At 37.0% G+C, this 280,866-nt stretch overlaps 34 protein-coding genes, 3 long non-coding RNA genes and 1 other non-coding gene across 48 annotated transcripts in view; 22 read left to right on the top strand and 16 right to left on the bottom strand.

Moving 5' to 3' along the window:
- Positions 1 to 70, bottom strand: part of LOC116302877 (oxidoreductase NAD-binding domain-containing protein 1) — a 6,681-nt gene extending 6,611 nt beyond the window's left edge. The window contains exon 1 of the mRNA XM_031712272.2: positions 1 to 70. This exon is cut by the window's left edge and continues 73 nt beyond it. The gene's annotated coding sequence lies outside the window, so the exon portion shown is untranslated.
- Positions 71 to 153: 83 nt separating this feature from the next.
- On the top strand, positions 154 to 5,032 carry LOC116302880 (GPI-specific phospholipase A2-like PGAP3). The gene is made up of 10 exons (XM_031712275.2): positions 154 to 238; positions 860 to 1,181; positions 1,564 to 1,716; positions 2,347 to 2,409; positions 2,490 to 2,551; positions 3,122 to 3,258; positions 3,388 to 3,428; positions 3,663 to 3,737; positions 4,200 to 4,288; positions 4,736 to 5,032. Exons 2-10 carry the CDS (start codon positions 903 to 905, stop codon positions 4,794 to 4,796), a joined length of 960 nt encoding a protein of 319 aa, XP_031568135.1. The 5' UTR covers positions 154 to 238; positions 860 to 902; the 3' UTR covers positions 4,797 to 5,032.
- A 1,417-nt stretch (positions 5,033 to 6,449) lies between these two features.
- LOC116302864 (vesicular inhibitory amino acid transporter) lies at positions 6,450 to 9,124 on the top strand. The gene has a single exon (XM_031712261.2). It carries the CDS (start codon positions 6,536 to 6,538, stop codon positions 8,198 to 8,200), a length of 1,665 nt encoding a protein of 554 aa, XP_031568121.1. The 5' UTR covers positions 6,450 to 6,535; the 3' UTR covers positions 8,201 to 9,124.
- Positions 9,125 to 9,921: 797 nt separating this feature from the next.
- Positions 9,922 to 23,954, bottom strand: LOC116302865 (ceramide synthase 6). Of its 2 annotated transcripts, none has more exons than XM_031712262.2 (10): positions 23,728 to 23,954; positions 18,481 to 18,714; positions 18,100 to 18,157; positions 17,112 to 17,162; positions 16,610 to 16,702; positions 16,069 to 16,197; positions 15,294 to 15,400; positions 14,743 to 14,830; positions 12,860 to 12,922; positions 9,922 to 12,074 (listed from the first exon to the last, which is right to left on the bottom strand). In XM_031712262.2, exons 1-10 carry the CDS (start codon positions 23,907 to 23,909, stop codon positions 11,973 to 11,975), a joined length of 1,107 nt encoding a protein of 368 aa, XP_031568122.1. In that variant the 5' UTR covers positions 23,910 to 23,954; the 3' UTR covers positions 9,922 to 11,972. The 2 variants fall into 2 exon arrangements, with proteins under 2 accessions (XP_031568122.1, XP_088892656.1); XM_089036530.1 differs by lacking the exon at positions 23,728 to 23,954 and adding an exon at positions 19,260 to 19,332.
- Positions 19,023 to 26,543, top strand: LOC116302866 (uncharacterized). The gene is made up of 3 exons (XR_004197896.2): positions 19,023 to 19,209; positions 19,504 to 19,546; positions 26,234 to 26,543. It is a non-coding gene; the product is annotated as an uncharacterized LOC116302866 (long non-coding RNA).
- An 8,456-nt stretch (positions 26,544 to 34,999) lies between these two features.
- On the bottom strand, positions 35,000 to 38,683 carry LOC116302872 (core alpha-(1,3)-fucosyltransferase-like). Its single transcript, XM_031712266.2, has one exon. It carries the CDS (start codon positions 38,379 to 38,381, stop codon positions 37,101 to 37,103), a length of 1,281 nt encoding a protein of 426 aa, XP_031568126.1. The 5' UTR covers positions 38,382 to 38,683; the 3' UTR covers positions 35,000 to 37,100.
- Positions 38,684 to 38,951: 268 nt separating this feature from the next.
- Positions 38,952 to 42,161, bottom strand: LOC116302869 (vesicular inhibitory amino acid transporter-like). The gene has a single exon (XM_031712264.2). It carries the CDS (start codon positions 41,833 to 41,835, stop codon positions 40,321 to 40,323), a length of 1,515 nt encoding a protein of 504 aa, XP_031568124.1. The 5' UTR covers positions 41,836 to 42,161; the 3' UTR covers positions 38,952 to 40,320.
- A 70-nt stretch (positions 42,162 to 42,231) lies between these two features.
- On the top strand, positions 42,232 to 44,835 carry LOC116302870 (vesicular inhibitory amino acid transporter-like). The gene has a single exon (XM_031712265.1). It carries the CDS (start codon positions 42,403 to 42,405, stop codon positions 43,855 to 43,857), a length of 1,455 nt encoding a protein of 484 aa, XP_031568125.1. The 5' UTR covers positions 42,232 to 42,402; the 3' UTR covers positions 43,858 to 44,835.
- A 1,967-nt stretch (positions 44,836 to 46,802) lies between these two features.
- Positions 46,803 to 57,381, top strand: LOC116302873 (nostrin). Its single transcript, XM_031712267.2, has 17 exons — positions 46,803 to 46,927; positions 47,080 to 47,165; positions 48,700 to 48,783; positions 48,875 to 48,937; positions 49,340 to 49,421; positions 50,012 to 50,074; positions 51,046 to 51,156; positions 51,935 to 51,980; positions 52,294 to 52,373; positions 52,735 to 52,833; positions 53,188 to 53,307; positions 53,539 to 53,647; positions 53,999 to 54,087; positions 54,949 to 55,077; positions 55,200 to 55,293; positions 55,612 to 55,647; positions 55,883 to 57,381. The coding sequence occupies exons 1-17, from the start codon at positions 46,901 to 46,903 to the stop codon at positions 56,053 to 56,055; spliced, it is 1,491 nt and encodes a 496-aa protein (XP_031568127.1). The 5' UTR covers positions 46,803 to 46,900; the 3' UTR covers positions 56,056 to 57,381.
- Positions 56,853 to 60,260, bottom strand: LOC116302874 (kinetochore protein Spc25). The gene is made up of 6 exons (XM_031712268.1): positions 60,062 to 60,260; positions 59,843 to 59,908; positions 59,227 to 59,373; positions 58,274 to 58,378; positions 57,946 to 58,044; positions 56,853 to 57,663 (listed from the first exon to the last, which is right to left on the bottom strand). The coding sequence occupies exons 1-6, from the start codon at positions 60,201 to 60,203 to the stop codon at positions 57,545 to 57,547; spliced, it is 678 nt and encodes a 225-aa protein (XP_031568128.1). The 5' UTR covers positions 60,204 to 60,260; the 3' UTR covers positions 56,853 to 57,544.
- A 93-nt stretch (positions 60,261 to 60,353) lies between these two features.
- LOC116302875 (GATOR2 complex protein MIOS) lies at positions 60,354 to 75,501 on the top strand. Of its 2 annotated transcripts, XM_031712270.2 has the most exons (36): positions 60,354 to 60,628; positions 61,050 to 61,068; positions 61,382 to 61,449; positions 61,520 to 61,599; positions 61,691 to 61,740; positions 62,187 to 62,245; positions 62,325 to 62,394; positions 62,591 to 62,624; positions 62,759 to 62,856; positions 63,256 to 63,357; positions 63,570 to 63,664; positions 64,132 to 64,182; positions 64,441 to 64,573; positions 65,020 to 65,079; positions 65,419 to 65,493; positions 65,660 to 65,700; positions 66,336 to 66,401; positions 66,558 to 66,644; positions 66,755 to 66,818; positions 67,441 to 67,464; positions 67,679 to 67,744; positions 68,174 to 68,252; positions 68,637 to 68,708; positions 68,835 to 68,965; positions 69,224 to 69,324; positions 69,626 to 69,697; positions 70,011 to 70,076; positions 70,178 to 70,250; positions 70,332 to 70,378; positions 70,882 to 70,982; positions 72,446 to 72,487; positions 72,578 to 72,693; positions 73,278 to 73,330; positions 73,712 to 73,814; positions 74,581 to 74,698; positions 75,106 to 75,501. In XM_031712270.2, the coding sequence occupies exons 1-36, from the start codon at positions 60,536 to 60,538 to the stop codon at positions 75,257 to 75,259; spliced, it is 2,763 nt and encodes a 920-aa protein (XP_031568130.1). In that variant the 5' UTR covers positions 60,354 to 60,535; the 3' UTR covers positions 75,260 to 75,501. The 2 variants fall into 2 exon arrangements, 1 of the variants encoding a protein (XP_031568130.1); XR_004197897.2 differs by lacking the exons at positions 72,578 to 72,693; positions 75,106 to 75,501 and having other exon boundaries at positions 74,581 to 74,615.
- A 3,852-nt stretch (positions 75,502 to 79,353) lies between these two features.
- Positions 79,354 to 81,719, bottom strand: LOC148906885 (uncharacterized). Its single transcript, XM_089037180.1, has 3 exons — positions 80,488 to 81,719; positions 80,151 to 80,411; positions 79,354 to 80,053 (listed from the first exon to the last, which is right to left on the bottom strand). The coding sequence occupies exons 1-3, from the start codon at positions 80,736 to 80,738 to the stop codon at positions 79,861 to 79,863; spliced, it is 705 nt and encodes a 234-aa protein (XP_088893306.1). The 5' UTR covers positions 80,739 to 81,719; the 3' UTR covers positions 79,354 to 79,860.
- A 5,845-nt stretch (positions 81,720 to 87,564) lies between these two features.
- Positions 87,565 to 91,174, top strand: LOC148906884 (SE-cephalotoxin-like). The gene has a single exon (XM_089037265.1). The coding sequence runs from the start codon at positions 87,565 to 87,567 to the stop codon at positions 90,757 to 90,759; it is 3,195 nt and encodes a 1,064-aa protein (XP_088893391.1). The 3' UTR covers positions 90,760 to 91,174.
- Positions 91,175 to 96,136: 4,962 nt separating this feature from the next.
- On the top strand, positions 96,137 to 102,407 carry LOC148906883 (SE-cephalotoxin-like). Its single transcript, XM_089036579.1, has 2 exons — positions 96,137 to 96,288; positions 97,865 to 102,407. The coding sequence occupies exon 2, from the start codon at positions 97,889 to 97,891 to the stop codon at positions 101,078 to 101,080; it is 3,192 nt and encodes a 1,063-aa protein (XP_088892705.1). The 5' UTR covers positions 96,137 to 96,288; positions 97,865 to 97,888; the 3' UTR covers positions 101,081 to 102,407.
- Positions 102,408 to 107,018: 4,611 nt separating this feature from the next.
- Positions 107,019 to 114,129, top strand: LOC148906882 (SE-cephalotoxin-like). Its single transcript, XM_089036692.1, has 2 exons — positions 107,019 to 107,139; positions 109,383 to 114,129. Exon 2 carries the CDS (start codon positions 109,384 to 109,386, stop codon positions 112,576 to 112,578), a length of 3,195 nt encoding a protein of 1,064 aa, XP_088892818.1. The 5' UTR covers positions 107,019 to 107,139; position 109,383; the 3' UTR covers positions 112,579 to 114,129.
- A 1,929-nt stretch (positions 114,130 to 116,058) lies between these two features.
- LOC116293223 (SE-cephalotoxin-like) lies at positions 116,059 to 123,484 on the top strand. 2 transcript variants are annotated; one of them, XM_089036755.1, is made up of 3 exons: positions 116,059 to 116,158; positions 117,924 to 118,255; positions 118,708 to 123,484. In XM_089036755.1, the coding sequence occupies exon 3, from the start codon at positions 118,732 to 118,734 to the stop codon at positions 121,933 to 121,935; it is 3,204 nt and encodes a 1,067-aa protein (XP_088892881.1). In that variant the 5' UTR covers positions 116,059 to 116,158; positions 117,924 to 118,255; positions 118,708 to 118,731; the 3' UTR covers positions 121,936 to 123,484. The 2 variants fall into 2 exon arrangements, with proteins under 2 accessions (XP_088892881.1, XP_088892882.1); XM_089036756.1 differs by lacking the exons at positions 116,059 to 116,158; positions 117,924 to 118,255 and adding an exon at positions 118,469 to 118,488.
- A 2,726-nt stretch (positions 123,485 to 126,210) lies between these two features.
- LOC116293212 (replication protein A 14 kDa subunit) lies at positions 126,211 to 128,869 on the bottom strand. The gene is made up of 4 exons (XM_031700613.1): positions 128,687 to 128,869; positions 128,242 to 128,316; positions 127,345 to 127,450; positions 126,211 to 126,644 (listed from the first exon to the last, which is right to left on the bottom strand). Exons 1-4 carry the CDS (start codon positions 128,765 to 128,767, stop codon positions 126,559 to 126,561), a joined length of 348 nt encoding a protein of 115 aa, XP_031556473.1. The 5' UTR covers positions 128,768 to 128,869; the 3' UTR covers positions 126,211 to 126,558.
- A 306-nt stretch (positions 128,870 to 129,175) lies between these two features.
- Positions 129,176 to 131,189, top strand: LOC116293237 (uncharacterized). The gene is made up of 3 exons (XM_031700640.1): positions 129,176 to 129,560; positions 129,720 to 129,798; positions 129,910 to 131,189. Exons 1-3 carry the CDS (start codon positions 129,390 to 129,392, stop codon positions 130,182 to 130,184), a joined length of 525 nt encoding a protein of 174 aa, XP_031556500.1. The 5' UTR covers positions 129,176 to 129,389; the 3' UTR covers positions 130,185 to 131,189.
- Positions 131,190 to 136,768: 5,579 nt separating this feature from the next.
- Positions 136,769 to 144,571, bottom strand: LOC116293236 (uncharacterized). Its single transcript, XR_004196786.2, has 3 exons — positions 144,212 to 144,571; positions 142,769 to 142,813; positions 136,769 to 139,495 (listed from the first exon to the last, which is right to left on the bottom strand). It is a non-coding gene; the product is annotated as an uncharacterized LOC116293236 (long non-coding RNA).
- Positions 144,572 to 148,244: 3,673 nt separating this feature from the next.
- On the top strand, positions 148,245 to 160,364 carry LOC116293219 (protein FAM117B). The gene is made up of 7 exons (XM_031700621.1): positions 148,245 to 148,301; positions 148,408 to 148,686; positions 148,985 to 149,103; positions 155,323 to 155,409; positions 155,554 to 155,790; positions 156,848 to 157,248; positions 158,549 to 160,364. Exons 2-7 carry the CDS (start codon positions 148,425 to 148,427, stop codon positions 158,706 to 158,708), a joined length of 1,266 nt encoding a protein of 421 aa, XP_031556481.1. The 5' UTR covers positions 148,245 to 148,301; positions 148,408 to 148,424; the 3' UTR covers positions 158,709 to 160,364.
- LOC116290978 (uncharacterized) lies at positions 150,340 to 151,945 on the bottom strand. Its single transcript, XM_089036502.1, has 3 exons — positions 151,701 to 151,945; positions 151,378 to 151,617; positions 150,340 to 151,289 (listed from the first exon to the last, which is right to left on the bottom strand). The coding sequence occupies exons 1-3, from the start codon at positions 151,943 to 151,945 to the stop codon at positions 151,070 to 151,072; spliced, it is 705 nt and encodes a 234-aa protein (XP_088892628.1). The 3' UTR covers positions 150,340 to 151,069.
- Positions 152,540 to 153,091, top strand: LOC148906881 (uncharacterized). The gene is made up of 2 exons (XM_089036503.1): positions 152,540 to 152,605; positions 152,746 to 153,091. The coding sequence occupies exons 1-2, from the start codon at positions 152,550 to 152,552 to the stop codon at positions 153,089 to 153,091; spliced, it is 402 nt and encodes a 133-aa protein (XP_088892629.1). The 5' UTR covers positions 152,540 to 152,549.
- Positions 160,365 to 160,657: 293 nt separating the features above from the next.
- Positions 160,658 to 167,854, bottom strand: LOC116293220 (uncharacterized). Its single transcript, XM_031700622.2, has 4 exons — positions 167,449 to 167,854; positions 164,106 to 164,621; positions 162,622 to 162,883; positions 160,658 to 161,810 (listed from the first exon to the last, which is right to left on the bottom strand). The coding sequence occupies exons 1-4, from the start codon at positions 167,726 to 167,728 to the stop codon at positions 161,627 to 161,629; spliced, it is 1,242 nt and encodes a 413-aa protein (XP_031556482.1). The 5' UTR covers positions 167,729 to 167,854; the 3' UTR covers positions 160,658 to 161,626.
- Positions 167,855 to 168,305: 451 nt separating this feature from the next.
- Positions 168,306 to 180,129, top strand: LOC116293221 (cobalamin trafficking protein CblD). Its single transcript, XM_031700624.2, has 6 exons — positions 168,306 to 168,509; positions 175,920 to 176,058; positions 176,980 to 177,221; positions 177,825 to 178,046; positions 179,003 to 179,089; positions 179,502 to 180,129. The coding sequence occupies exons 1-6, from the start codon at positions 168,498 to 168,500 to the stop codon at positions 179,694 to 179,696; spliced, it is 897 nt and encodes a 298-aa protein (XP_031556484.2). The 5' UTR covers positions 168,306 to 168,497; the 3' UTR covers positions 179,697 to 180,129.
- LOC148906880 (uncharacterized) lies at positions 172,488 to 174,317 on the bottom strand. Its single transcript, XM_089036309.1, has 3 exons — positions 173,870 to 174,317; positions 173,126 to 173,246; positions 172,488 to 173,011 (listed from the first exon to the last, which is right to left on the bottom strand). The coding sequence occupies exons 1-3, from the start codon at positions 174,258 to 174,260 to the stop codon at positions 172,684 to 172,686; spliced, it is 840 nt and encodes a 279-aa protein (XP_088892435.1). The 5' UTR covers positions 174,261 to 174,317; the 3' UTR covers positions 172,488 to 172,683.
- Positions 180,130 to 180,523: 394 nt separating the features above from the next.
- Positions 180,524 to 181,783, top strand: LOC116293215 (myosin regulatory light polypeptide 9). Its single transcript, XM_031700616.2, has one exon. It carries the CDS (start codon positions 180,734 to 180,736, stop codon positions 181,244 to 181,246), a length of 513 nt encoding a protein of 170 aa, XP_031556476.1. The 5' UTR covers positions 180,524 to 180,733; the 3' UTR covers positions 181,247 to 181,783.
- Positions 181,668 to 183,107, top strand: LOC116293213 (myosin regulatory light chain 12B). Its single transcript, XM_031700614.2, has one exon. It carries the CDS (start codon positions 181,816 to 181,818, stop codon positions 182,644 to 182,646), a length of 831 nt encoding a protein of 276 aa, XP_031556474.1. The 5' UTR covers positions 181,668 to 181,815; the 3' UTR covers positions 182,647 to 183,107.
- A 1,161-nt stretch (positions 183,108 to 184,268) lies between these two features.
- On the top strand, positions 184,269 to 187,100 carry LOC116293216 (uncharacterized). 2 transcript variants are annotated; one of them, XM_031700618.2, is made up of 4 exons: positions 184,269 to 184,334; positions 184,432 to 184,664; positions 184,766 to 184,828; positions 185,654 to 187,100. In XM_031700618.2, exons 2-4 carry the CDS (start codon positions 184,476 to 184,478, stop codon positions 185,864 to 185,866), a joined length of 465 nt encoding a protein of 154 aa, XP_031556478.2. In that variant the 5' UTR covers positions 184,269 to 184,334; positions 184,432 to 184,475; the 3' UTR covers positions 185,867 to 187,100. The 2 variants fall into 2 exon arrangements, with proteins under 2 accessions (XP_031556478.2, XP_031556477.2); XM_031700617.2 differs by having other exon boundaries at positions 184,286 to 184,664.
- LOC116293214 (uncharacterized) lies at positions 185,844 to 191,011 on the bottom strand. Its single transcript, XM_031700615.2, has 6 exons — positions 190,767 to 191,011; positions 189,869 to 189,958; positions 189,359 to 189,393; positions 189,229 to 189,270; positions 189,058 to 189,132; positions 185,844 to 187,520 (listed from the first exon to the last, which is right to left on the bottom strand). Exons 1-6 carry the CDS (start codon positions 190,890 to 190,892, stop codon positions 187,094 to 187,096), a joined length of 795 nt encoding a protein of 264 aa, XP_031556475.2. The 5' UTR covers positions 190,893 to 191,011; the 3' UTR covers positions 185,844 to 187,093.
- Positions 191,012 to 191,386: 375 nt separating this feature from the next.
- On the bottom strand, positions 191,387 to 193,720 carry LOC116293235 (putative N-acetyltransferase camello). The gene is made up of 2 exons (XM_031700639.2): positions 193,439 to 193,720; positions 191,387 to 192,728 (listed from the first exon to the last, which is right to left on the bottom strand). The coding sequence occupies exon 2, from the start codon at positions 192,715 to 192,717 to the stop codon at positions 191,998 to 192,000; it is 720 nt and encodes a 239-aa protein (XP_031556499.2). The 5' UTR covers positions 192,718 to 192,728; positions 193,439 to 193,720; the 3' UTR covers positions 191,387 to 191,997.
- Positions 193,721 to 195,077: 1,357 nt separating this feature from the next.
- On the top strand, positions 195,078 to 210,162 carry LOC116293217 (splicing factor 3B subunit 1). 2 transcript variants are annotated; one of them, XM_031700619.2, is made up of 31 exons: positions 195,078 to 195,211; positions 195,301 to 195,371; positions 195,754 to 195,812; positions 196,482 to 196,527; positions 197,033 to 197,137; positions 197,602 to 197,716; positions 199,269 to 199,354; positions 199,714 to 199,792; positions 199,885 to 199,967; positions 200,353 to 200,830; positions 200,958 to 201,082; positions 201,173 to 201,271; positions 201,465 to 201,560; positions 201,670 to 201,873; positions 202,032 to 202,109; positions 202,192 to 202,278; positions 202,794 to 202,876; positions 202,969 to 203,156; positions 203,332 to 203,477; positions 203,717 to 203,863; positions 204,181 to 204,306; positions 204,546 to 204,671; positions 205,381 to 205,476; positions 205,745 to 205,927; positions 206,799 to 206,891; positions 207,442 to 207,527; positions 207,636 to 207,821; positions 208,053 to 208,325; positions 208,827 to 209,043; positions 209,342 to 209,416; positions 209,713 to 210,162. In XM_031700619.2, the coding sequence occupies exons 1-31, from the start codon at positions 195,175 to 195,177 to the stop codon at positions 209,794 to 209,796; spliced, it is 3,957 nt and encodes a 1,318-aa protein (XP_031556479.1). In that variant the 5' UTR covers positions 195,078 to 195,174; the 3' UTR covers positions 209,797 to 210,162. The 2 variants fall into 2 exon arrangements, with proteins under 2 accessions (XP_031556479.1, XP_031556480.1); XM_031700620.2 differs by lacking the exons at positions 195,078 to 195,211; positions 195,301 to 195,371; positions 195,754 to 195,812; ... (1 more) ...; positions 197,033 to 197,137; positions 197,602 to 197,716 and adding an exon at positions 197,745 to 198,885.
- A 516-nt stretch (positions 210,163 to 210,678) lies between these two features.
- LOC116293230 (enkurin) lies at positions 210,679 to 212,854 on the top strand. The gene is made up of 5 exons (XM_031700634.2): positions 210,679 to 210,884; positions 211,327 to 211,396; positions 211,506 to 211,581; positions 211,832 to 212,192; positions 212,323 to 212,854. Exons 1-5 carry the CDS (start codon positions 210,787 to 210,789, stop codon positions 212,507 to 212,509), a joined length of 792 nt encoding a protein of 263 aa, XP_031556494.2. The 5' UTR covers positions 210,679 to 210,786; the 3' UTR covers positions 212,510 to 212,854.
- A 593-nt stretch (positions 212,855 to 213,447) lies between these two features.
- LOC116293229 (serine/threonine-protein kinase PDIK1L) lies at positions 213,448 to 215,032 on the bottom strand. Its single transcript, XM_031700633.2, has one exon. It carries the CDS (start codon positions 214,827 to 214,829, stop codon positions 213,834 to 213,836), a length of 996 nt encoding a protein of 331 aa, XP_031556493.2. The 5' UTR covers positions 214,830 to 215,032; the 3' UTR covers positions 213,448 to 213,833.
- Positions 215,033 to 215,457: 425 nt separating this feature from the next.
- On the bottom strand, positions 215,458 to 217,746 carry LOC116293231 (uncharacterized). Its single transcript, XM_031700636.2, has 6 exons — positions 217,655 to 217,746; positions 217,549 to 217,579; positions 217,382 to 217,471; positions 217,056 to 217,169; positions 216,204 to 216,288; positions 215,458 to 216,008 (listed from the first exon to the last, which is right to left on the bottom strand). Exons 1-6 carry the CDS (start codon positions 217,738 to 217,740, stop codon positions 215,854 to 215,856), a joined length of 561 nt encoding a protein of 186 aa, XP_031556496.1. The 5' UTR covers positions 217,741 to 217,746; the 3' UTR covers positions 215,458 to 215,853.
- A 593-nt stretch (positions 217,747 to 218,339) lies between these two features.
- Positions 218,340 to 218,477, top strand: LOC116293244 (U4 spliceosomal RNA). Its single transcript, XR_004196788.1, has one exon. It is a non-coding gene; the product is annotated as a U4 spliceosomal RNA (small nuclear RNA).
- Positions 218,478 to 219,635: 1,158 nt separating this feature from the next.
- LOC116293222 (rho GTPase-activating protein 21-A) lies at positions 219,636 to 246,427 on the top strand. Of its 2 annotated transcripts, none has more exons than XM_031700626.2 (25): positions 219,636 to 220,365; positions 228,311 to 228,469; positions 229,524 to 229,620; positions 229,859 to 229,937; positions 230,277 to 230,331; positions 230,863 to 232,251; positions 233,352 to 233,534; positions 234,097 to 234,150; positions 234,560 to 234,658; positions 235,316 to 235,444; positions 235,730 to 235,798; positions 236,606 to 236,673; positions 236,962 to 237,077; positions 237,614 to 237,691; positions 237,764 to 237,816; positions 238,302 to 238,375; positions 238,788 to 238,872; positions 239,291 to 239,369; positions 239,802 to 239,875; positions 240,395 to 240,484; positions 240,766 to 240,891; positions 241,174 to 241,224; positions 241,708 to 241,789; positions 241,980 to 242,002; positions 242,493 to 246,427. In XM_031700626.2, the coding sequence occupies exons 1-25, from the start codon at positions 220,339 to 220,341 to the stop codon at positions 244,932 to 244,934; spliced, it is 5,781 nt and encodes a 1,926-aa protein (XP_031556486.2). In that variant the 5' UTR covers positions 219,636 to 220,338; the 3' UTR covers positions 244,935 to 246,427. The 2 variants fall into 2 exon arrangements, with proteins under 2 accessions (XP_031556486.2, XP_031556485.2); XM_031700625.2 differs by having other exon boundaries at positions 241,977 to 242,002.
- Positions 246,428 to 249,735: 3,308 nt separating this feature from the next.
- The window catches only part of LOC116293239 (semaphorin-5A), a 32,225-nt gene continuing 1,094 nt past the window's right edge, over positions 249,736 to 280,866 (top strand). Inside the window, exons 1-26 of one of the 5 annotated variants that reach the window (XM_089036190.1) lie at positions 249,736 to 249,806; positions 252,848 to 252,906; positions 261,234 to 261,378; positions 265,504 to 265,606; positions 267,921 to 267,966; positions 269,114 to 269,173; positions 270,334 to 270,432; positions 270,523 to 270,643; positions 270,984 to 271,112; positions 271,294 to 271,412; positions 271,753 to 271,864; positions 272,044 to 272,101; positions 272,702 to 272,837; positions 273,191 to 273,381; positions 274,037 to 274,095; positions 274,259 to 274,335; positions 274,494 to 274,541; positions 274,791 to 274,867; positions 275,196 to 275,264; positions 275,343 to 275,395; positions 275,704 to 275,844; positions 276,431 to 276,655; positions 276,993 to 277,163; positions 277,957 to 278,163; positions 279,787 to 279,972; positions 280,371 to 280,866. The exon at positions 280,371 to 280,866 is cut by the window's right edge and continues 1,094 nt beyond it. In XM_089036190.1, coding sequence (XP_088892316.1) covers positions 261,273 to 261,378; positions 265,504 to 265,606; positions 267,921 to 267,966; positions 269,114 to 269,173; positions 270,334 to 270,432; positions 270,523 to 270,643; positions 270,984 to 271,112; positions 271,294 to 271,412; positions 271,753 to 271,864; positions 272,044 to 272,101; positions 272,702 to 272,837; positions 273,191 to 273,381; positions 274,037 to 274,095; positions 274,259 to 274,335; positions 274,494 to 274,541; positions 274,791 to 274,867; positions 275,196 to 275,264; positions 275,343 to 275,395; positions 275,704 to 275,844; positions 276,431 to 276,655; positions 276,993 to 277,163; positions 277,957 to 278,163; positions 279,787 to 279,972; positions 280,371 to 280,741 — 2,964 coding nt within the window. In that variant the 5' untranslated portion in view covers positions 249,736 to 249,806; positions 252,848 to 252,906; positions 261,234 to 261,272 and the 3' untranslated portion in view covers positions 280,742 to 280,866. Of the gene's footprint in view, positions 249,807 to 252,798; positions 252,907 to 259,047; positions 259,196 to 260,118; positions 260,608 to 261,233; positions 261,379 to 265,503; positions 265,607 to 267,920; positions 267,967 to 269,113; positions 269,174 to 270,333; positions 270,433 to 270,522; positions 270,644 to 270,983; positions 271,113 to 271,293; positions 271,413 to 271,752; positions 271,865 to 272,043; positions 272,102 to 272,701; positions 272,838 to 273,190; positions 273,382 to 274,036; positions 274,096 to 274,258; positions 274,336 to 274,493; positions 274,542 to 274,790; positions 274,868 to 275,195; positions 275,265 to 275,342; positions 275,396 to 275,703; positions 275,845 to 276,430; positions 276,656 to 276,992; positions 277,164 to 277,956; positions 278,164 to 279,786; positions 279,973 to 280,370 lie in introns of those variants that run through there. The other 4 variants (XM_089036193.1, XM_089036191.1, XM_089036192.1 and 1 more) reach the window with 4 other exon arrangements.
- Positions 251,670 to 252,752, bottom strand: LOC116293241 (uncharacterized). The gene is made up of 2 exons (XR_004196787.2): positions 252,143 to 252,752; positions 251,670 to 251,803 (listed from the first exon to the last, which is right to left on the bottom strand). It is a non-coding gene; the product is annotated as an uncharacterized LOC116293241 (long non-coding RNA).

The following is a 280,866-nucleotide window of genomic DNA, read 5'->3' as shown; positions in this document are numbered from 1 at the left end:
ATCTCTTTAAAACATAACAAAAACCTCAAAACGAAAACCAAAAGCTGAAGAAACTACAGCAGAAAGTTGGAGAAAAAATCCTGGAACAAGAACTTTACCAGGCGTTCCTTGTTGTATGAGAGTAGAGCCTGGGGATGACAAGGTTGGTTCCAAAATGGCGGGTGGTCTTGTGTTGTTTGTTTGGAAAGGTTTAACCGTTTTTCTGTGCTAAATAGAAATGGTTTTTCTATGAATTCTGGTAAGCATTTTCCTTTCATTTCACTGGTACTTTTCTATCATTATTAGCGAAGTTTTAATCATATATTGTCGAGATAATGTATGGTTGATCGCGTGAAATCGCGTGAGTGTGATATTTATTTAAAGGGTGTCATATTTGTTTCTTGCAAAAAAATTAAAATCCTGGATATTAACAATCTTAACTTTTAATTTAGTCCCTATTATTTAGATCGTCAAATTTTATTGTCTTTTTAATTTACTTCCAAGGGCATTCCTATGCACACAGGAAGCCCAGCTAGAGCGTTCTGCAGGGGGAAAATGGAATTTGATGTAGCTGAACTTAGAAAAGGTCATAAAGAATGAATGATACAATTGCAAAACATTTTCATCCTCTTGAGAATAAAAGTATTTTTTGACTTGTATCCATATTGATGACTCTTAAAAACTCCAATGTGTATGTAGGCCTAGCCTCACTGCTGTATAAATCAGAATAACAAAACAAAACAATACTCTATACTAGGAAATGACACGAAATGGAAATTAAGAGGTCTATATAGAACCAATATATACTTGATGCACTCAAATTCACTATATACTATATTCATACGAAGTTTTTGATAGTCTGATTTTCTCTTCTTCAAAGGAACTGTAGTATAACTAAGTCAAGTATATTATAGTTTTGGAGAATGCGGTTCATCTGTGGCGGTCTTGAATTTGCGTTGGCTATACTGTGCTGTATTTCTCCAGTATCCTCTTCTGCTGGCGACAGATCATACAGGTTTCTAAATTGTGTTAGTGATTGTGAATGGATTTCATGTAATATTGAGGGATACCCCAGAGATCTACCTTGGTACCTCCGGCTGTTTAGCTGGGATTGTCTAGATGAATGCAAGTATAATTGCATGCATAAGGTTACAGCTGATGATGTTGCCAACAACAGGAGTATCAAACAGTTTTATGGAAAGGTAGGTTACACTTGCTATTCTTGGGTTCAACCACACAACTCAAAATCCCTTGAGATATAAATAAAAAATATAAAACAGCTGCCAAGAGAAAGTAATGGGGAATGTTTTGTTATCATCAACCAACATGCGGCTGTAACATGTACCCCAAAAATAGAGATTCAAAATAGTGCTTCATTTAGTAGTTCTTAAGTCTGGAGTTCAAGGTGAGACGTATATTTTGGGAAGGCACCTCACTGGAATGAGTCTTGATGTGAAAATCGATGTTATAAAATTGAATGCAAATGAGGATTTTTTTTTCTATTTACAGACTTCACCCTGGTGACTGATTTCTATTGTGTTTTCCTCATTGATTATTAATTATTTAATATTTTTTATTTATTAGTGGCCATTTGTCAGGTGTCTTGGGATCCAAGAACCAGCTTCAACTCTCTTTTCAATACTCAATGGTGTGGCACATGTGGCTGGGTGGCAGAAGTATGTTAGGGCTGTACCACAAGACTACCAAATGTACAATGTATGGAAGACCTACATGCTGGTATGGTTTGTAAAAATATATTATATGAATTGTAAAAGTAATATATACAATAAGGGTGTGGGCAATCTAATATTAGCACTGGAGAAATGCAGGCATACATCACACCTTTGATTATAGGCTTTTAAAAATGGTTTGAATCATAAGGTTGTCCTTTGTGCCAAGCGTACCTCCACTCACTGCTGGGCAACTTACCATTAACATACCTGGGGGGGGGGGGGTGCTCTTGCCTGTTTACGGTAGGGATGTGCAGCTAAGCCCACTGTACCTTGTTCCAGAGAGGAGAGAGCTAGTTTCATATACCCTGTCCCAGAGCGAGCTAAAATTTTGTATACCCTGTTCCAGAGTAGAATCACTGAAAACCATACCATGTTTGACGGCATGTACCCGTATAGCAAATATAGGGGAGTACCCCCCCCCCCCCCCGGTAACTTACCCTCAACCTACTACAAAATCATACTCATAACCAACCAGTAATTAACCTACCATTCTTCCATACAAATACACTGTTTGGAGGTAGAACTGCAGATGAGGAAACTTAATTGTACAATGCATATTATTATTTTTATAGAATGTTTAGTATAATGTAATAATGATATAATAATTTTGTGTTTATTTATTACTATATCTTAGGTTAACGTCAATGCTTGGACATGGTCTACCATCTTTCACACAAGAGATTTAAATTGGACTGAGGTACAGCTAAATTTAGTTGTTGTCAAAATGTTGTCAGATCAATTTTGTAAAATTATAAACTGTTTTTACTTTGATTTCAGAAATTGGATTACTTTTGTGCCACTTCTCTTATCTTGTTCTCCATATTTACTTTTTTTGTAAGGTAATAAATGCAACTAGTTGTTAATTATTACAGATAATAAACAAACATTACCTTCAAAAATCTTCAAATTTGTCAACTTCCTGAATACATTAACAGCATCTGATTAAAATCTGGGACATGGCTGAACCACATATCAATTTGCAGTGGGAGGAAAACTGGAGAACTTAAAAAAAAACCAACTTAAATCAAGGGAACTTGATAGAGCTAACAAGTTCTACTCACATGTGATGCCAAGTCCAGGAATCAAACCCAAGTCTCCAGGTGAAATGTGAGTGTACTATCGCTACACCATCCTTGATATAACTTCCCATTACATGATAATATATCTCTAACCAACAGAAATATCAATCTTGGAGTAATAAGGTGCAGTTGTCAAGAGTACCAGCTGTCATTCAGAATAAACATTTTATTGACCAAGTACGGGGATACTAATTTGTCCTTCAATATACAGTGTACTACTATTATATGTGGACCTCATGCTCAGTCAATTACCTGTTATTCTAGTCTGAACTCATCTCAGACTGCCTCTTGATCAGCTTCTTATGTAATATTTGTTAATATTTCTACCAGGGTTGTTGGACCAGACAATAAACTAAAGTGTGGGACATTTGCTTCTGTCTTGTTACTCATATACTCTTGCCATGTCTACTATCTTGGTTTTGTCAAGTTTGACTACAGCTATAATATGAAGATGAATGTCATAATAGGTGAGTAAGCCAGGACAGGATGATGAAATCAGCAATCCTTAGGTGGGATCGATGGTACTGATTCTGTTCAGAATCTGCACAGTGCAACTTAGCTTTCTAATCCAAGTGACATTCATCTTTTTTCTTCAGGAGTTATCAATATTTTAGGATGGCTGATATGGTCTTTAAGGGTTAGTCCATTTAAATGACATATTGTGATTTAGTGTGCAATCTCATGTTGCTGTGGTCATGTGAGTTCAATTCTCAGAATCTTTTCATCACTTGTGTGTGAAGTAGTTGCTTGTTAGTTTTTCTGTGAGGTGATTTTTTGTCCTTTGGCTGAGATTAAATTCACCATAGGATTACCATCATTGGATTTGCATTGAATTTTCATATCCTTATTAATAATTCCTTTTCTGCTTTAGAATTATCACAAACAGCGTTATGTTTGGAAAGCTGCAGCTCTTACATCATCAGTATTCTTTTTAATTGGCCTTGAGGTATGTAAAAGATCTAACCTGTAAACACTACCTTCAAATCTGATTAAGGTACCCTGGAACAACCCCTGGCCTGATATGGGACAGGGCACAGCTTTCTCTCAGATTGAACCCTTAAATGACCTCTAGGTTGATCTAAATCAGATCACAGCTCACTCACAGATCAAATTGGAATTTAGCTTGTTTTAGTGGGGGGAAGATACAGTAACAGGAGAATCTCTGGAGCAAAACATCGAATCAAGGGAGTCTTCAAGACCCAACCAAACCCTACTAGCATGTGTTGTCAGAAATTGAACCTAAATCCACAGAAGTGAAATGAAAATGCACTCTTTAAAAAAAGATCTATTTCCAAGCTGAAACAACAAGTGGATGGGGGTTTAGAGAGTATATAGTATAATATCCTTTAGTTCTAATTCAAAATTGGTATAATAAGAGAATTTTTTTTATTTATATAATATACAACAGGTATTCGACTTTCCTCCCATTTGGTGGACATTTGATGCTCATTCTTTGTGGCATTTTGGAACCATTCCTCTTTGCTACTTCTGGTACAGGTATGACTACCAATTATTGGACATTCTTGATAAATAATATCTATATACTTTGCCTCCTCAATATTCATACATATAATGATTTACCAGGAATTTGTTAGGGGTGGATCCAGGAATTTATGGAATTTATTGAAGAAACGGTATATAGAGATATTGTGCATTGTAAATGTTTCTTTTGCTTCAAAAATGCATGAGTAATAATTACAGCATTAGGGGGGAGTCTGGTGCATTGCAGAACACCTCCCTGGATCCACCCCTGCTTTCTATCAGTGGGCAGGAACGGGGTCGGAAAAATAGACTTTTTCAAACCTTTCAGACCTTTCCCAAACCTGACCTGGAATTTCCAATACCCCAACAAAACATACAGAAATGTTTCAAATTACATTGCAAGTTTTGAAAAAATCTATGAGTAATGTTAATGTTAATGTTAATTTCTTTTTTTTTTTTCAGTTTTCTTATAGAGGATGCAAAGTATCAACTTCGAGAAGAAATAAGAGAGAAAAATGAATAGAATAGAATATCTTGATCAGAAGTGGCTTTTTGTAGTTTTTGATGATGAAGTTAAATAATAGTTATAATATATATTACTGAATATTACTGAATATCAGAGAAAACGTTGATTTATATATGTGAATAATAATGAGTATAAAAAGGTGTGAAAACAAAGAATGTAATTTAGATATTGTACAATAAAATGACGAACAAAGAAAGAAAAATAGAATATGTAAATTTAACTTGAATTATGAAGGGAAATCAAATAAAATATGCTCTGGCAGTACATTCTTATGCACCAATAATATATACTCTAGGTGCAGACACCCCATTGCACCACAAGATTGCATGCAATATCACACAGTGTTTCATTCCCCCCCACACACACACACATACAAAACAGCCTTTTTCATGCAACATTGCAGGTGATGCCACATTGCCTGTCCACACCTTAAGAAGCCATATCAAGTATTTGATTAATTAACCCACCAGTAGTCTGCACTCACTCTGCATCTCATAACCTTTTAGTCTACTACCTAGTCTCAAATCTTGGTGCTACAAAATGGGTTACACTTTACCTGACAAAGTGCGCTCTGCTAATAGCATAGGAACGTTAAAAAAATTTAATGTTAAAGAACTTTCTAAATTATCATTTTGTATTTTTATTACGTCCATTTCGTGCACATTGCCAGTTTTTTGGGTTTTTTCCCCATTTCCACTGGTACACATACACACATACATACATACATACATACTTTATTTGTAGCTTTATTTGTATGGGAGGCTGCATTAAAATGTATGCATAGAGTTATCTTATTATATTTTCTTTACATAAAGGCTAGTTGTGTATTACAGCCAGATGATTTTTAGCCTGTGTACAGCCGCTTACAACCCCTCTTCCCGTTTTCCCCCGTTGGGTGGAGGGGCGGGAAATGACTGTACACAGACGCGCGCCATAGCAGCCGTATTTTTCAAGCCCCATAAAATGTCACGCAAGGTGTGCAAACTCCCCATTGACACAGAAGAAAACAATGAAAATATTGAAAGATCTACCGAAGTCTACTACCTATTTCACTGGTTAAGTAAACACGTTAGTATGTTTTTTGGTATTGTGTAATATTAGTTCATACGAGTCTGACTGCACGAAAAGCTGGTTAGGCACCTGACCCTTATCCTTACCGAGTAACGCCACGCTCTTTGATAGATTACGAGTTGTACACGTTTTACACCAGACCAGTCGCGCTTGTTTATTAGTGATACGTGTAAAAATGCATCCTGGGTATACGATTAGATCTAAAAAAAACCAGATTTCTGTTCTTTCGTTGTCAATTTTTCAGGGTACACAGTGCTTTTAATACCGCTTCTCTACCGTAGAAAACTGAATCAAAGGTACTATGGGATCCCCGGGATGAATCACGCCGTGATTGCACGTGCGCCGATCAGCGGCGGGTTTTCCCTAAAGGGTTCATAATAAAGTTGCGTTTCGTTCCAACACTGATTCAAGGTTTAATAGATTAAAGATCTGATCATTTTATCCTTCTAGAATTGAAAGAATTTTATCAATAATTTCATTAAGGACTTGGCATTCACACACGCACGTGTCCTGGGGGACGAAAACTAGTTTGTGAGAACCAGTCAAACAAGACCGGAAGAGATGTTGCAACAATAAATCTATTTGTGTGTACTAGTATTCATTCAGTCACGAGCGTCGAGATCATCGACAGTACATCTTGGATTGTCACTGAAATAAGTTCTAATATGGATGAAAAAAGCTCTTCAGACGTGCCTGAAGTCGTGGTTGACTCGATTTCTTCATTTCAACCGTCCCCATTCCAACAACCCGTGCTCAAAGAACCCGATCTTGTCACGATCCTCGAGGGAAAACCTCTGACAACAGAACAACTAGAACAAGAACAGGACTTAGGAAGAGAAAACTTGGATGACTCTAGATCTTACGAAGCTCCGTCAGAACAAACTCCTTTAATGCGTTCGACCGAAACAAATCGAAGTACAGATTTCCATAGTTTAACTACTAGTCAAGCTTCACTCTTCATTCCTTCGGTGCAGTTTTCTCTGTATTCAAGTAGGGGACATGATTTCTCACACCAATCGCGCAAGGGTTCTTTTATCGACAAGCACAGCGGTAGCGTCAATAGCGCATGTTCTGAGATTCCAGGTTATAGTTATTCGGTGTCAATACTGGCCAAGATCGCCGAAGATGGCCAAGCATCGGCTGTTCTTACTCTCTGGAATGTAATCAACATGATTCAAGGTAGCGGTGGAGTACTAGGAATTCCTTACGCAATTTCCTTGGGTGGGTTTCCTGCTCTAGTTATCATTCTCCTCGTTGGTTTGATGACCAATTTCACTGGGGTCCTTCTGATCGACTGTCTCTACAAAACCTCTGCCAAGACAGGATTGCGCAAAAAAGTGAGGACAAGCTATGCAGAGATTGCGGCAAGCGTGTGGGGTCCTTTTGGCGGCAAATTAGTTGACTTTATGATAGTATCAACTTGTTATTGTACCAGCATTTTACTAGTCATGATGTTAGGTAGTAGTGTAATGAGTATATTTAAGGGTGTCGTGCACGTGAATATCACCGAGTGGTGTCTAATATGTACTTGCTTATTGCTGCCTTTAGTGTTCATTAGAAAACTACATATCTTAGCATGGTTAAGTATGCTGGCTGTACTTGCCCTAATAATCTGTATATTAGTAATAATAGGGCATTCTATAGGCGAGTGGAGCTCTTGGAGTCTTCACAACATCCCTAATTTTAACCTAGAGAAATTACCTGTAGCAGTTGGGATAGTGGTATTTGGGTATAGTGGTCATTCTGTTTTTCCAGGCATCCAGGGGTCCATGCAGGAGCCAAAGAAGTTCAATAAGGTAACTTACACTTCTTTTTCTATTGTTACATTCTGTAAGTTTATTCTTGGTCTTTTTGGTTGTTTGTTATATGGAACAGCAACCCAACCCTTGGTCACACTAAACCTCAACCAAAACACAGCGTTGAACATTTTTGCAGCTGTGCTCGTAATCATCAATGTCTATTTCTCCTATCCTCTCAACATGTTTGTAACCACAGAGACCCTCGACATACTTTGCCTGCCAAAACTCCCAATGTGTGAGAAGGGAAGGAGATGTCACATTGCCTGGCTGATAGCTTCCCGTTCTGTCTTGGTGTTCATTACATTTGCTATTGCAATAGCAGTTCCCAACTTTGGGTTGTTGATGGGGATTTTTGGAAGTGTCTTGGGTGCTTGTTTGTCATTCATCTTTCCTTGTATATTTCATTTGAAACTCAAGTGGAAAGACCTCAGATGGTATACTATTACAGCTGAGATAGCTGTTGTTGTCTTTGGTGTTGTTGCTGGCATCTTAGGACTTGTTTACTCTTCTATTGCTTTGAAGGACTTGTAAGGCTTCAAGGAATGCACTAATAATACATGACACTTGGATTATAATTATGCATGTGAGTGTGAATCTCACGAAGTGTTTCGATTAGTTACATATCCCATGTTTACAAAGATATACATTATCATAGTAAATATTCATTACATATATTATATTAAGGGTTTAAAAGAACAGCCAGTCATATGCGGCCATGCTCACTGGTTGGATTAGTTTTAGCTATATAATAGCTTATTTCTTGCTCACTGTTACTAGTCAAGTGACCAGCAAGGCAAAGATTCAACCAGAAAAGTTATAATTATTTTGGTTTTCCATATTCTGCAAACTCAGACATTTCAACGGCTTGTTTTGAAATTGATTTTTTATTGCCTCCAGTCAAGAACATAAAAGGTACCGACTTATTATTTTTTGATTGAATTGGTAGAGTATCGAAAACAGCAGTAAAGCCAGACAGTGTCCAATTACCTGCTGTTATTTTAAGCCTTACATAAATTGAAAACACAAAAATCTAATATTAATTATAGAATATGGCAATAGACCTATCCCGAATATGCTTGACTGGTCACGAAACAATGGTTTCAAGTCGAGGTCGAACTTGATGAATAAAAGAATCAAGTTCAATCTCAACTTCAAACCACTGTTGTGGTCAGTCAAGTGAATTCGGGATAGGTCTATCGATTTATAATAAGTTAGAGTTTATTGAGTACCTTAAGTTATATTGGAAGTTATATATACTATTTATAAGAAAGCTGAGGAATAGATAGAGTGAAGGCGCTTAATCTATGACATTTCATTTCCATTTGAGCTTTAGAATTGTTGTTTCATATTTTTGTCTACGGTGGTCATGATTGTATATTATATATATATATATTCGTACATATATTAATGCCTGAACGAAATTAATAAATTATGGAAGAAATAAAAGTATTTCAAACAGCACACTAGATATGAATAAATCACGCCACGGGGGCGGGGTACTCCCCTATATTTGCTATACGGGTACATGCCGCCAAACAGGGTATGCTTTTCAGCGATTCTACTCTGGAACAGGGTATACAAAATTGTGCTCGCTCTTGGACAGGGGATATGAAATCTCGCTCTCTCCTTCTTGGAACAGGGTATCCATTTTCGCAATACCGGAACTGGGTATGAATTTCAGCGATCTTGCTCTGGAACAGGGTATGAATTTCAGCGATTTTACTCTGGAACAGGGTCAGGGCTCAGCGGCACATCCCTACCCTAAACGGGCAAGAGTACCCCCCAGGAAATCATGATAGCAAAAGTGTAGGTTGGTGGGGGTTTAACTTTGATATAATACTCAATTTTCAGGTTCTCTGTTGCTCAGGGTTAGCCTCAATTTTATGTAGAATATTCATGTGTTCCAGTGAAGGTCCATGGTATTTCAAAGCGTTCATTGTGCATTCTTTACTTTACCTTTGTTATTTGTGAATACTTAGACACTGATATGCGGCTAACCCCATGAATATGAGTACTATGAGTAAATGAATCTGTAATCAAGGAACATAGCTCTAATTTGGAACTCGAAAAAGGTTTATAATGACCGACCTCGTGATTATTTAATGAGAACTTGCTTGCTGTAAAATATAGACAATAATTCTGCTAAAAAAACTTTTGATATGAAACCAAGATCTTTCTAAAACTACTACTTTTCGACGTCAAAAGTTGATCTAGATTCTTCCCCGCCCCCTTGTACTCGGTGAAACAACACATTTGATAAGTCAATGTACATGTATTTCTCATTATTTGATATATTATGCATTATTACTAAATCAACACTTAAATTAAACTATCATTATACTATCAGTTTAACTATATAATAAGCTGATCCTTGTTGCTAGGTTACCAGGCTTTCAGATACTTGTCACTAACAGTGCAAGAAAGTTAGAAGTCATTCCTCGTTTTTGTCTTATTTTATTTTAGCTTCACTTCTTTAAATCTGGATGGGAAAACACAGGGGGAAAAAATGGAATCCCAAATTGGGAATTGTTGGGAATTTCCTTGAATTCCCTTGAATTCCCAATTCAAACACCAACGTTAAGATTTATTGTTCGGAATTTCCTTCTAATACACAATAGAAAAACAAAATTCCCAACAAACTAACATTGAGAATCAGTGCCACGTTCCCAATTTCGTTCTCTCTGAGAATTGGATGGAAATTCATTGGGAATTCAAGGAAATTTCCAACAAATTGCCAATTTGGGAATCCGGGTTTTTTTCCTGTGAAACAAATTTTGTGCACTTTCGAATGTCTACAGTAAAAACAAACACACCCTGCCTTATTATTGCAAGGATCAAAGGGTTGTGTCTTTACCAAAAAGATTAATTCTTTAAAAAAAAGATAAATAATAAAATGTAAGCCAGAAAATGTTTAGAAAAGCAGATTTACAAAACCTAAAGAATGAAAACATTTTACTGGGGGTGGTCATCGGGACACAATAAAGAGTGGTCACAAAACAATCAATCAAATCATAAATAATGGCTCATGTAATTTTTTCCTCCTCTTCAAAGAGATAATATTGCAAGTCAAAAGAAAAAGATAACATTAAATTATCAAAAAAAAATAATGAAAAAATAATCTATTAATGATTTCCATAATTATATAATTAAATAAATAAAGTATATAATTATTGTAAAATAATTTGGTCTAATTGCGATCACAGGTTTTTCTTTATCGCATGGTGATTCTGCTTTGGGGGAAGAAAGTCATAACTTTACTTATTTTATTTCGACAATCAAAATGCTGAAATTTTAAAGTTGAATAAAAAGTTCCTTTGCAATTCTTCTTTTTCATACTGTTATGTTAGTGCATCATATCTTCCTCTTATCACAGGAAAAACCACCAGAGACTACAGTCATGTTTCCCATTAAATAAAACAACAGTTATAAGTTTGAGCCTCATTGTTATACTGTACTGAAGATGTTGCTATACAATATCTTTGCAATGCAGGACAAACTCAAAGAATAGGAGCATGATGACATTAATTTATACCTACACTAATAATACAAAACCCTTTTAGTAGCTTTGTTGTCATGCTAATTATCACTATTGTCTTAGTATTCTCAAAGGAGTTTTAACATATGAACTTGAGAAGAGAATTTTAAAACAATATTTGTGATAGTTTAGGTAAGGAATGTTGTCATTTAGATTACTGATAGAATCAAATACATACTGTATCTGTTTATCAGACCCTGTTTATCATAGTGACTTGCATGTTATTGTTGTTGTTGCTTTTATTGTGTTGTTGTGGTTGTTGGTGCTGGTATTAATGTTGCTGAGAGTATTGTTGTGGCTGCTCCTCTTATTAGTGCTAGTATTGTGGTTGCTTTTGTGGTTGTCTGTTTTTATATATTTTGTTTATTGTTGTTAATGATGATGGAGTTTTTCACCCCATTGTTAATATTGTCGCTGCTTTTGTTGTTGTTGTGTTGTTGCTTCTATTGGGTTGTGAGTTCTGTTGTTTTTTCTGTTGTTAACCACGATATTGTTGATGATGATGACCAGTGTTGTTCTTGCTGTTCTTTGATCTAGCTGTTACATTAACTTTCGTTTAGTCTTACCAGTTAATATCAAAAATAAAAATAAGAAGATCAATACTAAATTTGATATTACACACTCTGCGTGGCTTCTCATTAATAACTGCTGCAAACCTACAATCATTTTTTCCTGGTAGTTTTCTTTCTCACATAAAATTAATGTTTCCTATAATTGAAAGTAACAGAGTATCATTTTCAGTTCACAATTGTAATTATGCATTCCTGTTTACTGTTTCTTCTTGTTTTCATGTGGAATGCCATCTTGTTTCGGCTTTTCTTCTTCATCCCCAGAAGAACTTTCATTATCACTGCGCACATCCTTGACATTCTATACATCAATTACAAAGGTCTATTATTGCTCATTTCATAAAGTGCTGGTTTGTTATTTTTACATCCATTCCTCCCCGGGACAGCACACTACAAAGGGTAGTTTTCAGGGGGATCTGACATTGGCCTTTCTACACTGGAAAACTAATAGTTCTGGAACTTCACAGTCTAAAACCAGTCAATAAATTCTGGTGTTTTTTGCCTCAACCTATGATGAATTCCAAAAATACAGTCTGCTGACCTTAAGCCTTTGCCGAGTTCGATAAACAGGATGCATTGTGGTCTAGCTTGGACATAACACCATATAAAGCATGATGAACAAAAGGTGTTTGTACTGAGCTAGACCACAATGCACTATGCTAAAAGATTTAAAAGGTATACTAAAAGGTCTATGCAACTGCAATCACTTTTATTGTAACCAATCAAAAACTAATTTGTTGATTATCCCCTAGATTACAAATGGAGTCCTTGATGTTATTTTCACCAAAACATTTGGACATTGTCGTTGAATTATCATACAAACATTCTGAAATCCTCCATAGTTGATCAACTTCATTTGACTTAATTCTTTGATACTTACCCTGTATTGTAATATAATTGATAAACTGTACATTTGTATGACAAGTTAATGACAATGTCTAAATTTTGACCTAACACTAAATACACTACATGCAATCTAGGAGCCAATCAGTAAGTTGCAATGATATACATAGACAGTCTTCAGATTGTACAATGGGTAATAAGAAAAAGTGTAAAGATTTCAATAAACTTAATTATTCCACAAACCTTTCCACTGAGAATCCGAACAATAACAACAAAAATGCTGTAGCCCCAGAAAATGTGAAGCACCTCAATTAAAGAGAAGGACAAGTTTTCATTAGGTAAGTGTGAGTTTTTTGACCAAGATAAGATATTTCAAGATAATATTCATTATATACCAAGATATTTCATGGGAGCATCAAGAATAAGTGTAGGTATTTTAGTGACCAAGATATTTCATACATAAGGATGTGTATGTAACATACAAAGGGAATGGTGTCCGCACAATAACCCATGTGCACTGTTCTCCGCAGGAGAATATAATAATAAATATGTGGAGACAAAGAAATTTAACTGTATATGGTAAGGCGGTAATTGTTAGGAGCTTAGCCATCAGTAAACTGTGTTATGTCCTTTCTGTGTTAAGTGCACCTCTACACTATGTAAAACATGTGAAAGATGAAATCGCAAATTTTATCTGGAATGGTAAAAAACCCAAAATTAAATATACAACATTGATAAATGATTTTGATCAAGGGGGAATACGCCTTCCCGATTTAGACTCGATGATAAGAGCAAACCGTGTAAGGTGGGCTTTAAAGATTAGAAATAGTGAAAAAGATGTCTACTGGAGGTCAGTATGTGAGAAAATCTTTGAGCAGATAGGAGGATTACAATATCCTGAGGAAAATTTAGATCAGGCTGCCTTATTAGCCCAAATAAAATACATTCAAAAATTTTATAAAGAAATAATTCATGCATGGTCAGAAGTTAGTAAAATTAACTTAACAAATCAAGACGACATTCTAAGACAACCAATCTGGTTCAATAGACTGATAAAGGTAAATGCTGAAAATATATCTATAAAAGGACTAGCAATGAAAGGTGTGAAGTCAGTGCATCAGGTATGGATAGGAAAGGAACCGACATGGAAAGAAGCTAAAGAACAAGGGTGGAGTGACGTGGATTATCTATTATGGAGAGCCATTTTAAATGCGATTCCAAAAGAATGGAAAATAAAACTAAGACAGCAAAATAGTTTGGGTAGAGACAGATTAAAAACAATGCAGAAAGTTACCTACATCGGTAAGGGATATGAGAGGTATCCGGTGGAAAAGATAAACACAAATTAATGATTTATTGGATGTTGATCAAATGAAAGGATTTTAAACCAACTGCCCAAAAATGTATAGAAAAAAAGTTGAAAATTGAAGGTATTGATTGGTCATCGGTCTATTCAAGGATTTATGAAAGTACTATAGATACAAAATTAAGGGCTTTTCAGTATAAAATTTTAAATAGTTGTTTATATCTGAATCAGAAATTGTATGTTTTCAAACTAGTCCATTCTCCAAAATGTAGTTTTTGTTTAGAAGAAAATGAAACAATTTCTCACTTTTATGTACGAGTGTGTTGAAACTAGAAATTTTTATTTCAAGTGTTGTGAATGGCTAAAAGGGGCTTCAATAGTACTTCCTGTCTTAAATTTTGAAAATATTCTATTAGGAAATAGTGAAGATGTTTTGGTCAATTTTTTGTTTGTTTTGTGGAAATATGTTGTGTATCAGTGTAGAAGCAAGCAAAAAATTCCAATGTTAAATGATTTTCAAACAAGTTTAAGATATTATGAAAAGTTAGAATATGAAGTAGCTAAAAAAAGGTCGAAATTGTTAGTGCATTTAAAAAAATATGAAAAGATTAGGGTGATTTTGTAAGTTGATTGGAATATCGAACGGATGAAATAGTGATATCTAAAATATAGTTTAAATAAATAAATTTAAAAATTAGTAGCATTGTAAATTAGATGACCCTCTGTAAAGAAAAAAAAGTTTTTGTATTGTTTTCAAGTAAGAATTATAAATGTTGTAAAAAAAATATTGTATAAAAACATTTATGGCAACACTGAATACCTGTAACATGAGGAGCAAGGTAATGAAGAGATACCAGGAGCAAAAATATCCAACTGAATCCCAGCTATTCCAAACACTATCAACGACCCTGTAACAAGATAAATGGGGCACAATCAGGGTTGGTGCAATGGTCCTTCACAAGCCATTCTAGGGGTTTATTCTAGGGGGATAGCCATATCGTCATAAGAAGATATATTCTGCCACAGAGGAATTAGGAATTTCCGAAGAGTAGGGGCCAGGGTCAGAAAAAGAACAAAAATTACAGAGTTTATATGGAAGAAAATTGGAATTTCCAGGGGGTAGGGGGGTGTCTTAAAAAATTCCTCCATGAGGGGGGTATGGATAATTTTTGGAACTACACATTGCCTTATAGTTTCAAAAACACATGAAAAATAATAATTGAGCCTTTGAGCCTCCTGCTCATTTATTAAACAGTATATAATACTATATGATATTAATATATTATGTAAATTTGTATAAGGCAAAATTTAGATAAATGAGTACGGGTAGAGACAAAGATGCAGAAAACATTGTGATATTTTGATACCCACCAGAACGGATAAAGAACCAAACGAGAAACAAAGAATGAGATAGCAAAGATGGCGAACAGAAAATCACAAATCTTTTGTAGTTTTGCATAGTTAAACACTTTGGCTGCCTGTAATCAAAAAGAAAAAGAGATTTGAATAAAAAAAAAGCATATTTATTAGCAGATAAAGAATCATAATTATAAGAAACTATAAGAGGGGATAATTTTAGCTAAAGGGTAGTCCCAAAAAATAATAACCTTTTTTTATTTTAACACAGTGTCTCGTCATACAATATGCTCTTCCAGAGAGCCGTGATATCAATAACAATAAATATATGAATTCTAAAAGCTAAAACTAAAACCTAATATTTAATACATAATTATAATCAGTCTACTAACAAATTTGCCTATAATGAGGTGCTGATCTATGATATTCACTTAAGTTATTTGACAGATAGGCCCACTAGAAAATGCTTTTTTTCAAGGCTTGTGTAATAGTCCCCTTCACGGTTCCCTGTGCCATTTTGAAAGGTAGCCGGGCCTTTGCATCGAAGCAAGACGAACATTGAGCTTGCAATAATAGAGACCTTTTTTAACCCCTTGGACAATTATTCACATGTCACAAAACTTTAAACAACGTGGCTGAAATGTGTACTGTTACTAATGCCCTCCATAACTAACAAGTCTGTTGTATCAGTAACTGTTGTTTCCCCATGATGAGGAGACACCTGCATCAAGTGTCAATATGGTAAAGGTCTATTATTGGTAGCTCAAAAGTATTTAAAACACATTATTACCTCTAAAAATACATCTGCTATATCATGAACCAATACTACGACTGCACCAATGCGAAAAAACGAAGTGGCATAAGAAAACCCTAACAGGAGAATAGTAACTATATGATGAATCAGCATCTGCCAAAAGTCCTAGAAAACAACAAGACACACACACAGTAAATGAACAGCCATATTCTTGGAGTGCAACCACATGACTCAAAATCCTGTAATGAGATAATTATAAATAACAATGAAACAATCACCATGTTGGTGTTGGTTGATTTAATAAGAATGTCAAATGCTTTGTTAATGTCCACCAACATGGCAGCTTAATGATGTAGCATGTATCCAATAATAACCAATAACCTTTTGTTTTGACTTCTAGACATTTTTGAATTGTTCCAGTATATAGGTCCTATACCAATGGTCTCCGTAGTTCTAAACTAGACCACTCAAAAAGTCTATGGAAATTTCCACTGTTCTAAGCATTGAAGGCTCAGGTTTGGTAGAATTATATTTCCCCAGTTGAACCCCATACATAACAAAGAGCATGGCACAATACCTTTCTTTGTACATCTACAAATTGGGAAATAGTGAGTGACACATAGAATCCCAATTCTACAATGTAGTATAGAAAAAGCTCTTCAGACATGATCTGTAGAAAAACATTTCAATAAGTACGAGTAATACACTTGAATGGTAATATACAATATTATTGGAAGAGGTTGTGCATGATATCATAAGTTATCATCTGATATCTACTGAAGCCGTAGGCGCGATAATTTACAATTTCATGTGAAAACTGAATTCTGACTGACTCCATTCAGACTGACTTAAAATATATAACATGCAAAAATGCAAGGAGGACATTATCTCGACCTCAAATTTAAAAAAATTATTATTTAATTTTTCAGATTCTATTTTTACCATTCACTTACATCTAAATTGGGCTCCCTGTGATTGGACTAATGACCAGTGAAAGAGGCATTTGGCTAGAAAAGTGCCAATATTGTCATTTTGAAGCAACACTTAAAAATACTTTAAAAATTGTTAAAACCTTTCACCTGTTTGCGAAAGCCAATGAAACAATATTTTGGGTCCCAAAGCCATTTTTCCTGAAAAATGAAGAGTAAAATAGCTTTAATATTGCTAAAGTATATAGATCAGACCCATCATAATAACAATAATATATAATAATAGATTACCACTGGCAGAAGAACCAGATATACAGTGCAAATTTTATTTTCCCACATGTCACTCGAAAGCTTATAAAAACTTGTTAAAAACATGAACTTGAAAAGCTATGATTGCATTAATGCTTTTACACCAGGAATTTCTACTTCTAATTCTAATAAGGTATTATATCTCTGAGGTCCCAGGTTTGAGTACCAGTCGCCCCATGTGAGCTGAATTGGTTGGTTCTCTTTCAGACTCTGAGGGCTTTTCCAGTCCACCAGTGTTCCTCCCTCCTCTCAAATCAACCCTAACTAATACTAACTGGTTAGAGCTGTGCTCCTGGGTTATACATGTACTGTATAGTGGCTGCTAGAGGTGCCTTCGCATGCTTTCAATTCAACCCTTTTGAACGGTGCCTATGTTGTACTTTAAGGTGGTATGTCAATTTTCTTTTTAATCAAATTTGTTATGAATAGTATTTTTAAATTCCTTCAAGAGTCAATCTCAAGAGCATTTTCACATTTCTACTGCTAAGTCTTAATTCAAGTGCTCTCAAAGGACATAGTTTCAAAACAATATACTGGTAAGACAATCAAACTAGATGCCAGTTTGCCAATAATCCCTTTCACAGTTCTCTGCACTATCTTGATAGGTAGGCATGCCTTTGAATCCAAGCGAGACAAAAGGTGAGCTTGCAATGATAGAGACCTTTTTTAACACCTTGGACAATTATTCACAACTCTATCATTGCTCACCCTGTCTCACTTTGATTCAAAGGCACACCTGCCTTTCAAGATGGTGAAGGGAACTGTGAAGGAGACTATTAGAACTAGGATTCTTTCCCCTTTAATTTAGAATAAAAAATTGATACCATACCTTACGAAGTATTAAAAATCCATAAATTGTAGCACTAAGGTAGAACACAAACCTCCAACTAGAAAAACAAAGGAAAAAATAATTAAAATAAAGCAAGAACAACAGTGAACAACTCCACCACCATTCAGTGATGTTTCGTTCTCTCTTTATTGTTGTTATTACTATTATTATTATATAATATATAATCTAACAATGCTGCAGAAAAAGTTGTTCAAACCTCTTAGCCACACTACTGATCACCAAACTTTATTTCTGTAGCAACAAATGAATGTGGATATAACTCAAACAAAGAATCTTATTCTCAACAGAATGACTTATAGTCAGAAATTGGAAAATATTATGCCAAAGCTAAAGAGATCAATACTAATTGTAGGTACATACCTACTCTCCTTTGCCTTTTTAAGAAGAGATGGTTTAGCCTGCATGCGTCTGTGTCGAAACCATCTTTCTACTTCTCGTATTTGCCATCCAAGTTGTTTAGACAGCCCTACGATTCTTTCTTGACTGGGAAATTTATTTATAGTCTGATACACTTTCTCACAGAAAGGATTACCAATGAAGTGAACTTTTTTCTCCTTTACTCCAAGATACTGGACAAAAGGACCTGCTATGACCCTGAAATTGTGAAAAATCAAAAACAATTTAAAAACAGGTAAAAACAAGAGCTACGGCAAAATTCTTTGTATCATAATAGACCATTTTTGAGTTCCAAATTATTGCTATATTCCTTGTAACAGACCCATCTACTCAGGCCTAGCCTCATGATAATTTTTCCTCTTAGTGAGGAAACAGCTGTATAACAGCATGAAACTGACAGCACGTCAGCCTACAGGATGTTTTTGAAGGATGGCAAACTGAAATTGCTAGGTTTCAGTCTTTAATATGAATCTCATTATTTGCTCTAAATGGAGATTAAACAGGGGCCATATGCTGTAAGCAATAAATATTCTAATGAATACTTGCAATTCAGTTGCTGAACATTCTGCATGAAACAGCAATTGAAAGCCAACCATTCTCCAATTCAATTCTCCAATTCTCCAATTGGAATTTTTCTGGTCAAATCTTTTTCTTGTTAGTTATTTTGACTAGCAATATTGAGCCAGGGACGAGGTATGACAAGCTAAAACTAATTTGGCCAGTCAACACAGCCAGAGACTGACCAGCATTTATTTATGGCTCTGTTGTAATAGTGTTTTTTCCTCTGGGACCAGACCATTTTAATGGCTGACAGTAGTCCTCTCTCAAAAATAGTACTAACAGTAGGTGGGGAGGGACTAATTGTCTGTTAGGAGACTTGGGTCTAACCATTTGCATATTTAATACTTTGCATTATTAAAAAGGCACCACCTGTTTCCCAGTTTTGACCCTGAATTCATATTGAATTTATCACCTCTTTCAAAACAGACTTACTGACTTAAGCAAACCAAGTGGATGGTCAAAACCAAAGGTATCAGTGTAACATATAAACTATGGAATGAGTTGAATATTAGATGCAGTAGTAGCCTTAGTGAATTTAGCGATTAGCCAAAACATATCTTTCTAGGAAAGCTTTTAAATGTTAGTTTTTATTAATATATCTATCGTCAAATAATTACAGAATTGGATGCTCAGAAATGATTCTTAAACGAACTGATTTTAATTTAGCGCTTAACAATGTCTTTTCTTTTATTCTTTTCTTATAATATATGAAATTTAGCTTTAGGTATTTTAGGTATTCAATATTATTGTACATTGATTTTAGTTCATATTGCACAGAAGTGGAAATGTCATAATTGAAATAAAGTATATTATTTTTATTATTATTATTATCATTATTAATATGCAGTTTATAGTACGCTCAACAAAATTACTCGACTCTGATTGGCCGAGAGGAATATAATGATAGAGTTAATTGTACTCCATAGGAGTACCGAATTAAGTCGCTATGGCAACACGGCCAAAACAATGTCAAAACAATTATTTTCTATCATTTTATACTTAAAAATCATATAAATAAGATTTCAAAGCTGTAAGAACTAATCTTTTTTATGCATTTCAGTTGCGCGATGGACTGAAAATCGGCCACCAAAGAGACAAAGATGAATGGCGTCACTTCGCATTTTTTACTGAAATTTTGTTGAGTGAACTATAAACAAAAAATTGCACGATCTTCTCGTACAATTTGGAATTAATAGACACTCGTAATATTTCGAAAATTCTTTAATTAAACTCGCCTAAAGGCTCGTGCAATTACAAGAACTTTCAAAACATTACTCATGTCTATTAATTTCCAAATTGTACTGTTCGTGCGATTTCCTATACTTATTAACATCTGGATCACTCTTTGCAATTCAAAGACACTCATAAACGTAAACTACGAGTGTTCAAACTATTCACAACTAGATATGCTCAACAATAAATATTCTTTACAAATCTTCATTTATATTTGAAGTTCCTGATAATACTGCTTTCTACATATTCCGTAGCACATCTTTGGTCTTTTTTCCCATTAATTTTCTTCGCAGATCTTCCTTCATACTCCTTGACCATCCTCCTAACACGTCCATAATGAGATTGTACTGATGTACTTTGTACCCAGGGTATTGATCTTGCAATTCCCAAAGCAGCGGACTGTACTTCACCGTCTTCTCTTTATCTTTCTTTTCTCTATTCTCCACCCATGGGCAGCTCATCTTCAGAATCACCACTTCCTTGTTTTTGTGATTTACAATTTTAACATCAATTCTGTTGACTTTTAACTCATGGTTCTCGCTGTAAGTTGGAATGTTCCAGAGTGCATGAACGTCATCGGTAATGTACTCCTGTTTCAGTCTTATTGGTGAGTACCATGCTGGAACACTATCGATCAGCTGTAGTTCTCGTAACAGCTCAAAGTATAAAACTTTCAGCGCATTACTGTGTCTTGTTATGTACTTGTTCTGTGCAATAGCTGAACATCCCGCTAACATGTGAGCAACACTCTCTGGTTTCTTATTACACATACGACAGGTCACGGTGCTTGACTGTGATGTCTTAAGCTTCTTCACTTGATATATCTTTGTAGGTAGAAGCTGTTCATAAAGCTCGTACATTCTTGCCACCACATTAGTTAGGCATGTCGTCCACTCTTTTAGCCATGCAAAGCAGTTCTCAGTATTAAGGGTGTCATCATCCCATCTTGTTGTATGTAGTTTTCCTTGCCATGCTTCATCATGTACCGTCTTTAGCAGCTGTTCTTCAAACTTTGACTTTAATAGTCCCTTTTCCTTTGTTACATTCATCTCCCTTCCATTATCTTTACACACCGTTGGTTCTGGATGAACCAGTTTTAACTTTAGACTTTATTCCTCGCAGCACCTTTTGGCTTCTGTTATCTTCGACTTGTGTCCCATTTTAGCAGTGCGTTCTTCAAACTCTCTCACCACTTTCATGCCAGGATCTTTGTTTGAGTAGAGTTTCATGACTGCTTTGATTTTTGTGAGTTTATACTCTCCTTCTACAGACTGTACACCACATCCTCCTTTATCTCTAAGCAGATAAAAGACTGGATGATGCTGGGTGTTTTCCTTATCTTGTGACAATGATCTTTCATGCTTCTCTGTCTATTCTTCTCAGTTCTGTCAACGACAAGTGCTTTGTCCACATAGGGTATTTTAAAACTGCTAGGGTTAGAAGCAACAACCCGGTTCACATCTGAAAGCAGTCTCGACCAAATTACTGCCAGTCATTGTAAGTAGGTCTTTTCAGCGCATTCTAGTGTAAGTTTCTCCTTCCTGTCTTACATTCTCCACGATTCCAAGGACTTTGTACTGCAAATCACTGTTTTACTTACTTTGATCATGAGATATTTCACCTTGTCTCACATTTATAACATTACACTTTTTAGGATTGAGCTGTAGACCAATATTCTCCATGCAGCTATTGGTGTTCTTCAGTACACAGCTGAGCTTGCTTAAAGACTGGGCATAAACTTTCAAGTCATCAATATACAATACATCTGAAGTGTTATTTTTGCATTGATTGGTTTAGACTACCCTTCTGTTGCTGCAAGTTTCCATGTCAATGGGTTCAGACACAATGTGAACAACCTTGGACAGGGGGAGTCACCTTGCAGTAGTCTTTGTTTGAAATCGATGACGTTAGATGTTTCTTAGCCTTTCTTTGTCTGTAGGTTAATTTTGGTATAACTGCATAACTTGCTTATCATAGCCTTCAACCAGTCTGGAAACCGGCGTACTTCTATCACTTCAAGCAGGTACCCATGATCTACTGTATCATAGACCTTTCTATAACATCAATCCAAGCAGCGCTTAGATTTCTCTTCCTACGATGGCAATCCAGGGCTACCATCCTATCAATAGGAAGATCATCTACTGTTCCACTATAATTCTACCTTGCACCTTGTTGTTGGTCCTCCATCAACTCATTCAGATTGAGATGTTTTTCAATTATTGGGATTAGTCATCATCATCAGCAGCATCAGCATCACCACCACTGTCATTATCATCATCATCATCACCACCATCACCGTCGTCATCATCATCATCATCATTATTATTATGGACATTTTTATTTAATCTGTGAGATAAGTTACACTTTACAACTTTGCGGGATCACCTAGGCTAAGTTGCTATCAATGTCTTTCATAATATCTTATCGTCATTCCTTATCATTCTAACAATTATTATTATTATTATTATCATTATCAGAGAATCTTTTTTTTTTAAATCGAAAATATCAAAAAAATGCAGAAAAGAAATTCATGGCCATCAAATATGACTTTCTTTAACATTTCTGAATTAAAAGCGTGTAAGTAAGAGTTAGTGATAAGGATATATGAAACTTTCAATCCGTTCATTGGAGTTGAATGGTTTCAGTCAAATGTGAAATCATTAACAGTTCAAACAATAAGGACCAATATTCATAATTATTATAACTGTCATTACTGTCAGTAAGTTGTAAAGTTTTGATTTGCTTTTGTTATGGATAGTATGGGTAGAAGAATAACAACAGCAGCTATAACAATGGTTAAAAGTACAAATGTACAGAACATGAATTCATAATATTGCTGATTTCATTATTCAACTCTAAGTGAGTTAGGAGAATGTATTTATTCTTATTCACGCCAAAACATACCGACAATCCTTTCCTTAACGGCTCACTTGATTTCACCACGAGGTTTCTTTCTAAACACGCGACGCGAATAGGCAAAACTTGCTTATATACAAATGTAGTGAATAAATTATTTAAGTCACAAAATCGCTAATGAAACATTTGACTGACCAGTTCAACCATGTTGAACGATCTACAGTAGTAGCACATGATCAATATCGCACTAAGTACTTTGGGCACGCTAATCATCATAACTACATTTTATTTGAAAAGTTGAACTACAGCTCTCTTTTTTCATGTAATTATTTCAGGGTCATACCGGACTAATTTAAGACACTTAAAAAGGTGAAAAGGGGTCGACAATGCTAAAATATGAGAAAAAATAAAAACTATAAGTTCATGGGTCAATAAACTAAGACCTTTTTTCATTATTCTCAAAAAACTCTGAAGAGTAAGTATGGCTCGGACATCGGTTTTTTAACCGTATGTAGTTTTCCTGTTGGAGATGAATAGAAGGCAATAGGCTTTACAACCAACCTTTCAAAACATACTCGTAGAATAATCAGGGCAACTGCAACAGGCAGACAAAGGTACAGCTCTCCCGACTGAATGAATTTTGGGTTCTTCTTTTCGTGTATGTCCTGCCATGTGTAGTTCGCAGGGAGCCAAAAGTTCTCGGACCAAAACCATTCTTGAAAGGCTTGGTAAAATACAGCCATGTTGTTCCTTCGTGCTTGTCACTGATATATCCACAACACACTGCGATCACAATACACCACTTCCTGCAATGAATCATGGGGATGGGACGCGTCCTTGCTGGCAGAAATATTCCCCACAATGCTTTGCTGTTTTGAGAATTAACACCTGGAAAGTTAGAGAAAATGGAACATTCTTCGACCAATCAAATGTTCCTAATCTGTTTTTATCAGTAAAATACTTATTATCGGTTCATTGTTAGTTAATTTTCAATATTCAGAACGTCGAGAGATTAAGATAGTGTTATAGAAAATACATTGACTCGCCAAGAGAAGTGCTACTATGGAACAATCTTCCTCATACTGCTAGGATCCAATGACAAATTTTAAATCATTTAAGAAGGCTGTCTTAGCAGATTTTATCTCAACTAGCAAGCTCTGGCCTTACCTTTAGTCTTCATGATATTTTAAATAGTTTTAGCACTCAATTTGTATATTAATATTATATTTTAGCTATTTATCTTACATATTGCTACGACTAAAGTTCTATGTTGTTCTTTTGTCCTTTGATCTGTCCCTGTCCGGCTGAATTCCTGATGCTCTGTTTTCGTGTGGCGGCTCTCTTACAAATATACACTCTCATATTTTTGATTTTGTTTTAAGAACTTTCTATTTACATATTTAGGATAGTCTTTTTTTTTGCTTATTATATAGTCTCATATACACCCGGTTGCGGGAGGGTCGTCGCGTGGGGGAGGGTAGGGGGTGGATGGGGGGTTGGAGGGGGCATTGATGGTTTGGCGGGGAGGGGATTTGATATGTATATATATATTACTATTATTTATTATTATTATTCTATTTTGTATATATTTTATCGAGGGCCACCTGAAAATTATCATTTATGGTAACGGTGTTACCCTGTCTAATAAAGTTGTTATTATTATTATTTATTATTATTACTGTCATGTAAATCAGTTTTTTCTGTTGGTATTATCGTGTTTAAATAAAGGATGATTGATTGATTGATTGAATCGTTATTCAAATTACTATGTTCACAGATAATATTAAAATAATAATAGTTTATTGCTTATGTTACTAATAAAGAACTAATTAATTGCTATTGAGAAAGTGGATGTTGACAGATAAATTACTCGGTACCAATCCACAACTTAATAAAGTGATCATTGACAGCATTGCTGTTGGCTCGTCTGATGTTGTACCTGTTTCATCTGTACGCAACATGGGCCGGTGCATGGTTTGATTCGCAGCTGTCCATGTCATCGCACATAAGATCTTTGTTAGTGCCATATGGTTTTACCATCTTTACAATATCTATCTGCTGAATCCACAAAACAACTTGCATTTATTACCAGCAGGGTTGATCATTGTAATGCTCTGCTATATGGCCTTCCTGATTGTCAACTAAACAAGCTACAAAAAGTAATGAACTGTGCTGCGAGACTTATCTATAAAGTCTCCAAATCTTGCCACATCACACCGCTTCTTCGTGAGCTGCACTGGCTACCTGTTCGTTATCGTGTGAACTTTAAGATACTGATGATCACATTTAAAGCTACTCATGGTGTTGACCCGGAGTACATAAGAGACCTTATTGAAGTTAAAGAATCCAACAGATACAACTTACGTTCAAGCACCTCACAGTGCCATCGTTCAGGGGAGTCACTAATTTTCGCGGGTTGCGGGTCGCGGGTAAATGTCGCGGGTCGCGGGTAAATGTCGGGGGTAATAAAAAATTGAATGAATTGAAAATTTTAGTTTTTATTATCATTGCCTTTTAATAAGAAAACACTTCGAGGTAGAAACCACCAAAAGGGGATTGAGATTTGTCCAACTCGGAACATTAAGCAACTTAAACTAGGACAAAAATGAAACATGGCCTCTACTACAAAGTTTTGTTCAAAAGGAACACATAAACCTTCAACAAAAACAGTGACTTCTCCTTCCTTTTGTTCCTTCCTGCAGGCTCTACAACGGGGGGTTACTCCCCTTTTCTTTGTTTTTACGCCTGCATACCAAACCCGTTCATTTTTACTACCACTGTCTTTTTCTAAATGATCTCGCACTATTTCCCTACTATAGTTAGTAATGGGTTTGATGGTTTTCATTGATGTTGGAAGTTCGCAGATATATATATAGACCTTGCAGAGCTCTTTTCTGCCATTTTTCACAAAATCCTCGCAGTTGCTATACACGATGGACGTCTCCCTATGATTACTCTATAAATAGATGTCGTATTATTTAAATTAACTATAGTATAAGCACGGAAAAAAGCAGATGTTAGAGTTTTGTCTAATTCTTTGACTTTTATTCTGTCCTTCTCTTCTCAGGCCCGTCTGAGTCTGTCCAGGAAGCCTTTACTTCTTACGGGACGATATCAAAGTTAGCAGAAGAGTTACGGGAAAAAAAAATTCACAATAATTAGTCAGAAGAGATGCGAAAGTGATAAAGACAATCCGAGGAAGCACCAGGAGAATTTATTCTCACATAACGAACAGCTTACAATTATTAGCCAAGTAGTCCTGCAGGCGCCAGGTTCTCTTATTATCGTAATGATATGACCTTTGAATTGCGCGCGATTTGAATTGGGTTTTTGTGATTATTAACTTTATTAAAACATAAAAAGTGCCATTCTTAAAATTAGAGGTGTTTTTGTGTCTCCTCTGTTTTCCGAAATTGATACCTTTGTTCCGTCATTTCGAAAGGTTTTTTTGTTTACTATAACAATCTTAAGGTTAGACTAATCATCATTCAGTGGGCATACACCTAATCACCGAATTGAAAAAACGTAGTCGGGTTCGAGAAGGTCATATCATCGAAGCTAAGACTCCGAAATGTGTATTATATTTGCATATAGACATGTAAAAATGCACAGTAGAACAAAGTCGGTCGACCTAGATTATCAACATGACAAAGCCATGATGAATGATTTGTGCACAGGAAGGGAAAACTGCAATACGCATGAAATTAACATAATTGTTTGTCTTCCCATGCTCCCCTTCGGTCTTAGCTTTGATGGTATGATCTTTTTTTGAAACCGACAACGCTTTTTCAATTAGGTATATATCATAGAACGCAATGACATCATCTTCCGATGAGCCCATAGTGTAGCATAATATGTGCGGTTTCCTTATCATTTTTTTGTGAGTGGATTCTGACTGAAACTTTTTTTAAAAGTAGTATCTCTTTTACTTTCCTCCCCTCCACAAACCGAATATTAATTTAAGAAATGCAGAATATATCTTAAAGCTGATATAAATATAAGAAGATTTAATTATTGTTTGAGGCTGAGCGTGATATCGTAAATTATCAAGACCAAGGCCGTGTTATCTGCCGAAGCCGTTCATAAAGAGTAATATAGGGGGGAAAGGATTTTATGCATGATTGCGACCGACATTCACTCAAGACGACTTAAACCTGTGAATGTTTACAGGTTATTTCTGATTCCGGCCTTGGTTGTGGCTATTGTGGACGAACGGAGTTAGCTACATCACTCACCCCTCCCTTTATTAGAAGGCCGTAGTTCGATATTTAGAGTACACCTGTAATCCTGTGGAGTAGGTTGCTTAATAAGAACGTATTTAAACACAACCTGTGTACAGTGACGAGTCTAGTCTCAACCACACACTAATAACGGCTGCGGGGTGATGCTATGACGAACCAAACAAGACAACTATCATTCAGACTTGTCAGTAGGCCGCCGTTATATATGTTATTTTTAGTTGGTGTGTGGGAAGTGCGGGTAAAGCTGCTTGCGTGCCGCATCGCACCACTTCAGGCGTGGGCTCGTTTTAATTCTTCAGACCATAGACAGCCTCCAACAGAGAACTCTAAACTAGAGTATAAACTTACGTCAGTCATAATGCGAACTAATAGTTACTCAGCATGATTAAGGCGCCCAATAAAAACGGAATGTTTTGGGGGCAAGGGAGAAGGGGGGAAGAAAACCGGAGAAAACCCTCAAAGCATGACTGAGGAGTAAAAGACTGGTCCAAGAATCTCAGTGAGGTCTAAAATACTAACTTATGTCAGAGACTAGTATAGAGTAAACGCATCAAAAACTTTCTCCCATAACGGGAAGTGAAAGCAAATTTCCATATATATGATTGGTATCTGCAGCTTAGTGTAACAGCTGGCTGTACTTCTATCGGTGAATCCAAAATAGAAATTAAAACCCTTCCGTTTACAGCCTAGCAGCTGAGTATTTAATTCAAAGCGCGAGCTTGGAAATGAACAGTCATCGTTTCGAGTCAAACATCTTTACTTAATCTCTTCTAAAGCATTGTTAATCCGGTCAAAAAAGAGGATATTTCTTGAATCTATGGTTCAGAGGGTTGTACTGTACTAATCAATACCATATCATCCACGAATAGCACCACAACATTACTTACACAGAGCGGACTAGTAGAAGAGCAGTTATCGCCAGCTTGCCGTTTTACAATTGCAACGAGCCGGAAATTTAGCCAGGACTAGAGTGAAGCCGGAATGAACAGCACGATTGACTTTAGTGATATCCTGTTAGAAAGTATTGCTGAAAATGGTACTTTTTATGAGTTTGATACGGAATTACTTACAGAAAAAATATCAAAGGCATTGGCGTACTGTCTTTTGTTTGTCATTTCCATGGCTGGAAACATTCTTATCTTATCGGCAATTTACAGAGACAAACGATTGAGAACCAATGTTAATATCTTGGCCTTCAACGTGGCTATCTGTGATATTCTAGCAACTTTGGTACAACTCCCCGTTCAAACTGTTTATGCGATTAACAGTTATAAATGGGCGATTGGCGGCAAAGCTGGGGCTATTCTTTGTAAATTTGGATGTTTTCACGTTGATCTCTGTTTCGCTGTTTCTGTCTACAGTTGTCTTTTTGTTGCCATTGATCGTTATTACGCAGTGGCTCATCCATTTAAAGGAGGTCGCTTTAGCAGATCGACACTCAAGTACATCATTCCAGGGATTTGGATCTTTGCAGGGATCATATGTCTGCCTACTCTGTACAACGTCGATCTTGCCAAATACAACGAACACTTTTACTGTATTGAAGACTGGTTAGAGAATGATCAAGTTTCCTTGCCGAAGTATTATTATTTCTACATTCTTATCCTATTGACGAATGGTATGCCGTTCTTTGCTGTGGCAGGTATTTATATCAAGACTCTGTTCACCCTCCATAAGCATTACCTGCAGGGACTGTCAGATTTGATTCGACGAAGAAGGGAAATACAAAACAAGAAAAATTTTAAAATGCATTTGTTCATCATGATCTTTCTCTTCTTTAGCTCGGTAGTTGATAAAACCTTTTGGGTGTTGTTTGTAGAAGGAGGTCTCGACAATTTATCTAGCTCCGTTTTAGCGAAAATTAATTTTATTTCGAATTATTTGTTTCACTTGTTCGTGGTTTACAACTTCTTTGTTTTTCTCATTTTTAACGACATTTACAGGCAGAATTTCAAAACGGCGTTCTCCAAATGCTTTTGTCTCTAAATTGCTCAAAGTTTCTATTGAATTATGGGCAATATCGGACTACTTCGACGATACGGCGGCCATCTTGGATCGCAAGGCATTATTGGGCGTCCAGGAGGCAAAAAAAAAAGGAGTCAGTTGTGTGTAATCATGACAGGCAATATATTTAAGGAAAATACCGTAAATCCTCTATTTACCCCCCCCCCCTCTCAAATAAGCCCCCCCTCTCTAATAAGCCGCCCCTTTTTAAAGGAAGAAATTTGTTAAGCCCCTCCCTCTCTTTTTAGCCCCCCTCCCCGCCCCCTTCACAACTAAAGAATCACGTGTACTGATTAAAGGTGATTTTTTAAAGTCTTGGTTGTTCAGAACATTTCTTTTTAGCTTGCTTTAGCTTGCTAAATAGAGGATTTACGGTATATATCATCGAGCCTAACATTAGCTCTATATTGCGCCCTGTATGCCCAATAGTCTATTGAGAATCTTGTTTGACTGGTGCATGCCTAGCACTTAGAGATTGTGTGATATCCTCTCAGTATTATTGAACTGAGTTCAGACACTCAAACGTAAAGTGTAGTATAGTGGTTTTCATTAACCCGTGAAACAAAAGTTACTTATTAAATAGTAAAAGCCAGATTCAAACAATAGAAAACAAAGGAGTTAGAGCGTAATAGTACTAAATACGTTAGGATTCTCTAGGATTTTGTCTAGGACTTGAGGGTAAATATCAGCTCAGGCCGCACAACGCGTTGCGTGACGACCGACACTAAAAACGGATGCGGGGGAGACTAGGGTGACAGCGACTAAAGCCAAGTGCATTGGAATAAGACACATATTTCTTTATACATTTATCCATTATTCTCCTGGGCATTAGTTACCAATTCAAATGGACTTTGAATAGAGCTGTAGTATTACACGTCAATCCTGTAAAGCCTCAAATTTCCGCTTGGTCGAATTTGCCGTGAAAGACAGAAACTACTATCCGTCAACCAGCATCAGCAAGCATCAGCAAGCATCACATATTCATTTGATCTGGGAGCCACACATTTTCATCCATTTGTTTATAAATTCCTTAATCTTCAACAAATGAGCAATTTCTTGAAGTACTTAAAATGGATGCTTGTTCTTCTTCTTGTAATAACTTTTATTACAATATTGTTTGTTTACGAGGCTGCAAGAGAACAAGTCTTTTACCTCGCAGAGAAACTCGATTTGGTGAAGCCATCTTGGATGTCATTGATGGCGCCTTTGAGCAATGTTACAGGTGGTTATAAAATCATACTATTCTATACTCCGTACTTCAGAAGTATGCCATGGCCTCAGGCTAGAGGCAAGGAAAAGCGACTGACGGATCCTTACGGTAGAAAATGTAAAGTATCTTCTTGCTATGTTACCTATTCAAGGCAAGACTTCTCAAAAAGTAATGCTGTAGTTTTCCACACTTCTGCCATGCCAAATTTGAAAAGGATGCACTCGATTTTATGGAGAAAACCTAAAGCACAGAAGTGGGTTTGGTATGGGCAAGAGAATCCATTGAAAACGTACTTTTCAGTCAAAAGTTATAACAATATGTTTGATTGGACTATAACGTATCGTACAGATTCAAACGTACTCGATCGTTACGGATATTACGTCCCTATTACGAGCAACGATAAAAATGAGTTTACTAAGAAGAACTTTACTGCAGGAAAAGATCGATTGATTCTGTGGTTGGCCAGTAATTGTGTGTTCTTTAGACTGAGTGTCGTCAAAGAAATCTCCAAGTACCTCCACGTTGATGTTTATGGCAAATGTCAACGCTATTTCGATCACCAACCCAAAGGCAGCTGTACTCGAGGCAGTGGAGACTGCGACAAGATGGCTAGAAGGTACAAGTTTTACTTGGCTTTGGAAAATTTTAATTGCAGGGACTATGTAACCGAAAAGTATTGGAGGAATGCTTTAGCCCACGAGGTTGTTCCAGTTTTGGTAGCAGGAAGTTACAACAAAGACGTCTTAATTCCTGGTTCGTACATAATAATAATAATAATAATAATAAACTTTATTACTGTGTCATGTCGTTCTAGCTTATTTAAATAAACTAATTGGGGACACCTATCTAGAACCCTATAAAACCAATAAAAATCTTATCCCATACATAGACATTCTGGACTTCCCAAACGCCAAGTCGTTAGCCAGTTACCTCAAGTATCTAGATTCCAACGACACTGCCTATAACAGATACTTCGAGTGGAAGAAAAATTATACATCTGTCACGACAACCAATTGGTTGTGTGATTTGTGCGAATTATTACACAGAAATGATTCTGATCAAGAGAAAGAACCTTTGGATATGGGTACATTTTGGGGCCGCACGGAAAATTGTCGCGTGGACGATGCGTACATCAGGAATGTCTGGCTGAAATCAGATGCACGAGGCAGAGACTCATTGGGACTGTGTTGTTTATCATTTCTTTATCCAATCTTGCTACTAGGTGTTCATGTCATGGAAAATTTTACTTGGTTATTGAAGTTCTAGACACGTAGAGACCCAAGAGTTTCACTTACAAGGAATGAGTAAGAATGAGTAATTGTTCCAAATATCACCTGCATTCATTCAGCCTTCCTCTTTCTGCATAAATTAAAGTTCTTAAAACCTTAAAGCATGATCAAATTAAAAGCAGTTACACGTAAAGGTTTGCTGATTCACTTTCAAGGAAATCTAGATGAAACTGAAACTATAGAAAGAGAAGAAAAGACTTGCCAATCTCTTATACAATAAGTCTGAGGCTCAGATTTTTCTGAGTCAGACGTTATTCCAATCTTCTTTCATATGTTAATCTATTCTATTCCTTTTGAAGAAATAGAAAACGCGCGCGCGTGCTGTGTGCAGTCATAAAGCACGCGGGGGTTGGCAGAACACGAGAGAAGTGTTCGGAGAAGCACGACGTGTAGCGGAGTGCTTCTGGACACTTCTCAAGTGTTCTGCCAATCCCCAAGTGCTTTATAACGGCAGACAGCACAGCAAGCAAGTTTTTTATTTCTTTTATGAAATACAAATTACAATAACCGTTATTTTAAATAGGAATGACGCAACGGAAGGTGCGCGCGCGTGCAATGTGCTCTCATAAAGCATACGCTCCAAGCCAATCAGAACGCGACATTCATAACAGATATTTTATAAAACGCAATAACAATAATGATGATAATAATAATAATGAATTGCGTAATTGTTAGAGCGAAGGTATTTAACCCGTGAAATAAAAATTTAGTCAACGTGTAATAGTCAAATAGACACAAAAGAAAACAATGGAATTAGGGTCTACTAAAGTGTGTTAGTCTAATATCTATTTCACGGGTTTAGTGACTTCACTCTAGAATGATAAGGAATGACGATAAGATGTTACGAAAGACATTGATAGCAACTTAGCCTAGGTTATCCCTCAAAGTCGTAAAGTGTAACTTATCTATGATGATAATGATGATGATGACGGTGGTGGTGGTGGTGATGCTGATGCTGCTGATGACGATGATAAAGAAAACACAGCACTTCTTAAATTATCGTCCCGTTTTATCATGTTCTAAAAAGCTTTCAGTTGAGTTTTGGCGTAAGTTTGAAACATGGATGATAAAAGGGTTCTTTTATCAACCATGTTTTGAACACAATTTGAGATTCCAAACAAGTTTATTGATGCGTTTATCGTGCGCGTTTGCAATCTCGTATATAAGTCGCGATCGCCGCACAAGCCAAAAAGTCGCGAGTGACTGCTTGTGTGCGCTTCTAAAGCCCCTGGGTATAAAAAAATAAAACCACTATAGAACTCAGTGAAATTAATATTAAACGTAGAAAATGAAAGAATTTCAATGGATGGGTTCTACGAAGTAAAATTAAATAAAGAAATAAAAAAACATCTGTTCTTTTTTCCTAAGAAGCTGCTCATCGCGGCCAGTGCTGCCAAAGAGTATAAATAAGATCCTAACTTTTTCCAATGCTATTTTTAATGCTTATTATGTGCTGTATATCTTTTGGGTAAAGCATGTAGCATGGTAATAGTCAAAAGGCCTATTATCTTGCACACCATACGGTTGCCACTCAGCTAAAGTTTTTGACATACTACATGGTGAATTGTGATGGCTTTCGATCTCAACTAACCAATCGCGTCATTGCCATAAAGCGGCGTTTTGCTTTTTTTTTGCTTTTGTTTGTTTTTTTTTTTTTTTTTGTTTGTTTTTATTTTGTTTTTTGTTTTGTTTGTTATTTGTTTTGTTTGTTTTTTTGCGATAAATAAAACCGCTTTTATTGCTACCTGTTGCGCTTTAGTCTTAGGGGATCTCAAGAAGAATAAACAAGCTGTTAAGCTTCCAAAGATACCGATAGAGCCAGAGGTCCTAGAGGTAGTATAGATATATATTTGTTTGAAGTGGGGTTACACGAGACGATTCGTAACGACGATTTTTCGCGCATCAGTGTATCCTTCACTCTATAAAATCAATATCATACAGGGAATTCTTTTGTTTTCTGGATAACGAAATAGCGTGACTTTACTTGAGGAAGTAAGTAATGCTTATTAGTGTTATCTTATAAACAAGTGGTACATCGATTTGACTCCAAATAAAGTTTAACTATATAACAAGGAATAGATAATTAAACAGTAATTGCGGTCATCCGTGATGTGCATTATTTATGTACAGTATATAAATTGCACTGGCTGCCTGTGCAGCAGCGTATGAAATTCAAGATATTATTATTTATTTATAAGATTAATAATTGTTGTGCATCTTCTTACTTAGGCCACGTCTACACGTATCCGGAAGTTTTTGTATGCGCAAATTATTTTTTGCGGATACGAAAATGTTTGCGTCCACACGCAGCGTATTCGAATCGTTTTCATCGTCCACACGTATCCGTTTTCGTAAAATTTGCGGATACGGACACGAAAATTTGCGGACACGTACACACACAACCCGTATCCGTAAAAAAAATTTTGCGGATACAAAAATTTGCGGATACGTGTGGACGGGGCCTTAGAGAATATCATACTTCCTTATAAACATAAACGCACTTTAAGGTCTTCTTCGAAAGGGCTATAAAACAGTTCCCAGATGTTCAACATCAACATATGGTGATAGGGCTTTTCCCATAGCCGCCCCGAAACTTTGGAATACAATTCCAGAGGAATTAAGAAAAGCTAATACCATCTCGCATTTCAGGAGTTTGTTGAAAACATATCTTTTTAAGGAAGCATATAATTGTTAAACTTCGAGTTTTTATTCATATACCTATATTATTATTCAATATTAATTAATATATAATTTTTGATATAACTTTATCTTTTTATATTGTACATTGTATTTTAGCTTGTAATTATATTATTGTAACTATAGCCCTAAATTCCACTGTTGTAAGCGCATTAAGCGCATAAATGTTGTAAATTATGATGGGAATAAAACGAGCAGTTTTGTGAGAATAAAAAAAAACAGAAGTGAAAAGAGCATCTTGACATTAGTAGGGAGACGGAGTTTCAGCTCATAATAAGCGAAACAGGAGAAGTGGCATTAGATATAAAATTGAATGTTTTATAAGGATTTCTAATGGAAAAGGCGCTTGTTGGCATAAGCTTACCAGCCAACACTTTTCCCATAGAATAGAATAGAATAGAATACCTTTATTTAAACACGATAAAATTTAAAGCTAAAAGCTTGTGGGGTCGTGCATAAAATAAATTAAATAAATAAAATATAATATAAGTATGAATCTGTAAAAATAGCTAATTAACTTAGATAACTTTAAATATCTTATATATAATTCTCACACACATTCACATACACAAACTGCGCAAGCTATTAGACCCGCCAGGGGCAGAAAACACAGACAAATGCGGTGAACACCGTGAATAGGCATTCACCTCATCTGAACAGCACCCGCCACCCATAGCGAGTCCAACAGCCCGCGCAGTTACATTCACTCCATAATAAAATAATGTTACATATATACAAAGTCCTTTTTTCTAAAGCGAGACGTCGAGGCAGTAGAGTCAAAATTGAAATTTATAAAATAGTCCTTGGCACTGAGCTGTACTTTGATGTCCTTAAAATTTGAATGTGTTACCTTATCAATATTACAAATTATTAGATTCCATAGAACTGAGCCTCGATACACCAATGAGTCCTTTAAAAATCTGCTTTCAAACCTTGGAATTGCGAGAGTTTCATTTCCGCGTAAAGAATATTTACTATTGCGCTTTATAAAAATACTTTCTGATAAAGATTCTGGTAGACTACGATTGCTTGCTTTATGAAAAATCTTAAATATTTCTAATTTATAATCTAACTTAATTGTTGTCCATTTGTCAAATGCAAGTACATCAGATGACGCCATATCTTTGGGTAAATTGAAGATAATCCTAGCTGCCCTACAATGTAATCTCTCAATGGAATTGAAAATTTCTGAATTACAGCACGAACCCCATAAAACTAAGCCATATTTTACAGAGGGCAAAATTACTCTAAAGTAGAAGTTCCGTAAGATATCCTTAGGTAGAAATCTTGAACGTTTTAGCAGTTCTAATTTGTTGACAAAGTTCTTCTTTAGTTCCAACGCATGTGGTACCCAACTAAGCTTGTCGTCCACAGTCATACCCAGAAGACGCGTTTCTGAAACGTATCGTAAAACTGAGTTGCCCAGAAGCACAGGAGCTAACGGTCCAGTAATGGTCTTCCTGCTAATTATCATCACTTCGCTTTTTCCTGGATGTGGTGTTAAACGGTTGACCAAGCACCAGCTATAAACTTCTCGTAAGGCTTTATTGAGATGAGAGACAGCAATATCTGCAGATTCGCCGATACAGAAAATTGTTGTGTCATCTGCATACATATACGACGATCCTGAGACAACAACAGATGGTAAATCGTTAGCAAATAGTGTAAAGAGTGTTGGACCTAACACGGATCCTTGAGGAATTCCGGTAGACACTGGCAGCAGTTCAGATGTAACTCCATTCAACACAGTAAATTGCTGTCTTCCTTCTAGATAACTCTTCATCCACTCTAATAGGCCACCTTTGATGCCGAAATTATTTTCCAGTTTACGCCCCAAGATGTCGTGCGAAACGCTATCGAACGCCTTTTTGAAATCGATAAAGGCTACTGCCACGACCTTACCCGAGTCTACGGCCTTTCTCCACATCTCCGTCAAATGAACCAACAACAGTTCTGTTGAATATCCAGCACGATATGCCCATTGCCTTTCTGAGATTAGATTATTGTTCTTAAAGACATGCTGCACCAGTCTGTCGTTAACCTCACTTTCCAAGATCTTACTCGGGACACTAAGTAAAGAGACGGGCCGATAGTTACCACAGTCAGTATCATCGTCCTTTTTAAAGATTGGTGTCAGCCTTGCGGTCTTCCAAGCCGTGAAAACTGTCGTGTGTCCCATACAAATCCTTGTAAAATATTTAACCTTAAATTTAATGTCATTTGACCATTAGTCAACATTTCAAGCTGAAACTTCGCCGTTTTACTATAGTTGAGTTGCTCTTTTCATTTCTGGAGTTCATTTTGACTCATTTTCTCGTTTTAAGGGGGAGGGGTCACGTGACCTGTTAGTGCAAGTCGTCTATTATTTTTTGTATTTCTTTTCAAATTTGGGGAATTTATTAACAATATTTACCGATAAAATAGTGGGAAATAGTGGGGTAGCGGTAGGAAGGCAAAAGTTGATTACAGGCTTCTTAAAGCCATGTCTGATATTCAAGCTTCTATAACATGAAAACCCAGTAGCAAGATTGAATAAAGAAATGATAAACAACACAGTCCCAATGAGTCTCTGCCTCGTGCATCTGATTTCAGCCAGACATTCCTGATGTACGCATCGTCAGCGTGACAGTTTCCGGTGCCCCAAAATGTACCCATATCCAAGGGTTCTTTCTCTTGATCAGAATCATTTCTGTGTAATAATTCGCACAAATCACACAACCAATTGGTCGTCGTGACGGATGTATAATTTTTCTTCCACTCGAAGTATCTGTTATAGGCAGTGTCGTTGGAATCTAGATACTTGAGGTAACTGGCTAACGACTTGGCGTTTGGGAAGTCCAGAATGTCTATGTACGAACCAGGAATTAAGACGTCTTTGCTGTAACTTCCTGCTACCAAAACTGGAACAACCTCGTGGGCTAAAGCATTCCTCCAATACTTTTCGGTTACATAGTCCCTGCAATTAAAATTTTCCAAAGCCAAGTAAAACTTGTACCTTCTAGCCATCTTGTCGCAGTCTCCACTGCCTCGAGTACAGCTGCCTTTGGGTTGGTGATCGAAATAGCGTTGACATTTGCCATAAACATCAACGTGGAGGTACTTGGAGATTTCTTTGACGACACTCAGTCTAAAGGACACACAATTACTGGCCAACCACAGAATCAATCGATCTTTTCCTGCAATAAAGTTCTTCTTAGTAAACTCATCTTTATTGCTCGTAATAGGGACGTAATATCCGTAACGATCGAGTACGTTTGAATCTGTACGATACGTGATAGTCCAATCAAACATATTGCTATACGTTTTTGCTGAAAAAGGCATGTTCTCTGGATTCTCTTGCCCATACCAAACCCATTTCTGTCCTTTGGTTTTCTTCCACAACAATGACTCCATTCTTGACAAACTAGGCATGGCAGAAGTGTGGAAAACTACAGCATTACTTTTTGAGAAGTCTTGCCTTGAATAGGTAACATAGCAAGAAGATACTTTACATTTTCTACCGTAAGGATCCGTCAGTCGCTTTTCCTTGCCTCTAGCCTGAGGCCATGGCATACTTCTGAAGTACGGAGTATAGAATAGTATGATTTTATAACCACCTGTAACATTGCTCAAAGGCGCCATCCACGACATCCAAGATGGCTTCACCAAGTCGAGTTTCTCTGCGAGGTAAAAGACTTGTTCTCTTGCAGCCTCGTAAACAAACAATATTGTAATAAAAGTTGTTATGACAAGAAGAACAAGCATCCATTTTAAGTACTTCAAGAAACTGTTCATTTGACTAAGATTAAAATGAAAACAATTTTTTTCAATGGCGCTAGCCGGTCGGTTCTAATGTGATTCCGTTTGCCTTGGTTAGTTGTTTCTAAGGCCAAACTCGTCCAAGCGCAACGTTTCAAGCTTTACCAACAATAAGCTGTTTTCACTAAGATAGTTTCACTAAAATACTTGCTCTGAGTCATTGATTCCAGCAAAAAATGTCTTGCTCATTTATTGCTTACCCACTACTCTTAAAATATAAGCCGAACTTTGTGTGATAGGATTACGTTGTCACACGTGCTCAAGGTACGGACGTGTCACGCTGTCGTATTCGCGCGATGTGATTCGTTCAAACGGATTGCGTCAAGAGACAGTTCGTAAAGCAACCGTTTAGTCACACTAGCAGAGGCATTGCGAAAACGCGGATACCGTCATAAAATAAAATATAACTTTATAGTTTATCAAATAAATGGTACCTTAGACTGTAAAAGCAAAAACAGTCTGGTATCTTAAGCAAACCCTTCTTCCAGTTTTGTAGTAAACTATCAATACACCTAAAAGATAATGTTTCATAATATTTAATCCACATAATTATTAATATAGCATTTGTCAATGTTGCATGATAAAATTTCTTTTTTTGGTGTTGTAAAGAAGACAGCAAAGAAAAACCAAATAGCAACAACAGGGCTGTCAACCCCCAAGATATTCAAATCTGGAGAATTGATAGGGAAGGGACATGACGTCACAGCGGAAAAAAACACGTGAAAAGACATCATTCACTTTGTAACATTTGATGTGATTGGTTTATTTCTGACCAATCAGATTATTGCTTATAGTTACAATGGCCTTCTTGCAACAACAGTTTATGAGGAATGTTTTGATTTTGTTAGCAAAAATAACTTAAACAACACAAAATAATTGGAATTTTATGGTTATGAAAGTCGAGTCTCACAAGAAATGGTCAGCTTCGGCAATTATCCGGGAGATTTGAGACTCTAATCTGGAGACCGGGAGATACGGTCCCAAATCTGGAGACTCCAGGTTTATCCGGGAGAGATGACAGCCCTGCAACAACTGAGTTTGCTAGACTTACAACCCAGAGTATGACAACATTTATGCAATAATGGATACATTAATACCTATTAACTATTAATCAATCAAAGAAAAACAAACTGTGTTAATTATATAATGGGTTATATAATGAAATTAAATGATGTTTAGTACTAGAAATTATCCATACCCTCTTATGGAGGAAGACCCCTCCCCCCTCCTACCCCCAGAAATTCCTATTTTCTTCCATACAAACTCTGTAATTTTCGTTTTTTCTCTCTGACCCCCCTGCACCCCACCTTTCGGAAATTTCAAATTCCTCTGTGGGGTGGGTACAATAACTAAACAATATGAGAAAAGCTGGAACTGGCTTTGCAACAACAGCAATACATATTAGATTTGATATTTATAATAAAACAATTCATTGGTTGTGAGTATAGATTAGTTAAACATTCAGTGAGAACTTTTTGTAGTTATTATCTAACAGCAAGTTAACTGTTGCAATCAAAGATGCCAAAGACTTGAAAATGTGTGTTAAGTTGTATAAGCATTAGATATTGCTGTAATGATTATTAAATAGTTTTCCTAACTTTTACACAAATTTGTAATCCATTACAAATTTAATTATTATCAATATTAATAAGCCAAAACACTCATGGGAAAAGGGGTGACAAACTCCATTTACCTGTGACATCCACAGAAATTTAGGGTTGTTTGCAAAATTTAGGAAATTTGGGAAATTTAGCAAAATTTAGTCAGACTGTAACCCAACTGGTGGGACTCAATTTTTGAAATATTTAAACACTATGCTTCCTTCTAAAATTATTAATAATAAAATGTTAGATCCTTTTACTGTATATTAATGTCATTAAATATTTGATGAAATGCACAACAAATACATTCAAATTTAAAATGGATTGGCCTTAAAGGAGTCAATCAGGGCTTTACCAGAATATATTAAGCCAAAAACACCAGCAACCACTCCGAATACAATAAGAATAAGCTCACCAACAATGTGATACCATCTTAAGTATCTCCATTTAAGCTTCAAATGGGCAATGCAAGGAAAACCAAAGGATAAACATGTACCAGTGAAGCTACCCACAAAGCCCATAAGAAGACCAAAATGTGGGACAACCAGGGAAATGAAGAGAGCAAATGCAACTAGCAGGATTCTAGTTATGAGTAACCAAAACCAATGGTAGTTTGTGTTGGGACCCAAGTGAGGGAAGTGTCTCAATAATAAGTTGTCAAAACTCTCAACAACAACAAATAAAGGCAATGGAAAAGAGAAAAACACATTCAAGCCAACGAGAACTGTGACTGCAAAGTTAAAAGCTACGTTATCAGCTAAATTAACTGTTACTACTTGGTCGGTGGCAATTCCAAACGTGAGGACAGCGAGCAATCCAAACAATGTCTTCACAATGCCTGATATCATGAAGGAAGTGTGCATCATGCAGTTGAAGTGCTGTGGTTTCTTCATGCTACCTTCAATTCCAGGAAACACGGCATGAGCACAGTAGCTAAAGGTTACAATGCCAAAGCCAATAGGGAACTTCTTGCCATTGAAGCTTGGTATGTTATCAAGTGACCATTTATCATTGTGTACTATGCAATAAGCCAAGGTGACTGCGATAGATGACATCAGGGCAAAAACAGCAATCATGCTCATCCATGCAATGAGGGACAGCCGTCTGATGAACACACTTGGCAATACTGCTGCTGCACATATCACAGCCCATTCATTTACAGTTAAGGAGACATACTTTTCAGTAATCTGTGAGAACATTGTCGTTAGTAGGATCAAGTAAAGCATTGCAGCAGAGTACAGTTCTATTGTCTGGACAATGTTTACGACTGTACCACCAACTCCTGGCCACACCGCCTCTCCTACTTCTGGATAGTTGGTGCGAACCCTCTTTTTTCTTTGACTGCGTGGTGATATCTCATAAAGGCAATCCACCAGTAGTATCCCTGTTACGTCACAGAATAAAGCCACAATTAAGATGCAGCAGGCTGCAGCCCATCCACCTTCTTTGACTGCATAGGGTATGCCAAGTATACCCATCCCCTGAATAAGGTTCGTCACGTTCCATCCTGCCAGTAATGCAGATGCTTGCCTATCAGTGGACTCCTTCTCTATTAGGGATACAGTCATGGATACCGTCATTGATCGAAACCTCTTGAAATTGTCCTTCCAAGGGCTCGATTGAGAAAAGTCTACTTTTCCAACACTTCGACTTCCACTTTTAATCAATGGAATTCTCTCGTCGTCGGTTTCAGGATACGGCGTATTTACAAAAGGAGAAGTATTATTTGTGTTAAGTGTTTCTTTTCCATAAGTCCCAAGTCTATCCGCATTGGAAGACGGCGATAAGTTGAGTCGAATATCCTTTTCGGAATATCCATCATCCGCCATTTTATTGGTCAGGGAAAACTCCTTTCTCTCCTAGCTAAATGGTCTTTTTTCCAATGAATGAAAATCGCAAGAACTCCGCTTGAAGTCTATTTACTCGCGTGTTTCTTCTTGCTTTTCTATTAAACTTTGGCTTTATAGTTAATGATTGATTTCTTGATTGATAATTAGTAGTAGTTATTGAAGTCGGTCCCACATGTAAATGTTGCGTCATCCGATGAAGACTGAAGACCGAACAAAGGACCGAATACTAGTGAAAGAACACGCTTATGTAAAGTACCGAGTTGTCAGTTATTCTATGCTTACGCAACGCGCGCGACAAAAAAATGCTTCTATAGTTACAGGTACGTGATTGGCTAAGGATATGAATCTTTGTCTAAATATGGAATACTGTGAGTATAATACTCCACGTGAATTGACATAAACAAGTTTAGAACTAGAAGTGAAGACGATCGGACCTCGATTCGAAGAAAGAAGCAAGCGGAGGAGATTTCACAACATTTATAACAAAGCGTTACGAAAGAACAGTGGATTTCTAGATTTGCCCCAAACAAACAAGATAATTTGGAAATGGCCACTGCTGGCGATCCCGAAACCGGACACATGGGTGATGAGGATATTGCCTTAACAAAGAGCCAAAAGCATGGTAGGGTAAACGAAGGGTCTCGCTTGCTTAGTCATGATGTAGAACAGAGCAGTAGAAGTCGGTTACTAAGTTACTCCCATCGTGGTGGGATAACTGAAAGTTTAAGACGTCTTCGTGCATCGACTATGACTGTTTCCCTGCTGGAGAAGCCGTCCGAGGACCGCCGCGCATCTGCGTTCATGGCTGGTTGGAACGTGAGTAATCTGATCCAAGGCACTGGTATACTTGGAGTTCCCTATGCTGTGAAAATGGGTGGCTGGGCTGGAGTAGTAGCAATCTTGGTTATTGCGTGGATTTGCTGCTTTACAGGAAAGCTACTTGTCGACTGCCTGTACGAGGAATCCAAACGAACTGGCCAACGAAAGCGCGTAAGGACCAATTACCCTGAAGTTGGAGAGGCTGTCTGTCCAGGATGGGGTAACAGGATAGTGAGCATTGTTCAAGTCTGTGAGATGTATGGCGGCATCATCATGTACATTGTACTACTTGCAACAGTCTTTCATGACATGTTACAGACTGTCAGCAACCTTGATATCTACACATGGGCAGTCATCTGTGCATATGTGGCATTTCCTGGAATCTTCATCCGCAGGGTATCGGTGATTGCCTGGATAAGTATGTTCTCAGTCTTCTCCCTCATGTGTGGTCTTGGGACGCTGATCATCTACTGCATCACAGAGTACAAGCAAATGTCTTTCAAGAATATTCCTGTCTTCAATGCCAAAACATTTCCAATTGGTTTTGGAGTCATTGTGTTCAGTTACTGTGCGCATGCTGTATTCCCAGGAGTAGAGGGAAGCATGAAAGAGCCAAAGAAGTTTGGTAGCATGATGAATTACTCCTTTCTGCTGGCTGCTGTCATGAAGTGTTTATTGGGTTTGTTGTCTGTCTTGAGGTTTGGTGCTGACACAGAACAAGTCATCACTGTCAATGTCAACAGTCTCGCCTTCAACTATCTTGCTAACGCTTTTGTTATTACTAATGTATTCCTAGCATTTCCACTCTGCATGTTTGTAGTTTTGGAGACCTGGGATACCAAGATGTTGCCATTATTTCCTCATCTTCAACCAGAAAGCAAATTTCACTGGTTTTGGCTGCTTGTTACTAGACTGTTGTTGGTAACTTTTGCTCTGTTTCTTGCCATTGTCGTCCCTCATTTTGGTCTTCTCATGGGATTTGTTGGTAGTTTCACCGGAACCTGCCTGTCGTTTGTATTCCCTTGTGTCTTTCACCTCAAGTTGAAGTGGAAAAAGTTGCATTGGTATGATGTTTTGTTGAGGTGTTTTGTGATTATATTTGGTTTGGTATGTGGTGGTTTTGGTCTTGTGTTTTCTGCAAAAGAGCTTGTAAAATCATTCAATTCACAAGGTTTTAAATAGCTCTTGTCCAATGGTAATTAACATAAGGCCAGGATATTCACATGACTTACGAACAAGAAAACCGGACATAGAACTAAGCTCCAGTTCAGACTTCATACTTTTGCAACACCATATCCAATAGATGCATTTTATACTCAGAGATTCAGGGCTAGAAGTGTCAGAAATTATAGCCGAAACATTAGTGTAATGTGTAATCAGAAATTTAAAAATATAGCGTAACAAAAGCCAATCATTCGATACTTTTTGCCATAAATACACAACTATTTGATTTGATGGACCAAAAGTTTGACAATGATTTTAACTGGACCTACAGTTTCAAAAACTAAATTGTTAAAGGAATATTGAACAATCAGCAAAATCTAACAAGGCATTGGTCATTGACCTATTACTTCTATGGAATTTATTTTAAAATGTGTGTTAAGCATAATTCCTTTTTCAAAATTTCCCAGCCCTACTTGAAGGAGCTGATAAGTGTGTAGCCAATCAATATTACTCATTCTGTATCTAAATATGTTGGTAAATTATCCCAGAAGTAATCATAAAGTCTAATTGTATCAATTAACAGAATAATACTCTCTTAATCGATTATTTTTTAATTATATATATTTTCCTAATTAATTAAGAGCATTGAAAATATTTTCAAATGGTCTTGATAACAGAAACGTGATTAGTATTTAAAGATATCATAAATTGCAATTATTAGTCAATTCCATTTTTATTTTGTTGCATTTACTGGATAGCCTGTAAATATTTTGTAACTTTCAAGCATGACTCCTTACAACCTGAGATGGATCAAAATAATAAGTATTTAAATTAATGTGAAATTTGATGCTATATTGAAAGTAATAGCATGATAATAGCTATTTTAGATAGTTAGAAAATTGGTTAGAGCATCCTCTCATTTAAAGCTTAATTGAGTACTATTAGATCATATTTTACTTCCCTTAGTCTTTTTAGAATAAACTTTGTTTAATGTGATATCTTGGAATGAATATTGTTGTTTGTCTATTTGCTTTAACAGCAGGGTTTTGAAGAAGCAGGGAAGGATACCAGTCTTCCATTTGCCATCCTAAATTTTGGAAAAATCTCAGATCCAGGAACAATGAAATGTGGAAAAATCCCATTTTAATAATTACTACTTCCCATTTCAAATGACAACTTTTTTATTCCTGTTAGAATAAAATAATTGGCTTAAAAACAAGAATGGAAAAGAAGGTATTGATGCTTGATAAGAGACTGATCGTTTACTATGTTGTGGGGGAAGGGAGCTTCCTCAGTAACCCAGGGGTAAAATTCTCTTGCTCATATCTTACTCTTCAACTTACTACTAGGAAATAAGTAAAATTTTTACCCCCCTACAATAGAAATAAAAACAATAAAAACCCCCGTATCCCCTTCTTCATCATTTAGAAAATGTTATGCTCACAATAGCTCAAATTAATAGTCATTTGTATTGCATGAAAAACATGAAAGGTAAAACTGTACCCCTCACATCTTACAATTACAAAAATGTACCCCCAATTTTAAATGATTTTGAAAATTGTACCCCCTTGCAAATCCACTCCCCTGCCCCCTCTCCCCCCTACAATGTAATAAACATTGGACCCCTAATAAGTTGAAAACTAGGTGATTTAATATACATTTTACTTAACAAGTTCACCCTCTGTTACAATACACCAAGAGTATTAGTCCCCTTATCCTACCACCTTGCACCAAATAGACCATGTGAAAGACTGGGAACAAGCACTACAAACAATGATTTCAAAAATATATTATTTTCATTACAAGAAAGACCATGTCTAAATTAGTAAACTTTGGAAAGTTCTGTTGCCATAATAGTTAAATCCCTGCAGAGTTAAAAGTATACAAACCTTTCTAATTTCAAACAGCTGTAGCTTTTTATCATTTAATGTTACTACACTGGAATTTTGGAAGATCACTAATTTGGATATACTCTTTCTAATGAAAGCATTGTTGTCTTCTATGACAGATAAACTAAGGTTTCTCAAGGGACACGCAATTTTTCATATGGTCTTGGTCTAGAGGTGACCCTGATACTGAGGCCTTTTGTTTCCTTTCTCAATTAGACACTAGCAAAAGAGTAAGGATCAGTAGTAGGGCCACCATACCTCCAAGGAATCCACCCAGGGGGTACTCCCCTATATTTGCTATACGGGTATGTGCCGCCCTATAGGGTATGGTTTTTCGGCTTTTGGGTCTGGGGTAGGGTATCATTTTTTGACATTTGGTCTGGGATAGGGTTACAATTTTGTCATTTTTGTCTGGCAAATAGGCTATGCTTTCTTTTGGCACAAAAACAATAAAAACGTTAGTAAATATTGATTGCAATCTATTAAATAAATGTCCTTTCTGTCTTTTAGTCTGGGATAGGGTGTACAATTATTCTTAGTTTTAGTCTGGGGTAGGGTATGTAAAATCAAAATTTTAGGTCTGGGATAGGGTCAGGGTTTTGAGGTCCTGGCGGCACATCCCTACCCAAGTTGGGGAGGTAGTATTAAATGGGGCATACTTGACTGTTTTAAAATTTCTTTGGGGTTCCTATGGATTTTTGCTACCTATGACCTTTTTTAATGTCCCTTTGATTTCTTTTTTTGGGAGCTTCCTTTTCTCTTGTTTTTCTTCTTCTCAGAATCGGATTTTATTTGCAAAAATATTGTTAATCATTTTTAGGAAAGAATAAATATCAGAGTTTTTATTTTGATTAATTTGTTTTGTTAAATATTCACAATCAGAACCTTTGAAAAAATTTCAAACATTTCAATTTTATTTCTCAAAATCGACCTTTAGGTGTAAAAGACAGCACATCGCATAAAGAAATCGATTGAAAATATCCGAACAATTAATAAATAACAAAATAAATACTAATTATGACGTAATTTATTTCTGCGGCTGTCAAGCGTGAATGATCTGCATAAATTATCCTGAGAATCAAAGTACAAAATGGCGGAACTGAACGAACGGAAGTAGGTTTCAGAGGTCTTTCCTGTGCCCTGTTAGTAAAAGCTAGTGCAAAATTAAGAATATGGACAAGTTTGAGCAGTGTTTTTGGGTAAGTCAAAGTCAGTGCATACCTGTCGAAGCTATAAACAAATTAAATGAGTCATAAAAACTCCAAATGCCTTGAATTTTGAAAGTCCACCGTTTATCCAGTGCGGACCAAATATCATAAACAAAGATTTTGCTTCCTCTGTATTTTTCTAGGAACAAAAGGGCTACGATGAGCTTCGTAAACTTTGCCGTCAAGGTAGTGACTTCTGCAAGGAAGTTGCTAATATTCTGAATGAAAGGTACTTAGTTTACCTTTGATTGATCAGCAATATTTATAATCATTATTCTCGTACATAGTTATACATCTATTTGTGTGATTTCATTCGTCTGTTTGCTTCTACCAGCTAATACAGAATTTATACTCCTTTTTTTTACTTCACATGTTTGTAGAATTGCTTTATTTGGAGTTTTGTACCTCGAGGTCTTGCAGATAAATACAAAGAGTATTATTAATCACATTCAATTTGAGCTTATGAGAAAACAACTTGTGTTTTTTCTTTGCATCGTGTATTGTTTACGGTAAACGTTTAGAGGAATTAACGTTGAAAGAGCTAAGGAATGGAATATTTGTACACATTATGAGAAAAATAGCCTTAAAAAAGTAGCCTTAATTCCAGAGCTTTTTCTTTGTCCAAGTACTGTTTTTGTACTTCAAAGGAAAATGCCCCCAAAAAAACTTCCATCGAAGTACATTTCTTCCGTTCGCAATTATTCAACGTTAATCAACAAAAGTTTGATAATCTTATGCTATTTAAATTTTGTTTTTAAGCTACTTAAATATGTTTTTGATCACTTGAGAATAACATGGAAAAAAACATGATACCATTATACACTTTGGATTGGGGAATATTTAAAAACATGGGTTACCAAAGCTTTCAAAGTTTATCCGTGGTATTTTAATATGGCTTTGTAACTAATAATTTATTTCTTCTCCTTAATAGCATTTAATGACGTCTACATGTAAATAACATCAAACTTTGTCTCAATTCTTTTAAAATCAACAAATATTTGCCATGTGTCCATGTTGATGTTTGTTTTTTAAACAGTGATATTATTACTATATTTAAGTTAAGTTACTTGGCTGTAAGGGATAGCTAATTCATGCACAATAATGATGGCAACCATCTGTGTAATTTTGGGTCAACAGGCAGGGACAAATCCAGGCATCAGTAAAATTACAAGGAATTTCCCATCAAACACAGGAAAAATAATATATAGTAGCCAAAACAAGACATTTGCCAAAGCTCAGGTCTTCCAACATATATCTTATATGTAATTTTCAGTATGAATAGTAGTGTTGATGATTATTCGGAAATATATATATATATGATTGCTAAAAATTGAGATATTTATAAGTATGATGAGTAAGTAGCAAACTGAGAACATGAAAATTTGGAAGAATGGAGACAGTGAGAAAATTGAAGATATTATATTTATAGCCTATATAACAGTTTGAAGCAGGCTGTGGAGGATACGAGGAGAAGGGGAAAGAGGATAGGAAATGGAAAAAGGAAGAGAGAGAGGAAAGTGGGAAGAAAAGTGAAACCTTCACGTGAACAATTTTCATTTTCTGAAGGCTATTCTCTGATTCAAGCATCAGAATGCACAACTTCAACAATACAAACACTTTGAAATTTCATGAAATTTCACCGGAACATGTGAATATTCTACGCAATATCAAGGCTCACCCTGAGTGAAAGAGAAATCAAAACTGGAGTTTTCATTTAATAACTTACTTCCATAGTTCTAATTTGCATATTATCCCATTTTCAGATCAAAGATTGAGCAAAATTATGCTGATCAGCTTACAAAGTTATCCAATAAGGCAAGCAAACTTGGTGGAAAAGATCTTTCTGGGTAAGGATTAAAAGTCTAGTATACTAAGTGAATTCCTATGTGCCGAGGGACCAAGGGGTGTTATAGTTGATTGTTTGATTTTATTTTACAGAACTCTACAGGCAACATGGGAGAAGCTTTCCAAAGAAATAGAAAATGAAGCAGAAGTTCACAAGTAAGGATTTAATTGAGAACAAGATTACGGTTTGAAGTATTTGGTGATTGCATAGTTTCATTTTGCAGCAGTTACTTCGGGCTAAGTTGGAATCAAAGTTCTCAAACTCTTGTCCTTCATAAAACAAATCAAAATCAAAATGTATTGCTTTTGTGACTCATATCAGCCTAGAGATAAAAATGATGATCATCAAGTAAATAAGAATAAATAGAGTGAAGTCATTAAGCCCGTGCAATAGATATTAGACTAATACACATTAGTAGACCTTAATTCCATTGTCTTCTTTTGTGTCTATTTGACTATTATTACATGTTGACTAATAATTTTTATTTCATGGGCTAAATGCCTTCACTCTATTAAATGAGTTTTGTTTCTTATATCTACCTATACTACTCCTTGCAGAACCCTAGGATATCAATTACATAATGAAGGCTATAAACAAATGAAGGCATTTGTGGAAGGTCAAAGTAAAACTAGAAAGACTGTAAGTATAACATTAGCCTAAAGTACTATTGATTCTTGATTCTTTTGTTTGCGGAGCCATAGAATATCGAATGTGTCACTATCAGTGTCTACACCCAAAAGCCTTAAGGTAGGAGTGTTTACTAAGAAAATACAAGTGACAAGTGTAATATCCAATAGTGTTCCACTTAAAAGCATTGTAAAAGTATTTAATCCTGAACCATAGTGACTTACAAAACGTTTTGAAAACTGCCAAAATAAATACAACACTATTCTTGCATTATATGATTGGCTGTATTTTCATTGGTGTGGTTAGTAAAACAAATTACATGCAACTTTTTTATTGAAGCATTTTAAAAGGGCTTTCAAATAAGTTTAAGATGTGCTATAACCCATAAAGACATGCCAAGGCCTATCTACATGCTGCAATTTATGCCTGATTATTTGCCGGAATTTTTCAGGAAGCAAGTCGTGTGTAAAGTTTAGTAGGCTTATATGAGAAATTCTGTGACAGTGCTACAATTCATTCAGTACACACAGGATTTATTTCTTGATTTGTGTTTCCTACTTTACTGCACATGATACTTACTATGGTTTTCTTTCATTCTCTAGGTTGAAGCTGCAGTTGAAAAATCATTGAAAGCTTTTAATGACAAAGTAAATGAGTCTGTTAGGGTATGTTGTGAGATAAAGTTCTACTTTGAAAATGGTTAACAATGAATGTTGTGGTTAATTCAGACAGAATTTTCTTATTCCCTTCACAGGGATAGCCTTTGAAAAGACACTTAAAGAAAAAATAATACAAAAAAAATTACTTAAGTTATAGTTGGAATGGAGATATAAGAGGTTAACCCTATTGACAATATCTCCTAAGATCCAATTGCAATTTAGTGATGAGTATTTTCTTATGGATGTTTGTGGTGCAAGGGTGGGGTCTAATGTTAATTTTTCTGAGTTGCAATGGTCTGGTATTTTCTGTAGTATTACAAATTACAACCAAGACATTTGACTTTTTCTTCTAAAGGCCTGTCTGTCATGCAATGTTTATGGGAACGTCTGTTTACTTAAACATTCCTTTCCAAGAATTGACCAATCTGCATAAACCTTTAAAAATTGAAATAGAGAGAATAAGAGAAAAATATCAAATGCCCTTGGCAGGATTCGAACCCACGTCTTCGGTATTCTAATTTGATGTGTTAACCACTACACTACAAGGACCAACCACGCTGGTAACGCAGCCGGAATATGAAATGTAGGGTACTCGTGAGGATCCCAGAGCGATATTTTTTCTATAGATAAGTTGAACACCGTAGATATGTACGCAAAGAATAGACATAGTATAGTAGTAATAAATTATGCGTTCGGTGTGTATATAATGAAATAGAGAGAGTAAGAGAAAAATATCAAATGCCCTTGGCAGGATTCGAACCCACGTCTTCGGTATTCTAATCCGATGTTAAAAATTGAGGTTGGTGAATTCCAATTTGATTGATGGGTTAGCTGTGCCCTGACTTTGGTCAACCCAAAGGTCGTTTTAAGGGTATTTGATAAAATTTAAAGGTTGAATACAGCTTGCCAATAAAATTTTAAAATGTGTTAAAAATATTAATTATTTGGTTATATCTTTTTATACTTCTGGCACACAGGCTAAAAAGAATTCTTATTCCAAAGCAAAAGAAGTAGAAACTTTACATGAACAGCTAGAGGAATTTCGTCTGGGGAGAGGTAGACCCATCTCAGAGAGGGATGTTGTGAAGGTAAGTAGTAGATTGAACGATTAAGGTATTTTTCTCATATCTAGCCACTAAAAAAATGTGCTCATTTGAGTTGCTGGTGTTTAGATATTAGATGAAAGTTGATATTCTTAAAGAAAATTAGAGTATGTATACGATTTTGTTTTTCTCTTATCCAGCTGATCTGAAATTATAGTGACGTAGAAACGAACGTCACTGCAAAACTGAGGCATTGAGCCTGTGAAAAATGACCAGCAAAAAATAAAAACATGTCAACCATTGCAATAAAAATATATATACCTCGTTAATTATTGCATCACTGTTATCAAACACTAATTATTAGCAAAGTTATTTCCTCTTCGTTTGGTGGCCTGGATATCCATAATTATTATTAATTTGAAGAGAAAAAGTGACAGCTCTGTTTTGGAAATTTTCTCCATTCTGATTAACTAATAATTATGTTTTATCAAATCACCTGAATTTGACATGCCTATATAAGTCAACTAGTACAAAAAGTTATCAAATATGGATATGGAACACTACTTGTGTTATGATACAGTGATACAGTCAGTTTTACAATATGCATACTGTAAAACACTTCTTGAGCCAATCTATTGGAAATAAGATTTATTTTGATCACTTAATGCTTATTTTTAGAGGGTTTGAAACAGTAAAAAGTCCAGGAAATAATAACCTGAAATGGTTTGGGTGTCCTCACTGTAATCTTTTTTTTTTTTTTTAAAAAAAAAGGAACTTAATGATTGGTTTTCAAACTGATGTATTAATTCTATTCCTATTGTAGCTTGAAGGAAAAATTAAGAAAGCAAAAGAAGCATCTTCCAAGACTGGTAAATTATTTTGTTTGATCATAAAAGTACAAAAGAAAAAAGATTTTTCCTGAATTTGCTTCATAAGTGATGGCTTCAATTAGAGCTTGGAATTGATTTGTTTATACATTTATGGTATTTTATCAAGTCCAACCTTAACTTGGAGCTATTGTTTCATTACTTACTAAAAGCAAATTCAGGTCACTCAAGCAAATTTGGGAATGTTCTTTTAAGGAGTTTAAATCACCTCTTGAAATGCCTTAAGACATTTCTTACTATCAATATTTAAAAAAAATCATATTCACTAATATGGTCATTTTCCATCTGTGGATAGATAAAGAGTATAGAGATATCTATAAGAAAACAGAGAGGACCAGGCTAGAGTGGGAAGCAAGTATGAGTAAATGTTGCCAGGTGTGTTGTGACATCAATGACTATACTTTATAATACTCAAAAAAAACTCCAACATTTATTCATACCCTGAAACAACATCTGGACTGATCAAAGTCAGGGCATGTTTAAGCCACAGATCAAATTGGAATTTAGCATACATGTACATGTTTCTTGGAGGGAGGAAAACCACAGAAGCTGGAGAAACCCCTTGAATCAAGGGAGAGACCTAACAAACTCTATTCACGTGATGCTGGATGTGGGAAACAAACCAAAATATCCACTTTACACCACTGCTACACCACCCTTGATTCCTACGCTGCTCTAAGTCCTGTTTTTTTTTAATGCAGTTTTTTTGTTGTTGTTGCTTAATCTGTCTCAACAGACTTGTCAAAAATTAGAGGAAGAAAGAATTGATCATCTTAAAGAAATTTTCTGTTTGTATTCAAACATGCTCGCTGCAGTTACACCACAGCTCCATCAGGTATTGAAAGAGTATCAGTTTTAAATTTGTCAAAAAAGAAAGCATTTATTGTAGTAATAGATTTTTTGTTACAATGTTTTGCAGCAGTAAGTGGATTTTGCAAAACTTATATCAGCTACCTGATATAGACCCATTCAGTTTGAATGTGCCACCATTTTCCCATTTCAAACAATTTTTCACTCCTTTAGGAATGGGATGCTTTGTTCATTGCCTATCTATGTTGTATTTTCTCTATTGTTATGGGACAAAATTTAGAAAAATGCTCATGGGAATGACATGTGCCATGAATTGTAAAAAGAATGGCACCTAGATTCTTAATAGAGTGTATTATAATAGATTTACTTTCTCATCAAGATTTATGAAAACATTCAACAAGAATCATCGAAAATTCAACCAGTAGAAGATGTAATATTGATGGCAGATACAAAGGGAACGCCCAGGGAACCAGCAGAACAGATACTTTATGACTGCTTCGTAAGTTCCTCTGTATATTTTTTTATGATGTTTAGAAAAGAAATGCAAGCCATTAATTAAGAGTAATTCCAAAGATGAGGTAGCCTAGCCTAGCCTAATTTTTTCCATCCATTTCATTTTTCCACATGGCTATCATCAAAATAGCATATTAAATATTCTTAAAATTTAAAAAGTTTAAAAACTAAAAAAATAAAGCTTACATGTAAGTTAACAGAGTTTTTTTTAATTCAGGAGGAGGACTTAGAAAATAACATGAACTTTGATAGAAGAAAAGAAATATTGGAAAACAAAATAAGAGTCATGACAGCAGAACTGGAAAAAGAAAAGAATGCTAAAGAAGGTAATGGTACAGGGGTGGATCTAGGGGGTGGATCTATCTACCTCCCCCCCACAGATAAGATATCTACTGTATTGTTGGTGCTTGGGTTTGTGAGGGCCCTGATAATAAACGTGCACCCTGTCTTAAAAAGTTTCCTGTGTTTTTCAGTGAGTATCATTTCTTTGTTTGATGGTTGTGCATGAGAAGAATCATGAAATCAACATGGATTGTGGCTCAAATAAAGAATATTATTCTCAAGAGAATGAAATGACTTAAACAAATTATTAATAAGGTCTATTTTCACCCATCTCCCCATGTCTTCAAATGATTTATAAATATACCTAATTATAACTTAATACATGTTACATTCAGGAATCAAGACCCTATTGGAAACCTATACTGATAATCCTGAATATACTCATCAAGAGGGGCAACAAGATGTTGCTACACAATGGAAGCATGTAAGCCAATATAGACATCTATTTTAATGACTGTGAAAAGATGAAAAAACTTACTGACGTTTTGGATGTTAGTCCTTCGTCGGAGTAAATCTTTTACTCCGACGAAGGACTAGCGTCCGAAATGTCAGTACGTTTTTTCATCTTTTCACGGTGACGTATAATTTACCTTTTCATCATTACTGTTTCATTAGAAACACCGACGCAGCTCACACTAGTTTTTAGCTAGTTATATCTTCTTATTTTAATGACTGTTATTTTAGAGAAGGTAAAAACCTATTAACCACAAAGAGTGAATTAGAATTGTAGATTTTATACGAAGGAAGGAAGAGGACCCCGTAAAAAACTCTTGTAGCATAGGAGAGCACAACACATTGAACAAACTCAACTTGTATACTAGGCTCCGCACCTGGGACTTGAACCAAAGACCTCTTGCACCAACTTAGTATAGATGGTTTTAGCACTTAACAAGAGTACCAAAGAGTTAAAGAGGGAAAGTCAGCTGTACTTTTGAAATGGGATAAACGTAGAGAGTGAATGAAAGAAATAGCTAAAAAAAGGAATCTTAGCATATCAAGTACTTTCAACTTTTGAAATGGGATAAACGTAGAGAGTGAATGAAAGAAATAGCTAAAAGAAAGGAATCTTAGCATATCAAATTGTAGCTAAAAAAAGCTTGAACAAGTCTCTGGCCCAGGAGATTGAGCAATTTATTACTCCCTGATTTTTGACAAAATGTTAAAAAATAATTAAATTAGAAAATTTAGAGAGGTGGTGAAGACATGTTTCAAAAGGATAGAAAGTATCATTAGTTTGGATCTTATGAATGATTTAAACTGCTACTATAATCATCATTTTTTCTAGGCTACTGCTGTGATTGATAGTTTACAAGCCAGTCTGTTTAAGCTACAGTGTGCACTAGCAAATGTCTGTGGCCATGACAAACCTACCCATCAACTGATGGATTATATCACTACAACAAGAGACAAGCAGGTAAATATCACATATCAAATTGACTGTCAGGACAATTTCCAACAAAGTATTTAAACAATGGAATTAGGGTCTCTTAATATGTATTAATCTAATAATCTATTTTTTTGTGTTGTCTCTTGTAGGGAGTTGTACAAAGTGTACTACGGATTCCTTTGGATAGAGTTGCTGGTCATTCCCATGATCCATTGTATGATCCACATGATACCCACATAACAGGTACTATATATGACTTCTGAAATCATCTTGTTTACTATAGGCATGTATGCCAATAGTAGGATCTTATAGGACAAAGAGGGTCTAAATCCCAGTTTTAGTTTTATTTTGAAGTAGGTTTGCTGGTTGTAAACAAATAAAAAAAAACAAGCTATTCAAAACAACTTTTTTTTCACAATGGAAAAAATTCCCATTTTCCTTTTAGTTATTCTATTTCTTGTTTCCAATTTTTATTCCCCATGCAAATAAGAGCACCTCTGACAGTTCCTGTCTTACCCCTTTATCGATGACCCTCTAATGACTTTGCTTCATTGACTGCAGATGATGAATTTGATGATGAATTTGCAGCAGAGACTGGTATGTACTGATTATTATTTATGTGAATATTCTTTATTAGCTTCACCTAGTTTGTATCTTTTATCTTTGAATGCAGGCATAACGTTTTGCAACAATTTTACATTGAATTGACTGTACACTTGTATAACTTTAAAAACAGGCCTACTCTCTCCCCAGCCCCTCCAGGGTCCTTTATCACATAGAAATCCTAAGCAGTAAAAGATAGATTTATAAATGAAATGTGTTTTTCCCCCAGTTCTGTGTCAATGTAGAGTTCTGTATGAATTCATTGGTGAACAAAGTGATCAGCTGACCATTAGACCTGGAGAAATTATTAACGTTACAGAAAAGATGAATGATGGCTGGTGGAGAGGAGAAGTCCATGACATGAAAGGCTTCTTTCCTGAATCTTATGTGGAACAAATTTAATAGCAACCTATTTATATGGTACCAAATATACCAAAAAAATAAAACATAGGTCTTACATAATTATCAATTTCAAGTTTGTACACAATGAAAGACCCAATGAAATTGACTATTTTGAAATTTGATGAAGAAAAAACAATTGTATTGAAGTTTACTCTAGAAAAAATTAACCTAAACAACTGTCAGATATAATTCCTACTAGAATATGGTCAGGAACCTAATAGTTGATGTTGGGGCTTAACCACTAAGAGGACAAAAATCAATTTCAACTCTCTTTAAAGTAGCGTTGTGGCAGAAACAATATCAAGCTTTTAAAAAACACATGTAGTACCAAAGCATATAGCCATAACATGGTCATTGAATGGTCATTATTCAGTGATTGTTCAAGGGCTGTTGAATAGGCAAGACAACCAGACATATTTAGAAAAGTTTCAGGGAAATTGTAGAAAGTCCTGTATTTTTGAATTGTCATTGGGAATCACCAGATTCCCAGATGTTAGAGTTGTGCAATAATATTATTATAAAAGCATCTGGGGATAGAAAGCATACATACTTACAATAAAAAAGTTAAAACAGGCAACACATCCACTTTTTGTGTCTTTTTTGAATACCAGTGTGCAGTAATCTATAGCTGCAAGACATGCATTCCAACGGATGTTTTAACATTCTAGTGATTTCCATAGTAAATTGGTTTTGATAGGTGCAAGTAATTAGATTTTAAGTTAAGAGCCATGAAAATATTGTAAAAAAATTAGGTTTAAAATAATGTGCTTGGAAAATAATTATTGTTAGTAACGTGGTTACAGATGAAAAATATTTTAATGAGTTATAACATTAATGTCAATGAAAATTTACATAAAGGTTAAGATGCTAGACCAAGGGTCGCAGGCCTGAGGTCTTGAATTTCAATGCTAAGCCGAGCGCCTGCGTTTTAACTGGTTTAAAAACCAACCAATCCAATTTCAATGGAAAACCTGTCCCTGGTTTTGAATTCAGCCCTGCTCTCCCTTGTTAATGTCACCCTTGTTAATATATAAAGTCGCCCCCAACTTTGGACAAAGGTTAAATTTAGGTTTTCCATCGAAATTCAAAGCCCACATCAAACAATAAAGATAGGGGGTGGTCATTAAATAAAGTCTTTGCTGTAAAAGAATGTATTTTAGCATTTAACAGTATTTTCCCTTCCAGGTGAAGTACTTTTTTTTCTTAGTTTACTTTAGATAAATTATGTAATAAAGGAGAAGGAACACAGTCAAGTCAATCTGTTTTGAATTATGTGCTCTCACTGATAGAAATTATACAAGAAATAAAATCTTTCAGAAATTAAAATCAATGGTGATTAATCTTTAGTTTAGCTTGGTCTGCCTGTACACTATTTCACCCACTTTCTCTAATAGCATAAAATACTAAAAAATCTAGCTATAGTTTTTGCTAAGTATTATGTACAAATTACCTGACGCTATGTAAAAGATTTTCTCTCCAGCCTTCTGCTTTAGAGCGTTCCCTTGAACTTCTTTCTCATACTTATAACAAATTTGGAAAAGTTGTCAGTCTTGTTGAGTTCTTGGACCATGGACTCCAGATCTTCAACCTCTGGTACACAGTCTTTAACTAATAATCGAAAGGTCACAAACTACCATCAGACATTAAATTGTATTGAGATTATAAATACGGGATACCTCTCACAAGTTTATATGATCATACATTTTCTTCTGCAGATACCACAGGTAAGTTGAAACCACAGGGACTCCAATTTGAATAAAAATAAAAGTAGAAAATATACTAGCATCTGTATGACAACTTTGAATATCAACTTCTTTTTCAGATAAAACAAATTTATCTACAGCATGACATTACATTAAAAAAAACCCCCTATCATAGCTAGTTTCTCACCTGAATATTGCTTATCACTGCTGACTGAGACGGTAAAGAAGAATGCCTTTTCCCAGTCATTTGGATCAATACACTTGAACACAAACTGGAGATGGTCCTCTGTGTAAAAAAAATGACACAAAAATAGAAATCTTTCAATAGAGCATGATAAAAATACATGGTTCCAGTTTTATGCTTATTGGGGACTAAGCCCTTAATGATTCAGAATCACAGCAAGAAAACTACATTGTTACAAGTGGCAATTAATGCCTTAGTCCCTCTCCAAATCAAAACTTTGCTTCTGATAATTATAATACCAGAGAGATTAATCTGTGGACCTCATACTCACCATCAATCTTCTTGAAAGTCAAAGCAAGCCTGTCTTCAAAATACTCAGTGCCTTTAATGAACTGTTTTAGCTTAAAATTTGTGGCATCTTCTATAGCACTTATTTCTGCAGATAGGAAAAATAGTATATATGTATGTAAGAGCATGAAGAGAAGTATTAGAAAAGGATACTTTTGATGTGATTGAGTAACTATGTTTAAAGTATAGTAAGACTAAATTCAGGCATACTCCATCAATGGTAAGCTGTGTGTACAAAATGACTTCTTTTCATCAGAACATCGTGTGTGAAGTTCAGGTAATGATAAGGATGATGTCCTTCAAGATAATCACATGTGGATGAATAACAAGGTTATGCTGTTATCCTGAAATCATGTGAGACAAGTCAGAGTGCAGCAGAAAATAAATAAACCTTTAAGATTTCCACACACCCCAGGGATTTCATTAGAAACTGACATTTGGTGAACTCTGATGTCTACTTTCCAAGCCACCTACTTTGGCCATTCCACATCCCAATAATATTGTCCTGGTAATAAAGGTTTTCAGCTGCCTATTTACAATAATAGACCTATCCCAAATTCGCTCGACTGGCCATGAAACAATGGTTTAAAGTCGAGGTTGAACTTGATGAATAAAAGAATCAAGTTCAGTCTCGACTTCAAACCATTGTTTCGTGGTCAGTCAAGCGAATTCTGGATAGGTCTATTAAAACATGTTTGCATGCCTTAAACTTGAAATCTAATGAAATCCCTGAAACCCCTAAATAGTTTTTAAAATAATGGCCAGTCAACAGACAATGTTCAACAAATATTTGCACTTGTCAAGCCAAACACCTCTTATGCCAGTCCTTTTGACTGGTCACATTGATGTCCCCGGTCAGCATGTCCGACCACTGAGCAGCCATTATTTTTAGACCTGTTTTTGGACCATCACCTTCCCTGATGGGTCCATATTCACCTTGCTTTTCCTTTGCTAGATGCTCTTCTTTTTCATTCAAAATCTTATCTTCTTGTTCCTTCTTTTCCAATAGAGTGGTTGCACAAATCTGTAGCTCTCGAAGTTCTTTTTCCAGAGAAGCTACCTCTTCAGCCTGCTGCTGTAAAACTTTTGCAAACCAGAAACAAAATAAAAGGATTTTAGATATCTTTCAAGTAAGTTGGAACTTCAAACTCAACTGAAATATCATCAATATCTTAAGACTGGCTTCCCATTTTTTATCCCATCCACTTTCCCATTTCCCATATTTACAACAAATGAATGAGTTAATTCTTGGTATACTATACAATTACACTTTCATAAAACAAGGGGACTCTAAATCTGGTTTTTCCCTCTTTCCTTGCCCCTATGACCAACGTTTTGCCTACAGCTAGTACGCGTTTGATTCGAGACGTTACTAACTCGATTTGCATTCATCAATAACTATTAAAAGAAACAAATTTACCATTCACGCAACAATTCCACTGATAAATAAAAAACAAGATGCATATATATGTATATCAGCTTAGTAAATTATAAGGTAAGTTATACGTAAGTTATACGTAAGTTAGTTATACGGTACAGGTTCACTACTAACTTTCCAGCTTCTTGTTCGAGTCTTCGTTGTACTTCTTTAATTCTTCTTCGAGGTGAGCAATGGTTTCTATTAATTTTCAAACAACAGAAGCTCTTTAGCTTTAAATAAATTCAATATCTAATACAAGCCAATGCTCCAAAAATACCATACATAAAGAAATAAAGAACTTCAACAAGAAAACATATTTGTCAACGGTCGAGCCAGAGACCAAGAAAGTACCTTTTCCTGACCCTAACATTTCCTTATGTTTCTCCGCTTTCTTATCAAGTTCTGTCTCAAAATGTCCTTTCCATTCACCAATGAATTTATCTTGGACCTGTTTAAGGCTAACTTCCAGCTTTTGCAGTTCTTCTTCAGCCATTTTTCTGGTATTTTTATTAACAAACCATGCATAAAAGAACGACTTTTTGGGCTTCGTTTTCCGCGCCGGGACAAACATCGACCAATCAGCGATTAGATGAATAAATTAGACCAGCGGTGTAATGTATAGAAACATGCGCACATCCGAAAACAAAATGGCGGACGGAATGAAGATATTACTTTCGTTTTCTCTAAAAATATCATTGTTTTGAGGCCTTGATTTTCAAAATAAGGTCTAATTAAGGAGGTTTTGGGCTATAATATCATAGGGAATTTAAAGAATCAATCATTTTAGGGGATTAAAGATTAACTTGTCTCTTCAGTGGCCCAAAAATGAAGCCGCAAGTTCTTTGGTCACCACATTCTCCAGACAGGTTCATCACGTTTGGCAAGGATATACGTCTGTACAAGTCTGTAACTAGTCAGGTACGACAATCATCTCTTCTACTAGAAGGACTCACAATACCGAAAAACGTTTATTCTGATATGCGATCCTTTTAATCTCAAAACGTGTAGTCTTTGAAGTTAGGATAAACACACGTAACAAATAGGGGGAGGTGTGTCGTGACTGACAAGAAATTCCTGGAATAAAATAAGAAATTTAGTGTGAGATGACATAAGAGTACACTATCGTTTTACTGACCTAGGACATTAGTTATTGGATGGAAATATTCAAATGTATTTTCCTGGACACTCGGTACCGTACCATTTCTCCTTCCCCTTCTCAGACTTCCTCTTTTATTGAGCTGTTTTTGCTAGTGTGATTCTTATTCTTACCCACCATTGTTGTTTTTTGTACTTAGATTGTATATTTATTCATTTATTTGTTCATTTTTTTTTCTAACAGGAGAATTCTCGTGGACAAGGTACATATTGTGTAGTTCCAAAAATTATCCATACCGCCCTCACGGAGGAATTCTTCAAGATACCCCCCTACCCCCCCCCCCTCCCCGGAAATTTCATTTTTCTTCCATACGAACTATGTAATTTTTGTTCTTTCTCTGACCCCCCTACTTTTCAGAAATTCCAAATTCCTCTGTGGGGTGGGTATGGATGATTTTTGGAACTACACATTTCATGCAAAATGCATATCTTTGATTTTATCTTTGATTTTAAGAAAACTAATATTGAAATCATTCAGATATCTTATTAATATACAATTTTTTATATTGTTATTAGTACTACAGCTATCAGATAAAAGCCATGCTTTGCTGTCATCTGTCATTAATGATGACCAGCTACTCAAGGTATGAAGAGTCAATTAGATCTCTTATTACCCTCTCCATAGATCTAATTTCTATTAATCTTATTTCTTAGTGTATTGCTTGGTATCCACACACTGAGCCTGACGACTTGCTTGCTATTGGTCAGTCAAATGGTAGAGTCATAGTTACAAGGTCAGTGTACTTTATTTCTATCTGTTTCTTAGCAATTAAAAAACATGAAGTTAATAAAAAAGTAACATTTTATCATTGGTTTCTTTTATAGTTTCGCTAATGAAAACATTCAATCTGATTGTGGGTTAAGAAGAGAATTCGGTAAGAAATAAATTTCAGACCTTATTGATTATTTATTAGAATTCACTGTCAGTGAGTACTGGTTGTGCCTGAGAACATGCCTTTCTACAAAGGTAACCATGGCAACTGGACCACAGCCACCTGGCACCCCTCACATTGACTGCGCACTGACCAAGCTAGTGGAAAATTGTCACCTCCTACCATAGTATGTTCTGAATCTTGAGGAAGTGGGAGTGTAAAAAATAAAATAAAATAAAAAACTGCCAAACCTGAAAATGAAGCCTTTAGTAACATCTGTGACACATATAGCAGACAGAATTGTAGGAAACCTTTGAACTGCCTAGATTCAGAACTTCGCCTAAATTTCATTCATTAACATTTTGATGGGATCCCTGTGGAATCTTCACCAAAGGGTACCCAGCAATCAGTACTATTTCCCAATGCTTATTCAGTGTATTTTTTTGTAGTGCCAAGGCATCCCAGACAATGTAATAGTCTTGCATGGAATCCAGTAGCAAGCAACCTGGTAATATTATAATTTTGAGCAGAGCAAGGGGGAAAACTATTATACTATATACTTTCATTCATTTCCTTTCCATTTTTAGCTTGCAGCTGGTCTAGATAAAGTGAGAAATGACGTATCTCTGATGGTGTGGGATATAAATGTACAACTTAGTAAGTAGTAAGATATAATGCAACACCATCGTTCATGAATTTTAAATGAAAGTCAGTACTGTACTAATGGTAAAGTATCAATTATTGGGGTTAATGCATTAAGAGTGCAAACGTGGTATATCTCAAATAATCGATCAATATGATGTAGAATATGATCAAAATATATTAACAGGAAGTTCTCATCTTAATTCTTCAGCTGTTAGGGACATATCAGGACAAGAAAAACCAAGGTAACATTAATCATTATTGTAATAGTGGAGCTCCTTGGGCTGCAGCCTAGTGAAAGCGGATTTCAGTACCTTATAATATAAGAATATTAATCAATACAATTCCACCATTCATTGATCTTTGTCTGTTATAACAGTCGACATTCAACAGTACAAAGTGGCAAACAGTCACCAATCATGGGACCTGGTATATCTGAATCTACTACTATAGGAAACAGACCCCTTGCTGAACTAGGTATGGTCAACAAACAAACATCAATTTCAGTCACTCTTTTCTGATCTGATTCAGAGCTTGGATACAGGATACGCAAAGATACAGGGCTTTCAGAATAAGCCAGCATCCACCAGAGCTTCTGCAGTTGCTTTGAAATTAACTACCAGCTGCTTTTTCTTTTCTTTAAAATATCTTCAGTTCCTTGTATAGGATAGGCCGGATCATAGCCAGCTACTTCATACTTGTAACTACCTACTCTAAAACATTCTGAAAGCCCTGAGATGTATGTCGTGCTGAGTTTTGTGAAAGGGAAGAAAACTGTAGAATCCAAAGAAGAACCCTGGAAAGAGAGAAAGACCCAACAAATCTTCCTTACGTTTAAATGGCATTGTCATGATTTTTCTTTTCTCTTGTCAACAGCCACTTCAGAGCCAACCCTTTCCTTGGCTTGGTTTCCTCGTGAGCATAATTGCTTGATTGCCGGACAAGCACAAAAGTATCTACGAGTATTTGATCTCAGAGGTAAGAAAACCTAGTGCTTTGTTTAGATTCTAGTGAAATAATGATTTCTCATCATAACTAAGTCCTTTGTTTAGTGCTCTGTTTTGCAGGCTGCATGCCACATGCTTTATAGAATAATATGGCACAGTTATCAACCAATCAGAATGTGTGTAACAATATGACAATTATATAATAAGTAGTTATAACACCGATATTTTTTGTTAATTTATTAGACACAAGCAAACCCCACAGTGCTGCTGTTACAAAGGCTGTCTATGGAGTTTCAGTTGATCCACACATTGAACACAGAGTTGCTTCTTTCTCAGAGGTTGGTTTGAGTAGGTCTTTCTCTTTTTTCTATTGAAATAATAGGAAAAGTTCATGAACTGCTGGAGAGTCTTAAGGACTAAGTGAACATTTTACGAATTGGCGGTTTAATGGCAGTTTGAGAGGCAGAAGAATTTTGCTCACTTACCAAAGCATTCTCTAATCCCTGACTGTTATAATAATCAAAACCCTGATCAATAGACCTTATTTACCTTGTTTTTTGGTGTTTTCCCCCCCATTTTACACCACATGTCATTCCCTAGAGTACAATTTTTTGTTTAACAACAGTTGTATATGAGGAGACACATGCCTATGGATACAACTCTAAACAGAAGAATATTATTATCAAGAGAATGAAATGTGATCTAAAATGAGAAAACAATACAATCAAATGAATAAACCCTTTGTTAGAACATGCAATGCAGCAAAAAGGTATTTATTTTTTATTTTCTCTTCCACTGTTTGTAGGGTCCTCCAGGAATAGTCTGTATTTGGGACATCAGAAATTTTGAAAAACCAATATCCTTTTTGGAGGAATGTTTATGTTGAGGCTCAAGGCTTTTTTTTTCTGGCCTTCAGTTATTTTCACTTCTTCTCCAACCCAATCTTTGTTATTTTAAGCTAACTAGAGCAGTATTGATGGGACAGAGGCAGCTTCATGTGCTTTTGGTTTATGAGCTACACCATTTACTTTTGGTGTACATGATTGATAGTATGTTGTAGATAGTTTGTGAGACAGTGGAACCCTGTGAGTGACAATCCTTAACTGATGATCACTTGATGACCCTAGCACAGCCTAGTAATATCATAACTAACCTTGCCTGGAGTCCCACAAGGTTTGGACTGCTCTCTACCATTGCGAGGGATAGTTCTGTAGTACAGCTGTATGATATTCAACATGCACAGTTAGGTATGTTTGATCAAGATTCCGTGTACTCTTACTACGGTTATCTGTGTTATTAGTGTTATCTGTTGCTCAAGGCTAATCTCAATATTTTGTTTTTATTCAATTTGTCTCTAATCATCTGTTCCAGTGAAGGACAAAGGAATTAGGAATTGTTTGCATTGTTGTCTATTCTTATATTCTTATATTCTTTTAGTATGATTTTAGACTTGAATATATACAGTTTCTCTCACAGTAATTATTGGTTTAGTGGCCAGTGATTCTGAGACCACAATTACTTCGCCTTTGGCGATTGATTGTTAAATGATTATATACAGATGTCATCTCAAGCCTCACGGTGATGCAATAAAATATTGGGCTCATTAAGATATCATTTGTTTCTGTGCATCCAAATGGCGCTTAAGGTGACATTTATTATGCAAATGCATATCTATGTTCTCATTGAATTCTAGGTTCATCAGCATATAACAGCTATGAGTTGGATGCCTCAGTGATTGAAAGAAGTGCAAAGTGTAGGTCCAAAAACATATTAGAAACCATTCATTTTTTGGATAGGAGGAGAGGTGCATTAATTAAGTTTACCAATAAAGTCTTCATGTGCAGTGGAATCTCTATGGCCATAGAAACGGAAATATCTAATTCCTCTCTTCCTACTTTTATAAAAAGTACCTTCCCCTTGTTTATATTTGATTCCCCTCTCATAAATAGGCTTTCTAATGACTGTCCCCCTGCACCTTTGACCAGTGCACTCACCTCCCCCCATAACAAATTGAGCACTTGTAACTTTGTTGTTAAGAGACTGCCAAGTGTGTCCTACATATTTATTTTAGTCTTGATGCTTTTTCCTGTAGCTTCCAAGACTGACATTTCATCTTTTTCATGGCATCCAACACATGAGAATAGAATGCTGACTATATCATCTAATGGTAACATGATTTAATGCTTTATGATAAACGATTTACCAAGTATATTCATTTACCTTTTGCCTCAAATATTTTAATATGGTTTGGGAAAACTTTAAGTAATAATTGAACCTGAAACTTGCATCCTAAAAGTACTGTATATTGATCACAAAATATTTTTATTCATTAGGTTCTCTTTCAGACTTCACTATTTTTGAGAGGATTTCAGTGGTAAGAAAACTTATTGAACATTATTTTGCAATGGCCATTGTGACATGGGGATCTGGGAATTTACATGAGACTGCTTATGATTTTAAAATGTTATTATTTACTTTAATAATTTGAATTGTGGTAAAAATGACCCTAGGGCAGCAAGTATATTTTTTGTTCAAACAGCAATCAACAACCCATCAAAAGTAAGCTTTGAATCAGACCGACTGTTCCCTACTACAGCTGTAGTAGAGTTTATCTCATTGGCGATTCTTGGCAGAGAAAGAACTTCCAAGGAGGGAGACTCTGCTGGCAGGGAAGACCGACTGACAACCAATAGTAACATTGTACTAAAACACAAAGAACTGTTGACTTAACCAACTGTTAGCTGTTATATAATTACTGATCTTATCAAAATCCATTGTTTTCAGTCTGCATTATCCCAACGAATGCATAGAGGAAAATCAGACATATTTAGTTCAATTCATTATTGGCTTTGTTTCTATAATAAACAAGCTAGAAAGAAAACAATTGGATTTTGATAAGAACAATAATTATACTAGATAATCACTTCGGCACGCAGCGTGCCTCAGTAATTATCTATTAAATATCACTGTTATTTTGATAGAATGTTTCTCTTGAATTCATTTTGAAAGGCATGGTCTCCTAGTTCTCAACTCACTTTTGGCTGTGGAAAACACTTACTTGACTGCACTCAGGATGTAAGTCAAAAAAGAAGTTACAGTAGATGTTTCCCAATGTTCTAACTCCCATGTACTATTTTTGCTCATTCTGCTGTTGTTTCCACCACTTTACTGTCTCATCTCCCTTTATTTTTAACAAAGCTATTTTCCAAATCATTTTCCAAATCATTTTAGCCACCAGAACCTCTATCAGATGAGGAAGACATCTCTTTCCTGATGAAAAAGAGAGCCATTGCAGGATATGGAGTAGATTTAATACAGGTTACAGTTTTTCTTTATTTTTATTTTTATTTTTTTGTCACATGCTGCTTCTTCTCCTCCAATAAAATATGACCAACAAGTACATATTAATGCGTGGCTTTGTATTTCAGCTTGACGAAATCTCCAATGTCATTCAAGATCCCAAAGTTCTGAAGCTTTGGAGCTGGTATCACCGTATCCTATAAACTTTGCCTTTTTTTAGTAGACCTACATGCTTAATTATTTTCCTGCCTTACATAACCTGTGTAGCAGGCAGTGGGTGACTAGAAGGGGAAGGAGAAAGGCCCTATGCTGCCTGCTATGTAAGCTGGGTTTAGATTAGTATCTTTTAGGTCATTTTTAGGACTAACAATACAGATGATTATGGAAAATGTCTGACCAAACTTGGCCAAGCCAATACCTTTAAGCCAATACCTTTAAGCCAATACCTTTAAGCCAATACCTTTAAGCCAATACCTTTAAGCCAATACCTTTAAGCCAATACCTTTAAGCCAATACCTTTAAGCTGATACCTTTAAGCCAATACCTTTAGGCTGGTCAGCTTGACAGGTCACATTGACTGTTCACATGTTGATTAGTCTGCTGTGAGTGGTCATCATGTCCAGTAATCATGTCTACCATTATTTTTATGGCTGATTTCCATTTTCTACCATTATTTTTATGGCTGATTCCTATTTATTTCCAATTTATTTTATTTTTAATTTTTTCATTCTTTAAATTCCATCTCTTTATTCATAAACATTTAAGTCTATATTCATGTCTTTTTATGGAAGTATAATTCTTAACGCCTCTCTAGAAGTTGAAAGACTAAGAAACCAAGGTAATACTATGTAACTACCTTCGAATTCCTTAGTCATATAGAGGAAGATAAAAATGTAAAACTAAGAGCTCAGTAGGGATGGTGCAGGGAGACTAGTCTACTGTCAAACTTCTTCATGTCAATCTCACCATTAGAGACTTCACAGAAGTATGATTAATTATAAAAACATCAGATTTGTTTTCTTGGTGCTTAAATTGTTCTGGATATTCAACAGGAAAGAGGAAGGGTTTTAATTTCTATGGTATCAAGACAGTGATTTCAGGAGAAACAAGTCAAGGAGGTATAATCAAAACTGTTCTAGTCATTTAAGATTTAGTTTTAATTCTCACCTATCGTAATACATGTAAACTTTGCATTTTAGCAAGAAAATAATCCATGGTTCCATCTCAGACAATAGTAAATCACAGTGGAATTCAAATTATAATCAATTTTCCATGATCGGAGTTTTAAATTCTGGGATATTCTAGCTAATTTGTTGAGCTTGTTGAACTTGTTGGGCATAGCAATGGTAACTAAGGGAAGTCTGAACCATGAATTTCATATAATGCACCTGTGAGGGGAGGGGAGGGATTATTTTTTTAGGTTCATGGGGAGTGAACCCCACCCTATTGGGAAATCCTAGATATGCCCTTCTGCTTTTCATAAAATACTTATTAATTAAACAACATCATACCTAATTTCTAATATGACTATTTTATCTGGACTGTAGGGGTATGCTCTAAGAGCAAGATTGAACAGTCCTATCAGGAACAACGGCTCAGAGCAAAAGTATACTGCAGTGAAGAGAGGTGGGTTGTACATAATATGTTGTCATTTGACTCATTTCATTGGTAGCTTTGTTCCCTTTGCTGCTAAAACAATTGTCAAAAACTGTACCAAGTACATAATAATTAATATCTTGTGATGTTCTGGCTATTCCTTATAACTACTTGAACAAAGAGGTTTGTCAGGTTTAATTTTCTCCTTACTTTCCTTCTCCCTCCCTTCCTTCCTCCCTTCCTCCCTTCCTCCCTTCCTCCCTTCCTCCCTCCCTCCCTTTCTCCCTTTCTCCCCTCCTCCCTCCCACTCCAATCTATCATTACAACCCAAGCTAGTCCAGAAGAGTTCCAATGTCTACCATGGTATAAGCAACCCAGTAAAAATCCTAAAACTTTTTCTGCTTGGCGCTTTAGGCAAACTGCCCTATCCCTTTGTGGCTGGGACTTTGGCGAAGTTAATGGAACCCTGGCTGACTTTTTAAAACAGTAAGTATTGATATTTTAACCAAGAGAATATATTTTATCTAATGATAAATATGGGGAGCTCAAGCTTTTGTGCCTCTATGTAAGTATAAAAGACTATAAACTATTTTGGTTTATTGTTTTTACCAGGCTTCAAATGAAGGGCATGTATGAGAGAGCAGCAACAATAGCATTATTTAACAATGACATTCGACAAGCCATTGATATCTTGAGTGCAGCTTCAAAAGCTGCAACCACTAATCCAAACCATAACTCAAAAGGTAATTCGATGTTCTTTTATTACTTTTCTTCTTTCTTTTTTTCCCTTCCATTCTCTCTCCCTTTCTCTCTCCCCTCTTTATTCCTCCCCTTCTTTCATTCCCTCCTTCCTTTTCCCTCTCTTCCTCTTTACTTCCTGCCTTTCTTTCCCCCTTCCGTCATAACTTCCCTCCTTCCTTCACTCTTTCCTACTTCAGTTTCCTTTCCATCCTTACTTCCTTCCGTCATTCCAACTGTGTGGTATCACCTGTCAATGTTAGTTCCAGGGATGGTGTTTAACATGGTTGCCATGGCACTGTCAGGATACACAGTTGAAAAAGAGGCTTTATGGAGGCAGATGTGTAGGAAACTATGCAGTGAGGTTAGCTGTTTATTTATTTGCAAAACCAATTATTTTAGAAATGCACATAAAGACATACAAGATAAAAGTCTTTGAATTTCATTATCTGCTCCAAATGGTTGTCAGAGAATAACAACCATGAGCTGTCAGCCAGAAAGAATTCTATTACAAAATTGTGGTTCAGCTGATAACATTCCGCATAAGACAATAAATAATGACAAGTGAACTCATACAATATTGATATATTTTATAAACATACCAAAATAAGCAAGTTAGATCATAGTTATCTTTTGTTATGAAAATAATATATGATTTGTTCTAGATTGAAAGTCCTTATCTTAGAGCTGCATTTACATTCTTAACAACAGAAGATGGAAATTTTGACAACATATTGGTGAGTGTGACTGCATTGGTATAAAATATACCATGCAAGAAATAGGAAGCATTTCGTATTTATTTTTATCTATTATCTGAAAATAGTCATAATAAGCAGTACTGTTAATACATTTCGTCATCTCCCTTCTATCATCGTGGTGTAGTTTGCATAGCAGTGCTTTGGGGGCTTTGGGGAGAACAGAGCTGTGCTCAATAAGTTGTCTTTTCCCTGCTGTTTGTTAGTTTTTTCCTTTGTCTCTGACTTCTCTTGCTTTCCTCAAACCATAAAAATCAACTGCATGTACCTAATATTTCACTTTTTCTTTGAAAAGAATGAATCCAGGATAGAAGTTGAAGACAGGGTTGCCTTTGCATGTAAATTCCTCCCAGATAACAAGGTAATTCTAGACAAAATTAAATGGCCAGCTCGATAACAGGATTCAATAACATTTAAATATGGCTATGTTGTACATAATGGTATTTTATTGTGTTGTTACAGCTGGCAAGCTACATCAATAATTTGACTGCTAAAATGATTGAAAAAGGAGATCTGAATGGGATACTCTTAACTGGTTTGTTCCATCTCTTTATTCTGACTTTCGATTAATATTCAAACCTTCACACTTTATTGATATTGTTGCAACTATTTTTAGGTATGACTCAGGATTGTGTTGATCTGTTAGAGAAATATGTCAATAGAGTAAGTGACTGACTGATTCATAATTTCCTGTAAACATGATGTATCAGCTGGTTTAAAGATGGAAGGGGTGAGGATTCAGGGTGTGGTTCACAGGTGGTAGGGGGACAATGAATACAGGGTGTGGTCCTCAGGTGGTAGGGGGTAATGAATACAAGGTGTGGTCAACAGGTGGTGGGGAGCAAAGGATTCAGAGTGTGGTTTAAAGGTGGTAGGGGGTAATGAATACAGGGTTTGGTCTACAAGTTTCTACAAGGGGGCAAAGGATTCAGGGTGTGGTTCATTGGCGGAAGAGGAGCAAAGTTGTAGCAAAGGGCACAGAGAGATCAATTATTTGACCTTGTAAAAATGTGGGTCACAAGCAAAATGTGGTTGCAGGGTAATATAAGCGTCAAATGTACAGGGCAGATTTTGCAGCTGAAGGTGAGAATCAGTACTTTAGATGTAGCGTTATTCAAGAGGCAATGTATAAGGAAGTTGTAGACTGAACACCATTTCCTCCTTAGACAACAGATATACAGACTGCAAGTCTAATTATAATCAACTCATCACCAAACATTCCACCTGAGATAGCAAAAGATTCAAGAGTTAATACTTGGATACAAAGGTAAGTACATACAAAGAGATACAAACTGAATCCAGCTTCTATACTGCAGCATTTGTTTCAGTTTATTATTAATGCTCAATATTCTTTAAATGATAAATGATAATGGTGTCAAGATGGCTTGTATACAGACAAGAGGGGAATATAACAATCTAACATCCAGACATACATCAGTGGTGGATCCAGGATTTTTCAAAAGGGGTTCCGTTTCTTAAACTGTGTAAAATTCTCTTTTGTTTAGTCAATGTTTGACAAAAAAATTGGCTCTAATCACCTACAGCTGTAATTTACTATATATCTAGTAACGAAACTTAAAGGTAAATTAAACAATATGACAGCAAATATCTATCATTTTGTGTTCAACATTATCTTTGTGGAATACTTTTAAGCAAAATTTATATAAGACATATTTCTATTACCTAAAAGATCAAACCTTCAAAGGGGGTTCCCTGGACCCCTTCAACCCCCCTGGATCCACCACTGTACATTTTTGCTTTAACACTGTTATTGAAGTTTGTACAAGAAAAAAGAATAGATGAAAAAAAAAAGTTTGTACAGAATGTGAATTTTTTTAAAAATCTTTTAGTGAATGCATGCATATAATTTCTCTTACTGTGATTCCCAGTCGAGTTTGGGTAGATGTCAATCAAAAGAGTTTCTATCGTTTCTATTGGTTTCTACACCAGGACAGGTGTGAATACTCACGAGAACATAAGCAAACATGCAAAAACTGTTGCCCTTATCTTATGCTTCTTGTCAATGTGAATTTCTCACTCTGGATATATTTTCTTAAAAATGTCACAGGATTCCAGCAATGAATCTCAAATGCTTGATTGCAAAGTTATCACTATGACAATGATTTGAGTTTCTTCAAGATAGGATAAGTCAATACTGATAGTTTGCAGTTTTAAAAACGTTTGAAATTCAGAGTCAGAATCCTTAGACATGTTTAAGAAACCATTTGTGATTTAGGACTCATGTGGTCGAATGTGACTGGGAATCACATTAACACTATTCTTTTGTCGTTCAATGCTTCATTTGCTTTGCTTGCTTTAAGGCCAGAGGGATACAAGTAGTTCAGCATACTTGCTTTAATTAGTTTTGAAAACACAAGGATTTCACATTCTGTACAATCTTTGTTATCGCCTATTGTTTTAGCTTGCATGTGCTTGATATGTGTTTAAGCAAGAAAGTCTTGATAAAACAATCCCAAAATGACGTTATGATGGAAAAGGTTTTTTGCCCATGTTGATCTGAGAGCTTTTTATCTTGGGACAAAAGTTCTCATGTTACATTCTGACTTAGTTGTTGACATTCAAATCATTCTGACCTTTGATCAAGTCACATTTTGACATGCAATGGAAAATAAAGAAATCCAATGGCATTGAATATTAGAGCCTCTCATAGGATGAGATATATTCACAGGATGAGAGATAGACATTCCTGAAATTCTATTTGCATTGCAGCTATAGAAATTTGTTGGACATGTGGCGACTGTGGCATCAAAGGTACATTAAAATTTATATTTGAACAAAAAGACTATTTGATTTTGCAAACAAATTGAAGTAGCTGTGTTCTTAAATTTGTTTCCATCACAGAGCAAAACTAGATATTCACTACTCATTGAGGGATAATTCTCTCAAGCCTCCACAACAAGTCTTTGTTACCTGTAATTTCTGTGGAAATTCTATTCTCTCTTCTTCTGGTCCCTCAGGTTGGTAATTGTTTCTTCATTTTTCTTGGTTACAATTTCCGTGTCTTTTTTTCTTTTTACTTGATTTTTTCCTTTGTTTTTGCTTACTTCCTTTCTTCTCTCTTTTCTTCTTTTCCCTCCCTTCCTTTCCCTTTCCTTCTATCTTCTTTCATTCAAAGCTTGTTGCTGTGCAGTATGACTGATTTAACAAATCAAAAACAGTTTTCCGTGTTTGATACTCTGATCAAAACACTTGGGATGTTGGGAGAACACGAGAGGAGCGTAGGAAACCATGACGCGTAGCAGAGTGGTTTCCAGCTTCTCGAGTGTTCTCCCAACATCCCAAGTGTTTTGATCAGAGTATCAAACACAGAAAACTGTTTTTGATTTGTTTTATAAAATAACAAACGCGCGAAAAGACCAAAAAAAAGCAAAGTCTAAGTAAATTCTCCCTACGTGCCATTTTATTCAAACTGACCAATGAGCGTGCGCGATAGATTAAAAATGACGATAGCGTGTTTTGATACTCTCATCAAACATGGTTTTCGACCAATCCTAGCGCGTGTAGTATACCAATTATTTTATAATACACTTTCATTTCACAGATTCAAGACCAAGAAAAATTGCACAGTATAATAATCCTTCCAACAGACCAAAGGTAGACCTTGTCGGCCTATAACATGAATGGGTACACTTTAGGCTGATAACATGCTTTGTTTGATTTGTGGTCCTTGACAATGAATCACATTTTTGGATGGTCTCCTAAACAGCAAACTCATACCTTTAATTTGCAAAATATCTTTCATTAGTGTCTACTGTCATTATCAGTTGCAACTAATACAATATTTTCAATATAATTTGTTATCTTTAAACAGATTTTCCCTACTATTGTTTGAAAGTCAACTAACTAATAGTTGTGTGTTTAGAGTACTAAACATTGATGGCAGTGTGAGGGTTCATATGTAGCTGCAGAACATCTCTGGAAATGCCTTATGGCATAATACACTGCATCCATTAACACCAGATCTGTGTTGTTTAGGTAATGGGCTGCCCTGGGTGTCGCAAGCCACTTCCAAGATGTTCTCTTTGTCTAGTTCACATGGGTACACCATCAACTCTACCACAGAAACCTCCAAATATTGGTGAGTTGCACATTGTTGCTTTTGCGCAGTGTGGAAAATAATACTGGCTCTCTAATGTCTATCACAAAGGTTTACCAATATTAATTTTGGACCTAACTGGTTCAAAGGCAGCCCAATTTCAGTTTTTGTCTGTATTTATATTGCAAAAATTCAATATTCATAAATCATTCTTTATTATTTGTAACAAATTCCTTCAATAGACTTTTATGGAACTTCTTGTGTCTATTTTAGTTGTTATTTGTACAAAAGAAGCCTTATTTCAAGGATTTTCTTACTTCATATTCCCCCCCACATGGGCCAGTACCTTTATTCTCTTAAATTATTTATCATAATTTGTAAATATTTATTGCAGTTGTAATTCTGGGAATATATTATTGTTGTTGTTGTTAAAAAAAGATAAATTTAGTCCTTGCAGAAAAATTTGAAAACATTAAAAATTTGAAAACAATTTGAAAGAATAAGCAGTCTCACTTTAACCTTTCACAACAAAAACTGTATACCTATTTCAAATAATGAATGGATGGATAAATGAATGGATGAATAAATGAATGGATTTGGCAGTGGTTCTAAAGGGTGGGTCATATTTTCTTCGAGTGCATGTTACATCTTCACAGCCATGTTGGTGCCATTTAAATAAAGATTTCTCATTAGCATGCATCCTTGACCACACCAAGATGGCCTCTATGTTTTTATCTTTTGACACTCTTGGGAATGCAACCCACCAATTAAATCTTGTATTAAACTAATGAACCCTTTTTTTGTTTAGATCTGAATGCTGAAAAACCAAAGACTGTCAGAAGCATTAACCAGTTTTCCAACTGGTTCACTTGGTGCCAGTCGTGTCGTCATGGAGGACATGCCAACCATATTATAGACTGGTTTAGGTACATTAACCATAAAAGACAATATTAAATTATCAATCTTGATACTGTCCGGTTAACCTGTGTTATCAGGTTCCCAGACTCCCATGGCTAGAGATCCTGGGTATTTAGGTTAATGTCCAGATAGTAACTTGAATAGGCTAGGGGGTGGGGAAGGGAGTGTATAATTGACATATGAGGTGCAGTATATCACTTGCCAAAAACTTAACAATAAACTTGTGCAAGGTGCAGATTGATCACAATAGGATAACATCACCGTAATGGAAAGATACTGAGACAGGAGAGCACAATTTATTATTCAAAATCATCCCCCAGCCAAACACACTTTCAGTTGCATCATGAATACTAGACAAAGTTTCTGCATAAATAAATATCTATTTGCAATCAAGTAATGCACTTTGTTCTTACAGGGAACATTCAGAGTGTCCTGTTACATCATGTCCATGCCACTGTATGAAGCTAGACTCTGTTGCTATGGCAACACCAACTGAGGGGGCAGATAGTACGAAATCCAGTCCAGTATTAAGCACCAAAGAAAAACAGCCCAGCCTCACTCAACATTAATGTCGAAAACTCGCAAAACGACAATAACATCAACAAGATTACGAAAAATTAACACATCATTCAAAAGATTTCTTGTGGAGGGAATAAAATAACTAGAATGAAATAATCATTATAATTGCAAATTCATAATTTTGTAAAGAAGTGTACATAATATGATGGTTTTTAGAAAATAGAAAATAACATTCCTGAAAAGCTATTAAAAAATTTTTGCAAGGGCAAAAGAATAGTTTGTTTTATAATAAAGTCTTCAAAACGTTGTGTAACATTGCATTGCTACAAATCTCTGGGCTGATCTAAGTCAGGGCTTGGCTAACTCACATATCGAATTGGAATTTAGCATGTGTTTTGTGGAGAGAGGAAAATTGGTTAATACTCTTCTATTCGAGGTTATGGAAACCCCACTTGCTCCATGCTTTCGCAAGTAATTTTCTACCTATATATTTTCTGTATTTATTCATACCCTTGTTTTTAAAGGTCTAGTGAACCTACTGCGCAGGACCATTCGGAATTTCTGGCCATTAAAGCGCAGACACAGTGCAACATTGCAGGTAATGTTGCTGAAGTAGAATAGTTTTCTACTTCAGCAACGTTGTGTGCAGCAAATTGCGTCGTGTGTCATGGCTCGCAACATCAATTGCATGCAACATTGCGCGCAATGTTGCACCACGTGTCCGTAGCTTTGGATTCTGAAAAGTTCAGAAAAATCGTACATAAGCTAGGATGAGGAGAAAAAAGCCAAAAACTAAAAATAGCAGTTTGATTTTTCGGCCGCAATTGGCTAAACATTTTAAAAATCTTAAGATAAAATACACTGTTAAAATATAGGATAATCGAAGCACATATAAAAAATCCAGTTACATTAGGTTTGCGAAGCGAGCGAGAATAAAATTGTAAAAAAATTCACTCTGAATTTTTCCTTATCAATACAATGAAATGTATAAGACTTCTCTAACTCGTTACGCGTCGTTGCTTCATAGGAGATTGCGTCTAGGACAATGTGCACATAACTACAGTATTCACGTTTGGGCGGAACCTAACGTAGGTCGTGTAGCTGAACAGGTGCAGCTATTTTGAACAACTTTTCCAGGAAGGTAAAGTTACTGTTAACGTGGTTTCTAATAAATACCAAAATTGTGGTTACATAGTTCAACTTTTCCAGGAAGGTCAAGTTACTGTTAACGTGGTTTCTAATAAATACCAAAATTGTGGTTACATAGTTCAACTTTTCCAGGAAGGTCAAGTTACTGTTAACGTGGTTCCTAATAAATACCAAAATTGTGGTTACATAGTTCAACTTTTCCAGGAAGGTCAAGTTACTGTTAACGTGGTTTCTACTAAATACCATAATTGTGGTTACATAGTTCATCTTTTAAAAAAAATTGTTATTGCTCAGAGATGCTCTTGGTTCAGATAGTTTTTTTTATGTTCAAGGCTACGACTACGCGACTGCAACTCACTTCTACAGTAGCTGAAGGCTTGTAATAACCGGTTTTGCCAGAGTAAATATTGCATAAGGCAAATGCTAATGAAGTGGGCACATTACCCCAAAGTAATTACATGACGTTATTAGGTGTAATTCGTCGATGTCAACAGCAACTCAATATTTCTCAAGGATATCTCTTTCATTTTAGCTCCTTGGTTTCAAGAGGCCTCTTGCTATATTACACTTTATTAATGGCATATGAATTCATTTTATTTGTGTTGTGTAAAATTTTTATCACACTAGCTTAGCGGTTCGGGCTTAGGTTCGATATATCTTATACTTATTGATTATTCATGAGCTCATCGACCAACCAGGGTTTCTTATTTGTACCACGTGCAGTAGTTTGAAACCCCCATCAAATACGACCGCTCCCATTTCCTACTACTCGGACTTTGAAATATTTCAAAGTACTAGAACTTTGAAATAAAAACAAACATAACAAAAAGAGTATAAGATGTCGTGTCACATACTCGTCACTGTATTCTATTGGGGTTTCAAAATCCTCGTAAATTTAGATTCATTTTTGAAATGGTTTTATTTACTCGGCTACGCCTCGGCATTTGAAATTCCACGAGGATTTTGAAATCCCAATAGAATACAGCAACTCGTATTTGAAACATTACAATGTGATAAAGCCGTTAATAAAATCATTTCAAAAATAAATCTAAAGTAGAGGGACTTAGTTTCTCTCTCCTGGGGATGCAAACAGCTTTGCGTTTCAGCTATGCGTTGTCAATAGTAACTGAACATGTTAGTCCCTAAGATAATGTTATAATGTACAAGTTGTTCCTGGATTAGTGAACAAAAGCGTTTTGTGCTATCGCTTGATGAAAAACATGATTAATTTCAAAAGTAATGGTCAATGGACTGAAACTGCACTTAATAATTAGTGAATTAATTGAACTGCAATGAATGGGTCCATTAAACTCTAGCTCAACTAGCTTAAATAAACATTACTATAAAATTGTAAACATGAACATCAGTTTTATGCCTCGTGACACTATTGAGAAGAAATACTACATCTGGAGACTGGTCTAGAGTGCTAACGCTAAATTAAAAACAGCTTGGTCAAGCATTTTACAAAATTTTATTTATCAAACAATGGTAATACAAATTAAATCCCTTATGAAATTGGAAGATACGCCTACTTCAATGATTGAATGCTATTGGTTCAATTTCTCACGTGATCCAGCGTATATGTAGCGAGTCACGGCTTGCCGTCCCTTATTATCTCTTATAACACTGTTCACGTTAACAAGAGCAGACCCTAGAACTATGGCGTTCCATCCCCGCCAAAATTGATGGTTTGTATTTGAAGTTCATCACATGAATTTTGCATTCGAGTAAATTTTTTTATGTTATCATCTTGTATTTCATATGCTTCATCAAGGGTTCAACATACGTGTTTTATATTTGTCGTTCATGTTTTATATTCTTGATTGTCGCTGATTCATTCTAAACTCCACGCCACGTATTTGTCCTTTGAGTTTCACATTACAAACTCGACAACTTTTATTTTCAACTCAACTTCACGCTCCGGTGAACTCGGTTGACCTTGGTAGCCGCTGACCTAAAACAACGCAGTCGTAGGTATGAAAATAAAAGAAAATGGCGGCAGAGTTTGCCCTCTGTTGTTGAGGAGACAATTCGGCAGCTTGATACAAACCGCCAACAGGAGGATGACTGTAGTAGCTTATTGCTTCGTTTAGAGTATCCTAAACCGTATCTAAACCGCATGTGGAAATGTTCATGTCTTTAATTTGTTTCGTATAAATAAGTACTATGATTACACTGGGACTATCTAGCATTCACTGCGGCCGTCAGCTTCTTGCTTTAGGCCCAGACAACGTTTATTGGAATAGGTGTATAAACGCAATAAAATTTAAAAACTAATCTTTCTACGTGGAATATACAATTCTTAGATTTTTTTTATCCTGATATCCTAATGCCAAAATGAGACATTCTCCTTTCGATGGTTATGGACACTCCTAGCAAAAGACTTTATTTGCGGCACAGAAAACCCACTTTCTACAAGGTGAGAGACGTTGATCTTCAGAAACCTTGAAAGAAGGGCGACCTGGGTGGCCAGTTAACACTTTTTCTGCCCTAGATTCATGAGATATAAACTATTGTTTTTCGTTCCTTAAGCATTTTATCGCTAATCCAATGCCAGCCACGATTGAGGCCGGTAGTTAACCTGTATTAATAATTGTACGGTTTAGGATACTCTAAACGAAGCAATAAGCTACTACAGTCATCCTCCTGTTGGCGGTTTGTATCAAGCTGCCGAATTGTCTCTTCAACAACAGAGGGCAAACTCTGCCGCCATTTTCTTTTATTTTCATACCTACGACTGCGTTGTTTTAGGTCAGCGGCTACCAAGGTCAACCGAGTTCACCGGAGCGTGAAGTTGAGTTGAAAATAAAAGTTGTCGAGTTTGTAATGTGAAACTCAAAGGACAAATACGTGGCGTGGAGTTTAGAATGAATCAGCGACAATCAAGAATATAAAACATGAACGACAAATATAAAACACGTATGTTGAACCCTTGATGAAGCATATGAAATACAAGATGATAACATAAAAAAATTTACTCGAATGCAAAATTCATGTGATGAACTTCAAATAGAGATTTCCGATTTAGCGGATTATAGGCGGAATAGGCATATACTAACGGAATAGGTACATCGTGTAGCTGATGCGTTGTGAATTCAGTCAAACCGTTAAATAGGTGCCGTAAACTAAATCAAACTAACTTCTGAATCGTCTTTGTATTTATATAGGGTATTTTTTTCCCCGATTTCTCGTCAACGAGCATCCCTATCCTCTTTATCCTGAAGGACCTCTCAATCTCTGGGCCCCGAGCTTCACTGCATGTTAATCGTAGCTACCAAGAAATGAGTCTGACTTTCCACTTAATGACAAGAAACCTATTTTAATAATTTGTAGTCAGCTACAAGACAATAATACTGAATATTCCATTCTTCATCAGACAGATACAAAACGTAATTGCTACAATTAAGACAAATAAATATTCTAGTCTTCATCAGACAGATATCATGTTAGCATGTCATATATACGTACAAAACGTAACTGCCACAAAAGACAAATAAATATTCTAGTCTTCGTCAGAAGACACCAAACCATGAATAGTCCTCCAGCTTGCCAAAGCTTTCTTATGCTCTCGAGCAGCAGTTTGAGTTGACTCGAGAACACCAGGGATTGCATCCAGCAAGCGGTCAAGTCTATCCTCTCTCGTCACTTTTTGTCTTTTGCTAGACTTGTTCTCCGGCTTCACTGAAGTTCTTTTCCTAAGATAAAAACAACACATGAAAACCACGTTTTACAAGCCATATCTAAGAATTTGAGCACAAATTATTACAAAATATTAAATTATTATCAAATTACCTATCTTCCTCTTTCTCAAGTTCCCTTCTATTGTTGATCTTCTTGAGAATTTCTGTCGAGTCGTCATGCTGTAGGTTTTTGTCATCCACGTCAACCACATACTTCGTTTCCCTAGTATTAATAGCCTTACAAATTTCTGCAATTTCTTGTTTAGCACTTTTCTCGCTGCTAGATTGAGAAGACTCGTATTCATCATCAATTATTTTTGATGTTGATGGTGTTTCCCGCTGCGTTTTGTCTGTTGACGTGGTATCGTCATTCCTATAAGAATAATTTTATATTATTATCCTCTTAACTTACGGAAAGCACTTTGCACCTGTTTAATCATTGATTGTACCTTGTAAGTAGAGCGTTGTTGAGCAGTTTAGAAGCTCGTTTTCTTAGGCGCTCTTGTAAAGCCTTGCAAGCGGACTTATCCTCGACCAAATACTGGTCTCCTGCTTCTCCCATCACTTCTGCGTGTCGTCTCATGTAGCTCAACACGCTTTTCCACTCTCTCCCACATGTATTTACAGCCTGAAGAATGAGAATATCCTCCAGTTCTGTATAATTTCTTCTTGCTTTTCTTTGTTTTTTCACGTTTTCCATCGTGTTCAATGTTCTTGTACGAATGATGAAAAGAGTGCCTTGCTAGCAAACGTGCCCACGTGCGCTAAGCGTGAATGTTATCAACCTTCTTGTGTTTCCTAATTGTGTTTGTGTTTTGTTTCCTAATTATGTTAATAATAATGCATACATTCTAAGTGCACGCACGCTTTGACAAGTTGTAGCAAATTATTTGCATATCTTCGCCTTTGTAAAAGTTTATAGGTATTTATTAAGTTCAAAACAAGTAATGGATGTTCCTCCTTTCCCAACCTTTGTTGTGATGACGCTGTTGTCTGTGGTTACAGTTGTAAAACTTGTGCTCCAAAGATCACCACGCCTAGTTCCTCTATTTCCTACCCATGTTATAGGGAATCTGCTCATAGCACTTCTTATGCTGGTCTCTATAGTACCAACAGGGAGATTTAACCTCTTAGCCCGACTTCTTGGCAATCAGCTTCTTCACCGCCAAAACAATGGCATCGATATTTATCGTTCAGTACGGAGCTACCCACGCGTTTTTTGGTACATGACCGGGGAAACACCTGAATCCTTTGATGCTATTATACGAAGAATAGCCGTAGACGTTACTCTTCCAAGACATACACCTCGAGTACCAGCAACTAATAGACGAAGAGCTTGCAAACTTGACGTCACAAACAGAGTCCTCATGGTTGTTATGTGGCTAAGGCAATACCCGAAACTGTACGTCCTCGCATTCATCTTTAGAATAAGCAAAAGTACCGTTGCTGAAGAAATCTATCATATCGTTCCAATTCTGTTTGTCCGCTATCAAAATTTTATCACATGGCACTCTCTAAGGGTTTGGAGTAATTTTCTGGACACTCTGCCACATTTTTCAAACGCTGTAGGTATGATAGACGCCACGACACACAGAATTCAAAGACCATCTGGCCCAAGACAAGCAGAGTTTTATAGAGGCGACAAGAAATACCACTTTATAAGTACGCAAATAGTAATCGATACAGACGGATTGATAGTACTACTTGTAGCTGGGTAAGTTTGTAGACTTGTCTAGGTTTAAGATAGTAATGAATGAATGAATGGATGGATGGATGGATGGATGGGTGGGTGGGTGGGTGGATGGATGGATGGATGGATGGATGGATGAGTGAATGAATGAATGATTATGATGGTCATAACGATATGATTTACCCTGACACATTTGTTTACTACTGAAAGATAAATGCATACATTTTTCAGTTTTCCGGGGCGTATGAAAGATGCAGAAACATTCAGACGACTTCCTGCTATAGGACACAGGAGAATAAGAAATCTTCCACAACGAGCAAGGCTGCTTGCTGATGGGGGATATGCTAACCGCCCTCCTCTCATTACACCAAGACGTATTGCCCACAACAGAAGACAGCGAGATGCTAACAGGGCCCTGAGATCACTTCGTATCCGAGTGGAGCACACTATTGGTTCTCTTAAAGTATATTCGGCTTCCTCAGACATCTTTCGTCACATGAGACCGTTCCAACCCATCGTAGTAGCAACCTGTGGATTTCATGCAAATCGAAGGAGACTAATTCTTAGAGGACTGTAGGAAAGAGAATATCAACTCGTTTCTTTACAGACTGATTTCCCCCTAACGATACAATTTGTGGAATATTCGAGAAACTTTGATAACGTTTCGTCAACCTCTTTCTTTCCAAAGACTTTGCTTACAAGTGTAACTTGGATTTTTCATTGTAGATTTGAGAACACTGAAGTATGAAGGCCGATTTAAACGGTACAACGTTTTCTTACGAGTGTCGCATGCAATCTGCTTACGCCATCCTTACAACATGGCTACCACTGTCGTATGCGATTGTTGTAGGGTTTTAAATCATGTCTTAAAATCCTCAGTGGTAGCCGTGTTGTAAGGATGGCGTAAGCAGATTGCATGCGACACTCGTAAGCAAACGTTGTACCGTGTAAATCGGCCTTAACAATTTTAGTTGATATAATACATGTTCGTCAGCAAAAATTATTTGTTTATTTGTTTGTTGAGTATAGACTGATTGTGTACTCATATCAACAAACCATATTTTAGTTCAAAAAGGTCATATAAAACAGTACCAGTTCAGAATATTAAGTAAAAAAATAGTGCTCGTTAAGCAATAGAAAACAAAACATTTACTGAGTTAACCTATATTCTGGGTAGCATGAGTATCAGGCTCTCCGGGAGAGGGGAAAGAGAGAGCCGGCTTCCTTCCCTTCTCTCCCCCTCCCCCTCGGAAGACCTGATACTCAGGCTATATTCCGGGTGGATTAATGAGCGTGGAATATACTGTCGCTAATCCGCTAAATCGGAAATCTCTAATACAAACCATCAATTTTGGCGGGGATGGAACGCCATATAGAACATAGAACTCTACATAACATCTCAACTGTTTGTAAAGGTAAGATGTTGATAAAATATTTAAGTTGCTGGAATCATATATGTACTACCATTGGCATTGCCAGATTTACATATGATAGCAAGGACGTACATTTTTTTAAAAATAGGACTTAAAAAGTCCCCGCATTTAGTAAGCTAGTTTTGAATCGTCCGATGTGCATACAGCGTAAAAAAGAGGACGCTACATCTCTGTATAGTGAACAAAGGATAGCGAAAACCGAAATCAACTAAGCTGAACAAAACATCATCCTGTGTTTTGTTCAACGGTATTATTCCTCAAGTATTCCAATTATTTAAGCCTGGTTGTTCCTGTCCTGACGAATATACACTTCAATGTCTTACCATTTTATTCATTTTAGGTACTTTTTGTAGATTTGTGTTTTTATGCTATCATTTGGTTTCGAATCACTTATACTCTATAATTTAATGGCAGTTTTCATTGTCTTTATGAAAAGCGATCCGAGAAAAACAATTAACCTGAAAAAAGTTCCAAATCGTGAGGCAGCATCCTTTAGATGTTGCAGGTTACGCCAACCTTGTGCTAAATGTGGACACTCTCATTCGCGATTCTAATTATAAGTTTTCAAACTTTTTTTCCATAATAATTTGGAATGACGAAATAATGCTTTAATACTAGGTCGAATACGTATAGGTAATAGTATGGTTCATTTTACGAGGAACCATACGATTACCCGTTTTCAAAAATTTAACGGAAAAATTCCTTCTTGGAACCAATATAATGCTCGTGCATTATCATTTATCCTGAATTATCAAATCAAATATAGTTATGGTTCAAAAGAATATTATTCAGAATTCATTTGCTCTTATTACATTTGCTCTCTTCTATCAAACTTTGGACAATAATACTTCAAGATTTTCTACTGTACACAAGAATCAATCATCGATCACTGAGCTTAATTATTTGTCACGTTTTTCTTGAATCCCGCTGAATGGAATAATAAGAATCTTCAAAAAAAGTGCTTCAACCAAAAAACGGCAAACGTAAAAGATCAAGTTAAAAATTATTTAAATATACATAAAACTAGATTCCTACCAACAAAGTTCTTAATCTGAATCAGAATCCAAGGAAAAAGCCGTTTAAAGTGGCGTTTTGACTGATTAAGTCCAGACCAACATGATTGTGCTGAATTATTCTAAGAATTGCGAATTACGGGGGGAAAAAGCCCTCGTGTGCATTAGCCAATCAGCATCGAGTAATTTTTTTTACCATCAAATATTCCTAATTTTTGCCTTTTCTCATAGCGGCCAAAGACCTAATGAACAGAAAATCGATTTCGTGCGATTTTGAAACAAAATCGAAATAGCTTTCGCCGTTTTATAGATACGCGCATATAATTGAATAAGGCCACGAGAACTGAGTTATATTGTGAACGCTTTTAATTTTCCTCCATTTTTTCGTAGCTACACGAAGTAGGTTCATGATTGACTCGTGTCGAGTCAAATTTGTTTTTTAAGCGAGAATTTTATCAGTGAAAACACTCGGCTCATTTAAGCTTGCTTTAGTCGGAAAGGCATAACACCTTGGGCAATGTTTTTTTTTAAATGTATTTTTAGGATTATTCATCTAATCGTTTGGTTTTCTGCACGCGCGTACTGGTTTTATTTTGTATTGATAATGTCTTGGTATTTCTGGTATTTCGCAACTTTGAGTTCCTATTTTCCTTAGCAAATACAGGCCCGTAGCAGGGGTAAAATTATCGCTCGTTTTGCCACGCCCCATATGACCATATCCGCATGTCTTGTTTTGAGTTTTCATCATTTATAAATGCCAACTATGTGAACTTTTCTTAACGCTTGAGTGAGAACGCTCTATATAAGATTTGTATGGTCTATATGTTTATATTTTGAATGATTTCAGTAAAATATATATTTCAGCCCAATTTCAATCAAAATCAACAAAATCTAGTAGTATTATAGTACTCCTGCTGTTCTCCAAAATTAACTATAGTTGCCATAGCAACAGCCTCGATTCCAAACCACCCCTATTTTTGAAATTTCTACCTTTATGAGAGATGGTATCGAATAAGGCTAGGTTAATAGACCTGTTATGGTTTGTAGACACAAATTTAGTCAAACGTTTCTGCTCAAGTTCAAAAACAACGAAGTAATTGCTAAAAGGCTAAAATCGCTGTTAGAGGCCTGGACACTAGTGTGTTGCCATAGCAACGAAAGTTTGAGCAATTTCATGTACGTTCTTTATTTTGAATACAAGTTTATTGCAAAATTTAAATGAATTCCTCAAATACTTTCAGATATACTGAAATCTATTTTGAAGGAAACTGTGAGTTGAGAATATGACGTCATCAACCTCCTAATTTGCATAAATTAGAAACCTAAATACCTCTCTAACCAAAAATGCTAACAAGAAATGGAAAGCGCCAGTTTTCTTCTTATGTAAAGTACTTTAAAGTGTGTTTAAGCAGTAAAGATTGGAGACATTCAAATTTCATCGTAGTGGCACTTTAAGCAAGAAGTAATCTTGCTTTAGTGAAAAACATCAAAACGAACCGGGTACATGTGTCGTCAAATGGTGGTAACATTTTAAGATAAATCCGAACTTCTTATGGATTGTTTGCCAAATAGGTCAGCGGATTAGCGAATTTCGCAATGAATTAATCAATTAATGAGGATTTCGAAATCGGAGTAAGATTTGAACTGATTGGCGGATCCTACAAATGCAGTGGATTGCGGATTTATCCATTGGATGCTCCGAATTTCGGTTTTTGTTCGTTACAGAGTTCGATTAGTACATCTGAACCACACTCACGTACGAGGCAACTGTCAAATTATTTGCATATTCGGATTTGAACAATCTTTTGCGGATCGACGGATTCGGGCATCAATAGTAACGGTCGACGGATTTGTCCCTATTAACCCAGCCCCACCTTCAGAGTACTGAAATTCATTTTTGGGCAGGCATTCAGAAACATGTAAGAAATGCCATGCTGAGCTAATTTTCGTGATGTACGAAGAAAATTTTGATTGGCTAAAGAAAAAACCAGCTAGAAATTCCAGAAATCTTTTTGGTGGCTACTTTTTTAACTTGAGAATATACAAACTAGCTGCACAGAACGAGCGCAGATTGTAGGGACTCGGGATATGCTAACGTGTCACTCGTTCGGATATCGGCGGATCGGCAATAACTAAATGAACTAAGACGCTTTTTTCTCAACAGTTTAGCAGATCATATTAAGCAAAATGAATTTGTCTTTGAATTATGCAGATTTTTCGTATTATTCATTTTTCCTTTTTGGGGGGTAAGGGGGGGGGGTGCATTTGAATGTTTACACTGAGCCCTTTAGGTATTCAAAGTTTGTTCAATTTTTCCTTCAATTTCACAATTTCACTTTATTTTTAAGGTGGCTGCCTACTTTTGAACGCTCCATTTGAGCCCACGATGTGCGCGCGCTCAAAAACCGCTGAAAAATCTACAAGATTTTATTGAAGAACCATACGCGTTGTGAGCTTCAACAGGGCAAAACCCTCAAATTTTGCACGGGACTCTATTTTTTAATAGCTTATTTGAATAAGCTGCTAAAAATATATAACACATGAAAAGATTTTTGTAGGGAGTTTTGTTCGACTTTATATGAGATTTCTTAAGAGCACCGAAACTACAAAATATGGCAAATCAATGTATCTTTGTCTTTTTGTCAAAAAAATCCACGTATTATTGTAGAATGATTGACTAGCCTTTATTCATGCAATCATAGAATCTGCAAATAATAGTTATCTTATGAATCTTATTTTTTTTCAAATCACTTCCGGTAGCGCAATTTTTGCTCCAAAAGCTCGCGCTTAGGCTTCCATTAACTGCTGATTAATACGAAAACAAGCTCGGGACACCCAATTTTTCTTTCCAGATTTCGAATCAGCATTAAATTTCAATTCCGAAAATCGAAGTTTTAAAGAAGCCTAATATTTTTTCCAAAAGTAGGCAGAGAGCTTTGTAACTGACTAACAGTTAGCAATGTGGTTTTTAAAAATGTGATATATTAGTGTTTTGATTGATTGTACATAGAATTATATTGCAACTGACTAGCAAGGGTGTTAGTTGCAATGTGATTTTCGAATTTTTGATATATTTATGTTTTAATTATAAAAAGTCCTATATTGCAACTGATTAGCAAGGGCGGAAGTCTGCAATGGGTTTTTGGAGAAATAGCCAATTGATTATAAGAAACTGGAACTATAATGCAACTGATTTACAATGGGCTTATTTTTAGTATGGGTATGTACTTACAGGAAGAGATAACTAGCTAAAAACTAATTAATAATTAATAAGTAAGTTAGTAAATTTTTTTCATCTTTTCACGGTGTATAGTTTACCCTTTTATCATTTATGTACTTACAAGGGAATTCATCATGTCTTTTCAGAGATATCGTCGCTTGCTATTCAGCATGAGGTGTGTACTTTGGCTCCTGTTGTTGCTGTCCCATTTTGGCTGTACAGCTGCTGAACTAGACCCTGGTGAGCAGGCTAAAGTATCTACAGCACTTGATACGACTCAGTTTGTACTTGACCAACTCGCAGGCGACATTAAGGGAGAGCAAAAGGCCCTCAAAGAAGCAATGGCGGCTTCAAAGAGCTTGAAGAGTGCAGAACTTCTCAAGAAACAAACGAAGCTACTCAAAGTTGGTAAGATGGTTGGGCGTGCACTTAAGGCTATTCAGGCCGCCTCTGCTATTGCCAGCTTTGTCTTCACCTTCTTCATGCCAAGTGATTTGGACGTCACCACGTCGCTGATAAATCAACGATTTAACGAAGTCAATGCGAAGCTTGATCGACTTGACCAGAAACTTGACGAAATGGAGGCGTCCATCAAGGCAAACAGTGCATTTAATACTTTCTTATCTGCCTGGATAAAATGGGAGTACAAGTCAAAAAATGGTGCAAAGAAACTATCGGATATTCGCAAGGCAATGGGTACTAAAATCCGAAGAATAGACCAAGTGAAGCTCGCTGAAGAATACGTCAAGTACTACGAAAACAACGACTTGGATGGAAACCTTCTCAACCTCTACAGAATGGCGGCTCTTCCAGAGGGGATAACTCAACGTAACCTCTTTGATAGATTTATTGCTGAATATGGTTGCGATATTACTCAACTCACCGAGCTAATGATGCTTATAAAAGGCATAATGACTAGTGCTGCTCAACAGAAATTGACCTACTACTACCTCAAGGGTGACCAAGGCAGAGCCACTCAGGGTTTCAACGACGTTCAGAAGTACTTCTTCCAGATACGTCGAGCCTTTGACGATCGAGTCTGGAACTGCAGAAGAGAGTCTGTTAACCACGCAAAGAAGGATGCTCAAAAGATTTTAACGAAGTCAAAAGGGCCTAGCCAGGAAAGCAATGTTAAAGCCATCTTCGACGAACTTAAAGTCAAATACCCTTGGTACACTTGGGGCGTAGCAGCGATTAAAGATTACCGTACAAAGATCACCGGTCTTGAGTGGAAAGGTAGTAGGTACTTCAAGGTGGAAGACCGCTCGGATCCCGGAAACGTGAAAGAGTACTACATAGTCTACGAAGATACAAAATCACTGGCCAGCTGCAGTGAAATCAGACAAGCCAAAACCTTGTTGGTTTTTAAAGGATGTGACGGATGCAATTCCGATTATATTTACGCTGCTGACAACATCCTGTCGCACAAAAAGTGCGGGTCATCAAATTTACAAAGACTTGTTAACTTTCAAACCGAATGCCCACAATTGAATTATTATCAGCAGAGAAACTGCATAAAGTCATTGGAAAAACAAGTGAACGGTTTGGGATTTCTTGCCACTGATGTTAACACCAATTACAACCCGTGCACTACTAGTGAGAGATGCAGTGGTCATGGTCAATGCAAGCAGATTCCTTTTACGAGGACCCATCAGTGCATTTGCGTGAGCCACTATGGTGGAGAGTCTTGCGAAAAACGAATTGAATTTGATGATACCACAGAGAGGTTAATGGCCCAACTGCGCAAGACATTTAATGTTGTGAACGGTGTTCCTACTGCTGTTGACATTTTCTTTTCTATACGGTCTCTGTCACAAAAGCTCGACCTAGTTCTGCAAAAGATCAAGGCCTCTTTTGCTCACACGAACAACATCATACAACATTCGAGAATCATCTACAACCTCGAAGACATCGCTGACCTTTATGCAAAGCTCCAAAAGAACGAACTGAGTTTTGATAGGTTTGGTCAGAAAATGGACCTGTATTTGAAGACGATCACCGCTTTTCAATTGCAGAATAGACTCAAGAAAATGATCCTTGGTCAAGGTACTTTGGACAAACCAGGAAAAGACATTTACAATTCATACAAGCTTGACTACTTGAGTCACAATGGCGGAGGCTGTTCTGGAAGTTACAATGCAGACATTAAAGGATTCAGAGACGATTTGGCCTACTTGGATCAGGCACTCGGAGAAGCGTTGTTACTACATAAGAAATGGTTGTTGGAGACGAAAGGTACGACTGACGCCCTCCGATCACAGTACAAGAGAGAAGCCCAAGAAATAGAAAATGTTTTCAAAGACCGTCAGAAAGCCTATAACCAATACTGGAACAAGTACAGCTGTGGTACTCTTGGTGTTGAAGGTACGACAATTTCCTGCAAACACCAGCTGTCCTTCGAAGGAATGACGATGACTGTAAGTTGTGACAAGCAGAGACAACCTACTCCAGGAACAGTAAAGTGTAGAAAGATCAACGGCGTCTTGAAATGGGACTCTCAGCCCAAGTGCAAATTTGTTTGGGGGAATTGGCGCCACGATTGGACTCGCTGTTCTACAAATTGTGGTGGTGGGTTTAAGACCAATTACAGATCTTGCTTGGGGACGAACAATGTCGATGACTGTAAGCGAGATCAAGGCGGATTGAATTACAGGACTACAGCGTGTAATACCGTAGACTGCTGCTCTGCTGGCTTTGGGAAGTTCAGGTGCTCCAATGACAAATGCATCAATAAGAATTGGATCTGTGACGGGGACAATGATTGTGGTAACAACGATGACGAAAGCCGATCGCGTTGTCCATCTTTCCTTCGTTCGGGGGACACAATAGCTCTAAAAAGTAACGCAAGAGGCAGTAGCTGGGTAAGCTGTTATTGCACTGTTAACTGCGGTGTAAAAGAATGTAAACTTCGAAGTTGTCCTGGTTCTACTATGGATTCGGGAGATTGGTCAACGTGCGTCAGTGAAACGTTTTACATAATTTTGACGTACAACAGTGAATCTGGCAGAGCTATTCGAAACGGTGATGGTGTGGCGTTTTATTACGGAGCTAAACATTGGCTAAGCTGCTGGGGAAGTGGTAATGATTGTCGAACAAGGAGTTGTCCTGGCAGGTTCACTTATCATTATGATAATAAGAACTGTCGTGGAGAGATGTTCTGGATATATACGCCAGACCGTGGCAGTAACAAACCCATCCACAAGGGCGATACCGTCTTTATAAAGTATTCTTATATGCGTGGCCATTCGTGGTGGTTAAGCGAAGATGATGGTGTCATCAAAACCCGAACGTGTCCTGGCGATTCCATAACACGGGACGACAAGTCACGATGCAGCTCCGAGAGTTGGAACATCATCGTCCGATAGACAACATGCAAACCTTCCAGGTAGCGGGTAGCACCTGTCAAGTGGTGTTACTTCAGAGTGTGTCGTCCCTGCCTACGCGAGACCCGGGCTCAGCTGGCTCCTGCTGACAGTACCCGGTAAGGGCCCCTTCTCAGGGATACGAGAACAACCCCACTGCCTTGTGGGTGTCTCGGGAGAGACTAAGGCTAAGGGAGTAAAACCCTGACAGAAAATCGAAAAATCAGTATCGTGAAGCAATGAGAAGATCAGCAACAGTTCCTCCTCTTTGGTGCATACCAATACTCCTTCCATTAAACCGTGTTGCATTCTTCACAAGAAATCCAACAAGTAACCATCAGCAAAGATGTCAAGGAACATGTAAAGCGAAACTAGATGCTTCAGGCGATACAGGATAACGAAAATGGAACTGAAAAATGGAACGACTTGATGACTGATATAATCGTATTTAATAATTCGTTAATTTAGTGTGAGGGTATGATTTAAATGTTGCGTATATAAGTATATATTTTTTCTTTTTTCTTCTTTTTTTATCGTCCAAAAGCATTTAATTTATATTTACTCATCTTGCATCACATTGCAGTAAACTTTTACGTTTGTAAAAATTCTATAGTGCTCATGATCAACGATTTATGTTGAATATCTATGGAGTTTTAAATTGCTGACTGTTGATTGGTCACATCCGAGTTTAGGTTGTTTCGTTTACCCAGAAACGTGGTTCGCTTTAGAAGAGGTTTTCGTTGCGATCACGTGTAGTATAGTATTTCGAACGGTTCTAGCCGGTATACACATAAGGTCAATTTTAGGCAATATCGTTGAAGACCGGTAGAAAGCATGAAATTTGGCTCCGAGTTAACTTAGGGCCTTTAGTTCCGATTTAGAAGGGGTGGCACGAAATTTGCTATCGGGGGAGGGATATTTTCAGTTGAATTTCTGAATTGTAATAACAAAGAATGCTATGGAAGACATGCATGTATGACGACCCACCTCTCCCCATTCAAGATAAATTTACCCCCTGATATGGTATTGACATAAGGGAACCGTGCCATACCCGCGCGATAATCATGCTTCCCTTTAATGCCTCGTTTTAGGACACGAAAAGCGCCATATTTCGCTATGTCCACGACAAAAACACAGGCTTTTGTTTACTGCAAAACTGGAAGCCGCCTACTCTCAAGAAATCAACCAATCAGGTTCTTCACTCAAAATATCTCTAAGCTAAAAATAGCATCAAACTGTGCACATGATGGTTACAAGGCTATATAGGTAGGATTCCTTCTCTTAATTCATATTCCCTTGTACAAAGTCATTATATAACATTAAAAGGAGATTGAGGGCACTTCAAGAAATCTTGCAAAACTAATACAGCAATAAATTGATTTATAAAGTAATTAATTCTGGTATCGTATGAATAGGTAAATCAGCGTTTTCTGTGCAAAATATATCTAATATTGTAAACTGGATGCATTTTATTTGGATAACAATAGATTCAATGTTGTATTGTGGGACTAGACTTCAAAATAAATGTTACCTAAATACTACTACCTCTCGTTATTTATTTACTAAAAAAGAAGCTAGTGTCTACACTTCCTTTTTGTTCTATCCATTTTTTTCCACGATTCAGATGAAATCAATATAAATAATTTAAAGTTTGACTTAATAGCAGCTTCCAATGTATCCTTACATCCTTATGTAAAGTGGTCATCACAAAAGCAGCGTGAAACGAAGCTTATCTTACTAAAAATAGGGTAACCTTCACTCGATTATATTCGAGATATTCAAGTTTAAACTCTTTATACACAAGTTTTCGATGAAAAAAACGTAAAAACCAAGCATTGTAGAAAATAATTCATAACTTGTGGAAAATAATAAAGGTATGGAGATTTGCTGAGTTCTTTAATTATAACTATTGTTCCTGTATTCTCTAAGGAATCAAAAATTTTAATATGAAAGAATTTTAAACACTATCATGGTATAGAGTCGGGGGTAAAACCCGGGAGGGGGGTACTCCGCCAGAATTTGGGTAGGGGTGTTCCGCTGGGATTCTGAAAGGGGTACCCTGTTTATGACAAAAAAAATCGTATTTGTAGACCCTGTTTATGACAAAAGATATAATTAATTGCACTGAGTTCCTGTTTCAATTATCATGTCATCTCACGTATCATTTTTTTACGACCATGGTAACCAGTTTCGGTCAATACGAAAGTAGAAATCCTGAATATGACAAGAAACTCAGGAAGAATTTGGACCTTGAGTGAAATTGCATACCCTGTTTATGACAAGAAGCTCGAAAAACCATACCCTGTTCAGCGGATCATCCCCGTATAGTTCATATATAGGAGTACCCCCCCCCTGGGGGGGGGGGGGGGGTAAAACGTCATCTTGCTTCAGGCTTTATATTGATTGACACAATAGCTATGTTTAATAATTTTGACTTTATTGGTTGCTCAGAAACCTGCTTTACAACAGTCTTTACAACCCAAACTAATTTAACTCGTTTTAATATTTCAAACTATTTTATAAATATTGATAAGCGCTCCTACTACGCTGGTGGAGGGGTTGCTTTGTATGTTGGCTTGATCATAATATCATTTTAAGGAATGACTTAAAAATTCAGAATTCTATAGAATCTACGATCTAGCTCCGTTAAGTTGCGAAATTTTACAGACCGCATTTGTTGGGGAAGGGGGGTGGGGGCATGTTTGTGCCCCGCGACCATACACTGAACCTGTAAAATTTCCAGACTTTGCATGGCTATATGCTAACTAGTCCAAAGTGGAAGGGTGTTTTGGCCTTATCTACAAACGGCCATAAAACCTATCTAATTCTAATTTCTTACGCAAATTTAAAGAGTGTCTACATTAAGTTTATTTATCAAAGAAAAAAAATATTATTATGGGTGAGATCAATATCAATAACTTTAGCAAGAATAGATTTTACAATGATTATCTTAATCTCATTCGCTATGAAGGTTTTAATCCCTTAATGTATTGAAAATTTTCGAATCACAGAAACTACTCAAAGCTGTATTGATTATATTCCTTTCATATACACCGAATCGAAATATGGGCGACCAATTTAAATAACTATTGCTTTGCCCTGACTAGCGACTGACTAGCCTCGTGTCCACGTGGAAACATAAAAGCGTTTTCACGTGTATGAGAGGCTAGTCAGTCGCTTGTCAGTGCAGAACAATAGTTATCCAAATTGGTCGGCATATTTCGATTCGGTGTATAGTGGGACCAAATCAGATCATCTACCCGTGTTTAGTATTACTGACTTTAAAAAATATATAATTGCCTTAGTTAAATCCGATTTATGAAAAAAAACCGATCCTGAATATAATTTCTGACTATACAATTGAAAGTCTTAATAGATTTATATACATTTTTAATATTATAGGCAATAAACATGCCTTTCAAAACAGTGAAACTCAAAAGCAGTTCGCAAAAGCCATGGATAACTTCGCTGAAAAAAATCAATCCAAGTGCGATATAAGTTACAAACCATGGATAACATTCTAAACAAGTGCAAATTATATCGCAATAAGTTGCTTTTATTAACAAACAGTCGCTTGATACATTTTTTACTGACTAATTCGGTTTTTGACCGACTAAAAATACTAAAAAAATGTGGGATAATATCGATTAAGTCATTTGAAAAAAGAGGCCCTCCTCCTATATCGACAAGTTAAAACACGATAACAAAGAATATCAACAATCCCAAACCATATCCAATATTTTTAAGTATTAATAAACAAATATTTTCGTGATACACCAAAAACCCTTGCCTCCAGTTTACCAAAACAGAAATATCTTGAAACAGAGATTTTCTTTCTACTTTAAAACTTAGACTAGCGATTAACTCTATAGGTCTTATTAAGAGTTAACCCAGGATTAGCACTAATTGAGCTTTGAACAACTGGGCCCTGTGGTTCAAATCTTACTTAAGTAAAAGGAGGCAAAATGTTTTTGTTAATGGTATTGCTTCTGAATTACTGTCAATCTATTCTGGTGTACCACACGGCTTAATATTAGACCCTCTACTATTCGTGCTGTACATTAATGATTTTGTAAGGGCTACAGATTTCTTATCGGTAAGACCAGAGTCTATTAACTCTGGTAAGACATTATGCTAATCTTGGCCTTTTGAAGTTTCCAGATTAAGTCAAATTACATACCTGTCAATTTTATTACGATCATCTATGCAATAACAAGCCTTCGAATTTCGAATTATCGCTGCTTTCTGTGTAACACAAATATAATACACGTAGCACGTCTTCCAAACTTTTGCAAAACCCTTTCTCTAGGACAAATATAAGAAACATTTTTTCCTACCGTCAAAGCCGGGAAGGTATTGTGATATTCCCCTTTCAATTCGTCAAAGACCAACAAATCGGCACTCAAAAAACATTACTATTAAAATGATAGTAGTAGGGGTATATCTTAAGGTGGCTCGACTGGGTTTCGTTTGTTGCGTACCTCGAAGTTTGAAGGGGAAATGCGTCGCTGCCAATAAGTTAATTTCAAATAAATCATTATTTTTTTGTTCTTGTATATAAAAATGTTTTTCACGTATTATTGTAGTAGATTATCTAGTCTGAAAAAATGCATATTCATGAGTAAATAAAGTCAATTCTAACAAGTTTTTTCCTGGTGTTAAATCATTACGTTATTACCTTTTAGCGATTTATAATCTTCATTTTTTTCTTTATTAAAAGCGGTGACCCTCACTTTCAGTCTAACCAGATTTTGACAACCCTTTGAGGGATAAAAATAATCCACATCTTTATTTTAAAATGAAATAGGTTTTGAATCGTAAAAAGAGTTCTTATCGACGATGGAAGAGAATTGACAAAATTAAACGTTTTTAGGAAATGAATCCGCAGAAGATGAGCAATAAAGCGTTTTTGCAATCAGTAACGCAAAAAGTGCCAGCTTTGAAAATTAACTTTAATTCAAAAGTTGTCTGCATCTATATATTTGACCGACTAGTTGAATTTGACTAAAACCATTAGTCCTCTCGCCCTCATGTGCTACGAGTCAATAGCCCAATCGGCCTTCGACCTCGTGTGCTATTGACTAACAGTCCATTTAGGCGAGAGGACTAATTGCTAATTATAGCCAAAACGTCATGTTTTTATCAAATCTACGCGTTTTATCCGAAATCTTACATTTAATATCATGTCTAAACGCGAAGCGTCAAAATATACTTTTCTTTAATTTAACTAATTCAAGGAATGAGGAAACCGGTGTCACTAGACAAATAGAGGAAACCCTTATAGCGTCGACCAACAAACAAGTGATGATGAAACACCGTTGTCATTGGTTAGAACGTTTACACAATTGGTTTGTCTATTGACAAACCATTAGGGTTTGAGAACTATTGGTCAAGTTCCTGTAAACAGCTAATAAGCGACTATATATTAGTTATATTCTTCTCTCTACATAGTAAAGGATTCTAGCACTTCCTTTAAAGCTGTGGGATCTTCAAAGAAAGTTCTGAAAAGTCAAAGTCGCCGATTTTTTTGAGGTAATAATCATAGCTATTAGAGTTAATTCCCCTCTATTAACTATGTAATACATATATTTAGGCACTGCCTAAAAGCGGAGCTCCCGATACGAAATTAGGGAGCCAGGGAGCCCAATTTGAATGAATCTGAAAGGTGAAAATAAGATCGGGGGAAAAATCTTCAATTATTTTTATTCGAGATGAAGATAACGTATCCCATAATAAAAACCATGCATTGAAATCGAATCAAAATGCACTACATTGTTTTCTTTGCGCGATTATACTCTCCCACTTAGGAATTTTGTACACAACTCACCACCAGCCACCCCAGGGGCTAGTTTTGTTTTTTGAAGATCGACAACGTTTTCCATGGCCGACATTTTTAAGCTTTGAATTCCTGTTTAATTTTACTTAAAAAAACCAAAGATAACTACAGACGATCCAACACAATATCAGGTTTAGTGAAATTTACCTTGGATGTCTTTCATTGAAATCGAAATTTTGGAGATTCCCAATTGTTTTAGGACAAATCAAGACTATAAAACAGACTTGAAAACTGGTTAAGGTAATTCCCTTGTTTTGCACTGCGCAATTTTCTGCGCATGCAGCTAAAAGCATGGAAGTAACAAAGTTTAGGCATTTTTCTTTTGGAAACTAAATTAGAAACATGTTTAAGACCATTTCCCTTTTTTGTTCTTTTTTTGAGTAGAGAAACTGCGATTTTTCTCTGGCTTGCCCCAGTCTCCACTCGGAAAAGTCAGTTTTCGACTATTTTGAGATGTGTTTTCAAGATAAATCAAAAACGAGAATGGTGACCGCATTTTTTACTTCAGATTTTTGATAAATGAGATGCTCGGCATTATATATCAAAATATGAAGGAAAGTTTATTGGATAGATTTTGAAATATTTTGATGGGAATAGTAGACACGTGCAATTTTTGGATGTTCGTAGAGGCGCTTATACCTGAATTTTTCACTAATAGTTCAAGAATCATAGTCATCCAATGACTTTAATTTGATGGATTTAATAGTATAGATTATCTAGTAAACTTCGAGTCATAAGTATGCTTTCTTATATGAAAGTAAATAAAGGTCCTTGATTACAGCTTCCGGTTTCTACCACATTTCACTATAAAACCCATAAATTGACATATTTGGAGAGCATCTTGCGAAAAAACGACAATGGTGACCCCATTTTTTATTGCAGTTTTTAAATGTCCATAACATAAATAATTAATGTCGATGCAAAGTTTCAGGACAAAGTTATTGGCAAAATTTCTTTCGAGGGAATTACCTTAAAATTTTTACTTTAAAATATTGTAATTAAAAAAAAATTTTTTTTTCCTGAAAGTAGCCAGTCACCTCTCTCTATAGCGTCCTTTCTATATGGATATAATCAAAGACGCTTTATATTACATTGCTTTACAGGTTATTTTGAGCAAACTAAATTTGTCTAATTCATCTATTCTTTCTTGGAGTCATTTAAACTGAGAACTTTAGGTATTCAAGTCATTTCGTTTTTATTTTTGCAAATATATCTAAGAACTACGAAATAATTAACTATGTACTTAGAAGGAAATTCATCATGTCTTTTCAGTGATATCGTCGCTTGCTATTCAGCATGAGGTGTGTACTTTGGCTCCTGTTGTTGCTGTTCTATCCTGACTGTACAGTTGCTGCATTAGACCCTGGTGAGCAGGCTAAAGTATCTACAGCACTTGATACGACTCAGTTTGTACTTGACCAACTCGCAGGCGACATTAAGGGAGAGCAAAAGGCCCTCAAAGAAGCAATGGCGGCTTCAAAGAGCTTGAAGAGTGCAGAACTTCTCAAGAAACAAACGAAGCTACTCAAAGTTGGTAAGATGGTTGGGCGTGCGCTTAAGGCTATCCAGGCTGCCTCCGCTATTGCCAGCTTTGTCTTCACCTTCTTCATGCCAAGTGATTTGGACGTCATCACGTCGCTGATAAATCAACGATTTAACGAAGTCAATGCGAAGCTTGATCGACTTGACCAGAAACTTGACGAAATGGAGGCGTCCATCAAGGCAAACAGTGCATTTAATACTTTCTTATCTGCCTGGATAAAATTAGAGTACAAGTCAAAAAATGGTGCAAAGAAACTATCGGATATTCGCAAGGCAATGGGTACTAAAACCCGAAGAATAGACCAAGTGAAGCTCGCTGAAGAATACGTCAAGTACTACGAAAACAACAACTTGGATGGAAACCTTCTCAACCTCTACAGAATGGCGGCTCTTTCAGAGGGGATAACTCAACGTAACCTCTTTGACAGATTTATTGCTGAATATGGTTGCGATATTACTCAACTCACCGAGCTAATGATGCTTATAAAAGGAATAATGACTAGTGCTGCTCAACAGAAATTGACCTACTACTACCTCAAGGGTGACCAAGGCAGAGCCACTAAGGGTTTCAACGACGTTCAGAAGTACTTCTTCCAGATACGTCGAGCCTTTGACGATCGAGTCTGGAACTGCAGAAGAGAGTCTGTTAACCACGCAAAGAAGGATGCCCAAAAGATTTTAACGAAGTCAAAAGGGCCTAGCCAGGAAAGCAATGTTAAAGCCATCTTCGAAGAACTTAAAGTCAAATACCCTTGGTACACTTGGGGCGTAGCAGCGATTAAAGATTACCGTACAAAGATCACCGGTCTTGAGTGGAAAGGTAGTAGGTACTTCAAGGTGGAAGACCGCTCGGATCCCGGAAACGTCAAAGAGTACTACATAGTCTACGAAGATACAAAATCACTGGCCAGCTGCAGTGAAATCAGACAAGCCAAAACCTTGTTGGTTTTTAAAGGATGCGGGGGATGCAATTCTGATTATATCTACGCTGCTGACAACATCCTGTCGCACAAAAAGTGCGGGTCATCAAATTTACAAAGACTTGTTGACTTTCAAACCGAATGCAAATCATCGAGGTATCAGCAGAGGATATGTATAAAGGCATTGAAAAACCAAATCAAGAAAATGGGATCTCTTGCTACTGATGTTAACACCAATTACAACCCGTGCACTACTAGTGAGAAATGCAGTGGTCATGGTCAATGCAAGCAGATTCCTTTTACGAAGACCCATCAGTGCATTTGCGTGAGCCACTATGGTGGAGAGTCTTGCGAAAAACGAATTGAATTTGATGATACCACAGAGAGGTTAATGGCCCAACTGCGCAAGACATTTAATGTTGTGAACGGTGTTCCTACTGCTGTTGACATTTTCTTTTCTATAAGGTCTCTGTCACAAAAGCTCGACCTAGTTCTGCTAAAGATCAAGGCCTCTTTTGCTCACACGAACAACATCATACAACATTCGAGAATCATCTACAACGTCGAAGACATCGCTGACCTTTATGCAAAGCTCCAAAAGAACGAACTGAGTTTCGATCGGTTTGGTCAGAAAATGGACCTGTATTTGAAGACGATCACGGCTTTTCAATTGCAGAATAGACTCAAGAAAATGATCCTTGGTCAAGGTACATTGGACAAACCAGGAAAAGACATTTACAATTCATACAAGCTTGACTACTTGAGTCACAATGGCGGAGGCTGTTCTGGAAGTTACAATGCAGACATTAAAGGATTCAGAGACGATTTGGCCTACTTGGATCAGGCACTCGGAGAAGCGTTGTTACTACATAAGAAATGGTTGCTGGAGACGAAAGGTACGACTGACGCCCTCCGATCACAGTACAAGAGAGAAGCCCAAGAAATAGAAAATGTTTTCAAAGGCCGTCAGAAAGCCTATAACCAATACTGGAACAAGTACAGCTGTGGTACTCTTGGTGTTGAAGGTACGACAATTTCCTGCAAACACCAGCTGTCCTTCGAAGGAATGACGATGACTGTAAGTTGTGACAAGCAGAGACAACCTACTCCAGGAACAGTAAAGTGTAGAAAGATCAACGGCGTCTTGAAATGGGACTCTCAGCCCAAGTGCAAATTTGTTTGGGGGAATTGGCGCCACGATTGGACTCGCTGTTCTACAAGTTGTGGTGGTGGGGTTAAGACCAATTACAGATCTTGCTTGGGGACGAACAATGTCGATGACTGCAAGCGAGATCAAGGCGGATTGAATTACAGGACTACAGCGTGTAATACTGTAGACTGCTGCTCTGCTGGCTTTGGGAAATTCAGGTGCTCCAATGGCAAATGCATCAATAAGAATTGGATCTGTGACGGTGACAATGATTGTGGTAACAACGATGACGAAAGCCGATCGCGTTGTCCATCCTACCTTCGTTCGGGGGACACAATAGCTCTAAAAAGTAACGCAAGAGGCAGTAGCTGGGTAAGCTGTTATTGCACTGTTAACTGCGGTGTAGAAAAATGTAAACTTCGCAGTTGTCCTGGTTCTACTATGGATTCGGGAGATTGGTCAACGTGCGTCAGTGAAACGTTTTACATAATTTTGACGTACCACAGTGAATCTGGCAGAGCTATTCGAAACGGTGATGGTGTTGCGTTTTATTATGCATCTAAGCATTGGCTAAGCTGCTGGGTAAGTGGTAATAATTGTCGAACAAGGAGTTGTCCTGGCAGGTTCACTTATCATTATGATAATAAGAACTGTCGTGGAGAGATGTTCTGGATATATACACCAGACCGTGGCAGTAACAAACCCATCCACAAGGGCGATACCGTCTTCATACAGTATTCTATTAAGAATGGCTATTCGTGGTGGTTAAGCCAAGACGATGGTGTCATCAAAACTCGAACGTGTCCTGGCGATTCCATAACACAGGACGACAAATCGCGATGCGATTGCGAGAGTTGGAACATCATCGTCCGATAGACAACATGCAAACCTCCCAGGTAGCGGGTAGCACCTGTCAAGTGGTGTTACTTCAGGGTGTGTCGTCCCTGCCTACGCGAGACCCGGGCTCAGCTGGCTCCTGCTGACAGTACCCGGTAAGGGCCCCTTCTCAGGGATACGAGAACAACCCCACTGCCTTGTGGGTGTCTCGGGAGAGACTAAGGCTAAGGGAGTAAACCCTGACAGAAAATCGAAAAATCAGTATCGTGAAGCAATGAGAAGATCAGCAACAGCTCCTCCTCTTTGGTGCATACCAATACTCCTTCCATTAAACCGTGTTGCATTCCTCACAAGAAACCCAACAAGTAACCATCACCAAAGATGTCAAGGAACATGTAAAGCGAAACTAGATGCTTCAGGCGATACAGGATAACGAAAATGGAACTGAAAAATGGAACGGACTTGATGACTGGTATACTCGTATTTAATAATTTGTTAATTTAGTGTGAGGGTATGATTTAAATGTTGCGTATGTAAGTATATTACTAGCTTTTTTTCTTTGTCCAAAAGCAGTTACATTACATTTACTCATCTTGCATCACATTGCAGTAAGCTTTTACGTTTGTACGAAATCTTAAGTTCCCTTAATCAACAATTTATGTTGAATATCTATCGATTTGAAATTGCTGACTATTAATTGGTCACATCCGCGTTTGGGTTGTGTCGTTTACCCAGGAACTGTAGTTTGATTTGGAAGAGGTTTTCATTTCGATCACGTGTAGTACTATAGTATTTCGATAGGTTTTAGTATGCACCTAAGTTAGTGAGGTGGCTCAAGGTCAATATTATTGGCAATATCGTTAAAGACTGGAAGAAAGAATGAAATTTGGTTAAGAGTCAACATAGGCCCTGTAGACGAAATTTAGAAGGGGTGTCACAAAATCTGCTATCGGGGGAGGGATATTTTCAGTTGAATTTCTGAATTGTAATAACAAAGAATGCTATGGAAGACATGCATGTATGACGACCCACCTCTCCCCATTCAAGATAAACTTACCCCCTGATATGGTATTGACATAAGGGAACCGTGTGCCAATTTTAGTGTTTTCTTCCAGATTTTAAACGACCTTTACATTAAGCAAAATCATTATATAACATTAACAGGAGATTGAGGGCTCTTCAAGAAATCTTGCATAACTAATACAGCAATAAATTGGTGGTATCGTATTTATAGGTAAATCAGCGTTTTCTGTGCAAAATATATCTAATATTGTAAACTGGGTGCATTCTATTTGGAAAACCCAATAAGTAGATTAAATGTTGTATTGTGGGACTAAACTCCAAAATAAATGTTACCTAAATACTACTACCTCTCGTTATTTATTTACTAAAAAAGAAGCTAGTGTCTACACTTCCTTTTTGTTCTATCCATTTTTTCCACAATTCAGATGAAATCAATATAAATAATTTAAAGTTTGACTTAATAGCAGCTTCCAATGTATCCTTACATCCTTATGTAAAGTGGTCTTCACAAAAACAGCGTGAAACGAAGCTTATCTTACTAAAAATAGGGTAATCTTCACTCGATTATATTCGAGATATTCAAGTTTAAACTCTTTATACACAAGTTTTCGATGAAAAAAACTTAAAAACCGAGCATTGTATAGAAAATAATTCATAACTTGTGGAAAATAATAAAGGTATGAAGATTTGCTGAATAAAAGATTGCCATATGAGGTGCAGTATATCACTTGCCAAAAACTTAACAATAAACTTGTGCAAGGTGCAGGTTGATTACAATAGGATAACATCACAGTAATGGAAGGATACTGAGAAAGGAGAGCACAATTTATTATTCAAAATCATCCCCCAGCCAAATACACTTTCAGTTGCATCACACTCAATTCCAAAGGTGCCCATCCCCCCGTGCAATCCCCTGGGCATTTGACTTTTTTGGGGGAAAATGGTCAAATTCCCAACCATGCAGGCCAATCAAATGATCAAATGCCCCACCATTCAGGCTACATTAAGTGGTCGAATGCCTGCCCCTCCAGTCTGATGAATCTCAAATTTTATCTAAAAAGTACTAAACTGAGCCTGTACAACTGAAGTTTTTTTTATTCATGGTTATCATGATAAATGAAAATTTTTAAAGTTTCCCAATATCATAGACAACAAATCTTGAATTTTCTCTCAACAAAACAGTAATTTTATCTGTTGTGGCAATTTTTTCTTCGTCAATAAGCTTAGGTTAGTGGTTGAAGGATTGCAAGCCCAGGAAAGTAGCTTAAGAAAGCAAAATAATGTACACTGCAAAACACACACCAATGGAAAACCTTCAACGACATTTTCTAAAACAATTCAGTATTAAAATTTACTGAAATAGGTTAAAACTTCAAAAAGTTGACAATTTATATTGTTTAAAACATATCCTTTGTATCCTTTGTGGCATCCCAGATTTCAAACAACTTAGGCGTTTTCATTTTTTAAAATTCAAAACACGAACATAAGCACAAACCAGGTAGAGTGCTTTTAGTCTCACTGTTGAATAGTTAGATAAATGTATCTAACTTAGATAACTATTTAGTTGACGTCACGTAAAATATAAAAGCGCGCCAAACAACGGTCATGCTAATCCGGGGGGTTGTTTTACCAGAGAATATGAGTGAATAGACATTCATTTGTATCATCGTTTCTCCCCCTGATCTCAGTAGCTGTTTACTCGTAGTTTCAAATTTAGGTGACGTTACCTAAAATAGTAAATAACTTATCTCATTTAGTTGACGTCACCTATTCAACAGTGAGACTAAAAGCACTCTAAGAAATTTTGTAAATAAAAAATTTTGCACATTAGATAAGGGTCGGTTAGTCAAATGCCCGCTCGTTCGGGCATATATTCAGCGTCAAATTCCCCACTATGCGGAACTCGACTATGGTCAAATGCCCGGGGTATGCCCGGGAGGGGTGGGCACCTTTGAATTGACTCATGCATAAGCACCAAATAAAAACAGCCCAGCATCACTCAACATTAACTATGACGGTGTCGAAAACTCACAAAACGAGAGAACACGAGAGATTGCGGAAAACCAAGAACGCGTAGCGTCGTGACACGTCTAGCGTCGTTTTGTGGAGAGAGAAAGATTGGATAATTACTTCTCTTCTTGAAGTTTTTGAAAACCCACTTTGCTTTGCGCGAGTTGGGCTTTCTAAAATAATTTATTACTCGAAGGTGCACGAAACAAAGCGTCCATAAAGATAAAGTTCGAGCCGGTATTATTGACAAAGAATCATAAGTCATAGTTCAGTTTCGCCATCAAAGACCAAAACTTTTATCTATAATAAAGCTTATTATCAAATTGAAAATTTACCAGTTATTAATATACAGGTGTGTAAGTTTTAGAAAACTTTCTTTGATCGCTATTACTTAAACACTTTCATCATGAAAGTCTCTTACTCAGTTGGAGTTTTCAAAATCATCTTACCAATTACTTACCAAATATTTCAGAAATTCTTTTCTTCTGTCCGTGTAAAGCAAAATGTCAAAATTAACTTTACTTGAAATCCAATAGTCTTCCTGAAATACCATAAAGCTTAAAAATGTCGAGTTTTTCTACGTGTTTTCGCTTGTAATATGGCAGAGATGCAACAGGGAAGCAGCATTACATGCTTTGGCTCGTCGTGCAAACGCGCCGAAAACAGAGTTTGTCACGCCGTTTTTTAAAATATGCTGTGTAACGCTTGTCACGCACTTGGTATCAGATTCATCCATAAATATCTAAAAGTTCGTACCTCTTCACTAGTGAAACGCCTGGATATCCCCCTTTTACTTTCTGTAAATTATTTAGTATAATGCCAAATTAGCCTTGTGAAATGATTTTTTAAAAGTTGGTTTTGAATATATATGTTGTCGGAAATCTCAAGCTTCCGATTGAGGATCCACTTTCCCGCTCTTTTTTGTAGACGCGTGTACCATTCGTGGAAATTCAAAGTTTCCCGCTTTTTTCTTACTTTCAACCGGATGGATTGGTTGAAATGGTAAGCGCCCTATCGGAAGTCTAAATCAGCACTTTGAAAAATTTTTCCAATTGATTGACACAAAAGCTATGTTTAATTTTGACTTAGTTGCTCAAAACTGCATGGTTTACAACACGAACTAATCTAACTCGTTTTTAATATTTCAAACTATTTTATAATTATTGATAAGTGCTCCTACTCCACTATTGGAGGGGTTGCTTTGTATGCTGGCTTGATCACATGATATCATTTCATAGTTAATAGAATCTATTAACTATAATTATTTTAAGGAATGACTTCAGGATCCTATAGAAAATATTTAATGGCCTGATAACCCTTTCACGTTTTTTTAACGATCTGGCTTCCGTTGCGAAAATTTACAAACATTGTTGGGGAGGGGGGGGGGGGGGCAAGTTTGTGCCTCGCTCCGACCATGCACTGAACCTGTAACATTTCCTGACTTTGCATGGCTATATGCTAACTAGTCTATACACAAAGTTGGAAAAAAAGTGGAAGGATCTATTGGTCTTATCTACAAGTTGCCATGAAACCAATCTAAGTGTCTACATGAAATTCATTTTATCAAAGAAAACCTTGAAAATATTGTTATGGGTGAGATCAATATCAATACCCTTAGCAAGAATAGATTTTACAATGATTATCTTAATCTTATTCGCTATGAAGGTTTTAATCACTTAATTTTTGAGAATTTTCGAATCACAGTAACCATTCAAAGTTGTATTCGGGTCATATTCGTTTCAATATTGCGTCGTCATCCAGTACTAGTGGGACTATTGCAGATCCGGCTTTTACCTCAAAACATCAAAATGTTCATTTATGAAAGGACTTGTGAACAAAACAATACATCACACAAATAACTTTAAAATGGTAGCTACAACTGTAGAAATAATTTTACCTTTGAACGAATCTGTGATGACTAAATATGCTTTTAATCCGGGCTCAGAATTCAATTAATTTCATTAATGCAAAATCTGGTTAGACTGAAAGTGGGGGTCATATTAAAGAAACAATAATACTTATAAATCGTTAAAAAGTGAATGATTTGAATGATTATTAATGTTTTATTAATTAAATGATTGTCATGATTTTACTTTACAGTCAAAGCAGCTCATGCGTTCCTATCAAGGTTCAAAGATTCAGTTTATTATTCGAAGTTTGATTTCCATCCTGCTTTGAAGCAAGCAACGTATCAGAAAGAACGTTTGCAAACAAGGCTACGTGTTCCACTGAAGAAGTTTTTTGGATTTTTAGTTTCTTCCTTAGAATACCAGGGGCGGATCTATGGGTGCGAAAGGGGATGACTAGTCACCCCCCCCCCCCTTCCTTTTGCTCAAATCTCACATTATATCACATTCCTGATAAAACCTTTGTAATAGTCACCCCCCTCCTAAAATTCCTGGATCCGCCTCTGAATACCTCTACTTTTTTATCGGCTTTCACCCACTCAATAGCTTCCTTTTTCTTTTTCGACTCGATAATTAAGTATCGGCTATTACTCTAAAACAAACAATGAATATCATACGAGAAAAATACGATCTTCTGCAAATAGCATATTTGTCTTTGGTTGTAGGCAACAACATTTTCTTTCAGTTAAAACTTATATGAAATTACAATAAAATTTAAAGAGTGCTGACAAGCAACGCATTGTGCAAGCGCACCTAGATTCCATGCTCGGCTATTGTACTCTTGTCGCTAATATATAGTTACATTAAAAAATACTGTGTCCAACGCTGGGGGCAAGGTACAGCATTCAAAGCGAACCGAAAGCAATGAATGTTCTTATCATTATATTAATTCTGGTTGCCTTTTTGTCATATACAGACCCGCCGTTTGATAAAGCATGATAAAGCTGAGACATAAATGAAAGCAGGAAGAGATCAAACGCCAAGGATTCAAAGAGAAACACATGGTTTAGAGCTGAAACAACTGAAGAGTTTCAAAAATGAAAGGTAGAGAACACAGCTATATATAAACTGTGGCTAGTAGTTTTCATCCTATTATACACCGTGTTGTCCTGCAGTACTATATAGATGGACTGAGTTGACTAAACATTAGTTGTGAAGGTAAGAACTCGTTGTTCAATCCTACAAATATCAAATCAATGTCTCGTCTCATTAATATAAAATATCTAATCAATCTAATGTCTCGTGTATAAAGTTACTACTTCACCTACTTAGTTATTAAAAAACTGTATACTGCCAGAGGTTTGGCAGGCTCAGGGTCTTAAAATAACTGAGGCCGAGAAAGTGTCTTCGTAATTACATCTCCAAATGGTTAGACTTTAAGTCAGGATTCAGTTGATGACATTGGTGAATATTTGAAGCGCAGTTAGTCTTCGGCCAGTTATAAAGCAATTTTTGATTGACGTTATTATCTTGTGAATGTACAAAACCACAGCACAGATACCGTCGTTATTAATTAAATTAAAAAATAATGAAATGTAGCTGATTTTTGTTTTTAGCTATTCTTTATTCAATGTTTCAAGTAAACTATGAATGAAGATCTCAATTAGTTTTGATTGCATATCGGCAACAATAGAGCAATTAAATGTATGATAATTAGCGAGAATTAGGATATAGTTTATTAAAAGTGAAATATGGACATTTTCTCAATGTAATGCCTAAAATGACATCAGATCCCGTTCACCCTTTTTTATATGAATCATATTCCGAGAGAAAATACTTTTATATGGCGGTCCAAAATAACTTGACTATTCCTGATGCTTGCATGTATATACGAAATTCGCATATGACTTAAACAGGCTAGGTTTGCACTGTAAGAGTACTAAGCATCAGTAGTAGTAGTAGTAGTAGTAGTAGTAGTAGTAGTAGTAGTAGTAGTAGTAGTAGTAGTAGTAGTAGTAGTAGTAGTAGTAGTAGTAGTAGTAGTAGTAGTAGTAACACTTTATTTAAAGAGGGAACGTTAATTACAGAAAACTGTACTCTCCCTTACGCCCCTAAGTTGTCGTTTGCTGTAAAACTTTACGGCTTCAATTCAATAAATGTATAGGATTTCGGATAAAACGAATAGATTTGATAAAAACATGAAAGACATTCATCAGCTGACGGCTATCACTAGATAGGCCACGTCTACACGTATCCGGAAATTTGTGCATCCGCAAATTTTTTTTTTTTTTTTTTTTTTTTTTTTTTTTGCGGATACGGGTTGCGTCCACACGTGTCCGGGAATTTTTGTATCCGTATCCGGAAATTTTCGAAAACGGTCTCCAGAGTGGTCGTATTCGCAATTTTTCAAATACGTTGACGTAAACACGATTTTGCGCATGCTCAATAAGAAAAACTTTCGTCGAATGGACTAAGCACTAGCGTGCATCAGAGCGGATCATTAAATGTCCGGATACGTGTGGACAGCGAAAACGATTCAAAAACGATTCGAATACGCTGCGTGTGGACGCGAACATTTTCATATCCGCAAAAAAAATTTGCGGATACAAAAATTCCCGGATACGTGTGGACGGGGCCTTATTCAAATCCAGCTAGTGGATGTTCTTTCAAGATTGGAGTAACTACCTTCATAGTTTCGTGACGAAAAATAATCATAGTGGATAAAGGGGAAACCATTCGCTGAAGTGAATATCGGTGGGTATTTGCCGAGCCGTTACGTTAGGCCCCGTCAACACGTATCCGGAAATTTTTGTTTTGTTTACGGATACGGGTTGCGTCCACACGTGTCCGCAAATTTTTGTGTCCGTATCCTCAAATTTTATGAAAACGGATACGTGTGGACGGTGAAAACGATTCGAATACGCTGTGTGTGGACGCAAACATTTTCGTATCCGCAAAAAATAATTGCGGATACAAAAATTTCCGCATACGTGTGGACGAGGCCTTTAGTCATCGGCTAGTTATAGTTTTGATTGACCTAAGTAAAAACCAGCCAAACATACCAGAACCCTTATTGGTGGGTGCGTTTTTAACTTGCGAATATGCAAAGGACAGAAAGAGCTATTGTAGGGACTAGGGATATGCTAATGTTCACTCGCTCACATGTCGGCTGCCATCTTGAAAGGTAGTCGTGCCTTTGCATCGAAGCTAGACGAACGGTGAGCTTGCAATGATAGAGACCTTTTTTTAACACATTGTACAATTATTCACATGTCTCTAATATAATTGATTTGATCCAACGATGTACACGCGCACCAAAACCGCTGAATAACCTTCAAAATCTCATTGAAGAACCAATACATGTTTTGAACTTCAAGAGCGCAAAACCCTCAAATTCTGCAAACTTATTTTATATCAAAGAACTTGGTGTCTTTTTAGTGATATCATCGCTTGCTTTTCAGCATGAGATGTATACTTTGGCTCCTGTTGTTGCTGTCCTATTTTGGCTGTACAGCTGCTGAACTAGACCCTGGTGAGCAGGCTAAAGTATCTACAGCACTTGATACGACTCAGTTTGTACTTAGCCAACTCGCAGCCCACGTAAAGGACGAACAAAAGGCCCTTAAAGAAGCAACGAAGGCTTCAAAGAGCTTGAAGAGTGCAGAACTTCTCAAGAAACAAACGAAGTTACTCAAAGTTGGTAAGATGGTTGGACGTGCACTTAAGGCTATCCAGGCTGCCTCTGCTATTGCCAGCTTTATCTTCACCTTCTTCATGCCAAGTGATTTGGAGGTCATCACTTCGCTGATAAATAAAAGGTTTAACGAAGTCAATGCGAAGCTTGATCGACTTGATCAGAAACTTGACGAAATGGAGGCGTCCATCAAGGCAAACAGTGCATTTAATACTTTCTTATCTGCCTGGATAAAATGGGAGTACAAGTCAAAAAATGGTGCAAAGAAACTATCGGATATTCGCAAGGCAATGGGTACTAAAACCCGAAGAATAGACCAAGTGAAGCTCGCTGAAGAATACGTCAAGTACTACGAAAACAACGACTTGGATGGAAACCTTCTCAACCTCTACAGAATGGCGGCTCTTCCAGAGGGGATAACTCAACGTAACCTCTTTGACAGATTTATTGCTGAATATGGTTGCGATATTACTCAACTCACCGAGCTAATGATGCTTATAAAAGGAATAATGACTAGTGCTGCTCAACAGAAATTGACCTACTACTACCTCAAGGGTGACCAAGATAGAGCCACTAAGGGTTTCAACGACGTTCAGAAGTACTTCTTCCAGATACGTCGAGCCTTTGACGATCGAGTCTGGAACTGCAGAAGAGAGTCTGTTAACCACGCAAAGAAGGATGCCCAAAAGATTTTAACGAAGTCAAAAGGGTCTAGCCAGGAAAGCAACGTTAAAGCCATCTTCGAAGAACTTAAAGTCAAATACCCCTGGTACACTTGGGGCGTGGCAGCGATTAAAGATTACCGTACAAAGATCACCGGTCTTGAGTGGAAAGGTAGTAGGTACTTCAAGGTGGAAGACCGCTCGGATCCCGGAAACGTCAAAGAGTACTACATAGTCTACGAAGATACAAAATCACTGGCCAGCTGCAGTGAAATCAGACAAGCCAAAACCTTGTTGGTTTTTAAAGGATGTGACGGATGCAATTCTGATTATATTTACGCTGCTGACAACATCCTATCACACAAAAGGTGCGGGTCATCAAATTTACAAAGACTTGTTGACTTTCAAACCGAATGCAAATCATCGAGGTATCAGCAGAGGATATGTATAAAGGCATTGAAAAACCAAATCAAGAAAATGGGATTTCTTGCTACTGATGTTAACACCAATTACAACCCGTGCACTACTAGTGAGAAATGCAGTGGTCATGGTCAATGCAAGCAGATTCCTTTTACGAAGACCCATCAGTGCATTTGCGTGAGCCACTATGGTGGAGAGTCTTGCGAAAAACGAATTGAATTTGATGATACCACAGAGAGGTTAATGGCCCAACTGCGCAAGACATTTAATGTTGTGAACGGTGTTCCTACTGCTGTTGACATTTTCTTTTCTATACGGTCTCTGTCACAAAAGCTCGACCTAGTTCTGCTAAAGATCAAGGCCTCTTTTGCTCACACGAACAACATCATACAACACTCGAAGATCATCTACCACGTTGAAGACATCGCTGACCTTTATGCAAAGCTCCAAAAGAACGAACTGAGTTTCGATCGGTTTGGTCAGAAAATGGACCTGTATTTGAAGACGATCACGGCTTTTCAATTGCAGAATAGACTCAAGAAAATGATCCTTGGTCAAGGTACATTGGACAAACCAGGAAAAGACATTTACAATTCATACAAGCTTGATTACTTGAGTCACAATGGCGGAGGCTGTTCTGGAAGTTACAATGCAGACATTAAAGGATTCAGAGACGATTTGGCCTACTTGGATCAGGCACTCGGAGAAGCGTTGTTACTACATAAGAAATGGTTGCTGGAGACGAAAGGTACGACTGACGCCCTCCGATCACAGTACAAGAGAGAAGCCCAAGAAATAGAAAATGTTTTCAAAGGCCGTCAGCAAGCCTATAACCAATACTGGAACAAGTACAGCTGTGGTACTCTTGGTGTTGAAGGTACGACAATTTCCTGCAAACACCAGCTGTCCTTCGAAGGAATGACGATGACTGTAAGTTGTGACAAGCAGAGACAACCTACTCCAGGAACAGTAAAGTGTAGAAAGATCAACGGCGTCTTGAAATGGGACTCTCAGCCCAAGTGCAAATTTGTTTGGGGGAATTGGCGTCACGATTGGACTCGCTGTTCTACAAATTGTGGTGGTGGGTTTAAGACCAATTACAGATCTTGCTTGGGGACGAACAATGTCGATGACTGCAAGCGAGATCAAGGCGGATTGAATTACAGGACTACAGCGTGTAATACTGTAGACTGCTGCTCTGCTGGCTTTGGGAAATTCAGGTGCTCCAATGGCAAATGCATCAATAAGAATTGGATCTGTGACGGTGACAATGATTGTGGTAACAACGATGACGAAAGCCGATCGCGTTGTCCATCTTTCCTTCGTTCAAGGGACTTAATAGCTCTAAAAAGTAACGCAAGAGGCAGGAACAGTGACTGGGTCAGCTGTTATTGCACTGTTAACTGCGGTGTAAAAAAATGTAAACTTCGCAGTTGTCCTGGTTCTACTATGGATTCGGGAGATTGGTCAAGGTGCGGCAGTGAAACGTTTTACATAATTTTGACGTACAACAGTGAATCTGGCAGAGCTATTCGAAACGGTGATGGTGTGGCGTTTTTTTACGGAGCTAAACATTGGTTAAGCTGCTGGGGAAGTGGTAGTAATTGTCGAACAAGGAGCTGTCCTGGCGAGTTCACTTATCATTTTAATACGAACTGCCATGGAGAGATGTTCTGGATATATACACCAGACCGTGGCAGTAACAAACCCATCCACAAGGGCGATACCGTCTTTATAAAGTATTCTTATATGCGTGGCCATTCATGGTGGTTAAGCGAAGATGATGGTGTCATCAAAACCCGAACGTGTCCTGGCGATTCCATAACACGGGACGACAAATCGCGATGCGATTGCGAGAGTTGGGACATCATCGTCCGATAGACAACATGCAAATCTCTCAGGTAGCGGGTAGCACCTGTCAAGTGGTGTTATTTCAGGGTGTGTCGTCCCTGCCTACGCGAGACCCGGGCTCAGCTGGCTCCTGCTGACAGTACCCGGTAAGGGTCCCTTCTCAGGGATACGAGAACAACCCCACTGCCTTGTGGGTGTCTCGGAAGAGACTAAGGCTAAGGGAGTAAACCCTGACAGAAAATCGAAAAATCAGTATCGTGAAGCAATGAGAAGATCAGCAACAGCTCCTCCTCTTTGGTGCATACCAATACTCCTTCCATTAAACCGTGTTGCATTCCTCACAAGAAACCCAACAAGTAACCATCACCAAAGATGTCAAGGAACATGTAAAGCGAAACTAGATGCTTCAGGCGATACAGGATAACGAAAATGGAACTGAAAAATGGAACGGACTTGATGACTGGTATACTCGTATTTAATAATTTGTTAATTCAGTGCGAGGGTATGATTTAAATGTTGCGTATGTAAGTATATTACTAGCTTTTTTTCTTTGTCCAAAAGCAGTTACATTACATTTACTCATCTTGCATCACATTGCAGTAAGCTTTTACGTTTGTACGAAATCTTAAGTTCCCTTAATCAACAATTTATGTTGAATATCTATCGATTTGAAATTGCTGACTATTAATTGGTCACATCCGCGTTTGGGTTGTGTCGTTTACCCAGGAACTGTAGTTTGATTTGGAAGAGGTTTTCATTTCGATCACGTATAGTACTATAGTATTTCGATAGGTTTTAGTATACACCTAAGTTAGTGAGGTGGTTCAAGGTCAATTTTTCAATTGGCAATATCGTTAAAGACTGGAAGAAAGAATGAAATTTGGTTAAGAGTTAACTTAGACCCTGTAGACGAAATTTAGAAGGGGTGTCACGAAATCTGCTATCGGGGGAGGGATATTTTCAGTTGAATTTCTGAATTGTAATAACAAAGAATGCTATGGAAGACATGCATGTATGACGACCCACCTCTCCCCATTCAAGATAAATTTACCCCCTGATATGGAATTGACATAAGGGAACCGTGCCATACCCGCGCGATAATCATGCTTCCCTTTAATGCCTCGTTTTAGGACACGAAAAGCGCCATATTTCGCTATGTCCACGACAAAAACACAGGCTTTTGTTTACTGCAAAACTGGAAGCCGCCTACTCTCAAGAAATCAACCAATCAGGTTCTTCACTCAAAATATCTCTAAGCTAAAAATAGCATCAAACTGTGCACATGATGGTTACAAGGCTACATAGGTAGGATTCCTTCTCTTAATTCATATTCCCTTGTGCAAAGTCATTATATAACATTAAAAGGAGATTGAGGGCACTTCAAGAAATCTTGCAAAACTAATACAGCAATAAATTGATTTATAAAGTAATTAATTCTGGTATCGTATGAATAAGGTAAATCAGCGTTTTCTGTGCAAAATATATTTAATATTGTAAACTGGGTGCATTCTATTTGGATAACAATTGATTCAATGTTGTATTGTGGGACTAGACTTCAAAATAAATGTTACCTAAATACTACTACTTCTCGTTATTTATTTACTAAAAAAGAAGCTAGAGTCTACACTTCCTTTTTGTTCTACCCATTTTTTTCCACGATTCAGATGAAATCAATATAAATAATTTAAAGTTTGACTTAATAGCAGCTTCCAATGTATCCTTACATCCTTATGTAAAGTGGTCTTCACAAAAATAGCGTGAAACGAAGCTTATCTTACTGAGAATATGGTAACCTTCACTCGATTATATTCGAGATATTCAAGTTTAAACTCTTTATACACAAGTTTTCGATGAAAAAAACTTAAAAACCAACCATTGTAGGAAATAATTCATAACTTGTGGAAAATAATAAAGGTATGGAGCTTATTCTTATAGAAAAGCTAACTTGCATATTATTTTTCAAAGTGAATACAAATACATTAAATAAATAGAGAATATTACAACTAAGATAAAATTCATATCTCCAAGCGGCCATGTAATGTTCTGTTTATTATATAGATATCGATGAAACTTAAATAAAACAAAAGCTCAAAAATTCTTTATCAAAATACGTTACTATGTCAACAGCGATATCTTCATGTGTGAAAGATATGGTATCTTCCACTGGTGAAAGATATCAAGTTTTCGACAATAGAGAAAACCTGGTATTTCATCGATATCTATATAATAAATCATGGTAATTCATACACTTTAAATTTTGTCAAGAAAAAACAACATTGTCTTTTGCTGGATGTTTCTGGAAGTCGAAAGCAAAATGTAAGGTCTAGTTCAACACTTTAGAGTTTTGCAATGCCGAAGCTAGAAATATGGAAGGCTGAAATAGAATTCACTAGTTGCACGGTATTAATTCATTGATATACACTTTGCAAGAGCCTAGTATGGGAAAAAGAAGGGGGGCTAAGATTGGAAAATATAAGAGAATAGCATGGGAAAAGGATAAAATGTGGAATGGGATTGATGTAGCCCCACCCCGTACGCGGCCCCTACTTTGAGTTCTTTGTGCGCTCGGGCCTGATTTACAAAAATACCTTTTTATAATTAGGGTTCCCATATTTGAAATTAGGAATGAATAAAGGTTCAGTAGTTGTTGCATAGGGGCTATTTCCTATATCAACTTAATAACCCTTAATTTGGTTATTAGGACCTGAATGCTGAGAAACCAAAGAATGTCAGAAGCATTAACCAGTTTCCCAACTGGTTTCCTTGGTGCCAGTCATGCATGTCAAAACGTAGAACACGCCAACAATATTATTAATTGGTCTAGGTAGGTCTGTCCTATCAGACATATTACTGCATCAATTTTGATACAGCCCTGTTGACCCGTTTTATCAGGTTCTCTGACTCCCATGGCTAGAGATCCTGGCTATTCAGGCTACTGTGCATTTTGCTGAATATTGCCATATGAGGTGCAGTATATCACTTGCCAAAGATTTAACAATAAACTTGTGCAAGGTGCAGGTTGATCACAATAGGATAACATCACAGTAATGGAAAGATACTGAGACAGGAGAGCACAATTTATTATTCAAAATCATTCCCCAGCCAAACACACTTTCAGTTGCATCATGAGTATTAGATACTGAGTTCCAAAGGACGTCACCAATCACGTGACTACATATAAACTGTAATAACTCTGCAAATACTTGACCACTGTCATTCAATTTTGGATAGACAAACATTGCCGAACATTGCTTACACACAGTGCCAATGTGACATGACGCCACCAGTCACGTGACCACAGAAAAAACTGCAATTGCTCTATAAATATGTGATCAATGTGAGTCAAACTTGGACAGACATACTTTGCTGAACACTGCTGACACATCTTTCAATCATGTGACATATGACGTCATCAGTCATGAAATCTTTATGATGTTGAAATTGGCATTAGCCACATGCAGGCTAGTCTCCCTCGCATCCGTTTTTAGTGTCGGTCATCACGCAACGCTCCCTCCCCGACACTAAAAACGGATGCGAGGGAGACTACATGCAGGCTTTGACGGCGTATTTTCTATACATTGATATCCATAGAGAGCAGAGCCGAAGCTAGGTAGGTAAAACCGCTTTATATACATATGTAGAATATGTAGAATTTTGTATCTGAACAGAAAACTGTAAGTTAACTATATAATTTAGGCTATGAAATAAAGAGATGTTCGCGACTACCGAACACTTAGTTTTCTCAAAATCGTATTCGGCTGCCGGACACGGAGACACTTCGTTTATGATTTACATTACGACCTGTCCTATTACCACACCCCGACTCCCATGTTCCACTTACAGTAAGCATTCAAACATTTGTCCAAAAAATTCCTATCGAAAAAAGATAAAGAAAAATGCTTCAAAATGTTCTGTTAACTCATCCAAGTTTATCAAAACGTTTGGCGCGGTGTCCCACTGAGGCGTATGTTTTTTACGTAGTTTTGTTAATAAACAAAAGAAAAGTTAAATGTTAGAAATTAAACTATAAGGATAATTTTTGTATCTGATATAGATTCGTCTTCATTTGCATAACCTTTAACTTGGATTTTCTCTATCAAACTTGGTTTATTTCGTAAAGAATTCGGTACAATTTGAGAACTTACATCATGAGTGAAGCGGCCCATGTAATATTCTGTTTATCATATATTTATCCATAAAATCAACTTAACAAGCTTTTTGTTATTATAAAAAGCTTTTATTTATAAACTATAGCTTAAATACACATGGTAACGATATTTTCACATGGGAAAATATCAGTTTTCCAAAAGGAGATATATAGTTATTTTATGGATAATTATATGATAATACCTGATATTTCATTGGATTTTATATAATAAAACAAAAGAATTCATTGACAATTCTTTTGTTAAGTTCCTCAAACATGGACGACGTGAAAAACATCAATACCCTTAGCAAGAATAGATTTTACAATGATTATCTTAATCTATTTCGCTGTGAAGGTTTTAATCCCTTAATTTTTGAGAATTTTCGAATCACAGAAACTAAAAGTTGTATTGAACATATTCGTTTCAATTTTGAGTCATCATCCATATCCGGCCTTTACCTCAAAACATCAAAATATTTATTTATTAAAAGACGCACTTTTGAACAAGTTTGTGTCCCCCGACCATACATTGAACCTGTAACATTTCCTGACTTAATTCCATGGCTATATGCTAACAAGTCCATATAAAAAGTTGGAAATTGAAAGTGGAAGGATCTATTGGTCTTATCTACAAATTGCTATGAAAACCTATCGATTTCTAATTTCTTAGACAAATTTGAAGAGTGTCTACATAAAATTCATTTATCAAAGAAAATAATATTATTATGGGTGAGATCAATATCAATACCCTTAGCAAGAATAGATTTTACAATGATCATTTCAATCTTATTCGCTATGAAGGTTTTAATCCCTTAATTTTTGAGAATTTTCGAATCACAGAAACCAAAAGTTGTACTGAGCATATTCGTTTCAATTTTGAGTCGTCATCCATATCCGGCCTTTACTTCAAAACATCAAAATGTTTATTTATTAAAAGACGACTTTTGAACAAAACAATACATCACACAAATAACTTTAAAATGGTAGCTACAACTGTAGAAATGATTTTACCTTTGCACGAATCTGTGAAGACTAAATATACTTTTAATCCGAGCCCTGAATTCAAATCTTACAATATTCGTTTCATTAATGCAAAATCTGGTTAGACTGAAAGTGGGGGTAACCGTGCATATAAAGAAACAATAATACTTATAAATCGTTAGAAAGTGAATGATTTGAATGACTATTTTTTAATTAATTGAAAGATTGTCATGATTTTACTTTACAGTCAAATCAGTTCATGCGTTCCTATCAAGGTTCAAAGATTCAGTAAATTATTCGAAGTTTGACTTCCATCCTGCTTTGAAGGAAACAACGAAGAACGTATCAGAAAGAACGTCTGCAAACAAACAGCATAGACATAAATGAAAGCAGGTAGAGATCAAATGCCAAGGATTCAAAGAGAAACACTCGTGGTTTACAACTGAAGAGTTTCAAAAATGAAAGGTAGAGAACACAGCTATATATAAACTGTGGCTAGTAGTTTTCATCCTATTATACACCGTGTTGTCCTGCAGTACTATATAGATGGACTGAGTTGACTAAACATTAGTTGTGAAGGTAAGATATTATCAACCATATATCAAGAACTTATTGTTCAATCCTACAAATATCAAATCAATGTCTCGTCTCATTAATATAAAATATCTAATAGTAGTGAACCCCCCCCCCCCCCCCCATATACCGTAGTAGCTAGGGGAGGGGTGGTCTAAATCATTCTCTGAAGTGAATATCGGTGGATATTTGCCGAGCCGTTACGTTAGTCGCGCCTTTGCATCGAAGGGAGACGAACGGTGAGCTTGCAATGATAGAGACCTTTTTTAACACCTTGGACAATTATTCACATGTCTCTATTATAATTGATTTGATCCAACGATGTAAGCGCGCACCAAAACCGCTGAATAACCTTCAAAATCTCATTGAAGAACTAATACATGTCTTGAACTTCAAGAGCGCAAAACCCTCAAATTCTGCAAACTTATTTTATATCAAAGAACTTTGTGTCTTTTCAGTGTTATCATCGCTTGCTATTCAGCATGAGGTGTGTACTTTGGCTCCTGTTGTTGCCGTTCTATTCTGACTGTACAGCTGCTGAATTAGATCCTGGTGAGCAGGCTAAAGTATCTACAGCACTTGATACGACTCAGTTTGTACTTAGCCAACTCGCAGCCCACGTAAAGGACGAACAAAAGGCCCTTAAAGAAGCAACGAAGGCTTCAAAGAGCTTGAAGAGTGCAGAACTTCTCAAGAAACAAACGAAGTTACTCAAAGTTGGTAAGATGGTTGGACGTGCACTTAAGGCTATCCAGGCTGCCTCTGCTATTGCCAGCTTTATCTTCACCTTCTTCATGCCAAGTGATTTGGAGGTCATCACTTCGCTGATAAATAAAAGGTTTAACGAAGTCAATGCGAAGCTTGATCGACTTGACCAGAAACTTGACGAAATGGAGGCGTCCATCAAGGCAAACAGTGCATTTAATACTTTCTTATCTGCCTGGATAAAATGGGAGTACAAGTCAAAAAATGGTGCAAAGAAACTATCGGATATTCGCAAGGCAATGGGTACTAAAACCCGAAGAATAGACCAAGTGAAGCTCGCTGAAGAATACGTCAAGTACTACGAAAACAACGACTTGGATGGAAACCTTCTCAACCTCTACAGAATGGCGGCTCTTCCAGAGGGGATAACTCAACGTAACCTCTTTGACAGATTTATTGCTGAATATGGTTGCGATATTACTCAACTCACCGAGCTAATGATGCTTATAAAAGGCATAATGACTAGTGCTGCTCAACAGAAATTGACCTACTACTACCTCAAGGGTGACCAAGGCAGAGCCACTCAGGGTTTCAACGACGTTCAGAAGTACTTCTTCCAGATACGTCGAGCCTTTGACGATCGAGTCTGGAACTGCAGAAGAGAGTCTGTTAACCACGCAAAGAAGGATGCCCAAAAGATTTTAACGAAGTCAAAAGGGTCTAGCCAGGAAAGCAACGTTAAAGCCATCTTCGACGAACTTAAAGTCAAATACCCTTGGTACACTTGGGGCGTAGGAGCGATTAAAGATTACCGTACAAATATCACCGGTCTTGAGTGGAAAGGTAGTAGGTACTTCAAGGTGGAAGACCGCTCGGATCCCGGAAACGTGAAAGAGTACTACATAGTCTACGAAGATACAAAATCACTGGCCAGCTGCAGTGAAATCAGACAAGCCAAAACCTTGTTGGTTCTTAAAGGATGCGAGGGATGCAATTCTGATTATATTTACGCTGCTGACAACATCCTGTCGCACAAAAAGTGCGGGTCATCAAATTTGCAAAAACTTGTTGACTTTCAAACCGAATGCAAATCATCGAGGTATCGGTATAGCTATTGGACTGAGAAGGAATGTATAAAGGATTTGAAAAACCAAATCAAGAAAATGGGATTTCTTGCTACTAATGTTAACACCAACTACAACCCGTGCACTACTAGTGAGAAATGCAGTGGTCATGGTCAATGCAAGCAGATTCCTTTTACGAAGACCCATCAGTGCATTTGCGTGAGCCACTATGGTGGAGAGTCTTGCGAAAAACGAATTGAATTTGATGATACCACAGAGAGGTTAATGGCCCAACTGCGCAAGACATTTAATGTTGTGAACGGTGTTCCTACTGCTGTTGACATTTTCTTTTCTATAAGGTCTCTGTCACAAAAGCTCGACCTTGTTCTGCTAAAGATCAAGGCCTCTTTTGCTCACACGAACAACATCATACAACATTCGAGAATCATCTACAACGTCGAAGACATCGCTGACCTTTATGCAAAGCTCCAAAAGGACAAACTGAGTTTCGATCGGTTCGGTCAGAAAATGGACCTGTATTTGAAGACGATCACGGCTTTTCAATTGCAGAATAGACTCAAGAAAATGATCCTTGGTCAAGGTACATTGGACAAACCAGGAAAAGACATTTACAATTCATACAAGCTTGATTACTTGAGTCACAATGGCGGAGGCTGTTCTGGAAGTTACAATGCAGACATTAAAGGATTCAGAGACGATTTGGCCTACTTGGATCAGGCACTCGGAGAAGCGTTGTTACTACATAAGAAATGGTTGCTGGAGACGAAAGGTACGACTGACGCCCTCCGATCACAGTACAAGAGAGAAGCCCAAGAAATAGAAAATGTTTTCAAAGGCCGTCAGAAAGCCTATAACCAATACTGGAACAAGTACAGCTGTGGTACTCTTGGTGTTGAAGGTACGACAATTTCCTGCAAACACCAGCTGTCCTTCGAAGGAATGACGATGACTGTAAGTTGTGACAAGCAGAGACAACCTACTTCAGGAACAGTAAAGTGTAAAAAGATCAACGGCGTCTTGAAATGGGACTCTCAGCCCAAGTGCAAATTTGTTTGGGGGAATTGGCGCCACGATTGGACTCGCTGTTCTACAAACTGTGGTGGTGGGTTTAAGTCCAATTACAGGCCTTGCTTGGGGACGAACAATGTCGATGACTGTAAGCGAGATCAAGGCGGATTGGATAACAGGACTACAGCGTGTAATACTGTAGACTGCTGCTCTGCTGACTTTGGGAAGTTCAGGTGCTCCAATGGCAAATGCATCAATAAGAATTGGATCTGTGACGGGGACAATGATTGTGGTAACAAAGATGACGAAAGCCGATCGCGTTGTCCATCCTACCTTCGTTCGGGGGACACAATAGCTCTAAAAAGTAACGCAAGAGGCAGTAGCTGGGTAAGCTGTTATTGTACTGTTAACTGCGGTGTAAAAGAATGTAAACTTCGAAGTTGTCCTGGTTCTACTATGGATCCAGGAGATTGGTCAAAGTGCGACAGTGAAACGTTTTACATAATTTTGACGTACCACAGTGAATCTGGCAGAGCTATTCGAAACGGTGATGGTGTGGCGTTTTATTACGGAGCTGAACATTGGCTAAGCTGCTGGGGAAGTGGTAATAGATGTCGAACAACGATTTGTCCTGGCAGGTTCACTTATGATTTTAATAAGAACTGCTGTGGAGAGATGTTCTGGATATATGCACCAGATCGTGGCAGTAACAAACCCATCCACAAGGGCGATACCGTCTTTATAAAGTATTCTTATACGCGTGGCTATTCGTGGTGGTTAAGCCAAGACGATGGTGTCATCAAAACCCGAACGTGTCCTGGCGATTCCATAACACGGGACGACAAGTCACGATGCAGCTCCGAGAGTTGGAACATCATCGTCCGATAGACAACATGCAAACCTTCCAGGTAGCGGGTAGCACCTGTCAAGTGGTGTTACTTCAGAGTGTGTCGTCCCTGCCTACGCGAGACCCGGGCTCAGCTGGCTCCGGCTGACAGTACCCGGTAAGGGCCCCTTCTCAGGGATACGAGAACAACCCCACTGCCTTGTGGGTGTCTCGGGAGAGACTAAGGCTAAGGGAGTAAACCCTGACAGAAAATCGAAAAATCAGTATCGTGAAGCAATGAGAAGATCAGCAACAGTTCCTCCTCTTTGATGCATACCAATACTCCTTCCATTAAACCGTGTTGCATTCTTCACAAGAAACCCAACAAGTAACCATCAGCAAAGATGTCAAGGAACATGTAAAGCGAAACTAGATGCTTCAGGCGATACAGGATAACGAAAATGGAACTGAAAAATGGAACGGACTTGATTACTGGTATACTGTTATATTTAACAATTTGTTAATTCAGTGTGAGGGTATGATTTAAATTTTTTTCCTTTTTCTTCTTTTTTTTATGGTCCAAAAGCATTTAATTTATATTTACTCATCTTGCATCACATTGCAGTAAGCTTTTACGTTTGTACGAAATCTTAAGTGCCCTTAATCAACGATTTATGTTGAATATCTATGGATTTGAAATTGCCGACTATTAATTGGTCACATCCGAGTTTAGGTTGTGTCGTTTACTCAGAAATTGTGGTTTGTTTTAGAAGTGGTGTTCATTTCGATCACGTGTAGTACTATAGTATTTCGATAGGTTTTAGTATACACCTAAGTTAGTGTATAGGTCAATTTTTGGCAATATCGTTAGACTGGAAGAAAGCATGAAATTTGGCTCAGAGTTAACTTAGACCCTGTAGACCAGATTTAGAAGGGGTGTCACGAAATCTGCTGTTGGGGGAGGGGTATTTTCAGTTACATTTCTAAATTTCAGTAGCAAAGAATGCTATGGAAGACATGCGTGTATGACCCAATCCAAAACAAATTTACTTCCTGGTATGGAATTCACTGGCACCCCTTCTGAATTTTGTTTCTTAGGCTCTGCGTTTCAAGTGACGTAAGGGAACTTAGTGCCAATTTTGCTCTCTACTACATTCAAACGACCTTTGCATTAAGCAAGTCACAATAAAACATTACCAAGGGACTGATTTAGGGCACGAAATCTTGCATAACTAATAATAATAATGATGATAATAATATTAATAATAATAATAATAACAATAATAATAATAAAATAAATTCTTAATATAGCATGTTCCACAAATCTCAACACGCTTTACAAAGCATAAAAGAAAAATATATTATATTAATAATATTGAAACAGATAAAAAATGAAAACTTATAGAAATATACATTTGTTAAATATAAAACACAGCAATAAATTGATTGAAAATTAGATAAACTGATTAGTTCTTGTATCGTATATAAGATAAATCAGCTTTTTCTGACATACGCTTATTATTTTTAATTTGTTGCATTTTATTTGGATGACAATAGATTAAATGTTGTATTGTGTGATTATACTACAAAATAAACGTTACCTAAATACTATTACTGCTCGTTATTCATTTACTTTTCATTTTTTCCCCCAGGGACGAATCCAGAATTTTGTTCAGGGAGGGGTGCTGCACACAATGTTAACACAGGGAGGGGTACACACCCCTGCCCCCCTCCCCTGGATCCTCCCCTGGATCCTCCCCTGCCCCCACATATTCAATGACATCATTATAAAATAATTAAAGTTTTACTTAATAGCAACCCTGTTGGAAAATAATTCATAACTGTGGAAAATAATATAAAGGTATGTAACTTATTCTTACAGAAAAGCTAACTACATATAATTTGCTACAAACAATAATTACAAATACATGAAGGAGGCATGGAAATTCACAGTTTAAATTTTACAAAAAAAAAACATTCTTTTTTACAGTATGTTTCTGGAAGTTGAAATAAAAATGTAAGGTCTAGTGCAAAATTTTAGTGTTTTGCAAATGCTGAAGTTAGAAACATGGAAGGTTGGAATAGAGCGGTACCATTTCATTAATAAGCACATTGAGTTCTTTTAAAATGTGTTCTTGGCTGATTTACAAAAATACCTTTTTATAATAGGATTCCCATAATTGAAATAAGAAATGAATGAATAAATAAAATAATAATAATAATAATATTTTACAACCACCACTCCCCATATGGGGCTCTTCCATGAGGTTCCCTCCACACTCACATCACCATGTTCTATATTTACAACATACAACACTCAACTCACACGTTGATTTATACGGAGGGAGGAAACTGGAGAACCCGGAGACAACCCTCGTAGCATGGGAGAGAACAACACATCAAACAAACTCAATCCACATGTGGCGACCGCAGGGCTCGAACCAGTGACCAGAGCCATTGGACTCACAGCGGTGAAAGACAACGCGTTAGCCACGAACGCCACCCATGCTACCCACATGAATGTTATTTGGTAGTGGTTTCATAGGATGGCCCTTCCCTATATTAACTTGTCTACAAACTATCAGTAACCCTTTTTATATTTAGACCTAAAATGCTAAGTATCAACCAGTTTCCCAACTGGTTCAATTGGTGCAAGTCATGTTGTGATGGAAGGAGGACATGCCAAACACATTATTGACTGGTTCAGGAAGATCTGTAGTATCAGACATACTACTATAATATTACATATTACTATAATATATACAGCCCGTAAAGTCCTCCACTGCAATGTAAAGCGCATTGAGACAATGTGATAATGCACTATATAAGAACCCCATTATTATTATTATTACTGCATCAATTTTGATACAGTCCTGTTAGTCTGTTTAATCAGGTTCATAGACTGTCTATAGAATATAGGACATTATTATCTGGTTGATACGGTTTTCTTTGTTATTCCTAGGGCTATACATCCCATATAGTCCTGGTATAGTTAGTTAAAAATCAACCACACCCTAAATCCATTGTTTGATGTAGGTTCTTAAATTCGGCGGAAATTAAGATTCTTAAAGCCGGAGGCGGAATTGATATCAACAGGGGAGAGCGGGGCTGAATTATAAACCTGGGATAGGTTTTTAATTACTTTTCCTTATACTTGCCCGAGAGAACGCAAGGTATGAAAACAATACTATTTTTATTTCTATCGGAACAAGAGAGTGCAAACGCGGATATATTGTACTCTATTTCCAAAAGAACAAAGCAACAGTAATCTATCTCTGTGAATTCATTATAATTTAGTATTTCGTGTTTTGGATCGAAACAATGGAATTTAGTGCTTAGTTAATATTTTAAACCAGTCCAAACACACGGGCTCGGTTTTGCATTAGAATTCAAGACCTCGGGCCTGCGGCCCTCTGTCTTGAATTTTAATGCAAAACCTCGTCCTAGCGTTTGAACCTTTATATATATCCCTTATATACTAATATATATATAGCCTGTGAATACATAATGAGATCTGGAGTGAAACTTAGAAATTTTGTACTTAAACCATGTTATGAAAAAAAAATGTTTTGATACTGTAAATAAACTTAGAACCTAGCTGGAATCGAACACAGACCTTTGACCTATACCACACTTTACAATAAATAATAAATAGCAATAGATAGAATAAGAGAAAAATATCAAATGCTCTTGGCAGGATTCGAACCCATGTCCTCGGTATTCTAAATAGCAATAGTTCTTTTGATGAAGTTCATTAATATTACATTAAACACAATTGAAAAGCATTTGTTTAGTATTCCCTCATTAAAACAAAAAATCGGATTTATGACATCCTGTGGGACTATTTCTTGTGTGAAAACCTTCTCAATAAGATAACAAGACAGGTACATGCCTCCAGTGTTCAGCTATAATGAAACATATACCTCAAGCCTGTGGCCCTCAGGATGTAACTCTTACATAGAATCGTTGGTCTTATAATTAAGTGTTAATCAAAGTATTATGATCATCCGGGTGGATGTAGTCCTGAGTACTGTTTGATGTGACTGACGTTTCGACAACCTGAGCGAAAGTCATATTTAGAGTCAAGTGAAGAATTAAGTCTTGAAAACGTTTTGTAACATTACATGGCTATAAACAACTCCTGGGCTGATGTAAGTCAGGACTTGGCTAACTCACATATTGAATATTGTAATTTAACATTTGGTGTTTTGTGAAGAGAGGAAAATTGTATAACCTGAAGAAAATCATTGAATCAAAGGGGAGACCTAAAAAATATGCACCTCCATATAAACTACCCATGATTCTGATAAAATTATATAGTCAAAAGAAAAAAAAGGTAAAACTATGCAATGTCTGTTTACTAATAACCCTTGTAATGTAGTACATGCATGTATAAAACCAGAACAGCTTCTATAGCAAATAACAAAGTATCTGGTGATAGAGCAGTAGAAGTATGTCTTCTTTTAGACTGCCCTCCTGAGATTGGCATAAGCCAGTGATGAATATCAATATGAAAACAACTCAACAATGATTCCCTGAAAGTGATTTCCTTGCTGTTCTTTCTTATCTTTTATCTCTTATCTTCAATGGATAAGCTTATACTTTCAAGGCAAAATGGGTAATATTTTACAGGGGAGATTTAGATGGTCTCTAAAAAATTTTATAGTTTGACTTTTTTACAAACTTCAAGCAAACCCATTTGCATTACTTCCAGCAAATATTTCAGGAAAATTTGTTGTCAGCTTCACTGCTTCGTTGTACAGGTTCATGTCTGAAATAACCACAAATCCACATCAGAACGACCTTGCACATCAAGGCTGCAAATATTTTTTTCCATAAGGCTGTCATATTTCAGATCAGGGACAAGAGATGACCTGACATGCAGCCAGTCTTATTGGACGAAAGCTTCTTTCAAATTTGTAACCAAGAAAAATGCTATGTGCCTGTGGTAGTTCTGTCAGGTGAAACCACTAAAACAACATGGTGGCTGCTACATGTCACACTGTTCACTCATAATTTCTGACCCTGGCAGGGTATAGTTAAACTAAATCATCTCAAGGAATAAGTAAAAATTGAGGGAAAACACTGTTTTTTAAAGGGGCACTTGGATGAAAATGCCCTGATTTTTGAAAGTTCGAATAATTGAAGTATATGAGGATAATATGACTCGATCAATTATAAATATGAAAATCAGAGATGTGAAAACTTTAGCCTAGGAGCCATTTGCTATTGAGATATTTTGGGTTAAAAGTGAAAAGAACAATAGGGTTGAGTAAATGACTTCATTTACTCACAATTTAGATACTGAATAAAATTGATAATTTTTCCCTCTCAATTTTGACTATGAAGGAAACATGTTGCTTGGCTACTATCTGGGCCATATAGATAAGTTTAACCAAGTTTAAAGTCATTTCCAATTTTCATCCAAGTGCCCCTTTAAGGAAGCTCTAAAATTCTCATAAATTCCTTACCAAATTCCTCACTTCCGTTGTAGCTTATAAGCCTTTGTGCTGATATCGTACCATCTTTTTCAGCTCTACCAATAATCTCAATTACTCCCTGAAGAGCTTCTTCAAGCTGACAAACAAAGGCCAAGGAAAGAATTATATATGACTATCTGGGCTAGGTCACAACACTAGTGTCACAAGAGTTAGAAAGGACCCTTCTCCAAAGTATCGTGGTTGCAAGGCTAACATTGAAATACAAAAGAAATCACATCTTTTCTCAATAGAATTTATTTGTTGTTTTTCGTTTTGTATCTTCATGTAAGTCTTGCACTTGAGACAATTTTAAGAAGGTTCCATTGCAAGCAAGATTGGAGCAAATTTGTGACAACTGTTAAATGGAAAGTATTGGAGGAAGAAACACTAGCCTTTCTTTCTTCTGAAAGTATTGCAAGAGATTTCTCTTGCTGGTTAAATCTTCCAATCAAACTTCCATTCAAATTCAAATTTGATTCTCTGGTTCTCACAAGATTATAATTATAAGTGACACTTTAAGAAATGGGATTTGAAAAAGAAAGATATCTAGAGATCCTTTTATTCTAATCATGTCATCTTTTCCCTTCTAATTGCATTTCCATTTTTTCAGTTCAAGTGATAAAATGCATATAGTCCCCTTTCTTTTTCAATTAATACAACTGTGAATCTTGATTACAGACTCATCTTAGCCTCGTTTTAGAGGAACTTGAAATCCAACAGACTTATAATGATATCTATCGATATTTAACTTTAACAAGGCTTAATTAAAACCTGTATAATTGAGTCGGCGGTCATCAAACGCGGTGGTATGCATTGAATGAGAATGAGGACTATCTCAGCTTTGATTCCAATGCTGGATGTGAACCAGTCCTTACAACAACTACTTACTGGTTCTGAAAGGATGACGTGAATGGTCTTATCATCGCTCGTGAGGACCTTCAATTCTGTTCCTGTGTTATTAATCTGCAATCAAAATAGTGAACAAGACACTGAATTTGACAAACGTTGCTCACTATCGTAGAAATAATGAATAACAATAAAGATGTATATACTAAAGATGTTGGAGCCTTGAAATAATAGTAATAATAATAGTCATAGTTATAGCCATAGCAATTAGAGTGCTAAAAATGTCTTTCCAGAAGCACTAAATGTCTCAATATTAACCAATAAATTATAATGAAACCAAAACTAGGAATACTAAGAAAACATCATAAGAAATAAAGAAGAAAGTCAAAACTAGTTATCTTAAATCAAATCTTAACTTCAGCAGCTCAAATTAATCGTCAGCTTCACAAAGTTCGATTCCACAGACTTCAACGACATGAAAGTTTACCTCAGATATTTTCGCCACTAAGCACACCAGCCGACCAGCATACTGCCTAAGCATAGATGCGTTGACTCTTGGTGCCTCCATGCTTCTTTTTAGATAGGTTTTATACAATTTTAGGTAAGAACAAAGCTAAATATTCCTCATAAAACCGAAGATTCTGAAACTTTGCTTTTCGCGGGAGAATGATTTTTGGCGCGCTCGATTGTCGTTCCCAGCTCCTCGCGATCAAATAAACACAGGAACTAGTAAAGTTAAAACATACTTTTCTCTATTTTTATTCTTTTTTGTTTGTTCCTAAGCTATCTTTTCACCTTTTTATCACATGAGCATATATAAATTTTTATCGTTTGGAAGAAACTAAGTATCATTTTTGAAACAGCAATTGTTTTAATAATAAAAAACGTCAAGACTGGGCTTCCTTTGGTTTTAATAAGACAGTTGCTTGCCTGACTTACTTGCAGGCTCAGGTTACTCGTTTCTATTTTAGGATTCAAAATGGCGGAAGTACGTGCGTGCTAAAAATATCCTTTCTTGTAACGACTTGTTTCCGACATTAATCGTGCTAATTCTAAAAAAAAACCTGACTTTTAATTTACTTCCCAAGCTATAACGAGGACTTCCATGACTTTACATTAAGTAGAAAGTCAAGTTTTTTGTCTTTACTTTATAATTTATCAGTGATACGTACTGCACTGAATTCTTGGAAATGAGCTTCTTGCATAACTTGTACAGAAAGGTTATTCCTGACGGTAGCTCTAGAAGGACAAATTCCTCTGTTAATTGTAATGATAATACTGAAACGCCAGTTTTTGAAGACTTTGATAGTGAAGATGGATTCGTAGTTTATACAGAAAAGACTTCTACAGCTGCTAATAGGGTTAGTATGCACGTATACTCTCTCATACGTAGAAGTATAATGCAGCAATCAATGAGATTAGAGGCTTTTGAAGGTGCCCTTGCAAATATGAATCTTAAAATTTTAAACGATTAAATATCTTATTTAGATATAGATATATAGATATATATTATTTTTTAGCAAACGTACGGTGTTCAAGAACGAATTGAGTACAATACTTTACAGACGAATGCTACTCAAGGAAGTTACAATCCTTCAGGTAGTTGTGCAATCTTTATTTCATCATGCTTTTCTTTTTATATCGTTTATTGATAAAAGAAAAACAATATTTTGATGGGTTTTATTTCTTTTATTTTTAATTATTTTACAGGTTTATCTGGTTTGTCGTCTCCATGTTCGTCCAAAACAAATATGATCTTAACTTCACGAGGAGTAAAAGAGCACCGATCTTCGACGTTTTTAACTGTATCGGATATCCCGCTAAGACTTTGTAAGCATTTGGAAATGATTCAGAATTCGACAAAAGGTTTAACATACCATAGTTCACCTCCTATACATATCGAGGACTATTTATATGACTTTGGTCTTGAAAGAACAGTCATAAATACCGCATATGATGGAGGCAATACTAGAGGAAAGAGATGATAGAATGGTGTCAAATGAGTGATGATAATGGAGTGACGACAGAAAGATCTGGCTAGTCTGTTAAGTACAAGTCAAGGTCTGTCTAAAAACTTATAAATCAGAATGAAACCAAGGCAAAAAGGCAGTGTACGAATCTAGGCGAGAATCTTCGTATATAACATTGTAATATAATGAGCACTATCTTTGAATTTTCACAAGTGAAACATAGGAAGAAGACCACTTCCATAAATGTAAGCACCAGCACCACCTCAAACTATCTGTCGTCATCTATATTTTACTGTTCTGTGCTTTGCTGCGTGGACCACTTCTCGTCGTGAAAACAAATAACCGAGCGTTCAGCGTCGTTTCTAGGCGTTCATATTCGTAAAATCTTGCAGCCCTCTTATTTTTGTTGCCTAAAACTGTCGTATTTTGTTGCTATGACTCCTGGTTTAAAACTAATTCCAGGTGCAGATCTAAGACAGGTTTACTCCATCCTTGCTCCTACCCATCCGTCTCTGCCCATAAATGCCTTAATGTCAGGGACGGCTGAGGTCAAATCTTTGGGTGCGTGGGATAGGAAGGGGAGGGGAGGGGAGGGGAGGGGAGGACTGCAGTCCCCCACTTGAACAACTGTTCCGCCGTCCCTGAATGTGCGGAACATCACATCTCCACGATCATTGTAAAACTTGGCACCAACTTTGTACTCAAAATCCTAGAAGTTCCTATGAACTTCTACTCGTGGTCCAAGTCGTCTTGATGAACCACTGATTCAAATATAATGAAGTCTTTCGGTAATCATTTTCTTTAGCCCTGAGACTGAGTATGTCTTGTTGATGATTACTTGACTTTTAATAAATTGTAACATGAAATTAAAAAGGTCTGACTAAAATGACGATGATTCTTTTGAAAATAATTTCATTGACAACCCTTGTTAATATCTACAGTAAACAAGCGTGGATGCGCTGATTACAAAACCAAATCATTTATTCTGAGAATAAAGATAAATATTAGCAAACACTGAAATCCATCTGGAGTACGCTTAGTGATAATTACTGATTGCAGTGAGTCTCCGTAAATGAAACCTTTGTATTTTCTTTTCATTTGGTTGAAATCTATTTAGCTTTGGACCAAAGCGTAGAAGTATTAATTTCGGCATTATGTATATTAATCTAGAAGGGCAAAATGAGATCAATGAGAGTGGAACGCGACGCAGTCTGATTGGTGAAGAAGCTTGCCGAAATCTTTGATCAATGGCTGACTAATAGTCCACAAAATCTCATTCCCAACTAGTTTTATTTGTTTGCAGAACTTATATCTTTTTGGAAGCTTTAGTTGGAAATTAGTTCTTTTTTTATTTCTGTCTTAAACAGAATGAAATCTCTTTTTTATCGCTAGTGTTTATTTTTACTCATAACAAGTAATAAATACAGATTGAAGACAATGCTACAAACAGCCTGTTAAACAAGATTGTACCACATCAGTTTGTACAACTGACCCATATATAACAGCCAAGCCAATCAGAGTAAATTTCATTTTATAATCAAGCCGACTAGTAATGGTAAAGTTTAATCTCCGCCAAACTAAGATTCAAAATACTTGCATATTCATGCTGTTCGATGTTCTAGACTTTGAGCGAGAACTGAGTGATGTGACTCACTGATGGTCTCGACTAACTGACTAATTCTGAAAAGTCAAAGCAAAAACAGTAAGTACTATATACTATTATAACTCCTCATTTCTGGCTGTTTCAAATTCAAGCGATGGTTAGAGTTATTTTTGTCGAAAAAAAACAACCTTGAAGGGGCGACAGTTGATAGTGTCGATGTTGGCATGACAGAAACTTGAAAAATATTGTCTTTCAAGCTGTCAGTTTGTCTGATAAATTTTTGTTATTGGTTATTCATCGCTTTAAAATACTCTTCCTTCTATTTATACGAAAGTAAAGTAATAAATTACGCTCTTGGGCTAGGAAATAATTTCTAGAATCATTTACGAGTTCAAAGGTTTCAAATAATATACCAATGTCAATTTCGAACTTTTCGCAGAAGTTTATATTGACGACGAATGAATTATTTTCAGTATTAAGTTCCCATCATCATTTTTCCCATTAGGGTGAGAATCCTGTAGGGGATGTTTTTATTCGTCTCGGATGCTTTTTCTGGGAATTTGTTTAGGATATTTGATCCCGAAAGGGAATAGTGAATTTTTACATGGTCCCATTCTGTCACTCGCTTCCAAAATTAATTTAAAAAATGCTGATCTGGAAAATTATGATCCGCTTTTGTCGCGTATAAACATAACTTAAGCATCGATTGTACAATTAGTACACCTTGCAGGTTTGTACGATTCTTTAGTAAATTTGACTTGAATTGAAAGAAACTAGTTCGCCTTTCGGATTTCTAATTTACGATAACAACATATTTCCATGAACTATGATTGAGTTTGGAATTCGTCGGTTTTGATAAGGGATAAGGTATGATGATGTCAGTAAACTATTTTCAGCGTTAAACATCTCCTTGGTCGTCGGTTATTGGTCAGTTCATGTATATGCTGACGTAATGCGGCCCCAAGCTCATATAAAAACAAAGATTGGCCATTAAACCTGTTTGAGACTGCAATCTGCTCGCAGCTGACCTACAAACTCGGCGTGATTCCCAACCATTTAACTACAACAATCCATGTCAGATATCAACGGCCAAGCTCAACTTTGATACCTTGAAAATTGGAAAATAACAGCTAGTTTTTATCAGTAGTCGGTTGATCAAACGATTCTGTACTTTGTTTCTAGGATATTTAGTATATTCAAAACTAACATGCTTGATGGATGAGATCATCCGACAAGCGTCGATCGAGAAACAGGACTCGCTGGGTTCCGGCTCGAGCTCTGCTTGATGTAAGCAGATTCATATTTTGAGAATTTCCCAACTTTTCTAGAATATTCGCCTAAGACTTAATTTCAGTTTTTAACCTTTTTTTTTACCACAACTTCGATATTTTCAAGGTGTTCTTGAGAAATACAGGTTTAGTATAGATGGTAAAACGATCTTGCGAGTGGACTGACCAACTCGACTGGCTAGGTAGAACTGAACTAAAGCAGTATTCCTCAAGAGATGGACTTACTATAAATTGGCAAGTAGAACAGGGCAAATATGATTCAAGATCCAATGATTTCACTTTCGTTTGTATAACTGATGTCATGCACTGTCCAGTTTGCAGGCTTCAAAGCCTCATGTTCCTTTTTTCTCTCGAATGGCTGATCAATAATTTTTTGTAAAATTTTTTTCTGCCTGGTCATAACTGAGCTCAGCAAGTAGTGATTCCTGTTTCTACTACGAGTTTGCTGCTACTAATCTGTTATCTTAATGCATTGACATTCCTGAGTTTGGAATTTTGCGTTGTGCTTTTCAGTTAAACACCCTCGTAAAGGTTAAATACGTTTTCATTGACCTTTTTTTTTAAATGGAGAAACTTATAACAAAAACATGATGTGGCATGTCTTTCCTGGTATAATGAATGAATAGCGAAACCATTGATCATCCACATATGATAAAGATCTATAGCTATATCCATTTGTAACAATTGATCAAATATTGTCAAGAGGAACCGAGTGAATTGGATGAAACAGGCCTTCCGAACAGGGATCAAGAAAACCGCTGGTAATCATATACCTTAAAAATAGACGCAAAGTTGTTTTAAATATTCATTCATTTTCATTCTCTTTTTATCGAACCATTAAGTAACTACATACGGCCTTTAGTGAAAATTGTCGAAATGCGGAAATTGCGCAAATCAATCGCCTCTTTTGCTTGTGTTCTCATTTAAAAGATAATATAATTCAATATCCCAACACAGAGCCGGTGCAGGAAGTCGTAGTCGAAAACCCACTGAACTTAATAAAGAATTGCCTGGTGCGAAAACGACCGTACGTGTAAGACCTGGTTTTCTAAGCGCACAAGCCATCAGTAATTACGTTGAAGAATTTGTCCAGTTTTCCTAATAGAGAACACCTTTGCGTTTGTGTCGCTCAGTTAAGATGGATCTTTTTAGAGAGCAGCGGGCCGGCATTACTAGAGACTGATTTTGAGGAAGAATTGTATGTACTGTGTATTATGTGGAACGTTGTGAACACATTGTGGAAATTCCTTGACGAAAATGGTTTGGCGGAAAGTATAACCACTTTCTACTCAGGCAACTTAAACTCGTACTACTATCACTAGACAATTAAGATCAGTACACTGAAGGCGTACTGATGATCAAACTTGTCTCGCAAGCCAACCCCACAGCACACCGGCAAGTAAACTGCTGCGGAGTCATTTGAATAGCTGGACCGCGTAACCGAGCGCCTTATGCTTGCACCGTTCCCCTAATATTTTTTACCATGAATTTGAGCGTCTGCGCACTCAGTCAATCTTTTATAAATATTATAAAAAAGTAGAATGACTTGGTTTTTAGGAAAAGCGATGCACAACTTGAATTAAAATTCAATTCAAGTTAACTGTACAGATGTCGTGGAGATTAAGAACCTAGGAAAAATATTGCCTAGAGCTCCTTTAAAAAACTTGCCATAGTAAATATCATGGTATAACCTCTGGAGACACATCTGACTACACGTCATTAGCAAAACTTTCACTATTATCGAGCAAGACGAATAGTGATATTTTACACGCCTAAGATTCTTTAGTCAGAATCTCACTCGCGCTGCTCGCCAGAAGCTGCTCTTTCTTTATATGCTTCACACACACACACACACACACACACATACACACACACACACACACACACACACACACACACACACATACACATTTAAGTGATATATAGAGCTTTTGAGAGCCTAATTGCTTCTTCGTGGGCGGATAAGTGTGGAGAATTTGGACATTAATGACATTTTCATCGCCAAATACTACTTCCTTTTTCGATTCCATTTCAGTTTCTCACGAAATATTTTTCAGCTAAAAACGTTCAGTCGTTTTTGTGCTATGGGATAACAGAGAGAAAAAATTGCAGTGGAATTTAAGTTACGACTCTAAAAACCTCGATGTCCTAGGCAAAGAGCATAGTGGGGGTAGTCGTAAAACGCTTTACGTCTCTTCACTAAACTAGAGGATCACATTTGAGATAAGTTTGTTCTGATGACTGGAGGTGTCTTTTCTCTTCCTTGTCACTCTACTTTCAGCATGCTAACTGAGTGCATAATAGTAAATGTTAATCAGCTAGTTGTTGGAGGGCAGGCAGTCATCAATAAAATGCCCAGAGCTAGGGATTGGCAGTCGTAAAATTTTATAAGCACTCGAAAATCTAGACTTTGTCTGTAGCACGCACTGTTCAGTGACCTTCCTCGTCTTCCTCCGAACCAGTCGGCGCTATAAACTTGGTCAAACATATCTCTAAATATTTGTGAGTACATAGAAGAAAGTAACATAGTTTAACAAAAGATAGATTATGTGGTATATAAGTTCTCAGACGTTAATTTATATCTGGTTTTAACCAGAACAAACTGACAAGTTTCAACGGCAAGATTATTCCCGCATGATTCACTATAGACAAGCTATAGACAGTGCCATGCAATACGGAACGTTCGGGGAGTCTTATATAGACTATGGACCGGTTAAGGGCGGTAGGTATCAACAAATTGGCAATTAAAATATAGGCATAATGATTTAACCTTTGTTTTTTACCGATTGACAATGCTCTATTTTTACAGTTCCATTCAGTGACCACGATGATAGTTCCTAGCCGAGGCTGGAGTTACCGCGCATAATAAACTGTAGTTTTCCTATGCGCGGAAACTCCAGCCTCGGCTAGAAACTATTATTCGTGGATACTGTTTTGAATTCCTAGTATTTATCTTTACGATAAATAGGTCATGAGTGACGAAATTAATAACTTAATTTTAATTTTTCAGTTTTCTATTCCTTTATTCAGTTTGATCATAGAAATTAACCCAGTTCAGTTTGAAACTGAAACGAAGGCTCGCAGCAATAAAACTCAACCGCAACACCAATTGATATCTTACAGATAGTAAAACTCACTCAGACTAGTAAACTATATACACTGGACTCAGGGTGGGTTTTTACTAGTAAGCCGGATTTGCTGAAACTGAGCTTTCTTCTATATTTAACATAAACACTTGCCTGAAGCAAAGCGACAAAAGACGAGAGCCATATATATTGACTCAGTTTTATTAGATTTTGCTATTTAGCAGCAATTTTCAAACAGTATTTCTGTCGACAATAGACGAGTTTAACCTGTTAACTGCTCTTTTACAATATGACTACAGCCTTTACCGACCCTGCAAGAGCCATCTTATTTCGCGTGTCGCACTCTTGAGAATAAGATTCTTTGCGATTTTTCTTTGGGGGGAGGGGGGGAGGGTGAGTTACATTCTTATGTCGTAAGTCTTATCTTGAGTTTTATCGCATGAAAATGCGCAGTAACATGTGGTCTTAAATGGGAAAACATTATATTATAATTACGCCCTAAGTAAAAATGTCTATCACATTTGAATGTGGAAACAATGTATACAGGAATATAGTATCTTTGTAATTGCATTTTCATCAAAAAATATGTTCACTGTTCTTCCCCAGACCATTGGACACAGCTTTAATTCCAAAGAATTCTTTAATTTTTAATGCGTGTAGTTTAAAGCGTTGTTTTCTCTAGCAATCAACGCAAGCCGACGCAACTCCATGTGTTCAGTGTCAAAGACGCGACGCAAGAGCAAACGTAGAAACGCAAGAAAAAGATTTTGTTTTTCTTGCGTTGACTTGCGCTTGTGCTCATGCTTGCGTTGGCTTGCGTTACTATATTACAAAGGATTGTTTGAATATAATGGAGGGAGGACAGGTATAAAGTGGTCATATAACATGGGCTTCCATGAAGCTAAAGGAATCACACACCGAGTTAAACTGGGGTAAATTTTTTCCTCACCATTTCAGTCCACGTGTCATTCCTATTATGTGTTATAAAGTGCTAATCTATCATTTGGTATGAACGAAATTTACATGTTATGGGCTATTTGATATTTAGTGTGCACACACTAAACCCGTGAAACAAATACTAACTTTTAGTACTAAATGGTGATAAATAAACAATAGAAAACAAAGGATTCTGTATGAAATAGTACTAATTAGTACTAATTAATGTTCACGGATTTAGTGCGTGTACTCTAGTAAAATCTAACTAGTAGTCTATCATCAATGCTGCATTCTGATTGGATGAATTACTACTAGGCTATAAGTTATAGCCTACAAGTAGCAATGAAGTACCAGCTTTGAAAACCAAAGCATTAAAGCTAACTTTAATTCAAAACTTTTTTGCATATATATTTGACCAACTAGTTGGACTTGACTAAAACAATATTAGCCTTCTCACCCTCATGGCCTGTGAGTCAAAAGCCCATTCGAGCTCGAGGACTAATTGCTAAATAGTAATTATAAATGCTTCACTTAACAAGTCATTTACCATATACCTATTCAACTATAAACAAGCAAATATTTATGATTGATAAGCATCGATATTAACCACTATAATGAAAACTTGGACATTAATATGAAGGCAGTGACTACACACGATAATCTTTACACGATAATAAAATTTTGTAAAATTTTGCTCAAGGCGCTAGGCTAGACACTTAAAGATGACGTCACAAAGACATTTTTAATTGTTTAAGAAATAGTGAATGAATATGTCAGCAGTTTTTGATTGAACAACACTCTCTGCTCTCAAACGTTTTTTAGAAAACAACTGATTGTTGATTGCGCTGTTGAATCGACAAACTCAAAAACTCTTCTCTCAAACTAACTCTCGTTAGTGGTGTCAGCAAAATAAGTCGCTAAGAGTCTCTGTCACTAAGGACAAAACTTAAACGATTTGTCTGCAAATTCAGTCGCGCTATCATCTACTAACTTTAATGGAAATTCATTGAGTTAAGGTCAGTGGACGTAGCTAGAGGGAACGATGTAAGAAATCAGATATAGTTATAATCCAAAGGACATTTTACCCTCCGTGATCGCACCAACATATTTGTTGGTACATAAGTATTCCTTTTCCAGCGATAGTACTATCAAATAGCCTTGGGGTGGTAGGATAAATCATCTGGAGCATCTATACTGTCTCATGTATACTGTATGTAAATTCACAGAACCATTATAGCTGTAGCAGAATTAATTGCATCATGACCGCATGGGTAGGTGGTAGAATATTTCAATAGACTGCAAAGTGCATGATAAGATAGAAATATAATATATATTAATATTCAACCCACGCCCACATTCGCTCGGGAAAAATAGTGTTATAGACGAATAAAAAAACCTGCAATAGAAAATTAGCCCTCATGGGAAAGACTCCGACATGCAGTGTGTCCTGGGAACTTCAGTGTCGGAGTAATGTTTGATTCGCGCATGCGTTTTTCCTGGCACGTCCAGACAGATGCTGGAGAAATATTAGTCCAAATGAATACATTATTAAGCAGAGCTCTGTGGAGCTCGAATATAGGAAGGTTAGTTGTGACAAATAAATACTACAAGCTTTTAAGTGAAGAAGTAATGTTAACTATGCAACACAATCTTGTAGTCCACTTCGTAGGAGTTTAAATTTTTTGTTCTGGGTTGAGAAGAAATGGCTGTTCGTGTTTTCAGTAATTCAGCTTGAATTTTGATAAAGATCTACTGTTTTTTCCCCCTACTAACTGAACAGTTTTTAAGTCCTAGTGTTAAATTCCCGCGGGTTATTCGATCCTACCCTGCGAGCAGAGGTTTTTTTCTGACCCTCCGTGGAGCTGGCTGTCGGGGAGCTCCACGGAGGGTCAGAAAAAACCTCTGCTCGCAGGGTAATTCGATCCAGATATTTAGTTTGGTTCCAGTCGCTCTGTTTTACCAACTATCCAGAGCCTGAATTATCGCTATTCAGCAGTTTCGTTTTCATATGCCATAAACTTCATCTATATGGCATCACCATTCAATAATCATAGCTTTTTATGGCATGCACCACTGCCTACTGATTTGGTTGCTAAATGGATTACCAGTTACCAAGTTTACCTGCCGAAACAACTAGAAGATGTGGCGGAGTGGTTTAGGTACTGATTAAAGGCCTCTTCTCACTCTCACTACTAATTCAATTCAGCCGAAAGGTTTTGTGTTTCAGCTAGGCTTGAGAAATATGCAATTGACAGAAAAGGGCAACAGACACAAGATAACTTTATCTGTGTTAAAAGGAGGAGGTTTTTGAATCGTGGTTCCACCTGCTGTTGATGGATATTGGAGCACCAATGCACTTGATCTTGACCTCTTGGACACTATAACTCACACAGAGTTGCCAGACGTACAACCCTACAAAAGAAGCCGCGTACGATTGTCGATAAACCTTCAATTTTATCGATGCCCTGAAACTGCCTTTGGGCCATTGGGCTGATATTACCAATGTGAGGGCAAAGCTAGCCAGGTTTTGCGGAGGGTGCGAGAATGGTTAAGAAGTTAAGAGTGACTGTCTGTAACGATCAAGCAAAATTCAAAATCCGTGGCAAACTTCGAAAAATCGATTTCGCTCATACTTTCAAGTTAGTTAGGGTAATGTATCCTAAGAATCGCTGTATGGTTGGTTTGATCAAATAACGCTTTATTATGGAGAAAAATGGAATTTTTCAAACACTCCCGAAAACGCCGTTCGCGACAGTAAATTTTGACTCAACTTTCGCGGCTGCTTGACAAAAAAAAAGCAATACTGGGGATTAAAACAACCCATATTCTTGAAGAACAATCTATTGAGTACGATATGCGTGACTTTGGGATCAATTGTACAATTTTAAGATAACAAAATAATTTTATTCGCTAGACGTGTGTTTAGAGTATCAAAAAATAGGTCTTACAAAAATATTCATTCTGAATGTGCTTAACCTCTCAGTCGCGTGAAACTTCGCTGGTTGATTATTCAGATGTTGGTCTTTCTAGTGATGTAAAGAAATCTTTGGGCAAATGATTGTGTGTCACGCAGTATGTCTTCAAACTTTGGTCAAATTACTCATTTCTGACCTCTGGCCGCTTTCTATAACAGACAAGATACTAGTGTTTATAAGTAAAATATAAACTCAAAAACAAGCCTAAAACACTTTTATAGCCTTAGATAATGTAGCTGTTTAAGAATTCTTACCTGGCTAACTCTGAAACCTGGATTTTTATGAATGTTTTTAGACACAACATCGATCTGGTTTCTTTCATTACCGACTCGAACTTGTCAACGGCCGAGTGCCACAGGGAGCCCAACCTTTCTTGTTGTGGTGCAAATCACAGGAAACCCAGATTGATAAAAAAATCGTTTTAATTTGTTTTAATGATGATGCAAACACACACAATAAAAAATTTCACAACTATTCCAGTAAAACTTACTGAATTACATGATAATCTATAATATGAATGACTAATAAAGTGGGGAAAAACCTGCATTAGAACCTTACTAATCAGTGGTAACAGTTCTAAATTGATTTTAAAGAAGTTGAACCGTATACACTACATGTAATTTTTCTGCTCGGCATGTCATCATAAATGATCACCGGCCTCTAAGGTTCATAATTAGTACCGAACAAATGTATGTGACAGAGGCACCCACGACTGATTCGTCAAAAGACGAATGTCAAAACCTAACCCTCGTGCACGTGTTCACAAAAGCAACCAGGATAGCTTGTTTGTGATAGCAGTTATAGTTGACGTCATTCTCCAGTTGAGACGTGCAATGCCAGACCTGAAATCCGTCAGCTTTAGACAAGATAACGCTACCTGTTATCACAGCTCCGTAACCATACTTGGAGTTCAAAACCTCGCCAGGAAGCACAAAGTGAACGTCGCATGGATTTTTCAGGTCCTCAAGGAGGCAAAAGTCCTTGCGATCGCAAAGCTGCTGTACTGAAGAATCACATGCACACTTATCTAAACTCTGGAAATGACATCACGAGCGCAGTACAGATGAAAACCGCTATGGAATCACATGGTGGCGTACGTGGTCTAAGTGTAGCACTGTGTGGTTTATAGATTCCCGGGACATATCCCACAGAGAAATGGGAAGGCGTAAGCCTTGACAATGATGTTATCTTCAAAAAGCGTAACATTGTGGTTTGGAGAGCATACGGCGTTGGAAAAGGAAAAAAGATACCCAACACGAAATTTGAAACAACGAAGACATCGTCAGCTCTAGCCTTACCCACCCTTAGGAAGATGGAGTATTCTGATGACCAGGTTCCAGATTTCTGCGATGTCATACCTAGACAACGTAGGACATATAAACCAAAGACCACTACAGATTCCCGCAAGGAAAACAGCGATACCGATGATGACACGCTGTTCACCTGTTCCGAAGAAGGATGCGTAAAAACTTTCCAAAGATTTTCATGTTCTGCATGTACTCCAATAAAATCGTGGGTGCCTCTGTCACATACATTTGTTCGGTACTAATTATGAACCTTAGAGGCCGGTGATCATTTATGATGACATGCCGAGCAGAAAAATTACATGTAGTGTATACGGTTCAACTTCTTTAAAATCAATTTAGAACTGTTACCACTGATTAGTAAGGTTCTAATGCAGGTTTTTCCCCACTTTATTAGTCATTCATATTATAGATTATCATGTAATTCAGTAAGTTTTACTGGAATAGTTGTGAAATTTTTTATTGTGTGTGTTTGCATCATCATTAAAACAAATTAAAACGATTTTTTTATCAATCTGGGTTTCCTGTGATTTGCACCACAACAAGAAAGGTTGGGCTCCCTGTGGCACTCGGCCGTTGACAAGTTCGAGTCGGTAATGAAAGAAACCAGATCGATGTTGTGTCTAAAAACATTCATAAAAATCCAGGTTTCAGAGTTAGCCAGGTAAGAATTCTTAAACAGCTACATTATCTAAGGCTATAAAAGTGTTTTAGGCTTGTTTTTGAGTTTATATTTTACTTATAAACACTAGTATCTTGTCTGTTATAGAAAGCGGCCAGAGGTCAGAAATGAGTAATTTGACCAAAGTTTGAAGACATACTGCGTGACACACAATCATTTGCCCAAAGATTTCTTTACATCACTAGAAAGACCAACATCTGAATAATCAACCAGCGAAGTTTCACGCGACTGAGAGGTTAAGCACATTCAGAATGAATATTTTTGTAAGACCTATTTTTTGATACTCTAAACACACGTCTAGCGAATAAAATTATTTTGTTATCTTAAAATTGTACAATTGATCCCAAAGTCACGCATATCGTACTCAATAGATTGTTCTTCAAGAATATGGGTTGTTTTAATCCCCAGTATTGCTTTTTTTTTGTCAAGCAGCCGCGAAAGTTGAGTCAAAATTTACTGTCGCGAACGGCGTTTTCGGGAGTGTTTGAAAAATTCCATTTTTCTCCATAATAAAGCGTTATTTGATCAAACCAACCATACAGCGATTCTTAGGATACATTACCCTAACTAACTTGAAAGTATGAGCGAAATCGATTTTTCGAAGTTTGCCACGTTTTGCTCGATGGTTACAGACAGTCACTCTTAACCATTTTTTCTTGGTCCAATGTCATGCAGACCGGAACCGATAAGGATGTGAAAATGTTGCACAAAACATTTGACTCACCTGTCACGCTGATTTATTCCTATTAACACATATTCCATTTTTTTCCTGTTGATAATAAAGGAAAACATAGCGTGAGTTCTGTTGGTTTGAAAACCAATTGTTTTGAGTTCTAACTCAATTTCATTATGAAAAACAATCTAGTCAGAATCACGAAAATCAAAGGGTCACATACGAAGAAAAATAAGAGCAAAAAACAACTTGGATCAATCAAGCAACCGGATATAAGCCATTCCGAGGTTGGGGGAAAAAGGCGGGTCAAGTTCCGTGGCATTGCAGTGCATTGTGGGACTGTTTTAGGGGACATATTTCTAAAAGATGGCGTCTATTTCTTCCCCACATTAAAATAGTCCCACAATAATAAACTGTAATGCCGTCTCGTCCTAGTTTTCAAAAATTTGAATATCGAACGGTTTTTCCTTGAAAAATGAATGTAAGTTTTTATAAACAAATAATTCATTCCAAAACAAGCCCGTATTTAACATGTTACAACATTGTTTGGTAAACAGTGTGAACTGAACCGCACTATTGTCGTCTGCCGGAGTTCATCCTTGACGACGGTCGTCAAAGAGGGTGAAACGGGTTATTTTTGAGATGCAACCAACCTCATGATTCAAATTCCCTCAGTTACAATAACAGCCGCTATGTTGGTTGATCAAACAAGAGTAGCTAATGTGGAATACTTTGTTATCATCGACCAACATGTCGGCTTTGAGGTAACATGTATATCAGTCCCCAAAAATACCTATGCTCTGTGTGATTTACTGTGACGGTGAATCATTGACTCAGTTTCGAAACAATAGACAAGCATGAACGCCGAGGGAGCGACCCCCAAGGAGTCAGTAAAGTTTTTTGATATAATAAAACGAGATAAAATACAACAGATCGGCCGGCTATTATTGAACCTTCATGCAGCAGGTCCTAAAAGGCGGTGATTGGACAACGAATTAACACAGGCGGTCATATGAACACGTACTGCCCTAGCTCTATTTCCACTCAGTTCAAACTGGCTCAATTTTTTACCACCTAACTACCAAACCATCGTATTATTCCACGCAATTCCTTTTTAAACCATAGCTCTAACTTTATTTAGGAATGTTGATAAATTTTCTGAATTTCAGAGCTGCCGGTTCTTGAACAGACACGTAAACTACCTTGACGTGAACTCACGTGCTGCCATTTCTGTGTTATAAATGTTGTCGTTGCATTTTGTATCGCTAAAGTTGACCGTCTGGCAATGTCACAAGTCAATCTCACTTCATTGCACTACCTAGCAGTCCCTTACTCTCATCCCGGACACCGTACACTTTTGAATTGCAATTTTTGTCTGACTCTCCCTTTTTCCTTGACGAAAAATCTTTTAGTCGTCATATGCCTTGGGGGAATAAATAATCAAAAAACTCGAGTGACTGATCGCTTATTAAGTCAATATCAATAGCTCCTTACCTTAATGATGGTGATCAGTAAATCTGTCAAGTGCCAAGGTCAGTTAACCGTTTTTAAGCTGGTACCAAGGATCCTTTCACAATAGATCTCACTCCCTCATGTTAAAATATGTAAATATTATAAGTTGAATAGGTGTTTTGAAAACACTAGCCGAATGTCAATGGCCTTGGTGGTGTCTGAATTTCTCTTACGATTCTATTCAAATATACCACGAAATTATTAAGATACAAATAATCTTTGGGTTCAGTCAAAGCTAGTCTTTTGAGTACTCAGCGCAAATAGATCCTGGTAGGATTCTAATCGGTATGAGCTATAGTCATTGTACTGATTAGTGTCAGTGCTAAACGACCATAAGTTAACGGTATGGTGTTCCTTTATTGAAATATGTTATAACAGGTATCACAAGGTTGGGACGTGCCACAGTCATTCTCGAATGTGCTGGGCCATGGCAACAAAGACAGCCACTTAGAAGGAGAAAAAAGTCGGAAATATGACGGAAAAGCTAGTTGATAGTTAGCTTTTGCATGCCCAAGAAAGAAAATAGAAAGAAAAGAAAGAAGAAAGGAAAAAATGGAAGAAAAAGAGTAAAAAGAAAAACAAAAGGAAGAAAGAATAAATGAAGTAGCGAAAAAATAGCCGGGAGTCACAAATAGTAACGGCACAAACAACCAACCAACAATTATAAGAATGAATAAATAAAACAGAGGGGGAAATAGAATTAAATCAAAGTAACGGAATGTGATTTGACGAGCTGCATGGAACTAAATCAGTGTAAACTGAAGAAAACAAGGTCGTAAAAAAAGGGGAAAAAGGTCATAACGCAAAGATCTTTTCATTGTAAGAATATTTCTATCTATCTTAAAGCTATATGACTACCGGTTTGGAGGTCTGTGCAAACATGCTTGCCTCGGGGTCCGGCGAAAATTCCAGACTTTGAGCAGACGTAAACTCTTAACATATTTATGTTTGGCAGTTCGCTAGCCAACGATTTTATGACTAGGGTGTACGCTCGAAATGCCGGTATTTTTTCTTAAAGGACAATAATCGTGTAACTTTTGAACTTACAGCTGTAATAGAAAAGGACAGGTATTCATGGAACGCATTGCGTTACTATAGTAACCAAAGTAGCGATTCATCTCATTTCTTTCGCCATTCTCCCGGTTTTGTTAAGCCCAATATATTAACAGAAACTCAAGGGCCACTTTTCAAAGAATCTTATGACGTGCAGTTGTTGAATAAAATAAGACTTAATAACACTGAAAGGATTCTGAAACAATTCACCGGATATTTTCTTTGACATTGCTGGAAGTTTAGTTTTTATTTTACAATCAATATGTGTTTTATAAAGAAAAGATATTTCAAACAAATTGTAGAAAATCTTAGATTTTAATTCTTTTAAAAGAATGAGACGAGAAGACTCTGCAGCTTTTTCGTATAACGTCAATTGTTGAAAAAAACAAAACTGATCCTAGTCATAAAGATAATAAACAAGAACGGTGTCATAAATCACTAGATATTATGACAAACTCCATCTCGTCATCTTTCCGTTTAAAGAAGCCGAATGCAAAGTCCTTTTAAGATCGTCCTTAAGACGTTTTTAATGTCCTGATAAGTTAGGGTATATTTCTTGAATGTGTCATGAATTTTCTATTATCATTTGGTATTTGTCGGTGCTTATTGGCTTTCTCTAGTATTTTGTACATTTTTATCGCTCTGGCGCGCATTATTTTGACTTGAATCTTGCAACTTTGAATTCCCCTCCCTAAGATACTATTATCTCTAACAGAAGATAACTCTGGGAAGAAGTACATTCGACCCAGATGTGACGTCTTTGGACAATCACACATACGATCATTCGGGCTTGTTTGAACATGAATGAAAGCTGATAGCGGTGAATGTCGTAAAAACGTTGAACGGAACAATGGGCCACTTCCACTATTGCAAGCTTATCTCTGCTAACTTCATTGCAATATCAAACAACTCGAAAAAGCTTTTAGAGTAAATTAATCAACACTAAATGACATTCTATGAGGAACGATGATTACGAAAATCAAATTTAGTTCAGTGAATTCTGAAGAAAAAAAAAACATTTATAAATCGTTCCCCTTAAGGAAAATTATGCTAACCTTCAGAGATTATTAATGATTATCTAAGGATGTAAAGATTTTTTTCTTTCTATATCCTGCACATAAATATGGAAAAGCATTGAAACGATAAATGGTTTATTTACTTTTCGAAAAGAATTATTTATGAATGCTATACATTGAAATGAGATTGCTCTGTTTCGCATCAGCGGAGTAACATCATGAATTTCGATATCGCACGCAATTTCGAAAGTTTAAAGTCAACCGGAGAAGGGAATTCAGAGACAAAAGTTTCTTATATTTCCAAGTTATTCATGTGGTATTTTTGCCACTTTTGTTGTTCAATTTATCTAAGCCAATAGTGAGTCGACAGTATTCTTTATATTTCACTTTTAACTCGGTTGAGTGGAAAGGGTATTTTTGTAATATTATAAAACTGTCAACACAATTTTTGATTGAGCTTTGGGTCGAGTAAAGTTCATGAATGACTGAGGCCCCACTACCAACAGTTGAAGAACTGTCAACTACTTAATAAACAGGGAGAATTTAGCTTTTCATCAGTAAGGTAAACCACGTCTTAATTTATTACGCTGTCATTGAAGGAAATGCATGATTCAGAAATGAAAATTATTAGGGACGGGAATAAAGCCTGTTGATAAAAAATAAATAAAATTCTGCTTTTTATACATTAACGACAGAAAAGTTAGATGAAATAATTTTGGTGTTTCAGTCTGGAGATGGTTCAGAATAGCAAACAACAAATCGTAAAATTTGGCTATTTGGGTCGACCACAAACTTGTGGATGGGATGGAAAAATGAAGACCCCGGACTACAAATATCAGTGAAACAAAAGATTCTTGATATGATATGCTTAAAAAATTGTATCCCCAAAACCACATCGATTCTACAATAAGAAGATTTCCATCGAATACCGAACTTTTCACCCAAATATCCAAAATACTACAAAACTCTTCATATTGTTTTCTGATAATTCAGATGATTGAGAAATGAGACTTTAGCCGCTCATTAAAAAAGGAAAAGCAAATATATTTATAAACCAAGTAGATTTAGCACAGAAATCTATAGGGGTCTCTGCACCAATCAGGCGCAACTCAACACCAGCTGGCGCAATATTTTCGCGGGAAAATCGTCGAACCGTAAAATAACCCGTATACATCACACGTGTGTCTTTATTCGTCGGAAAAAATTAAAAGGGATTCATTTACCTCTTCATCTATCCTTTTCTTCCTGATTTGTAAATTTCGTTTTATTTTAAAACAGGAGACTTTTAAATTGAAATATTCTGACAAATTATCTCTGTAGCGGAACAGAATAATTTTTGTGTTTCTTTTCCCGACCTTTTACAATGTAAATGATCGGTAATTTGAATGGATTTCAAATGCTACAATGTTTTAATTATAGAAACAGCGTTAAAGAATAGCTTGAAAAAAGATTCACCTAAATACAGCAAAATAAATGTGACAAATGAAATTGGGTTTTTCGAGTAGATTAATAAAGAGGATTGGCTTTTTAAATTGACAGATGACAGCCTATTAACCCTCCTACGAGTAGATTTTTGATGGCAATTCAGATCTAGCATAACACCACGTGTGTGTATGCATAATACTCCGATATACCTGGAATATAGTCAATATTAAACTTTTCGCAAACCTTCAATATAAACCTAGCTTTTTAGGTCTAAACAAATACCCTTGATCCGATGTGCTACTTCCGAATTGCTTTTTTCACAATTAGCAAAATGCTAATTATAAAAAAGAAAAATGAAAGAAAAGACAAAACAGATAAACATCCAAAATAGAAAGTTCTCCTTGACATGGTAATATTGTTTTTCCTGATCGGATAGTATTTTCTCCCAAGGCTGTACTTGTCAGAGAACAGGATATCATCCAATCACAGAGCGCGTATTTTCTATCAGTGTAATTAGAATGCTTACTCCAGCACAACTGGTGTTGTTGGTTGGAGGAGCAGAGAGAGAGAGGAGGAAGGTACCTTCCGCTCTCAATATTTGGACTTCTAGATCCCTTACTACGAGTCTTTTTCGACTCAAACCTTCCTCAAACAATGACCATTGCTTATGTTTTGTTCATTTAGGTTTAACAGCGCAAGAAATGGCTTCCCAGCCATCAAGGCCAAGGAGAAACGTATCTCCAGCATCAAGTTCTAAACCCCAACCATTACGTGCGGTTCACCATTTTTCTCTGTTGAGGAACCCAAGTCCGACCAGAGGAAATGTCATAAGAAGAAGTCCCTCATCTTCTCCGGTTCATAATACGGAGAATGCATTTAAACCCAGAAGAAATTCGCCAGAAACACGTGGGTCTCCAGAGCATCGTCGGAGCCCAACATCTCCTCTTCATTCCAGTTTGAAAGGTAATATCAAAGCTTTGGTTATTTATCCTAATACTATTCAACTTATGTTTGCTTTCCATCGACTTAAAACCCATCCCGAAAGGCTTTTGGAAATCACTAGGGTTGGTATTCTGTGGTATTTAGTTATGAAAAGGACAGGGAAAATTTCTAACTTGGAAATCGTTTCATTTTCTCTGCGCGTACGAGTTTGGCTAGCTCGCTGTGTGAACTACTCCTCTACTTTTATGAATGCTGTTGTTGAAGGAGATGACACTAGATTACAAAACCACATTTAACGGTGAATTTTCTTTCTTGACAGTCGAAAAGCCTAAGCCGTTGGTAAAAAGAACTTCGTCGCTCGATGCCATCTCGGGTACTTATTTGAGTGGTCAGTGGCCGAGAGATGGTGGGATTTTATGTTGTCACAAAGCTACCCAGGTCAGTTAAGCACCGAATTATAAATTAAACATATTGCGCTTTACTATGAGACTATGATGCCTAATACGCCATAAAACAGTCCTTTTTGGGATAAAAAGTTATAGGAAAGACAATTTCCTGGATTATTTGTGTTTTGTGATAACAAGAAACTTCGTGTTGTGGTGGACATCTTGAAATTGAAGTCATACCAGTACCTGTGACTTGCAAGTTAACCTTTTCATCTAGGCAAAAAAAACACAGAAAGATAGAAATATTCTTGCACTTTTTTCAACCTCGCTTACTGTTTTCTGGATTTGTTCAGTCATGAGTATAATATTTGTCGATGTTGTAATCTTTTGTGTGCGTTTCGTATTTTGGCAAGTTAATAGTCAGGTTTTTATGTCCGTCAAAACACATTTTTAGTGAAAAATTTGGTCAACAAAACTTCATTACTAGAAGTTTGACTACGTGATCTCTAGGATACGCTAGCACGATAAAGATAGGATCGTGTTTATTGTTCAAAAACGAGCTAATCCTTTGGTATATACTAGTGTACTGAAAGGAAATGTGTTTATAATTTCGTGTAGTTTCGAGGTCGAAATTGACATGAAGGAGTACAGTTTAATCACACTCATAGATCGAGCATTACCTTTGCGTACATTAAAAGAGTATTTTTAGGTCGTATCCACACGTTAAGTATTGTAGCTAGGACTCCCTCCCAATATATAATGCGTGCACGCTTCTTTTGGATTTTTGTTTTAATCATGAATCTGCATGAGAATAATGCTCTCGCGTAATTGGTACTCCTCATGGTTTTCCACGTTTTGCACATTTTAACTTACCAGCCAGTTAACAATTTACGCCTTGAAGGAAATACGAGGTGATTTGATTTGTAGATATTTCCCCCAAGCTCTATCAATCTTTGGGTTATCGAACCATATTTGATTCTGGTTTACAACCTGGTCAAATTACGCAAAATCGTTGGGTTTGTTTACGCTTGGCGCCTATTACTATATCAGTTATACATCGTGGTTCAAAAACAATAGCAATATCGGCTATGGATTTTGGGTTATGACAGTCCTTGTTAGCAGTCTTGTTATTTTGTACATGTGCTCTTATCTTTCGCATCCATTAGACATTTCCGATTTAGCGGCATATGAGCGGAATAGGCATATACTAGCGGAATAAGCATAAACCAGCGGAATAAGGCTAGAATCATCGTTATGACCAGAAAATTCAATAAAATAATGAAACAGCTTTCAGTAGACCTGTTTTATTTAACTTAAGGTATTGCACAATTAATATCGTTAACACTACCTGTTTTATTAGCGTAACTGACGAGCAGTGTGCTCGAGAATAAGATCTCGTCCCGTTGAAACGCATTTATATAAAAAAGTTGCGTTTATAATATACTAATGTAAATGCTCGCCCTTAAATTTATAAAAGGACTAAGAATGCTAGCATATAATGTAGAATACCACGACGGTTATTATTTTCGAGAAGTTTTTCTTCTGCATGGACACGTACGTATCGCTAACATATAGTTGAAATGTGGATGCCTACTGAGATTGCTCACTGCCTGTAAACACTTACTTTCCAACTCTGTACCCTCTCCTTTGCGGGGGAAAACAGGATTTTATTCAAGTTCTCTGTTAGTTCTTCTACAGTGGAAAAGGCTGTGCACATAACCAATGCGTTGAAATTCAGAACAAAACAAGATATTTGAGAGATTCAGTAAACATCTCGTGTTTTCGACAAACATTTGTGCTACGCAAACGAAAAAAAAGTAAAAAAAAAGTTGAAAAGCTTTTCAAGAAGCAATAGATAAATAATGAAATAACCTTTGTCTTTGCTGAGAAGGTTTCTAAAAGGTACTAGTTAAATTACAGGGAAAGAACAAAAACGTACTTATGCCGGCCAGAAAAAACGTGATGCTTAATGTCTATTTATTAATAACGTGAACAGAACTCATAAAGCCTATAAGGTGCTAGTCTTCATCTGACGAAAAATCTGTCACGTCAAGACCATGGACTGCCCTCCAGCTTTTTAATGCTTTCTGGTGCTCTCGTGCAGCACTTTGGGCCGCATCAAGAACGGCGGGGATTGCTTCGAGTAAGCTGTCCAGTTTTTTCTCTCTGGTGACCTGGGAGTTCCTAGATGACTTCAGCTTTTCACTTGACTTTGAGCTTTCATTGAGAGGTCTTTTCCTTAAAGGATAATAGCAAAATTAACGAGGTTTTATTATAAAATAGGTATGAGAAACGTTCAAAGTAATTCTGTCTGCTTATAAATTACCTGTCTTCCATCCTCTCGCTTTCTCTTGTTTTTTTTTTGATTCGTGTAAGGATGTCAGCAGGGTCGTCATTTGGTTCGTTCTTTTCTGCATGTAACACATACTTTGTTTCGCGGTCATTGATAGCTCTGCAAATGTCTTCAACTTCTTCAGTATCTTTATTACAAGTTTCTTCCACACTGGATGCGGACGAGTATTCTTCATCAATTATTTTATTTGACGTACTTGCTTCACTGGCATTCCTACCAGGAAATAAAAGAATCATCGCACTCCATATAATACCGTTATTGAGAGTCCTTTCTTCTTTGGTCAACAGCATTCTTACCTTGAAGGAAGAGCGTTGTTAAGCAGTTTAGTAGCTCTCTTCCTTAATCGCTCCTGCAACACTTTGTTGGAATTTCCTTCTGCCAAATACTGATCACCTGCTTCTCCCAAAACCTCAACATGCCTTCTCATAAAACTCAAAACGCTTTTCCACTCTCTTCCACATGTTTGCACAGCTTGAAGAAGAAGAGTATCTTCGACTTGAGTGTAGTTTTTTCTTGGTTTTCTTTGCTTGTTGTTGCCCATCGCGCCTTTCTCACAGGATTAAGAAAAGTGAAAAGAGCCCTAAAATTTGCATACATAGGCACGTGCACACGTGCACTGGTCGTAATGTTTTTTTTAAATATTTTTGTTTGGTTTCGTGATTGCGAACGAAAAAGTTGCATATATGTTTAATACACTACCTGTTTGCGTCAGTCAGCAATGGATGTCCCACCTTTCCCAATGTTTATTGTAGTAACCCTGCTGTCTATCTTTGCAGCTATAAAACTGAGTCTTCAAAGACCACAACGTTTGGTCCCTTTATTTCCTATGCATGTAATAGGGAACCTGCTCATCATGCTCATTGCGCTTGTCTCTATGGCACCAACGGGAGCTAATCTCCTAGCCCGACTTTTTGGCAATCAGCTGCTTAACCATCGTAACAGTGGCAGAGTTGTTTATTGTTTAGCACGAAGACATCCACACATCTTTTGGTACATGACCGGGGAAACACTAGAATCCTTTGATGCTATCGTACGAAGAATTGGTATAGAAGTTACCAGTCCAAGACACACACCTCGGGTGCCAACTACAGGTAGAAGAAGAGTTTGTAATCTTGACTTATAGAGGTGACAAAAAGTACCATTTTATGAGTACACAACTAATTGTTGACGCAGATGGTTTGGTAGTACTCCTTGTAGCTGGGTACGTTTGCTATATAGTAGCGTTGTCATGTTGTGCTTAAGTATTTCGATCTAGCTGCTATTTTACTGCATATATAAACAAACACAAACATAAGCAAAATTTAGTACTACACGTATTCATAGTAAACAAACGTGTTGCAGATTTCCGGGGCATATGAACGATGCGGAGTCATACAGACGACTTCCTGCTATAGGCCATGGAAGAAGAAGGAATCTACCACGACGAGCAAGGCTGCTAGTTGATGGGGGATACGCTAACGCCCCACCTCTTATCCCTCCAAGTCGTATTGCTTACAACAGACGACAACAAAATGCCAACAGAGCGCTAAGGTCGCTTCGTATCCGCGTAGAGCACGCCATTGGATTCCTGAAAATGTACTCAGCGACCTCGGATATTTTTCGACACATGAGGCCATTTCAACCCTTTGTAATAGCAACTTGTGGTGCTCTTGCTAATAGAAGGAAAAGAATTCTAAAAACACTGTAATGTTATATATGTTCTTTTTGATATACTTTTCGGAAAAGTAAAACAAACTGGCGTAACACATGTTTATATTAGTGAGAGCAGAAAAATTCCTAGCTTAATACTGTAAACAAATCTCAAGATATGTTGATACTACTAGCCCTTACTAGTCAGTTGTGACTGTTTTGGTACGTTGAATACAACAGGTGTATAATAAAGTTCATAAGTATATGACGTTTGGGACATTAGTTCTTCGTAGTAAGAGGATTGACTATTAAGGACCATAGTAGTAAGACGAAGGAGTAACGTCAGTAACAATAGTTACAAACTTTCTTACGCAGTTGTTATTTACTTAATAATACATTGTACTAGCTGAGAAAACAGTAAGATAAGGAGTTTTGAAAATTCTATTGGTTAATTCTGGAATAAAATGATGATAGCTCTTTTTAATTTATGCTATTCCGGTCGGATTATAGAATGCGGAATATACTTTCCCTATGCCGCTAAATCGGAAATGTCTATCGTAGTGCTAAAAAGATTTGTCAATGTGCCGGGGTTTTTATTGAACTTTGTCTACCACAGACCGATTAACCCTCAACCAATCATTAGAGTTTTCCTTGATTTTAAAGAGCTGTTGAAATCCCAAGATTTCTTCTGCAACTGAATTAAAGGAAGAATTATTAATTGTTGGGAATTACCTACCTTCATAAAAACTTCTAATGGTTGGCTGTAAGCAGTCAAAATTTTGGAAATACAAGTCAAATAGTGATGTCTTCTACAAACAGATATACCACATTAAATGTACTGTCCAAAATGTTTATTTAGTAGGGCTTATATTTCAAGCAATCAGCACAATGGATGAGAAACCTTGACGTGATAATTCTCATAAATTAGAGGTGCTTCAAGAAAATTCTGTTGATAAGTCAACCAACAAAGGAATATAAGTTGCATGAAATAGGAGACAGGCCAAGACCCCTAATAGTGATGGTCTTACATTTTTGTAATCTGCATAAAAAAATGACTTGGACTATAAGCTTTTTGTTATTAATGTTTTATCAGAATTGTCATGCATTAGTAAAGTATTGCTATAGTAGTATTTGCAAATGAATAGTCACTTATGAGAGTTGTGCTATATATATTTAAAGTACAGTGACAAATTTTATCAGGAAATTCTACATTATTTCTAAATTTGCTGAGCTTTATACTATTGACATTGGAGCATAGATGATAACCTTTTTTAACATATTGTCGAAAGTATTCATTTTCAGTCACTTAATTTATATTCAAATAATGTTGCATCTCCAAATCGAAGAGAAAATTTCAACATCCAATAAGATGCTGTTTAAGAATAAAAGAAAAGATTCAAAGAACCCTGTCACTCATCAATCACAATTTATTAAATTATTTTTGTCTTAAATTTTCATTTTAAATTATGAATCGATCCATGACGTTATAGTTGAATTTCAAGGTAATATAAGAATGGTTGGAAATTGCTCACAGCTTGAACCTCCTCTATAACTATAGTTCTTCTATCCTAAAGATAATTAAACTATGCAAAATAGATATACTTTCATCTTTCCTGTTATTGAAAACTAGCATGTTATTGAAACTCATCTGGTTTCTCTTTTATTCACTTTTGAAAGAGCATATAATTCTATTTTTTTCTCTTTCCTTTTTTTAATTTTATTTTCATGACTGCATTCTATTTAAGATGTGTGTACATCCAAGTGTTTATATCACAGTTTATAAAATATTTGAGATAGAACACACGTACTGATTTGTTGGTTACCCTATTTATGTCAAAGGACAGAGACATGCTCTTGCAAAATTGTCCAAAAAATATTTCATATAAGCAATATGAAATGCCCGCTTTTATCTCTGTACTGTGATATAAATACTCTGGGAGCTATGGAGCACTTTAAAAGAAAGAGTAATACCTCTTGTTCCTAAGCTTGCTACTATCTTGCTCTAATTCAAGGCACAAGTGACTGCTTCCTATTCTTTTCACAAAATATCATTACTTTTTATATACATAGGAGACACTATCCCACCTTAGTATTATTGCACAGGTGAAAATAATAAATCCGGGACACTCCTTGGTCACAATTCACGTCTTATGCTGCTATATCCACATACAGCTGAATATAACATGCACTTGTGTTAAAAATACTAAAATGATTATTCCCCAAAAATTAATGTGCATTGAATATAGGGGAGTATTTACCTTGCCGCTATGTTATATTATGTATTTCTAGACTCCAGCTTGGGAGGAAGGGAAAAGTGATGAGAGTTTGTCAAGACACAAGCGATCCACTTCCTTGGGAAGTGCAGATCTTAGAGAGGTATTCAAATTTAAAGATCTATACTTGAATCACAAGGGATTACAACTCTATTTGTTTAGTTACTTTCTAGATCTTTTAATAATGTGAATTAAAAAATACTAATATCTTTAATTAATAAGGGATTATTTTTTTTACTGTGGTTAGAAATTGAAACAGCATATTCAGCGTAAGAAGCAAGAAAAGAAAAGTGCTGTTAGTTATGGTCGGCAATCTCCTGTCCACGGAGACCACTCGGCAATCCAGTATAAAACTCAGTCACTAGCCATACCAATCCCTATCGCCTCAAGACCAACAGAAGTTCCACAACGAAGAAGTGTCGAGGCACTTAATAGTGAAATACAAACCCTAGTACGCAAATCTGATGTCATTTCCTCTGATAAGGTGGGCTGTCTAATTAATTTCATAATTTTCTCTTGTTTTATTCAATTAGCAATTTAATTCCATGAATATTAATTTTATTTATCGGGCATAAAATTTAGATAGATGTGGTGCTTAGAAATAAGTTAGCTTTACAGGAGCTTCTTACAGGGACTGTTATAAGAATGTATGAAAATTAATAGACCAATAGTTGGCGAAAATTGGCAAAAATATTTGGGAAGAAAATTTTGAGTACTTGATTAGCTTTGGAAAGCCTTAGGGATGTGAGAAGAATAGCCCTTTGCTAAGCTGAGCAAACAGAAGTAGATTATTTGAATTTAGACAAACAGCAAATTATCCATACAGACACTTAATAACAAAGTAATATAAATAAGGCACTCCATACCTACTCCTAGCAAGGTTTTGACCAAACTTTGCCAGTTCAAAAAAATATGTGCACATACAATCATTATATTGGAAAAAAATTATAAATAAATGCCTTGTCGTGCAATAAAATAAAATGTATGTGTGGCATTTGTAACCCAGAATTCTACCTTTAGGTTAGTATTTACTTTGAAACAGATTCATTTTGACACATGTCTGTCTAACTTCAGTATAAGTTGAGCTAGTGTCAATAAATATGGGCTTAGGATTAGACAAGATAATGTTTTAGGCTAGTAATATGATGGAATAATTTGAATTTTCTAGATATACTTTGATGCACATCTTTGGCACTAAGAGATGATGGTGTTGCTTGATTTCCATTGTCTAAAAAAAATTTGGGATGATTTTAATATTTTTCTACTAACATTTCATTTGTTGGAATGAAACATTTAATATATGTTTATGGACTATTTTTATCAGTTTTAATTAAGTGAATACCTGACACCAAAAAGCCCAGGCTTTTGCGACATGTACTTTCATTTTCCTAACTACACACAGACATGCCAAAGTAGCTATGGAGTTAATTTAAGATTTACAGTATGCTTGCTTGTTAAAATGGAATTATGAACTATGAAGAAACTGTCCAATTTGGTTTTTATGCTTATGGATATATATTTTTTATTATTGTCTTTATTAGGTCCTTGAACCAATAGATGGCCGAAAGGCTCCTGTACCAGAAATACTGTCGGATAATAGCCCTTTCAATACTGTTGACACACAGACACAAACACCGTCGGAGAATGTTGACAGCCAAGACAGTAGTGGAAACAGCAGTAGTCGCAGCCATTCTGCTTCACCAACTTACCCAATCATGCCAGGATCAATCGACTATCAGTCAAATTCGAGATGTTCTTCTTCTGGTGGTATCAATGATACTGTAACTAACGATGTCGAGAACCAGGAAAGTGGTGGTTCTCCAGAACCAACTGGGATTCCCAAGTATGCTTCATCCCCTAAACCAAATAATACCTATTTATTTGCAAGGGAGCCACCAGATGGAGCAGAGAAAGTACATCTTCATGTAGAAGATATTGATAGGTAACAACTAGAGCAAGATTTTTATTTCTTTTATTTGTGTTTGGAAAAACATCCATATTACTACTATATGAAAAAAAAAGTCTTGTCTGACATCCCTTGCCCTCCCCATCTTGAAAATCCCAAGGTCAGGAAAGGGTAATGAACATTATAATACCTAGAGTAAGTTGTCACATCAACCTTTTTTTCCAAGCCAGCCAACCAGGAGTACTCTGATAAAGTTAACCAATCAAAATATAGTGAAAACATAAGCCAATTATCTATGCCAAAATCTATACCCCAACCAATACCATTTCCTTCCATTGGACTGTTGGTAACATTAAACTTTTTAGTTACATATATAAAAACACATATATTGGTTTTGTTGCTTTCTGAGCTGATTGGTTCAATTATCCATCAGGATCCCGTTGCACAACGAGGGAATAAAATTAAAATTAAGTGGATAAAATTGAAATTAAATTAAAACAGCATCAAATTATCCACTGGATAGTTATTATTGCTAATCCAGTTTTAATTACTAAGAAACAACCAGCATCTTCATATGAAGTCTTAAAGTGCAAATGAACCCTTTGACAATACATTCAGTACTGGTTCTGCATAAAGTAAATAGTTGATTGGTAAAATATTTCTTGATTTGAGTGATGCGTCTTTAAGTTATTAAGGTTTATACTTCCAATATGTTAATGATGATGACGTCAGGTAAGGTATTTGAGTGTTTTTGTTGTAACTAATAATACTAAATGCTGGCCATTTTGAAAATAAAAATTGTAAATAGCTTTCATGTAAACCATGAGTAAAATAATGATGCTTTTTAAATACTGTTTCTATGAACCAGTTCGATTTTGTATATTTGATTAAGCCTTAATAGACGTCGCACTCATTAGCATATTGGAAGTATAAACCTTCATAACTTAGAAACGTATCACTCAAATCAAGAAATATTTTACCATTCAACTATTTACTTTATGTAGAATCAGTACTGAAAGTATTGTCGAAGGGTTCATGTGCACTTTAATGATGGACAAGCAGTAATACAGCTTTACACAACTAAAATTCAGGCTCAGTAGTTAAATTTGCTGGGTATTTTTATTGACCAGCTTATACTTTTCCAAGCCTGTAGAGTGATTGCTGCAAAAGGTATTATAAAAGGTTATATAATTTGGACCTCTGAAACTGCTTGCATATGTACCCACTTAATGTGGTTGCAATATGAAAACCTTGTTCTCCAAAAGTAACTGTATTATTAGATTATCATCATATTATTTACCTAGTATTTATTTGGTGTCTCCCTTTTGTTTTCCAGTGATGCCGAGAGACAATTCACAGGACCTGACAAGACCAAAGTAAAGTTCATGCTTAGTAATGTTTCAGCATTTAGTGCTTTGCCGTCATATCCATCAATGGCTATAACACCAGCAGTTGGTCTTGTCAGTGCACACAGTTCAGTGGAAGCAACTCAGTAAGTCACTTCTCAAAAAACAAGGTGAAGTCCCTCTATGGTCTTGTGTTCTTTAGGTGAAACAGTGTTAGGTAATCAATCCCAAGTAGCCAGTAGTTGAATGTGTTTGTAACCATAGTATTTTTGAGCTGGGTCCTAGGTTTTCCATTGCTGTGGTCCTTTTTAAGACTATTCTATTGGTATTTAGTAAACTTATTATGATTATCATACAATTTTATGAACAAAGTGAATAATTTGAAGGTATTATGGTTATTGTAATCAGATGGTTCAGCTTTGTATTTTGGCTATAGCTATCACAGAGCAGATTTTTTGAGACTCTGGTAAATGCTGGTATGGCATTTATTTGCCCAGGCATTTTCATTGATGTGCCACTTTCCTTTTCATTGGTTCACCAGTTTAAACTAAAAGTTACCTAGGCAAAGGCTGCAAGGTACAAGTTTGAATAATCCTTAAAAATGACCTTAGAGTCTCGATTAACTGTTTTGTGGTCGACCAGTAAGCTGACCAATTAGTTCAGTAGATGTTAATTCTGTTGCAAAACCAGCTTTGATTTTTTATTCCAACGCAACTTCCTACCTAGCCATTACTGAAGATATTTTCTACTCACACCTTAATACAGGGCTATCATAATGATCATCCTTTCCATTTTTTAAACTTACAACTTAACATCACCAAATCATTGAATGCATGTCAAATGATTCTATTTTGAAAAAAGTTTGTCTTTTCAGACATTATGTAACCCTCTGCTACAGCTTCTGTTTTTAATTATTAGGATGTCAAGTTTGCTAAAGATAATTTTACAATTTTTGTGCTTTATAAAAGCAAAAATGTTAATTAGATTTCTTGAAGCTGTGAGAGTTGATTAGAAATTCTATAAAAGGGTAGTTTCCTTTTTGATGGAAAAGAAAGCGATTTTTTTCACATACACTTACTTGTATGGCAAACTGAAGTAGTTTCTGATGTACATTATCCTTTTGGATGTATATATTTATGGTTGAACTCCAGAGAGCTAAAGAAAGACTTGTATATTTTTACAAAAACATAAAAATCTATATATATCTATATCTATACATAATATGAGGCATCATTAACAAAATTATGTAAACTTTACTAGAGATTTATTCATCCAAGACACCCACACTGCAAGTTTGCCTTTTTGATGCATACTTGATTTTTTTGTTCTTTACTACCAACTCTTTGATATACTTCTTCATTGGTGTGCTGTGAGCTTGGTTTCCTTACACCCCCTCTAGATATTTAATATTGTAACTTACAAAGACCTTAACTCAAAACATTAAAAGGTATGTTTGACTGTAAGCTTCATGTTCCAGAGGTTGTCCCACTGCTGGCCATTGCTCTCAGTGTCGACCCAATGCAGGTCATTTGGAAATGAAGCCAGAAGGGGTATACCTTCTTGTTCATAACATTTCTTTATATATTTTTTTCTTTTTTTTACGAAGAAACCAAGCCCACAATGCACCAGGGTGTTGTTTTATAATGATGTATTTAATCAATCATGTAAGTTATTTTGTTTGTATATTTGTACCTATGCTATGCATATCTTATAACCTCAAAAACATGACTGATTAGTGAGCAAGTTTGTATGCCCAATGTTTGTCATTTGGTCTTCATAATTTATTAAAAAGGATTAACAAATTAATTGTTGTGGCTTTTTGTTCTACTCAATGAAAAATGGATAATGGGAAACTAACTGAAAAATTTTCACTGCAAAGATCTCTGCTTAATGGCACTCGTGGTTAATTTTATCTTAAAGAGATCTTGAATGAGTGGGAAAAGTGTAGTGCTCTGACCCTCAAATGGCTTCCACAATCAAGCACTGTGGTTGGCTAATGTGCTGCTTCTCATCTTTTGATTGGTTCAGAAGGAAAGCCATTTGAGAGATAGTCAATGTACCATAAGTTTTTCCACCCGTGAAATGAAAAAAAAATACAATTGAATAATATGAAATTTTACTTGTAGGGCCCCAATATTGCAATATGTTACGTAAACAAAGAATATGAAAAACAGAATTTTCTAGTAACAAGAGACCTAAAAATACACAAAAGAACGACAATTCACTGATGTCAAAATAAATATATAAGAGCCTTTAGCTTGCATAAACCCAGTCAGTGCCTTCAGGACTGGCAACTGTTCTAGGAAACAATACGAAACGTGGTTGATGAAAATGTCAAGATAAATAAGCTGAATGTTTATTGGTCTTTGGGTGTTTGAGTTTTTGGTTTCCAGCATGTGTCATGCTGAAGGCGCCTGTAAATGATTGTTTCCTTACTATTATGCAAATTGACCAGTTTTAAAGCTTAATGTAAGACGACTAAAGTCAATATTACGACAACGTGTAGACCGGAAAGGATAATCCAGGATAGGACGGACAGGCTTGATAATACGCGAAAGACGAAAGTTCTAGGAAAGACTAGCCTAAAAAGACGATAGCGTCCGGAGCAAAATTTAAAATGAAACGTAGAGCTTCAATTCTGCGTCGCTTAAATTGCTAGAACTTGTCGTTTTAGTAAAGACTTTTCCACAAAACGAGTTTTCTTGCAGCAAGAGTTAAATTTATCGAATAAATCAATATGCTTATAGATAGGTCGTAGAATCGAGAACCTATTTTTCAAGAGCTATTATCAAAAAAATTTGCATAACAATAAAACACATGCATTTGTTTGCCATTCTCATTTAAGTTTTTCAAACAAAACTATGAATTAGAGTGACACCTGAGCTAGCATCATAGAGCGGCTTTTAGTAAAGAATGAGATTTAAAAACTAAAACGGACAGATTTACAGAAATATGACGGGAAGCTTCAAGAGTGTTTTGTTCATATTTAGCCCAAACGTTGTTACTTAGAATAACGAGGGATTAACAAAAGACAAAGCGATAATTTAGTTGATCATAAGTGGCTGATTTTACGCCATGTTTCTGACATTAGCGGCGTATTCTTTGATGTGATCGTAGTTCCATTCGTCGTACCAACGACAGCTACCCTGCTCATATTCATCGCAAGAGACTCTAGGTTGTTCTCGTTTACGTTTAGGAAGGGACGGTTCCGGTGGCCGTTTGCCAAGGGTCAGGAAGCTCTTGTAATAGTACCTGCAATCATATGAAAATAACCATCTGTTTTTAGGTTGTTTTTCCTGTATTTATTTTTACTTCCACGAGGGTACCAAAAAACGTGCGCTACAGACCACGCCCTTCACCCCTGGGGAGCAGGCTACTCTAAAGAAGATCTGTTAAAGACCGTTTCAAATTTAGCACTATTGATGTGTGCATAAGTCGATTTAATATCCATCGAATTAATAATACCTTTTCGCGAAACAATGTCAAAAAAATTGGCCTGAAGCATTTTAAAACTTCTATAATTTATTCACTTTAATAACGGGTTGGCCTGGTAACCAAGTAAATAGAAAATACATGAGCCAGTCTGCCACCAGTTTTGAATAATAATCTAGTTTATTCAAAGCAATCGAGTTTGTCTAGCTTATTACAGGTTTAAGGAATATCTTAGCTGGAATTGAATCTTCGTATCATGCGGCACTTAATAGAAGCTACAAATGCCAAAACCACAAAGATGTGAGGCCTCGAAGTATATTCTTCTGAGACTCATTCCAGATAATATGAGACAAATTTCGTTTGATCTAGTAATTAGGGGACTGTGGAGCAGAATTTTGAATAGGGCGAGGAGAGTGTAAGGTGCTGATTGAGCGCCGGGGCGAGATCTAAAGTGCGGTCGATAAAAAAAATGTTTTTGCCTCCGCATCCATTGTCTGCGTTATTCAGAATAGTGACCAAAATAAAGCACATTTGCAAAGACTGAAAGACCTTTACAATGTTCTGACGGAACTCATGGCCCGGACCCGCCCACTTTCATTAAGTAAGGACAAATATAATCAAATCAAATTACCATCTTTGTATGATGTATTTGTGGCCCTTTTTAACTTTCTTGGCATCATGTAGCGATAATGGCTCGCAATTCCCGTCCTGATCCATGCTGTTCCAGACTAGCGCCAGTCCCTTTTTGGGTTTGACTTTGATACCCAGGAGAGGAAACTCGGTCTCACCACCTTCTTCAACGTCTTGTAAGTACACCAGAACAGTTGCGTAACGATCTCGCAGCTCTCCTTTTCCTTTCTCATACACTATGCAGTCTGTGTGACTTTTGTAACCTAAACAATAGAGAATCTTTTATTGCTATGGTACAGTTGCTGCCCATCCGCTCCCCCCCCCCCCCCCCCCGGGGAATAAGCGAGAGAGTGCAAAACCTGCTAGGAATACTTTTGCTAACATGAGAAAATCAAGAGAGGGATAGGGATCTATGTGAAAATCTGGAATAGTCTCCTTAACAGTTCCCTGCGCATCTTGAAAGGTAGCCGTGCCTTTGTATCGAAGCGAGATGAACGGTGAGCTTGCAATGATAGAGACATGTGAATAATTGTCCAAGGTGTTAAAAAAGGTCTCTACGATTGCAAGCTCACCGTTCGTCTCGCTTCGATGCGAAGGCACGGCTACCTCAGTTCAAGATGGCGCAGGAAACTGTGAAGGGGACTATTCTGTTTACCCAAACAGCACTTTGATGGCTTTTATGGGGACGTTTAAGCGCACAAGTTGGCAATATGTTAAGTGTCCACCTGCCGTTCTAGATCAAATTTAGATATTTTAGGTACTAAGGCGGGAAAACCAGGAAAAATCCCGCGCTAATTAAAGGTGGGATCAACGCATTGATGCGCAATTACCATGCGGCTTTTATAATTGATAACTGTCTTGATTAAGGGATCACTGTTCATCATGCCTAGGCCCGTTAGATGTTGCTTATTCACTAGCTTTCAAGAATTTTCAAGACGCAAGTTCTAGTTACATTTCCATATCTGTCCCAACTGATATCACAATGATGTCAAAAAAACGTTAGCGTTTTTGATCTGATTCTAAGTATTCTAATCCCTTAGTAATTCCTCCACTTTATCATTAGCCTAAGAGCATCGGATGTTTCTGTCTTAAGCCGATAAATTCAACATCATTTGACTAGATGAAATAAGGCGTACAGATCCTCGAGATATCATATCAATATCACTTGCGAAAAACTGAAATTGAAACCTCGGGTTAGATTCTCTATAATTATCGAGTATTATATTTGATGCGCAAAGGTAGATCAAGCGTTTTTTAAAGTAAAGTGGGTTGCGCAGGACGCGTTAAGCAAAAACGCACTAAGAAGTCAGTTTCAAATTCGAAATACATTGTTATAAAGCGAATAGCATCTTTGAATTATCGTTTAAATTCGTTAAAAACTGTCCATGAAAGTCGAAGTTTTTGTAACAAGATTTCAAGTGATTCGGCTGTTACCAAAGAGGGACTGGACACCCACCCACCTCCCCTCACCCTTGCTATTCTTACCAACACCAATGGGATAAGACGTAATCTGGAATTTCCCGCCATTTTGTTGTTTCAATCCCGTCGCATCTTGTATCCTCTCTGCGTAAGCCGTAGAAAACTTATTTTCTCCGGGATAAAAGGCTGTGCTGTAACTCCACTTGAAATGAGGTTTCAGTTGACTGGAAAATGATTCATTCAAGCACGTAGTCCCAACAATAAAATCTTTATTGGATACTTTATATTTGAGCTTTAATTCTTTCAAGTTTTTTTTAAGTGTCGGGAGACTGTCAAAACACAATATTGGATCATTCTTTGAGAATATTTCAAGGTATTTCTTGTGGACCCTCATGAGGTTGTCGCACTCAAAGTCACTCAGGAAGTTCTCAATAACATATGCTCTAACGCTGCTACTTAAGTTTGACTTCAGCTCTTGGAACTTAAGGGTTTGTCCTTCGATCTTGATGGGAGTGATCTTGAATTCTTTTTGGATTGATGCGTTAAAATCCTTTAATTCTGGTGGAATTTCTTTGGCATCATCTAGAACAAGAAAGAAGATTATGCATGAGGAAAAGACCATAGGGAACTCATGTTGAAGGTAAAGAACCTAAATTAAATTTGGGTGATAGGAGGGGGCAATGAAGGCTCATCAACCCAAGCTTTTATTCTCAATAAGCCTGAAGCGAGATGACGTTTTACCCCCGTCCCTAGACCATAATCCTTTTCACATTGCTTTTGTTCTTTAATTATGACTATTGTTCCTGTATTCTCTAAGGAATCAAAAATTTTAATATGAAAGAATTTTAAAAACTATTATGATATAGAATCGAGGGTGAAACGTCATCTCGCTTCAGGCTTATTCCTTTTCGGAAATGAAAGGGAAAAAAAGAAAAAACAAAACAAATTTCCATTTCTTTGATTTCTACTTTAATTAAAAATGTAAAACAGTACACCCAAATGAAATAAGCACCTGAAAAAAGCAATTTTTTCTCATCCCTTAATGTTTTGTTCTTAGGAGCAAGACCTATTTTCTTTCTAGTGATAGTAAGAACAGGTTCAGTGTCATAATTTAATATTTCTCAAGTTAGAATTTTAATATATCCATTCAATGTGCACAAACAACTGGTCAAACACAGCTAAGGTTCACAGCCAACTAGTTCAACAGAATGAATAAAGTTGCCAAATTTCTGATAATATAAGAAAGGTGAAGTCAATCTGCGATTTTATTCTGAGAAATTATAACTTTGGCCTGTATTGCCAAGACTCATTTTCACATTGATAAAATGAGGGATATGTAAACTAGTTCAATTTTGTGTTTGTTTTTTAATAATAAAAATGTGAAAAGAGCTTTAGAAGAGGAAAATTTACCAAGTACCTAACTCTTAAACAAACTACCTAAATAAACATCCTTTTTGATGAAAAACAAGCAATATAACAATGATACTACACATATTTAGACAATGCAGATTGAAATGAAAAGAGCTTTCTAGGAGAGAACAATGGTACTTATTTTTTTGTAAATTAAGTCTTAAATAGAAGTCCTAGTCTAGTATGGAATTGGCATTTAAAAAAATCAAAGAAAGATAATTTTCATAAAACTGAAATAGGATAAGAACTAGAAAGCTGAGAGCTTTCATGTTTTTATCACCATAACATTTCCTGATGTCTAGAGTTTTTGTTTCCTTGAAATAAAATATCACTAAAATGTATATTTCAATAGATAATGGAAACACTGAAACCATGCTGTGTTTCAAGTAGCAGTTGTCTGCCAGTCACAGGAAGGTTGACTGCAAAAATTATAATAATTATTTGTATTATTTATAATCATAGGATACAAGTATATCTGTAAATATATAGTTTTTGTTCTTAATCTATGTAGAGTTTTTTGATTTCTTGCTTATGTCTTTATGTATTTTTATAATTTTTTTCTATTTTGGTTTTTCCCGACTGTTAGGGCATCAGGACCCAGTTGTGATGTGCTAGAACCGTCTTATTATTATGATAATGGGAACTTCTATAGCGCATATCAATCCTAACAAGGAAATTTGTAGAACAAAAAATGGTGTCAGCTGGAGAGATTTTGACCAGTAATAGTTTTATTTTTTCCCAAATGTGCCTTTACTATATACTCTGAAAATGCACCCTTGAGGATCATTAATGAGTTATGAGACAAAGGTGAGAAAGTGGTAAATGAAAGTGAAACTGAGCAATACTGAATTTTTTAAACACACCCAACTTTTAAAGCTAAAAAATTGTAAAGCCCACTCAAAATACAGAGAAAATTAGAGCAAAATTTCATATACCTCCCAAATGATCACCTGAAAAAATCTTAGGTCAAAGCCCAGGGGCAGATCCAGGAATCAAAGAAAAAGTTGGGCTGGACTGTATGGAGAAACTGTATACAAATACAATTGTTAATATGCTGTTTCAAAAAAAAAGGGGGGCCAGCTGCAGTCCCATCGGCCCATCCCCTAAATCTGCCCCTAAAGCCTACCATACAACCCTGGTCGTAAGCCTACTTGTTATCATTCCCCTTGTTATAAGCCCTCCTGGTTATAAGCCCATTAGTCTGCTAATACAAATATCCTTACAGTTATAAGCTCATCTCGTTTATCTTGTTGATAAAACATGAGAGATTGACAAGAACATATATGAGAGAAAGAAATGACCATTTCCTCTTCATTCAATACCCTTTTTCTCCTGGTTGTAAGCCCCCCATGAATATAAGCCCTCCCAGTTATAATCCCATCAAAATTGCATTACGAATGAGTATAAGCTCAGGGTAACCCACCCAACCCACTCTCACAGGAAAAAAAAACCCGGATTCCCAAATTGGGAATTGTTGGGAATTTCCTTGAATTCCCAATTCATACACCAACGTTGGGATTTATTGTTGGGAATTTCCTTCTAATTGATGGGTTGCAAGCATTTCCAAGAGATTCAAAAGACAAAAGCATGGCGGCCATTGTGGTGCTGTTAACAATGGATGCTAATGAGAAATCTTTTGTTAAATGGCACCAACGCTCCCCCGAGAGGCAGCGATGATGTAACGTGCAATCGAAGAATACCCGATAGAAAAACAAAATTCCCAACAAACTAACATTGGGAATCAGTGACACGTTACCAATTTCGTTCTCTCTGGGAATTGGATGGGAATTCGTTGGGAATTCAAGAAAATTCCCAACAAATTCCCAATTTGGGAATCCGTTTTTTTCCCCTGTGTTTAAATTAAGATTAAGCTCCTTGATTATAATTTATTTAGATAAGTATATAAACTCCCTTTTGTATTCAAACTAAAGTAACTGATTATTAAACTAGATATTTGCAGAGCGTATGCTATTACTTTTAATGACCACTTCAATATTACCTTTTGTTGGCGAACGTGTTTTGTCTGTTGATGTTGTAGACTTGGAGCTTCGTTTGCCTTTTTGTTTTGGAGAGTCCGACTTCATTAAAGGTTTGCTTTCAGAGCTACGATAAAAATATATAAAGCAAACAGCAACGGCGATTAAGGCTAAACATATGACTAGATATTTGGCTTTTCCCGGGTGGGATTTTTTCTTAGTCTTTGGTTGGTTAGAAGTAGCGTCCCCTTTCTTAATGGAGTTAGACTTTTTGTTAGTTCTTCGACTAACATTGGAAGCCATGTTACTAGGCTTTCTGCTTCAGCTATGAATGTACTTTTAGTGTTAATTTGTAGCTATTCATGATGTAACAATGGTTGTACCATCAGCTGCCAGCTACCATTTGTGTGTACTAGTATATTATTACAATCAGTCTCTATCTGCTAATACCTGACAGGCGTTCCTAGATGACTCGAAATCAAATCGAGGCTAATTACACAGGAATCTCCCTTTTCAGCTCCTTTTCAGCCTTTGCACAGCCGACTAGGAGACTGAAGCACACTTAGACCAAAATAATTCCCACAAACAAAACAACTGCAAAGAAATAGTTAGATTTTTCTCGATAATTATAAATGAATTTACTGTCACTCTAAGAAAACAACATACTAGTATTTTTTAAATCTAAAACGTTTTAAGGATGAATTATTAAAGGAACGACACGCCTGATTTTTTTTGATCAAATGTTTGGAAATTCTAGCCTTTATCAATGTTTACATCAATCCTTACGAAAATTTACGATATTTTTTAAAATTAAAAAAAAAAACAAAAAAAACATTTGCATTCTGGGTAATATAGAGTACAGTGTTGCATGATGGGTAGAGTCTGAAATATTTTCATAGTATTTCACAATTTGCTCCATGTTTTTCCCTGAATTTCTTAAGTTCCCCAGTATTATCTTCGATACTGACCTATAAGAAAGAAACACATTTGTTTCTGTAGCACATATGGCTATATTGTAGCTTGCTTGAACGATTAAAAAACAAAGTAAAAACGTCGTCCAAGACGAAAGAATATGGCTTCCAAGGTTAGTGGTTGTGCCTTTGTGCACGTAAATAAGAATGCTACGAAAAAACAGTGATAAAGAGCTTTATCAATTATTTCTTTAATGTTTTTTGAAAGACTAATTCCTTTGGCGTAAAAATACTATGTCTAGATTGATTCAAAGCCTTAAGAGGCTGTGCACGTAAAAACCGACCGGTGGGGTCGGACTCAAAAAATCGATTTCCCTGGTTTTTTGCTCATTTGTAGGGTTTTACCATAGAATAACCAGAATGTATTTTTTATGTTTTCATTGTTTTTATTTCCCAAGAAAATGAGCTCCAAAGTTCGACCCAGCTTGGAGGCTCAAATTAGCATCAATACAAGGGCTTCAAAACTCGTTGCGGAGCAAGGTTTTCTTCTTACATTATGAACAAATAAGCCAAGAAAACTTTATATCAATCATATGAGAACGATTTTGTGCAAAAATATTGACCTTTTTCTCGATAACGAATTTCTGGCAAATTTTTGAACACAGTTTACTCGGCTCAACCTGGTTTTACCACTGGTCTTTAAATCGGAATATTTTAAAAGTGGCAAAGTTTCAAACCTAAAATTATACCAATTCTGATAGATCTAGCCCTATATTTCAACTTTATTGGAAAAAATTTGTCGGACAATGCAAAACGACTTTGCGAGGTTTCATTAAAGTTACTATATTTTGATCGTTTATTTAGCTGCCGAATCACTTCCGGTCTGTGAGTAAACAACAATTTACATATTTTGATCTCAAAAACAAGACAAAGTCACAAATAAATAAATTGTTTTGAGTGAATAAATAAAAAAGATAACTTAGGAAGAGAAATTGCCAAAGAATTACGCATTAGGCCTTCAATAACAGAAATTATAAACACTCACTGGCGAGACCACTGCCGTGATCCATTCTCCGTTGTATAAAAATCTCTCTCGACTACCACATCGCGAAGCAATTCCATAATAAAAAAAGGATAAATTTTGCCAGGAAAACATACGAAGTACTGAAATAGTAGCAGTAGCAAGTTAAAGTTAAAGCATGAATTCGTCTTTAAAGTTAAAGCATGAACTCGTCTTTAAAAATCATTTAGAGCAATGTCTAATGGTCTCTCTGTGCAAGGCCAGCAAACAAGTCTGTCTGAAATAACTGTGCTTCTAATTATCTTGGCACCGCGCGTGCCAACCGGCATTTTCTTTGACGTTTTTACCCTCGAAGTTTACAGCAGTCCATACTAGCTTTTAATTTTCATATTGTTCTACTTAATCCACTTTATGCAGCAGTAACGATAAATAAAATTATTGATCAAGTCAAACAAAGAACTGAAATTTTATGAATAATACATTTTTATCTTGAGTAGGATTTTAGATTGAATAATTTTTTTCCTCCAGTCTTCTATTTCTTTTTCTTTTTTGTTAGTTAGGGGTCGGGAAATCCCAGCATACTAAATTTCCAGATTGGGTGCTGTTGAAATGCAATTTTAAGTAAATCGACAAGTGAGAGATCAAAAGGTTTGAGGTTCGCATTCAATGGCAATAGGACATATTTCATATGACTGTTACTGAAAGGTTCAGTGCTGTGTCTTGCCCATACCGCTTACATGTCTTAGCGCTTTAGTGGATGTGTCCGCCTTTTTTTTTTTTTTTTTTACATGTGTGCCGTATTTGATTGGATAAAGCCAAGACTTGCAGCGAACGTGATTCTTGATTTTTCATTTTTGGGAACGCTGTCTTCACTGCGTTCGTTTCGTGAGCTTTTCACAGTCATACGAAAACGCTCTATTACGACTAGGGCAACTCACTTGACTCAAGGGCGGATCCAGGGGGAGGGTCGGGGGGGTCGCGACCCCCCTGTCATTCCTGAGGTCAAATGGGCTTCCTGTGGTAAAAATGCGACTGGGATTCCCTTGCCCACAAAATTTACCCCTGAGACCCCCCCTTCAAAAAACCCTGGATCCGCCCTTGTGACTGTTTTAGTACTGAACAACTATTAGAATAGACCTTTTTCATACCGCACGGGGACTCGGCACTGGAGGTATGGAGACACCGCCCTGCTAGATGCTTGCAGGCGTTTTACAATGGCGGCTTTCGATGAGGTTTTCGATCTTTGACAGATGAGACATTCGTAAAAAAAAAAAAAAAAAAAAAAAAAATCGGCAGTCAGTTGCAACAAGAGCACTCCTTGACCATTCCCGCCACTTTTTCTAACAGAACTTTCTTGAGATCTCTTGACTTGAATGGAATGTCAAAGTGCCGGCAGATGTATCGCAGCATACTAACATTAAAGGAAGAAAGGAGGTCGTCTTCGTAATATTTACAGAGATTGTAAACGTCGTAAACGATAGGATGTCTAACGCCTAATTCCTCCAGCACTTCCTCAATGACTTCATAGCGTTCCTGATCGTTAATTTCCTCTTCTTCATCTTCTACAGAGGTAGGTGTTGCAACCACTCTTGTACCTTTTCGCCTCGATGAAGCTAAACGAGAAAAGAAGCCTTTGATCTGCGTCTTTGTCAGCCATTCAACTCTCTTGAACATTCTTTGGTTGTCAACGGTTTTTGCATTCCGCATATCCTTTGCTACTTGGTCTGCGTCGCATTTCTGACCTGTTTTCTCGCCAAGGTCGAACTTGCTTGTCAAGTAGCAATCTCTTACCTTTTGAGAAAATTGTGTTCCTCCACCTCGTACTTTATGTAGGGCCCATCCTTGCGCAACACTACTTGCTGTTCCCTGAACTTGAGTGCAAGTTTCTAATGTACTGCTTGTTTGAAGCCTCGTCTTATTTCTTTCAATCTGCATGGTAGTGAATCTACTCGCCCACCTCTTTCTAATCGTATCATAGACACTTACTGTCTCTTTCCTTTCTTTCTCAGCATGATCACCAACATCAATGTGCAGTTCCAGATCAGCAAAGGTAGCAAATAGTTTTTCACATCCAGGCTGTGGACAAAGAAGGTTTAGAGATGTCTCTTTGGATTCTGATAGGTCTTCGGCTTTCGACTTTAGAGCTCTTGATTGACTGATGTTAAAAAATGGCTGCTCAACTTGACGTTGCTTCTTGAGATAATTGCGTCAACGATTTATAAGAGACTATAGCTTTCCTGATCCTATCCCATGGCATTTCCAAATACGCACACCATCTTTCTCAAAGGCGAAATTGTGATATTTACTGAAGCCATCCAACTTATTCACCTTGAGTGTCTTGTTTGATTCTTGAACGGAGCAAACGGCAGCTGAGACTCCTTTAACTGGTCGTTTGAGCAAAGCAGTCCTGATGTCACTCGCATTGCTTATATCATGACCCTCGTTGCAGAAGGTTCCAACAGCCGTCTTCATAGGGCATAATATGCGATCGCACATGTCCTTGCCATCTTGTGGTTCGGAGTGATCAAACCGCTTTATAGTTACTCCAGTCCTCTCACTGATACCATGCAAAGCTGCAACTAAGAAATTGTTGTGGTAACAACCAGCTTCGTCTGACCTTAAGAAAACGTGAGATATTGAAGGCTGGATGTTAGACTTGAGCCAGCCAAGAAGATCTTCAATGATGGAGAGGACAGCATACCAGTCTTGGGTGCACTTGTAGAAGAGGTGAGCGTACGTTTGGACTTCAACATCTTCACTACTTTCTTCAGGTTTCAAGACGATGGTACTAATGTGCCAACTTAGTCCACGTTTTCCATACCAGTCTGATTGTTTCTCTCGACATTTCATCTGCTGGAATTTCATTGCCCACTAGTCGAAAATTATCAAAGCCTCGTTGGGTTTCAGGTTTTGAAGAACCCTTTGCTTTGCACTTTCTTGATTTATTGATCTAAGTATGTGGGACTTCCAGTTGTAGATGCTCTCTTTACTCTTTTTCCAGTCATGTAGTAGGTCTTCTTGCTGATCGTCACTGTAAAATGAAATGGAAGGATTTTTGATTTGATTTTCGACATCTTTCAGAACTGAGTTCAGTGAGTTGCACTTGTCACACTGAACGTTGTGAGTCTGCTTGCATGTAGCACTAAATGCTTTATCCTTTTCGTCGCTTAGAGCGTAGTCACGACAGTGATCAGGACAACATGAATGACTATCCTGGCAGTGTACTCGATAATAATCAGTTTTTAGATAGCGTTTGCACTCATTCAGAAGCTTCTTCGTGTCACAGCACCAGGTTTTTGAAGCCCCTAAAGATTCCAGATCATCTACTATTTTCTCGAGCGAATCAAATCCAACAGCTCCCTCTGCCGCCGTGTTATCGAGACCTTGCAAAGATTTTCTCTGGTATCTTCCCATGTGGTTTTTGTGCGAGACTGCAGTGGTGAAAAATCTAGACATATTTTAGATGCTAGTGATGCCACACCTTGGTTGTACAAATCAAGTACCTCTTGATCTACGACGCTCTGGTTGATATTTCCTTCTGACTCCAAGATGTCGTCATCAGCCATGCTGCTAGGTGTCCAACAAGGATCACGTCTTTTCATGGGTGTTGGCGTACCAGTAAAACTTTCTCTATACTGTGAACCTGGGCGATTCCTAACAAATTGATCAGTAAATACGTAAGGAGTAATCTTCAAACCAAACAAACATAAATAAATAAAAAACAAACAAACACTCGAAAAGAAAACAAACGAACAAACGAAAACTTACCGTAGCACATAGGTATTTGCTTTCTCCGGGGTGAACATTTCTTTCTTATCCTCTGAAGAAGCAGGGAAGGGTTGATTTTTGACTTCTCTCTTGTGTTTTTTGCGACAGCTAGAGCATATTGCTGTTAAAACGCAAATTTTTCTATAAGAACTCCGGGGCCGCACAGAGGGTGGGGTTTGCCCCCCCTCCCACCCACCTTTTACCTTTTTCCATACTATTCTCTTATATTTTCCAATATTAGCCCCCCCCCCCCCCACTTTTTCCCACGCTAGTCTCTTACATAGCCCCCCCCCCCCCCCCCCCCGGGACAACTGCATGAGTGTCACAATTTCTGCAGACTACCCGCTTTTTTCATACTTTTCGTGGGCGGATTCAGGGATATTTCCGATGCCGCTAGCCAAAAGTGAATAAATTCCTATTTTACACCCTTATGAATGAATGATAGAGTGATCCTGTCAAAATTTTGAACAATTCAATAGATTTCAATCTTAGGTAGATACTTATTGAGATAAGGTCGTCCCCCCCCCCTCCCCAATCACTCCTGGCCTCACGCTCACACTCACCCCCTCCACCCCCCTCCCAAAACCTCACACCCCTCAGTAGACTGTTACCTAGTCGTTTCCCATAATAAATTCTATTTATTCGAGATGACTTCGACTAATGAAATAGCAAGTAAATCATGTAATTCAACAAACTAGCATTCAATAGTTTGACAACTGCATTTCATTCAAATGATATAATTACGTGATCCTAGTGGAACTGTCATTCCAAACAGGTTGGTAATTTCTCTCGAGATGTCCTGGCCAATGACATCGCGTCCTTTGACTATAGATGACAAACCACTGTGAGCTGGATACTGACATGATCTAGGTGGTCTCCAAAACTTTCCCAGTCCATATCTGTGACGAGGACAAACACGGAAGGTCTTTGTTGCATCAGAAGATATGTTTTCTAAACCGGCCCTCTGGAAAATCAATTCATATTCTATCAAGTCAGAGCGCGATAGGTGACAGCTCTGAAGATTACCTTTTACATCATCACGACATGTGTTTAAGAATAGTACTTCCGTATGACCACGGGATGGTCCACAGTCTCTAAGAAAAGTATTGTTTTTGAAGGAACATGTAGTCGCCATTGCAAACTTCGAAAACCTTAACTCAGCCTTCGGTCAGCAGTTTTCGAACTGACTTGCTACAGCTTGGCGGCACGCGCGGTGCCAAGATAATTAGAAGCACAGTTATTTCAGACAGACTTGTTCGCTGGCCTTGCACAGAGAGACCATTAGACATTGCTCTAAATGATTTTTAAAGACGAGTTCATGCTTTAACTTTAAAGACGAATTCATGCTTTAACTTTAACTTGCTACTGCTACTATTTCAGTACTTCGTATGTTTTCCTGGCAAAATTTATCCTTTTTTTATTATGGAATTGCTTCGCGATGTGGTAGTCGAGAGAGATTTTTATACAACGGAGAATGGATCACGGCAGTGGTCTCGCCAGTGAGTGTTTATAATTTCTGTTATTGAAGGCCTAATGCGTAATTCTTTGGCAATTTCTCTTCCTAAGTTATCTTTTTTATTTATTCACTCAAAACAATTTATTTATTTGTGACTTTGTCTTGTTTTTGAGATCAAAATATGTAAATTGTTGTTTACTCACAGACCGGAAGTGATTCGGCAGCTAAATAAACGATCAAAATATAGTAACTTTAATGAAACCTCGCAAAGTCGTTTTGCATTGTCCGACAAATTTTTTCCAATAAAGTTGAAATATAGGGCTAGATCTATCAGAATTGGTATAATTTTAGGTTTGAAACTTTGCCACTTTTAAAATATTCCGATTTAAAGACCAGTGGTAAAACCAGGTTGAGCCGAGTAAACTGTGTTCAAAAATTTGCCAGAAATTCGTTATCGAGAAAAAGGTCAATATTTTTGCACAAAATCGTTCTCATATGATTGATATAAAGTTTTCTTGGCTTATTTGTTCATAATGTAAGAAGAAAACCTTGCTCCGCAACGAGTTTTGAAGCCCTTGTATTGATGCTAATTTGAGCCTCCAAGCTGGGTCGAACTTTGGAGCTCATTTTCTTGGGAAATAAAAACAATGAAAACATAAAAAATACATTCTGGTTATTCTATGGTAAAACCCTACAAATGAGCAAAAAATCAGGGAAATCGATTTTTTGAGTCCGACCCCACCGGTCGGTTTTTACGTGCACAGCCTCTTAATTTGTCAAAAAAATTGCTAGTCTATGAACTTGTCATTGTAAAAATCCAAATGAGACATGATGTGACCTATGGACCTATGAATACTCCATTTCACAGTTCTGTTCAGTGACCACGAATAATAATTGCATGTTGAAGTTGGAGTTGCAAAGCAAAACTACAGTTTATCATGTGCAGCAACTCAGGCCTCGTCTTGGAACTATTATTCATGGTCACTGAACAGAACTGTAAAATGGATCATTCCCTGTTTATGCTTCTATGATGCATAATGATAATAATATTTTTTGTTAATACATGGTAGGCCTTAAAGCTAGAGGCTTTTGAAGCCATGTGTCCTCCATACACACTTTGTACTACATTCAGATATTCTCTACACACAACTCTCACATGTCAAGGGAGAAAAACCGAAAATTCCAGTGAAAAACCATTGTTGCTTGGAGAGAACAAAACATCAATTAATGAACTCAATTCCTTTGCCACAAGCCTTGCATTGATGATAGGATGATGCCTTAGTACCATAGATCATCCATACTACCAATAAATTAATATTATGTTAATATCACTATTAGGCTTTGAGCAAAACAAGCCGTGCCGTCTGGTATTTTCCCAACTTAAGAGCTGTTGTAAACCAGACAAGATCAAGTATGGTGGCATATATGCAGCTGAGCACATCTAGTATTGGAACTGCTAGCCATAGGGACAAAAAGAGTAAGCTTCTTACCATAACATGTAATCAATCTATGTATACACCTATTTCCAAAACAAAATGTCAGTCAGAGAACTGTATCTGAAATGGGCAATCTGAGACTAAACAGAATTTTTGTGCTTTTATGTTTTCTGGTGAAAATAAGAAAAATTACATTCCTAACTTAGAGGTTGTGCTGAAGTCATATTCCAATCTAAAAGGAAATTACATTGTTGGGTATTGAAAATATTTAACTTCGCAGTCTGCTGCTCAGTCTCACATTTCAAATTTCAAATCTCCGACCAACATCGCTTTTTGAAACAGGTGTATGATAAATAAATTTATATCTTTGTTTATCAGGATGAATCTAATCAGGTGTCAATGGCTGCCAGTGTAAGATATTTAGGCTCTGACAGAAATGCTTTAAAAAATGCTGGAAATAAATTTTAAATACCCATCTACAGTAGGCTAAAATAGACCATTTTCAAATTAGTCAGATATCTCTGTGTTCCTTGATCACAGACTCATTTAATCAGGGTAACCTCATTTCAGTGACTAAATACCCACAAATACCAATGATAAGGTAAAGAATGTACAACTTCAACGATACAAACACTTTGATATTCCACAGACCTTCATTGAAATGCATAAATATTCCAAATACACCGAATCGAAATATGGCGACCAATTTGAATAACTATTGTTCTGCAATGACTAGCGACTGACTAGCCTCTCATACATGTGAAAATGCTTTTGTGTTTCCATGTGAACACGAGGCTAGTCAGTCGCTTGTCAGTGCAGAACAATAGTTATTCAAATTGGTCGCCATATTTCGATTCGGTGTATAATTCCATACAAAATTGAGGCCAACCATGTAGAAAAGAGAATTCCAAACTGGAGTATAGGCTCGTATATCTCATATGTCACCACTATCTTTATTCTAGTAACTGGACAACAGTGGTCAGAAAAGAGACTTGGGCCATTTGCACAAAAAGATCCAAGGTTTCCTCTGCCTGGTAATATGGGTATTCCAGTGGACAAGAAAGAGGATGATATAACTACCCCTTTATCTACAAGAAACCTTGTCGATGTTTTCCTTGAAGTAAATGCTGAGGATTCTCAAAAACTTAGATCTCTTGGATCTTTCCTAAACGACCTTGAGGAAGAAGGAATGGACTCGGCAACAGTGAGTAGCTTTTCATCTTGACAGAAGTAAAGAGAATCATTGGTTTGTTTACCAGTAATGTGCTAGTGACCACTACTTCCCTAGTTGTTTTTGTACTGCATACAAACCTGTAATGAAGATATGGCCTCTTCCTTGACCCAGGGCTAAAGATAATTGCTGTTCACTGGCCAGACATAATGATGGCCAGCCACATGGATATTGCTCAGACAAACTGCATTAAGAGGACTGGAAACAAGAAGTATTTATCTTGACAAGTGCCATTTTTGTCTGGACAAGTGTCATTTTTGTCTGGACAATTGCCATTTTTGTCGGGGCACTGTCTATTAATCAACCATAATTTGTAGCCCTGTGGACCCAACTCCAACTGGTCAACACCATAATGCTGCAATTTTCAGTTGAGCTTGGAACACTTTAGCTATTAGTTAAAAAAAGGTACTGAATAAAAACATATAGTTATGAGATCAAATAGCAAAGCATTCCAAGCTCAATCAAAAATCCCAGTATAGTGAGGCCACTTGGTGCAAAAACATTCTCTAAATAGAAAACCAAGCCAATAGTGTATGCTACAGCTGTGTGGTTACATTCATTCATTTATCATTATAGGCTAGTGAAAAACAAGAAGTTAACAAGGAACAGATTGGGACAGTGGAATGCACCATACAGACCTGCCCTAAAATTCTTCATCGTGGTTTCATGGAGCTCTTCCCAGAAAAAACTCTTAAACCAGGTGAACTAACAGTAATAAGTGTTAGTCAGCACTCTAAGAATGACATGAGCACCTGGTCAATGGAGGTTCAAGAAGAGCGAGAAGCCTTAATGAAGAATGTAAGTTTTAAATTTGTTACAGTATGTAAGGGAAAGGAAAGGGAAAATGCTGGTTACATGATTTTACTAGAGAACTTATGCATTGACAAGCCTTCAGACAATGATGCCAAAAAGATAATGTGAGCATGTTTTGAAAACCATTTTTCATGAGTGCGGCATCATCCTTGGTATTACCATCCTCACTAGAAAAACAGTTGGTCCTTTTACTAATTTTAGATAGTCTTAGAGAAAACAGCAATTGCAAGAATGACGGGGCATATACAAAAAGCTTTTGAATGCACTTGCATCTTCATCATAGCATAGCTGCCCTGGTCTTGCCATCCTCACGCTATCCCTACATGACTGCTTTCTCTATTGCCTTATAATCATAGTAAGACAAATGGTAAATGTTAACTGCCACTTGACAACATGCATGGAATTGCTGTAGTTGCATTACAAATTTAGAAGAAAATATAGTGAGAGCATGAAAAAACTTTACATGTGATGCATAGTTCAGGATCGTGAAGTGCAAAGTGAGTGGAATACCATCACAGGTCCTTGATATCTGCCACCCAGTTAGCTCAGTTGGTAAGAGCTTCTGTCTGTTGTGCGGAAGGTCGTGGTTCAAACACCAGCCGGGTCTTAAAATAACTGAGGAGAAGGTGCTGCCTTTGTAATTATATCTGCATATGGTTAGACCTTCAAGTCTTCTCGGACAAGGACTTAAAACCATAGGCCCCGTCTGTCTTCACTATATAACCCTGTATAAGGTGGACGTAAAAGATCCACTGAAGACGCTGGTGACGACCATCTTCAGTGCCCATTCCAAAAAAAAAACTCGAGGGTCACAAGTTAATCAGTTAACAAAATTACTGTCATGTGTCACCCTCATTAAATAAAGTCTTCAATCAATCAATCAATATCAAAACCTTGCAAACCAATAATTTTCCATATTGCAACTTTCTTTTTACCATCAGTTTGTTGAGAGTGCTAAAGAGATTTGTGGCAACTTGTCTGCAGCTGGTTATTGGGCAGACTTTATTGACCCATCATCAGGCACAGCTGTAAGTAGCCATAACACAGTTCTTAACTTTAGACCTAATGTTTGATTGAATTTTGGATCTTCTAAATCTATTTACTCTATAATATGTGATTCCTACATTCCAGACAAAAAATCAGATCGCACAACTTTAATCCATGGCAATTTATCATAAGTAACATAATATCAGTTCTCTGGTTCCCATACCAACACCACCCATTCTATACTATTTCATTCTCACATGACAGGCAACCAGTCATGATTGCTCAATTTTTATCTGTACAAACTCATCATGTGTAACATAATATCAGTTCTATGGTCCCAATACCAACCCCACCCATTCTATACTATTTTATTCTCACATGCCAGGCAACCAGTCATGATTGCTTAATTTTTGCCAATACAAACTTATCATGTTATCATCAACTTATTTTCAGTCCTTTGGCCCCCGTACCAACTCCACCTTGTTTGAGACAGATGATAGATTCAACCATCTTGGCTTTGATGTCCTTGATCTTGGCTGCTGTAAAGCTATCAGTCACCATCTCTGGGGAACACATGCATTTGTTGGCAGCATCTTTACTAATGCACCAGCAGAGTGTGAAATCTTGGGCCAAGCCTTACAAAACTGATAGCTGAACAGCACAATAATATAGAAAGTAACTTATGAAAAATAATGGAGGCAAAAAAAAAAAGTTTGGAAATTGTCCTAGTGGTGTAATGGTATACTTCAGACTACCTCTTAGAGTATTGCATCCATCATGGGATACCTTAGGGTACCTTATGTATTGCACTATGGGATATGTCAGGGACTTTATTACATTGTCATATGTATCACCCCAAAGGGACACATCTAGAAAACAAACTAAGACAACCTTAAGGAAGTTATATTTTTTAATATCCGAAGTACCTATGATTTCAACTTATTTTCAATAAGAAGAATTGAAAGAAAAGAAAGTCAATGTTGATATTACAGTCAGTCACCAAGAGCTAAGAATGTAAAAAATTGTTAACTTTAAGATACAATACTAAAAGTATATACAAAATAAAACTCTGACAAAATGATTTTTCAATTTCTTGTCTGACGAAAATATTTATATATGTCATTTCCTGTGAATGTTTACTTTCTTCAACTATTTATAGCTTTCTCTGTGCATTGTGAATATTAACTATGCTATCTGTCAATTAATTCAATATTGATCTATTCTAAACATCGGCGTTTGTTTGAAGTGATGGATTTATATCAGTTTTATTAATGAGTGGTAAAAAGGTGCAATATTGAAAACACTAAAGTCTACAACATTTAGCATTTTAATACCAAGGCATCTATTTTCTCGAGATAAATTGTTATTTCAGTAGCAAAAGCTATTGTTTTTCAAATCCAAAGGTCGTGTTTTTGAACAAACTAAGCCTGTTGACACCTTACGTGTAGAGTCGGATTTAATTGTCTTTACCTCCTTCATAGCCGCGCCCCCCTATGGCAATTTCTACCTCGCTTTTGTTTGCACATATTCTCGTATCCAAGAAATCTCGACAGCGTATTAGTTATCTCGGAGATACATCTGAAATCTTCATTTAAGGAAGATTTCACTGCTTGATAGGGGCAAAATTTCCTTTTCTGAAAACTAGCGAGTCTGAGAAAATTTCGTCACAGTTGCGAAGAGACAAAATGGCCAGTCGCAAAACGAGAAAAACTCAAAAGCGAGCCCAAAGAGCAACCTCTAATGTGTTCGCCATGTTTGACCAAACTCAAATCCAAGAGTTCAAGGAAGCGTTCAATATGATCGATCAAAATCACGATGGATTTGTGGACAAGGAAGATCTACACGACATGTTGGCTTCCCTGGGTAAAGACCCCACTGACAAGTTCTTGGAAGATATGATCAACGAGTCTCCAGGGCCCATTAACTTTACCATGTTTTTAACTTTGTTCGGGGAGAAGTTAAACGGCACTGATCCAGAGGATGTTATTCGTAACGCTTTTACTTGCTTCGATGAAGAAGGCGGGGGTAAAATACATGAAGATGTACTTAAAGAGGCTATGATGACGATGGGAGATCGGTTTTCCGAAGAGCAAGTAGATGATATTCTTCGAGACGCTCCCATCGACAAGGAAGGCTATTTGGATTACAACACGTTTACACGTATCCTCAAGCATGGCAAGAAAGATGACAATGACTAAACACGGTTAAAAATACAGGTTTTTACAGTATTTGAGTGGAAATTTATTTGAATGTAAATCTGGACTATTGTACAGCACCTGGGTACTAATCAGTTGAGAACCATCGTTTTTTTCATTCTTTTTCTAGCCCATTTCTCAACAGCATCTTATAACTTTTTATAGAAAAAGAGTTTGTTTTTAGCATTCTAATTTTCTAATGCCTCTAGCCTAATGAGCTATTAGCAAAAGCTGAATCAACGTTAACCTTCGCTTTATTTTCTTTAAGGTCTATAAACAGGTATAAGGTATTGGAATCACACTAACTGCCTAATAATCTGCTTTCAATTTACAGACAAATATTCAATTTAGCCTAATTTATGCTAATTGTTTAAACGTTTAAAAAAATTTACATTTGACCATCTTAAGTAACTATAGAAATTGCCTTATAAATATACTATTACAACTGGAATAAAAGTTAAGATAAATTACGTCAAAAATAAGCAAGGGGTGTCATAGGTAGGAATATACGCACCAAAAATATATTGTGAACTAAATTTTGATTGATAGTATTATTCATTTTTTAAGGCGTAATGGGCCCTAATAGGACTGTCGTGTTTCAACTATTTTATTACTCAGAGGAAATGATTATATTTTGGCTTCCTATATTGTACCGCGTGACTGTAGTTTTCGTGACCAAGTGTCCAAGGTGGAGCTGTATGACGTCATGCATTCATGGCATTCGTAATCATATCCGGGAGATTGTGAATATTGAGCTTCGTCTCTCTACTTTACTTTTGTGGGGAGTGGAGCTTAAAAAATCTAATAATCTGCTTCTTCTTCATCAATTCTCACACGAGAAACCATCAACTGGTCGAGTTCAAGTTGATAGGTTTATCCTTTTCAAGATGGCTAGCCGTAAAACGAAGAAGCCAACCAAAAAGAGGGCTCACAGAGCTACTTCAAATGTGTTCGCCATGTTTGACCAGAGCCAGATTCAGGAGTTCAAGGAAGCATTCAATATGATTGATCAAAACCACGATGGATTTGTCGATAAAGAAGATCTCCACGACATGTTAGCCTCCCTTGGTAAAGATCCAACGGATAAGTACCTCGAAGACATGGTGAACGAGTCTCCTGGGCCCATCAACTTTACCATGTTTTTAACTTTGTTCGGAGAGAAGCTAAACGGCACTGATCCAGAAGATGTTATTCGTAACGCTTTTACTTGCTTCGATGAAGAAGGCGGTGGTAAAATACACGAAGATGTACTTAAAGAGGCTATGATGACGATGGGAGATCGATTTTCTGAAGAGCAAGTAGATGATATCCTTCGAGACGCTCCCATCGACAAGGAAGGCTATTTGGATTACAACACATTTACACGTATCCTCAAGCACGGCAAGAAAGATGATAATGACTAATATTTAAAATATGGGAGGATTGAAGAACTTTTATTAAAGAACAATCATTTGTTTTACTAACTCTTAACTGGCATTGTAAAGCTCCTATTCCTACTGATAATAATTGTGTGCTGCAGATACATGTGTAATCGTACAGTTGTGAATTTTCTCTGACCCTTTGCTAGGATAATCCTTTTAGGCGTTGTAAGGTTCCACTTGGAAAAGCTTACTCGAGCAAATAACTAATGAATGTCACTTCATTCAGAATCTACAATGAATAACTTTCGTTTCAAACAATAAGTTGTTCACTGTAAACAGTTATTCTTTCATGTTTGCACAGCACTTATAAAGGCATCCGTTATTTTCATAATATCTTTCTGTATATCATTTTGCTAATTGGCCAATAAACCCTTAAAATATAATAATTTCTGATAACGTAAAATAAATTTTGTAGAAAACAATTAAACTGTTTAGTAATCATTGGTAATTTGAAGTTATTGATTTGTGTTTATTGTATTTAGATAATATGATGTAGTGTGAGTATTATAAATAACACCAATATAATTGTAGATTAACCTTCCTGAATCCTAAGAATGTTCTTCTCATATTGGCTCAAGGTGATGATAGATAACCTAGGAGAATCCTACCTAATATGTAGAAGGTTTTCACTTTCTAATTATAGTCAGACGATGGTGGATCATATCTTAAAAATCACTTTTATTGTCACTTTGATGTATGAATATATCTGCTCTACATTTCATTAATCGTACATTGATATTAGGAGCTTTTATTGCACTTATGACTTTAAAGCGTCTGTTGTGGTGATGATAGTAATATATCTCTCACCTTACCATGAGGTTGATAATTATAGATAAATGCTTAAACACAATGCATAAATTACAAATCAAAATCAAATCCTAAGCTAGTTTGGCCAGCATATGTGTTTAGTTTTATACAAGATGTATCGTGTTTCAATCTTTGACAGAGATCTGCTTCAAGAAAGGCAAGGGTGGACACCACTCTGGAGGAAAAACAGAATAAATATTGCCATATTTCACAAGAGGAAGCTGTAGTACATTAGGTTTATTGGTATAACATGTAAAAAGGTAATGGATGTGGTATCAACCCCACCTTGAAATATTCAATCCTACCAGACAAAGATGAAACTGCACTCTTGTACCTGACGATTTGTTGGTTGATGGTGGTGTAGGAATTATTCATTCTACTGCAATGAATTAAAGTGGCAGGTGTAGTTGAAATTATAACATTCAATACTTTTTAAAAACCCTTCTAACACTAAATTCAATGGATTCTTTGCTTGAATATAATAGTTTCTATGAAGGATGGCAAGCTATTTATAAACAGCTTTCTCAAGATGAGGGCAAAAAACAGACTTGTAGAAACGAGAAGTCACAAAAGTTGAGGGACACACCCATTTCAAACTCTTGACTCCTTTTAGGTAAAAAGCTCTATATTACAAAGGTTTGAAATTTAATGTACCAGTGGGCAGACAAACGTATTTGAAGATAAGTTTACTAATTATGGACTACGAATGTAATAAAAATTTAAAAATATTATGTTTAGGGCCTAGGAGGACTGAATATTTTGGGTTTTATCGTACTGGGCTTCCTGTGTTAATGTATGAGCCAGCGGAGTTTAAAGCCAGCGGATGGGAGGCTAATTAAATTATACATTGAAATGAAACTGATGTGAGATTATTAATGTTTCTTTTTCATTACGTTTTTCGATTAAAAGAATGTTTTTATTATGATATAAGACCTTGATTACTTTGCTTCTATATTCAAGACCAAGCCTGAAGGAAACGTCATCACTAGGCGAGCCATCATATCATGACTTCCTTCTTGGCGTTTTTGAAACGTCATACCGTTGTTGTGAGCCTTCTCAGTTTGGCACTATTACCAAGTATGTACTTCTTGTACCTATATCTTCGGAAAGCCCATCATCCAAGAGAACCTGAGGACCAGCAAGACCTCAGAGAAAGAAGAAGGCAGAAAGTAACAGAGCTCCGGTCAAAACTTGTAAGTTTACAAGAGATTATATTTGCTGACTCTGTTGTTTGATGTGCTGTTGGTTGTGTCTGCTTTTCTCTTCACTCTGACACATTTTATGCTTATTTCAGGACAGGCTTTTAGTTTCTCTTGATCAAATAGTCCCTGAGACTGCAGACAATGAAGATGATGAGGTTTGTTTGGAGTTATATCACTTATTTCAATAAAGTTAGTCACTTGAAAAGCTACAAAGCTGAGACCGACAAGGATTATGGGTAGATACATCTTACATGTTTCAACCGCTTGATAACTGTTGATGGATTTGAGATCTTCTACCAGTTACAAGTTAACCTCCTCTGAGCATCCTCAACTGCTGCAGTTTGTGTCAAAAGCTTTACTTGTTGGATATAAAACATTTCCCCATGATTCTCAGCGATCACAGCTTTCTAGGTTTTTGGTGACTATAAACTTTATTGAAATAAGTATATACATTTATGTTTACCAACCTCAACAAATAGTTCAAGCTTGCTGTATGTGTAATTTAAAATAATAGTTTAAAAAGTGATAAAAATTTGGACTAATATCAGGTTTCTCAACTGATTTCGGTGCTTCAAATGCTTTTCCAAGTAATATTAAAGTGTCCATCAATGTTTTCAGACCAACCATCATGATTATACATTAATGTATATATGGCTGAAAGACTGAATTTTTTTGCAAGAGACAAAACATCCAAATGTATAGTGGTGGGTACCTGAGGTACCCCACCCTTGCCCTCTAAATCAGGTTCTATAAGATGACAATAGCCCTTGTTTGTCTTGCACAAGTGTTTAAATATGAGGCTTCATGCATAATGCTCAGTGATTTGTGATAGGAGAAAAATAAATTTGATTTAGCAGCATATTGAAACTTTTGTGTGCGACAAGCAAAGCATGTCTCAGAAGTGGGCCATCATTTTGATCTTATCCTTCATTGGTAAATCGCATAATAACCTTCATTTAATGATTGTTTTTTCATTTTAGTGTATTGTTTGCAACAGTGCCAAAGCTGTTATTCAGACCTTCCCCTGCAAGCATAAAGTACTGTGTAGAGGATGCTTCGTGAGGACTTTACAAGTGGCTGTCAATGATTTTAACCTTCCTCTTAAGTGTGTGCTATGCAGAACAAGGATAACTACACTGGATAGAGAAAGATTTGAAGAACTCACATTACAAGAGTCAAGTACTGCTGTTTAATAGCAACAGGTGCAGATCCAGGGGGTGGATTAGGTGTCTAGTCACCCCCCTTTGGAGATTAATCATAAGAATAGAGGACAAGGCAGCAGCCATCCAACTTAAGATCATTCTGGATCTGCCAATGAGCTACTTTTTCATTTTTATCAAATACATAATAAGCTGTATTTAGGAAATAATGCCCAAAATTTTCATGAAATGCTTTATGTAATCATCATATCCATGGCCATTGAAAATGCAATGGCAGCAAAATCATAAAAGATAACCAAAGCTTATATATATATACATATATACTCCTTTCTCATAATGACTGACAAGCGCACAAAAGCGAGAAGTGAGATCACCCCGTGATCTTGCAAGGGAGAGCCTGTACGTAGCAAGCAGTTGTTGTAATGTGTTCATAAAAAATATAATGAATCACACCTAATATAATAGATAGAACGACAATACAATACAATAGATTTTCTGAATATATTACACCAACTGAGTGCTATGTAGGTTCTTTCAATCTTGCAAGGCTGCTAAATCAAGATGAAGGTGGATAGCGCCAATTTAAATACTTTTCTTCCATTAATGCATTTCATGTACTTTTATATCTTTTATCGTGAACTAATGACTGGGTGACCTCGTTTTTGAACACTTGTCCTGAATCCAGGACTGAAATTCTTTTGATTGTTTCTTGAGCCCTTGGTTCCAAAGATGATATAGATAAAAGTTGGTCAAGATTTTTTGGGAATTTTCATTGACTGAGCCAAAGGCAAAGGTGATGTCTACCTAAAGGGACAGAACAATTTCAGGCAATAAAATGTTTATTATAATGCCAACAAAACATTACTTTGTAACCTCAAATTAGAGAGCTGTGTTGTAGGATTCTAACGACTCAGTAAGGCAATCGAATTGCTGTTTTCATGCGGTCAGGAGGGAACAAATTTAGAATCAAGTTATTTCTCAGATATTTAGGCTTTGTTGCTTGCTCCTGATTGGTTCAAGTTTGACTTATATTCAACTCCTCTGTTTTGTGATTGGTTAACTTGTTCAGTGGTCTCGGTTGGTGCTTCCGGATAGTAGATCTTATTTTTTATGAATTTTTTCTTGTGCAGCTGATTGTAAGTATTTAGACAAGAAAGAGAAGAGAAGGGAATTGTGAAAGCACTCTTGCTCAGAATAGTGCAAAATATTAGATAACAAAATTAAATCCCAAATCAGCATTGACAATAAATATTTTCTATACTATGAAGATGCCTGGGGAGGTCTTAATTTTGCTGTTCCATTTGTGTTTTCATCAATTTTTGGTATTTCAGTCTTTTGATTAGGCATTTCTTTATCTGAATGTTGTCTTTTTGATAGTTGTTGTCCACCATGGTAACCTCCACGCTTCCTTCTCGTTCCCCTACTCTGTGGTACGCTTCTTTTTACTTCACGGTCTTTGTGTGTTCCATCATCTCCTTTCTCTGTTTCACTTTTCTCCTCTCCTTTTTGATTTGAATGTTTTGTATGTGACTTTGGTTTTTGTTTTCGGTTATTTTTAAACCCAGTTCTTTGGTGCGGATGCGGAGATTGTCTTAAATGACTTTTGCCTTCATACTGCTCATCAGCCAGCTCTATGTCTTCATCTCTAAACTGTATTAATGGCTGAGATACTCCAGGTGCCTGGTATCTATGACAAAACACAATAAAACGTCTATTACCCCATATATTCCAAGCTAAATTCCAATTTGATTTGTGAGTTGGCTGTGCCCTGACTTTCATCAGCCCAGAGTTCATTTCATGCTATTGATAAAATTTAAAATGTTTTTTTTATGCACAACTTGATGAGTGCAGAGGATATAGCCCCTTCCCATTTTTTAGCAAAATACTGTAATATTCCAGAAAGTCTAAACAACACTATTTTTAGTCTTGGAAATACTAGTCTGCCATATTGTCCAATCTAATTCCTTCTCCCCCTCCTCCCACTTCTTAGGTTGCTCTGTACATGTAGTCCCGCTGACAAGACTAGAGTCTTAGGAAGGCATGCTCTAGAAATTTTGGCTAGACGCTCTTGGAGCATGCACTGGGTTGCCCAATGTGCTGGTATGCTGGAGCTTATTTAACACCTAATCTTCATTATGTACCGCTATTTGGGAGCAGGTACTTTTCTTTCAGAACTTGCGAACACTTATTTTTTTTCACATCAAATTTCTTCAAAAGTGTACACCTTTTAAATGTGTTTTATTTTGTATAACCAGTTTTAACCAGTGAAGGGAAGTGACAATTGATAGGTAAAACTATAAAGATGCGGTTTTGTAACCGGAGAAAGATGTGGTTTTGTAACTGGAGAGTGTTGGGTTACTGATGTCACTGACAGACAACAACTAAAAATTGACCTGAAGACTCATGGCTCATGGAACTGTGAAACTTGGTTAGTAACAGGATTCAAAACTTAGCAAAAAGTATTTACAGCCAAAGTTACCAGCTTTATTACAGCATAGTATTTAACAATATATTTATGTATACCCCTTCAAGATTAACTAGAGACTGAAAGCCGTATTTTTCTTTAGGCTCTACTAACCCACGCGATTAAAGCCAGAATACTGCCGACTGAATAGCTGTATTAATACTAACAAATATCTGAATTAAGATCCTAGAAACCTTCTCTTACATCCTCAGCTGCTAAGCCAATCTATAAGCCATTTATCTATGAACACGTCATTCAAATCCATATATGGGTACTCTTGTGCAAGAATGCACATTTCACGAGAACTGAGACTACAAAAAAACTAAAGGCACTTTACGACTGGGCTGCAACAGACAACCCAGTCAAACGTTTTGAATTTTTACCTTTTGAAAGGCCATGGATACTTTTAATGTATAGCAAAAACATGCCCAAATTCTAAAACTTGTTTTCCTCTTCTATATCCCAAAATTTTGAGTGTTTTTTAGTTTTGGAAAATCCGGAACCATACACATATGGAATGGACTGGACTTTGGTTGGCTGGATCGTATGGAACATAGACGCTTTTTAAATGCTGAATTTGCAGCTTTTATCCTATGATTTGTATTTTATTATGGATAACTAGTGATTCTATTTCAAAATTTTGCAAACAAATGCAACAAGACACATTTCAAGCTTGGCAAGCAACAAGCCACATGCTGCATGCAATAAACACATGCCATAAAACCTTCACCAATCATTTTTTGAAAGAGCTGTAGCTTACCCATGTGCTTTTTCATCAAGAGGTACTTTTGACAAAAGTATCCTTATGGATGGAATATTTCTTGTCACCTTAAGCCTGAAACCAACAAAATATTTCATACTATAAGCCTTTTTCGAGCTCAAATGGTAATATAAAAGTTAGAGTGATTTGTAATTAGATTCAATCAGGTACCTGTCTAACCCCTCTTGTTTTGGTTCCCAAAAATCTTCAGTTCTAAGGAAAACAATATTACATAATACAGTTATCTCTAATCAGGAAATAAATGCCAAGCACCAAAATGAAAAGAGAGCTAGTAACTTACTTGTTGTAAAACAAAGTATTCTGTTGATGAAGGCCCTACAAACAAATTCAATTTTTTAAAAATGATCTCATATTCATGATGGGATTCCATTGACATAACAGAGGCAGCTCAATAGTAACTAAATACTGACTAACAGTATATATACTTGAGCACCAATTCTCATATGTATATCCGTGAAAAGTGTAATACTAACAGCAATAGGAAAAAGGCCAGCTCATATATATTTTACCAATAAATCAGTAAAATAATTAACTTTCACTCAGTAATCCTGTTTTACTTGCAATATTTTTCTTTTGTTTTTTTACTCCTACATTTATCTCTATATTCAGAATATAAACAATATTCAAAACCTCTCATGACTATGATTTCTAAGGCTCTAAGTAAAGCTGCATTGTATTCGGAAAAATACCCCATTATCTGTCTGGACGCAATGCAGTCTAGTCCAAGTAAGTCACTATGGAAACAGAATCTCTTAATAAGTACAGCGTAGATGTATGTGCTAATAAATACCTTAACTTTTCTCTTTACAATTTCAGCTGTTGTTATCACTTTGGTTACTGTTGGGCCACTTCCAGTGATGATGACTTTCTCTTTTGTAGTCTGAAAAATTATTGGTAATAAACATAAAAATTCAATGCATGAAGTATGATATCATAGAATGATAAATTAATTTGGAAAGGGTAAAGCACATTTTTGACATGTAGCATGCATACATGTGTAGCCACTTCCAAGTAAAGTGCTTCATTCTACTGGGAAAGGATAAGGCACATTTTTGACATGTAGCATGCACACATGTGTAGCCACTTCCAACTAAAGTGCTTCATTCTACTGGGAAAGGGTAAGGCACATTTTTGACATGTAGCATGCATACATGTATAGCCACTTCCAAGTAAAGTGCTTCATTCTATTGGGAAAGGGTAAGGTACAGGTAATACATTTCTTATCTTTGATGCAAAGCTTCTTTTATTTTCCTTTTGTCTTTTTTGCTGGGTATATGCTATAGTTACTCTATTCTTGGTGTAAGGGTGCAATGTAGCATTTTCCCACCAATACACATGCATACAGTTTTATCTTAGAGTGTCCTGCCATATCCAAATGGTCATTAAAACTTGTTTATTTGCTACTTCAAATACTCCATTTTACAGTTCCGTTCAGTGACCATGAATAATAGTTCCAAGCCAGAGATGGAGTTGCCGAGCATAATAAACTGTAGTTTTGCTGTGCGCAGAAACTCCAGCCTCAACTTGGAACTATTATTCGTGGTCACTGAGTCGGTCACTGAACGGAAATGTAAAGGAGTATTCCAAGGGGAAAGGATATAACAGAAAAACCTTCACCTTACTGTGAAACGATTAAGGATATCAGCATTAGTTCCATGAAAACTCTTCGTTCAACACTTCAACCCTACCTGCAGTATCTTGAGAGCCTGTGAAATACAAGCCCTAATCTTTTTGCCACTCTTGATTTGAACTTCACAAGGCTCTTTGACTTCCTCTGCGTCAGAAACACTAGAAGCTTTGGAGTATACTTCCATATTTGACCTTCGATGTTTTGTCCAAATTAATAAACAGCTAATAGGATCTTTATTTTCGTGTGCCTTTGATTTTTCCTTCTTCACGTTTGCTTTTCAAAACCCACTTCAAGATCCGCCATCTTGGAATAGTCAGCTGAAATGATCGCGGGCGCGTATCAAAGAGAGAAAATCCACAGGAAGCCCAACCCACCTCTACTATTCGCTTATATTGGGGCAACAGGAAAAAAATTCAAATATTTTTTCAGAGAAATTCAGATGCATAAAGACGACGCAATGGGTGCGGAATCCAGCAGTTCATAGTTTTAAACTTGCGCTTGGTTTGTGTGTTACTTGCGCATTACTTTAGCTCGTTATATTCAGTTGAACGAGCTGAAATGTTGATATTTTCTAGCGCAGATCAGGAAGCTGTGCCACACTGTCCTTTGTGCTTGAAAGAATTTAGTTTTTGTCTTCTGACACTATTTACTTTTGGAAAAACGAACAATTGAATTAACTTATTCAAATAGCGGGTACAATTTATTTAATTTGTCCTATTCGGTTAAAGGATAAATACAGTTATTTTATATTATTGACATACATATTCATATTAGCATACATGCATTACATGCATCGAAAATGGTGTACTTCCAACTCCGTATCTTCAAAGTACTGCTGAGCATTTCAAGGCGCATGCGCAAGTGATTTCATAAAGTAGGTTTTTCCACTGCACAAACCAGGTACAATTTTTCTCGAAGCTTGTTTAATCGATCACATAAAAATTTTAAAATCTAAAGACTTTAGCGAGTTAGTTTTGGGGGCATTTAGCACTATTTTAGTGCTGGTTGTATAAATAAATAGCAGTGGCAATCCGTTTATACAGTGTATAAAGGTGCAAGTATTTACAGACCAGTAACTAGTCCAGGTATTAATCTGGAAGGATGATATTCTCACAGATTGTTTTTCAATTCAAATGAATTATTCAGATCACCCTGTAGAACTTTCGGCCATGGATGTGGATGTTTGTTGGACAAACACTCAGTAGAATTGCACTCCATTGGAGTAAGATTAATCTCCAAAGAGATAATTATCAACTCTTACTTCTTTACGAACGATCTTCGTCTGTACTTTAGGTAAGGTTTAGAGAATAATGTTCCAGCGTAATGGCTGAGAGCGCAAATGGATCTTGAACTCGTTCGTGCACGTCAAAACCAAGCTTAACGTACAAATTCTTTCCAGCTATGTGAACTTCAGTGCATTCCAAGATGAGCTTTCGAAATTTCTTGCGCTTGTAAAAAGAAATGACATGGCGACACAGCTTCTCTCCTATGCCGCGTCGGCGAAACTCAGCCGCGACGGTGAGTCTTTGAAGTTCAACTGTGGCACCATCTCTCTGGATTACCCCTACAAAACCAGCCACGCGACCTTCGGTTTCGACTACCCAAAAGCTGGACTCGTCTCTCCCTGATTGGTAAAAACTCCCAATGTTATCCAGGTCAGTAGAAAGGGAGTGGTTGATGTGGTTCATGACTTTCAAATCATAGGACACATAAATGGCGGTGATGAAAAATGCCAGCGCTCCGAGAGCAAAGATAATAGATCCTGTTCCTATAGCGACCAGGTGCGCCACGAGAAGTGCAGGAGAAAAGATGTACGGGTTGAGGAGTCCAGAAATGAAGGCTGGGAAGACAAAACTCTGATGGGCTTCAAGGTAGATTTTCTGTATTTCTTGATTGTCAGAAAAACGGAAAGGTCGCATCTTGAATGAAGCAACACTTGAGCTTAGAAGCAAAACACGACAGACGTCTGTGTAGGATACTTTGGTGGTAGTACTTAGGATGGTGCTCATCTTACTGTTCTCTGTTGTTAAAAGATTTTTTAAGATTATTAAAACTGCGTTTTTAAGCCCATCTTCTGTATCACTAAGGCTACGCAAATTACAACTGCAAGCCATTAGTAAAATTCAACTTTAAGCCAAAGCCAATTTATCAGTGAAGGTTTTTCTTTCGTGCTTTTTCCCCTGTAAAATTCCTTGAATTATCACTACGACGACAAGCCCCTTTTTGGTTTTTAATTTGGGCTCCAAAAGAATCATTTATTTTTATTTCAGTATTTTTTGAACAAAAAAAATTCGACTCATTTTAGACACTGAACTGCACAAAACGTCACGACAGTTTTCGCGCTCATTTTTTACGAAACGTCAACCCAGTCGTTCAGTATATAATCGTTCTTAAAACTACACACAAAAAATTTGCATTCCATTCAAGGTCGAAGCCATTTTATGGTATTTTTAGTACCTGACTATACTTTCTTTTCTATTTTTACCGGCTTTTCAAACCCGTATGTTCAAACCGATAAGTTTAATTCCTAATGACGCAATGCAACCTCATAAATACCGAAAATTAAAAAAATTCTTCCCTCAAAAACGCTTGCTACCAGAGTGGACGACTTGTTTTTCGTTTCTCGTGCAACAGCGTGAACATTTTGCGTGAACTTTCAAAGAGAAACTTCAAATAAATTTTGCTTCCATGACGAACATGTTAAGGTACATAATGGGAACATTTCCTTACCTTTACTAGTTGGTTAGAAATAGCCAACTTTGCTTTGCACTTTCCCTTTTCAATAACAAATGAAAATTCGTTACAATAGTGAAATTCAAACGTATCTGTGCAAATCCCTCTTAGCTATGGACTTTCGATTAGAAACGAAGGTCAATATTACAGTCAGTATTCGGCAGGTCTTTCTGTGATGACAATTGGTCCACGATTTTCGTCGACAAGTGAGCCTTGTGGTTAACTGCGTATATCTCACAGCCTAGAATTAGACAAAATTTCTTTTATCTCTGCGTGTGGCTGAATTAGAATGACCTAGAATTTCCCCGAATAGAATTACCGAATATACTACGACTAATCAGGAATGATAAAAAAAGCTGCTAAAAACTTTCCAAATATATTTTAAATTTAAAACGACGGACACCGGCGGTTTCTTAATTTGAAGCTTTATGTTCGCGGGTAAATAGCCCGGAATAAAACAATCCATTTTTTTCGACCATTCGAATTTGTTAACCTTGACTTTTGGAAAAGAAGTCGTACGGTATATTTAACCACAATGATAAAAGTATCTGAATTACCCAGAATTACGTAATATTGCAACGACAGCATGTTTTTGTAAAGAATTTTCTGCTACATTGGAACATGGTTGTTTTGGTTCAGGGCAAAGACGTAAGCTCAGTGTACAACAGCTGATTCGTGTACGAAACTATATATTTTGGTTATCAAGAATTTATTTGGGTTATTTTGGTTCAGTGTTTAGAACTTAGTGGTGTAGTAATTATCTTACTGTCAAACGGTGATAATTACATCGGCCAGGATCTTATTCGACCTACAAACTTTTTTTTGTGAGACAACTTTTACTGCGATCATGAATTCATCTTTTATTTTGCATGTACGCAGTAAGTTGAATGCAGAACTCAGGTCTTACACACTTCCCTGCTTGGAGCTAGTTACTTGCAATTGTCACAATGTTATCACAAATTTCTCTAAATCTGATCCAGAGACCGTTACTTTTTAACGCATAAGAAAGAAAACTTTCTCCGTACTTTTTAGTAATGATTGATTGAAGATTAATATATTAGTATGCTAAATTTTCGAAGACCTTGAGAGGAACTCAGTATCTCACAAGTATTTATGATTTGTAATTTTGGAAATTTCAACCTCGCGAAATTCCTATATTTTGATATTTAGTTAAGTATGACATTGTAATCTCAGTATGACGTCTACATCGATATTTTATCTTTCATTTTCTAATACTGGGCAAAGAACCTGTTGTGGTTACCCACTTGCATATGGGCCGCTGAAATGACCCCTCTAGTTATTTCTTCCTTTGAGGTCCCAGCTGTCGATGATGTAATAAGACGAAAAGTAAAATGACGTATTAAAAACTACTACATGAAAATACAAGAAGAAATCACTCATCTACATTTTTTTGCAATTTTGAGTCCGTCTGAAAAATGAAATTGAAAGAATCGAGAGAAACTGGAAAGTAAAGGATGCTACTCATTTTACTTTTCTCATTTATCGTTCTGTGGATATAACCAAATTACGTCGGAAAAAGTTGTCAACTTGAGCAAAATCTAAAATTTATATATATATTCTCTTGACGCTATTGATTGAAAGTAACGTTTTTTTGAGAATAGTTGCTTTGATGGGTTCCCTGCTGTTATTCTTGCATCCGGGAATGTTTATATCCGGGAACCTTTTGAAGCACTCGTAAAGGATGATGGGTATTCTTTGAGTTGAATTTCAAAATGGCGACCTTAGCGAAAGCACCGACAACTCATGAAGGTGTGTTGAGTTTTGCTTCTTTTCAACTTATTGGATCTCGAATTTTAGCAAGGATTTTAAATAACATATGTTTCCTTTATCTTATACAGAGATTGATAAACAAATCCAAGAACTACAAGCCAGAAGATCTGATAAAGGATTGAACGATGACGGAGAACGAGTGAGTTCTTTTTACGTCGAAATGAAAAACTTTGATTTCTATTTTGTTGATAATGTCAACTTGAATGTTTAGTTTGAAGTATATAAAGTGCATCTTATTCATTATTGTTCGGAAGTAATGTTATGTAAGATACATTTTGTAATGGTTCAAAGTTTTTGTGTTGGATTTAGTTGTAACTATTTGACTCCACATGTGACGTCAAAGTTATGTTCGCATGAGCAAGACGAAACCAGCAAAACGACCTAATTACGTTCCTACATTTTCCTTCATATCGTTATTTATTTGCCTGATTCTCAAGTTTCTCTATTGTAAAATATATAATAGCACATATACACCAGATTTTTGTATAACCACGCCAATATTTTAATATTTGTGTTTCCAGGTTGGCTTGGGTTCTGCAGGTCGTTTTGACACAGACATTTATGGATCAGGGGGGGACAAGTAAGTATGAATGCACCCAAATTTCACATCAATGGGATAACTGTATTGCAAATTTGTTTCTTTGAGGAATGTTGATAAACCACATCTATGTTGAATGTTTACATAACATGGCCAAGGCTAAAAATAATGGCTGCTCAATGGCTTGACATGAAGACAGTCTGCCTCAGACTGATCAACATGTGACTGGTCAAGAGGACAGGTTTGATAGCCATTTGGCTGGATAATTGCCAATTTTGGCCAGCTGTTTTTTAGCCCCAATGAGTTGGCTTTTGTACAGTAGTTATCAGCCTTACATAGATATTACTGCTGTTATTGTTGAAGTGCGACCTGCAGAGTTTGATGTCTCGTTTGTGGACTAGTGTTACAACAGCCGTCAATCAAAGAACTGCAATATAAAATATCTTGAGAGATTTTAAATCCTCTAGTCCTCTAAAATCTTTAAGTCAGTTTGAAATTTCCCTCAGGGTATAGATTTTTGTTGCAGTTCTTTGATTGTCGTTGAAACACTAGGCAACAGATGGGGCATCAAATTTTGCCAGAAAGATCTTCAGGGATTTAAATCTCATGCATTTTGTCTTGCCCTACTGTTTCCCTAGTAGAGGGAAGAGATGGAATGTAACCTAACGTTCCTACTTGCTCATTAAGTCTAACTGTTTGTTACTATAATAGGTATGCAGGATATGTCCCTTCTATTGCTGCCAATGAACTTGAAGAGGTAAGATCTACATGAGTGGTAATATATTATTATTTCATTATTGATAATCAGATATTTGAGAATAAAGTACTGAGGTGACTGTCACAAAATTGTTTTTAAAGACATTTAGGATTTTGGTGACATCATCAAAACTGCATGTTCAAATATAATATAGTGTAAAATTTCAGACAGATAGATCATTATCATCATTAATTATACATTGCAATTCTTATAGAGCTGTTAAGTATAACATATATCAAAGGAAAAACAACTTCAAGCTCAAAATTAATAATTACTTCTACAGATTTTTTCTGTATTTTTACTTCATAGCAGGATTTTCTGTTCGTAACTCTAATTGATGAAGGTAGAGAATCAATCCTGGGAATAAGTTTTGGCAAGATTTTAGGGATCTTTTCATGTGATTGGGCCAAGAAATACGTCATAACTTAGGAGCCCTATGGAGTTGTATAGTATATCCTTTAATTAAGTATTGATCTTTAAATGTTAAAATGTTATTTTTTCATAGGATGATGATGACTATGCAGCGACATCTATCATGCAACAAGGAAAGAGACAGTCATACACTGCACCAATGGTTGTGCTTAATGACATGGCAAAAGGAGGGGAACAGGTACTTAGAATATTCAATAATAATGATTAATAATAATGATTCATATAGGGCCCTTTCTATATGGATAAAATCAAAGGCGCTTTACATTGAGTTGTGATTGACAGATTGCTCTTGTGGATTTACAAGCACGAGAGATGATTAATATGAAGTTTAGGCACTGACGGTGATCACTGCCAGGGTTTCTTTACATCCTTAGGGGTTCTTTTACACCCCTCCGATGCTGGTTAATAATGATGTGTGTGGAGAGACAGGACTGCGATTTAAAGTGGTCATCTGAGCCCCTAGAAAGTCTAACCAATTGTGGATGTAATTACAAAGTTTTATCTTCAACATTCAAAGAACCATTCTCTTGGAGACTGTTAGATTGTTTAACACCACAATCTCAATTTTTTACCAAGAAAAGTTTGCTTGAATATTAAACACAGATCTATGTTTTTAGAGTAACTTTATCCATATTCTCTCAGGTGGATCCACTTGCAGAACACAGGAGGCAAACCATTGCTGAAAGAGAGGACGAATATCGGGCAAGACGAAGACAGATGATCATCTCACCGCCACGGCTTGACCCCTTTGCTGATGGTATGTATAGATTCTAATGATTGTTATGTTAGTTGTATACATATATTAATATTAATTAATTTAAAAATCTATATATTGTATGCAGACATAACTTTTCTCAATCCATGTAAAAAGATGTAACTAGTATGTGCCATAACCATTATACTTGTATAATTATTAACGTAGCTTCACGACTTTTGAATCTAAATCACCAAATATGATTTGAATTGTAGAGCTTGTGTAAAACTTATAAACATCAAGGATTTTACACATTCAAGCCTTGTATACAGCTATTTCAAATAAAGCCTAGCAAAGTTTTTGATACATGCTGTATAACAAGCTTAGAATGTATTAGAGATCATATTGTATGTACACAGTAAATAATGTAAGAAAATAACCCTGAAAAAGGTGCAGACAAAGTTTAGAAACATTATAATATTTTTGTGACCTTTGTGGCTTGATATGGAACATTTTAAAAATAGCTGTATAAAAGGTTTAGAACAATGAAAGTGTGTACATAAACCCCTGCCCCAAATATATTTTATAATTACTTGTCAATAAAATACTCATGCCTCCCCATTTCTTCCATTTAGCATTTGGTTTTGGAAAGAATATCTGCGTCACTTCAGTTTAACAACTGAGAGCATTGCAATTGTGTATTTGTGCCAGCAATGTAAAAATGTTACATTACGATAAAGTAAATGTAGATGTAGTCATATATTAGCACAATTATATAGTTCTTTTATTGAAGTTGTGTTTAGATTACAACGGGTAGTGTAGATATGAATTTCAATGTGAAAGAAAGAAGTGAACGTTTCATACGTCAGCTTGTGTCTTTATATGCTAGGTTATACAGCACTTAAGACAGTGTTTGGATCATAATGATATTTTATAGTTATTTAGTATTGCTACTAAAACCAAATAATGAAGGTGAAAGATCAAAGCAGTTTTATACCCTTTTAAGATAATATTATCTAAAAAACTTTTTTTAAAGTTAGGGATGTTATAAGATTACTGTAAGATGTAATTAAGCATTATTTTTTTCCAAAACAAGAGAACAGATACTACCCCAGTGGTCGATTACTGACCTCTAAGAATTTTTGTTAAGGTCATCTCTACTAATACAATGGCAGGATAACAGTACTTTTGAAGGCTGTCCTTGATAGGCTCTCCATCAAGACCGAGCAAGGGTTGGTGCTCTGCCACAGTAGAATGCTGCCTGTTCCTGCTAAACAAATCATTAATATATGTTGTTATAAACAAATGAATGATAAGAAGTTGGAGTGGTCAATCTGAACCATATTCTTTATTTGCGAAATTGCTTACCTAGAATGTCGATTCTTTAAGGTGGACAGACAGACGTTTGTGTGTATGGCTTTTGTGGGTTATTCTGTTCAGTGACATTACAATAAGAATGTTTAGAGTCAGTTTAACTTACAAGAGAGATCCACACACACCAATGTCATCAGATTGATTAACTGTAGCTTTTTCTCAGACATAAGAATATTAAACAAATCCATACGAGTTTTACTGAAGTTTTTTTTGTTCTTTTTTGTTTGTGTGTTTTGTCCAGGTGGCAAGACACCTGATCCAGCATTGCTGAAGCAAGTCAGAACGTATAAGGATGTTATGCAAGAACAGGACCTTCGACGTGATCAGGTACATGTTACACCAAATTTTATGGCTACGAAATATCATAGTGCATTTTGCTTATTTGTACAAGCATGAAATGTATAGTAATAGTAAGTGCACTGGACAGATTGCCATAAAACAAAAAGGACTTGGATTTATTATGTTTTATGGGAAGCAGGGGTGGAGTGAATGGCCAAGATGAAAATTACTCTGTGATTATAGAAACCCTACCAAATTGTGCATTTAAGAAAATTTTGGCTATATTTAATCATGCTGTAAAGATTTGGCTTTCAGGATTATTTATCTACTTGTATGCTATGTGTGTCTGCTTTACTGTGGTAATAAACTGTTTTAATCAATCTAAATTCTGGGTTTATTTCTGTCAGGCCCAAATAGTAAAACAGATTCAGGATAAGTCCAAGGCAGGGGAGCTACAAGTAACACAGGCAGCACCTTCTAAACAAGGTAACAAATGAACTGATTGTGGGATTGATGGATGTTGGATGAAAAGGCCTTTTTAATTGCTCCATTATGATGTTGATATTTTTGATTTATAGAAAGGAAACGTCGTAGATGGGACCAGCAAGCACAGGGCGATGAGGCACCTGCAAAGAAAAAGTCAGCCTGGGACCAAGCAGATGTATGTTAATAGTTATATTTATAATAACATGACCATCAAGAATCCTCGATTCTGATTGGTTGGCTACTCGGTGATTTTTCCCAAATCACAGTGCAAAAAGTTGAAATCACAGAAAAAGCTATGTACATTAAAATCAATGTCTTTTATTATCATTATTATTAGTAGTATTTTTAACAACAAAAAACAAGCAAATTTTGTTTCATCGTTCCAACTCACGCCATGAAATGAGAATTTGTATTTGATCTAAAAAATTTTGATGGTTATATTATTAAAAGAAAATCAAATGGTTTCTCATTCGAAACCATTCTATTTCCTATACTTGTTCTTTACCTTTAATTGCATCATAATTTCTAGAGCCTAAAGTTTTTTGTTTTATGATTTTTAGATATCAACACCATCAGCCAGTCGCTGGGATGACACTCCAGGAAGACCCAAGGGATCTGAAACCCCAGGGGTAACCCCTCATAGACCAGGGTCAGAAACCCCAGGTGCCACACCCAGTACCAGAATATGGGAAGCCACTCCAAGTCATACAACCCCTGGTCATGCCACTCCAGGACATGCTACACCCGGTAGTACAACACCAGGCATGGCATCCGCACGCAGGAACCGCTGGGATGAAACTCCAAAGACAGAAAGAGGAGAAACTCCTGGTCATTCTACACCTGGTTGGGCAGAGACACCAAGGACAGACAGGACTGGGGCTGAGACACCTGGAGCAACCCCTACACCAGCCAGTAAAAGACGTTCAAGATGGGATGAAACTCCTGCTAGTCAAATGGGTGGTACCACTCCTATGATTGGTAGCAGTGGGGTGACGCCAGCTGGGGCTGCTGCCATGCAAATGCAGACGCCCACACCAGGTAATTCTGGGATAGTGGCTTTCAGATCTTTGAAATAATGTGACTGTTCGAGTGACTGCCTTATTGACCAAGGCAATTATCAGGATTATGTTGTATGAATCATTGTTTTTGTTTTGATATTTTTCAGGTCAGCTGGTATCCATGACTCCAGAACAGATGCAAGCTTACAGATGGGAGAGAGAAATTGATGAAAGAAATAGACCCTTGTCAGATGAAGAGCTTGATACTCTCTTCCCAAAAGATGGATACAAGGTATAAATGAGTTTTCAAGGTTCTTTTACAAACCAGGCACTTAGAACTGTATTTTAAAACTAATCCATTTGAATTCTTTGCTTTATCCAGATTTTAGATCCTCCCCCAGGATATCAGCCAATTAGAACCCCTGGCCGAAAGCTGACAGCCACACCGACTCCTGCAGGGGGAACAGGCTTTTACATGCAGGTGAGCATCTCTGAATAAAAAGGGTTGAACAAGGATATTGAATTGTTTCAATATTTTATTTATTCCCACACCAATATTTTTTTTATCACAGTGACCAAGAATTAGACAGTAGTTAATTGCTAAATACCTTTAATGGTTTCTAGTTCATTGTATTTTGGTTTGTTCCTAAATTATTCTGCTTGTTTCATTGTAGCAAGAAGATCGTTCTGCTAAAGTTGTGGAAGATCAACCTCCAGGGAATCTTCCATACCTCAAGCCAGATGATGTCCAATACTTTGACAAACTGTTGGTAAGTAAAATCTAATAGTAACAACTCAGTCATAGCTACAATTCATAACTCCATTTGTGTATTATAACCTGTTAAATTGCTTACTAATTTTGATCTTGATTTTATATAGGTTGATGTGGATGAGAGCACATTAGGTCCAGAGGAACTCAAAGAAAGAAAGATCATGAAGTTATTGTTAAAGATAAAAAACGGCACTCCACCTATGAGAAAAGCTGCCCTAAGACAAATAACTGACAAGGCTCGAGAATTTGGGGCTGGTCCTTTGTTCAATCAGATTCTACCTTTACTGATGTCACCTACACTGGAAGATCAGGTTAGACATGTTTTGTCTCAGTTTGTTTCTACTTGGTTCACAACTAAAGATTCTAATATCTTATTCCGACGAAGGACTAACGTCCGAAACCTCAGTTTCACAGTCCACGCTTAGTCATCACCATTCTAATAACTTAATTTGATTAAATTGTGTTTTAGGAACGTCACTTGCTCGTCAAGGTCATTGATCGTATTTTATACAAGCTGGACGATTTAGTCAGACCTTTTGTACATAAGGTAAGTTGAATTCCAGCAAATTCTTATTAACTGAACTATCATAAGATATGTTGTACTAAATTATGACTACTTTTTCCTCCAGATTCTTGTGGTTATTGAACCATTATTGATTGATGAAGATTACTATGCAAGAGTTGAAGGCAGAGAAATCATCTCTAACTTAGCCAAGGTATGCTTAAAAATCTCACCTTATCCTGTATGTTTTCATCGTTGTTTGCTTCAAATACTCTTGTCTACAGGGATCCAATTTTTTGCTAATATCTACTGAAGTTTCAAGTCTCAAACCTCCCGCTTCTAGTCTTGTGCAATAAAGTCTACTATATTTTTTCACCCACTTTTTAGGGTGCACTGTGGTCAATGGTCTAGTCAGTCTAGTCACAACACTGCGTATTCAGCACCTAGATATTTTAGGGAATTCCTACCAATTAACAATCAGACCCAAAGCCCTAATGGGATATACTAATGACTCGTAGACCATGAGGGCAAGAAGTCTAATTGTCTCAGTCTATGTCTACTAATCGGCCAAATGAATGCATACGAACAGTTTTGAAATTAGGCTGAAAACATGAGTTAGCTGCCACTGTTTTGGTGTTCAAAACCAACACTTTTTACTACTAGTGGTCTAGCACTAATATACCTAATACTCATATACTAGTTATAATTTGATTTGTTATTACCTTACAGGCAGCAGGTCTGGCTACTATGATCTCCACAATGAGACCTGATATTGACAATATTGATGAGTATGTCCGTAACACTACAGCTAGGTAAGCAATCTGCCTAAAAGATATTATCTTTGCATCAATGTAATGATTATGTTTGCTCTTGACTAAACTCCAGATTTGCTATTGTTTTATAGGGCTTTTGCTGTTGTAGCATCTGCTTTGGGTATTCCATCATTGTTGCCATTCTTGAAGGCTGTGTGCCGTAGCAAGAAGTCATGGCAAGCAAGACATACTGGCATCAAAATTGTCCAGCAGATTGCCATTCTTATGGGCTGTGCCATTTTACCTCATCTTAGAAACCTTGTGGAGATTATTGAACATGGTAAGTCCAACAAGCATGTAAAAGTTCTATAATAAATTACTTTCTTTGATCTGTGCTGTCTTAGTATTCTAGTTTAATAATAAAAGAATATTCTGTGAAGTCTATTATGTATATATTTGTATTAACTCTAACTCTAAAAATAAAGATTTCAATATGTTTTCCGATTTTTCTGCAGGTCTCGTTGATGAACAGCAAAAAGTAAGAACAATTACTGCTCTTGCTTTGGCAGCTTTGGCTGAAGCTGCTACCCCATATGGTATTGAGTCATTTGATAGTGTACTGAAGCCTCTATGGAAAGGTATCAGGCAGCACAGAGGAAAGGTAAGCTGGTCACCCATTAAGCCTTGGCAAGGGTTGTGCGATAATGTAGTGTGATATACTGGGGAATGTAACTTTGCTGTATTTTCTAAGTTGCTGTCTAACTTCTGTCAGCAAGATATTTGTCTTGCCTCTATCTTTTTATGCTGAGACAAAGTGCTTAAGTACAAAGTACATTTATATGTAGTGCAGAATGTTTTATTACACTAACAGTATAATACATTATTTATTAATTCATACAGGGTCTAGCTGCTTTCTTAAAAGCCATTGGTTACCTGATCCCTCTCATGGATCCAGAGTATGCTAACTACTATACCCGTGAAGTGATGATCATCCTCATTCGTGAGTTTCAAAGTCCAGATGAGGAGATGAAAAAGATTGTACTTAAGGTATGAACAGTTTCACTTATTTGTTAGGATGATTTCATTAATGAGAAAAGAGGTGCTGATAACTTCATGGATATGCTAAACAGTGGGTTCTTATGATCGGGAAACAATATTGAAAGTAGCACCATCAAAACACAAAAATTGTGGCCTCCTCTAGAACCACTCCCAGCAATTTAAATCAGTAGTCATTCATCATTGGACACAGTGCTGTCATGACCACGAAAAATGCTTTGTTCACATAGTAATTGGTCACAGTTTATAGTATCTTATTATTGTGGAGAAAGATACATGCAGCTCAATCAACTATTTGTCTGTTTCAGGTGGTGAAACAGTGTTGTGCAACAGATGGTGTTGAACCATCCTACATCAAACAAGATATCCTGCCTGACTTCTTCAAGCACTTTTGGCAGCACAGAATGGCTTTGGATAGGAGAAATTATCGACAGGTAAACTAATGCAGTTTGTTTGTCATTTAAGTGTCTTGCAACATTATTGGTTTGGGTATGCCTCAAACGTGGCAATGGGACCTCTAGAACCCTGGCTATTTCTTGATGGAATACATTAGTAATGTATTAAAAAATCGTTAATAAAACCAAGTTCTTTATGTATCTTACGAAATGCTATCTAGAATCCCTGAATTTTCTCCATTGTATATTGATATCTTTGTTTTTTTCTTCTTCTACAGCTTGTTGACACCACTGTGGAGCTGGCAAACAAAGTTGGACCATCTGAAATCATTAACCGCATTGTGGATGATCTGAAAGATGAAAATGAACAATACAGAAAGATGGTCATGGAAACTATTGAAAAGGTAGAATGAATGAAACAAGGCTTATATAATCATCATATGATAATTGACGATTATTCGCCGAAGGCGAAGTGAATAAATTATCAAGGAATAATAACCGTAACGAAGTTGAGGTTATTATTCCGATATACACTGAGCCTTAGGTGAATGATTGTTTTAGTATAAATACACAGTTGATTCTTTCAAAAAAAGAAAAAAAGAAGATAAAAGACACATTTAAAATTAGAAACAGCGACAAAAAAGCTGGCTGCCATTTCGGATTATCGCTGGAGTTGATTATCGTGTGATAATCTGAGTTTCTCAACTAATCAGTTTGTGCAGTTTTCAATAATCACCTGTGTATTTATACTAACATATAATAATATTTGCTTTAGCTAGAGCTGGGATCCTGTCATAAAAATAACGAAGAGTTAATCACTATACAAAGTTTATTAAGGGTTTAAGGTTTTGAACCTTCTTTATGCCATCATGAGACAGGAACAATTCCAGCAAACTTCCTTAAGGAGGTTGGAAAGGGGTTTTTTTTTGAGTGTGTGTGCGCTCTAGGTCCAATGAACTAGAACTTGCAAGAGGGAAATTTTGTCCTCAAAAATTTTGATATTCAAACTGAAAAAAAAATCAAACTCTGTGGCACTCTGTGGTAGAATTTCTTCAATTTTGCATATGGCTTAAGATGTAACTTATAGAATGGATGGAATTTGTTATATTTTAGATCATGGGTAATCTTGGATCAGCTGACATTGACTCAAGACTTGAGGAACAGTTGATTGATGGTATACTCTATGCATTCCAGGAACAGACTCAGGAGGTAATATAGCAATATAAAACGGCACTGTGATTTTCAGTGTCTAAAAACACAAACAGAGCTGTAAAGCCAAAAATAAACAAAACCATGGAGCTAAACATGGTTCTTCAAGTGTTTCGACCAATTAGAGCATGCATGTTATCAAATATTTTTTAAAGCCTGATAAAGCTTTGTCTTCATTTATGACTTTTTTTATCAAACTTTCCTTTTAGTGAGAAAACATGAACCAGTTTGTTGAGTTTGACATTTTGGTTATTTCTTCGTCTTTCAGGATATTGTCATGTTGAATGGTTTTGGCACAGTAGTAAATGCCTTGAGCAAAAGAGTAAAACCCTACTTGCCTCAGATCTGTGGTACTATTCTATGGCGTTTAAACAACAAGTCAGCTAAGGTCAGACAGCAGGCTGCAGACTTGATTTCCAGGATTGCTCAGGTCATGATGACATGCGGAGAGGTAGGATAAAAGATTATGATCAGTTTTAATACAAACAAACAAAAGGTCCCTTTCTTCCTTGTTTTCATAAGGGTAGCAGTTAATAGCCATTGGCTTACTATCTTGTGGCCCGCATTCCATGATGGAATAGGAATCTATGAGTTGCTTTTAGTGGAGTGTGGACAAAACTGGAGAGCTTGATGAAAAACCCTTGAAGCACAGGAGAGAACCAATAGAAAAACTATTCACATACAACACCGATTTGTAAAATTTTTTAGGACCTTCAAGAATAAAGTAATGTTTGTTGAGTACATCTTTAAGAAAATTACTTCAGTGATGTATTTTCACAGAAGTATATTGACACATGATTGAGAAAATTAAATATTTAATATTTTCAATCTTCTTTGATGAAAAGTTAATGTTAGAATTATTACATCAAAAACAAATCTTATTGAATTGTTTTGCCATTCAAAACACTTGTATAGCATTGCTTCAAGAAAATATGAACTAAGAGAAGGAATCCTACCTATGTAGCCTTGTAACCATCATGTGCACAGTTTGATGCTATTTTTAGCTTGAGATATTTTGAGTGAAGAACCTGATTGGCTGATTTCTTGAGGGTAGGCGGCTTCCAGTTTTGCAGTAAACAAAAGGCTGTGTTTTTGTCGTGGACGTAGCGAAATAAGGCACTTTTCATGTCCTAAAACGAGGCATTTAAAGGGAAGCATGATTATCGCATGGGCATGGTAACGAGTTAAAAATTGCATCAATGATTCTAAAAATAGCATCAAAGTGTGCACATGATGGGGCACGGGATTCCTTCTCTTAGTTAATTTTCTCTTGATTGCTTGGTATGTGTAGTGATATCAATGAATGTCTTCTTTCTTCCCAGGAAAAACTGTTAGGCCATCTTGGTGTTGTATTGTATGAATACCTTGGTGAAGAGTACCCTGAAGTATTGGGCAGTATTTTGGGAGCCCTCAAGGTATGAAGATTTTAAAACGATAAAGAGCTTTTCGGCCTGGGGTAATGTTTTCCCATTTCTGACCACAAGTCATTCTCTTGACAATAAGATTATTTATTTGAGTTGAATAAATTTATTCATGTGTCTTCTCATGTGCAACTATTAAACAAAGAAATTATATTCTAGGGAATGACAGGTGGTCTGAAATGATAAAATATTATGCCCAAGCCGAAAACATCTATTGAGCAAGCATTCAAATACCCTGCGAGCAGTCTCCTTTTACCTCGTCTATGGGAGGAGGGTAAAGAGAGGAGGTAAAAGGAAACTCTGCTCGCAGGGTAGCATTCTAAATTCTTGTGTTTTTTTTTTCAGAGGGGAGAGGGGGAATTTGAAGTTCCTTGTTATTCTCACATGAATTAAAGTAATCTTATGTCAAAGTAAATTGTTGCAAAAATTACCAGTAAAAAGTCAGGCTTCTTAGAGAAACCTTGAAAAAATTTAATCATGGCATTGGAGTCAAACATGAAAATAGATTGTCTCATATTTTTATTGTTTATACTTTATTTTACAGGCCGTGGTGAATGTGATTGGTATGAACAAGATGACTCCACCAATCAAAGATCTGTTGCCAAGACTCACGCCCATCCTCAAAAACAGGTATAATATATTCATAACTTCCTTTGCTTTTTGAAAGTAGCCTCCGTTACTTTCTATTTATTTATGATTAAGTTGAAGCTAAGAAACTGTTTTTCTACTGCTCTACAGACATGAGAAGGTCCAAGAAAACTGCATTGATCTGGTTGGTCGTATAGCAGATCGTGGTGCCGAGCATGTGGGTGCTAGAGAATGGATGAGAATCTGTTTTGAACTGCTGGAGTTACTCAAGGCACACAAAAAGGCTATAAGAAGAGCAACAGTCAATACCTTTGGTTATATTGCAAAGGCCATTGGGTAAGTATTGTGGTGGCTTTATTTATTTAAAAACTTGAGGCCCTCTTCTACTAGGCAGTGTTCCTGCAACTTTTCTTATTATTTTGTTTTTTTAATGCGTTTCCTCTCATCTTACTGCTATTTTACCACTTTTCTTGGTCAAGGCAATGCCAACGCCTATAAGACTATGTATGACCACTTTTGTCATACTATTTTTATTCATCTTATTTTCTATTCTGCTTATCATTTCAGACCTCAGGATGTACTTGCTACTTTGCTTAACAATCTCAAAGTACAAGAGCGACAGAATCGTGTCTGTACAACTGTAGCTATCGCTATCGTAGCAGAGACCTGTTCTCCATTCACTGTACTGCCAGCCTTAATGAACGAATATCGGGTTCCAGAGCTCAATGTACAGAACGGTGTTCTCAAGTCATTGTCGTTCCTGTTTGAATATATCGGAGAAATGGGAAAAGATTACATCTATGCTGTGACGACGTTATTAGAAGATGCCCTTATGGATAGGTAAGTTTTGTATCTTGATGGCGCGCTGCGCTGTCATCGCAGTCATACAAAACCTCCTCTATGATTGCAGAGCGACAATAACGTCTTTACGATCCGCTGTCGACCAAAAAATGCGTGAAATACATCACATTGGAACACGAAGTATGAGACTTGGTCAAAGCAAAGATGCCACTTCTCGGCCCGGTTGTACGAAGGGTGGATAGCGCTATCCGACGGATAAATTCTTATCCAGTGGATTAGTCGATGCTTTTGTCCAATATATTTATCCGCCTAAGATTTATCCGTCGGATAGCGCTATCCACCCTTCGTACAACCGGGCCGTGATTGTCAACAGATGTCAATTTATGCGCCATGCCTTGCGTTACAGCCTCATGATTTAGCGCGTGACTTACTCGTTACAATTTTTTTGCGCAACCATTGAAAGGCCAATAAGAAATCCCTTTTTTTATAGTATTGCTATTGCATCATCAATTCATTCCTAAATTCATTTGTTCTTTCTAGGGATCTTGTTCATCGTCAGACAGCATGTTCAGCCATCAAACACATGTCTTTAGGTGTGTTTGGTCTGGGCTGTGAAGACGCTCTGTGTCATCTTATGAATTACATCTGGCCAAATATCTTCGAGACGTCTCCTCACGTCATCAACGCTGTTATGGAGGCAGTAGATGGACTACGAGTTGCTCTCGGGCCAGCCAAAACCTTACAATACTGCATGCAGGTAAACATGACTTTCATTACTACCATTTGCGTTCAATCCATCTTCAAACGTTTGATAAGTTAAACTACGCGCTAAATCTAACACGCTTGAAAGTTCAACGCAAATGCTAGTGAGTATAGTGAGAAAACACTTCATTGATTTATGATTTGCCATACGCTCATGGCGTTTATCAGTGTTGTTCTAAATCCCCACCCCACCAAAAACACGCCTGCACACTGAGAAGGCCGTCTTGATGTAGATTCGTTGTTTGATACTGCACTAATCAGTTTCATCACTTATTGCGCTTTATTTCTTTCAGGGTCTATTCCATCCGGCAAGAAAAGTCCGTGATGTGTACTGGAAAATATATAATAATCTCTACATTGGATCACAGGTGAGTAGAACTGCCTAAGGAATTGTCCTTTTACATATTACTGTGAAAATGAAAGAAAAGATGGATAAAAATTGGACGGGGGTGGTGATCCTACTAAAATAATTTTTGACAGAAGGGAGGTCCTGATCACTTGGATTCATCCCATGGATCAGCCCATAGCCCATGGATCAAAGCTATAGTATCCCTTTCATTGTAAATTGTTCCATTTTTTCTCCGATAATACGAGAGTATAGAGAGTGAATCTTTATCAAACCATATGATCTAAATGGAAGTGTTATTATCTTTGTTTGTTGCAGGATGCACTGGTCGCTGCCTATCCAACTGGACAGAATGAAGAAAAGAACAACTTCGTTCGCTCAGAGCTTATGTACTTTATCTGAGTCTATTTATTGACCCACAAATTACAGCAAAACTTGTAAATCGATTAATACTTTGTAGTTTATCATATAATGGGATATGAAATAACTCCCCGGATATATAGTATCCCAATGTCATGTTATATCGATAATCGATACTTCGTAGACTAAACCAACGCCTTCATTATTAGTCCTTTATAGGCTGTATCGGTCTCTGCGCACCTTCTTCAAGTTATAGAGAGATTGATTGGGTTTTAATACGTTTCACTCATCTAGCTTACATCAGCTCTCACAAATGATAGTTTTAATCTATAATGACTATGCCTTATACGTATGTAATAAATAAAGGCACTTGGCGAGTGTTTGTATAAAATAAAGAGGAAAATCATGGCCAAGTCTTAATACATAATTATGTATTTCTGCTGAGCGTAGAAAAAAAAACCTTTGTAAAGTTGAACGAAATAAAAATTCTTTTCCCAGAAAAATATAATCCTATTTGCGCTTTTACATTATGGGCAATGAATAGTGTTTGTGAATAGTGTTTGCGCATAGTTCTCAGAGGTTTGAGGGAGTGAAAAAGAAGAAGCTAAGCAATCCATTACATACTGTTACTGTTAATTGCCTGAAAAAAAAGACAAAAAATGAAGACGTCAACTTATGTTAGTAAACCTTACCTTTAAATTTTTATTTAAAATGCTAACAAAAGAAATCCCCATACATTTTCAAAAGATTTTTCGGTGGTTTAAATAAATGTTGGGATCCCTGTGTCTTTGCGCGTCGTCTAACGTTGTCATAGTAACATACGAATAAACCATTTTAGTTTCCCTGCTCAGCAGGTGATCTTATTAACCAATCGAATTCAGCCAAGCGCTAATCATCGCCATAGCAACAAGGGATCAACACAAATCTCTTTATAAGAAGAAGCAGCCATTTTACTTGACTCGAGAATCGAAACCAAAGGGGCAATAATAATATTGATTTTGGTAGTTTATTCGTGCCCAAAATCTAGCCATCATGGCCGTAGCTTCAGCTTATAGAACCAATGACTTCATGGAGGAAAGCATTTACAATCTTATTCCGACAATTCAACAGCAAGCGACTAAAGGAGCCAGGTATGTTGGGTGGAGAAAGAGTCGCGAAGCTGAGAATATATTCTTGTTCCTACTGATTTTCTTTATATCGAAATTTATGTTGAAAATATAGACTCTCTAATTTTAATTTCTACTGAAAAGAATAAAACAAACTGAGCGGAAAATCAATGTTGTAAATTTGGCTGTGCTTTTGAGTCTATGGATGCCTTACATTTCCAGACTGAAATTAGAAATTTTAAGAAACCTTAAAGATATTTCATCACGGTTTTAAAAATCAAAAATTATTCACAATCCAAGACCCAGAGGTTAATACTGTCTTGTTAAATTTCGGTTATTTTCATGTAACAATACATGACTATATTTCCCGTTTGTTTCTGTGTTGTTGTGAGTGTATGGTTGCTATGCTAGTCTGCCATGTGTACCAGATTTCGTAATTGATTGTTCTGATCGTTTAATTTTCTAGACACAAGTCAAAATTTTCTAGAACTGTAAGAGACGAATATACCAGCAATAAGACAACTGCAAAAACTATGGTGAGTAACGAGAATTTGTATACTTATTTTTCCGAGAGCACTTTATACCCCATAAAATAATTGAAATTACATTTACATAAACTGACATACTTTTCTTTATAATGAATAGGGACCACCAAAGGTGGAAACTCAGCCACCATCAGATTTCTTAAAAAAACGTTCCAAAGAACCTGTACTGCCTGAAAGTAAGTAGTGGCTCTGTTGCTAATAAATTTGAATTGAAGTGTAGAGGAGGAAAATCAAGGAACTCAAATATTTTTTGGGGGAAGGGGGTCATGTCCACAAGAAAAGGTGTTAAAGAATCAGATAGTTTTGCTATTCATATTTGTTTAGTATCTTTTTTGTTTTGTTTGTGGTTTGGTTTACCATAATTAGCATGAACAAATCACACTTAAAGCCATGAAATACTGATCAAAGTACAATTTCTAATTATAGAAAAACCATTCAAATATACGGATGAGGATTACAGGCGTCCAGGAGTACCAAAGCATACTGAAAAACCTTTGATGGGTATACGATCCAATAAGAACTTCATCACCACTAATGCTGTTGAAAACATTATGTCTGTACCGAAAAAACCTGAAAAGAAATTTGTCGATACCAGAGCGGGAGCCACTCATCCACTTACACCATCTGGCTTAACACCTAAATATACACAGAAAAAGGACTACGGTAGAAGCCCTGTTTACTTAGAGAGAAGAAAGGCAGAGGTTGAGAGGGCACAGAGGGAGTACGAATATTATGTACAGGATAAAATGCAGCAAGGTGCAATGAAACAACTAACAGGCAGTGAAAGGTAATTACTTTGCAAACAAGAATGAAGAACTATTTCTGTCTAACTCGTAACCAGCTAGTCAACTCCCAACAAATTATTTTTTCTTAAATTTGTAAGATTAGGATTTAACAATTTTTCTTTCTTCTATCAGGCAAGCTATAATTGATGGTCTTAAGAAGAACTGGGAAGAACTTCATCATCAATATCAAGGACTATCAGTTGTCACTGATACAGCACCAAAGAAAGCCAGGAAAGAACGCATGGAAACTGAAATGAAACAACTTGAAAGAGACATTGAAACAATAGAGAAACACAAAATCATCTACATTGCTAAATAAATACTGTAGATTATCAAAGATCCTAAATATTTTTTGAATGCATAAGAATATACCAGTTAAATATATGAAACCTTAATATGACTGTTGATCTTTTACATATTTTAAAATGAAATCTCGATTAGACTACTCCTTTTTTATTTATGGAAAAAAAAAAAAAAACGAGTGATAAACTACAGATAAGAGAAACTTTTGTATCTTGGTGCCAAGCATATATAAATAAATACAAAATGGTTCTTGTTCAGATATTGGAAAATATTGAATCAGGTTTTGAATGTTGTGAGACATTTATTTGCTTGTGTATTCAGTTGTAAATATGTACAAAATAAAATTGTGATTGAAACTTGATGTCTTAGGATTTGTTAAAGAACAGTGGGGGTGTATATAGTTTTAGTGATCACCTAGTAATGAGCTTAAGCTCCAATTGCCTTGCTCAGGTCATGTGAGTAGGTATGGACTTGTTGTATGGGGGCGTTCTCTGGCTCGCCTTGTAGTGAGTTGAGTGGTGAATTTTGTTTCAGCTAATCCCAGTGCGTTTAGCTGTTTCACTGCCAGACCCTCATTCCCAGGCTACTGTAACCCAACTTTTGCATATTTTGTATTCTTTTGACTGAAATATAATTTACGGGCCTACAAGAAGCAGAAATATGGAAATAATATGAAAAAGGACAAAAACGATTTCACTTGACCCCCAAAAATGCTTAGGGCTGGTCATTTTGTCCACTCATGCTTCGTGTGCCATGTTCACCACTCAGCTGGGTAGACTGGTTGTAACCCGTGGTAGTGAGTGCTCTCACATCTTGCGTTTGATTCTAAATGCAGCATCGCATGTGCATGACGGAGGTCGTTGATTCAAGGCTTTTTTCAAGGTTCTCCAAAACGTTTCGTTCCTCAAACCCAACAGTTCCCTCTGGAACAATTTGACGCATTTCTTAACCATCTATATTTACTCTTATTACTTTAATAACGTTGTTCATGAACCAACACTTAATTTTCCCTCCTTTGATACGATGATTATTTCCAATGTGCAACAATAAATTAATTAGGTGATAATCATTAATAACAGTCTATTAAAGCACCTTTGATTTAGGTGGAATTCTTACTAGTGGTAATATAAACATATCTTAATTTAATCTCTCTTTTTGATGTCCCATATATACGAAATCATTGTTCATCGTCAGTTTAAAATTACCTGACCACTCCTAATTTGGCAGCTGATAAGGATAAATTTACCGTTTTCTATTTTTCTTGCATTAGATATAATAGGCGACATAAATCGCCAATTTGATCTCACAGTACGATTTCATTTCATTTTATTAACGAGACTTCACACCCTTATTGCTTTCACTTTTTCCAATGGCAGTGATTCCTCGTTCACGTTGTTCAGTAGTGTTTGCTTGCGCTGTTTCCTACTTTCGATTAATGATCGAGCAGTTTCTTTCAGAAATTGAAAGATATATTCACTAGTAGGTCGTGACTCGGTACGGAAAGCCAAAGCAGCACTTGCGACTGTCCTTATTGCTTTGTCGACGGCGCTTTTGTTGTCGCTGAACACCAGATGAGAGAATGGAGAACAATGTAGTGCTCTCCCGAAGGAAATTACTCCTTGGTCGGTCTTCACGAATGCGCCATATAGCCTTTGGTGTCGCTTACTATCTATAAAGCAACGCTCTTTGATGGCAAACAAGATGTGTCCCAAAGCAAAAACATCACTCTCTTTGCGATACTCAAAACCATTCAGTAATTCCGGGGACCAGTAATATGGCGTCCCTACCTGGTCATAATCGCAACTCTCACGCGACTTTCGTGAAGATGTCTTGTCTGGGGAAAGTGTTTTCAAAGAGCTGGAAGCCAAACCCAGGTCACACAATTTAGCGTTCTCTCGAGTGGACAATAAGATATTTTCTGGCTTGAGGTCCCTATGAACGATGTCCTTATGGTGCAGGAAAGACACGGCATCAGCTATCTGTATCATCCATTTGAGGTCCACTGCATGTGAACTGGGCTTAGAAAGCCTTTTGTTTAGCGTTCCTCCCGTGCAGTACTCCATTATAAAGTTGGCGACGAGCTGTGATTTGCCTGTTTTCGAGATGGAACAACTAAATAGATGGATGATATGGCGGTGCCGAAGTGACACCAGCATTGCCAGAAACTCCTTTCGTATTGCTTCAGCATGGCTGTAATTCTGGATAGGAATTTGTTTCAGAGCGTAAAAATCGTTCTCGTCTTTGTCTCTAACAAGGTAAACATTTCCAAATCCTCCGCGTCCGAGGAGACGCTGCTTAACATACGCTCTTTGGCGGACCAAGACTACTTCATCCATAACACGGAAGTGGTGGCATTCGAGTCGACCTGGAAAACAACTCAGTCCACAAGTACAGCTTTTTTCATTCCCCTTCTTAGCTTACAACTTTCTTAACACCAAGCCTCCACAAATTATTATTTAGTATTCTTCCACGAAGACGCTAACCGTTGGCTTTCAGATAATCTCTGTTTTGCTTGCTTGCTTGCTTACATGGGGAAATAAGTACAAATAGAAAACCTTGTTGCTAAGCTATCCTTAAACAAAGGTCAATAGAAAGATATCCTATGACATAGCAACGGGTCTATTATTAGAGCACTCTAGGATAATGCGTAATCTAACTTGTTATTCGTAATGCTAGAGGTATGTTATAGACAAGATATTTGACCTTTTAGACCAAGAAAGTCATTCTGTCACCAAATATCCTGTCACGCTATCCTGAATACCAACAACGGACATGCAGGAGATAAAGTTTTAACCATTAGAAATTTGCAAGTTTGGAACTATGTTTCAAGTGTTGTACAGCTTTTTGAGCACCCAAGTATACCCACAATCCTCACTGGTCCGATTTCTTAAGACCTGTTTGGGGGATGATTTCTATACTTAGAGATAGTTTTCATTTTCTAGTGCGTAGTAAAAGAAAAAGAAATCTCAAAAAATATATTTAATATCTTACAAAACTTTGTTCAATTTACGTTTTGCCTTTTTTTCACATGGAAAAACACGTCGAACTTCCTGTATACGAATGTGCCTTTCCTTAATCCGACTTTTATTTTCTTGGTTACTGGCAAAAGATGCACTCAACCTTGTTCTTTCATTGGCCAATGTACCTTGAAACAAACGGTGCACCTGCAAAGGTATAAGCTTCTAAAGGGCTACAGAAGCATGCTCCTTCAGAAACTTTACGGCACACTTTTATTTCGCAATGCTTTTTTCTGTATTTTGAGGGCTTCCTGAAGTGGTTACGCATCCAGTGAACTTCCTATCCATGTTTGCTGCAGATAAAAACCTTTTTGAAGTATTTGTTTCACCTACACAAATCCAATTAACTGAGTTGTTTTTGCATCTGAAGACGTTGGAGCTCAAAGTACTTTTGCAACTGAGGTAAAACATACTTCATGATTATAGCTAGAGTAATGACGATGAACATTCCTGTTTTCCAAACTTCCCAAGGAAGGCCAAGGTAGAGCTTCTCTAAAACTAGAATAAAATAAGAATACTGTTTTGCCTGTAATAACTAACTAACATAGTAAAGGCCAGGATAACATCCCATAGACAAAACATAGAAGATGGAAAAGGGTTGGGAAATGTTGTTAGGAAATACCAGGACCACATCCCATGGAAAAAACATAGAAGATGGAAAAGAGTTGGGCCATGTGAAACTTGTGCACATACCAATGTTATAAATGACTGGATCTTGAAGCCTACTTGAATGAAGAGGAACCCCAGTTCTTATGGCAGTGACTTTTGCATATTGCTCCTGAATTGTATAAGAATAGTACTATGAGCTTTTATAAAATAAATCATTAACTTATTGAAAGACTCAAGTTGCATTGGCATACAGCTATTTCAAAAAAGGCTGGTGAAGGCTTTGATGCATGTTGTATACCAAGCCTCAGGCATACTATGGGTAGTCTCCCTCTCATCCGTTTTTAGTGTCGGTCGTGTTGCGTGATGACCGACACTAAAAACGCATGCGAGGGAGACTACACTATGGGTGATGTGAATGCAATCAGCCAAAGGTCACAACAATATGGAATTTTTCCAAACTTTGTCTGCATGTTTATCAGGCAAATTTAAATTGCGCGGTTATTTACATATGAATATAATACATCTAAAGCTTGGTAAGCAGCATGGAACATGCAACAAAACCTTCAGCAATATTTTGTGAAATGGCACTTCCATTTAACCCTTATTGACTGGTACCAGGGGATTCACTTCATAAAACATCACAATCTTGGGACCACAATACACACAGCTTTCCCAAGGTTAAAGTCAATAAGTGTTTTGTTATGTACCAAGTTTCAAAGAAAAAAATCACTTCCAGTATTGTTATTACCAGTCAACAACATATTGTTGTCTGCCGAAAGACATTGCCAAGTAAACACTGAAACTTGTTCACATTCATTTGACACCCTCTCGCCCACTCAGAGTATGAGAAAAATGGACTTTGACATTTTGGTATATAACAATAGTTTTTGTGCAAAGTGTCCATGTGTCATAGGAACTATGTCTCTGGTAACTTACATTATGTTGATCATTTTCGAAGACTATTTTTTCAGTATTTAATAATTTCCTCCCATTATTATTACGTGAATATTCTGTGGAGTTCATCAGCTTGATAAGAAACTCTGTAGGGACCTAATAAGAAAAATATGACACAACTTTATTTAATAATTGCGTTTGATGTTTCCAGAAATTATAAATACAATTCTAATATAGATAGAAAACTGATGTCATATACCCCTCATATCACTTAAGTCACAGGTTTTTTTACTGGGTTACGCACGTATTTTTGACATCTACCTATGAGACTTGTGGAGAGACATAGCTAACTGTGTTGAAGGACTTACAGTTGCAGGATAAGAAATTCTCAGCTCATAACTGCACTGCTTTTCGAGGTTTTGTAATAAGTATACAGCTGATTCCATATGATGTAATATCTATCAAATTAGATCACAATAGATAAGGCACAAAAATAATCAAAACGACAAGGATGACAGGGAATCTTCCTTTTTACCTCGTTCACCAAGAGCTTTTCTGGTAGTAATCTCAAAAAGAAAAAAGAAAAAGAAAACGATTGTTTTTCTGACTTAAAAGATCAAAATACACTATCTTAACACTACCTTTCTAGCTTTTCGCCGTGGACTGGTTTAAAAAGGTAAAAGAGAAAAAAGAAAAGAATAGAGTTATTTCCATTTGCGTCCGCCATTTTGAAAGGAAGGCTGTATTAGGAGGACTGAGTACGAGCTTGGTTCCAGTCCTTCGAGAGGAAAATACGCAGAGAAGACGTCAAGACGTACTTACAACGTTGCATTAGGAGAAAATAAAAACTAAATCATAAATTCAAATTGGAAACCAAATTATAAACATTTTCTTTCTTAAACTCAGTCAATTGATATCTTATATCCATATTTTCAGTATCTTTATTCATTAACTTGGTGTTTTACGGTGACTCTAAATCTTTCTCATGTTGAGGTTTCGATACTAATAAGGCACAGTTTTTTGTCTTGTTTGAGCGCAATTATATAAATTTGTCAGTGTTTTGAACCTTAATTTTTCTAGTCGGTTTACACCATAAATATATGACGTCACTGTTCATAATATACGCATGCGCAGTGACTGGTTTCTAACAATTTTGTATTTTATGACTATCATTTCTTTTTGATTTAAAAAACAACACTGTGAAAAAACCTTTAGTGCACTTTAACGACTGACAGAAAATTTTCGAGATAAAGTACGCAAGATTGATATCCCACACGTTTTGGCCATTTGTGTTGCTTCAATACAATTCGGAGTACCTTAATCATTATCTTTGCGCAGTGGCATTACCGTAGCCAGTGAGGTCTATCCGAGGCGCGGTTATTGCTGATTGAAAACTTTTCCCAATATCCCGCAAGACGACTTGAAATACAGTCGGCTTTGCAATTTTTGGCGGCCTGAATAAGGCCATATATTCAAATAAATAAATTAAAATTGGTGAATTTGGATTTGGTCAATCTCGATCCCAGTGAATTTTCGCTCTTTTGGTGAGCGGGCTGGCGCCTGTAGGACTCTGGGTATGAGATTGCCAATGAACACTGAAAATGTCATTACTTTATGTAGGGCGTTTTAGTCCCCAGCCCTTCCCCAGTGCCCCCTTTCGCCCAATATTTTTGACCTTGCTATGGGTCTGAATGGTTATACATAAGTAGTTTTTCTGCATTCAAAGCAAAGAAGGCAATGTTCTTAAAGATCTAGTGCGAAATGTATTTTCGGTCGACTTTTAAAGTCAATATCTAAAGCCCTTAGCCGGTTCTGCATGAGCGAGCAGAAACATATTTTCGCGTGCAATCCTTTAAAGTGACAATTATATACACATCAATATTTTCCTTGCTTTTTTTTACTCCCCTTGGAGCTTAAGGTCGTAAGGCAACAAGATTACTGATTTGAAATATTTCTAGTCTGGCTGGACCAATGAGCCTTCAACAGTTTGACAGCTAAATGCCAGACATTTTTATCATTGCTAAGACTCACTTAGTATCTATCTATAGACTATAGAGCTCTGATACAAAATACTCTGTCACTCAAGCCAAACGATTCTAAACCCAAGCTTTTGACATAATTAATAAAGGAGTTTTTGATATAATATTGCCTATTTCTTCGTTCCCATGTACGGACCGGAGGAGCAATGTGTTTTTAAGTCCCGAAAGAAACATTTAAAAGTGCTTTAACTAAACCAAAAAACGAAAAGCCAAGAGAATTATATCTTGTGGTCTTAGTGATTCAATCGTTCAATCATCCTACGTCCCAGATAATTTACTAGTTTCGTCGTTTTTATGAGGTCACGGAATCAAATTTCCAGTCCGGAAGGAGCTAGAGGGTAGGCACAGAAACAAGCCCTTTACTCACCAAGCCCCAAACATCTGTAGTGTATCAGCACGCTAGCCTTATAAGGCTTAAAACTGTTAAAGAGCGAGGAAAGGGGAATCCAGCTGTAGTTACTTATTTTATTAAACAAATGTTAGGGGGGGTAATAGTTGGATGTTTTTGACGACATAGAATAAGCCTCATTTTGAAGTCAAAAGTTAAAGCAGGATCGGAATGTTGGTGTGGTCACGTGACCATGTTGAGCTTGCTGAGAGACTTTCAGTGAATACGACAAGCACGGTTTCAGATTTTACGCTATTACTTTCACAATTCTGTTCTTTATTCGTCAGAATCCACGCTTTCTGTCAAAAAAGGCATACATCTAGGGAACAATGCTGACCACACTGTCTGCCTTGGTCTGACGGAGCAACATTTGCCGTCGAAGTATTCGGAATTTGAAGCCTTAGCGGCGGAATGTTATTTGTGAGCAGCGATTTGCCATTTTAACTCGCATCGGACACTGAGGTCTTAGGGCGTTCAGCCAACGGGTTTTCTACGAACAGGACGTTTGAGAAATCACAGTCAGCTAGGAGTATGTAGAAGCTGTTTCGTCTGAAGCTAACGGAAGATCGTTTCAGTGGCAAAACAATCCAATTTACGAATAGACGTGGGTCGCTCTCATGGTCATCAAGTTGGACACGAGTCGCCACTACTACTACAGATCTACTTTCAAAGCTCATGTCTTGTTGATAAAACTCACGTTTTAAGCCTGGATTCGTCGTCATATTTATTGTTTTGATTTGCCTTGGGGTGATAGAGATATTGACTGAACATAACGTCGGTCAATTGAGGATTTAAAGTTAGTCCCGACCGTGGAATTGCATTAAGGGTCTAATCGAAGCTGTGCTGCGAAATGGGCTGAAGAATTGGCCTGTAGATATTATCTGTTGTTGTGGAATTTATGGCTAATAGTAAAGGAACGACTGAGGTAAGATACATTGTATTTGTTTACTTGTTGGACTTACTATATACAGAAGGAGGCAGTGGGTTGAATTTTCAAGGTACACTGGTCGCTATTCTATACTCGTACAGATATTTTCACAGCAAGCAGTCTTATCGATATCGCGTGAAAATCCTCTTGCAAAGGCAAATGGCCTGGCCATTTTGTCACGATTTTGTGCCAACTGTGCTCTAAGACGGCATCAAGAAGGGTTTCGTAGTTCAAAAATGTAATGCCTAATACCATGTTTTAATTCAGAGTATAGAGCCTTAGACATGTTTATGTTTACTATGATTGTGTGTACTGTCAACTCGAGCCACAAGCTTTTGTCATCTGTCTTTGCTGCACAGTGCTTCTTTTTTGCATCAAATAAAGGCACCAGCAAGCCGGAAAATGTACTCAAGGCTGCCAGTGGAGCTTTTGTTATTCCACCAAAAGATTCCACACTTTTCTCGTGCCCTTAAAGGTGTTTATGTTATCTGAAATAAGTTCGATCGGACATCGTTTTTCTTTTGTTTACTTTGAGTTTGACGGCGTCCTGTGTTATTTTTTATTACCGTTCAATCAGACTGGACAGCCGGGATGGCAAATCATTGTGTTTTTCAACCAAAAATCTGATTTTTCTCTACCTTAGCGTAGAAAAATCACTGACCAAATTGAATAAAGCGCGCTAATGGTAATCGTTTCGATTGTATATTATGGAATCATTGGCGAAGATATTGGACTGGTCGAGTGTTGTCTTTTGCAAGTAGTTATCAACTTCGTGTTAATCCAATCATATAACCTCGTTCTTCGTAATTAAATGCCCTTCTTGAACAATTATTGTCCGTAATTCTTATTCCTGAGGGCTAATTTGCCTCATCATTTTTGGTTACCCTATCAAAAGTGATGTATTTTAACTGCTTTATGGTCCATTAGAATGAATTTACACATTGTAACATTATCCTGATTTTCCTTTATTAAATTTTCATTCACATTCTTAAAGCTGTTTGCCTTTGTTTATGTCATTTTTCCGACTTACGGCGACATAAATAGGACTATGTTACTACCTTGTGGTCTCAGAGCTGTCCTTCTAAGGTTCGATATTGGCCCTTTAGTGGTTATTTCAATTAAACTCGTAGTTACTCAGTCGTAAAACCTCCAAAACACAGAATTAAATGGCATCAGCTGATAATGAATCTATGTCCAAAGCCTGGCTTTTAATTACATTTAATAAGGAGTTAAAAATAAGAGGTGAACTTTGTGGTTGAGGAGGTGTCTTTGGCTTTCATGCGGTATGGATTACTGTGTTATTCCTGATAACCATATTGTCAAATGCTAATATGAAATCTCCTTTATACCAGGGATTTGTCTTTGAATCGTAAAGTAGCACCTTTCTATTTTGTTGTCCTGTCTTAATTAATTGCAATCTTTTTTGCCTTTTGTTTCTTGTTTTTGTGTAGTAAAAAGTACAGCTTGTGAGAGCCAAGTACGCTGATCATAATCATGAATAGTTATTGTTATTCTGTCTCGTCTGGAGATAAACTGAACTTACCTAAAGTATCTATTTTATAATGAAGAAAAAAGCCACAATCAATAAGATAAAAAGAAATAACAGGAAGAACGATTTAGCTTTGTTATTAAGCTGTCAGTCTTTCTTTCAAATTTGTTTCAGCAATACTTACAATATTTTGCATTAACAAAATACACAAATAACTGCTTATCATAAATTTATCAGTCTTAGTAAATTTAAAACATAGCAAACACACTAATCTTAGTTTATGTGAACTAGTTTGTGCCTGTATAACATCTAAGAGACTTGTATTTTCACAGTGTCTTGTTTTCATCCCATTTCCAGAATGAAAAATAAAATGGTATCTTTAAGAATAATAAGAAATGTACATGTTGCAACAGCTTTGAGTGACATATTTATCTTTTCATTAAAAAATTATTTCAGAATATGGTACCTCTAACATCAAACTGGCCACTAGTCAAACACTTATTTTATGTAATTCACCAATTGATTATTTACAAGAAAATGACCTACATTTATAATTGAGATATTGGAATGCTAATTACCTTAATCAATAGCTAAACATGATTACAAGCATATATGATATAAAAACAGCTAAATGTGCAGGGAAATTATACATTTGTTTAGGACAGAATACACTAATAATTGGTGGTGATTATTATTTTGAGAACTATTGCTGTTTCTTAAAGTCACCTCAAATACAAAGGTTACATATTGCAAATGGACTTTTTTTTTCTGTCTGGCTCTAAAACTGTGACTGCTATGTGATTGGGTTTATGACTTTGTCTTTAATGGGATCAAGTTTATCTTTAAAAAAATGATTTAGAAGTAGCCTTGGGCAAAAAAATTGCTCCCTAATAGATTATTAGAACATTTGAATGATACAACTTATTGTTCTTCCAATAATATCAGGAGTTAGATCTGTGAATTAGCTATGCCCTGACTTTGATCAGCCCAGAGGTTGCTTCAGGGTTTGATAAAATTTAAAGGCTTGAAGATATACTGTCCTGAGTTAGCGCTTATATTTTCAGACAACCCAAGTCCTTAATCATACTTATCAGAGATAAAAAAAAAGCTTTTTAATTTGATTCAGCCCATAGTTTCAGATCAGAGCACCATTTGAACTCTAGGTATACATTACATTACATTAACTGATTAAACAGAGCACAATATTTTATACGGCCTCGTATATGCTGTTAATTTTGCTCTGATGCTTATGTAATTTATTCTAGTAAATTCATTTGTCCAGGTTGCTGTAACAGCCTTTAACATCCTCGTAAGGGCAGACCTAGATCATAGAAATATACATGTATTAAATTATTTACAATCCATAATGTATTCTTCTGAATATGGAAGTGGGTACTAGTTTCCGTGGAAACTAAAATAGGAATAAAACCAATTTACATGTAAGATAGTATTATGTAAAAAATGTTGGATAACAAGTTATTTTCAGAATGTTGCCATATATGCTTATTATTAAGGAAGTAAAACGTTAAGCATATTTATATGCTTTTTATAACAAGGGATTTTTCACTGTGCAATAAATATGGTTTATAAATCAAGTTGTTACCTGTAATTTAGGTTCATGGATTGTAATTTTTGACATTTTTTTCATAAAATAAATGGAAAAGTTGTACTGAAAGATACCTAAAAGTTTTTTGAAGAGATAACTAGCTAAAAACTAGTGTGAACTTCGTCGGTGTTTCTAATGAAACAGTAATGATAAAAAGGTAAGTTATACACTGTGGAAAGATGAAAAAACTAACTGAAGTTTCTTTTACTCCAACGAAGGACTAGTGTCCGAAATGTCAGTTTTTTCATCTTTTCACAGTGTATAATTTACCTTTTTATCATTAAAAAGTTTTTTGATAAGGCATCAAGAAAATGCTGAAAGTCTACTCCTTTTTCTTTGCCAGGTGGTGTTACAAGGTCACCAATTAGGCTGTGAAAGATTCAGCTTATTTGATGACTTTGTCTACAGTTTCTGATTAATCTCTTACGAAAATATTCTTTTTACGAATATTCCCCATTTTTTTGATCTACTATGATTTCATAATGCTAAGAAGAATATTCTATTCTATTATCTGTCAAAGCTGATTTCAAACTGGAAAAAAATTGATATATTAAGTACAAATCCTTTTAAACCAGTCTGCAGATAGCAGTTATATCCTGGATCTGTGCCATATTACTGATAGCAGTGTTTATCAATTATTTGGTTAACCTCAATAAAGGTACTCAATTTATTTTATGCATTTGGACTGACATATCAAAAAGATAGATATGTGTAGATCACATACAAATGATAATTTCATTATTTACCCATAAATATATTGTTGACCATAGAAATTTATGGATAAAAAATTCTGAATTTAGCTGATAGCTAGAGTTGACGTAGGAGCATATTTGATGTGATAGTAAAATTAACTTGCCATCCTGCAGACATGGCTTTTGTAGCTGTGTCTCACCAGTTTAATTAGATTACCAGATAAATGTACACTGTTTCTGGCCCACCAGATCATGGTGAAATATGGGAAGATTTGGAATCCTTTGTCTAGGTTTCATATACAAGGAGGTTTCATATACAAGGAGGGTTCATATACAAGCAGGGGATTTGGGTTTTGGAAAGTCTGAAAATATGACTGAGTGAGGCCTTAACATTTTAGAAAATTCATTTGATCATGAGGGGACTTTAAAATATGTCTCCCCTCTCCAGCATGATTAATACTTTTGTTCCCCTTTAGCACAGTTACTGTGCATTGTGTTATAATATTTCAGTGATAAAGAACGGCCTTTTTTGAAAGACTTATGAGAAATCCTTTTCTGGATTGAATTTTCTAGACCTTTTCCAAGTTATACGTGAGACTTTCCACAAATATTTTTATACCATATCAGCTTTGTTAATCAGTCTTACTTATGTTTATAGTGTATATAAGTAATCCATTAATCCTTGACTCTGTCTAAGTTATCAATTATTTCTCCATACACAATGGACATAGAAGCATAATATGGTGATTTGATAATGTACTAACTCGATGAAATATGTCTAGTAATCACCTCAAATGATTTAATGAAGAAAAAACGATAGTTATGAAAATTATCTTTTGTTGATTCAGTATAAAATCTTGTCACTCATTTTCCAAATAACTGAAAAATCATTGTAAGTCATTTTGATCTTTTATTTTCTTTAGGTAAAATTAAAGATTAAAAATGATGTAAAAATATCATTTTACTATATAGATTATGCAACTATATTTTTCTTGGAAATTGATTCTTGTATCCCAGCCAATAAATGGAGAGGAATCTTTAAACAAAGAGTAGCGCTGCAGTGGCTCTGATCTCTCAATTTTGATTAGTGAAGACTAACCCATCATCGTCATCTAATTTCTTGTTCAATTTAACTTACTTGTCCAATTCAATATTTTTGGATATACAGGACATGTTAAATCAAATCAAGGAATAGGCCTTTTCTGAGTTTGTAAACATGGTGCATTGTGGTCTAAGTTCAGTACAAACATATTTTTTCCATCAAGCCTCATTAGGTGTTATAGTGTACCCAAGCTAGACCAGAATGCATTCTGATTATTATCAAACTCAGAAAAAGCTTAGCATTAATCAAACTGCCTTTTTTATCATCATACTGGAATATAAAATCTGCTAATGGTCACAAAAGTAATTACGTTCAGGTATGCATAAGGAAAGCTGGTGTATTGTATATGAAATCAAAAGGTTATCACTAATTACTATTATTTTTCTAGACACAGTAGACACATCTTTAAATACTGAACAGATGAGAAAAGATTACTGTATAGAACACACTGAATTAGTCTTTTGACATCATGTTTCCATAAAAAATCAAGTTTATATCTATGTTCCATTGATTCCTTTGATATATTTTTTCCTGTGCTATATTGAGTTATCTGTTGTAGCAATTAACTTGTATATTTTGAAACATTTCTATGATACTTGTAATTTCAACATTATAAAAAAAAGTGTAAACAATAGTGAATGAAATTAGAAGCCATTAATTATATCTGGAAACACAACCATATCTTTGAAATGCCACACATTATCAAGGTACATTTCACTTGCAATCAAATTATCTTGAGTCTGTTTTTAATTTTTTGGGTAAAGCATTAATTGCCGAGGTCATGATTGCTCAAGGTATAAAGTAATGGCTGAAAAGAGTACTCAAGCGATGACCTCACAAAATTTAATTATCGCTTTAAATTCATATTTTTGGTTAGCAAATTTGATAGACAATCAGAAAAGACGTTTACACACCAAAAACTCAGTTCCAAGGGTTTGGAACCAAGCCGAAAATAAAGTGATTTGTATGGAGTAATTATATATTCAAATGGTCATATCTCAGCTGATATTTGCCCGATTCTCGTCAAATTTGGTGCGTAAACATCTTTTTTGATTGTCTATAGAAATTAGAGATTGAAAATAATTAAAATCAAAATTTATTTTTTTGTAATGTCACACTTGAGTACTCACTATAGTTTCTCATATAATATATTAATTTTTGTTTCTTACCAGTTTTTTCAAGATTTGCTCTTTAATCTTGTGCTGCTGATGTTTATTATTGGATTATTTTCAATATTGAGCAGAGATAATTAAGATATATTTTAGAATTCCTTTTACTTCTGTGTAAATATATATCAGTTGTAATTTATTATTTATAATTATAAACATATGAATGGCCACAAACATAAACAGCCTTTTTTTGATATTGTGGCAATGGTGTAATATGATAATTCAGATATCTAGCTTGGTCACAAGAATCAACCTTGATCTATTAATTCTAATATAATTAAATGCTCTGATCATCTGTGCTTCCAATACGTGCATTTTCCTTAATATTCAAGCCAGAACTTAAAGACTCTGTCATTGAGTAAAAATCATTAGTTCATAAAAAACTTCAGAATTGATTAATTATTTGACTTGACTTTAATCTTATTCCATTGAAATCAAATATTTGATTAATTCATATGATCACAATTTAATTAATGGAAGTATCACATATCACTTAGTTAATGTATTGTGGTCAGTCAACCAGAATGCCATATTATGGTCACTCAGAAAATACCTCTTACTAACAAGAACCATGCATTCCCCTTTGTTGTTTATAACTTTATGTTCATTTATGAAATCTTACTTAAGTTTGGATCACAATTCTTTATTAAAGATTTATTTAATTTTAGTTACATATACTTGTGAAAACTCTTATTATAATAAGCCTTCACTAAGTTGTTAAGATGCTAGGAAATTTGAATGACAATGAAACCGGTATTAATAAAAGAAAATTGACCCTTCTCAAAATTATCTCAAATGTGAGGCTAACACGAAAATACAAAAGAAATGCCACAAATTCCATATAGAAAAAGTTGGTCTTTTTGTGTTTTCATACTAGCCTCACATCCACAACAATTTTGAGAAGGTCCCTTTACATAAATTTAAGAAAATATTACCTATATTGGATCTTACAATTAATTATTGCACCTAAAATTGCTTAAGTTAGTCTTATGTAATTTATTTATTTATAGTACCTTGATGATCCTCAAGAATAAAGTTTTTGTCTGTGAGCTAAAAGTAGTAGTCTTATATATCCCTGATAACCTTTATAGCTAATGACAGAGGACAGCCAAGATCCATTAAGATTGACAATAACTTTTTGTTCTCTTATTGATATGGTTCTTATACACTAGGGCCACACCCAAGGTAGAGTTATTCACTATTATGTCTTAGAGAAATTTGGCACATACCTCTGACACTTGAAGGATATTTTTAATATAGTTTTTCAAAAAAAAAGTTTTCTGTGTTTTAACTATATCCTGATTAGAATGAACAGTGTTTACCATCTTACAAAACACAACTATTGTAAGATCAAATGATTAGCATATCCACTAGAATCATTTTTTTTTAGTCATATCCACGCCCCAGACAGAACACTGTTCTAGAATATTGTCCCACAAGGTCAGTCTGGGTTTTTTTAATGAGAAATTAATTGATCTTAAGTTTTTGTGGTATTTAGACTGACTGCATCATTTTTCTCTCCTTTATATTGAACTTTACCTTTCAAGAATAGATCTCCAAATGATATCAAATTTAAGGGACCATTTGTGATTTATTGGGAGAAAGAAGCCGTCAATTTTCAAAGCAGCAATTAGGAGCACTATCAGATGTGTCTTTTTATATTTGATATTCATTGATATTCTAAAATTCTGGAGGGGTAGAGTATGTAATGGGGGGAGGGGGGGTGTGCTTCCAAAACTCAGAATCTACATATCCACATAGCCCCCGAGTACCCAATTATTATTTACTAAGTAAATTGTATAAATTATAAAAATCAATTTCCTAGTCTTCAAGTAGATCATGAAAGGGACACAGGATGTGATGTTTTCATTTAACATATTACAGGAAGTTCAGCTGGTTACAGCAGATTCCACTGATGGCCATAAAAAACCCATCGCAGCTAATACTGTGGTTCTGAGGTGTGTTGATAATAGTTTTGGCTTTACCTTGAGACACTTTGTTGTTTATCCTCCTGAAGTCATCAAATCTAGGAGCCCGAATGAGGTGAGACATGAACATAAAAACTTATATTTTACAACCATTCTCTCCCTGTATGAGGCTCTTCTATGAGGTTCAATCCACATACACTACCACTGCATTCTTTATTTACAACATACAACATTTGTCTCACTTGTTGATTTTTATGGAGGTAGGAAGACTGGAGAACTCTGAGAAAAACCCTGGGGAATAACACATCAAACAAACTAAAATCACACAACCTGTACAACATAGTGGTGAGGGGCCACATCAGTAGTGTATCTTTTAAGAGTATTAGAGGTAATGTGCTCTGCTAGTGTGTTGCCTCTCACCCCAGTCTGATGACTTCAGTAGAGCTGTAATTAATACTATTCCATTTCAGACCACGTGAGTTCCTTGTGTATTATTTATGGGAAGCACCAGTGGCGTGCGCTGCTAATGCACCCCCTCTCACCAATGCGACCCGAGTTCGAGTCCTGCCGATCTCGGTGTTGTATGTGAGTAGAGTTGTTTGTTGGTTCTCTCCTGTGCTTCAAGGGTTTTTCTCCGGGTTCTCCGGTTTTCCTCCCTCCTCAAAAATCAACTCCTAAATTCTAATTCGATCTTTGGACTTTCAACTAGTTTGCAGCCTAGCTCTGTCGTGATTGTCCCGCGCTGTGATACAACAGCGAAAAGCTTTGTAGATTTTTTCTTTTTCATTTCTTTTTGTACAAGTGAAGTGCTTTGCTAAAGTGCTTTGCTAAAGTGTGGCTGACCCCTGTTGTTATGAGGTCAATGGAACCAATTCATTGCTTTTGAGAAGGCACAATAAATTGGTGCAATGCAAGCAAAAAATCTTATTCTCAAGTAAATGCAATGTGGTCTGGTGATGAGAAAACATTGCACCAAAATAAATTCCCTTGAGAATTATTTCTTTGTGTAGCAGTTATGCTTGAGATTCAACTCAAGCAAAGAATCATACTCTAGGGAATGACACACAGTCTAAAGTGAAAAAAGATTATACCTATGAGGCTATGCCTTTGACCCTCCATTATGTGAATACAGTTCTGCAGGATAAATCATGTTACATCCCTTGCCACAGGTTGGCAGTGAACACAAAAGACCTCATCCAATTGACACTGTGTTTGTTCGACAAGTATCTCCAGGTGGACCAGCAGATAAAGCAGGGCTTTCATCAGGTAACTTCTGTGCTGAGATGCTGAGGTGTAAAATAGTAACTTTTAGTCATATCTAAAGAAGAGCTATGAAATGAGAAATTATACTTATCTTCACAAGAAAGAGAAAAGGAAAATTTTAGTTTGTATTCAAAATTCTGTGGTGGTCAACCTCATCATCTCACTACACCCCTGCCCACCATAAAGGAAAACCATGTCATTTGGACAAAACAGTAATGTGCCTTTATAATGCATTTTGTAGGTGACCAAGTTGTATCTGTAAATGGCTTACAAGTTGTTAATAAATCCTATCATCAAGTCATTGAAATGATCCAAAAAAGGTAAGCTAGTTATCTTGTTACCTAATCCTCTTAAAATGATTGCAGACAAATAACATAGTGTGTGTTAATGTGTCAGCTTATAAGTTTCATCAAGGTTGTTGTAGCAGTGGTACACTTGCCTCTCATCTCTGGGGTATAAAGTTCACTTTCTGGACTTGGCATTTTGATTTTAGGATTTGACTTCAGGGTTTTTCCCTTTCTTTCCTCTGCAAGACCTCCCTTCTAAATTCCAACTCAATTTGTGAGTTAGCAGTACCCTGACATTGATCAGCCAAGTAAGAATTTATATGTTTGTTTAAACTGATGCTTTGAAATTCTTTTTGTTTTATCCATTTCTAGTCAAGATTCAGTTGAGCTTGGTATTGTACCCAAAGAAGAGTGTGTATTACAGATGGTAAGTGGATATGAGATGATATTGCATGCATAGTAACATAGGCAACACACAATAGACCATTTTCCAATTCATACAATACTGCTGCGTTACTTGATTACAGACTAATTTACTCAGGGTTTGCCTCATTTCGACGTCAGCCTATTCACAAATACCAACGGTAAAGTAAAGGATGAACAACTTCAACAATAAAAATACTTTGAAATTGCATGGACCTTCGCTGGAGTAAATTTTTTTTGTGTGTACAAAATCGAGGCTAAGCCTGAGCAACAGAGAACTCGAAACTGGACTATTTGTATTACATCTTCCAATAAGCAAGCTATGGAGTAATCACTCAAGGGAATAAGGGACACGGCACGGTATAGTTATTCCGCATTTTTTCAAAATTATTCTAAACCAGGTCTGTCAGAGATGCTAGGGCCCGCATAATAAGTAAAAAGAAAAGAAATATTTTGAAATCTCGTGAGGATCCTGTAAGTGCTATGGTGGTTTTCTCGTTAGCAGGAGCTGATTATATTTAATATTTATTTCCAGGTGAGCCCAGTGATATCAGAAAGTCCACCTTCGAAGTCAATACATCCCCCTCCAACCAAAACAAAACCAAACCGAGACAAGACTGAGCAAACTAATGTAATGTCTACCATTACGATAGCCTCTACCCCACCCTCCGACAGTCACTTGAAGAACTCATCATTAACGGTCAATCTGTCCAACAAACCAGTAGATACTCCAGCACAGCCCATAGTAACTAGGAGGAGCTCAATTGACAAAACGGCTCAGGGAAATAGGGCCTATGTTGTCTCGTCATCTAATAAGGAGGATGAGATGAATAACAACTCTAACAGTACCGTACAAAAAGGGACTGGGAGTCATGGTAGTCATGGCAACAGTCCTAACCAGTTCGGTGGGGGTACTTACTTCTTTGCTGCTACAGACTCCACTGGAAAACCAAGAGCACTGCATTTCCAGCGAGGATCTAATGTTGGTGATTCCCTGACTGTTGTAGAAAGGACCAAAACACGGTCTAGATCTCTGCCTGCTGTAGAGATGGAAGGAATTCAGAGCTGGGAGGAGCGCCGAAGACGACAACAAAACCTATCGCATCAAAATGGACCACAAATATCGATTAACCAAAATTCGCTTCAAATAAACATTGGTGAACCCCAAGGAAAGACACCAGTCTCGAATGGAATACCACATTATGTTGTATCTTCTCCGAGAATAGTTGCATCAGACGGCCCTTCCACTGTTAATGTTAGTACTAATTCTGAGTTCATGTCCAGGCAGCCCGTAGCTAGAGAACCTAGAAAGACAAGTAATGAAGAATCAACGTCGTATCTTGTTCGAACGATCGCGTCACATGTTAATCATGACCGATCAGGGGGGCTTCAGACCTCGACTATGGGTGCTACGTTACTCGAGAGTAGGCCCGAACCTATGGAGTTCATCTATAGTGGTTCAAACGTGGATGAATATTCTGATGGACCACACCCTCCAAAGCACCCTCGTCACTCCAATTCAGACAACCCCCCTTATGTAGTTTCAAGCGAAGTGTCGGTTTTCCCCAATCAAGCCAACAATGAAGAAATCCAGTTATCGATCTCTAATGAATCGGGAGATCATTTCTCAATCAGCCAGAACCAACTAGCCTTTGAAGACAGAAGAGCTAAGCAAGAGGGTACGGGTCCTAGGCAGCGAAGAACGTCTTATTTAATGGCGACCAGTGCGTCCGGGAAGGCTCCAGTGTCCAAGCCCTTGTCAGCAACACATGGTATACCCAAGAAAACTCCCACTTTGTCGTCTGCATTGTCGTCAGGTTTTATGACCCCCATGATGGTACACGTATCATCTGGGACGGAAATCTGTGAAGATACTCCAAAGGGACAGGGACAGGGATTACCTATAGATGAAGATGACGATGAGGTATGGTATAGTATGATTTAGTGTGGTGTGGTGTCTGGTGTGGTATGACGATGAGGTATGGTATAGTATGATTCAGTGTGGTGTGGTGTCTGGTGTGGTATGACGATGAGGTATGGTATAGTATGATTTAGTGTGGTGTGGTGTCTGGTGTGTTATGACGATGAGGTATGGTATAGTATGATTTAGTGTGGTGTGGTGTCTGGTGTGGTATGACGAGGTTTGGTAAAGTATGACATTGTGTTGTAGTATGGTCTGGTATGCCGGGTAGTGTTTTTTTTGGATGGTGTGGTGTAGTGTGTTGTGTAGTGGTGGGGTATGAATATAGTCAGTCAGTCAGTCTGTCGGTCTATCGTCTGGGTCAGTCCTCTGACTGAGTTAGTCAATCTGTGCGTCCAAATCAACCGAAAAATTATTCAATAAAGGCAACCAACCCAGCCTTAAAACGATAGTATACACATAAAAAAGAACATGATCGCGCCTTTTTTTATGGCTGCATTGTCTTTACAAATATGTCTCATCAGTAATCGTTGAGCGAGTAAGTCATTCGGATAGTTAGTAAGCAAGTCTGTAATCCTGTGTCTGTCTGTCTGTACGCCAGCCATTATTTTGTAAAAGTGTCCATTTCCACATGCTCTATGAATGATTGCTGCAATAGTTACTGTTCGATATCATAACTTCTGAACTCAGATATTCCTCCTTGAGTCATGCTAAGCTATGGACAGTGAATGGCTGAAAGAATAAAAATTCAGGCTTTTCCTTTTATTGACTAGATTTTAGTAGATATGATAGACTTCGTGTTTTTCTTTCTTTTTCTTTTTCCACTTGACGGAAAGTAGCGTTGATTTTAGCTAAGAACTTTATTCTATGAACCGGCATTACCGTAGAGTATAAATTTCCCATATTTTCTTCATATATTTCGTCTTATCTTTCAGATCTTTGTGGAGGGTGATACTGGAAATTTCCCATTTTTTCATTTTTCTTAATATATTCCATTTCGTCTTATCTAGTTTAAGATCTTTGTAGAGGGTGGGGCGTGTTAACGGCCATTACTGTTAAGTCAAAATTTCCTATTTCCTTATATATTTCGTGTTATCTTTTAGATCTTTGTAGAGGGTGATACTGGTACAGACGATTCCCTTGCACCTCGCATCGGGAGAAGAATTTCCTACGTGATGGCTACCTCTTCTCCGTCGACTTCTAAGACACCGCACATTACATTAGAAGAAATGAAAGAAGAAGGCGAGGATGAGCATCATATGGAAGCTGTACCAGGAATGATGGAGGTATGTGTAAACAGCACCTAACGTGAACAGCCCGTCCAATAGTAATCCTCAATTTCAAGATTGAACTCAAACGCCCAGAACTGACATGGAACTGATATTGTTTTTATGGGAGTTTGGGAAAGCACTTCTAATTACTCGTCAATCATATGTAAGTTGAGTTAATTCTCCGCTGTGATATCCTCGTAAAACACTAGAATTAGAATCCTTAGATTTGTGGCAAACGCCTAATAAAATGATTGCACACCTAGTGTTAGCGTAGCCGAGGTGTAGATCATCAAGCAGTGCTATCAACAAAGTTGCGGAATACTCCTTTTTACATTTCAATTCAGTGACCACGAATAATAGTTCCAAGCCCAGGTTGGAGTTGCCGCGCACAGTAAAACTATTTATCATGGGCGGCAACTACAACCTCGACTGGGAACTATTATTCGTGGTCACTGAAAGGAACTGTAAAAAAAATATTGCAAAGGCGATTGAAATTTAAATTGCAATTTCTTATATGAATTTCAGTGTGTAAGCACTAATCTTTGAATATAACTGAATGTAAGCATTTTATTTTCAGACCATCAAAGAAGGGTTTTTGTGGAAAAAGCTGGTAGTGGGTGGCGGTGGTAAGGTATGTATTTATCTGATAACTCTATCATCGTTTACTCTCCAAACTTTGTCTTTACCGCAATTGTTGTATGCTTTGGTGCCGCGGTAAGCAAGTGGACGACAGCAAGGCGTCCAAAAGCCGTCCCAGTGGTATTCATATACACACTGTCTGTCTGCTAAGATCCGAGATAACTATTCTTTGATTGCACGTTACGTTATCGCGGCCTCTCGGGGGAGGGTTGGTGCTGTTTAGAATTCTAATTAGGATCCCTTGTTAACGGTACCAAAATGGCCGCAATGCTTTTGTCTTTTGACTCTCTTGGGAATGTTTGCAACCCATATACCGTGCGCTAACAGTCTACTGATCAATATTGCCAGGCAAATTTGCAATGTTTTGTTATTAATATTATTTTTTGTTGCTTTTTTCGTAGAGATCAAGTGTGCGCTCGTGGAAACCTGTGTACGTTGTCTTAAGGGGACACGTATTATACTTCTACAAGGACAGAGAAGCAGCTCGTCTCACGAAAATGGTACTTGACTAACTTTACCCCTAGGGGTGGATAGAATTATTGGCATTACTCTAACCCTATCTTTGGATGCTATTAGTCTTACGCTGCTTCACTAGACTGATTTTACGGCAGGCATATGTTGTAAGGAAAATTCTTTTAAATCTTTTCCTTAGCTGGAAATGAAATATTTTTTAAGCAGAAAGCGAACGAACGAACGTTTTTGTGCTACAACATGGCTGCCGTGAAAATGGTCCTCTATAGGTGGCTGCATTCGAGGACGGCTGAAAGTAGCCGTAGAGGTGGATACAGTTATGCGCCTTCCCTTTCAAACCACGTACCATCCTCTTTAGTATCATTCCTTTGTTTACTGGTTGCACATTTGCAAAGACACATGAATACAACTTCTAAAGCAAAGAATTCTATTTTCAAGGAAATGACACATGCTTTGAAATGGGTAAAAGTTCGCGGCTGAAACTGAATACAGCATGTGCATGTTACGTCATAGCATCCATTTGGTTGACGATAACAAAGCATTCCTCATTAGCTTCTCTTGTTAGATCAACCAACATGGCGGCTGATTCATTGTTATTCATATCTCAAGGGATTTAGAGTCACATGGTTGCACACACTCTATAAATTCATCGTCATTCATATAACGAATGTTTGGTTGGTTTGTAGGGGGATGGAGGAGACGATCAACAGCCTATAAGTATTAAGTCCAGTATTGTAGACATCGCTCATGACTACACCAAAAGGAAAAATGTCTTTCGAATGACTCTATTCAATGGATGTGAATATCTTTTCCAGGTAAGATTTGTAATACAACTACCACTCCACTGCGCGTCCAGCTCTTCCTAACGCATCTCTTCGTGTGTTCTGCCAATCTTCGCGTGCTTGAACTGCACACAACACGCGCGTACCTTTTCTTATTCTACAAATGAATGTGACGTGTGTTTTAGGGTGTCAAGGATGGCTCATTGGCACCCACGACACAATGCTTGTGAGCTATTACGTTGGGTCTCAGTACCCGGATTGAAAACTCCTAGCGCAACCCCTATTATAATAACTCGATGTCTTAATTCCTTTGATCAGTGTGAAGACCGTTCTTCCATGATGAAGTGGATAGAAGCAATTCAAGCCAACAACAACCCTGATGATGATGTAGGTATTTCAATCGGTATTTTTTTGCTTTACAATATACCAGGTGATTTGGAATCTAGGCACGCACTGCATTGCTAGGCAAAATGAATAAATAAAATAATTATTGGTCGAAAACTGTGCTCTATTTAGTGAACAGAGAGCAGTGCTGACGCCATCCGCGCGTGCGATAAGCTGCTAGATCTTGTGACCGTCTTTCTTTTTGCGTAAATAAATTCAATACCAAAATAAAATTAGTAATTATATAATAAAATGAATAAAACCGCTTTTTCCGTGCTCCGTTCAGTGATAAAGCACTTAGGAAGCGCCGTCAGCACTCAAGAAGTGTAAAACACTCTCCTATATTTCATGCTTCTCCTTACGCTTCTTTATTGTTTACGTCACTTCCTGCGTGCTTTATTACTGAACGGAGCACGGAAAAATCTGTTTTATTTGTTAAGTATATTCTAGTATTTTCTATTATTATTACGTCAGCAACGACGAAAAATGCTATTTCTAAAATATAATTGATAAATCTTTTCACGGATGAGTTTTATTTTATTTTCATGTTCAAATTAAAGCTGTTGTTTATCTAGCCGAAAACCTGGAATTAGGAAAGATTGTGCTGCGAACTAAATGTTCGCTGATTGGCTAATTCGTTCGAACTGAGAGAAGCGAAATCACCTTGTATAAAGAACCTTATTTCTTGTCTATATATAGAGTTGATACGCAATCAAATATGTGTTTCTGTTTTTCCCACTTCATTTTATAGTTATCCCATTTTTTTCTGTTCTGATTTCATTCATTTAACTTTTTCTCGTGTTTTTATAGGAGTCTGGAGTAACGAGCCAAAGTCTTATCATTCGCCGAATGAGGAATGTGGAACAGGAATCTACGGGGTACGTTATCATTTCTTTTCCTATAGTTTTGACTGCACTCTAAAAGGAAACAGGAAAATAGATGCCTGAAAAATGAAAGAGGCTCGAGTCAAACGTCGAACTCCACTCAACCCGTACGCATTGAAAATAATGGATGATAAATAGTCGATCTTCCTTTATGTCATTAGGTTCGGCTCATACGAAGTTAAACTTGGTATTTAGCCTAACACATTTAGCCGTGTTATTTGAATAATATCTATCGTATACATCCAGTATGCTATATAAGTCATTGTGTTATTTGTTTACCAGGACCACACATAATACCTCACACAAGCTCACACCTGCCGGCAGTAGTGCTAAGATGCCGAACTTCTCGAACCTCAAGAAAAGTTTATCATTCAAGAATATATCTGGTATACAAAAAGGTATTGTCATTGAACTTCTGGTTTACTATGAGTATTTGTTTTTTTTAAAGCCAGTTAGGACTAGACAGACAGACGACAGACAGGCGACAGACAGACAGACAGACGGACGGACGAACGGACGGACGTGTCCTGCAGTGGCGTGGTCTAGAGTAGGGGGAGCGAGCGAGGGAGTTTTGGAGCGAAGATTTTCCACCAAATTCACGGGACCTCCAGAAATATTTTGTAAAATTTTATTATCCTGACATGGAACAACACACAAGTTTGCAAAGATTTCGACTCTTCTTGTCAAAAGTAATGCATAAACTGGAAACCTGGAATCTTGGAGCGAAAGTTCGGGCAACCTGCTTGCCCTCGGTGCCTTCCTAGATAGGAAAAAGACATTGTGACACTTGTGGTTTTACTTACGTGAAATTAGATCTCTAGATCCCTATCTCGAGTTTTAGCTATAATTCAATTATAAAAATGTCGTCAATCTAAAGGACTAAAAGACCAAGTTTCTCGTTATTTTATCTGACTTTTCTTGTAATGTGTTTTAGGGGAAAGTAATAAAAATAACCAATGGCACAAGAAGAAACGAAAGAAGCAATCACCAAATATCACTAATTTTGTCCCGGGTAAGTCTTTACTCAGGCTTTAATTTCAGTTGTTGTAGTGCAACCTATTGATTCTCTGTTGCTTTTTTGCAGGTCATTCCATAGGTGTGCCTCTTGAATTATGTCCATGCTCCAAAGTCAATAAGGTAACAAAACAAGCATCACTATATTTGCCGTCTTTATTACGAAAGTAACGATAGAGATGGGGCAGGGGGGTGGAGTAGGGATTGGGTAGGGTAGGGGGTAGGGGTAGCGGTAGCGGTAGGGGGTAGGGTAGGGGATAGACTCGACAAGGAAAGACCTGGACCCAAGATGGCGCAATTTCAGGCACCGTCGACAATGTTAAACCTGCTTAATAAAGAGAAAAAGAAACGATAATTCGTTAGAAAAAAGCATTAAGATTTAAGGTGTATTATACTGAGCCAATAGTATGCAAGGGCGGATCCTTGAAGGGGATGCCCAAATATATTCTAAGCAAAGTCTGTTGGACCGTTTCACTACCACTCATTAAAAACGTTTCTTATCCTTTAAATTATGTTTATTTTAATTATTAAATAATTTACTTTAAAACTCAGGTTTGACAATTACTCCTGGGCATGTACATAATTTCCTTGTCCTCTTTTATTTGTAGTGTGTTCCTATTTTGGTAGAACATTGTTGTGAAGTGGTGGATCTTAAAGGCCTTGATAATGTTGGTGTTTACAGGTAAATATAGACAACTACTCTAACATCGAAGAAAACTAGATTAACTTGATTTAAGTAACTGTTTGGCCTGCGGTTGCTCTCCTAGTCTATTTTCCCCCTACCTTTCCCTCCATTGCCCTTTTTTTGGTTCTCTGGAGGGCTCCGCCAGGTCTGCTCCCGTAACTTATATATGTGTAGCCAAGTTGAAAACTGGTTGAAAACAAACTGGCCGTTCAACATCCACTTGGTCACATATGAGTACAGTGAGAGACCGATGAAAATAAAATACTAGAAACATTACGATTACTATGCACCAGAGGTGATGTAAAACGTCAAATGTATAGTCAAATTGTATGCTTGAAAACCGTTGAAAAAGACTCATCTAAAAGTTTTCCCGAAAGGTTTGTTAATCATGTTTTCGTTGTTTCTGTAGAGTTCCTGGAAACTCTGCAGCGGTGTCCTTACTACACGATGAAATCAACACCAGGGGAGCTGAAAATATTAACTTTGAGGAAGAGGTAAGAGGACTAGATTGTACTGAACACATTAAACGATGAGAAAATAAAGAGCAGGAGTTTTTGAATTGTGGCAACGGAGATTCCTTAGCTTTAGCATACTGTTTTCCCATTACAAACCACGTGTCATTCCCTAGAGTATCATTTCTTTGTTTAACGGTTGCACATGAGAAGACACATAGATGTGGATACAATTCAAACAAAGAATCTTATTCTCAAGAAAATGACACGTAGTTTAGTGGGAAAATACTAAATGAAATTAAAGTTGATCTGATCTGTTCGCCATTATCAGAAGTTCCGTTAACAGCATGACTAATTTTCGAATCCTTTAATTTCCTTGTTCTCTAAATTTTTGCAATTTCTCACCTTTTTTAACATTTTCTTTGGTAAACCATGGTAATCTTTATTGTTTTTATCGTAGAAATGGCACGACGTGAACAACATTACCAGTTTGCTCAAGCAGTTTCTACGAAAACTCCCCGAAGGATTGATAACCGCAGGTACCGCAACACCTTCTGTTATTCATAACATTTTATTATATAGTTAAGATAGTACGCGCGCGCTGATTGATCGAAAACTGTGCTTTATTAGTGAACGGAGCACAGTGCTGACGCCATCTTCGCGCGCTGCTAGATCCTGCGACCGTCTTTCTTTTTGCGTAAACAAATTCCATACAGAACTAAAATTAGTAACTATATAATAAAACGAATGAAACAGCTTTTTCCGTGCTCCGTTCAGTAATAAAGCACGCAGGAAGCGCGGTAAGCACTCAAGAAGTGTGAGAATCACTCACCTACGGCTCGGTCTTCTCCTTACACTTCTTTCTTTCTTACGTCACTTCCTGCGTGCTTTATTACTGAACGGAGCACGGAAAAAGCTGTTTTATTTGTTAATTTGAGGATGGTCTAATGAGTTATCTATTTTGTCTTTAGAACTGTACGAACCGTTTATCGAGGCTAATAAGAAAGAAGACCCTGTGGAACGTATGTGGGCACTCAAATGTCTGGTGAGCTTAATTATTTTGAATTGATATCTAGTTCTTGCTTGAACCATGCAGTTAGTTAGGCCTTTATCCCCTTCATAGGGAACGGTATAACATCCCTTTGACCTTACCTTTCCATTGGTCATCAAAGTTGCGTGAGGGGGGGAGGGGGTGGGGGTATTATTTGTTCCCAAGCTGAAAATTCTGAACTATTGCACTGAACACTGGGACCCTGAGGACAAGTACACTGACTAGATTTACGGCTTGCACCCTGAACCAAATAAAAATAAATAAATAAAAACAACAACAACGAACAAGCAAACGAAAAAAATAAAGGAAAAAAACCGCATTCCGATCATTCGCTTTACTCATGCTGGCATATAACAATGCCAGGGAGGGCAGATTAATTACCTTGATAATATCGTAAGTATCGATGGAATTTAGTCTATTTGGACAAAAGTTTATGTGATCAATAGTGCAAAAATCCAAATAAATGAATCTGTCTGTCTGTATCGTAAGCAAGATGAATGTTCTCATTCCTAGATCAACGATTTACCAGAGCACAACTACGAGACCCTGAAATATCTATTGGCGCACTTGAAGAGAGTTTCAGACAACACAGAGAAGAATAAGGTACGCTGGTTCCTCCATGCTATTCTAACATGTGTATTTTAAGGGGCAACCTCTTGTCCCAAACTCTACGAGTACTAAGTGGAAACATTTTCTGTGCTATTTCTTCCTCCGTAAAAAGGTAGAATCTCGTGAGTAAAGTGTCGTTTCTTGTAAATATTGACTCGAATTTCGCATATGTGCGATCTCGACACCTTTATTTAGTTTTCGGGACTTTGCTTGAGACGTTTTGTAATTGAATATTGAAAATCATTTATGTGGTTTATTTCTTGGTTTATTTACAGATGGAGGCTCGTAACTTAGCCATCGTGTTTGGACCTACCCTGGTACGAACAGGAGAAGATACCATGATATCCATGGTCAAAGACATGTCAGATCAGTGTCGTATTGTGGAGACTCTACTGACTCATGTAAGATATTCCCCTGTGTTAATATACCATGATATCCATGGTCAAAGACATGTCAGATCAGTGTCCTATTGTGGAGACTCTACTGACTCATGTAAGATATTCCCCTGTGTTAATATACCATGATATCCATGGTCAAAGACATGTCAGATCAGTGTCCTATTGTGGAGACTCTACTGACTCATGTAAGATATTCCCCTGTGTTAATATACCATGATATCCATGGTCAAGACACATGGTGCTTGTTTCTCACTTGTAGCCTTATGTGTTTTGTTTTTCGTTTAGAATGAATGGTTTTTTGAAGAAGGCGGTGATGGTGATGATCCTCCCCCCAAGGTTTGTTACGTGCCGGCTATTAGGCCACCCATTACATAGTTAGAAACAACCAACATACAGAAAGGGGAAAGAAGGGGGAATGGCCACAGAGAGGAAGGGATGTAGAGTTCCTCGTATAGAGTGTGGTATACGTGTGTTACGGGAAAGGGAAGGTAAGAGTGAGAGATTAAACTTGGGAATATAGGGATGATGGAGAGTTTTTTTCTAAGTAAGGAAAGTATTGTTTGTTAGGGAAGGTCGGAGGAAGAGGCAGGAGCATTTGAAGGACTGACTGAAAAGAAGATTAATCCCAGAGAGACGATTGGAGAGTAAGGCTCAGGTCAAACGTCGAACTTCACATGAGCCGAACCTAATTGATGTCATTAGGTTCGGCTCATGTAAAGTTCGACGTTTCACCTGAGCCTTAGTTAGTAGGAGGAGGTCGCTTGGAGAAGACGGTTGGTCGGGCTGTCTGTTTTAAAGGCATGTGGTTTTTATATTCAGCCTCCAGTAAATGAAGAAGGACAAGAACACTTTGTTTCGATGAGTGTACTATCTTCTCTTGGTCAAGCAGCCGGAAACTTCGGTAAGACCTCAATCTCTCTTTCTCCAAGTATTCTGCATTTAGAATATCTCATAATTTTTCCACTCCGTCGCGCTTGCGTGTACTACTGCTTCTGATATTTCTGCCCGAGAACATCAGCTACTTTTTACAGTTGGTCTGTTTTGTCATAAATTAATATTTAAGGTTCATTGTATCTTTTTCTTTGCAGTAGATGATGGAAATATGAAATCCAAGGTATGTTATGATTAATTGCTTTTTTGTGGATGTTATTTTCCCCCCATCTTGATTGCCAGCACACGTGCAACTATGTGCCCAACGCATCTCATTGGTTCATATAAGTTGCCATAAGTAATAGATCTTCCTCACGTGGCAGTCGTACGTATTCCTATAACTGGAGTCATACAAGTCGTTGTTCATGCACACGTAAACTCCTACTGAAGCGCGCCTAATGTTAGTCTACAGTGGTGCAAATCTTTAGACCCCTTGCGGCACTTCGGTATGCAGCTCAATTTGGAGGACAAAACAATAGGTTTCCAATCTCAGGAGATTGAAATTCTTTTGTCTTGTCCTCCAAATTGAGCTCCTTTGACGTCACATGCAAGAGGTCTATTCAGTCGGCAAGGCGGTCAAGCTTTACGAATATTAAAATTTAAACTATCTCTTAGTACTACTACAGTAATATTTAATGGAAACTTTATTTTATTCATTCCTTTTTACCCAACAGTCTGGTGGACTGGCTCATATATCATTACATATTCCCAAGTTCCGCGGCAAACACAAAAGTGAGTCCCACGACAGTTCTTCTCCTGAGGCTCTCACCTCTGATGGTAGCGTATCACCAACTTTAGATAGAGTACCGCCAAGAATCTCAGGCACAGGGTCTTGCCCTGGTTCACCAACACAAGAGCGCCATAAATTTGCAGCGAAAAAGAGTGCAGATCTCTCGTCGTTATCAACAGGTTCAATGGCTAATGTCATTGAAGTGGTCGATGCGGACTCCAAGTCCAGAGGTACTTCATCCTTAAAGGCTTACTCTTATGCCCGTCCCCCTCCCCCCTCGTACCGAAAAGTTGGTCCTCAGAGAATGCCAGCGAGCCCTTCAGGAGATCATCATCAGGACCCTGTACCAATTTACGTTACATTTGGTCATCCCGGAGTTGAATCGAATGAGACAACGAACAAGGCAGAGATGGAGGTGGCGCAAGACATGGATAATACTGGTCATCCGTCTAGACCAACATTCGCTTCTTTGAGCGAAGAAACGAGATTACGGCTCCTCAAGGTGAGCCTGCAACAAAAAGCACTGGAAAAGAGGCGTCAATCTGAGGGAAATGTAGGGGTAACTCACTTTCAAGCCGATGTGAACGAGGAACTACCCCACGAATCATTACTTGCCCCACCCAAGAATACCGACCATGACGTGTCAGACAGCACCGAGCATTTAAGCAGCAGTAACACAAGTCGCAGTAGCAGTAGTCCAAGTAGTAAAACCGCATCTTTGGATTCCCTACACCTTCCATCGGGTTCACCGAGTGATGGAGATGGGCGCAAGAACATAGGATCTTATCCGGGTACTCGAGTTACTTCTAGTGGTGGTTGGAAGGCGTCTCTGTCGTCACCCCATCTTTCCACACCACCTGTCAACACACAGTCTGTTGATTCCACTGCTACAAGTCAAACGTCAAAAACCTCTTGTGAAACTGTAGTAACGATAGTTCAAGGTAAAGGAGTCGTATCCAACAATAGTGAGGCAAAACGGCGCCCTTCAAGCTCGGATATCCGAGCCAGAAGAAACACCGCAGAGGGTCTGCGCGTTAGGCCAACAATGCAGTCTGAGAGCAGCGATTCTTCTAGTGAAGATGAAGGAGACTTGGCTCTCAGTATGTCCAAGACGTTCGACGAAAAGTTGCGGATATTACTCGACTTGGATTATTCGTTCAAAGGACAGAGTCAAAAGAAAGCAGAAGAGGAGGACTCATCTTCTGTGAGTAGTGAGCGCCCGAGAAAGATATCCACTGAGAAACAGCTTCGTCAATCAGACGAACGTTCTGATCGAGAATCATATGAAGACGTGCGCGGAAGCAACTCTAGCCTCGCTTTATCAACCCCTGAAAGAAGGTCTTCTACGGAGAACAGACATTCCGAACCACGTCGGTTCTCTTCAGATTCCACGCACGTGCAGGGTAGCGAGACGCGGACTTCAATCCAGATCGAAACGAAGCAAAGAAAAGGTAGCGCAGAAAAAGTTATTCCAATGAAATCACCATCGCGCAATGCTGATAGACGCCCTTCATCGACACAAGAAACCACAAAGACTGTCATCAGCGTTGGAAACACCAAGGGTGACAAGAGGCAGGACAAAGTATTGCCAAGCGAGCGAGTATCTAAAATGGGTCGAGTCCAAACCGCAACACCTGTGGCTCTCAAAGAATTTAAAATCAATGATTCTAAATTCAAGAAGGACCAGCGTAGTGTTGGGAGAAGAGAAGTGTATTCTACGCCAAACCAAAGTGCTCGTGTAGATTCTGGTCTTTCAAAACGAGTTGTGCATAAGGATTCCCCTATTGTGAAGGCGAGAACGGAAGAAAGCTCAATCACGATAAACCAAAGCCCAAGGAACTCTATAGGGAGCAGTCGAGGATCATTCTCTGACAGCCCTCGTAGTTCTGTGACTGATTCTAGCCCCAGAAACTCGCGATCTGAGGTAAACATTAATCTATCGAGGTCTCCAAAGCCGGCAGGTCCAGCAGAAAAGGCACCAGGAAAATACGCAGCAATGGCAGCAAGGAGTCATGTACCGCCAAAAGTGATGAACCGTGAGCCCGCCGCGCCAAAACCCAAAACATACCCTAATCGAGACAATTCTGGACGAGCTATATTACCATCCAGAACGAGGCATGGGGGTACATCTAAAGAACCCACAAGGGAAAAGCACGCTCACAAGTTGGAAACTAACGCACAACACATTGCCGAACTCTTAGAAGAAATGCACAGTGAACGCTACCTCAAAATGACGCGTCAGCGGTCTGATATATCTGGTCAAGCGCAGAAAGCTGCTGCTCAGAGATCGGCCTCGCGCAGACGCAGAAGGTCGCTTGGAGACGAAAATAATGAAATGCAAAAACAATTAGAACCTAACGAAAAACTTTATTCCGGAAGAGTATAAATTAACAGCTGTGGTAACTGAAGGACGATAAGTTGGGAAGCAGACTTTAGAGGGTTTTTACCAGGTGTGTACATCAGGCTAAAAAATATTACAAATATATTTTTTTAGTGTTTGCGCAATTGTTCAAAAATCTGCAACAATTTGGGCTTGTTCTAAGATCAACCCCAAATTTGTCTGTTTTCTTAGTGTGCGTTGTTAAAAAATACGGTGTTTTCAGTATCGTCTTTTAGTGATCTTTACTGAACTTATATATTTGAACTTCAGAATGTGAATAGTATATTTTTGTGGCCGTAATTTAATCACGTGCAGAAATTTTGAGAGATTGTCAGTCCGCAGAAAACTACATAAGGGTTATCTCTGCTATTTTCTAAAAACTATTTTTTGACGCAGTTTCTATCTTGAAAATAGTTCTATAATCTGCTTCTATTGTAGAGTAAAAAGGAGTTAAACGTAGAGTTCACTGCTAAAAAAAATATGCTAAAAATTAAAAGAGCAATCATCTGGCTTCCTGTATTTTTTTTGATTCATTGAATAACTGTAGATAAGATTAAGATGCTCTTTTAATTTTTGGTGTTTATTTAGGAGTGTATTTAGTTTAAAGTTGACTTGTGACGAGGCCCAAAACATTCCTGGTCACCTGATGAATATCTAGATTTACTCCAGAATATTTGTCAGGTAGTCTAAAATTGGACCTTTTTTGACTTTGACAAACAAGGTGCATTGTGGTCTACCTTGGATACAGACAACACCATATAAGGTATGACGGACGAAAGGTGTTCGTACTCAAGCTAGACAACGATGCATCATGTTTGCAAACTTAGGAAGGGTCTGCTAATTAGACTGAATAAGAATCAGTTGCGCATGTTCTACCATATTGGTTTTAATGTGATATCTTGGCCGCCATGTTGGATGAATACGGATTTCATGATGTGTCGTCCAACAAGTCTTCCATGGATGGTTGAATTTCTCAGTGTCTAAGCAATAGTTCTCAGTAAAAAGTCATGCTTTAGAACTAGAAAATCAGCACATGAAAACAAACGAGCTTATAAAATCAATGTAAAATCCAGCTTGTCCCAAAAAAATGTCTTTTTATCCGATAAATCTTTTTTTACTTTTCTACTATAAAGAATTTCTATAACCTTTAGATATTGGCTTTATATTACGAGTCTCTTCTTATTATACTGTAGTCTATGTATTTATGTTCTACGTGTCTGTCTATACTAATACTCCATTTTTTGGAGTGAGCTTATAAGTATCTTCAGAGCTCGAAGACCTAGGGGGAAAGAGTAAGCTTTTTTTTTTTTGAAATTAGTGATTTTGGGGCTTTTTCTACTGACTTTTTTAAGAAGAAAAAATAACTTTGCAACAAATGTATTTACTCATACTGAAATCAGAAAGTATTTCTATTTTTATAATACTTAATAAACTATATATCGATATCATTATATTAATATAACTTTATATACATATATTTATGTATATAGAAACTCTCATTGTTGTCTTGTTTTTGATTGGGAATGTGTGGTGATTTGAGAAATTCCAGGAGGAGGGTCTTATGAGGGCGTGGTAGTGACGTAAATGTAAGGGGTACGATCCGTCTCGTGTTTTCGCAGCTTGTACGTCACCAATCTCGTACCCAGAACCAACGTTCCTCTTGGTCAGCAACAAAAAAAACCTTTTCCCGTGCTGATCAAGAGGAACGTGGGCTCCGGTTGACTTTTCTCTCCGCAAACGGCAAACGTGACCACGTTTTCATAGTTTTCCTTTATTTTACTTTACCTTTTACAAACCTTCTCACCAAAGACAAATATTCTTTTGTTTTTCTACTTCTTGGACTTTTTTGCGATTCTTTTTAAGATATTTAAAATATTTTAATGGTCAACTGCCGTTTCACGTTTGCCGTGAACGTAAATCTAAAACTCTCTATTGCCAAAAATTCGAGTCTGTAGGTGTGTAAGTCGAGTGCCTTCACGAGATTTGCTCCCTATTTTACGCGATTCCTTTCGATTTCTCTTACTACCAAGATTCCCCTGTGTGTTCCTCACATCAAATGCCGATCCCACCCATCATCCTGCCCAATCCAAGCGCAAGGGATCGTACTGATAAACTGAAACCCAGGCTCTGTTGCCGATGTTTTAGAGCGGGAATATCAAACAGCACTGGCGTTACATTTCCTTCCAATCAAATAACGGTCCTAAATCACGTGGTATATCGCCGGCAGCTTGGTGCTATTCAATGAACGTATATAACATCAAGGTGAGTGGTTTTATCGAGGTTTATGTATTATAATCCCACTTTTCTGTTGACCGAAGTACAAGTATAAGATTTGGCAAGTATTCTCTCGTCTATTTTATTTTCTGTTTCGCGTTCTTCCAAATATAAGAATTGAATTCGAATACGTATGTAAAACGGCAACGACTTTCCAAGTCAGGTGCAAATTTTTTTTTCATGAATTAATCAACTTTTTGACAGGTATTCTGCTGCTATTAAATAGTTAATGTTATAGCTATAAAATACGTCATTTTCTCTTGGTATTTCAAGAAAACAATGTTTTTATAGGAAATACTGACGTAAAATTATTTTCTTCTTTGTCCTGACATCTAGTCGGCCATAGAAGAATAGAATGTGTTCTCGTTGCTTCAAAATCGTTAGCAATTCAATAGTTATACAAATTCTGGTTTTCATCCTTTCAAGGACAAATGCAATGTCAGGATGAAACTCCAATTTATTGTGGGTAGTGTGATGGTATTGGTAGCTTGGGATCTCTTGTAGGGTAGTGTGATGGTATTGGGTAACATGGGTTCTCTTGTAGGGTAGTGTGGTGGTAGTGGTGACATTGGATCTCTTGTGGCATGGTGTGATGGTATTGGTAGCCTGGTATGGGATCTCTTGTGGGGTAGTTTTATGGTATTAATAACATGGGGTCTCTTGTGGGGTAGTGTGATGGTATTGGTAGCATGGGATCTCTTGTGGGGTAGTGTGATCGTATTGGTAACATGGGATCTCTTGTGGGGTAGTGTGGTGGTATTGGTAGCATGGGATCTCTTGTGGGGTAGTGTGGTGGTATTGGTAGCATGGGATCTCTTGTGGGGTAGTGTGATCGTATTGGTAACATGGGATCTCTTGTGGGGTAGTGTGGTGGTATTGGTAGCATGGGATCTCTTGTGGGGTAGTGTGGTGGTATTGGTAGCATGGGATCTCTTGTGGGGTAGTGTGGTGGTATTGGTAGCATGGGATCTCTTGTGGGGTAGTGTGGTGGTATTGGTAGCATGGGATCTCTTGTAGGGGAAGTGTGATCGTATTGGTAACATGGGATCTCTTGTGGGGTAGTAGTGGTGGTATTGGTAACATGAGGTCTCTTGTGGGGTAGATCGTATTGATAATATGGGATCTCTTGTGAGGTAGTGGGATTGTAGTGGTAATATATATGGATCTCTCATAAGGTAGTTGGATTGTTGTGGTAATATGGGATCTCTCCTGAGGTAGTGGGATTGTTATGGTAATATGGGATCTCTTGTGAGGTAGTGGGATTGTTGTGGTAATGTAGGACGGAGGGGATAAATAAATAAATTCTTATGTTTTGTCTGACAGGAAGATACATTTTTGTTTTGATAGACACCCCTTCCATAATAATATTATTAGTTAATATCATTGCCCTAAACATAAAATACCTTACATCACTAAAGATGATGATACAGATGCAGGATTTCAGATGATTAGCAACTGTAGACATTTGAATTTGTTTTGCAAAAATGGAAATGATCAAGATGCAACGCCCATTTTCATCTTTAAAATTAAAAGGAAATACTATTTCCAGTTATGATGTATTCATTTATTTACCTACGTATTTTATAATTGTTTAAATATTGGGCTTAAATTATTGGGTTCGGAATTCACTGGTGTAACACAGGAATATCTTTCGTACAGGTCGCAGATTTCGTGGAAAGAGATGTAGAAATTTACAATTCAGTGTAGAAATCAGTGAGCATCTTCAATGGTAAGTAAGTTAGTGTATGGGAATTTGTATCATAGCTAGCCAGACAAAACACCAGGTCATTTTGTCTATTTTGCGTAGTTTATTTTACCTTTCCTTTCCTTCTTCTATAATGCGTTCCCATCACCGCGATAAACATCAAGTATTTTCCCCAATAAAATGAAAGGAAAACTTTGGTTTTTCTGGTTAAGATTGTCTCGAAACCATAGACGAAAAACCAGACATCCATGCATCGGTTTTAGCCTCAGCGTCGCTTCTCACAGGAAGCCATTCTTGTGCAAATTCCATGGTTTTCTCCCGCTATAAATGGAAACCATTAACCTCCAACCAATAATCAACAATCATCTATTTTTCATATCTTATAAATTAAGACTTGAAATTCATATATCAATTATGACTAGAGACTATCTAATGCATCTCCCACGTAAATGGATCTCGTTCTGTTTGTGTTTGACCGTCATTAGTATTCATAGGTATTGCCGGCCACCTGTATTGTAATTACCATTGAGGAGGTTCCCACGTATATATCGCGTACTGCACTGAACTCATGCACTCTTTTCAAGGATAATCCTTTGTTTCTGAGATTGAGGTCAATTACCCCGCCTTAGCTGAACCAATAATTTTGAAGCTACCATACGGACACTCCTCGATAGCAAACGTCGTGTATTATACTCGTGAAACAAGTACCTTCAAAACGCCACAAATTTTATTGAAAGGAGCCTCTCGACGCTGGTCATAGCAAGAACTGAAAAGCTACTATAAGCTTTGTACAGCCTTGTAATGCTTGATCCTTTACGGTTTCAGCTCATAGACGGTGAATCATCTGTTGAAAAAGAATTTTAAACAAGAGTCAAATGGATTATCGCTCTAAAAACGAGGTATTATTATGTAATATTATTATTATTATTTGATTATTATTATTTGTTTATTGATACCCGGGAAGAAATATTCACCAGTAACCACATGTTAAAGCTGCACAACCCTCTTGAATCAGCGAAAAAGGTCCGATTCTTTCTTGCTTAATTTGAATATACATAAAAAGCATTAAAAAGCTGCTTTTTGAACACATATATTATACGAGAAATTATGCAAATATCTTTTTCTGTATTTCGTATTGAATATTACGAAAATAAACGTTTTAAATCGTGTGATGGTACGCTTGACCATAGGCTCTAATCGAAAAGTGTGTCGTACTGTAAATCCAGAAATTGTAACTACGAAAAAATCTCCGCTGAAAAGTGAACGAATATTTTACGAGGGAGCTAAGTTTATTGATTAATTTTTCAAAATTTGACAAATTAAAAGTGTGTTTGGCTAGAAATTAGAAACCAAACTATGATATTTTACCCACTAGAAAATGAAGAGAAATTACTAATAGTACGGGCTATACATGAACAGACCCAGAAGTCCATAAGGATGTAGTTATGGTCTGACAGAACTGCAGTATTTCGCATCTTGTTTCTCACGGCATGCTGCTGAAGATAAGAGAGAAAATATAGCCCAAATATTCATAAGCTTTTTCATATATAGTGAATTGATTATCAGAAAGACTTTCAAAATAAAACAAGCTGTATTCCAGTCTAAACAGTAGAGAGAACGAGTGAAAAACATCACATTGAAATAACCGATAAATCAGCCTCTTTTTATTCACGATTTTTTGTGCCTCTTTGTCATTTCAAAATGCTTAAGGTCGTTGCTAAATTATTCACATTTTGTCTGTCTTTCCTTCCTAAGGGAAAAAAATAAGTAAAATGAATCCCATGTCTAATGAAAGATTAGCTAAATAACCCACTAAATAGTTAAACCTTGGGTATTCTGGGATAAGTACAAGAGATATGTAATTAACGGTTTGTACTAACTATATTCTGTTAACACAAAGCTGGAAAATACAGCTGCAAGGATGTATTACGCACTGGTAATCTCGTACCCAGAGCCCACGTTCCTAGGAACTGGTCAATAAGCCTTTTCATAGTTTAAGAATCGATTCCACTGCGCATGCGATTTTATCCCGAATTTCTCACCGTCTTTTGTTTAATTACGAACAAAAGAAGGTTTAGACGAAAGAAGGTAGAAATTCGGGATAAAATCGCATGCGCAGTGGAATCGATTCTTAAACTATGAAAAGGCTTATTGAAACCCCCACCCCCAGACCCCGGGGACAGGGCGTGGAATTTAAGATTCTCCGTGTATCCATGTGCATTCACGTTAAATGCGTGTTCAATCCCCGGTCTCGCCACGTTAATTCCCAGCCATATTGTTACCCTCTATCGATGTGTTTATAATGTGTCTAGGCAAAATGTCAGGCATACTGATAATTCATATTCATAACACCGACGTTTGGTCAAATTTATCTTGTCAATTTTTGACTGATCAAGAAAAAACTTCAGGGGGTCTTAATATGTATAAATTAGTCTTTTGAACGACGTGTAAAATAATCATCACAGGCTTGCCAAGGAAATCTTAGGTCTTTCTATCTATTCCCAAAAGTAATGATTGTCGTTGGTTTCTTACTTATTGATCGGCAAACTCGTTGCATTATGTAGCCAGGTTTTTATTGGTGAAGGGGGGGTGGGGGGGGGGGGGGGGGAGGGGGAGGGAGGGAAATGTTCAGTTTGCAAAAGGAAGCCCAGTACTAAACCAAAGTGAAAAGAAATTTATTTCACTAGTTTCAAGTATCTTTAGTAAATATCTATCTGAAGTGACGGTAGAAGACGAGTAAGGATAGAATATTAGTGCAAGGAGACATTTAAACTTTCAGTTTTATTAACGATAAATACACAGTAGGGCATCTACAATGATTTATAGATTATTATTTGAAAACGGAAAGGAAACGCTGAACACCACTTTTAATCTCCAAAGTAAGGCAATATTGAATCTGATAAAAAAAATATAGATGATATATAAAAAAAATAGATGATATATTTGTCTCAAGACCGAAGGGTCATGCGCTTTCACTACAGCATTTAAGGCCTTCTCCCATTTGTTTATCAGGTAAAGCGCCTTGAACGAGCCCTTTCCTGCGTCAAGTTTATTTATATTCTAGGTTCTTCAGCTTTGACTGGCCAATAAGTCGCATGCAGCACGGGTGCGACTTTCTGTACTTGCCCTCCCCCCCCCCTTAATAATAAGATACATTGTGCCTGAACCCCCTGTACACGCTGAATTATATACCGCCTTCCATATTCAGGTTTATAGTAATGTTTCCCTTTCTCACCTTCCTTCTCCTTCTCTTCCCACCCTTCGTCACCCATATCCTTTCTTAATGCGTCCCCTCTTAGGTGTCGTGTGGTTCTCTCCTCGGAGTGCTGTGAAGGTTTTTTTCTCCGGGTTCTCCAGTTTTCTCTTCTCTGCAAAACCAATTCTCAAATTCCAATTCGATCTGGAGTCGAGCGGTAGAGCTTTCCGGCTTCCTGCTTGTTCGACGTTAATAATCACATTTACTTAAGTAATGTGCATGTGATAACCGATCCCGAGTCGTGATCGACTTCCCGCCTTCAGTGTATTTTTAGCTTCCCTTATCAGCATTCGGTAATAACCGCGGGGATACATGTGACAGAGGTTACGTTCTAAGGCATATGGGTGTATGCGCATGCGCATTTGAAAATTTAGATTAATGTTTGCGCAGTATAAATTTATGAGTAACTATAATTATGTATAATATGGATGCGTGATAAACAGCTTAAACCACAACATAAAACTGAAAGTCTTGCATTAAGAGATCACTTGATCACGGGAAGGCTATTAGATGCTATTTTCATCGTTCTTCCTGTCGTTTAAAGCTGGCAGTTTTAAATTCGTTTCATTTTGACGTCAAGCTCATTTAAGACAAGACGGTCATTCAATATTCATGTGTGTTAGCACTGTCAAGAAAAATTGTGAACAAAAATTCACAAAACTATTTCTTTTTTACTTACATCAGGTATACTAGAGCAAGGATCGCTTATCTTGGTTCTGCATAAATATTGGCCGGGAATAGAGGTATTTAACAAAAAAATCCTTATATTCATTTATTCTAGTTTTCTCTCTCGATCAAGTTATCCTCTGGCATATTTTTTATCTTTTATTCACATTCTCAGCAATCCCTCTTCTTTTTCCTTGGGATTTTCAATTTATGCTAGGGTACTTTATTTACACGTTTACTTTTTATATGTCGTTAGTATCTTAAATATCATAGGCTAAATTAGAAACCAAAATCGACTAGTTTTCTTTTAATCCTTATCTGTTTTGCTTTACTGCTTAGTGTAGAAATATTTCTATAGCGGAAACATTTACTGATTTGACATAAAATTATTTTTAAAATTTCTCAAATAAGAGGCAATTTTTACTTAATATTTCTAAACTAGAAAACAGAATCCTTCAGAAATGGAAGAATGGACATCCTATATTTCATTTTATCAAGAGAATATGATATTGTCTTGTTTTCATTTATATAATTTTCGTTTATTTTCTATTTTCCTTTCTGTAAATCAATAGTGTGTTCCATTTACTTTCGAAAAAACTCGGATGCTATTTTCGTAGAGAGAAAATGTCTAATATTCATATTTAAACGTATTCAGTACGTCTAATTTTATCAATGTAAGCAGGAAAAAAATAAAAAATAGGGTCACGCGCGAACTTCAATCAGATATCACGTTTCGTATGTTGTATTCCTCTCTTATGACAAGGACGCGAGCCTTTCCTTGAAAACTGAACTGTGTTTTTTGAACTTGTTAAAATTTTATCCAAAAGTCTGTTAAAATATTGTATAAATATTTTATAAAAACAAAGTGAGGACTTCCTAAACGTCATTATGCGTGTTACAGCATGACGTCACGGAAGGTCAATATTTTTCTACCAGAAAATGAAAAACATCATTTCTGAAAAACGAATTCCAAAATGAAGCATTTTTATCTTACTATTAGGAATTTCTTTCTGTTTGACTATTTCGTTTAAAAACTCTATCCTCTAATTTTCTTATTTCTTATATTTTCCGATCGAGTTTCCGCTGGTGTCACTTTCTACTTTCCGTCTTTCACCTTTACGATGGATTGGTATTACACAATAAAGACCTCGGGGTATTTAGATGTTCACGTATTCCTGCGTCGCTTAGGAATCTCTTCCCCACGTCTCATATCTATGCGTTTCTAGTGTCTATAGAATATATCACATTCAAGTTTTACAAGTCAGAACCGTTTCGAACTTGACGCGTCAGAATTTAAGCTTTATCTGAGAGGATCTTTCGTTTAACACGCTGACGAATCTTGATTTACCGGTAAGATAGAATATTTAATTTTATCATCAGAGCCCCATATTTTCTGTTTCAGTTCAAACTAAAAACTGTACTGTTTTTAGATCTATATCCTTGTTTTATTTAAGTTAAAAACAAAACAAATTATGAGAATTTGATTGAATGATTACTTAATTAGTGACGATACATTTCAAATGAATAAACGTGAGTGAATGCATGAGATCACTATTCTGAATCAACAAAAGTGCACATGTAGTAACCAATAGCAAGGTTTACTCAGCCAAAAAATCATATTTCAAAAAATGAAATTTGATCATGTTGTGTTCGCAAAATGCTCTAAAGGCTGGTCTAAGCTTGCGAGTGTTTCACAATTCTCTTTCGGCTTCGCTTTAATCCTCGTAGTTTTAGCATATTCTTAAACGGAGCATTGCAAGGGATAAAGAAAATAAGGGTGGGCACCATTGTCACTATTGACTTCCTGGAAGAGCAGCTACTTTGCGCTAAAGGAACTGCTAACATCAGACATTTACATACTTTACCGCTTTTTCTTCGGGTTCTACGATTTTCCTCCAATTAGATATGTAAGTTAGCCGTGCCCTGATTTTGAACAGCCAGATGCTGTTTCAAGGTATCAATAAAATTTGAAGGTTTTAAAAGTTTTTTTTAAAAGTACATTTCAGTACAATTGTTTTATTGAGTTTTCAAAATTCTACCACAGTAGACGAAACCGTCATTGACATAGATCAATATATTAGGGCGGTGACAATCTATATCCTATATCAATGTACTATGACATTGTACTCAAAACTGTTGACTAATCGATCAATGCAAGCTATTTTTAAATGGCGCGACAGGAAATGAGAGAAAAAAAACTGGGCAGGGTATGTTATTTCCTCAGATTCACCTCCACTTCCTGGTAGGGATCCCTTCGTTTGAGCTTCTGCGCGCACGAATGGTCCGTGGTGGTGTAAGTATATTACTGCATACAAATATAGAATGTTACACTGAATTCGAAATATTGAATGGTTATAGAAGTTCGGGTAGGACTAACAAAGTTTGTAAACTGAACGTTTGTGGATATTGCCTTTGAAAACTATATTGATCCACCAGACCAAGAAAAGGTCACTAGTTGCTTCGCGCGGTACCACTTCGGCGGGAAGAATGAAGTTTCTTCGAGTTTATTCGGATGGCCTCTATCAGCAAGCGGCCAGGCGACGGATATACACCTAGTGAGACTGCTTGAATACGTGCTGACGTCCTCTATTCCAACTTATCCTATGCTCTTCTATCAAATCTTTCCTTAACGTGAGATCATGAGTGTTCTAGTAATAAGACTTACCCAGTTAGCATTCGGATCCACTGACTGGTCTATGTATTCGAGTAAGGCGGAACGCCGGTAGGAACTGTTTATAAGTTAGTACTTCCTGAGATCCGCGCGGCTTTGCCTTCTGTGCGCAGGTCAGGATTCTCAAAATTTACAAACCTTGTTGATTGAGTGAGCACCAGAATATTACTGTAGGGGTTGAATGCTCAAAATATCTATAATCACGTTGATGGTATCTATAATCACTTTTAATAATCACTACATTCTTAAGAAGGTACCGACAGGACTGTGACTATCAAAGGTTGCAGATCATCTTTTGAAAATATGATAAACCGCTAGATAGATGAGAAAAGGTCAATATTAGCTGTGTGCGTCACCCTTTGGCGGGAAAAATTGACTTTGTTTGAGTCTCCTCGGATGGTCTCTATCAGCAAGCGCCCCCTTCCGACAACTATTCAGATATTTTCTAAGATTCCGTTTCTTTTGGCACATACAGCGAGTGTGCTCAGTGCCGTGCAGGCAGAAGTCAATGGTAGTTAGAAAGCAGCTAGAAAGACAGTCAGGACTTGTGTTTTAATTCGTCTTAATTCACTGGTTCAAGTATAGCCAAATATATTGGCATGACAAACATTTGTCAACCATTCATTCCGAGTTCAGTCATACACTTTAATGTTCAGTTCCACTCGATTTTCAAGTCTCAGTCCCCCACTTTCATTCCTATTTCTACTGTGGTAGTCTATCATATATTTTCTACACCAGCTTTCAATGCAGGGTGCTCCGCGATCCTTTAAAATATTTGTTTTTGTGCTTCGCGTGACTTTATTGAGTGGCTCTCTTAGAAAGTCGAGCCTTATATTTGTATTTCAACTCAAAAGGCTGTTCTTTAACGACAGTTCATGGGAAAGGTCTTGTGATTTGCATTTTAAAACTGACTCATGGTAGCGTTATAGGGCGTTTATCATTCAAAAGCAAGTTTTAAAAAAAAGTTAAAGACAATTAGAATTGATCCACTTGACACATACCGTCCCACATTACAGGACCGAGCCCTGTCCTTATGTTGAGTCGAGTGAAAGATGACGATATGATTATTATAAAATAGTTTGAGCCCATCAAAAAATACAAATAATTTAAGTTCATTAATCTTTTAATGAAATAGCGCCCTGTGAAGATGCTAGATAATTGCATTTATTGCGCGGCAAAATGAGTTCCCAACCGTTTGTGTGTTACAGGGTTAGACGATTTTTGCTCTTTTCACGTTCTACATCATTCGTATGCAGGAATCGAGTTCCATTGTAATTATGAAGGAGCTAGGTAAAGCACTACCTTAAAAATAGTAGAATATTTAAGTGAACAAAACCATATAGATATGGCTCAACAAAAAAAAACAACACTCGGAATGAGATCAGACCCGAAACGAAGACAAGGACTTTGTTCGTATAAAACTCATGCATGCACTTTAAAACAGTATGTTGTTGGTTGGACAGGGCTCAATGTAGCAATATTAACAACTCAGGCAAGTAGACTAATGCGTTGAACGTGAGTGACAGTACGTGCCAGCAACTGCGCACGCGTGGAAACGGTTGCTGCACCGACCATCCGTGTGGTCAGCGTCCTTCATCCTTTCAAACTTTAGTTTATGAGATTTAGAATAAATACTGAAGACTTGATGAAAGAAAGTCGGTGCTGGTAAAGAAATCAGTACTGAGCACTATACTATTATGAATAGAGCTATTTTATCCATTTTGTGGTTGACGTAGATTTTCTCTTCAAGTACATCGTAGCTAGTATTTTCAGTTCCCTGTCTACGACAGCTAAGAGCAGAGCACCGGGACCCTTATTGATCTTACTAAGCCAAAGTCTTATTGTAATTTAATTACAATATGAATTAATTGAAATATGGTGGGATATATATTCTTTGTATAGTATATCTTATATATATATATATATATAAGTTTTATGAAAGCTGTCAGTCGGTCGTGTTGAATTAGAGTGACGTGGGGAAAAAAAGTCAACGTGTAATAGTCAATTAGACACAAAAGAAAACAATTGAATTAAGGTCTACTAATGTGTATTAGTCTAATATCTATTGCACGGGTTTAATGACTTCACTCTATTCAAGCTATATGACTGGCTAATGAAACAAATAGAACTTCAACTGGTATGTTAAAGTATCGTGAATATATAGTAAAGATTCTAGGGTATTTTCCTACCATGAGACCTGACTTTAGAGAATAAACCAAAGATAGCTAAGCAAAAAAGTGAAAAACACTTTAGGGTGTGACCAAGGGGTGGGTACGAATACATGAGGAGAAGTTTAGACGTTTGGTAGTACTGTAATAGTTTATCTTGCATGTCTGAAATAGATAAATAGGGATTGATAAACTAGTTTGTTTAAAGATAGATGAATCGTCAGATGGAATAGTTGATTGCCAGAGTTCTTGTCTAACAATTTCATTAAGAAAACATGATTTTCACTCCCATAGCAATGGAATAGTCGTTGACCCAGATTTCCGACCAGATGTGTGCTCCTATCTTGCGATAAATATTGAGCTAAAACCTTTATATGCGTAGACTTGGGGCGTACACTCCGTAAGCACGTAGGCACTCAAGAGGTGTGAGAAGCACTCGCCTACAGGTAGGGCTTCTCCTTGCACTTCTTTCGTGCTTACGTTATTTCCTACATGTATGCAGCTGGGTGCGATATGAACCTCATAGATCACTTGAGCTGAAGTTTGAAAAACGGAGGCTTACATCCGCTATAAGGAATTTTACAGATATGAAAGTTGAATACCTAATTGACCAATCAGTTTACAGCAAAATTTGATCAAAAAAGTTTATTCGTGAGATAGATTCATCTTTCCATATAACGTAAGACTATGTTGCGTGGTCTAAGAAGTAGTTTACTGTACTAACCAAGATGTACTTTACTGCGAGCATTCTTTGAACAAAAGATCAAGGACATTGACGAATGTAGGGTGTCCATTTTTCGCCATTGTTTAAAATCTTATTAGTGTTGAACGAGGCCCACACGCTTGGGGTGTTAATCCCTTCAAAACATTGTCCATTTTTACTTACAATTTGAATAGTCAACTCATAAATATTTCCAAAACATGCCGATTTGAATAACTGTCATTTTTATTTTGATTGACATTTTTCGTTAAATGATCCTATGTTGGGTCCAACCTCAACGTTATCTATGCCTCATTAGGTCTTCTAACATTACAATAGTGATAACTACTAAACCAATTCAAATTAAATCTTACAATTGTAGAACGAGTTAAAAAAAAACAAGAGTACGAGAAACGATGCTGAAGCTAAAAATAAGATTATGACAATGGATTATTTTTTTTATTTTTTATTTTTATCTTAATCTTCATCGCGTTCTTTAACGATTAATAGCTTTAGGACCGAGTCAGTGAATTTTTTATTAGTACACGCTTCAATTAAGATTGTTTACCTAAAATCAATCCAGCTGACATTGGAACATAATAGTGCAATATATGCGGTGCTCACAGACATGCTAATTTAAAGCTATGTCGGTTAATACTGAATACTTTATCAATGGACTGCACTCTCTCTGTAATAAGAAAGCCGTGTGAAGTTGAATAGGCCGTTGGAGCTCGTAAGCCAACTAAGCTGGTTAAGACTTTTCATAGACGGAGAAAGGCAAAACGTAAATCTGGAAAACTGGCAGTCGGCTCACAAGGCTTATAACTGTAAGTATTCCCACACAAGAGCAGTTTTGAAGCAGTTACAACCAGCCATGTTGGTTTTAAAAATTGTCGTGCTTAGAATCCTCTCCGGCCGGCTGTTTTACTAAAGGACGGAGTTTTGCACTCAAGGTGGCGAAAGAAAAGAAGACTCGAACACAGAACAAGGGTACTTCAAAGATTCGCCGAAAATGCCTCTGTCCTTTATTATCTCTTGAATTCTGGTCAGGATTCTAGTGGTTTGGCTGCTTTCAACAGTAAAAAATGGAGTTTAGTTTGAGACTTATGATAAATGGTTTATTCCGGAAATAGAAGTGGATATCCTGCGGTTTCGTAGGACAAAGTGGTTAGCATTCCATTCAAGCCAACAGACTGAATGTTTCAAAATATGACTGGCTCTTTTAATTGTCACGTCATTTATGAATTCAGTAAAATTTCGGTGGTCAAATGTGTCTTTCAAAATCAACGACTACCGTTAAGTGAAAGCTATCGAGTTTTTGAAAGTGTTTTCTTGGTTGACTTGGTTTAACGACAACCACATACCTAAAAAATAAGTACATGTGTAGAACAATCAGTGTACATGACCATTTTAAAAGTCTTTCACGAGCTGTTGATATGCTTATTCCATACTTTGATACTGACAAAAAATTCCTTTTGAAATACGTTATATAGCACAAAAAAGGCTTCTCCGAAATGTCTGTTTGTTTATTCGAAAAATAAACATAATTTCAAATGTTAAATAAATTGTTTCCATTCTCAAATATGAAATGACACAACACTAAAAAAGTAATGACATAGTATAGTTCAAATAATGAGCATGTACAATGCGATAAAACGAGATGTTCGAATGTGCACAGTTTTGCGAAAACCGGAAATACGTATGCCAAAGAGAATAAGAACACCTTCTTTTAGAGCTGTCAATTAACATAATCCCCAAGGGACGACTTATATCGGAGCTTTATTTACTCTAGCAGGCCATACCATTTCACCACAGCCATTAAAACACTAAAGATTTACCTTAAGGGAAAGGTGTGTAAATGGACTCAATGGATTTGTAGCAACCACCAAACCAATGAGCAAAAGCGTACGCTATCGATACATCTTATGAGATCGAGTTGGCGGATAAGACTGTAGGAAGATTTTATTGCAAGCTGATTAGCCCTCCTCATGACGACTTCCTAGGAATATTTGGTTTGTTCTTTCGCAGTGTGGATTCGAAAATTCGACAAGGCGTCGTATTTTCTCTCGGATTGTGGATCGTTGAAGGCAATATTCCAGCGGTCGATCTTCTAGAATAATTAGAATAAACCGCTTTGTTCGTCTCGCTCTACGTTATACACAGTAACTTGACTATGGTTCTCTGTTGAACTCGTGGTTTTGGTAGTCAACTCTCTCGTAGAACGTAAATAAACGGTAAGGTACGTTTTCGTTTGTTTCTTCAAGGAATTACATAATGATTAAGTCGAGAATTAAGTGGCTTTTTATGCGAAGAAAAAAGACGTTCGTGTTTTAGATGCGGCATCAGTTGTTCGCCCCAAGCTATTATGGTTAATTCAAACGATCTTTTACGCAATTTCTACTATAGATACAAGGACAGAAAACGCAAGAAAATTTCTTATTCTCGACGGTTGATGATTTATATTTATAAAGTAGTTTTAATACCTTATTTATCACAATAAAAAATCAATCAATTTCGAAATATACCAGCCTTGTGTTGGTTACCTCGATAAATTCGTTTTAACCTTTACATTGGACTGAATTCAGGTTTACAATTTGCAATTATGATAATCCCGCACTTCAATAAGACTAACGTTTATTATCATTTATAAATGTATAACTGGGAAGTAATTTGAACTCCGAACCGTAAGGCAAAGAGTAGAAAATCCAAGCTGTGCACGTTTGTCTCAACAACAACGACCTTTCGGACTCTAAGGCAAGCATTTTGCTCCCAAGTGAATATCAAGCTGGTTTTCCTTATCAACTCGTGTTTCCTTTGACCTCCCATATGACAAGACGTCATTTAAATCGTTATTTTGTTTCACAGATTTAAAACCAACGCACTAAAGGACATTACTGGTGCAGGATGGAGGCAAGGCGAGCGCTGTTTGGTGTTGTTATGGTTCTGGTTTTGGCCTACTCTTCTTGTAATACTTGCACAAATAACTCTCACGTTGTCACAACGTTCAAGGGTAAGTTTGGGACACGAACATAGTAAAATTGTGCTAATCTTGTAGTGATATTTGATATCTCTGAAGAGCTTTTGGAGTAAAATACTCTAGAGAGCTGTGGTGTACCGCTAGTCAAAGGGTAGTTTATTTTTCTCGGACAATAAAGAACCTTAAAGTAGGTTGAGAGAAGGCGGTCATAAGCCCTGAATTGTTTTCTGTGCCATGTACTTATGACAATAGCCAAAAAGATGTTGGCTGCAATTAAAACGAAGAACTTGAATGTTTATGGTAAACCAATATGGTAAACCAAGCTTAGTTCCATTATGAGCGTGACTCTCTTCCATGTTACTCAACACGGTTCTTGGGTAATATTTAGAAACAAAATTCATAAGCAGTTTGAAAAACAAATTTTTTTTAGGCAAACAAACTTTCATGGAGAATTTTTGGTATATGACAAGAAGCGTTGTTATTTCAGCAAACGTCTGGACCTCGCGTTTGATATATTTATTCAGCTGCTGAAATAATAATGCTTGAATTGAAATAACTTTTAGTCTACAAGAGGGAGGGAGATCGAGAAGGGGTACACTTGAAGCCTCTTTATTCTTACACAGGTCAAACAGGAAACAAAGTAAAAGCATTGAAATTGGAAATAATTTATTATGGTGTCCTGAAAATCTTTGAAATTTAAGAACTGCTATCTTTGAAACACGAAGAACAAATGACATTCGAAATTAAAAGTTGGATCTGTGGGTTTTGAATCAACTTGAAAAGATCATTATGACTGAAGGCTTATTTTTATGCAGATGGTTCGATGTCTGTGTTTTCTTTTGTCGCACTGCGGGACCAGAGACCATGGTTCGATGTCTCAAGAGTTATCAAAAGATTTAGCAAAACAACAACGGACTACTATAGACACTTGAATGTTCCGGTTCTCATAAAATCTTTCATTAAATAATCTTTTACACCTTGAAATATAAATCACTATGATGAGATCCCATCTTATCTTGCTTCTTGAAATTGCATAAATTTGCGTTGTAGAACTGTCTTAAAGTTTACTGCATTATCTTTTCATCTTTTATATTGATTTCTGTTTTGGGTTCAGCAGGTTTGCAGACAACTGTTGAAGCATATCTGTTTCAACCCTTGAGATAAGACCAGTTGAACGTGATAGAAAATAATTACAAATACTTTGTTTGACAGATAAATTATTGAAGTTGAGATTGTTTTGTCAGTCGAAATAGTTTCTCTTGTTACTCAAGGCACTAGATTCCCTTTTTCTTTCATCGCCACTTAAAACGTAATCTCTTACTTCTTAATAGTTAATTTGCATACACTAAGAATAACAATAAAATATGCCAACTGATTAATATCCTTTAATAGGGAGTAAAATCATTAATTAATAAGATTAGGCGTAAATTGAATTAGGAAGAGGTGTTGGTTGAACCTGTGAAATGAGACTTTTTAGTGGCATGAGCTTGTGCCTTTGTTAGTAGTGCAGTAGGTATGTGCAGTCAAACAATACCAGTGATAAATTATGAAAAATAAACAATTTGTGAATACAGTTTGAATATAAAAATAGTATGATAGTGTGCAGATAGTATTCATTATTTATTTTATAACGTTTGATTCACAAAGATTTTGACTTATTCCTAACAGATATACATTAGGTTTTTCAAAGGTTCAAAGCTACAAAATATTGTGTTTACATACAATGATGAATAGAAATAATCATGCAATATGAAATTCAGATTTTCCTTCAATGTTAATCATAGAAACAAAAACAAAAAGTGATGTTCTGTTTCATTATATTTATGAATGAAATAAAGCACAAATCTTTGTTATACCTGATCTGCAATCTTTAGTGCTAAAGGTTTTGGTAATACAATAAATGTTTTTCTTTTTGGCAATAAATGATGTTACAGTAATGCTATCAGTTACTAGCTAGCACAAGTCTAAAAAGAGAAAAGCTACCAGAATGTTTTATATCGTCCAAGCTGGGGGTAAGTAGATCTACAGATTGGCAGATTTTGCAAATAATTTAGAATGGATTACAAATTCATAATAATTCCGTTATTGTGGTTCAGATTTTGGTTTTTGATCATTTTAGGTTTAGGATTCCAGATCTAAACCCTTTTCAAAATGCTTTATATGTTTGTAAGACGAAAGCTGAGACAAGAAATACAATTTAGGCAACTGTTAAATTATTTGCAGCTTTGAATTTGAGCAATTTCGTTTTGCAGATCAATAAATTCAGGCATTGTTTTTAACAAATCCACAAATTTGCATTACCCCTATTCATCCCCCTCTCCTTTATGTTCTCTTCTTGCTCTCCCTTCCCCTTCCCTCCCTTGCTTCTTCTTCCCTTTTTGAAACCCAATTGCTTTGTGTTGCACTGTAACTTATTAAAGCACACACTGTAATACCGGCTTTGCGAGGTTATCACCTCCTTCAACCAGCTGTATCTTTCACAACTATTTGGTTACTAGGATTGCTTATTCACGATAACATTTCAGGCAGATTGCCAAACCACTGTTTCTAATCCTCATTCTCATGTCATCATGTTTAGTGTGTGGGCTCCAAAATGTGTTTTGCATATGATGATTTTATCAAGAAGAGACTCTTGGACACAAAGTCTATAGTCATACTATTATTAGGGATAAAAAGGCTTGTGTACTATACAGCTTGACCTTTGATATACCTACACCATAAAAACACTAATTTATGTTATTAATAAGCTTATATTTAGTACCAGGCATGAAACTCATGTTTGTGTCTGAGTTCTGGGATTAATATTGTTTAACCAGAAACCACTATTTTAACATCTGATGTAGTTATGCAGAGCTGCTTTTTTGAGCATATTCTAGATCGGTAAATGATACTAACATAAGGTTTGGATTATTTACTTGATAAATGGAACAACTGTAAATAATGGGAACAGGATATGAGAGGAGACAGGCAGAGCTAGAAATGAAGATTATGAGAGAACTGAAAAAAGCTTAGTCCGGCATTTACTATATCTATATTTATAGATGTTTTCTGTAATAGATTTCCCCCTTGTCCCCTTCCCCACTCCTGCCACCACATTCCCTATCCCATTTGGGCTGCTACGCAGACTAGTAATAGATAAATATGATGGATATCAAACCCCTTTTTAAGTTTAATAAACCTAATGCATTGTGGTCTAGTCTTGGTACAAACTAATACCATACAAGGCACGCTAAACAGATATCTTTCAGGCTAGACCACAATGCAAAAAAAAAGCCTTGCAAATGCAAGATGGTGTAAATAAAGGTTTCGTAATACGACGTTTGCATGATGGCATCATTTGACTCCCAATACCAAGATGCTTCACAGATTTTCTTTCTTATTTAAATTAGTATTCCCTCATGAGAATAGTAAGACACTTGGTGCTAATCAACTAAACAAAAGAAAGCATGCAAGGGAGTCTGGTAGTAGAGGTCAATAACGCCATCAGGCAAATGTCCTATGGAATGTACACAGTCTCACGTCCCTTGTACTGTGGTGGTTAAAAAGGGTTAATGGTATATTGGCATAAAGATAGTGTCAAATATCTTGTAATGTGGTATGTCATAGCAGGAACCAACAAAGTACCACTGTCATGTAATTACTCTCTATAACATGTGTTGTCATTGTTCAGATAGGGCACACCTTTTTCTGCAGGAAGCAGAAGTTTTTAGTACTGAAAAAATCCTGTTTCAATCAGGGAGAACCAATCTAGCTTTTTGTTAATTATGTAACATATGTAAATAGAAATTTAATGAATAACAGACAATGCAATAGATAGAAATATGATAGAATATAATAGATGAGTAAATCAACTTAGTACCAACTTGGTTCCATCTGTATAGTTCCACATGTGAACATATTTTTAGTTAATATTTTAAATTGAAAGCCCTATTTATCCCTCAATAATTAAATTGATATCCCCAAAATATGGGTTTATGTCAATTGAATTTCATCCTGCATCCATTGTTATAATTTATTACCCTGTAGCAAGGTGTTTATCAGTCCTTGCCTTAAGGATCATTGCTTCCCCTAGAGAAAGTAACTCCTTACCAAAGTTGTTTTCTATCATAGACTGATGTCTAAAAAAAACTTTGTTCCTCTTTTCTGTTTTCGTTTCAGAACTTATTTCAGATGGTGGTGCTTCAGAGTTCAAGGGTTCGTTGAAGGCACTAAATTACAGCGAGCTATTGGTTACAAATGGTTATCTGTATGTTGGAGCAAGGTAAGCATATGCCTGCCATACATTATGTATTCATAACCACCAATGAATAGAACATTATTAATCTTTGAATGTCAACTCTGTTAACAACAAAAATGTTCTCTCTCTTCAAATGTAACTAAAGCAGATATAAAATCCAAGTAGTTCCAAAGTTGTTTTGCCTGACCAGAATTTATGACTAAATTTACGACCGCAATTATTGCACTGTCTTGAGGTAGTCTGTCAAGATGTCTAAATGCTATTAATAAACATGGCACACACCCCTGTTAGACCCCTTACTCTGTCTTACTAGCTGCAACAACACTTGTCTTTGATGGATTATCAAAGTTAATACATAAACAGGAAGTATTTTTACCTGGTGCTATTGAACCAGGATAATTTTATGGTATTATAAATAACAAGACCTACAACAAGAGATAGTGTATGGTCTGTATACTGTCCGTTGTAGAGTCATCATGTTTATTGGATAACTTATTTAGCTGCTTGTTCACTCACAGTAAAAGCACTATACTTTTATCCAATTTACATCTACAACAATAATGGCATCTCTTAGAACTTCCGCAAGTCTGAAAAAAACTAGATTCCCAGTGGTGTTGCATGAGATGTAGTAGCTCTATTTAACAGCTAGATAATTAAAGAGAATTTCTTTGCTAGCTTCCTCCGTTAGCTACTCTTGTTTTACAATTTTTGGGAGTTCTGTGTTGTGTTTGTCTCATCGTTAGGGATGTAACTCAAGCCAGAAACCTGATTATATACGGATGGCAGGTTTTCGCATTGATTTATACTTCAATAATAGTTATTTCTCAAAGGTGACCGCCTTATCATAGTTCTACTGTACTTTTAAACAAAGAAAAAAAATGCAACAGTAACAACATCTTGAATAGCCAGCGTAGCGGCTCTCGGGGGACTGAGAGCCGCTACGCTGGCTACATCTTGAAGGACTTCCGGAACGAATCAAAAACCCATGACCTAAAGGACCCAGCAAATGAGCCAGGATTCCCAGGCCAATTAGTCTTTGAAAAAGAAACGAAGCGACATTAGTATACCACTGGTTTCCCGAGGAAATCAAAACTACTAAGCCTCCATTTCCTTCAAGGAAAACTGAATTCGTTCAAGTAAATTGGAACGTCCATTATCGAAGATTGTATCAAACTACTTGCTCATTATGATAAATAACGGCTTCCTGTACATAAGTAATTTATAATGAATGCTTGTCATAGTTAAGTCAAACCTTGACCTATCAAGTGACCTGACAAGTAACGATTAACGCATGAAAGACGTGTTTCAAATATGAGTTCCAAGACATCTGTTGCCATCCCACGAAACAAGCACAGTGCTATTAAAATGCCCGTCTCAGGTATTTATAGCCCGTTAAGGTAGCACTGCGTAGGCAGGAAGCCGATTGATCATGGTTGTCGTGGTCTAATGCTGTCAAACACACCCCATGTAGTAGTAGTAGTGTAGTTTTGCTGGGAGCACTTTTAGCTGATTACGCACTAGACAATGAGATGTGTAGATTAATAGTTGAGATTATTTTTATAGCCGATCAACTTTACGGCCATTCTGTCTCGCTCAGTTATAGTTAATATCACGTCCTCGATAATAACTGAACTTTCAAATCATTCCTTTTAAAGGAGAGGGAAATGAAAAAATGAAATAAGAACACAATTAATAAAGCTCTTCTTTCTAAATTGGTAGAGTTTTATCGTACAGTATTTGTTCGTCAAGTGGCATGATAAATGGCATGTAAACCCCACCATGACGGCATAAATAATTTGTGAGAGCAAAATACTTATTGTTTGCTTACAGAAAAAGCAATCTATCAAGAATGAAATATCTTGAACGATTAGTATAATACTGTGGATTTTATGGACTAAACTGCTAATCCTTCTTAGTAAGCTTCCTCTGTTTTTGTTTTTTTATTACATAAACGTTCGTAAGTGTTGATTTACTAGATCCCTGGCTTAGTAATGGCGTATTTTCGCATAATCTAGCGCTCTTTTCTTACATTTTTGGCCCTTTTAAATAAAGATAGCGTAAACCTGTGCTAATAACTGAACAGGGCTTGTTTTCCTTCTTCTCTGAGGGACACATATAGAGCAAGCCTTCGCAGTAGGGGGTCACGCATCTTAAACCATTATCTTTTTCCTTTCCGACAAGCTTGAGGGCTGTTATTAGGCAAGATACTGTGGCCCTGTGCTAGGGACAAAGCTCGTTTTCCTTCTCAAAGGGACACTAAGAAATAGAGTTACCTAACACTTTTACCAAACTCATTTAAAATTAAAAAGGACTTCATTTTCTGATTTTCCTTTTTTAGGAATTACGTTTTCATGATAGATATCAATGATTTCTCGGAGCTCAAGGTAAGAAATCTAGGTGTATTGTAATCACTTAGTCTCCTTCGCAGCCGGTATAGGGAAGTGAGCGTTTCGTGACGACACTAATAGCGGCTGCATAGTAGGCTAGTAATCACTGTGCCGTGTCTTCGACATACCGCCAGTTTTACCCAATGTATCAGGAAAATAACACCAACTTATGAATCCCTGAAATAACCTCTAGCTGACTTGGCTTAGCATAGAATTAAGGGGATTTTTTGTTTTGGCACCAAAGGCGTTTTTCTTGGCGACTTTTGGTCAAATAAATGAGCGCTACTGAATAAGAGAGTAAACAGCCTCTGGAACGAATCAGACTGAAAAAAGTCAGGTTGGCAAATATATGATCAGCGTCGCATCCATGGTGTTTCCAACTTGGCTTTCCATTTTACGTTTATCACGTATCCCGTGGTAAATCTGTGCCGTTTGAATCAATTCACGAATAAACTGAGAATATGATGCGATTAGAGAAAGGCTGCGGAAACGATGGCTGCGGAAAATACTAAAGAAAATGTGACCTTTAAAACATCTCTTTTATCACTCCTTGCCCTCGGGGGATAAACTCTTTTTGTCAAGATTACGATGCGCATTCAAAGCTGACAGGACAATCGAAAAGAAAAAGACCATTTTGTCAACAGAAATGATGAAATTTAAAGGAGAGAAAATTCTAAATATTTTTTGCCGATTATCATCAAACCCATGTTCCAGCATTGCCCTTGTAGCCTCCTGCTAATTGCGCAACCCTGCAACTGTTAAAGGTCTATTTTTACGTCTCTCGAGCAAACGTCGTTCCTTCAATCGAAAACCTTGTACGGGAAATGAAGGAAATTGGCTGTGAGTTTACTAAGCAAAACCAGGGAGGTGGGAGGCATTCACTAGGAAACCCCCAGACAAGTTTCTATTTAGTATGAATATAACCATCGGGTAGAAAAAACATAAACAGTCGCTCTTTTAGCTGAAAACGTGTCATACAGCGATCTTTCTCCAGACACTGATTTTGAAGTATGCTGAACCTGACCTTGAGCAGTTGTGCGTGTTTATATTTTATCAAGTTTTTTGGAATGATCGATGATATCAAGACGATAAGATCTTTTCTTTTGTCTTGCTCCTCAAATCTGACCTTCGTTTTCTTTTTCAGGCTGGAAATTATTCGTCTACAAAAAGTGACGCCCAGCGCTGCATGTTGAGAAACCCAAAGGTTAGTGTTAGAAGAACGCGGACTTCATACCACAGGGAGCCCATCACAGATAAGTGTGAGAAAAGCAACAGTACATTAAATCACAGGGAGCCCACCACAGATAAACCAGTAAATCAAAACTATCTTGATTCTCGTATCAGTTTTTAGTTAGGAAACTAGCAAGACCTGAACGGAGCAAGAAACGTTTGTTCTTAACTTTTAAAATTGTCAAACTTATCTAAAGAAGGCAGGGGCGGGGCATAAGCTACTGTCAATCAAGTACCTAGAGATGCACCCTCTCCAGTCTCCCCCGAGGTCCTAGTGCCGCCATGCCGAGCGTTGCGTGAAGACTCTAATCACAGCTGCGAGAAAAAGTGCATCCTTTCTTACTAATAGTTTAATTTAGAGTGGGCTTCCTGTGTGCACGGTGTGTTAGTTAGTGACTGGAGTAGTGCGTGATGGCAGTAAACAAATGGGGCTGTGGCCTTTAATTGGGGATTAAAAGATAAGACATCTACCATTACTCTGCAAAAGATAATAAGTAGGAAAGAAATAAAGAAGGAAGTGGTCAACCCATTTTTTAAAGTTACACAACCCCGAAAACTAGCCAAAAGTATAGGGCTCTATATTCTGGGCGTCGGAAGCCAAACTAAAAAACATCTGGAGCTGTCATGGTGGCGTAACTTTCAAACTGGGTGTAACTGTCCGTTGACGAGCGTTAAGAGGTCTTTTTTCGAGCTAACAAGGGCCTTTCCGTTGTGGTTTAGCGCGTTCAAATAAAGTCTGCTTGTGTTGGACCCTTTGTCTTTAGATGTGATGTTTTCCATCATTATTTCAATGCATTTTCATTCAGATTACTCAATCTTCTCTCATGTTTTACCAGCAAAAGAATAAATAATATTTAAGAGCATTACATGCATTATGCCCAAATCAATTTTTTTGTACGTCAGTGACCATAGTGTAAGATAATACTAGATGAAACTGGGTTGTATCTAAAAAGCAGGTTACGCCCAAATTAAAAATCTTTGGTGTAAGGAAACTAAGACAAGAAGACAAATGCACTTTAGACCATTTTATAGTTCACACCCAGGCAACAGCCCAATCCAGCCGACGTGTCTCATGGTCAATTTTGGCAGATATCCAAACAATACCTAACATTCCTTATTTTTGGTCTTGAACAGGAAGAGTGCTTCAACTTTATTCGAGTCTTACAGCCTTTTGAGGGGAGACTGTTTGTTTGCGGAACGAATTCCTACAAACCTATTTGCATGTGGAAAAACGTAAGTTCCGTAACAAGATATCACACTAATTTTATATCCTTCGCATTTGAGTAAGACCACTTATCAATACTATTGTTCTATTATTAATAGCTTACAGACCTGTCCACCGCAAAACAAAGAGACGATAAGGGAAATGTATTCCCTAGACAGGTTGATGGAGTAGGACTGGCTCCTTATAGCCCTAAATTCCACAGCACTGGTATAATATCAGGTAAGAGCAACTATTATGTTACACCAGGGTAACAACTAGAATCTGCTCACCTCCTTAGTGTATGTTTCGAGGGAGAGGGGGTGGGGGGTGTTATCAAAACCCTACTCACAGTCCTTTTCTTAGTTCAAGGTACCTCTTTAGTTTGGACGTTTTCCTATTTCAGTAAAATAAGATTCTTTGTTTGAGTAGTATCCATATTCATGTGTCTTCTCATGCTCAACGGTTAAACAAAGAAATAATACTCTAGTGAATGACACGTGGTCTGAAATAAATAAAACTTTACGCCCAGGCTAAAGAGGTCTACTGATTAACACAATTGACTTTACGACCTTTTTTTCAGAGTATGGACGATATTACGCGGGTACTATGCGAGACGGTGCAGCACGTGACTCTACGATATTTAGCTTTGACTTCAAAGCACGGAGGCGTATCCTGGAGACGAGTAGAGGGAACAGAAAATGGCTGAGCGGTAAGACACTCATTACTATTATTATATGATTATACATTAAATAATACATTATTATTTCATTATTATTGTGGAACTGAATTCTGGGACCCAACAATCCTTTGCGCCATAAACGTTTTGAAGGATAATTAAGTTTAGTTTGCAATGAATTGATTTTTTTTTTCATTGTTTTTATTCGTTATAGATTCAGAGTTTGTGAAGAGCTTCAGTCTTGGTAGCTATGTGTATTTTTTCTTCCGGGAGGCAGCCGTGGAAAATGGCTGTACCAAGACAAGGTTTTCTAGAGTCGCTAGAATCTGTAAGGTAAATCAACCCACCTTTTACAAACTCTTGTAAAATAAGAATAGTGCGCATTGCAACTACAGCGATCGAAATGATTTGATGGTTTCTTGCGCTCGTGTCGTCATAGTCACAGGGAAGGGGAGGGGTCTCCCTTCCTCACCATCAGCACCTCTAAGCTCTCCTTCCCCACATCATGGCTCAGCTCCGCGATCCGTGTCTTAGAGCCACTATTATTTCTTATTCATACACGATAAAATTGACGTCAGATGCGCGGTTAAAAATTTCTACTATTCATGCTGAAGCTTCACGACAATTCTTCGTGTTTGAACTAAACTAATTGTGCTGTTATATTACTTGATAGGGCGACTATGGTGGAAACGAGTACTTTTTAAAGAAGAATTTCGTAACGTACAACAAAGCCAGAATAGTCTGTCAAACAAAGGGACAGTATCCTGCCTACTTTGATGAGATCCGTGAGTAAAGTCTCTAATATACTCTGTGAATGGCTTACATCACCCCTGAAGTATCTATTATAGTCAGTGAATGGCTTACATCACCCCTGAAGTTGTTTCAGGGTGTCAAATTTGAAGGCTTTTTTACATGAGAAAAATCATGATGCTTACGTTGTTGTTTGTTGTTCTGTGGTTGACAGAGGATGTGTTCTGGGACGAAAGCAGTTCTGTGTTCTACGCAATCTTCACCACACAACCGTAAGTATTCAGTAATAGTATGTAGTATGTAGTATATTTAATGCACAGTTATCCCTTGAGAGGTAGAGTTAATATGGACGACACTCAAGCTGCGGATTATTCTTTAGTCCACGTTCAAATTAACGACTCCTAAAACTCTAAAACTCCAGTGTATGCGGGCTTAACCTCGAATCCAGGAGTTGCTTGTTTTGTTATACTTATTTCTGCTTTTGTTTTCCGATCTCAGAGGTGAGGTTGAGCCCGCATAAACTGTTGTTGTTTAAAAGAGTCGTCAATAGAATGAGTCTTTTGAACTTCACTATTAAAAGCACATCTAAACGGCGGTCTTTTTCTTTAATGCTCACGTAAAACCTTTGACAGCTCTTTAATGTCTCTTGTAGAGGCTTTGCACCATCACGTGCCCACACCCATAATACAGCTTGGACTACCTGTGGTTAGATGGCAGAACAATAATCCCTTTGCTCTCGGGAATCGAATTCTTTCTCATGGAAAACGATTGTATTGTATTGTCACGTGATGGCGCAAAACCTCTATAAAGCTTTGAGTAACTGTTGCCACAGCTAGACCAGTGAACAAGTAATAATAATAATTTTTTTTTAGGAATGGTGTGGATGGGTCTGCAATATGTGCGTTTACCATACAAGATATTGAACGAGTTTTTAATGGCAACTATAAATACTACGACAAAGTGACAAGAAACTGGGTGTCTAGAGCCAACCAACACCATTTTGAAAACGTGAGTCGCTTCTATGGCTTGAATGATGAATCAAATTGAAGAATATGCTATAATTGTGAAGCAGAAATAAAAAAATTAGCAGTACCGGTGAAGACTCAGGGAATTTACCTGTTTAGCTTGGGCGTAATGTTATGTCATTTCAAACCCCGTTTCATACCCTTGAGTATCATTTCTTTTTTTGTTTAACGGTTAAGTTGGGTATGAGAAGATAAATGAATATGGATACAACTAAAACAAATATTCTAATATTCTCAAGAGAATGATACGTGGTCTCTGGGAGAAACATCACACCCAAGTCTATTCTGCTTTTCTTATCTTTCATATCACTGATTCCGTATATTTTTGGCCTTCAGTGTTCCGTGAAAGCCAGCAGTCAAGAACAAGGTCTTCCAGAATCCTACAAGAAGAGACTTGTCCCAGAAGGGATGATGGCGACCCGCATCATGACAGGCGCGGCACTAGACGACACAAAGAAGTACCAACTGATGAATGAAATAGTTTATCCTCGAAGCACAACAGCTCAGTACATCGAGCATGGATTACGGTAACTATCTTATCGATACCGCATTGCCCGTATCCCAATCTACAGAGCCTTGAACTTTCAAAGTCGGTTTTTCATCGTAGAGTATCTCAACAGGGGAACCCCAGAACTGGACCCTTTTCACAGTTGTGTTTATTGTTTTTACGCGCGCAATCCTAGCTTAGTACAAAATGTTCAAAGTTTATTTCATTTCCATGCATCTTTGCGCGCCCGCCCGCGCGCGTTGATTTGTTTTATAACGAATATAATAACAGAAATAAGAGTGGATCCTGTTCTGGACTACAACAGAGCCAGGCGGATCTAAGGGGGTAAGGGAGGGGGTAAAAATGCAAAGTTTGAGGTTATTTTCTTAAAATATACAGCGGCATTTTCAGTTGGATATCAACTAAAAAGACATTTTCGTCATAAGGAAAATTGCGCTGATCGCCACCTATTGATATTAATGTGCCAAAAAGAGATTTATTGGCTAATGAAGCAAAGAGATCTTTTGTTTTAATGGCTGGCACATTTGAGTGAGAAAAAATTCATGACGTAAATGTTTGCAAACAGTGAATATCGCTATAACGGATGATTACAGTGGTATTTTAGTCTCCTACTCGGTGGGGTGAAGTATATCAGGCTTCTAATGCATCAACACTTGTACATTTCTTTTTTTTAGATTCAGCACTGTTGCTGTTGACCATGTCGTTAACAGGATCGTTATGTATGTAGGAACAGGTATGTACAAAACTGATGACACTGAATGTGTTTGCGGCCAAATATTTGTATCTTGTAAGGGGGGGGGGGGGGGGTGGGGGGACTGGGTATAGGTGTGGTTGGGGTTGGGGTGCAGCTTATCAACATTGTTTGTTGAACTAAAGTATGTTTGTTTCTCTACTAGACAAAGGATCAGTAATCAAGTTATTCAAACCCATTGGCCACAATGAATCCTGTATTCTGGAAGAAATAAAGATCTCTGTAAGTAGAATAGGTGCTTCTCTTTATCTCCAGCTTGCTCTCAGAACCACTACAATTAGTAACTATTACGAGTACCACTGACTCGTTTTTGTCTTAACTTTCGATTTTTTCGCACCGTTTTTTACTTTACTGACAAGATTTCATTCCTTGTACTTCAGGATAATCAAGACAGTCCAATCACTAAAATGCACCTTGATTCCCAAAGGGTATGTATTTTACACAACATATTTCATCTTTCCCATCATAAAACACCGGTACTACATCCCAATATCTCGAGGAGAAGAGGAGGATCCAATCAGTGAAACACTTTTTTGCTGATGAGAGCTACTACGTCGTAATTAGGTTAGACTTCGCAGTATCCACTAAGGTCACACCTCAAACGTACTTCGGCTAAGCAGGGCTGCAAAAACATTTGTATTGGCTTTATCCGTATGCTTTGTAATTTGTTTTACCAGGTTTACCTATACGTGGCTACCAATAACAAGCTAGTGAGAGTAAAACTGAGTCGTTGTGAAAGACACAAAAACAAAGAGTAAGTAAAGATCTACAGTTTGTCTGAATAACTATCAGGAAAACATAAACCTTCATGGTGAGGGAGGAATGAGTGCGCATAGTAAAACACTCCTTGTGAGTGCAGTGCGTGACACAGGGGATGGAACGAAACGAACGGCGCGAGTATGGCCCTTGTGCGGTGGGCGCAAAAAGGAACTTGGGTGAGGAAGTCTGTGCCTGATCTTTGTTACGTGACTGACGTGTGTAGAATACATCCCTTATGCGGGGGACGCTAAGAGGGACTTGAGTAAGGAAGTCTGTGGCTGATCATGCTTACAAGAATGCTGTGTTATGGTTCTCATTTACAGATCCTGTATTCAAGCTAACGATCCTTACTGTGGTTGGTCTTCAGGGCGCTGTTCCTCATGGAAAAACAGGTCAAATATTCTAAGTCTGTATTAATTACTTCGTAAAAACACTAACGATCTAAATGAGTCTTGCTTTATAAATTACAGAGATCGTAATTCTGGATGGGAGCAGTCTCTTAATAGATGTCCCTCAGCTAAACGTGAGTATTTGGCTTTTTGTCGTTTGGTTTTTTGATTGACATTTACCTTATCATTTTATATTTGCTTTTTCCGCCTTCCTTCTATAATCCTCTTCTCTTACATTCATTTTTATTTTCTCTTGCTTTATTCTTTTATCCGTCATTCCCCTTCTCTTTTCTTCTCTCTTTTCTTTCCTAGTTTCGTTTCCTTCCCTTTCTTCTTCTTCTATTTCCTCCCTTTCATTTTCTTTCCATATTTCGTCTCTCCTCCTCTCAGCCATTTATTTAGGTATTCCAGTGTTTTCTGACAAGCTTGTGTTCATTTTCAGCGGTATGGTCCGAGTGGTCTAAATGGAAAGTATGCACCCAAGAAAATAACAACGTATGCCAGTGCCGAAGAAGGACATGTCTTAACACGTGTAACTCCAGTGATTGTCCTGGCAGTGCTATCGACCTTAAACAGTGTACAGGTACAACAACTAGAAGATGCATAAAGTTTTGAAGATCATGTTTGATTAGCACGCGCGCGTACTTTCGTAAAAGAAATAAAGAGCTTTATTAGGGATTAGCAAAACACTCAAGAAGCGTTGAGAAGCACTCTGCTACGTGTCGTGCTTCCCGTATTCTTCCAAGCCCCGCGTGCTTTTAACTGCACGCAGCATTAGCGCGCGTTTTCTATTACTTCATCACTTGCAAGTAATATAATCTTTGCGTCAGGTCGGTGGTTGATAGGAAAGGGGATAAGTATTGTATAGTATGAGATAGTATAGTGCATTATGGTGTCGTCATGTAGAATTGCTTGTCTTTCAATCATTCCCAAAAGAGTGAAATAACAAAAGACATGGTGGCATTATTGGATGATGTAATAAAAGATTTCATTGACAAAATCCAACATGGCGGCTATGATGTCTTGTGCAAACGAAAAATACACGCGTAGCGTATAAATAATGGTAATGGAAGGGAATTCTACAGACGAGGAAAAAAACAAAAATAAAAGGTTGTATCCCAGTGACATGGATTGACGAACACGAGACATCACAATCATTTATCTTGCAGTTGACAAATACCACTGGACAACCGAAGCCAACTGGTTGAACCAAGGTGTGATCCATGGTAACTGGACCCCGTGGACTGAATGGACTCCATGTCCTGTGACGCTGGGGGTCGGCGTAAAGAGGCGATTACGAATGTGTATGAACCCTCCACCCAGTAATGGTGGAAGACGTTGCCATGGTGACTCGGTCGAGTACATGGAATGTAGTGTGGAGCAGCCGCTGAAAGGTAAGCACTGCAGAGCATCTCTTCCTCAGGCTTGTATATCCTATTTTTTTGGTTGAAGACTGGTTAAGCACCCGTTTATAATTGCCGGGAAGACGGAATTTTTGTTCATTATTTTTCTTATAGAATGAGGTGAATAACGTTTGTTATCTCGTAATTCAATGGCAACTTGTTCGTATATTTAAATAAGTTTATTTCCCTGTGGCACGGGTAAACGAGTGAGACTGGAGCATACTCAGTACCAGGACTTACGATTTTTATCAATCCAATATGTATATATATATATATAGTCTATATATATTCTCAGTTAACCATATTGTATTTCTTATACCTTTTCCAGAGAAGAAGCAAGTAATCTGGACAGAAGCGATGGGTGTGTTAGGGCAGGAGAATACAGCAGTACGTGTGATGTACACGTGTTCTGTACAGGGACATAACCTCACTAACATGACTCTGAACCTCACCAAGATAGACAAGATTGACTGCACTGAACACAAACAAATCTGTAAAAGTGAGTTTTACATAGCAACATAGTGCAATTTTATTCATATTTTCTTTAAGTCAAAACACGTATGTAACGGCTGCGGATAAGGTTTAGTGTTATTTTTCTATCTTGGGTCCCAGAGGTCCGTTTTCACTCCGAATAGAAGGTGCCTGAGCACACACCACTGATCATGTGAGACAACTCGACAACGAATCATACGACCATGAAGGACTGGAGTTAGAGAGCCCCAGGAACTAGAGGTGTTTCTAATCTGACCGCTGGCTCTCGCACATTTTCTTTTAATAATGAATGGGTGTTAAGGAGATGTACTGTTCTGGACACCGATGGTGGTGACTCTGTGACTATACAGTTCCCCAAAACTTTATTAGAGAATCTTCTTGTCTAAATGCGGATAAGTGCTGAGAGAGTTAAACAAATAATTAGTGTAGAAGTCTAGCTATTCTAACTAAACTAACTATGGCTACACGGGTAAGAGAGAGAAGCAGCATAAGAGGGTGAGGCCGCTGAGGATCGACTGAGCTATGGACCTTTTTCTGGCAACCAACCCGCCTTGCAACTGGCTGGTTAGGAAACAGCTGTTTTTATGTGTAGTATATGGAGTCTTCCTATTGATTTACTTGTACTTCCCTGAAACTATTCGAAATAAACAGCTAACTAAATCTATGCAGCGTTTCTGAGTCCGGATTTCTCTCATTTCCAATCGAACCCAGAGATAAAAGAAGGATGTTTGAATTTGTTTTAAATTATTTTCCTGTATCGTTTTGGTTTATTGATTTAATTCGTGTTTAATTCGTTCAAGTTCCACCAACGGTCCCCCCAGGTGTATGGAGTAGCTGGGCTGAGTGGAGTAAGTGCAAGGTGGTTGGGATGCAACACCGGACACGAGATTGTAAAGATGTGGATAAACCATGTGTTGGCGATAAGAAACAAGAAAGACAGTGCTATCCTGTGACCATCAAGCCTACAACCCCGTCTATCCCAACACCAGGTCTTACAACTCCTAAAGGTACTACTGGTGTCATTAACACCCACCTACCCACCCACGGGCAAGTTCCTTTTGATGGCATGATATGAAAGGGACCTGTGTGTTCTGATTAACACCACTGTATTCAATATTAACCCATGCATGATGTATGCTGTTGTTATATCATCTGTGTTCTGATTAACACCACTGTATTCAACATTAACCCATGCATGATGTATGCTGTTGTTATATCATCTGTGTTCTAATTAACACCACTGTATTCAATATTAACCCATGCATGATGTATGCTGTTGTTATATCATCTGTGTTCTGATTAACACCACTGTATTCAATATTAACCCATGCATGATGTATGCTGTTATATCATCTGTGTTCTGATTAACACCACTGTATTCAATATTAACCCATGCATGATGTATGCTGTTGTTATTTCATCTGTGTTCTGATTAACACCACTGTATTCAATATTAACCCATGCATGATGTATGCTGTTATATCATCTGTGTTCTGATTAATACCACTGTATTCAATATTAACCCATGCATAATGTATGCTGTTGTTATATCATCTGTGTTCTGATTAACACCACTGTATTCAACATTAACCCATGCATGATGTATTATGTCAGCCAGTGCCCATATCATCGTCGTGTTGTGCTGGCACTAACTTTTCTTGTAACTGTCATCATTGTGTTGGTCTACTATCCCTTCATGCCATCGTCACTATTTTCTTACCGCACGTGCATGCATGATGTACTTCACTTCTTTCGACTAGAGCCGTTTTACGTCCTACGTGTCTCTATCCTTAGCTCGATCGTCAGCACATCACCTCATTCTATCCTGTTCGAACTTCTCTCACTCGTGTTGCCGCTTTCTTCGTTTCAAACCAAGTTTGATGTAGACCTCATTTTGGAGGCCCTTTGAGATCAATATCGTACCTTTAACAAATACCATTCATAGCCCAATCATATAGTCTTCTATTCTTGGACTGCAACCACATGACTCAGAATCATTCGGGATATGAATAACATTGAAACAGCCGCCATGTTGGTTGATCTTACAAGAGAAGCTAATCAAACAACATGGTATAAACAACAAGAATAAGTTTTGTACAGAATTGTCTTTTTTTGGCTCTGAAATATTTTCTCAAAACGGATACCTGATGGAAAACATTACATAGCGTTTACCATCGCTTTTTTGCAGTTTAACTGACATTACGTCAATACAGAGGTTTCAAGGCAGACATCTTGTTGGGCAAAACAATAGAAATTTCATATGTTTGAGAAACATTGCATAGCATTCATCCCGGGGGGGGGGGGGGGGGAGACTCCGGGAAAAAAGTACCGGGGATGCTCGTCGGTAATTTTCAAAAAGACCCCTAAAAGATACCGAAAGTCTTTAAAAAAGGGAGTGGCTGAATGATTTTTAACCCCTAAGAGATACCACAACAAATAATATTAAATTTTATATAAAAAGCACCTAGGATAAGCCATATCGATGCGCGCTTCCCTCCCCCCCCCCCCCCCCCCCCCTCCCTCCCGGGGCATTCATGTTCTTAAGCATGGCTGTCGTGAAACCACTCAATGGGCCTGATAGATTGTAGTAAATAATCTAACAATATCCAATTTTCTGTAATTGCTCTCAGAAACAGATTTTGATCCGTCGTGGAACACATGGTCGAAGTGTAGTTGTGATTTACCGTTCAAAATCATGGTGGGTGATGACAACAAGGAGGAGATGGGTCTGATGCACCGGTCACGTAGATGTCGGGGAATGCCCGAGTGTCCTATTGAACAGGTCCAATACGACCCTTGCAAATGTGACTCTGACAGTAAGTTTTGCCTTATTCTTATGATACTATGGTAGCTATCCAGGACTTCACGATTTTACATGAAGGAGGGAAGGAAGGAAGGATGGGGGGGGGGGGGGGGGGGAGAGGGGTGGATGGATGGATGGATGCATGGATGGGTGGGTGGGTGGATGCATGGATGGATAGATGGATGGGTGGATGGAAGGGTGGGCGGGTGGATGGATGGATGAATGGATGGATGGGTGGAGGGATGGATGGGTGTGTGGGTGGGTGGGTGGATGGATGGAAGGGTGGGTGTGTGTGTGGGTGGGTGGGTGGATGGTTGGAGGGAGGGAGGGAGGGAGGGAGGGAGGGATGGATGGATGGATGGATGGATGAATAAAAGATAGATTTGGCTCATTAATTGTTTATTCCCCCAGGCAAATCATTCGCAAAGACATACGAGGGAACAAACACAGTATCAACAAAGACCGGTTACCGGATAGGAGACGTGATAGGAGCCGCCATAGTGACCGGGGTTCTTGTACTCGTCTTATGTGCCGTCATGGCTTACATCGTCATTCGAAGAAGAAAAAACTTCGATGTTTCCAAAGCATTTGAAAAAAGTATACAAGAACCTTCTAATGAAAGTAAATACGAACGAACAAACGGGCTAGACAACCAAAGTAATAGTAGCAAGGACCGTAACAGTAGTGCTAAACTACAGCCTGTTGTTGTGGAAGCCAATAGCAGTCGGTCACTAAAGGACGTGTTCAAAAAACACAAGAAACACAGTCCAGAATCTGTATAGTTGCTACTGGCTACGGTGGCTTGAGCAGTGCAGAATATTATGTTGGAGATTATAGTTTTTGTTACTGGAAGGAATCTACAATGAATATTTCTTCGTACGTATGGCCACTCTCCTGATGGTGGTTC

This window comes from Actinia tenebrosa, unplaced genomic scaffold, assembly GCF_029948245.1.
Source record: "Actinia tenebrosa isolate PJP-AT-01 unplaced genomic scaffold, QUT_ActTen_1.0 PGA_scaffold4__44_contigs__length_22323623, whole genome shotgun sequence".
In the NCBI taxonomy this organism is placed as follows: domain Eukaryota; kingdom Metazoa; phylum Cnidaria; class Anthozoa; order Actiniaria; family Actiniidae; genus Actinia; species Actinia tenebrosa.
Note: the sequence above shows the minus strand (reverse complement) of the source record. Positions and strands in the feature narration are given on the sequence as shown.

Bases quoted from the DNA above. Each gene is read 5' to 3' on its own strand.
- LOC116302880 (XM_031712275.2), top strand. From the start codon at position 903: ATGCGGTTCATCTGTGGCGGTCTTGAATTTGCGTTGGCTATACTGTGC. The intron at 1,182-1,563 runs GTAGGTTACACT...TTTATTTATTAG, and splicing joins TCAAACAGTTTTATGGAAAG to TGGCCATTTGTCAGGTGTCT. The intron at 2,410-2,489 runs GTACAGCTAAAT...CTTTGATTTCAG, and splicing joins GAGATTTAAATTGGACTGAG to AAATTGGATTACTTTTGTGC.
- LOC116302864 (XM_031712261.2), top strand. From the start codon at position 6,536: ATGGATGAAAAAAGCTCTTCAGACGTGCCTGAAGTCGTGGTTGACTCG.
- LOC116302865 (XM_031712262.2), bottom strand. From the start codon at position 23,909: ATGGCTGTATTTTACCAAGCCTTTCAAGAATGGTTTTGGTCCGAGAAC. The intron at 18,158-18,480 runs GTATGTACCTAC...TTGTTTTTCTAG, and splicing joins AAAAAGGCAAAGGAGAGTAG to TTGGAGGTTTGTGTTCTACC. The intron at 17,163-18,099 runs GTATGGTATCAA...TTCATTTTTCAG, and splicing joins GATTTTTAATACTTCGTAAG to GAAAAATGGCTTTGGGACCC.
- LOC116302872 (XM_031712266.2), bottom strand. From the start codon at position 38,381: ATGAACAGTTTCTTGAAGTACTTAAAATGGATGCTTGTTCTTCTTGTC.
- LOC116302869 (XM_031712264.2), bottom strand. From the start codon at position 41,835: ATGGCGGATGATGGATATTCCGAAAAGGATATTCGACTCAACTTATCG.
- LOC116302870 (XM_031712265.1), top strand. From the start codon at position 42,403: ATGGCCACTGCTGGCGATCCCGAAACCGGACACATGGGTGATGAGGAT.
- LOC116302873 (XM_031712267.2), top strand. From the start codon at position 46,901: ATGGACAAGTTTGAGCAGTGTTTTTGG. The intron at 51,981-52,293 runs GTAAATTATTTT...ATCTGTGGATAG, and splicing joins AGAAGCATCTTCCAAGACTG to ATAAAGAGTATAGAGATATC. The intron at 52,374-52,734 runs GTGTGTTGTGAC...CTGTCTCAACAG, and splicing joins GTATGAGTAAATGTTGCCAG to ACTTGTCAAAAATTAGAGGA.
- LOC116302874 (XM_031712268.1), bottom strand. From the start codon at position 60,203: ATGGCTGAAGAAGAACTGCAAAAGCTGGAAGTTAGCCTTAAACAGGTC. The intron at 58,379-59,226 runs GTGAATATGGAC...TCCTATCTGCAG, and splicing joins TCTAGCAAAGGAAAAGCAAG to AAATAAGTGCTATAGAAGAT. The intron at 57,664-57,945 runs GTGAGAAACTAG...TTCGATTATTAG, and splicing joins CAGTGATAAGCAATATTCAG to TTAAAGACTGTGTACCAGAG.
- LOC116302875 (XM_031712270.2), top strand. From the start codon at position 60,536: ATGAAGCCGCAAGTTCTTTGGTCACCACATTCTCCAGACAGGTTCATC. The intron at 66,819-67,440 runs GTATCCTATAAA...ACGCCTCTCTAG, and splicing joins GCTTTGGAGCTGGTATCACC to AAGTTGAAAGACTAAGAAAC. The intron at 74,699-75,105 runs GTACATTAACCA...TTGTTCTTACAG, and splicing joins CATATTATAGACTGGTTTAG to GGAACATTCAGAGTGTCCTG.
- LOC148906885 (XM_089037180.1), bottom strand. From the start codon at position 80,738: ATGGAAAACGTGAAAAAACAAAGAAAAGCAAGAAGAAATTATACAGAA. The intron at 80,412-80,487 runs GTACAATCAATG...TTATTCTTATAG, and splicing joins AACAACGCTCTACTTACAAG to GAATGACGATACCACGTCAA. The intron at 80,054-80,150 runs GTAATTTGATAA...TTTTTATCTTAG, and splicing joins CTTGAGAAAGAGGAAGATAG to GAAAAGAACTTCAGTGAAGC.
- LOC148906884 (XM_089037265.1), top strand. From the start codon at position 87,565: ATGAGGTGTGTACTTTGGCTCCTGTTGTTGCTGTCCCATTTTGGCTGT.
- LOC148906883 (XM_089036579.1), top strand. From the start codon at position 97,889: ATGAGGTGTGTACTTTGGCTCCTGTTGTTGCTGTTCTATCCTGACTGT.
- LOC148906882 (XM_089036692.1), top strand. From the start codon at position 109,384: ATGAGATGTATACTTTGGCTCCTGTTGTTGCTGTCCTATTTTGGCTGT.
- LOC116293223 (XM_089036755.1), top strand. From the start codon at position 118,732: ATGAGGTGTGTACTTTGGCTCCTGTTGTTGCCGTTCTATTCTGACTGT.
- LOC116293212 (XM_031700613.1), bottom strand. From the start codon at position 128,767: ATGGAGGCACCAAGAGTCAACGCATCTATGCTTAGGCAGTATGCTGGT. The intron at 128,317-128,686 runs GTAAACTTTCAT...TTTTGATTGCAG, and splicing joins TAGTGGCGAAAATATCTGAG to ATTAATAACACAGGAACAGA. The intron at 126,645-127,344 runs GTAAGGAATTTA...TGGTTATTTCAG, and splicing joins CAACGGAAGTGAGGAATTTG to ACATGAACCTGTACAACGAA.
- LOC116293237 (XM_031700640.1), top strand. From the start codon at position 129,390: ATGAGCTTCTTGCATAACTTGTACAGAAAGGTTATTCCTGACGGTAGC. The intron at 129,561-129,719 runs GTTAGTATGCAC...ATTATTTTTTAG, and splicing joins CTTCTACAGCTGCTAATAGG to CAAACGTACGGTGTTCAAGA. The intron at 129,799-129,909 runs GTAGTTGTGCAA...ATTATTTTACAG, and splicing joins AGGAAGTTACAATCCTTCAG to GTTTATCTGGTTTGTCGTCT.
- LOC116293219 (XM_031700621.1), top strand. From the start codon at position 148,425: ATGGCTTCCCAGCCATCAAGGCCAAGGAGAAACGTATCTCCAGCATCA. The intron at 148,687-148,984 runs GTAATATCAAAG...CTTTCTTGACAG, and splicing joins TCTTCATTCCAGTTTGAAAG to TCGAAAAGCCTAAGCCGTTG. The intron at 157,249-158,548 runs GTAACAACTAGA...TTTGTTTTCCAG, and splicing joins CATGTAGAAGATATTGATAG to TGATGCCGAGAGACAATTCA.
- LOC116290978 (XM_089036502.1), bottom strand. From the start codon at position 151,945: ATGGGCAACAACAAGCAAAGAAAACCAAGAAAAAACTACACTCAAGTC. The intron at 151,618-151,700 runs GTAAGAATGCTG...ATTTCCTGGTAG, and splicing joins AACAACGCTCTTCCTTCAAG to GAATGCCAGTGAAGCAAGTA. The intron at 151,290-151,377 runs GTAATTTATAAG...TTATCCTTTAAG, and splicing joins AGCGAGAGGATGGAAGACAG to GAAAAGACCTCTCAATGAAA.
- LOC148906881 (XM_089036503.1), top strand. From the start codon at position 152,550: ATGAGTACACAACTAATTGTTGACGCAGATGGTTTGGTAGTACTCCTT. The intron at 152,606-152,745 runs GTACGTTTGCTA...AACGTGTTGCAG, and splicing joins GTAGTACTCCTTGTAGCTGG to ATTTCCGGGGCATATGAACG.
- LOC116293220 (XM_031700622.2), bottom strand. From the start codon at position 167,728: ATGGCTTCCAATGTTAGTCGAAGAACTAACAAAAAGTCTAACTCCATT. The intron at 164,622-167,448 runs GTAATATTGAAG...TTCTTGTTCTAG, and splicing joins AACACGTTCGCCAACAAAAG to ATGATGCCAAAGAAATTCCA. The intron at 161,811-162,621 runs GTAATTTGATTT...ATATGATTGCAG, and splicing joins AAATACATCATACAAAGATG to GTACTATTACAAGAGCTTCC.
- LOC116293221 (XM_031700624.2), top strand. The intron at 176,059-176,979 runs GTAAGCTTCTTA...TCTTTATTCTAG, and splicing joins TAGCCATAGGGACAAAAAGA to TAACTGGACAACAGTGGTCA. The intron at 178,047-179,002 runs GTAAGTTTTAAA...TTTTACCATCAG, and splicing joins GAGAAGCCTTAATGAAGAAT to TTTGTTGAGAGTGCTAAAGA.
- LOC148906880 (XM_089036309.1), bottom strand. From the start codon at position 174,260: ATGGCGACTACATGTTCCTTCAAAAACAATACTTTTCTTAGAGACTGT. The intron at 173,247-173,869 runs GTAATTATATCA...GCGTTTTAACAG, and splicing joins GACAGTTCCACTAGGATCAC to CAATATGCTCTAGCTGTCGC. The intron at 173,012-173,125 runs GTAAGTTTTCGT...TCAATTTGTTAG, and splicing joins GCAAATACCTATGTGCTACG to GAATCGCCCAGGTTCACAGT.
- LOC116293215 (XM_031700616.2), top strand. From the start codon at position 180,734: ATGGCCAGTCGCAAAACGAGAAAAACTCAAAAGCGAGCCCAAAGAGCA.
- LOC116293213 (XM_031700614.2), top strand. From the start codon at position 181,816: ATGGGCCCTAATAGGACTGTCGTGTTTCAACTATTTTATTACTCAGAG.
- LOC116293216 (XM_031700618.2), top strand. From the start codon at position 184,476: ATGACTTCCTTCTTGGCGTTTTTGAAACGTCATACCGTTGTTGTGAGC. The intron at 184,665-184,765 runs GTAAGTTTACAA...TGCTTATTTCAG, and splicing joins CAGAGCTCCGGTCAAAACTT to GACAGGCTTTTAGTTTCTCT. The intron at 184,829-185,653 runs GTTTGTTTGGAG...TTTTCATTTTAG, and splicing joins CAGACAATGAAGATGATGAG to TGTATTGTTTGCAACAGTGC.
- LOC116293214 (XM_031700615.2), bottom strand. From the start codon at position 190,892: ATGGAAGTATACTCCAAAGCTTCTAGTGTTTCTGACGCAGAGGAAGTC. The intron at 189,959-190,766 runs GTAGGGTTGAAG...ATAATTTTTCAG, and splicing joins AGGCTCTCAAGATACTGCAG to ACTACAAAAGAGAAAGTCAT. The intron at 189,394-189,868 runs GTATTTATTAGC...ATTTGTTTGTAG, and splicing joins TTGTAAAGAGAAAAGTTAAG to GGCCTTCATCAACAGAATAC.
- LOC116293235 (XM_031700639.2), bottom strand. From the start codon at position 192,717: ATGAGCACCATCCTAAGTACTACCACCAAAGTATCCTACACAGACGTC.
- LOC116293217 (XM_031700619.2), top strand. From the start codon at position 195,175: ATGGCGACCTTAGCGAAAGCACCGACAACTCATGAAG. The intron at 197,717-199,268 runs GTATGTATAGAT...TGTTTTGTCCAG, and splicing joins GCTTGACCCCTTTGCTGATG to GTGGCAAGACACCTGATCCA. The intron at 203,157-203,331 runs GTAAGTCCAACA...ATTTTTCTGCAG, and splicing joins TGTGGAGATTATTGAACATG to GTCTCGTTGATGAACAGCAA.
- LOC116293230 (XM_031700634.2), top strand. From the start codon at position 210,787: ATGGCCGTAGCTTCAGCTTATAGAACCAATGACTTCATGGAGGAAAGC. The intron at 211,397-211,505 runs GTGAGTAACGAG...TATAATGAATAG, and splicing joins AGACAACTGCAAAAACTATG to GGACCACCAAAGGTGGAAAC. The intron at 211,582-211,831 runs GTAAGTAGTGGC...TTCTAATTATAG, and splicing joins AGAACCTGTACTGCCTGAAA to AAAAACCATTCAAATATACG.
- LOC116293229 (XM_031700633.2), bottom strand. From the start codon at position 214,829: ATGGATGAAGTAGTCTTGGTCCGCCAAAGAGCGTATGTTAAGCAGCGT.
- LOC116293231 (XM_031700636.2), bottom strand. From the start codon at position 217,740: ATGGCGGACGCAAATGGAAATAACTCTATTCTTTTCTTTTTTCTCTTT. The intron at 217,580-217,654 runs GTAGTGTTAAGA...TTTCTTTTTGAG, and splicing joins CACGGCGAAAAGCTAGAAAG to ATTACTACCAGAAAAGCTCT. The intron at 217,170-217,381 runs GTAAGTCCTTCA...TTTTCTTATTAG, and splicing joins GAATTTCTTATCCTGCAACT to GTCCCTACAGAGTTTCTTAT.
- LOC116293222 (XM_031700625.2), top strand. From the start codon at position 220,339: ATGGCTAATAGTAAAGGAACGACTGAG. The intron at 234,659-235,315 runs GTACTTGACTAA...GTTGGTTTGTAG, and splicing joins CAGCTCGTCTCACGAAAATG to GGGGATGGAGGAGACGATCA. The intron at 238,873-239,290 runs GTAAGAGGACTA...TTTTTATCGTAG, and splicing joins ATATTAACTTTGAGGAAGAG to AAATGGCACGACGTGAACAA.